The 288,358-nt window shown below is 47.0% G+C and overlaps 2 protein-coding genes across 2 annotated transcripts in view; both read right to left on the bottom strand.

Moving 5' to 3' along the window:
• Window positions 1-67,277, bottom strand: part of LOC134944949 (sterol 26-hydroxylase, mitochondrial-like) — a 76,711-nt gene extending 9,434 nt beyond the window's left edge. Inside the window, exons 1-8 of the mRNA XM_063933897.1 lie at window positions 66,941-67,277; window positions 53,003-53,193; window positions 51,001-51,200; window positions 41,847-42,044; window positions 40,478-40,641; window positions 38,950-39,116; window positions 11,467-11,548; window positions 10,865-11,065 (exon numbers count right to left, since the gene is read on the bottom strand). Coding sequence (XP_063789967.1) covers window positions 10,865-11,065; window positions 11,467-11,548; window positions 38,950-39,116; window positions 40,478-40,641; window positions 41,847-42,044; window positions 51,001-51,200; window positions 53,003-53,193; window positions 66,941-67,147 — 1,410 coding nt within the window. The 5' untranslated portion in view covers window positions 67,148-67,277. The remainder of the gene's footprint in view (window positions 1-10,864; window positions 11,066-11,466; window positions 11,549-38,949; window positions 39,117-40,477; window positions 40,642-41,846; window positions 42,045-51,000; window positions 51,201-53,002; window positions 53,194-66,940) is intronic.
• A 34,895-nt stretch (window positions 67,278-102,172) lies between these two features.
• Window positions 102,173-286,765, bottom strand: LOC134944946 (sterol 26-hydroxylase, mitochondrial-like). Its single transcript, XM_063933893.1, has 9 exons — window positions 286,234-286,765; window positions 260,403-260,593; window positions 258,304-258,503; window positions 199,449-199,646; window positions 165,859-166,022; window positions 116,985-117,151; window positions 116,100-116,181; window positions 115,485-115,685; window positions 102,173-104,020 (listed from the first exon to the last, which is right to left on the bottom strand). The coding sequence occupies exons 1-9, from the start codon at window positions 286,603-286,605 to the stop codon at window positions 103,898-103,900; spliced, it is 1,698 nt and encodes a 565-aa protein (XP_063789963.1). The 5' UTR covers window positions 286,606-286,765; the 3' UTR covers window positions 102,173-103,897.
• Between the last annotated feature and the right edge of the window lie 1,593 nt (window positions 286,766-288,358).

The raw sequence follows: 288,358 nt of genomic DNA, 5'->3' as shown, positions 1-288,358 counted from the left end.
CCAGCCTCTTGTTGCCATATATTTAAACAGTCGTTATGTCTGATCCTTTGTTTCCTAGATTTGATAAGACATATTCTAATCCTTACGCTCTGTAGTACCTCTGGTTCAAAACTACCCATCCTGGGAAATTATGCTTTATCATCAGCAGTCATACATACCCATTTGTCACAAAAAGCCTCCGCGTGTGGACCATACTTCCCACACATTATCAACCTTGCTGACCCCCTGGGCCGCAGCTCTCCAGCCTGAACCCTAGCTACCAAACGCCCCCCGCTTGTGCTATTGGATCCCATCGTGGACTTTTCAAACACAATCCCCAAATGCACAATACGAGTAGAAGGTGAAAGTCAACCTAGCGCTTTCACTCGCTCCTGCCCACGCTGGCCTATACTCCGACCCACTCCACCAGTGGAAAACCCGGTGTACCCAACCTTGGACTGCTATCAGACCCTTCAGCACCGTAATTTCTTTCGGTGGAGGTTCTGTTGGAATATTTTCCTGAGAGAGCCAGCGAAAAATTCCTTTTCGGTATCTTTCCACTGGAATTTTTATAGGGTGAGAAACAGACTATCGATCACCCTTTCCAATGGATGTCCACCAGGGAGATTTCCTGAAGAAATCGGTGAAAAACCCCTTGTTTACACAATCACGTCTGCGTATGCTTTCCACAGCGCATATGACACACCTGCGCGAAATAACGCAAATAGCATCACGTTGCACTGTGTATAACACACGGACATGCGGTCTAATCACACGGCCTATAGATACTTGTTATCTATATGCCCTACGATGGCGGGAGTTGAATTCACAAGCTGGGCTCCTCAGCCGGAGCGTAACACAAAAACCTTAAACTTCAATTCACAATCTATACTCTATCACGCTCCTCTGCAAGTTTCCTCACGACTTGCGTACTTCTCTATTATTAACGCAAGGTAGCTGACCTTATGCCACCGAGCCTCAGCTAACTCAGTGTCTCCACGGGATCCCAATTTCCGGGGTTCAATCCATTCACTCTTACTTTCAGCTCACACAAATACACAGTGTTTTTCTGTATAGAAAAATATCACTCCCTTTGATTGATAGTCTTTCCCAGAGGTAGTACAGTTTAAACAAAATATTGCAATAATCTGCTTTTGAAATCGGATAGTTATATGCTATAGTAGTAAATCTATTTTATCCCGCCTTAAATTGAACTGCTGTTGTGCGGTTATACCTTGCGCTCTCAACCCTACGCAACATTGCGTAAACACGCGACTGTGCGTGTCTCTACACCACGTGCGCGACCCTGTGCGCTTCTGTACGCTGTCCTCACGTACCATACCGCGTGTACAAACGTGCGTTCGCAATTTAATAAACCACACTATCGATAAATGTGAGCAACAAAACTACTATTGCTCATTAACACAACACACAATTGTTCCGTACGCTCGCCGGAAGTCACCCCCACGGGCAATCCTCTTTCGAGTGTAAACCTAAACGTTTAGGCCGGAACTGCGTTTCGTGTTTTACAATTATTCCCTTAACACACTATTTCAAATATATATATAGCAAATAAATGTATCCGATTTCACACAGATCTAAAAATGACTAATAACTTATGGCAACAATATGTGAGAATGTATGCAAAGTACCGGTACGCTTTGAGTACGCTTTCGCACCAGAAAAATTACACACAAATAATAAACGGCTTTTTTTCCCTGTTTGTCTCTTGGGTTACACCAGCACCTCTAAGACTATACAGAACAGACGTGGTCTAACAACACAAACTGGTTTCAAACACAATGCAAGGTTAGTTGACATGCATCTCCATCCTTTGTTGGTAGATCAAAGTCTGTTTATGACCTGCAAGTCTGTAAGTGTGAGATGAACCCGACAGAGCTCCCAATTGTTAAGTTTGATTAACTTTCAGGAAAGAAAAGCAAGACCTTAAATACACAAATGTTCAGGCCTCTGCGACCGCTGTGTGTGTGTGTAAAACCCTTATGAAATGCGTACATGTTGCGTAAGCACGCCGACACGCTGTAAGCACAAAGTAGCTACACGTGCGGCGGAATACACTTTATAACCCCTAACAGGATAGGAATGCCACACCAATTATATATGTAATGTTGAGGTCCAACCCAGTAACAAATATTTACTTAAAAGGGGGTACAACAGAAATACAATAACATAAGAGAAAAGGCTACAACCAGTGATACATACGTTTGTTCGTCAGCGACTCCCGGTTCCGGTCCTCAGTCAATCTGGATAGATGACCTTCAGAGAATGTGTCTGACCGGCCAGGAGGCTTGGCTTTTATACAATAGTCCAAAGTGTGAAACAAAGGAAACTGTAATCTCTTCATCCATAGGTCAGAGGACTGGTCATTTACAGTACATGAGGGGTCACAGGTGGGTTTTAATAGGTGGGCGATGCCTGGTCCAGGTGCACTTTCAGATATCCTCCACTGGATTCCCACAGAATATCAAGAGTACAGTAAATACAGTGTGATATTATTATACTCCTGCGCATATTTATGCGCAGGAGCGTGCTACTATCTGCAAACTGCCATCAGAATATTGCCCTTGAAATTCTGTATAGCTGGATACCAAACACCACCTCCTAACCTAATTCTGTCCCCTCATATCCTGTAAAGTCGAATTCCTCTGTTATACCTCTGTAGCAAATGTAACTTGCTTGTGTGGTGCGTGTAGGCTATGTGTAAATTATGTACTATGTGGATTAAATATCAGATACGTCTTTGTGGCTTTTCCATGCGAATGCGTATGCTACCGTATTTACTCATACCACGCATTAGTACGCAGGACCTCGTGAGCCAATATACGCAACATGCAGGTATGCGCACGCGCGGCAGAACAAGCACGCGCACGGAGGCCACTCTGTGGTGTTTGCACGTGATGCATGTGGCTATAATATTTTTGACTTCGACACTGTCTTTATGAAAGACCAAATTTTGGTGATCTGCAAGATGCTTAAATAGAGTGACCATATTATTCCTTTTACCTGGGACGCTCATTGATTACACAGGTTCTGTGGCTGGCTGACTTCAAGCCTACATTTCAGCTGGTTTTAATCAGCCACAGAACCTGTGTAATCCATGAACGTCCTAGGGAAAAGGGATAATATGGTCACTCTAGCTTAAGACAGTTAAAACATACTTCTAACTAAGGAAATGGCAAGTAAAAAGACACCTTCCAGGTTTTCAACTTAGTCAATGGATTTAAGAGACTTGAGTTGTGGTTTCTGCAAGGGCCGAGTTTGAGTCCCAGCAGGACATGAGGTAGCTGTATACAGAAAACCCCTTGAAAGTTCTAAACCTTAAGAATGCAAGCCAATTTCCACCTGCAGAAGAAGCTAGATTAGAAGGACAAGAACTTGTTAAAGACAGATGAGCAAAGTATTGCTAAAATGGAGTCTTCCAGTAATGGTTGTCCCAGTAATACCAGTAGCATTAAACTGTGCACCAAAATTCTGATTTAATTGAATGTAAGGTACAGTACGAGGAAGATTAAATCATTCACACATCTGCAAAAGCGAGTGGGGTAAATGTATAAAATATATATATATATATATATATATATATATATATATATATATATAGAAATTAGTGTATGTTGCATGAAGACGGGTAATATAAACCTGAACCTTCCAACAGCCAAGGATGTACAGAATCTGCTGTATATCCCGATGGAGAGTATGGATGTTTCCATTGCAGTGGAAGTGGGGAAGGGGAAGTTGACAGCGTGGATTATTTATTTAATTTCGCCCATTTACAGAACAAAGGGCATACTGGATAATGTTTGTTGGGGCTGGCCAGAGCCACTGCTTAAAATCAACATGAGGTAGAGTTTATCCATAAATCCACAAATTTAGCCAAGTAACTGCAGAATAAAAGGTCTTGTACTAACTGAATGCAACCTAAAAACCTTCTAATTCAGTGTGTTTATCACCAGCACACATAACATCAAAAGACAAATCCTTGCTGGTGTTGCATGAATTGAAACATCATATGATGTTTTTATGATATTGTATCATTTGTCTGAATGTATCGATATTAAAGACTTTATTTTATTATATGCTTCATTCGCACAGTTTCTTTTATATTGCTTTGGTTGAATTTATTCATAAATCCAGGAACTGCAGAATAAAAGTTTTGGCATTTTGGGAGTATTTCCAAGCAGCAAAGTCCAATGATGAGGTGCTACTTCCCAATGACCCAGCATGGACATGGCACTGTTCATAGCACAGTTCCCTCTGCCATGTTTGTCTCTTGTGTGGAGCTCCCCAAACTATTGGCTTCCACTTGACCATTGTCCTGACACTATCATAGATACGGGACATGGCAACCATTTCGGTCTGCTGCAAGCCAAGTCTCAACCGGCATAGGAAGGAACTACGATTGCTGTCATGGCTGCCAGCATATGGTCTATCACAACAGTCTGCTGGCCCTCACACTGACCAAGGGTACCTGATCCCCATAACCACAGTTGGTCAGGGGACACACTTCACTTATTCCAGGGTTTGAAGAAAAATAAAATAAAACATAACTAAACCTTTTTTCTGCTGTGGGGTACACTGGGCTCCACAAGGAATTACATTGGGGTGTAGAGTAGGATCTTGATCCGAGGCACCAACAGGCTCAAAGCTTTTGACTGTTCCCAAGATGCACAGCGCTGCCTCCTCTATAACCCCGTCTCCATGCCAGGGAGCTCAGTTTGTAAGTTTGTGCCTTGCGGTATGCAAGCACTGTACAGGTGGCTGCCTTAAGCAGCATTTTTCAAAGTAATTATACATAGACTGAACAGTGGATTCTGTTTGAAAACTTCAGGGGCTGCTGCTGGTAAAGTCTTGGAGCTGCACGCTGAAAGGTCTCTATCAACCCCATCGGCGCTGTATACTCCCGCGCCGGAATTGCCGGGTCACTGCAGCGGAGACGGAGGCTTCTTCTTAACTGTGAGTCACACACACGCCGCCATCTCCGGGATCGAGGGGCCGCAGACAAAGGGGCGAGGTAGGGGGCTCCTGTGCCGCACTTTACCGCGATCCAGCGCGACCGTAGGTGGCAGGCCGCACGCGCTGGCGTGGGCACTGATTACTGGGCAGCTTGCTCCACTAGCCACCAGGGTATTATTCAGGGCACAGGTCAGGGGGATTTAGTATAATTCCCCCGTTTTATATTCTGCCCGCATACCCTCTCTATCCTCTCTCTACGGAGGTGTGTAAAAATTGGGAAACCCCTCCGCCTGGTTATTCTCATGTGGCGCGTATGGTTGTTTCCTCTGCTCTGCTAGTAACTACCATTACCTCTCTGAAGGAACCGATGGATAGACGTGTGGAGGGCTGTTTAAAAGCGATTTATACCCTAACGGGGGCTGTGCATAGGCCATCAATTGCAGCGACTTGGGCTGTTGAGGTGTGGGCTCAGGAACTCGAGGCGGAACTGTCTGCCGACACGTCTGAGCATGCTCGACAATGTCTCTCATATATTGCCATGGCTTCTCTGTACCTTAAGGAGGCGGCCTCCGATGCTGGGGTGCTCGCGGCCAAGGCTGCTACTGCATCCGTCTTGGCCAGACGTATCCTTTGGTTGAAATCCTGGTCAGTGGATTTGGATTCCAAGAAAACCCTGGAGGTGCTTCCTTTCAAAGGAGACATTCTCTTTGGAGAAGACCTAAATAAGATTGTGGCTGATCTGGCTATGGCTAAAACAGCTTGCCTACCTAGTACGGCTCCTTCCGCAAAGAAGGCTAAAAGTACTTTCCCTCTGCCCTTTCGTACTCCAGGTAAAGCAAAAGGTCAGGCGTACCCAAACCAAGCTCATGCTTCCAGACCAAAGAAGCCCAGACCAAAGCGTGCATGGGCTGCCCGTCAGCCAGCTTCCAAAACTGACAAGCCTGCCGCATGACGGGGCGGGCCTCGCTCTGGGGGATCCCAGGGTAGGGGGCCGACTTCTAGGTTTTGCCCAGGAATGGTTGAAGACTACTTCAGATGCCTGGGCGAGGGAAGTCGTCGCTCGAGGTTACGTCATACCTTTCAAGAATCGTCACCCGCAGTGGTTTTGCCTGACAGATGTGCCTCTGGATCCGGCAAAAGCAAACACGTTGCACTCAGTGATACATTCCCTCCTGGTCACAGGAGTGGTGGTACAGGTGCCTCTGGCTCAGAGAGGCAAGGGGTACTATTCCACGCTGTTTCTAGTCCCGAAACCGTACGGGTCCTTGCGGCCCATTCTCAATCTGAAGTCCATGAACAAGCATGTGTGGGTCTCCAAGTTTCGTATGGAAACTCTGCGCTCTTTTGTTCTGGCCATGGAGCCTGTGGACTATATGATCTCCCTGGACATACAGGATTTCTACCTGCATATTCCTATTGCAGTATCTCATCAACAGTCCCTGCGGTTTGCGGTGGGCAACCTGCATCACCAATTTCGGGCGTTACCCTTTGGTTTGACAAAGTAATGGCGGTCATGACAGCTACTCTCCGCCATCAAGGGGTCAGGATCCTACCGTACTTGGACGATTTGTTGATCCTGGCAAATTCCCCAGAACTTCTCCTGTGACATCTCGATCTGACGGTCCAGTGCATGAAAGCCCACGGGCAGCTGATCAACTGGAAGAAATCCTCCCTGGTTCCTGCTCGGAGCATGTTACACCTGGGAGCGTTATTGGACACTCACAACCAACAGTTGTCCCTGTCTCAAGAGAAAGTCCTGAAGCTTCAGGACAGGATTCGATGCTTCCTATCTCGTCCGCAAGTGTCAATACATTCGGCAATGCAAGTGCTGGGTCTCATGGTTTCGGCTTTCGACATGGTGGAGCATGCTCCGTTCCACTCTCGCCCTCTGCAGAAGTTAATTCTGACCAAGTGGGACGGCCTGCCTCACCGGATCAGATCTCACATGATCTCATTGTCTCCGGAGGCCCGCCTATACTGAGTTGGTGGCTGCAGGACCAACGATTGAGCAGGGGCCGTCCCTTCTGGATATCTAACTGGGTCCTTCTGATGACGGATGCCAGTCTGAGAGGTTGGGGCGTGGTGTTGGAACAACACTCTCTTCAGGGTCGGTGGACCAAGGAGGAGTCTCTGCACCCAATCAATATTCTGGAACTGCGGGCAGTGTTCAACGCGTTGACAATGGCCCAGCATCTAATTCAGAACAGACCTGTTCAAGTACAGTCGGACAACGCCACCACGGTGGCGTACATTAATTCATCAAGGCGGCACTCGAAGCCACATGGCAATGAGGGAAGTATCAAGGATTCTTCAGTGGGCAGAACGCCATCTGCCGGCCATATCAGCAGTGTTCATTCCGGGCATTCTGAACTGGGAGGCGGACTATCTCAGTCGTCAGGACGTGCACGCCGGAGAATGGAGCCTACATCCAGAGGTGTTTCAACTTCTCGTGGACAAGTGGAGCCTCCCAGATGTAGACCTGATGGCGTCTCGACACAATCACAAGGTTTCGGTCTTCGGAGCAAGGACAAGGGAACCTCAAGCAGCGTTCGTGGATTCTCTGTTAATCCCATGGAACTTTCGGCTGCTGTACGTGTTCCCTCCAGTGTCACTCCTGCCCAGAGTAATACGGAAGTTCAAGCAAGAAGGAGTAAAACTACTTCTGCTAGCTCCAGCATGTCCCAGACCACACTGGTTCTAGGATCTACAGGGCCTCTCGCTAGATTGTCCCCTTCTACTTCCACAACGGTCAGACCTCCTCGTTCAGGGCCCTTGTGTTTACCAGGACTTGGCCCGTCTGGCTTTGACGGCATGGCTCTTGAGGCTTCCGTCCTGAGGGCCAAGGGTTTTTCTGAGGCGGTCGTTCAAACTATGTTGAAGGCCGTAAGTCGGCTTCTGCTCGGATTTACCATAGGGCCTGGAATGCTAACTTTACTTGGTGTGCGTCTCACAATCCTGACGTTTTCAAGTTTAGCAAGGCCAAACTGTTGGCCTTCCTACAACAGGGCCTGGACTTAGGCCTGCGTCTGGCCTCCCTCAAAGTTCACGTTTCTGCCTTGTCTGTTTGGTTTCAGAGAAAGATTGCCACCCTACCTGATGTCCATACATTCACTCAGGGTGTGTTGCAGATTCAGCCTCCTTATGTGCCGCCTGTGGCCCCTTGGGACTTGTTGGTGGTGTTGGAGGCCTTGCAAGTGTCTCCGTTTGAGCCTTTTGCCTCTGCTGACCTTAAGTGGCTTTCCCGTAAGGTCCTTATCTTGCTGGCTATTGCTTCAGCTAGAAGGGTCTCGGACTTGGGTGCCTTGTCCTGCAAGTCTCCCTATTTGATTTTTCACCGTGACCGGGCGGTTCTTAGAACGCGGCCAGGTTATTTGCCTAAGGTGGTGTCTTCTTTCCACCTTAACCAGGAGATTGTGGTTCCAGCCTTTCATTTTCCTGAGTTGTATCCCAAAGAACGGTCTTTTGGATGTGGTACGGGCTCTCCGTATCTATGTGAAGGGAACTTCCTCCGTAAGGAAATCTGATTCTCTTTTTGTATTGTTTGCTTTTCACAAACGTGGCTGGCCTGCTTCCAAGCAGACTCTGGCCAGATGGATTAGAATGGTGATTGCACATGCTTATGTACAGGCTGGTCGCCCAGCTCCTGCTACCATTACGGCCCATTCTACTCGGTCGGTTGGACCTTCTTAGGCAGCCCACCGTGGTATGACCCTTGAACAATGTGCAAGGCGGCTACGTGGTCCTCAGGGAACACGTTTATATGCCTTCGATACCGCCGCTTCCCAGAATGCTTTCTTTGGACACCGGGTTCTTGTGCCCGCTACAGTGCATCCCCTCCCGTGAGGAACTGCTTTGGGACATCCCCGATGTAATTCCTTGTGGAGCCTAGTATACCCCGCAGCAGAAAACGAGATTTATGGTAAGAACTTACCGTTGTTAAATCTTTTTCTGCGAGGTACACTGGGCTCCACAAGGCGCCCACCCTGACGCATTTAGCTTTTTTGGGTTGGTATTGGCATAGCCGCTGACACCCTCTCCTGCGGTGAGTGTGTGGTGTATTTGGCTACGATCGGTTGTAGTCTCTGGTACCTGCTACTGCATTGGGCTGGTTAACAAAACTGAGCTCACTGGCATGGAGGCGGGGTTATAGAGGAGGCGGTGCTGTGCATCTTGGGAACAGTCAAAAGCTTTGAGCCTGTTGGTGCCTCGGATCAAGATCCTACTCTACACCACAATGTAATTCCTTGTGGAGCCCAGTGTACCTTGCAGAAAGAGATTTAACAACGGTAAGTTCTTACCATAAATCTCGTTTTTTTTTCTTAAACCATTTGTTTTTCTTTTTGCATGAATGTTTTAATAAAAAAAAAAAAGATGTTTTAATGCTTTCTAACATTAACAATCCAAAGATAATAGGCTTTGATATGATTTTTTTTTCCATCAATTAAACCATTTTTTACTGCTTATTCCTATTACATCTGAATTTGCCCCAACTCCAGAGTCCTCCTTTCTTTGTGTTGTTTGACTATACATCTGAATATATGTAGATTGATTAAACATACAAAGTTCACTCCAATATAGATGAAATTGAAAATAAGAATAATACGCTAATATTAACCACTTGCCTGGCATGGTCGCATCAGATGCGACTATGTCTGCAAGTGCTTTATCTGACCTGGTCGCACAGGTTGCGACTAGTCAGATAAACTGTTTTTCGCAGCGGCAGGGAAGAGACACTTCCCTCCGCTGCTGCTGTCAGAGGGACCGAAAGGTCCCTCTGCCTCCCCCTGTGTCTGCCGTGCTGCCGATCATTGCTGATCGGCCAGCATGGCAGGATCCCCCCCTGCAGCGTCTACAGACAATAGCAGCCGCTGGTAAGGGTAAAACAGACCCCCCCCCCCCCCCTTCCCCCCCACCCCCGTGTACCTGGCAGCTCTCCGGGACCTAAAAACTAAAGTCGCGATGTTCCGGATTGAAGTTTGGAAGTAAATATTTAAGAAAATACAAATAAAAATCTTTTTTTTTTTTTTTTATAACTAAAATCATTTTGGATAGCGTTAAATTCATGTTCTTCACCTAATTCACTCATAAAAAAAACCCGACAATTTCGGAGCGGTTTTTGGGGAAATAAATAGATAAGTGGTTAAGCATTAATCCTACTTATTATATATAATTACATAAATGTAAATAGTAATGCAAAATCACTTTTCAGAGAAACATACGCACAGGGTTAAGTATTCGCACTGGGCATGCATCTGGTATTACACGTTTTGAATGAAAACACTATTTATGTAGTATAATAGGCTTTTTTTTTTTTTTTTAAGAAGTCACGGCATAATAAAAAAAAAAATACTTTTAAAAAAACAAAAACATTTGGTTTAAATCGGCCAACCCTGACCCATTTCATACAACAGTAAAAGCATGAGGGACAGGGGCACTACAATAGCAATTAAGCATCCTCCAATGGAGTTCTTATAAAAAAAATAAATCCTCCACAACAAATTTTAAAAAACACTTACATGCTGTGCCCAGCAACAGAAAAGACTGCCCTACTTCTATAGGCCCACATTTTAAAAAAAAATGAGAACTGATTGATGAAGAGGATACAGGATGCAATCAAGTTTTAGGAGTGCATTCTCCTCTATCAGCACAGCACCCTTTATAACCTAAAGTTAAGAATATCACCCACTTTAGATTAATGAAAATTAGGTTGTTTTTTTGCAGGAATGTATTATTAGAGACTACTCATTTCTATTGTTTATTTTCACCCAAAATTGAATTGTATAAGTTTTGTGCGCTGTTGTAGTCATCGGTGCATATAATTCATTGTTTATTCATGCAATATTCTAAATAAAGGCAATATTTACTGTATTCTGACATTGCAGTCTATGAAAACAGTGTATATATAACTCACCTGTGACAGTGATAAATGCATCTCCAGTTCAGCCACCCGGCGCCCCAAACATCCCCTGACCCCAAACCCAAAGGGTATAGAGCTAAAGGGGTGATGTTTTATCCCCAAACTCCGTAGCCACCGCTGGGGAAGAAACCTGTCCGGTTCAGGGAAATTAGTCTCATCTCGGGACATCACATAGTGACATAAGACGAATAGTGTCTAAAATGAAGATGTAAATTTGGAAAGTTGTTTAGTTTTTTTTTTGTTCTTAAAGTATGGTACAATTCCTCTTGCCAGCCATTGGGGCAATTACTCGCTGTGACCTTCTCACCCACCTTACATACCAACTAACCTCTTTATACCTGCCGCTGATAGGTGTAGACATGTGTCTTTCCTTCAGTTATAGTGCTACTATACAAGACCCACTATGCCCTGTCCGCTTCTATGCTTGGTAGGGCATAGTGGGTTTTGTCTACATTCAGTAATTCACCAGCTAAAATACATCTAATCTCTGGAGAGTCAATATTACTAATAACATTCCTATTGATACAGTAGCAGCTTCATTCCCACATCCATCATTTTATACAAATGTTCTGTGCAGAGTAAACATACAGACTTACATTTTTTGGGAAAGTGTAGCCTCCAAGGACCACTTCCTTGTCCACTATTACCCTGGCATTTATTGGAACCACAGGGTACAAACTAAATTAAAACAAAATATAGGAGTAGATTGATGTTAGGTCAGATTTCTGAATGCTACTGTATTAGGCCAGAGTATCCCAACTTCCATTGCAGTCCAGGTTTTAAGAATATCCATGCTTCAATCCAGATGGTTAAAATGAATTGACCAAAGTACAAATTTAATCACTTGCACTTAAGCATGGATGCCCTTAACACTTGGACTGTAATGGCGGGGTTTGGGAACTCTGTATTAGTCAATGCTTACATTTCTGTTCTGCATTAAAATTAACTTGTCATCTACACACCCATTTTAGAGGCTATTCATTAGAATGTAGCCTATCCATTCACTCTGAGTACTGAGTATATAAGACAGACCTTTAGTCAAGCATTGCCTCAGTGATGTCACAGATTCCCTACAATTGATTAGTTTCAGAGTGGTTTAGTCCACAAAATGGCTGCCTCCACTCTCCTATGACACTACTAGCCAATACATGCATCATGCCTTAATTATGGCCTAAATGGGGTGTCTTGAACACCTCAGTCTTGTGATGCTTCATTTTATTCTGTAGACTCATTTTTATCATACATAAAGTGTCAGTATTATGATCTGGAACAATTTCTAAAATGGTTGCTGAAATATTTTTCCATCCTCCTATCTGGTGGAATCCTGCTACCAAGGAGGTTGAGTTGAAGGCAGTGGAGCTGAGGAGTTAAAATGTTAAACTCTTTATTTGAGTCTTCACTTTTGGCAGCTTGGTTAGTAATTTTACATATTTTATTAATTACACATTTTAGTAGACCCAATGCTCCTGCACAGGGCCGTAACTACGTGTGTGCCAAGTGGGCTTGGCACACAGCGCAGTTGCCCTGAGGGCGCAACGGCCAGCGGCATGTAATGAGTCAAATTGACTCATTACATGCCGCTTCTGTGTGCGCCGTGCGCCGCGCTGGAGGGAGAAGAGACCAGCGCCGGGCAGCGTTCAAGGAGGAGGAGGGAGGGGGGAGCAGGGAGCCGCAGCAGCGCTATTTGATTGGTAGTAAGCGCCGCTGCAGCATCCCCCATCTCCTTCTGTATTGGCTGCCCGGCGCTGCTATGGATGCTGGGATGCGGTTCCTTCAACCCAGCATCCACAGCAGCGCCAGGCAACCAATACGGAAGGAGAGGGGGATGCTGCAGCGGCGCTTACTACCAATCAAATAGCGCTGCTGCGGCTCCCTGATCCCCCTCCCCCCTCCTCCTTCTCATCTCACTGCCTGCACCGAGAGGGAGATGCCAGCACGAGGAGCCTGTCAGCGGGGAGAAGGTAAGTATATCCCTCTCTCTCTCTCAGGGGGACACCGTCTGCCGCAATGTGTAAAGAGGGGTCCTGGCTGCCGCAATGTGTAAAAAGGGGTCCTGGCTGCCGCAATGTGTAAAAAGGGGGACTGGCTGGGGCGGCGTGGCTTGGACAGGCATGGAGTAGCAGTGAGAAGATTTAGCTCTCCATGGAAATCCTGCTTAACTATCCGTTTCTCCCCTAACCCGTGGCTACTGTAACCTGCCAGCTGACACAAGTAACTGTACTGCACCTGCACATACCCGCACTGGTCCGGTGCGAGACGCGGCTCCCTGCATCTGACACCTCCGACGTGCCGCCCCGGCTCCCTGCCTCTCTGTCCGGGAAGACGCGTTACGGCGCTCACAACAGCGGCGGACTTGCTGTGATCCTCCGGCTGGGGGATCGAGACGGGGGAGGCTCTGACCGGCGGGCATATCGAGGCAGCACTTGCCTGAAGCCCTGCGGAGGTGCTGCGGACGGGTGAGTGCGGGCAGGAAAGCCCGCGAAAACCGCCATCTTGCAAGCTCGCACATTTCCCCCTGCACCTGATATCCTCTCTGTCCTGTGGTGCTGTACGGCGGAGTGAGCTGCGGCTGGGGCTGCCCCTCTCTCTCCCTCCTGGGCTTAATGGATATGTACAGAGAGGTTCCCTGAACTTGGTTCCTCCCCACATATATTAAGAAATATATATAGCTGCAGGGGAGGGGTGGAGGAGGAGAAAGGGAGAATACTCTCTATGAATGATTCCTGCATCTCTGCAATAGCCACACATGTGCCCATAAACTAGCTACCGTGCAGAAATACTCCCTGTACACAGAATACTCTGCAATGTGCCCATAAGCCCACTCTGCTCTACTATATTATTGTTTATCATATCTGCCTGACCCAGGTGGCCCCCTGTGCTGTCCCCATACTGATTGGAGACTTTTTTGCTGTAATATTCTCGGTGTCCTGACTCCGCGCCCAGTGCTGCAATGGTGAAAGGAGGTCAAAACGCGGCTACCGCCGCTGCGAAACTGGAGAAATATGCTAGGTCGCAGCAGCCGTCTCATTCGGCAAAGCAGGGTGACACTGACCCATCCTCGCCTGCGACAGAGGTTGGTGCCTCTGATCCCGCTGAGCGAGTTCACTCTACCCAGCAGATACTACAGGCCATTTCTGCGTCTGAACACAGGGTCACAGACAAAATTGGGCAGGTACAGGCGGACGTCTCTCTGCTTAGACAAGATCTACAGAAAATCCGGGAAAGAGTGGGTGAAACTGAACATCGGATATCGACTCTGGAAGATAATACGTCACCCCTACAGACGAAAGTGGCCGACTTGTCTACCCAAATGGTGTCTATGCAGGCTAAAATTTCCGATATAGAGGGGAGACTGCGGCGCAACAACATTCGGTTTGTTGGACTCCCCGAAAAAGCGGAGGGCACCTCCCCAGAATTATTTCTAGAAACCTGGCTTGTTAGTTTACTGGGCAGAGAAGCATTTACCCCTCAATTTGCAGTGGAAAGAGCACACAGACTCCCGCCTAGAATGCCGCCACCCGGAGCTCCGTCTAGAACATTCATTGCCCGTTTCCTACATTTTAAGGACCGTGACGCTATACTCCGTCTGGCCCGGACGCAGGGCCCTCTCCGACTGGATGGACATAATATATCCGTTTTCCCTGATTTTGCCCTGGAGGTGCAAAAGAGTAGATCACAGTTTCAGCAAATCAAACGTCAACTCCGTGACCGTAACATACAGTACTCCATGCTGTTTCCGGCCAGGCTGCGTGTGGTGTTTGATAACACCACTCATTTTTTTTCGACTCCTCAAGATGCTGCTGCATGGCTGGAACGACAGCCTCACCCTCCTCGATGATGTGTTACTGCACAATTGTTGATTTATTGCTCTCCTAATGCTAAGCCTAATTGTCTCATATTCTTATTTTGCTAGCCACACTGTGAGTGCATAAGTAATGCTTTGATGGGGTAATGTCGGGCAACCTAATATCAATGAGGGTTCTTGTGTTTTCCCCCCTTTTGTTTGATTATTACGGTTGAAGTACGCTGCTAGATATGTTTTTTCAGGGTTAGGGCACTACTTCTATCGGTATTCTATGGAGAGCCTATGCCGAAGATAGTGTAGGGGCTCTTCTTTGGGCTCTTGGTTAGGCCCCTATCCCTTAGTTTAGTTAATTTGGTGGGAGTTATGGGATCCAGGTATACCTTAAGTTTCCAAGGTGATACAGGGTGGGAGTGGGGGGGGTTAGTTTGTTTTTTTTCATGCCATCAATTTTTGTTTATGTGTGTGCTCTGTTGTGTTGCGATGTTTACGAAAGATATTGCTTTGATTTCCTCTGTTTCCAGGGACATGGGGGGACTGGGTGTCCCTACTCACGGCCTACAATGCTCTGCGACCCGGAACGGCCAGGCTCTGATATTTGTCTCTCTTTTATATCCTGCTACCCTTTTCTTGCCTACTTTATATGTCTGCTGTATCTAGGGAGCTTCGTCTGCTCAGCTGGAACGTCAGGGGTTTGAACGAAAAAATTAAGAGATCGTTGATTTTGACTCAGGTTAAAAAATACCAGGCAGACATAATTTGTCTCTCCGAAACCCATTTGGTTGGAAGTAGGGTATTGGCACTCAAGAAACCCTGGATTAGTCATGTTTACCACTCCACTTTCTCAGGTAGCGCTAGGGGTGTCTCTGTATTAATTAGAAAATCTATACAATTTCACCTAGACTCCTGTGAAACAGATCAATATGGCAGATACGTCTTTCTGCGCGCACATATTAATCGTAGATTATTCCACATATTAGCTGTCTATGTCCCCCCGCCATATAACAATGAGGTTCTGCGGCATGCTGCCCGATTTCTAGCCCAATCCCCTGCTGCCCCAGTGATATGCTTGGGGGATTTTAACAATGTGATGGATCACGCCCTGGACAGATGGAGAGAGTCGGTTGCTTCTCCCTCCCCTTCTGAATCCCCTACTCCATTTGCACGACTGGTGGGGGAATTGGGGTTGGTGGATGTATGGAGGAGTCGCAATCCCACGGCTAATCAGTTCTCCTGCCACTCCGCTACCTATCATGCCTTCTCTCGCATTGATTTGATCTTGATCTCTCCTGACTTGTCCCCTGATGTGTTGGCGGTGGACTATCTTCCTGGGGGTATATCGGATCACTCTCCTGTATCACTTACAGTTAGTGTCGGTTGGGAGCGCGGTGCAAAAATGTGGAAACTTAATCCCTTCTGGTTAACCTTATTAGGGGAGGGTGCGGATTTGGTTGATGCCTGGGAAGGGTTCCAGGTTTGTAATCTGTCTTGTACCGAGCTGGCGGTCAAACATGACGCTTTCAAAGCGTTCCAGCGGGGCTCCTTTATAAAACGAATATCTGAGGTTAAATCATCTAGTAAAAGGGAGGAAATAAGACTGGAGGCCTTGTGTCAGCAGTTGGAATCCCAATATATAGCTACACATTTACGTTCTGATGAACTGTTGTGGCGAGACGCGCAGGGAGAGTGGTCCGATTGCTTATATGAGAAGTCCAGGCGTAGACTCCTTTTTGCGGGACATGCACACTATTTTCAGGCGGAGATGAATGGCAGTTATTTAGCTTTTTTGGCTCGTTCTGAATCTACTAGAACAATGATTCAATGTGTGAGGAACTCTGACGGCCAAATGTGTTACTCGGGCTCGGCGGTGTCTGAGACATTTCGTAGTTACTATTCCTCGCTATATACATCCCGAGCCACTTACTCCACTGATCAATTGAGAGAATATTTGGCTCGGTTGGATTTGCCCTGTCTGTCCCAGGAAGACTCTGGGGCTCTAGATGCACCAATTACTCTAGAGGAGGTGAACGCTGCGATCCTGTCCCTCCCGGCGTCTAAGGCACCGGGTTGTGATGGACTTCCGGGTGAAGTTTATAAGAAATTTAGCAGCTTTTTCGCCCCCTATCTTTTACAATTATTTGACCTATTATTGGAGGGTGGGACTCTCCCTCGCTCTATGGCCGAGGCAAATATAATTGTCTTGCTGAAACCGGGAAAAGACCCCCTACGCCCCGAGTCTTACAGACCTATTTCCCTCCTCAATACGGATGTCAAGATACTGGCAAAAATCTTGGCATCTAGATTGAACTTAGTTATCACAACAATCATTCACCCAGATCAGACGGGATTTATGCCAGGTAAATCAACTGCCCAAAATTTACGTAGACTGTTTTGTCACCTACAGAGGCGCGATCTGGGGGAGTTGGACTCGGTGGTGGTGTCCCTGGATGCAGCCAAAGCATTCGACTCAGTAGAGTGGACTTATCTGTGGGGGGTACTGGAAAAGTTTGCTTTTGGCCCTCGCTTTATTAAATTTCTCCAGCTATTGTATTATTTACCTATGGCCCGTGTGACGGCCAATGGTTTCACGTCAGAGATGTTTGCGTTGGAGAGGGGCACTCGACAGGGTTGCCCCCTATCCCCTGCGCTGTTCGCAATTGCCGTGGAGCCGTTGGCCGCCTTGCTACGATCTAATGACGAGATTAGGGGTATTAAGGTTGGGGGTCATGTGGATGTTGTGGCCCTGTATGCAGACGATATGCTCCTTTTCTTACAGGACTCAGAGGGCTCCCTGCAGGCTATGCTGCGGGTAGTGGAGGAATTTGGAGTTTTTTCTGGTTTATTAATCAACTGGGATAAATCGCATATTTTTCCCTTGTCTGGCTTTCTCCCTGAAAATACCCGGGGAGTGTACCCCCTGCAGTGGACGCTGCGGTTTAAATACTTGGGTATCTGGATCACCCCTCTGGCACGCAGTTATGTGGCCCAAAATATCGACCCCATTACGATGTCATTTAAAGAGAGGGCGCATAGCTGGAAAAAACTACCACTGTCTATCCTGGGTCGGGTTAATTTATTCAAAATGATAATGCAACCAAAGTTCCTATATGCCCTACATAACTCTCCGGTCTACCTTCCGAAAAAAGTCTTCACTATAATTGAGGGCGTCATGTCCTCATTTATATGGGGTAATAAACCAGCAAGAGTCTCTATTAAAACGCTGAGTAGGTCACAACTCTCGGGGGGTGCGAGTCTTCCCAATCTGAGACTATATTACGTAGCAGCGCAAATGTCCCATCTTGGTGAGTGGACTGGAGATTCTTTGGATCCAACAATGGGGGGTCTTCTGGCTGAGCGGGTGAGGTGCTCTCCTGCTTTCTCCTTTTCTCCTCTTCAACTTCTTCTTTCTGGCCGTGCGGCTTCTGGTTTGCCTCCCTTGTTACGCCAAGCCTTGCTAATTTGGCGCTATGCACATACTATATATGGTTGGGAGGGGCAGGATGCCAGTACTCCACTATGGTTTAATAGTACGTATTCAGAGTTATACAAGATATCTCCAGATAATATTTGGATAACTAAGGGTGTAATATCTCTAAAACAACTCTACCAAGATGGAGTGCTCAAGTCTTTTCAGCAATTGAAACTCGAATTTGATATACCTAACACTGCCTTGTTTCGGTACTTTCAACTTAGACATGCTGTGCAGACCCAGTTTCCTCATGGCTCACCTCCAATTGCAGACTCACCCGTTAAGTCGTTGCTCACTTCTCTTAGTCGAAGGGGAAAAATATCTGTCATATATACTGCTTTGAATAATAAATATGGTCGCGACCATTTGAACACACTTCGCATTAAATGGGAGACTGATTTGGGACCTTTATCCCAGGAGCAGTGGATCCAGATCCTGGGCTCCATTAAATACACTACGCCATGTATACGATATAAACAAGTCTTTTTTTACATTCTGCACAGGGTGTATCGAACTCCTGTCACTATGCAGAGGGCTGGTATCAGAGATAACTCTTGCTGCCCCAGATGCCGGGAGACCGATGCCGGATTCTGGCATTTGTTATGGGACTGCCCTGCAATTTCCCTTTTTTGGCGAAAGGTATGGGGTGATATAACCATGACTGCCCCATCCCTCCCCGTACTAGACCCCGGCCTATGTCTGTTTGGATTAGATCTTGAGGAAACACACTCTGTGGTACTATACAAATATGTCCTGTGTCTCACTACGCTGGCGAGGGTTGTCATTGCCAGGGTTTGGTTCTCAGCTGACATGCCTAGGGTGGAGCAATGGAGGGCGTTGGTAAACTCAGTAATACGACACGAGAGATATATGTATAAGATAAGGGGTTCCTCCTCTCAATTTACAGAGAAATGGGACCGTTGGTGCAGCACAAGGTTGGGCAGACCGATACTGGACACTTAGTCCTTCTTTACACAGATGTCGTTTGATAAGAAACTCTCAGTGACTATAATTGACGCACACACAGAATGTTGAATTTTATCATATATAATTTTATTGATGGCAACTGCTACAGTCAATAGAATGTTGATGTTTGTTTTGAGTTATGTATAAATGTTAAAAAAACAAATAAAAAAGTACTTGATTTAAAAAAAAAAGGGGGACTGGCTGCCGCAATGTGTAAAAAGGGGGACTGGCTGCCGCAATGTGTAAAAAGGGGGACTGGCTGCCGTAATGTGTAAAAAGGGGGACTGGCTGCCGCAATGTGTAAAAAGGTGGACTGGCTGCCGCAATGTGTAAAAAGGGGGACTGGCTGCCGTAATGTGTAAAAAGGGGGCCTGGCTGCCGCAATGTGTAAAAAGGGGGACTGTCTGCTGTAATGTGTAAAAAGGGGGACGCTGTCTGCTGTAATCTATAAAAGGGGCTCTACCTGGTGTAGTGGCGCTACTGTGCAGCGTAATTTGAATAATGTAGACTACTGTGCACCGTAGTATGAATTGCTATTATTTTGTGGCCACGCCCCTTCCCCGTGAAGCCACGCCCCTATAATTTTTTCACGCGCCTACGGCGCGCACTGCTCCTATCTTACATGGGGGGCGCCACTGTCGTTTCTTGCACACAGCGCTAAAATGCCTGGTTACGGCACTGCGAGTCCTGCAGCAACTGGGCTGCTGTAAGGCTCCCCTGCACTGGATGGGAGAAGGGTCATTGTGGCTACCATTCCTGTGACCTTCATCATTTCTGAAGAAGAGAGTACAATGCAAGGGGAGCCCCTTCCCAAAAGCACTGTACTGACAGTGTAGGAGATACCATTCTGCCGACTCATTATTATTATCCTTTATATGACGCCACAAGTGATCCGCAGCGCCCATTACACAGTACATAATAAAATGAGCAAACAAGAAAACAGCACTTACAGTACAGGACAAAATAGGACAGGTATGGAAAACCCAGGGTTAGGTGCCATCAAAGGGAGTATGGAGTATAAGATAGTGTAAGTAAGAAAAGGAAAGGCACATGAGGAAAGAAGTCCCTGCTCTTGCGAGCTTACAATCATGGACCAGTATGCTGGAAATAAGTACTTTTAGAAAGATTCAGAGATGCCAGGTCTCTCCAATTTGCACAGGCAACAGCTCAGGTCAACTTTATCGAAAATCAAGATTCTGCATTTTCTTCATAGAAGATATTCAGGGTTACTTGGACCCAGAGATTCTACCTCCTTTGAAGAAAAGGAAGCCTTTGGGGGGAGGTTTCTTGATGTTGATCCTTTACAGCAGGCATTCCCAACCACGGTCCTCAAGGCACACTAACAGTGCAGGTTTTAGTGATAACCAGGCTTCAACACAGGTGACTTAATTAGTAGCTCAGTTATTTTAATTAAACCATCTGTGCTGCAGCCTGGATATCACTAAAATCTACACTGTTGGTGTAACTTGAGGATCGTGGTTGGGAATGCCTGCTTTACAGATAGTGGAGAATATCTGCCAAACGTTGAAATCACTTGGGCAGAACACTTTATACAGTGATTAACTGAGTCAACACTCTGGGGTATATTTACTAAGATTGGTAATTGTCGGGATTTGGAGGGAGATTAAACACGAATGACACTGAATGTGTAACTTTTTTTTTTTTTTATGCCTCATTTACTATGCTGTCGTATTCTGCATTGTCGTGTTTTCCGATGTCAATGTCATTCGTAATGTCTGGCAGTGTTTTACAGGAGTGATTAGTAAAACACTGCCGGACTTAACACAATGAATCCCGGCCGGATCAGTGTGATCCGTGCAGGGCTTCATTGTGTACCTTAAAAGAAGTGTGGAAAGTTTTAAAAATCCCCCAAAAAAATTGTGTGGGGTCCCCCCCCCCCCTAAGCATAACCAGCCTCTGGCTCTTTGAGCCGGTCCTGGTTGTAAAAATACGGGGGGGGGGGGGGGGAATTGACAGGGGTTCCCCCATATTTTAACAACCAGCACCGGGCTCTGCGCCTGGTCCTGGTGCAAAAAATACGGGGGACAAAAGATGTAGGGGTCCCCTGTATTTTTTACACCAGCACTTGGCTCCACTAGTCAGAGAGTTAATGCCACAGCCGGGGGACACTTTTATATTGGTCCCTGCGGCCGTGGCATTACCCCCCCCCCCCCAACCAGTCACTCCTGGCCAGGGTACCCTGGAGGAGTGGGAACCCCTTAAATCAAGGGGTCCCCCCTCCAACCACCCAAGGACCAGGGGTGAAGCCCGAGGCTGTCCCCCCCCATCCAAGGGCGGCGGATGGGAGGCTGATAGCCTTATGTGTAAAAAAAAATATTGTTTTTTGTAGCAGAACTACAAGTCCCAGCAAGCCTCCCCCGCAAGCTGGTACTTGGGGAACCACAAGTACCAGCATGCGGGGGAGAAACGGGCCCGCTGGTAGCTGTTGTTCTACTACAAAAAAAATACCCAAATAAAAACAGAACACACACACCTTGAAAGTAAAAAAAAGTTTATGAAACATACATGCACACTTACATACATACATACTTACCTATGTTGACACGAAGCAGTCGGTCCCCTTGTCCAGTAGAATCCAGGGGGACTGTAAATAAAATTATACTTACAAAAAATTCAGGTTAGATCGGTCCTCTTCTTAACAGTTATAATCCACGTACTTGAGAAAAAAAAATACAACGAAAAACCCGATCCACGCACTGAAAGGGGATCCATGTTTACACATGGAACCCCTTTCCCCATCTGGCGGGACCCCCGTGACTCCTGTCAAAGAGGGTCCCTTCAGCCACTCAGGGAGCGCCACGTCATGGCACTCTCCTGATTGGCTGTGTGCGTCTGAACTGTCAGTCAGGCTGCACACTGTAGATACAATGTAGCCCAGAGCAGCTCCATTGTATCCAATGGTGGGAACTTTGCGGTCTGCGGTAGACCGCGAGGTTAAGTGGGGTCACTCTTGTGGTTAGTAAATTCCTGAGATGACACTTTGAAGAAAAAACACCAACTCGGTCAAAATCGGGACTTTAGTAAATATACCCCTCTGTTTTCCCAGGAGAATGGTCTATGCACCTGGCGGTATTTAGTCCGCTGGTGGGATGTTGGTGTCAGCCAGAGATGTATATGATGGCCTCATAGCACAACCTCAATTCTTCTCCACATTGACACGGGATTCCCAGTTGGCCTGTGTTTTTCTCCAGCAGCTGGCCCAGCTTCCAATACTACCTCACATGATAATGAAGGCTAAGAGGGTAGTGGTTCTGGTGATTCTTGTTGCTTCATACTGACCAATAGGAGCTTGGTACTGTGACAAGCTAAGCATGCAAACAGGTTGACATTTTTGTCTTCCTCTGTGAAAATATCAGGGTACATTACTGCATCAGGACCTTCAACAGCTGGATTTAATGCAGTGACTGTTGAATCCAGGATTTCTCCGGCAGGGTCCACAGGTTATCCACAGGATAACATTGGTATATGATGACACGACAGCAGATTTGCACCAAACGGTCAAAGCTTTTGGCCTCCCAGCATGCAGCGGGCCCGTCCATATATCCCAGCCTCCTGGCTCAGGCAAATCAGTTTTTTGTTTGGTGCGGCAAGAGCCGGACCATGGTCAATGGGCTGCTGGTTTTTAGCAGCCATAAAAAATTTTATTTTATTTTTATAGTCTTACTATTTTTTTGAGCGATCTTGTCTAAAAAGCATCTTATACGTACCTTAGAAAGAGACGCTCCAACAACTCCCCGCCGGGTCACGACAACACTTACCCACGTGTACAGTGCTGTTTTGGCAGGCGTCTGTGTAGGATGTACTAGCAAGTCCAGCAGACATTACCAGGCTGTGGCCGGAGCACGGGAGAAGGTAAGGCATCGGTTCTGCTTAGCAGGGGAACACAGACACAGCAGCACTGTTTTGGGAGGAGACTATCAAACAGTCGCTAATGCAGCTGCCACCTCGGGTGCACCAGCGCTCGGCCCTAGGGATCATAGGTTCCAGGGGTAGTTTGAGGCCATGATCCCTAGGGATGAGGTCAGCAGTGGGGAGTCAGATGCTCCGTTGGTTGTCCCTCCCCCGGTTCATGACCAGTTTCCTGCCATGAACCGAGTTCCCGCTTCCGTCTGAGACGCTGTGTATCTAAAAAGGACCCAGTCGCAGTATAGGCATCTGTGTGACTGGTGCGTCAGTGTTCACTGGAGGTTTACGGGGAGAGTGTGTACACTATTAGTGTCTGTATCCACTCAGCATTCGCTAACATATGGATCAATCATGGAAGCAGGGTGAAGTCTCCCTGTATCCTACTCTCCTAAGCCAGGTGATACAGCACTTGAGGCCTAATTCAGACCTGATCGCTGCTGTACGTTTTCACACAGCAGTCGTTCAGGTCTAAACTACGCATGCGCCAGTGTCTCAGCCCTGCAATTGCCTCTGCCTGATTGACAGGCAGAGGCGGTCGCTGGCCCGGACCATTGAGGGGGGGCAGGTCGCGGTGGCTGTGTGATGTCACACGCAGCCGCTGCTGCCCTCACAGCGACGAGTAGCTCCTGCCATGACTCCTAAAGTACAAAAGCATCGCCGCTGTGCAATGCTTTTGTACTTGTGAGGGGGGGGCGAGGGGGGGGTCGGGCTTGACATGCGGGGCAGACTAGCCCTGTGCTTCGCGTCCTCCGCATGTCTGTGTGACTGACCGTAAATGTGGTAAATTCAGCACATCTATGATCAGGCCTGAATTAGGCCCAAAGTCTCCATCTACCTTTGAGTACGAATAGCTGGATAAGTGCCTGATGCACATGAGTCTGAACACTATTGCTGCTGTTTTCTTTCGCTGTGCGACTGAATACGTTTAAAACTCCTATATAAGGTAATGCAGTAATATATTATCCTACATACTTGAAAAGTATTTGTAGTTGATTATGTGCTCATATTGCTTATTATACTAATGTATAACCCGTGACTGATTGCTGGTGTGATTGCTGATTTCACTATAATACTGTCAGTTTTCTGTGTATTCCGATCCTCAATGCTGGTGCAAAGCAGGGTAGGGTCGGATTGTGTGTCACTTTAACAAATTTTAAAGTGATTAGAGTCACAAATTGTGTAGTTAACACTGTACAGTTGTGTGATTTATTTTTCATGTCTAAGAGCGGCAAGGGTGAGGAAAATACACTTTCCACAGTAGCACCAACACTCATTTCATGTTTGTTTTGCAAAGCTTGGTTAACCTCTCAGGATCTGGTTCAAAATGGATATGTGCAAATTGTTTTAGCTTTCACCGAAGCCTCTTAAATATTCCAAGGCAGCAACAGATTCAAGTTGAACCCCCATGGGCTACTTTTGCACAGACATTATCCAGTATAGCTGAGCGGATAATGCCAGCTCCTATACCAGGGATAAGTTACCCTGTTAACCCTTACATGCAACCTTCCACCTGGGGTTTATTACATCTAGCAGGGGAAGCAGCAGCCTCTCAACAAAAACAGGCTAGTAAGTAAAACACAGAGATATGAAACAAATCTTCACAGTCTACACATGTTTCAGATGAGGACTCATCACACTACAGGTCTGCATATGGAGATGAGGAGGAAAGCCTCAGCTCGGTAGACATACCTGAGCTGATTAGTGCGATGAAAGCCATTCTATCCTAAAGGGGGGTACTCACGGGAGAGATGTGTGCTGAGCGATCTTAACACAGACCGCTCAGCACACATCTCTCACCCCGCTCAGCACAGCGCGATGTGCTGAGCGAGGGGGAAAGCCGACGGGGGGCCGCTCACTTCACACAACGGTGAAGTGAGCGACCCGCTAGATTGAGCCTGCATGCAGCTCAATCTAGCATCGGCGATAGCGATGCGCGGGGCCGCGCATCGCTATCGCTGGAGGGCATACACACGGCAGATCCGTGCTTAAAATCTAAGCAATCTAGCAAGATTGCTTAGATTTTAAGCACGGATCTCTCCATGTGTACCCCCCTTTAGAGGAGATGGCAGAGCCTGTGCTAAAATCTAAGGCACCTGTGTTTAAAGTTAAACGTCCTAAAACAGTTAGGACTAAGTTTCCTGGGTCAGAACAGCTGATGGAAATTATGCAAGAGGCTTGGGTTACGCCCAGTAAGAAGAAGTTTAGAATTCCAAGGAAATGGAATTCCAATTATCCTCTTCCGGCTGGGGACTGTTTAAAAAGGGAGGTGGCTCCCAAAGTAGATACGCATGTCATTCGACTGGTGCGAAAATCTACATTACCTCTGCCGTCAACATCATAAAATGATGTCACGGACAGGGGAATCGATGGTTTTCTTAAAACCATTTTCTCTGACGTCCTAGTGGATGCTGGGAACTCCGTAAGGACCATGGGGAATAGACGGCTCCGCAGGAGACTGGGCACATCTAAAGAAAGATTTAGGACTATCTGGTGTGCACTGGCTCCTCCCCCTATTACCCTCCTCCAAGCCCCAGTTAGATTTCTGTGCCCGGCTGAGCTGGATGCACACTAGGGGCTCTCCTGAGCTCCTAGAAGAAAGTATAGTTTAGGTTTTTTATTTTACAGTGAGACCTGCTGGCAACAGGCTCACTGCAGCGAGGGACTAAGGGGAGAAGAAGCGAACCTACCTAACTGGTGGTAGCTTGGGCTTCTTAGGCTACTGGACACCATTAGCTCCAGAGGGATCGAACACAGGACCCGACCTCGTCGTCCGTTCCCGGTGCCGCGCCGCCGTCCCCCTTACAGAGCCAGAAGCAAGAAGGTGGTCCGGAAAATCGGCGGCTGAAGACTTCGGTCTTCCCCAAGGTAGCGCACAGCACTGCAGCTGTGCGCCATTGCTCCTCATGCACACCACACACTGCGGTCACTGATGGGTGCAGGGCGCTGGGGGAGCAGCAATATTAACACCTTGGCTGGCAAAACTAACACCATATATAGCCTCAGGGGCTATATAGGTGTATATTAACCCCTGCCAGAAACGATAAAATAGCAGGAGAAAGCCCGCCGAAAAAGGGGCAGAGCCATCTCCCTCAGCACACTGGCGCCATTTTTCCCTCACAGCTCCGCTGGAAGGAAGCTCCCTGGCTCTCCCCTGCAGTCCTGCACTACAGAAAGGGTAAAAAAGAGAGGGGGGGCACAATTTAGGCGCAGTATATATATTATATAGGCAGCTATAAGGGAAAACACTCTGTATAGGTGATATCCCTGTGTTATATAGCGCCCTGGTGTGTGCTGGCATACTCTCCCTCTGTCTCCCCAAAGGGCTTTGTGGGGTCCTGTCCTCTGTAAGAGCATTCCCTGTGTGTCTGCTGGGTGTCGGTACTGCTGTGTCGACATGTATGATGAGGATAATGATGTGGAGGCGGAGCAAATGCCTGTGAATGTGATGTCACCCCCTGCGGGGTCGACACCAGTGTGGATGGACTTATGGAAGAAATTACGTGACAGTGTCAGCTCCTTACATAAAAGGTTTGACGACATAGGACAGCCGGCTACTCAGCTTGTGCCTGTCCAAGCGTCTCAAATGTCATCAGGGGCTATAAAACGCCCGCTACCTCAGATGACAGATACAGATGTCGACACGGATACCGACTCCAGTGTCGACGATGATGAGACGAGTGTACCCTCCAATAGATCCACCCGTTACATGATTGAGGCATTGAAAAATGTTTTACACATTTCTGATGATACCCCTGGTACCACAAAAAAGGGTATTATGTTTGGTGAGAAAAAACTACCAGTAGTTTTTCCTGCATCGGACGAATTAAATGAGGTGTGTGTGGAAGCGTGGACTTCCCCAGATAAGAAATTGATCATTTCTAAACGGTTAATGGCTGCGTACCCTTTCCCGCCAGAGGATAGGTCACGCTGGGAAACACCCCCTAGGGTAGATAAAGCGCTGACACGCTTATCAAAGAAGGTGGCACTACCATCTCCGGATACGGCCGCCCTAAAAGAACCTGCTGATAGAAAGCAGGAAAGTACCCTTAAAGCTATATACACACACACTGGCATTATATTGAGACCCGCTGTTGCATCAGCTTGGATGTGCAGTGCTGCAGCTGCGTGGTCAGACTCCCTGTCGGAAAACATTGATACCATGGATAGGGACAATATTTTGCTAACGATTGACCATATAAAAGACGCGGTCTTATACATGCGTGATGCACAGAGGGATATCTGCCGGCTGGCATCAAAAATAAGCGCTATGTCCATTGCCGCCAGACGGGGGTTATGGACTAGGCAATGGTCAGGTGATGCCGACTCCAAGCGGCACATGGAAGTTTTACCCTATAAAGGGGTGGAACTTTTTGGGGAAGGTCTTTCAGACCTCGTTTCCACAGCTACTGCTGGGAAATCGACTTTTTTGCCACAGGCTACCCCACAGCAAAAGAAAGCACCGTATTATCAGGTACAGTCCTTTCGGCCCCAGAAAAATAAGAGGGCTAGAGGCTCATCCTTTCTGCCGAGGGGCAGAGGAAGGGGGAAAAAGCTGCAGCACACAGCTAGTTCCCAGGAGCAGAAGTCCTCCCCTGCGTCCGGTAAGTCCACAGCATGACGCTGGGGCTGCTCAGGCGGAACCGGGAACGGTGGGGGCACGTCTCAGGTTTTTCAGCACACAGTGGGCTCTCTCACAAGTGGATCCCTGGGTCCTTCAAGTAGTATCTCAGGGGTACAGGCTGGAATTCGAGACGTCTCCCCCCCGCCGTTTCCTAAAATCTGCCTTGCCGGCAACTCCCTCTGCCAGGGAGGCAGTGTTGGTGGCTATTCAAAAACTGTATTCACAGAAAGTGATCGTCAAGGTACCCCTCCTTCAGCAAGGAAAGGGTTACTACTCCACAATGTTTGTGGTACCGAAACTGGACGGTTCGGTGAGACCCATCTTAAATTTAAAAGACTTGAACACTTATATCAAAAGGTTCAAGTTCAAGATGGAATCGCTCAGGGCGGTTATTGCGAGCCTGGAGGAGGGGGATTACATTGTCTCCCTGGACATAAAGGATGCGTACCTGCATGTCCCCATTTACCCTCCGCACCAGGAGTACCTCAGATTTGTGGTACAAGACTGTCATTATCAGTTCCAGACACTGCCGTTTGGGTTATCCACGGCACCGAGAGTCTTTACCAAGGTAATGGCCGAAATGATGATACTCCTTCGCAAGAAGGGAGTTTTAATTATCCCGTACTTGGACGATCTCCTGATAAAGGCGAGGTCCAAAGAACAGTTGATAGTGGGGGTGGCACTTTCTCGGGAAGTGCTACAACAGCACGGCTGGATTCTCAATATTCCAAAGTCACAGCTGGTCCCGACGACACGTCTTCTGTTCCTGGGAATGATTCTGGACACAGACCAGAAAAGAGTGTTTCTTCCACTGGAAAAAGCCGAGGAATTGTCATTTCTGGTCAGAGACATCCTAAAACCAGGAAAAGTGTCGGTACATCAATGCACACGAGTCCTGGGAAAAATGGTAGCTTCATACGAAGAAATTCCATTCGAAAGGTTCCACGCAAGGACGTTCCAGTGGGACCTGTGGGACAAATGGTCCGGGTCCCATCTCCAGATGCAACAGCGGATAACCCTATCGTCCAGAACCAGGGTGTCGCTGCTGTGGTGGCTGCAGAGGGCTCATCTACTAGAGGGCCGCAGATTCGGAATACAGGACTGGGTCCTGGTGACCACGGATGCCAGCCTTCGGGGCTGGGGGGCAGTCACAAAGGGAAGAAATTTCCAAGGACTGTGGTCAAATCAGGAGATTTCTCTTCACATAAATATCCTGGAGCTAAGGGCCATTTACAATGCCCTAAGCCAGGCAAGACCCCTGCTTCAAAACCAGCCGGTACTGATCCAGTCAGACAACATCACGGCGGTCGCCCATGTAAACAGACAGGGCGGCACGAGAAGCAGGATGGCTATGGCAGAAGCCACAAGGATTCTCAGATGGGCAGAGAATCATGTGTTAGCACTGACAGCAGTGTTCATTCCGGGAGTGGACAACTGGGAAGCAGACTTCCTCAGCAGGCACGACCTCCACCCGGGAGAATGGGGACTTCATCCAGAAGTCTTCCAAATGCTGGTCAACCGGTGGGAAAAACCACAGGTAGACATGATGGCGTCCCGCCTCAACAAGAAGTTGAAAAGATATTGCGCCCGGTCAAGAGACCCTCAGGCGATAGCGGTGGACGCTCTAGTGACACCATGGGTGTACCAGTCGGTTTATGTGTTTCCTCCTCTACCTCTCATACCAAAGGTACTGAGAATAATAAGAAGGCAAGGAGTGAAAACCATACTCGTGGTTCCGGATTGGCCAAGAAGAGCTTGGTACCCGGAACTTCAAGAGATGCTGGCAGAGGACCCTTGGCCTCTGCCGCTCAGACAAGACCTGCTGCAGCAGGGACCCTGTCTGTTCCAAGACTTACCGCGGCTGCGTTTGACGGCATGGCGGTTGAACACCGGATCCTGAAGGAAAAGGGTATTCCGGAGGAAGTCATCCCTACCCTGATCAAAGCCAGGAAGGATGTCACCGCAAAACATTATCACCGCATTTGGCGGAAATATGTTGCTTGGTGTGAGGCCATGAAGGCCCCGACGGAGGAATTTCAACTGGGTCGATTCCTGCACTTCCTGCAAGCAGGGGTGTCGTTGGGCCTCAAATTGGGGTCCATAAAGGTCCAGATTTCGGCTCTGTCGATTTTCTTCCAGAAAGAACTGGCTTCACTGCCTGAAGTTCAGACTTTTGTCAAAGGAGTTCTGCATATTCAGCCTCCTTTTGTGCCCCCAGTGGCACCTTGGGATCTCAATGTGGTTTTAGCATTCCTAAAATCACATTGGTTCGAACCACTTAAGACTGTGGATTTAAAATATCTCACGTGGAAAGTGGTCATGCTGTTGGCCCTGGCGTCGGCCAGGCGGGTTTCAGAATTGGCGGCTTTGTCTTGTAAAAGCCCTTATCTGATTTTCCATATGGATAGGGCAGAATTGAGGACTCGTCCTCAGTTTCTCCCAAAGGTGGTCTCAGCTTTTCACTTGAACCAACCTATTGTGGTGCCTGCGGCTACTAGGGACTTGGAGGATTCCAAGTTGCTGGACGTAGTCAGGGCCCTGAAAATTTATGTTTCCAGGACGGCTGGAGTCAGAAAAACTGAATCGCTGTTTATCCTGTATGCACCCACCAAGCTGGGTGCTCCTGCTTCTAAGCAGTCTATTGCGCACTGGATTTGTAGCACTATTCAGCTGGCGCATTCTGCGGTGGCACTACCGCAGCCTAAATCTGTAAAAGCCCATTCCACAAGGAAGGTGGGCTCATCTTGGGCGGCTGCCCGAGGGGTCTCGGCTTTACAACTTTGCCGAGCTGCTACTTGGTCAGGGGCAAACACGTTTGCAAAATTCTACAAATTTGATACCCTGGCTGAGGAGGACCTGGAGTTCTCTCATTCGGTGTTGCAGAGTCGTCCGCACTCTCCCGCCCGTTTGGGAGCTTTGGTATAATCCCCATGGTCCTTACGGAGTTCCCAGCATCCACTAGGACGTCAGAGAAAATAAGAATTTACTCACCGGTAATTCTATTTCTCGAAGTCCGTAGTGGATGCTGGGCGCCCATCCCAAGTGCGGATTGTCTGCAATACTTGTAAATAGTTATTGTTACACAAATCGGGTTATTATTGCGAGCCATCTGTTCAGAGGCTCCTTTTGTTATCATACTGTTAACCGGGGTTCCTATCACGAGTTATACGTGTGATTGGTGTGGCTGGTATGAGTCTTACCCGGGATTCAAAATCCTTCCTTATTGTGTCATCTCTTCCGGGCACAGTGTCCTAACTGAGGCTTGGAGGAGGGTCATAGGGGGAGGAGCCAGTGCACACCAGATAGTCCTAAATCTTTCTTTAGATGTGCCCAGTCTCCTGCGGAGCCGTCTATTCCCCATGGTCCTTACGGAGTTCCCAGCATCCACTACGGACTACGAGAAATAGAATTACCGGTGAGTAAATTCTTATTTTTTCCTTGTCTGAGGCAATCGTAAGACCAGCCATGGCTTCAGCATGGATGGCAAAGGCAGTGGCAGCCTACGCTGGGGCATTGGAGGAGGATCTTTCAATGGCATCTAGAGAGCAAAAATCTCTTATTGCACATATCAAACAGGTGGCGACGTGCATGGAAGAAGCAGCCTTGGATATGGGTACAATTGTCTCTCAGACATCAGCTTCAGCAGTAGCAGCTCACAGAGCGGTTTGGCTACGTACATGGAAAGCTGACTCAGAATCCAAGAAGGTTCTGGAGTCTTTGCCTTTTACTGTTTAATTCTTTTTGGTAAATAATTAAACAGTATTTTGGAGTCAGACGCAGACTCCAAGAAAATGAAGTTTTCTTTCACACACAAATTCATGTCTAGATTTCCAGCTGTTCGGCCCTTTCGGAATCAAGGAAAAGCAAAAGGAAAAGGTGATGGCAAACAGTCCCAATCCAACAAGTCTGGTAAGACTGAAAAGCATTGGGCTACCAGAGGACCGGCTTCCAAATCAGAAGATAAGCCATCAGCCTGATGGTGCGGGCCTCCACCTGGGGGAGCCCAGAGTGGGAGGCCGACTTCTTCAGTTTGCACAAATCTGGCAGCAGTCTACCACAGATGTCTGGGTGCAAGAAGCGGCATCTCCCGGTTATGCATTTGCTTTCAAGAAACACCATCTTCAAAAGGTTTTGTTGTACCAGTCCGTCTTCAGTGGAAACGAAGGCCAGGGCTTTGCAAGAGGCAGTTCAGAAGTTGCTTTAGTTAGGAGTGATAATTCAAGTTCCCCTTACACAACGATGACAAGGTTTTTATTCCAACCTGTTTCTAGTCCAGAAACAAAATGGGTCGCTCCGGCCCATACTCAATCTCAAAGTGCTGAACAAGTACATTTGGGTGCCTCAGTTTCATGTGGAGACTTTACGTTACATTATTTTTGGCCATGGAGCCGGAGGATGTTATGGTATCTCTGGATATCCAGGATGCTTACCTACATGTTCCTATAGCACTGTCCCATCAGCGCTATCTCAGGTTTGCTATCCTCCAGCAACATTTTCAGTTTCAGGCCCTACCATTTGGACTGGCCACTGCTCCCAGAGTATTCACCAAAATTATGGTGGTGGTGGCATCTTATCTCCGTCAGCAGGGGATAAGGATTTTTCCATACCTCGACGACTTCTTAATCCTGGCACAGTCTCAGGAATTGCTTCAGTGTCATCTGCAACAGACAATAGCTTGTTTACAGAGACACGGTTGGCTCATAAATTGGGCAAAGTTGTCCCTGGTTCCATCACAACGGATGACTCATTTGGGAGCTGTGCTGGATTCAGGTCTTCAGAGACTATTTCTACCTCTGAACAAAATATCCAAATTCAGTCAAGAATTCAGGAGCTGCTACACAGTCAAAGGGTATCCATTCACGCCGCAATGTGTGTGATGGGGTTGATGGTGTCGACATTTGACATTGTGGAGTATGCTCAGTTCCATTCGAGGCCTCTGCAACATCTGATCCTTTCCAAATGGAATGGTTGTCATCAGACAATAAAAACAGAGACTACGGTCCTTCCTCTGGAAATAAGGAGGTCATTAGCCTGGTGGCTACAGACATGCCATCTGGACAAAGGGAGACCATTTTGGATATCAGATTGGGAAATTCTGACAATGGATGCCAGTCTTCAGGGCTGGGGAGCAGTGTCAGGAATGAGTTGCTTCCAGGGGCAGTGGACCAAGGAAGAAAATTGCCTGCCAATAAATCTATTGGCACTTCGGGCCATATTTATGACACTTATTCAGGCAAAGGACATCCTTCAGGGGAAACCAGTCCAAATCCGCTCAGACAATGCAACAGCAGTAGCGTACCTCAATCATCAGGGAGGAACTCGCAGCCAGAATGCAATGAAGGTGGTAAGTCACACATTAAAGGGGGCAGAACTTCATCTTCCAGCCTTGTCCGCATTGTTCATTCCCAGAGTCCTAAACTGGGAAGCGGATTTTCTTAGTCGACACGCCATTCATGCAAACGAATGGGCTTTACACCCCGAGATCTTCCAAAATCTGGTAGACAAATAGGGGTTACTAGAGATTGTTGTTCTGGCGTGACACTTTTTTCCAGGGAATGCTGCGCATTCAACCTCCTTTTGTTCCTCCTTCAGTGCCTTGGGACTTAAGTTTAGTCCTAAAGGCCCTTCAAGTTGCACCATTTGAACCACTTAATCAAGTGGATCTTAAATGATTGACAGCTAAAGTTTCTACTGGCTATTGCTTCAGCTAGAAGAGTTTCAGATTTAGGGGCATTGTTATACCGCCCTCCTTTTCTGATTTTTTATCCAGATAGAGTGGTCCTCAGAACCAAATCTGGGTATCTTCTTAAGGTGGTGTCTACATTCCACCTTAATAAAGAAATTGTAGTCCCGGACTTCAAGGGGCCGGACCTTACTGCGGGAGATGCATCGTTTGATGTAGTCCATGCCTTAAGGATCTACGTGGATCGTACCAGTGCCATCATAAAGACAGACACTCTCTTCGTTCTCTACGGATTTTACAGGAGAGGATGGCCTGCTGATAAGCAGACACTGGCGAGGTGGCGTCGGATGACAATTTCAGAAGCATACTCTCAAGCTGATCTCCCTGTTCTGGCTAATGTTTCTGCTCACTCTACTCGTAAGGTAGGTCCGTCATGGGCAGCACAACATGGTTCTTCAGCAGAACAGATATGTAAGGCAGCCACATGGTCTTCCATTAACACATTCATTAGACATTATGCCTTTGAGACCTTTGCCTCTCAGGAAGCTGAATTCAGGCGAAGGATTCTCCTGTCCAATCAGGAGCGTCCCCAGCACTAAATTGCTTTGGGACATCCCTATGTTATCCTGTGGATAAGCTGTGGACCCTGCCAGAGAAATAATCATTATGGTAAAACTTACCGTTGATAACGCTATTTCTCCTATGTCCACAGGATCCACAGGGATCCCACCCTGACGCACCTGATTTGAGGATCCTTTTCACTCACTAATCTCTTCCTTCTTGTATGGAAGGATGTGCATGTGTGTTCTTCTCGCCTGACTAGGGCTCTCTATGATGCTCCTGCCTTGATCTTTGGGAAAACAACTGATTTTCTTGAGCCAGGAGACGGGGATATAAGGTTGGGCCCGTTGCATGCTGGGAGGCCGAAAGCTTTGACCGTTTGGTGCAAATCCGCTGTCGCGTCATCATATCCCAATGTTATCCTGTGTTTCCTGTGGACTTAGGAGAAATACCATTATCCACAGGATAACATTGGGATTTGGTGATGTGACAGCAGAGGAAGGAGGAGGTTATTAAGTAAAAGGATTCTCAAATCTGGTGCATCAGGGTGGGATCCCTGTGGATCCTGTGGGGTTAGGAGAAATAGTGTTATCAACGGTAAGTTTTACCATAACGATTATTTTCAGAGCTACAGGATAATCATCCAGAGGTGGTTCAGACAATGCTGGGAGCTAGTAAACTGGTGTCTGCTCATAACTACCATATGTTCTAGAATACTTATGCAAGTTATTGTGAATGCTCTAGATTTCACTCTTCCTTATTTACGACTGGATTATGCCTCCATCAGAGTTTCTTGAAAGTGTAGGTTTCGAGTTTAAGAGTGTAATTTCAAAAGAAGTTGGCCTTGATTCTAGTGTCTCAAACCTGCATAAGAGGGTTTGTTTACATTTCCATCCACTGTATGTTCCTTGCATTGCACTTAATGTTTGACTCTCAGCTCTTCAACTTACACTGTTTGAACCTCTTCAGAGAGCTGACTTAAAGTTTATAACTTGGAGGGTGACTTTATTTTTCATGATCGTGTCAGCTTGATGGATCTCAGAATTTGGGGCATTGCCCTGCAGGACTCCTTGTATAATGTTCATATTGATTGGGCAGCATTACATACGTGTATGGGTCGACACAACTTAGGTCAACAGTCATTAGGTCGACCACTATTGGTCAACATGCATTAAGTCGACAGGGTCACTAGTTTGACATGGTCACTAGGTCGACAGGTCAAAAGGTCGACATGAGGTGGGGGGTTTGTGTCGTTTTCTTCGTAAAGTGACTGGGAACCCCAATTAGTGCACCATGTCCCCTCGCATGGCTCGCTTTGCTCGCCATGCTTCGGGCAAGGTGCCTCGCTCCGCTACCACGGTGCTCGGCACAGGTTACTATTCCCAATCGTAGTCCGCGTGGATCGAAAAGTATGAAAAAGTCCAAAAATGTAAAAAAAAGTTTTAAAAAACCTCATGTCGACCTATTGACCTGGTACATGTCGACCTAATGATCATGTTGACCAAAACTGGTCGACCTAATGACTTTCGACCTAACTCTGTCTTTTCGACCTACAGATGTGTACTCTTACATCTTTCATGGAAAACACTGTAACGTGGCATTTCGGAAGCAGATAGAGCCGCAAGTACACAAAGAATAAATGCATGCCGCATATAATTTTAATCAGCAGAAGTTGCTTAAGCATCCTATTACATTACTTTACGTCTAAGATGCACTTTTGCAGAAACGCAAAAAAAAAATGCTCGGCTCTACAGAGTTCCGCCATGGCGCCCCTCTAAGGGCTGTTTACCGTGACTGCAGCAAGGATGTAAGAGGACACATCTGTAAGGTAGGGTCAGGTTTCCAACATACTGTAATCAATAAGTAGCAAGGAAGGGTTTGATTCCACACAGTGTTTGTCTGGGTCTGTTATGGTCAATATTCTTGTGACCAACATATATTGATTAAGCCTTTTATTCAAGGAAAAATAAACTAGGTTGGTGGTGCTCCCAAGATTCAAAAGGGCAATATTCACATTGTAAAGAGAAAAGGAGGACTCTGGTGTTGGGGTACACTTAAATAATTGAAATAGTTCTAAAAATTAATTACATTTTATTGATATGCATTAAACTCAAGTATTAACCATCAGATAAAACCAGGAAAATTATACACAACGAATATACGAGGGGATACCCAAAAGAAACAGGAATTGATGGTTTATTAATTAATTATTTGTACATTTTGAAACTTCAGTCACCCTTAAAGTACTCTCCACTTGAATCAGTACATCTGTCCAAATATTTTTTCCATTGCTCAAAACATTTTTTAAACTCCCCTTCGTTGATGCCTTTTAGTACGTTTGCTGTTTTTCAAAACTTCCAAGTAAAAAAACTTTGTTTGACAGTTTTACCCTTGGGTACAAATTCTGAGTGCACAATCCCTCTCACATCAAAGAAACAAATGAGCATTGTGATCACATTTGACTTCACTTGTCATGCTTTTCTGGGAAAAGGAGAAGTGGTAGTTCTCCATCAGCTGGATTGCTGTTTTGTTTGTGGATCATAACCATGGCACCAAGAGTCATCTCCTGTTATGATTTTTTTTGGAAAAAATAAATAAAAATCAGGGTCTGCTTCGAGGTGTTCCTTCAAAGCATGGCACGCTGCCAGATGATTGTCTCTCTTGTCAGCGTTAAGAATGTGAGGCACGAATTTTGCTGCAAATTTGTTCATGTCCAAGTCCTTGGTTATAATTCGCTGACAGAAACTCCATGTAATCCCAGTCAACTCCACAAGTTCATCAATGGTATGACGGCAATCTACCAGAATGGCTTAACGAATTTTAGTCACATTTCCATCAGTTCAGGCGGTCGAAGGACGTCCGGAACAAGGTGGAGCCTCAATTGATATTTCACCTCGTTTGAAACAGGAGAACCATTCGTAAATTTGTGTTGTACTCATGACAGCTTTCTTGTAAGCCATTTGTAGCATAACAACCGTTTCTACCACATTTTTTTACCAAAAGAAAAGAAAACTTCACAGCAGCACTTTGTTCGTGTGAATCAGCCATCATAAAAATAGGTGAAAAGAATGAATAACTCGTGGGGGAAAAAAAAATAAAAATCACTGCAGTCAAATGCTACCTTTCCCCCACAACATCAGCAGGGATACTGGCTCAGAAGGGATCCACAAACATTCACCTAGCAGCGGAAGACTGTACTACAAGTGCCCCATCCTCTAGAACACTATTCCTGTTTCTTTTGGGTACCCCCTCGTACACACAGAGTATGGTGTAAATTGTGAGTATGTCACAGTCAAATTTTGAATGATTAAAATGGTTCTGGATAAATAAATATCCTGCAAATAACATTAGTAGCTGGCTGTACTAATAAGGTGAAAAAGTGAAACGTAAATTAAATATATGCAATTATATTCAAAGTGGAGTATGATCACAATCTGGCGAACTGTGAGTATGGGAACCTGTAAAGTACATCCATATTAGGTTTAGATAACCAATAAAATTAGTTTCCCAAAAGGCAACAATCCTGGTAATTGCTGAAAAAGTCCTGCTGTAGATTAACACATGGCCATAATGTTCTGCTTGGTGGAAATGTGTGGCAAAAAAAAGTACAGTAGTACCCAGATAACATATGGTATCTGCTGCCCAACCGTGTACCCAAGGTAGTGAACGGGTGGGTTCACTACCTTGGATGGAATGGAGTTCCAGATGAAGGAATAAAGCAAATGAATCTGCTTTCACTAGGGTGTTCCACGGTGACCCCTGTTGGTGAGTACCAGCGCAAGGGAGACTGGGTGTTCCTTCATTATGAGAGTTCCAGTAAACGTAAAATCTAGAAGGTGATTAGCTTAGTATACAAATGTGTAGTAGGACCTAGAGTGCGAAAGGCAGGGTATATGTATTGTGTATTGTTTTACTGGTTTTATGTGATGGTAAATACTTGATTTGGTATGCGGTCAACATCCCGCTGGACGGAATCCCGGCGCTCGAAATACCGACGCCGGAATCCCGACCGCCACAATCCTGACATATTCTCCCTCCGTGGGTGTCCACGACACCCATAGAGGGAGAATATAATAGTGTGCCGAGCGTAGCGAGGCACCGTGCCCGCAGCGTGGTGAGCAAAGCGAGCCCGCAAGGGGCTGCGTTCCGCTCGCCACCCCTGTCGGGATTGTGTGGTCGGGATTCCGGCGTCGGTATTTCGACCGCCGGGATCCCATCCAGCGGGATTTCGTACCGATCCCCTTGATTTTAGATGCCTATCAATAAAAAAAAAATGTTTTAGAACTGTTTACATTTTGTAAGTGTGCTCCTACACCAGTATTCTCCTTTTCTCTTTGTAATCAATAAGTAGTCATCCATTCTACTAAATAGGGACAGCTATCTCTTCTGGATGTTGTTAGAGCACTGAAGATTTATTTGGAGAAGTCCGTCATTCTTTGTAAGACTTACAATTTCTTGTTTGTCCTTATCCTTTTAAATTTTGTAATTCTTAAACTGAAGAAATGCTGGTGAGGGGAGGAGTTCCAGCTCTTCTTAAGAAAAAGTTTAACATTTTACTCCTGTACCCTCAACTCAACCCCATTGAAGCAGTGTCCCTCCAGATCGATTAGAAAAAAAATGGATTTGTAATGGTGAGTACCAAAAAATCCTGTATTCTGTATAACAGTATATGGAATTCAGATGTATGTTTGTCAATGGTTTTTATAATAAATAAAGTTTAAAGAAAATCAAATTCTTTCTATAGGAAGGTTTTTAAGCTTGGTCTGTAGCAGCTCACGTTTCATCACTACAGTCCATAAAAGAACTGCCTCTTCCATCATGCTTTACTCTAGCACCTGAAATTTGTCTGTTGGGCCAAAGACTATATATAGACAACTATCAAGCCATGTTGCACCTCTACATAATAAAATAAAAATTTTTGAAAGCCAGAAATACTCATTTAAAAATGTTTGGATAGAATTTTATAAGTCTAGTTGTAAGGTATAACCAATCTTTCTAGTACATTTTTTTAAAATCAAATTAAATGTTTTACTTCAAAGTACTTGTTTACCGCAGGGTTTCCTTGATCACTGCCTTAAGCAGCGGCATCTTAGATAGATCTTCAGAAGAGGGAACTTTTTTGCCAGGAATAACCTTCACCACCTCTTCGTACAGTGAGAGTTGAATCTCAGGATGTTTTGCCAGTAGGTATAGAGCCCACGTTAATGTATTCGATGTCTGGTGAAGATAAAAAGAATGGAGAGCCAACATTACTAATTAAACGGGATGCAGTCAATTTACCTACAATCAAAATCCCGACAACCATTGACCGACGGTCAAAATCCCGACAAGGTCAAAATCCCGACATGGTCAAAATACCAACATTTAAAATGTCGACAGGTCCAAAAGTCGACATGCGTTTTTCATTATTTTTTTCATTGAAACTGACCTGTTCATACTTTACCACCCCAGTGGACCTGGATGGGGAATATAATAGTGTGCCGAGCGCAGCGAGACAATGCGCCTGAAGCATGACGAGCGCACCGGTACACTTATACGGTGTTCATGGTAACCTATGTTGACATACATATATACAATTTTATTTTATTTTTTAGAAAAACCTGTGTCGACTTTTTGACCTGTCGACATTTTAAATGTTAGTATTTTGGCCTTGTCAGGATTTTGACCTTCGGTATTTCATACTAAACCCAATTAAAGATAACTCACCATTTTGGTCTGCTCAATACATGTAGCTTCCTCCTGTTAGTGTTTCCCTTGTCCGGTATGACATCCCGGCAGTCAGGTTGTCGGAAGTCACATGACCAACAGTGTCATCCCGCCACTGAAGATCCCAATGTTGAAAGGGGGTATTTCTACCCTCCTCTACCCTAACCCTCCAGGGGTGGCAGCTAGGGCTAATTCTCCAGGGCGTGGCTAGGGCTAACCATTTCCCTATTGCCTAACCCTAATGTACCACCTGCCCACCCCCATCCCCGGGCCATATGCCTAAGCCAAACCCCCGATACTTAACCTTTGGGATGTCAGCTATTGGAGTTCCGCGCCGGTCTCCTGAATGGTGTCAGGATTCCAGGCACATGACCGCCAGCATACTGACTGCCGGGATGCTGAACGCATCCTGCTAGGACACTATGTTATATTTTACAATAAAACTATTAAAACAAAATTGCAAAAACAATCCCTGCACTGATAAATAATTTAAACAAACATTATGAACAGAAGTGTTACATGAAAACTTCAGATTGATGTATTAGACTTTTGTCATAACTTGTATAAGTACGGAAATATTTTACTACCATCTTATCAGAATGTTGTTGGTAGAATATTCTACCCATACCCATACTGCCTTGATTCAGTGCATGGAGTTTAATTGCTGATCCAGACCATTTATACAGGCATCAAGATAAGGATGTGGAAACAGATAACTGCTCCTATTTATCTGGAGATGTTTAGAAGCGGTGCTCTTTTGCCTGGAACAAGTGGAGTCATATGTACACCAGGAAGCCTCAAAAGACATAGGAGGGGAGTTTTTGTTTAAATTGGGTCTGGTGTTAGAATACAAAGGTGTTCAAAATATATACCGTGTCCACCCCTGCTAGGAGGAGCTCTGGCATAACCCCATACACATCCTTCAAGTCCAGATTCCCACTGGTGAGCAGGTATGTGAGATATGCGCCACCCTGGTCATCTCCTCTCTGCAAACGTCCTTCAATGTCCTCCAATTTCATATCAATTAACTTTATCCCTAGAAATTCAAGAAATTGTAGTTATTCCACAAATGCAGAAATTCTGTATAAAAAAATATAATCTACATTTTAATGGTACAGTACTAAGATACCATTAAGATAATAACATTTAGTTTTATCTATAGCAGAAGTCCCTTTTTTGTTTAATATAAAAAATATGACATTTCTTCAAGAAGACAATAACATCGGTATACAGGGCCGTCTTAACAGCAGTGTAGGCCCCTGGGCACAGGAACGCACTAGGGCCCCTACCGATCCTCCAGTCGTAGGGGTGGGGGGTGCTATCAGTGGCAGCTCTGATGTCCCGCGGGCGTTAGGGGGTGTTCTATCTACCGCTCAGCATGTAGGACCTGGAGCAGTAATTTCTGCTAATTACTCCTTTACTGCACAGGTGGTGGGAGATGGGGCGGGAGGGAGAACACTAAACTGTAGAAGGGGGCATTGTGCTGAATGAAGGGGCCCTGGTACATGACTTCCAGGGTGGTAGGGGATGTTTAATACACATGGAAGGGGTAGATAGTGGACTGGTCTTAATATTCATCATTTTCTGGTGGGAGGGCATCTTGCTTGACTGCAGATATCTCAAGTTCCTGGAAATAGATTTCTTAGTTTTGAATGGGATAAAAAAAAAAATAGGAGAGTCCCACCTTTCAGTAGGTACTAGGGACTTGGGGATCAGAGTTCAGGAGCCGATGAAAAGATAAAACTGCTTATTAGGCGTGTGGAGCTGGAGTAAGGACCAGCTGCTGGAAGGCTGATATCTATGGTTCTAAGCATAGTAGAGACAAGCTGCCAGTGTCCACCGAAAGGGGAGAGTCGCAGCTTTTGGAGTATACCCTCAGAAAAACTCTAAGTCAGAAAAAACCCGAGATATCTGGCTGGGAAGAGAAATTAACAGGCTTGGATGGGGATCACTGCTTTGACATTGGATATCTCCGGTTCTCCTGGGCCGATTTTCAAAAATCTGGTACCGTTGGAAAGAGGGGACCCTCAGCTAACAGCCTAGGGCCTTTGTACTCATGGGGCCCTTGGGCAAGTGCCCATTGAGCCCATACGAAGAGACGGCCCTGTCGGTATAAGAATAATGCTTCGAAGATCTTTGGTGAATAATCCTATAAACATCTGTACTAATTTACGTGTAGGACGATCATAGAGTTTGGATGTTCTGTCAGGCCATAAGATAATGAGTCTTGGTGTCACTCACCATAGGTAAAGATTGTATCAAAGGACTCTATAAACCGTCCCCGGAATGGTAGCCAAGTGGCAGACCACTTAGGAAGCTTTTCAACCACAATTTCATTCTCCAACATTACGATGAGGGCTTTGATGAATTTGTGTGTCCCCTCTGGAATCTGACGGTCCAGACATCCCAGTCTAGTTTCAAACAGGATAGTGCAGATGCCTAAACACAGGTTTAGACCACATTCAATATTAATTTAGAAATGACTGACATGAAAATATGGTTAATCTAGCTGGTAAAGCATCAGTCAGTTCCCAACGATTATGGATAGCGGTAGGTATAAGGGTGTAATATATGCCCAAATGCGTATCTAACTTACACTTTTAGTGTGTAGTAAAATCATATCATGGTATCTTTATACATTAAACAGTGCATACCGGTACTCACATATTATCCTTGGAAGTACCGGTATGCACTGTTTCATGTATAAAGATACCATGATATGATTTTACTATACATTAAAAGTGTAAGTTAGGTATACCTACCGCTTTCCATAATCATTGGGAACTAACTGATTTGTTGAAATATACCGTGGTTGACTTCCCGTGGCCTTATAAAGATACCATAATATGATTTTACTGCATGTTATAAGTGTAAGTTAGGTATGCACCTGGGCATATTCTACACACCCCTTTTTTTACCATTATCCATAACGGCTGGGAATGAATTTGACCTGTCTGAAGATACCTTGATAAGCTTCTCATTGCCTCGCACTGTATAAGTGACGTATGCCTCTATAAGCATGAATAGAGCAAGGCCAGGTTGTTTAATAAAGGTGGTATCCATTTTGTGAAAGCTTTCATTTATAAGAAAATACATTCTCCTAACACAACTGTTATTCCTAAAATCTCATTGCATGTATCAATGATATTTGGAGTCAACCTCAAAGAAAAGGACAACAAACATAGGAAAGGAATCAAGAAATCAATTCAACAATATAGGATAAGTATAGATTGTTTCTTACTCATCCCACAACCCATCCCGCCATTATACTCACTAATTCACTTTTAAAAACGGTGATATAACCACCACTATATCTTACTAAGAATATACCGAGAAACCACAGCGCCAGCTTCCACACCAAATCCCCATACACATCTTTCTGAACAATTGTCAGCCCCCCTCCGTGTTAATAATTTGCACCTGTCCCCTTTCTTTTCTTGCTATGAATCTTTCCTTATTACCTTTGTATTGCTCTACTTCTTTATTACCTGGCAGCCTCCCTCTGTTTCTCTATACTCACTTTATTTCTGCCAATTCTCTCCTTATTCAGTTTCTGCTGAACATATCCTACATTTGTTTTTACTGCCTGCTCTCTTATATGTAAGTACCTCAGTTTGCCCCCCACCCCCCCTCTCTCCCTTCCACACACGCACATACATTTGACTCAGCACACTTGCTTATAAGGTCCTGTCATTCCTGGTTGTCTCTTCTATGATCGGATTGGAATCTTGATCACGTTGGGGAAGGTGCATGCCACTATAAGCCATGGACAAACAAGTCTCTGTAGTTTCAAGTTACTCCATCACACCACCATCAGTGTCTATGACTGTTTACATGACCATCACAGTTGTTTATATTATTGGAGCCATTGGAAAAGACAGTTCAATTATGAAACAACCAATGATGTCCATATTGTAGATTTATTTTTATTTTTTTACCTCAACCATGTAATTTATATTTTTGGATCTGTCACAGTTGTTGAAAAATAAACTCTTCCTGTCATTTAATGTTTTATAGTGCTTGATTGAAATTGCTTTTAAAGAATGCCACCTCCACAGCTCAATGACATTCATATTACCATCCTTGACGATTCCATCATATTGATGTTTAGACGAGCTAACAAAAGCTCTTAACTCTTTAACCTTATGTAATAGTCTGTGAATTGCGGGCAGTGGTCAAACTTCGGCTATATAATCACTATTTTAAAGCAGCAGTTTGTTTCAAGGTAAAACCTAGATGGTCACTTTGATTCTAGTAGCTACATCGCCAAAATACTGCCACTGCACGCAGCTCACAGGGTATTACATCTGCATCCTAGTGCTTGTTGTGTGTTTGTAAGTGTATGAAGATTAATATAGCTAAATTCAGAGTTCAACTTCCTTATCTCTATACCCGGCAAGAGGGTAGCAGACGTGACTAATCTCTTAATCATTTTCTTTACCCAGGTAATGATCCAATACTGTACCTTGGGCTGACCAGGCACCAGATTCTGAAATGTTTCAAGAAACTACTATGTTTAATTATTATATAATATGCTGCTTTTGCAATATCGTTTTTTCTCTGACATCCTAAGTGGATGCTGGGGACTCCGTCAAGACCATGGGGAATAGCGGCTCCGCAGGAGACAGGGCACAAAAGTAAAAGCTTTAGGATCAGGTGGTGTGCATTGGCTCCTCCCCCTATGACCCTCCTCCAAGCCTCAGTTAGATTTTTGTGCCCGGCCGAGAAGGGTGCAATCTAGGTGGCTCTCCTAAAGAGCTGCTTAGAGTAAAAGTTTTGTTAGGTTTTTTTATTTTCAGTGAGTCCTGCTGGCAACAGGCTCACTGCATCGAGGGACTTAGGGGAGAGAAGTGAACTCACCTGCGTGCAGGATGGATTGGCTTCTTAGGCTACTGGACACCATTAGCTCCAGAGGGAGTCAGAACACAGGTCTCACCCTGGGGTTCGTCCCGGAGCCGCGCCGCCGACCCCCTTGCAGATGCCGAAAAGTGAAGAGGTCCAGAAACCGGCGGCAGAAGACTTTTCAGTCTTCATAAGGTAGCGCACAGCACTGCAGCTGTGCGCCATTGTTGTCAGCACACTTCATAGCAGCGGTCACTGAGGGTGCAGGGCGCTGGGGGGGGCGCCCTGGGCAGCAATGATAGTACCTTATTCTGGCTAAAAATACATCACATATAGCCCCTGGGGGCTATATGGATGTATTTAACCCTTGCCAGGTCTCAGAAAAACGGGAGAAGAAGCCCGCCGAAAAGGGGGCGGGGCCTATTCTCCTCAGCACACAGCGCCATTTTCCCTCACAGAAATGCTGGTGGGAAGGCTCCCAGGCTCTCCCCTGCACTGCACTACAGAAACAGGGTTAAAACAGAGAGGGGGGGCACTTATTTGGCGATATGACTATATATATTAAAATGCTATAAGGGAAAAACACTTATATAAAGGTTGTCCCTGTATAATTATAGCGTTTTTGGTGTGTGCTGGCAAACTCTCCCTCTGTCTCCCCAAAGGGCTAGTGGGGTCCTGTCCTCTATCAGAGCATTCCCTGTGTGTGTGCTGTGTGTCGGTACGTGTGTGTCGACATGTATGAGGACGATGTTGGTGAGGAGGCGGAGCAATTGCCTGTAATGGTGATGTCACTCTCTAGGGAGTCGACACCGGAATGGATGGCTTATTTAAGGAATTACGTGATAATGTCAACACGCTGCAAGGTCGGTTGACGACATGAGACGGCCGGCAAACCAATTAGTACCTGTCCAGGCGTCTCAAACACCGTCAGGGGCGTTAAAACGTCCTTTTACCTCAGTCGGTCGACACAGACACGGACACTGACTCCAGTGTCGACGGTGAAGAAACAAACGTATTTTCCTTTAGGGCCACACGTTACTTGTTAAGGGCAATGAAGGAGATGTTACATATTTCTGATACTACAAGTACCACAAAAAAGGGTATTATGTGGAGTGTGAAAAAACTACATGTGGTTTTTCCTGAATCAGATAAATTAAATGAAGTGTGTGATGATACGTGGGTTTCCCCCGATAGAAAATTATTGGCGGTATACCCTTTTCCGCCAGAAGTTATGGCGCGTTGGGAAACACCCCTTAGGGTGGATAAGGCGCTCACACGCTTATCAAAACAAGTGGCGTTACCGTCTCCAGATACGGCCGCCCTCTAGGAGCCAACTGATAGGAGGCTGGAAAATATCCTAAAAAGTATATACACACATACTGGTGTTATACTGCGACCAGCGATCGCCTCAGCCTGGATGGGCAGCGCTGGGGTGGCTTGGTCGGATTCCCTGACTGGAAATATTGATACCCTTGACAGGGACAGTATTTTATTGACTATAGAGCATTTAAAGGATGCATTTCTATATATGCGAGATGCACAGAGGGATATTTGCACTCTGGCATCAAGAGTAAGTGCGATGTCCATATCTGCCAGAAGATGTTTATGGACACGACAGTGGTCAGGTGATGCAGATTCCAAACGGCACATGGAAGTATTGCCGTATAAAGGGGAGGAGTTATTTGGGGTCGGTCCATCGGACCTGGTGGCCACGGCAACAGCTGGAAAATCCACCTTTTTTACCCCAAGTCACATCTCAGCAGAAAAAGACATCGTCTTTTCAGCCTCAGTCCTTTCGTCCCCATAAGGGCAGGCGGGCAAAAGGCCAGTCATATCTGCCCAGGGATAGAGGTAAGGGAAGAAGACTGCAGCAGGCAGCCCATTCCCAGGAACAGAAGCCTTCCACCGCTTCTGCCAAGTCCTCAGCATGACGCTGGGGCCGTACAAACAGGTGCGGTGGGGGGTCGTCTCAAGAGTTTCAGCAAGCAGTGGGCTCACTCGCAAGTGGACCCCTGGATCCTACAAGTAGTATCCCAGGGGTACAGATTGGAAATTCGAGACGTCTCCCCCTCGCAGGTTCCTGAAGTTTGCTTTACCAACGTCTCCCTCCGACAGGGAGGCAGTATTGGAAACAATTCACAAGCTGTATTCCCAGCAGGTGATAATCAAAGTACCCCTCCTACAACAAGGAAAGGGGTATTATTCCACACTATATTGTGGTACTGAAGCCAGACGGCTCGGTGAGACCTATTCTAAATCTGAAATATTTGAACACTTACATACAAAGGTTCAAATCAAGATGGAGTCACTCAGAGCAGTGATAGCGAACCAGGAAGAAGGGGACTATATGGTGTCCCTGGACATCAAGGATGCTTACCTCCATGTCCCAATTTGCCCTTCTCACCAAGGGTACCTCAGGTTCGTGGTACAAAACTGTCACTATCAGTTTCAGACGCTGCCGTTTGGATTGTCCACGGCACCCCGGGTCTTTACCAAGGTAATGGCCGAAATGATGATTCTTCTTCAAAGAAAAGGCGTCTTAATTATCCCTTACTTGGACGATCTCCTGATAAGGGCAAGGTCCAGAGAACAGTTGGAGGTCGGAGTAGCACTATCTCAAGTAGTTCTACGACAGCACGGGTGGATTCTAAATATTCCAAAATCGCAGCTGTCTCCGACGACACGTCTGCTGTTCCTATGGATGATTCTGGACACAGTCCAGAATAAGGTGTTTCTCCCGAAGGAGAAAGCCAGGGAGTTATCCGAGCTAGTCAGGAACCTCCTAAAACCAGGAAAAGTGTCAGTGCATCATTGCACAAGGGTCCTGGGAAAAATGGTGGCTTCTTACGAAGCGATTCCATTCGGCAGATTTCACGCAAGAACTTTTCAGTGGGATCTGCTGGAAATAACCCTGTCTCCAAGGACAAGGGTGTCTCTTCTGTGGTGGCTGCAGAGTGCTCATCTACTAAAGGGCCACAGATTCGGCATTCAGGACTGGGTCCTGGTGACCACGGATGCCAGCCTGAAAGGCTGGGGAGCAGTCACACAAGGAAAAAATTTCCAGGGAGTGTGATCAAGTCTGGAGACTTCTCTCCACATAAATATACTGGAGCTAAGAGCAATTTACAATGCTCTAAGCTTAGCAAGACCTCTGCTTCAAGGTCAGCCGGTATTGATCCAGTGGGACAACATCACGGCAGTCGCCCACGTAAACAGACAGGGCGGCACAAGAAGCAGGAGGACAATGGCAGAAACTGCAAGGATTCTTCGCTGGGCGGAAAATCATGTGATAGCACTGTCAGCAGTGTTCATTCCGGGAGTGGACAACTGGGAAGCAGACTTCCTCAGCACGACCTCCACCCGGGAGAGTGGGGACTTCATCGGGAAGTCTTCCACATGATTGTGAACCGTTGGGAAAGACCAAAGGTGGACATGATGGCGTCCCGCCTGAACAAAAAACTGGACAGGTATTGCGCCAGGTCAAGAGACCCTCAGGCAATAGCTGTGGACGTTCTGGTAACACCGTGGGTGTACCAGTCGGTGTATGTGTTCCCTCCTCTGCTTCTCATACCTAAGGTACTGAGAATTATAAGACGTAGAGGAGTAAGAACTATACTCGTGGCTCCGGATTGGCCAAGAAGGACTTGGTACCCGGAACTTCAAGAGATGCTCACAGAGGACTCATGGCCTCTGCCGCTAAGAAGGGACTTGCTTCAGCAAGTACCATGTCTGTTCCAAGACTTACCGCGGCTGCGTTTGACGGCATGGCGGTTGAACGCCGGATCCTAAGGGAAAAAGGCATTCCGGAAGAGGTCATTCCTACCCTGGTCAAAGCCAGGAAGGAGGTGACCGCACAACATTATCACCACATGTGGCGAAAATATGTTGCGTGGTGTGAGGCCAGGAAGGCCCCACGAAGAAATTTCAACTCGGTCGATTCCTGCATTTCCTGCAAACAGGAGTGTCTATGGGCCTCAAATTGGGGTCCATTAAGGTTCAAATTTCGGCCCTGTCGATTTTCTTCCAGAAAGAATTGGCTTCAGTTCCTGAAGTCCAGAAGTTTGTCAAGGGAGTACTGCATATACAACCCCCTTTTGTGCCTCCAGTGGCACTGTGGGATCTCAACGTAGTTCTGGGATTCCTCAAATCACATTGGTTTAAACCGCTCAAATCTGTGGATTTGAAATATCTCACATGGAAAGTGACCATGATGTTGGCCCTGGCCTCGGCCAGGCGAGTGTCAAAATTGGCGGCTTTGTCTCACAAAAGCCCATATCTGATTGTCCATTCGGACAGGGCAGAGCTGCGGACTCGTCCCCAGTTTCTCCCTAAGGTGGTGTCAGCGTTTCACCTGAACCAGCTTATTGTGGTACCTGCGGCTACTAGGGACTTGGAGGACTCCAAGTTGCTAGATGTTGTCAGGGCCCTGAAAATATAGGTTTCCAGGACGGCTGGAGTCAGGAAAACTGACTTGCTGTTATCCTGTATGCACCCAACAAACTGGGTGCTCTTGCTTCTAAGCAGACGATTGCTAGTTGGATGTGTAGTACAATTCAGCTTGCACATTCTGTGGCAGGCCTGCCACAGCCAAAATATGTAAATGCCCATTCCACAAGGAAGGTGGGCTCATCTTGGGCGGCTGCCCGAGGGGTCTCGGCTTTACAACTTTGCCGAGCTGCTACTTGGTCAGGGGCACACCCTGGCTGAGGAGGACCTGGAGTTCTCTCACTCGGTGCTGCAGAGTCATCCGCACTCTCCCGCCCGTTTGGGAGCTTTGGTATAATCCCCATGGTCCTGACGGAGTCCCCAGCATCCACTTAGGACGTCAAAGAAAATAAGAATTTACTTACCGATAATTCTATTTCTCGTAGTCCGTAGTGGATGCTGGGCGCCCATCCCAAGTGCGGATTGTCTGCAATACTTGTACATAGTTATTGTTACAAAAATCGGGTTATTATTGTTGTGAGCCATCTTTTCAGAGGCTCCGCTGTTATCATGCTGTTAACTGGGTTCAGATCACAGGTTGTACAGTGTGATTGGTGTGGCTGGTATGAGTCTTACCCGGGATTCAAAATCCTTCCTTATTGTGTACGCTCGTCCGGGCACAGTATCCTAACTGAGGCTTGGAGGAGGGAATAGGGGGAGGAGCCAGTGCACACCACCTGATCCTAAAGCTTTTACTTTTGTGCCCTGTCTCCTGCGGAGCCGCTATTCCCCATGGTCCTGATGGAGTCCCCAGCATCCACTACGGACTACGAGAAATAGAATTATCGGTAAGTAAATTCTTATTTTTTTATTTTTTATTGTGAGCTTTTGTTGTGGCAGTTTATTGGGGGATGATTCAAGTTATTGATCACGTTTGTTACCTATAAATAATCAGTGTATACTGGCTGCAAAATTAGTGTGCTTTTTAGTGTAGTAAGATTTTATATGACATAATTCAGAGTTATACAGGAGTTGAACATGTAACAAAGAGGATGGAAACATTACACCAATAATAATAATTGGTGGCAAAATCCACCAATCACCTGTGAGTTATGTTACTCTCCTTGTCATGTACCTGCCTTATACACTCCCTAGATACTCCCTATTGTGCTGCTAGCATTGATTAAATGCTTTAACCTTATGTAATAACATTTTACTATGTCCATCTGTGTTATCACTGACTGCTTTCTGTCTCTTCACACTGCCGGTTTTCCTCTTCTCCCTCATATCCTACCTCCCCTCCAACTTCTTCCCATCCTACCTTACTGTACCTTCTACAGCCTACCTTATCAACACTACAAGCCTCTCTCCTGCCATTTGAATTATAAAGCCCCCACCTTCTCTACTACCTGCTGAACCGCTAAATTTAAGGGATGCGATGAAGTAGCTGGCTGTCGGGATCCCAGTAGTCGGAATACCGATGTCGACGCCAGAATCCTGACAGGGTCAAAAGATTGACACAGGAATCCAGATAGCCGATATCCGTAATTATAGAAGGTGTTGGGGGGTGCAGGGGGGTTAGGTTTAGGCGCCACCTGGGGGGAGTTAGGTGGGTGGGTGGGTGGGTAGACGGCTGGGGCTAGGCTGCAGGGAGGGGGGGTTTAGAGACCACCGGTGGAGGTTAGGTTTAGGCACTAAGTGGGGAGGATTAGGCTGTAGGGAAGGGGGAGTAAGGGTTAGCCCCCAACGGGGGGATATTTTGGTTAGGCACGAAGGGAGAGGTAAGGGTTAGGCTGCGGGAGGGAGTAGGGAGAGCTTAATATACTTACCCTGCCCCTGTCAGGATTTCAAATATCGGGATCCCCGTATTGTGACCGCCAATATCCCATCCGGCGGTCAAAGACATACTGAACCCAAATTTAAATGTTCCTTTAGTTCCTATGGTCTCTCATTGACTCTATCTCTCTCCAAGATTTGATAAATCTCCCCTTACGTCATGCCCATCTGCTGTATGTCATTCTTAATGGTCCCTGTTAGGTCATATGCTGAATTCTTATGCTGAACACCTATATAAATAATTATGTACATATATAGCGTCTCTGTATGAATAGAAAGGCAGGTAACTTACTTTCGAAGGCAAATTTGTGCATCGTGCTGGCAACATTTTGAACCACAAAACCCGATGGACTCTCTGTTCTCATCTCTCGGATTCTGTTCAGTAGATCAGGGATAACCTGGTTTAGAGAATCCGTATAGCACACTGCATCTGTGGGTTTCAGCATCTTGGAGTTAAGTACAGAGCGCAGCTTTTGCCAGCGATGACCCTGTCTATAAAGAATAATGGCATTAGGTGCAGCATTAATCTAGCTATACAGTACACAGGGGGTTATTCAGAGTTGTTAGAAAAAAAAGAAAAGAAAAAAAAACTAATGTGCAAAACCATTCTGCAGTGCAGGTGGGGCAGGTGTTCAAACTGAAATCTAAATTGCAGTGCAAAAATAAAGCAGTCAGTATTTACAACAGGGATGGGGAACATTCGGTACCCAAGCTGTTGTTGAACTACACATACCAGCATACCTTGCTACAGTTTTGCTATTTGGCCATGCTACAACTGTTGCAAGGCATGCTGGGAGATGTAGTTCAACAACAGCTGGAGGACCAAAGGTTCCCCATCCCTGATTTACAACATAACCCACCCAAATCTAACTCTCTCTGCACGTTACGTCTGCCCCCCCCTGCAGTGCAACATGGTTTTGCCCATTTGCTAACTTTTTTGGTGTGCTAACAACTCTGGATAACCCCCACAGTTTTGAATAACTGACTGCATGTACAGACAAGAAACTCCATCTATAGGTGTACATAACCAAGTAGATGATATTGAGAAGGCATGCAGTGGTCGGCCTGGGACGTGAAAGGCCCACCGGGATAATGCTGCAGTAGGGGCCCAGATTTAGGGGTGTAGCTAGTCTCCTGAGGAGTGAGGCCAGCCGCTATATTGGTTTGCCTGACCAGTAGAGAGTGCATGGCCAAGGCCCCTTAATAAATAAATAAATAAATTATATATTTTATATATATATATATATATATATAGTAAATACTGCTAGCACATGCATGATAATGTACTAGATTAATACCAGAAATGCACTGTAGAGAATACTCCATAGTCCTGTGCGGTATAAGGTAACATATGTATAGTGTATAATTAAAGGTGCATAGTCTGGAACCTGATCCCTAGAGGAGGAGGGGCCCCCAGGCAGTGGGGCCCACCACGAGTTTCCCCTTTACCCCTGTGGGCCAGTCCAACCCTGGAGGCATGTACAGAGTGGTGAGTGGCCTCATTTGTCCCAATTTTATAGTCTGGATTGTTGTGAGAATTATGGGTGCAGGGTGATCATTGTTAGGACTGATTCTTGCCTTGTGGCACTGAAATCTGCTAAAGGTCCATTGATGGGCAGCATTATATACCATACGCACATAGGTGCTATATACTGCAGTGACTGTGTAATACAGGTCACCCCAAATAGGTTTTCTACATATTACTTTCTTCCACACCATTATCATTACTCTGCAAAATGATGGTATTGCACCACTAAGCTGTCACTACCCTGCCAAACAGGCTGTGTGCATCACATGCAGTCAGAGGATGCAGATATGAACGTACCTAATTTAAAAAGTGTATCTGCTGATCATTTGCACTATCCATGAGCACAAAATGACAGCACACAAGTACAGGTGATGCAGATTTTTAGATCACATATACACTTATGGCCACTACTGGAGTGTAATGGGGTGTGCTCACCCAAGCAAAGGTCCGAAAGGATGTGCTCACTTATCTAGGGGCTATGCAGACTTCGACATATGGGCAAATAGAAAAATGTATTTTGCGCAAAGTATGTAATAGTAACTTGTAACTCTATAGCAGGTCTATTATTATTATTATTATTATTATGATGATGATCCACAAATTACCCTAGTTCATATGTATTCCTAAAATAGCCACAATTGACTAGTAATTTATGTGTGTGGTAATCGGAGCCATTAAATATATATTTTATTTACCCTTTGCAAGCATTTGTCAGCTCTTGTGATACAATGATGATCCCTCAGCTGGTTCTGTAACGGATACTCACTCAGTCAATGGTCCATAAGAATGTCCCCTGAGATCCCGATGTTCCTTCCACAGAAGCATGTCAGCCCTCATTGGGTATTTCCCTTCTTGTTTTAATAGGGTTTCTAGGATCTCAGGGCAGGCTATATTAACCATCTGATAATGCCCAATAGTAGCTTTCCATATAGGTCCATACTTCTTTTTTTGTCTTGCCTAAAAGATGAGTGTAAATCATATCAGGTCTGGACATTAAACCAAGCAACTGTAGAAAGCAGCCTGCAGATGGGCATATGAGAGCTAATGCAGTGGTAGCAGTATTCCATTCATCACATGCGCCCACAGAGCATTCAGCTAGGCCCAGTGACTGTGTTGTAGCTACCATGCCTACGGGATCGGTATGAAATACCTCCAATCAAAATCCCAACGTTCAAAATCCCGACACCAATTGACCGATGGTCAAAATCCCGACAAGGTCAAAATCCCGACATGGACAAAATACTGACATTTAAAATACCGACAAGGTCAAAATACCGACAGGTCAAAATACTGACATGCGGTTTTTGCTGTTTTTTGTGTGTGTATGTCGACATAAGTCAACATGGACACCATATAAAGTGTACCGCGTCCCTTCGCATGGCTCGCTGCGCTCGCCATGCTTCGGGCACGGTACCTCGCTGCGCTCGGCACACTATTATATTCCCCCTCCAGGTCCACTGGGATGGTAAAGTATGCACAAGTCAGTTTCAATGAAAAAAATCATGAAAAACTCATGTCGGTATTTTGACCTGTCGGCATTTACATGTCGGTATTTTGACCTTGTCGGTATTTTAAATATCGGTATTTTGTCCATGTCGGGATTTTGACCTTGTCGGGATTTTGACCATCGGTCAATTGGTGTCGGGATTTTGAACGTCGGGATTTTGATTGGAGGTAAACTGACTGCATCCCATGCAGGACTGGCTTCAATTATTCTGTTTCAAACTGTGGGGTCTATTTACTAAGACTTGGAAGGAGATATAGTACCAGCCAATCAGCTCCTAACAGCCATGTTACAGACTGTGTTTGAAAAATGACAGGAGCTGATTGACTGGTACTTTATCTCCATTCACTTTATCTCCGTCCAAGACTTAGTAAATAGACTCCTGTGTAAAGTGAGCAACAGGTGCAGCCGCCAGTCCCAGAGGGGGCTAGCATTTACAGATTTCCTTACACATGTAACCGTTGCCATTGGTGACATCACTATAGCAACTGTAGCCTAGGTAGCACAGGCATGAGATAACAGGTTATACATTTACATTATATATTTACATTCATGTATGCACAATAATATACAGTATAAACATGCCATTGGGTGCTGCTAAACTGCATTCTGTCAATTAATAGTAGCTCCATTTCCCAATCTCGATTCCATTAAATGTACAAGTACTGTAGCTATTACCACAGTCTCGTGTAGATTTAGCTCAGTGTTACAAAACATTTATTTTCCGACCCTTCTCAAATTATATAATTTTTTCACAATAATATATTGGCTTATAAACATCCTAGTGACATTTGGTGGACCCGTTCATTCCAAGTAAAGCATTCGTTACCTCTAAACCCAATAAATAAAGACACGGAGACTTGAATTTGGCAGAAAAATTGCTAGCTATTTATTTGACCCTAACCATAGCAAACCTGTAAATGAAAACTTTGTTAAGATGCCGATACAGCCGGCATATGGTGGCAGCAAAAAGAACGGCTCTACTAACCTAAATTAACCGTAAAATACTAAAAATTCGAAACCATCCTAATTTTACTACAACTATCAAAAACCGGTAATAGGTGACAACTCCACCCCCACAGTGACTACCCACCGCTCCTGGGTGCCCTGCCGCTGCCTTCCCGGACGGGTGGTCAAGCGGCCAATAAGTCGATGGAGGTGAGTGCACCTAAACCAAATCAAACTGTAAATCACTACAGCTTACCATACAACCACCAACTGCCGTTCTTTTCCGCCAACAGCGAAAGACTCCTTCCCAGAGTCTTCGCACCGCCACCATAACCTCACCCTAACTCCAGCAACCCTAGGAACAGATCCTCCAGGAAAAAACATCATCCCCTCATTGGATAGATGCACACCATCAGGCCGAAGAAGGTGACTTTGTCTCTGACTGAATCCTAGGGTGGCGAACCACTTGGCCTCCGTGGGACAACCCACTTCGCCACCGCCCCATTCACCTTCTGCCTGGCCTCCTCAATTTCGCGACCGTCCGTCACACCTTGCCAACTCAACCTTGGCACCATCAAGAAGAACACCAATATACAAGTGGTCCATTCCCCTTCTGCGTGGCCTCCTCAATTTCGCGACCGTCTGCCACACCTTGCCAACTCAACCTTGGCACCATCAAGGAGAACACCAATATACAATTGGTCCACTGCTGCGGCCAAACTTGCCAGATCCTGTATCATGGCCCACCGCATCTCCAAATAAGTCCTCTTTCCCAGGTCGTTGCCACCTAAATGGACAACCAACACCCTAGGGCTAACATGCTTGCTGGCCTGACTCACTAGTCTACTTCTCCACTCCGTCCACATCATCCCTTGCCAACCAAGCCAACGAACTTCTCGAGCCCTAGGAAACATCTGTGCCCCCTGCGAGGCCAACACTGGGCGGCCCAATACACATAAGAGTGGCCAACCACCAAAATAGGCAAGTCATCTTCCAACCAACCTGAAGAGGAGAAAAAGGGGGTAAAAGTGGTTACTAATCATCTATACCATTGTTTAATTTACTGCATTAACCTGAAGGATCTGCCAAAAAGAAAAATTTTGCTGTCGTATATTGCAGCAGTCTCGGCCTAGCCGATCTGCACGAGCAATCAGCCAATTTGAAGCCTAACATGAACACACAAATGGGAAAGATGAAAATAACAAACAAAAAGGGGGGGGGGGGGTAAAACATGTAATAACTCAGCTAGAGGTGAAAGCATAAAGACCTGCTGAGGGACTCTGATTAAAACAGATTAGCCGAATTGTGGATTAGAATTCAGTCCGTCAAGTCAGGCAAAAAATTGCAAAATAACTCCAGACCCCCGCTGCCGGCTCATGCCAGCAACGGCGAGTAGCTAATCCCTGAGTAGGATAAAAAGGGGAAGACAAACAAACGCACAACACCATAACGTACTGAACTGTATTAACATGATTAAACGACTGGAATTGACACACAAGTACGCGCGAGCTAACATCTCATGCAACGGGGCGCATATACTGTCTGTGACTTGACGACTTCCATCGCCCCACCGCCTGGATCTCAGCCATGTAAAATCCCGTCGCCGCAGCCCCTATGCGGAAGGAATGCGTCCCGAACGCAGCGGGTGGAAGGCCCAAGCTCGCAAGACAGCGACCCAGCATCCCATGAAATAGATACTTCGTCACCGGCAGCCCGTCATAGTGCAGCGGCTATGACCCCCGACCGTCGGGCCGTACTGCCTCATATTGCACTGCCAACCTCACTGGGCAAATGCTCTCCTCAAGAGCCGGAACCAAGGTGACCCATTGACCTCTCCCCACTTGGTCCGTCTTAGAGCGCCGCAATCTGCAAAGCAAGGACTTCTCACCCACCACCACGTCCCCGACCAGCATGCGCGAATCTGCTCGCTTAGAAGGCGCTACCAGTTCCGAACCCTAAAAGCCCCGTGGTAAGCCATTGAGCACGCCAAAATGAAGAACAACCGCAATTCAAAACATGGACGACGCGACACCTGTAACCGCCCTGATGACATCCAGCAACAAGCCCGCCTCAATGGGCCTCCTCCTGTCAGGCGGCGTCTGCGCGACTCGCGCCCATCCTTTCATCGCCTTCAACAGAATCCCGCTCTTAGCCACGTCGGGGACGCCCTTTATTCTGCTGAAAAACGAAATCCTGGCTAAGTACCGGGATACCACCGCTCTGGACCTACCCGAAACATACAGCTGCCAAATAAAAGAAAGCATCCTCCGATGCCCGCTCTTACCTTGCTGAATTCGTCCTTAAACAAACTCCTCCTACTTGCTCCAAGCTTGCGGCTTAAGCGTGGCTGGCGCGACTGACCGCAACGCAAGACCCTCCAATCCGTTCCGATCACCTCCCAACATAACCGGGAAACTGAACACCATGTTCGTCGGCCTCCGGTGCCAACAAACAAACACTTTCCCACTGCCCTCGTGACAGAGCGTCGGAAATTCCGTTATCCAGCCCAGGCACATGCTGCGCGCGGAACCACACGTTCCGACGTAGGCATGCCAACGGCAAATGCCCCAGCACCCGCAGAAACTACCAGCGACTTCGCCTCTGATTATTTATCGCATGCGCCACTGCCGGATTGTCACATCTAACCAAGATGCTGCGATGAGCCAGCCGATCGCCCCATACCTCCAGCGCCACCATAATGGGGAAAAGCTCCAGAAGCAAAAGGTCCTTCGTTAAACCTTCTCGATGCCATTCCGCCGGCCACGGAGGCCGCGCACCAAGATCCCTCCAGATAGCAATCGAATCCAGAGGCACCCGCTGCATTGGTGAACAGCTGCAACCTAGCGCTGCCTACTATAGGGGCCTGCCATATACACGCCCCGTTGAAGTCCTCCAGGAACGAGGCCCATACGGCCAAATCCCTCAATCTCTGAGGACAATTGCACGAAACGGTGTGGTCTGGCACACCCCGCAGTAGCCTTTTCTAGCTTCCGGCAGAAAACCCTCGCCCATCGGGATTACGCGACAAGCAAAGTTCACCATGCCCAGCAAGGACTGCGCCTGCCGCAGTGTGACCTTACGCGACCCCTCAAACCGGCAACTAGCGTCGCGGAGCTTCACCCCTTGTTCCGAGGCCGCCGACACGATCCTGCCACTGTGTCAATCTCCATCTCCAAAAAGGACAAACAGGAGGCCGGGCCCTCTGTTTTATCCTCGGCCACAGGAACGCCGAAGTTGAAAAACCGCGCTCGGATGCTGAAGAGCAAGTCACCGCACTGTAAGGAATATGCCGGACCCGCGCACCGTAAGTCATCGAGGTAATGGGCAACCCCGTGACCCCCCGACGACGACTCCACGCACCAATGTAAAAACGTACTAAACCGCTCGAAAATTGAGCATGAAACGAAACAACCCATCGGCAGACCTTTGTCAATGAAATACTCCGCCCCAATCCGGCAACCCATAAAACGGAGGTTCCACTGGGCCCGCACCGCACCTCGCTCGCAACAGGCAAGCGAAACCAAAACGAACACCGGAAACAAAAATCTTGCATCCGCCCTATTTGGATACCAATCCAACCACCGGCCCATCGTCTCCAAATTAATTTGCGTTGGAGCTCTGCGGAGCGCTCCCGCCCTAGGCCTGTCTCGGGTAAGTTTGCTTACCCCGGGCCCCCTGACGACTGCCCTTGAAACAAGAGGAGGCTGGGTGGGATCCGCCACATTGCAAGCACGAGTGGCGAAAACGACGCTGCTTGCCGAAGGAATAGGCCGCGTTGTTAATCGCGAAACATTTCCCTGATGCGGCGGCTTGCCCCCCTGCACGGCGGCCGACCTACCTGGCTTGGCCGATCCGCCGTCTGCGCCGGACCCCAGGGCAGGCGACCCTGCGCGGTGCCCGTCCGCCTCCGCGTTCCGTGGCTCCTTAGCCTGTTGCGAAGCCCGAGTGACCTTGAGCCAGACTTCCACGTCCTTACACCCAAAGTCCATGACTTGCAACCCGTCCTGCTTCTCCTTGAATTCCTGGACATATCGACGCCACTCGGAGCCCGAAGATGTGCGCTGCATGCAGTGTATGAGATGCAGGTACCGAACTATGTTCATGCACTCGTCCGGTCTATCCTCCAGGTAACAAGCCGCGAAGACCCAAAAAAACGGCGAGCCAGTTATCGAAGGTACGGAAGGCCTCGGCCCCGCTGCCCTTCTTTGCTGCCGCCGCCCTATACTCCCTCTTCGCATCCTTTGCCAAAACAAACACAAACAACAAAATCCCCCTTGCAAATCTTCCTACGGCAGCTATCCCTCAGCCCACGCATAACTGCCGTGTAGTCGCAGCGAACAACCCCGGGGAAATCACAGCGTTTCTTAGCCCTGCGAGCTTCCTCGCTCAGCCGCCTGCGCATCCTCCGCCTCTTCTGCCGTCCCGCCGCCCTCTTGGCGAATTTCGTCGCCCGCTTCTTCGCCCCAGTCGTACTACTAACTTCAGACGCCGGCGACGACAGAGAAGCCGAAGAGGAGGAAGAGGCAGAACTACGAGGACTAGAGCTCGTGGAGGAGTCCGATACCGACCGTACCACCTCACCTGATATCGCCGACTGCCCCGACACGGTATCCTTCGGCGTGGCAAAACCGACGTCGTCTTCTTCGGACTCCGCCATCTCCACTTCACCGCGATCCCCTGCAGCAGAGAAAGGAGCGAAGGACCCAGAAGGCACTCGCGGCGTATGCCGAGCCACTCGTGAGGAGGGCGTCTCTGCCGCGCATCCCTGCCCGACCCGTCCGGGACAATGATCCAGGTCCGCGTCGCCCGCCCAGAGCTCCCTGCAGGCGCGGGCAACTCGCTGCGCCGCCCGCACACCGAACGCACCTGCCACTGCCGGCGTGCTAGAGCTTGCAGCTACCCCCGGGGAGGCAGCCGCGGCCAGCGGCCCCAAGGCCGCCACCACCGTGGCCAATGCCGACGCCAGCGTTCCGGAGGGTCCTGACCGCCCCAAAAACCCGGCGCCGTATACCGAGGGAACCCCAGCCGGGGCCCGCGCGCGCATACCCGCAGTACGCCCGACAAACGGAACCTGGGACCCCGACGCCTGCCGTCCCGTCTGCCTTGGCGGGGAAAAGGGTGCGCCCCTTGACCGACGGCGAACCCATCCCCCCCCCCAAACTTCGCCTCTATCGGAGGGCTGGCAGTAGGTGCCCTCGCTTCCTGAAGCTACACTCGCCCCCTCCCCCCGCAAACCGGAGCCACTCCGCCCGCTGGGAGGGAGCTGCGGCGAGACCGGTTAGCGGCCGCAGCAGCCCTGCGGCCACTAACCCATTCCCTGTCCCCCCACCTCCCCCACAAGCCGCTGGCTTCCTGCTCTAGGGGAGTGACCTGAGGAGACAGAGAGACGTGCGGCGCCGCTGCGCGCGCACGAGCGCGAACGGCGCCAACCGTCGTGAGCACGGGCTCGCGCGCACATCATGCGCGCGCCCAGACTCTTTGCCCCGCCAAATCCTCCTTGAAATACTCCGTCCCCCCACTTATATCTGCTGCCCTGCCAACATGCGGGGGGCTGCCTCCCCTCCCTCCCCCGCCGGACTCCGGCTGCAGGGAAGCGATTTGGGGAGACAGGGAGGCTGGCGGCGCCGCTGCGCGCACTCGTGCGCGAACGGTGCCGTTGGGTGCGCGCGCCCCGCCGCTTCACCGCCCGCGAGCTCCCGGCTGCATGCACTTGTTGAACCGCCGCGCGAGGCCCAGTGACAGACCTCGCGCGGCTCTCAGCCGTCTCCCGTCTGGCCCCTCCACACTGCGAAAGGGACATAAAGGGAGCCGAGAGCGGCTCCACCGACGGGTGCATGCGCGCGCCAGCGAACGCCCGACACCCACACCTCATATGCCGCGCTCGGAGGTGAGGGCTGTGCCCTCCCACCTCCGGGCGGCCTGCCCGAATCTCCGGCCTACCACCCGAGCCTGTGGAGGCCCCAGGGGACGGGGCCCCGTCCCCCAGGCCATCCACCCCTTCCCCGGGCCCAGCCCCACCGCCAGGTTCGCGGTGCCGGGCTGGGATCCCGGCGGAACGACGAGGGCGGGCTGTCATGGTCAAGAGAAGGCTGAGGTGATCTATAGGAGAATCACATTGAAATGCAGGGGAGAGCTCGAAGTTTAAATTAAATGGGAAACGCAATCACAATTGGGAAGCCTGCTATGCAGCACTCGCCCACACCAATAAGGCAATTTCACCAACAAGAGAGAGACAAGATGTCTATCCTTCCCTATATATACTAACCCTCCCCTTTTCCCAAAGGGCTGTACTTTCCTTCCAGCTAGGTCCACCCCTCACAAGATGTTTAACTCATTCCTTTCCTATGCTGTCAATTCTCTCTCCTACTGTACAAAGTTCAAGATACAAGCAGTACAACAGTGTAATAACAAATCTGATTTATAGATATAAAGGAAATGCCGAGAACAAATCACTCCGGGCAGTGCACAGTAACAATGCCTTACAGCCAATAACAATTGAGAAACAAAAATGCAAACTGTCCAGCTTAAGACCAGATAAACTGGAGAGGCACATTGAACATCAGGGACGTATTATTTGCAAAAATAAGAAAATGTCTGTAAGAGCACAAATGCCGGAATATAACACTTCCCTGACTGGTTTCACATTTCAAAAGAATTAAAAAAGCAGAAATTCTCTAGGGGTCAGTTTACTAATCTTCTTGTCTAACCTGATTTCAGATCTGTTTTGTGTTATTCACATCATGCACAAAATAAAGGAGAACAAACAGCTATCAAAGTTAGAACAGAAACTTCTACATAAGGGTATGGTTCATTCAGAGTCGGATTAAGGTAGGGGCAAGAGGGGCGGCGGTTCGGGGCCACCACGCCCTACGTTTTCACTGAAAAGCCGTTACTGAACAGCTGAGCCACCAAAGGAAGACTCCTACAAAACGGTTTTATCGTTTTTTGTCTCTGCCCCAGGCTGTTTGCCATCAGCAGTTGAAATATGCTGCATATGTAACACTAGTCGGAGGCACAACCAATTGCTCACAGCTGAAATGAGTCACATTGGCTAAAAGTGGAATTGAGGAACAGGAAGTTGCTGTATATGTCTATAGCATTGTGCAAGCAAATAGGGCAAACTCTCTTTGGCATTTTAGGAGACTGTAACAATGTTGCAGCATCTGCTTTTATGAGTATCCCATTCTGGGATGTTATATATGTCGTAGCAACAATGTAGTTTCCTCTTGCCTATTGTTTGCCCAGCACAGCTTATATCATCATTGTAAAAATACTATATATGTCTCTGCGAGGTACAGCATTACTATTATAAGATAATTTCAGGTATATTTTCTTTTTAATATTTTCTCTTCTTTCAATACCAGGATTTTGGTGTGCCAGTAGTTCTCTCATTGGCTGCGCTGACCTAGTGTCATCAGCCAAAAGCAGAAACGAGTTCGCACACCATATACACCCTGGTACTATCTTTATTTCCATTGGCTGGTGTGAGTAGGGGTCTCTCACCCCGTATTCAATGCAACAGCACATAAGGGGTAACAGAACCCTGAAATATACCTTAAGGCCTTGCCTGCCTCTTTGACCTTTTGACGACCACTAACACAGTATATACAGTATTTAAGACTATGGGCCGAGGCCCAGTGGAGAATGCATGAACCTGTACATTTTTAATAATGTTATGTTATATGTCTGTATGTGTAGTTTGTCAATATTTCGCCTTTTAGTTGATAGGAGTCAAGTTACTCCAATTTTATATGGTGACCTTAAATAAAAGTTAATTTTTATAGAACTTTGTCCAATATAATGTGGGTATAACCTGGCTACACATAGGAGTGCCCCAACTACCATTTTCTTCTGGTATTTCCCCCTGCATTATTATTTTACTCTCAGGGAGATGTTGATGTACTTAGCCTTGGAGAGGCTAAAGTGGACAGAGAGAAAGTAACAACCAACCAGCTCTTAACTGCCATGTTACAGGCTGTGTTTGAAAAATGACAGAAGCTGGTTGGTTGGTACTTTGGGGGAGATGTATTATAGCGCACATATCGTGCCCCTATAATGCTTCCAGCTTCACCTCTTTATCAAGGCAAAGCAGGAAACAACACCAAATACATGTAATAGCATCTCGGATGCCGAAGTGACGGAGTGAAAACTCCCCCTTCCAGTGATGCCTGTCAGACCCTCCACAGTGGATCAGCCTAGTCTTGAAGTTCTGTGTCTCTCCTCCTGGGCGGCACACTGGACATGCACTAGATCTTGCTGCAATCGCAATATCTACCATGCAGCCCGAAGCCTGTCCATGCTGTGGTGAGGGGTCAAGTCAGCTGCAGCTGCCAAAATCGATACATACATTGCCTAGTATATTGGTGTGCTATCTTGTAGATAGCAGCAGTGTTAATGACGAGGGTGCAAAGCACATCGGACATTTGCCAGTAAATATTACGGTCTTACATGGAGGAGAGGTGGTATGTGCGCTCATACCACTTTTCCCCCATGACACCTGGTCTTACTGTACATCTACCCCTTTATCTCCATCGACTTTATATCTCTCCAGGGGTAAAAATTTACTAACAGTTGATTATAATTGATTTAAAATTGACACCTCCAGTGTGCATGTGCAAATCACTTGGGTATGGCTACAGCGTCCATTTTCCGAGTGATTTGTGTCCGCACAGCAGGGTTGCCATTGCGGGACTCCATATGGGTAAGTATAATATATGGGTGCAGTGTGTTCGGTGTGGGCCCCCCTGGGCCCAGACACTGCACCGATTATAGAAACGCCTATGCCTCTAACCGTTCTAAGTGAAGCTCGGTGAGCAACATCGCCTAGTGTTACCCCTCCCGGGCCTGGCCGCCTGATGGCAGGCATACACACTGTGCGATATCACTAATGATATCGCACAGTGACATCATACCGCAGCCCGCCAGAGCATGCAACTTTGGATGAGGAGTCCAAATTGAGCTGCATGCGCGGCTGAAGCTGAGGGTCGTTAACGACCTGTGGGGCCGCACATTTGTCGTTGTCGGCATACACACTGGTGGTCATTCCGAGTTGTTCGCTCGGTAAATTTCTTCGCATCGCAGCAATTTTCCGCTTAGTGCGCATGCGCAATGTCCGCACTGCGACTGCGCCAAGTAAATGTGCTAAGAAGTTAGGTATTTTACTCTCGGCATTACGAGGTATTTTCTTCGTTCTGGTGATCGGAGTGTGATTGACAGGAAGTGGGTGTTTCTGGGCGGAAACTGGCCGTTTTATGGGTGTGTGCGAAAAAACGCTACCGTTTCTGGGGAAAACGCGGGAGTGTCTGGAGAAACGGGGGAGTGTCTGGGCGAACGCTGGGTGTGTTTGTGACGTCAAACCAGGAACTACAAGCACTGAACTGATCGCAGATGCCGAGTAAGTGTGGAGCTACTTAGAAACTGCTAAGAAGTGTCTATTCGCAATTTTGCTAATCTTTCGTTCGCAATTTTGATAAGCTAAGATTCACTCCCAGTAGGCGGCGGCTTAGCGTGTGCAAAGCTGCTAAAAGCAGCTTGCGAGCGAACAACTCGGAATGACCACCACTGTGCGATATAGTAAACTATATTGCTCAGGAGGCAGAAAAAGGATAAGTCGTATGTGGCTCTTTGCCAAATTAATTGTTTTGGTCTCACAGAAAATGATTACCGATGTACTGTAAGGTCACACTGCTGGAACATTTAATTGCTATAATTTTCTCATTAATACAGAGCGCTAGAATAGAAAAGGGAGTGTAGATACAAAATGCAAAAAGTCCTGTAACCAGCACAGCTGTAATCATGTGCAGCTGGTGGCGCAGCACTATTTACAGGCTGTGGCACTAGGAGTATCAGCATGTCAGGATAGCAGCCTGCATGGACAACATGCTATATTGTGTCTTCTGTTGTAAGAGGAATGTAACCCCCAATTTTCCAGTAGATATGGCAGCAATGGGGCTCAGCTGAACTTCCCAGGGGCTGGTAACAGGTTACAATGCAGGGATGCTCTCTCTGACAAGTTATATTCTATTGCTGCCTAGTTCCCTTATTAACTATAAGAAATATGAAGGGTAATTCAGACCTGATCACTGCTGTGCGTTTTCGCACAGCGGGCGATCAGATCTGAACTGCGCATGCACCGCAATGCGCCGGACGGCTGCACCGGGCCTAGCGACGGGATGGTGCGAAAAAAAGCGATTGCATGGGCGATCGCAAGGTGATTGACAGGCAACTGACCATTTTACAGGAGTGTCCGGAGAAATGCAGGAGGGACCAGGCGTTATGAGGGAGACTGTCGGGCGTCAGCATGATATAAACGCAGCGGCTGAGTAAGTCCTGGGCAGTGCAAAGACCTGCACAAACTGAGGTTTGTGCAGGGTCTCTTACACCAACACACACCATATACCCTCCCGCTGTAGGCGGTGACTATCTGATCGCAGGGATGCAAAAAACGCACCCTAGCGATCGGGTCTGAATTACTCCCATGGTAAGAAGCTACAGAGGACTGAGGAATGTCTGCTTATAGGTCTGAGAAGCAATAAGCATAAAGTACATAGGACCTAATTCAGATGCAGTCACACAGGGGTTATTGTACACAAACTGGTTGATGTTTCCTTACTGCGCATATGTCTGAGCCACAGTGCACATGCACAGTGAGTGAACTGCAACGGTGGTCGCACCAAGGATGTTGTCGCAATGTGAGTAACAGGTAGATAGTGCTTGGGGGTGGTAATGATGAGTGGTTGGGTAAACGCAGGCATATCATGGCCATTCAGATGCCGTGTTCTGGGCGAGGATAAATTAGCCGTTGAGATCTTACTTGCTACTGGAAATCCCTGTGCATCCCGGGAGAGCAGCTTAGCATGTGTATCTACAGAGGCACGCAGACTCTGCAACATGGGGGGTAATTCCAAGTTGATCGCAGCAGGAAATTTTATTAGCAGTTGGGCAAAACCATGTGCACTGCAGGGGAGGCAGATATAACATGTGCAGAGAGTTAGATTTGGGTGGGTTATTTTATTTCTGTGCAGGATAAATACTGACTGCTTTATTTTTACACTGCAAATTAGATTGCAGATTGAACACACCACACCCAAATCTAACTCTCTCTGCACATGTTAAATCTGCCTCCCCTGCAGTGCACATGGGTGGTCATTCCGAGTTGTTCGCTCGGTAAATTTCTTCGCATCGCAGCGATTTTCCGCTTAGTGCGCATGCGCAATGTCCGCACTGCGACTGCGCAGAGTAAATTTGCTATGCAGTTAGGTATTTTACTCACGGTTTTTTCTTCGTTCTGGTGATCGTAATGTGATTGACAGGAAGTGGGTGTTTCTGGGCGGAAACAGGCCGTTTTATGGGCGTGTGGGAAAAAACGAAACCGTTTCTGGGAAAAACGCGGGAGTGGCTGAAGAAACGGAGGAGTGTCTGGGCGAACGCTGGGTGTGTTTGCGACGTCAAACCAGGAACGACAAGCACTGAACTGATCGCACTGGCAGAGTAAGTCTCGAGCTACTCAGAAACTGCACAGAGATGTCTTTTCGCAATATTGCGAATCTTTCATTCACAATTTTAAGAAGCTAAGATTCACTCCCAGTAGGCGGCGGCTTAGCGTGTGCAAAGCTGCTAAAAGCAGCTTGCGAGCGAACAACTCGGAATGAGGGCCCTGGTTTTGCCCAATTGCTAAAAAATTTCCTGCTGCGATCAACTTGGAATTACCCCCAAGATCCGATTTGCAACAATGAAACCGATGTATCAGCAGTTGTATGCCGTCAGACAGAAATGATGCCACAGCAGTGGGCGTCCCTATGCCCAGGTTAACTTCTGCCCATATTAGCATATACTGTACTCGCAATTGCGTACGGCAAAAAATAGCAACAGCAAGAACAACCACATCTGAAGAGGCCCTTAGTGTACTAAGAAAATACATGTTATAAAGTGAAAATACTTCTAAATCTGGTTAGTGATTACAATAGCAACATGTAATTTAAAGCACTGGACAATTCTCTAGCATCAGCTTAGCACAGACATTTTCTTGTCATTAAACAGTTTATTCAAAGAATTACCTTATAGTAACATTCACTACACACCTTAAGTTAATTAACTTAATAGAATATCCATAAGACAGTCCAGGAAAGTTCTAAGATGTTTTATATGCGGACTGTATGGCTGGAAATTACTGTGTGTAATTTGGTTTGAGAAGAATCAGTATAATAAGTAGGTTAGTAATACAGATGTACAATCACTTTGCTCTATGCTCACCTGCAGCTCCTGAATGTGAAACAAGTATCCTCTCAGGAACACCCAGTATAGTGACTCCAGCTGGCTAGGACCAGCTAAGTCATCAATGGTCTTCAGTCTGCTTTCAGGACCAACTTCTCTAGCGATCCCCAGAGAAGCCTTGTACCTCACTGCACCCAGCCTGCCTGGTGACTGCACCAAGGTGCGTGTTACCTTTCCCAGCATCATCCTGCAGACCTGTCACTGAGCACCAGAAGATAAGCAGTAAGCCTCCCACTGAGGCGACTGGTATATGCAGTGCAGGATAGCTCTCTGCTAACCCAGACCGTCGCTGGAACATATTGTTCCTAATGAGTGACTTCTATGCTAAGGGAAGGGAGGTTTCTGGAGGGAGTAAACTTTACAGTGTGCCTGTCAGGAGCAGCTGGGTCCTAGCACCTTCCTATATCATTGGACTTCACACTGTAGTAATAATAGCAATAAAGGGGTATATATACACACTAAAGGCAATGTTGTGTTTGGGAGCGATTTTCCTTCATTTTTGCAAATCTGAGATCTACAAAAGTCAAAGTTGGCAGGAAATCGATAAAATAAAAAAGACTTTCAAACAAATTAAAACATCGAACCAACAATCGATACGTTTTCATAGACTTTAAAAATCTACTTAAAACTGACCAGAAACTGAAAGACAACCCACTAAAACAATAGACTTGCCTGAGGCAGACGAGACTGAGAGAAGCACTGAACAGATCACAGGTATTAACAAGTATTAAAAGTAAGTGGAAGTGTAAAGAAAAAAAAAACAACCACATGGGGTCCCCCTAAATCAATAACCAGCCATGGACCTCTCAGCCTGGTGTGCATAGGAGGGTTCCCCCTATTTTTCTATAACCAGCACCAGGCGGAAACAGCTGGGGTGGGGGGGGGGGGGGGGGACATTCATCACAGGGTCCCCCTGCATCATGTAAAACCAGACACAAACTGGTCAGCCCAGACCTAGAATTCCTCGGGGAGTGCGGACCGCCCAAAAAAGGATACTACTTTCCGAAGAACCCCCTAGGCAGCCCAGGACTATGCCCCCTTGGTAATGCTTGGTGCTGAACTCATAATTTAAATATTAGATTTAATAATGTTATACTGGAACTACAGGTCCCAGCCAATCTGCCCCGGCATGCCAGCACTTGAAGAACATCAAGGGGGTAGTTCCGAGTTGATCGCTCGCTAGCTACTTTTAGCAGCCGTGCAAACGTATAGTCGCTGCCCACGGGGGAGTGTATTTTCGCTTTGCAAGTGTGCAAACGCGTGTGCAGCCGAGCGGGACGAAAACGTTTTTTGCAGTTTCTGAGTAGCTCTGGACTTACCTTGCGATCACTTCAGCCTGTCTGGTCCCGGAATTGACGTCAGACACCCACCCTGCAAGCGCTTGCGTTTTTCCAACCACTCCCAGAAAACGGTCAGTTGACACCCATAAATGCCTTCTTCCTGTCAATCTCCTTGCGATCGGCTGTGCGAATGGAATCTTTGCTAAATCCATTGCCCAGCACCGATCCTCTATGTACCTGTACGACGCGCCTGCGCATTGCAGTTCATACGCATGCGTAGTTTTGGCGTGTTTTTTACCAGATCGCTGCGCTGCGGGAAATTGGCAGCGAGCGATCAACTCGGAATGACCCCCAATGTGCCAGCATGCCCGGACTTTAAGGGCCTGCTGGCATCTATGGTCCCACTGTAAGGAGAATATTACAATAACGAGAGTACACACACACTGTTAACCCTTTATTAAATACAAAAACAAAACAAACAAAAAAAAACCACGCTACATTCTTACAAAGTCCTTGAATGTGCTTGGTCCTCTTCTTTCCATGAAGTAATCCAGGTGTCTTGGCAAAATAATAAACTGACCACCTGTTCCCACAGACTGTCCCAAAGTGACGCTGTCATTGAAGTCATGAACTGGGTGGGCATTTACATGCGCCCGCTCAGTTCAGCCATCAATCACCGTTGGCTGCTGCAGCATGTGTACGGAAGACCGGCTGACTGCCAGTACACACACAACGATGTACCAATATATCTGTAGATATATTGGTCATCATGTGTGCTGCAGGGCCGACGCGATATGTCTATGAACAACAGCGTTCACAGACATATCGTTGGTAGACACTGGCCGACGGACCAGCAATATATCAGCCGTTCAACAGAATGGCCAATACATCGGCAAGTGTGTACCCAACATTAGTCACTCGGATGTTCTCTATATGTGGACACGCTGTACTGGCCAAACTAATGAATAATGATTACATGACTGTGACAGGAAAAAACAACACAACATTACCCTAACACACTATAATGGACCAGTAATTAGATATGCATCCTGGTAGTAGTACTTCATGATAGTAGTAATGCAGAGATCTTACATATAACAGAGACATCTTGAAATGGCCGGTGGCTTAATTATATTTGCAAATATATGTAACTGACATCTCTGCATTACTACTATCATATAGGATGTAAATATCATTACTGGTCCATGATAGTGTGCTTGGGGAATCTTGTGTTGTTTTTCTTGACTAGAGTTGCATGCACCTATATTGGATGAATAAATTGATTTGAGCAACTTACCATTTTTGATTAACACTGTTCTGAGAGGCATGTATGGAATCAGTAGAAGTAGGGCATGCTGATCTTTGTAGTGCCATGTTAGAGGATCATGTGGTGCCTCTAAATGATTTATTTCTCAGTTTAGAATTATATAATTGTATTTGCTATTATCATGTAGCATATGAAGATATACAAATGTATGACCAAAGTTAGTGCTATTATCATGTGGTTTTAGGACCACTACATCAGAGACACCTTGAAGTGGCTGGTGGCCTAGCGATATCTTTGCAAATATATGGAACAGAGATGCATTGCTACTATCATATCATTTAGGATGTACTGTAAATCACATACCATGTTTTGCGCACACAATACATTAAGGGGTATATGCAATTGCCGGCGAATTGCGGCAATTTTTCGCCCGTTTTTTAATTCGACACAATTCGACCGCCGAATTCCGGCAGGTGGGTGCCGGAATTCTACATATTCAATAAAAAACGGATTCGACAGTCCCGCTGTCGAATTAACGGCCGATTTGACGGATTGTGATTAGATTTTTAAAAATGTGAAAAAAAACGGGGAAAAACCCGAAAAAAATTGCGTGGGGTCCCCCCTCCTAAGCATAACCAGCCTCAGGCTCTTTGAGTCGGTCCTGGTTGCCAAAATACGGGGGGAAAAATGACAGGGGATCCCCTGCATTTTAACAACCAGCACCGGGCTCTGCGCCTGGTCCTGGTACAAAAAATACGGGGGACAAAAAGAGTAGGGGTCCCCCGTATTTTTTGTACCAGCACCGGGCTCCACTAGCTGGACAGATAATGCCACAGCCGGGGGTCACTTTTATACAGCGCGCTGCGGCCGTGGCATTAAATATCCAACTAGTCACCCCTGTCCGGGGTACCCTGGAGGAGTGGGGACCCCTTCAATCAAGGGGTCCCCCCCCAGCCATCCAAGGGCCAGGGGTGAAGCCCGAGGCTGTCCCCCCCATCCAAGCGCTGCGGATGGGGGGCTGATAGCCTTGAGTAAAATGCACGAATATTGTTTTTTCCAGAAGAACTACAAGTCCCAGCAAGCCTCCCCGCAAGCTGGTACTTGGAGATCCACAAGTACCAGCATGCGGGTGGAAAAACGGGCCCGCTGGTACCTGTAGTTCTACTGGAAAAAAAATACCCAAATAAAAACAGGAGACACACACCATGAAAGTAAGTTTATTTCATACATGCCGACACATACATACTTACCTATGTTGACCCGCCGACTGCCACGTCTCCAATGTCGCCGACGATCCGGGGTACCTGTGAATAAAATTATACTCACCTCAATCCAGTGTCCTGTGATTTGTAATCCACGTACTTGGCAAAACAAAAAAACGAATACCCGGACCACACGGACTGAAAGGGTCCCATGTTTACACATGGGACCCCTTTCCCCGAATGCAGAGACCCCCGTGACTCCTGTCACAGAAAGGTCCCTTCAGCCAATCAGGAAGCGCCACTTCGTGGCACTCACCTGATTGGCTCTGCGCGTCTGAGCTCAGACGCGCATTGCACAGCCCCCTCCATTACTTTCAACGGTGGGAACTTTGCGGTCAGCGGTGAGGTCACCCGCGGTCAGCGGCTGACCGCGGGTAACCCCGCCGCTGACCGCAAAGTTCCCACTATTGAAACTAATGGAGGGAGCTGTGCGATGCGCTGTCTGCCAGCTCAGACGCGCATACAGCCAATCAGGAGAGTGCCACGAAGTGGCGCTTCCTGATTGGCTGAAGGGACCTTTCTGTGACAGGAGTCACGGGGGGTCTCTGCATTGGGGGAAAGGGGTCCCATGTGTAAACATGGGACCCCTTTCAGTCCGTGTGGTCCGGGTATTCGTTTTTTTGTTTTGCCAAGTACGTGGATTATAATAAAAGACCAGGCAATGGATCAGGTGAGTATAATTTTTCTTTCAGGTACCCCGGGCGTCGACATTGGAGACGAGGCCAGAGTCGGCGTGTCAACATAGGTAAGTATGTGTGTCAGCATGTATGTAATAAAGTTATACTTTCACGGTGTGTGTCTCCTGTTTTTATTTGGGTATTTTTTTTCCAGTAGAACTACAGGTACCAGCGGGCCCATTTTTCCACCCGCATGCTGGTACTTGTGATTCTCCAATTACCGGCTTGCGGGGGAGGCTTGCTGGGACTTGTAGTTCTTCTGGAAAAAACAATATTCGTGCATTTTACTCAAGGCTATCAGCCCCCCATCCGCAGCCCTTGGATGGGGGGGACAGCCTTGGGCTTCACCCCTGGCCCTTGGGTGGCTGGGGGGGGACCCCTTGATTGAAGGGGTCCCCACTCCTCCAGGGTACCCCGGCCAGGGGTGACTAGGTTGGGTATTTAATGCCACGGCCGCTGTCATTTCCCCCCCCATATTTTGGCAACCAGGACCGGCTCAAAGAGCCCGAGGCTGGTTATGCTTAGGAGGGGGGACCCCACGCATTTTTTTTTCAGATTTTTACCATTCCATTAAAAAAAAATATATATTTTTTTAAATATATAAATAATACTTGTGCCTCCAAAATAGACAAACCAAGTACCTAATCCCTTCTAATATAAATAGATATGCTATCACCAATAAAAAAAACACACAAAAAAACATGTTTTTAAATTTTTTTATTAGATTCCGCCAGCAAAGTGTGGCGGATTGAAAATGACGAATTTACTGTCTAAAAGCACTGTTGTCGAATTTACAATCTTCAATTGAATATACTTTTGTCGAATTGCCGCATTTGTACCATTGCAGAAATGTCGAATTTGACAAATGTCGAATTTCAAAAAGTCTAATTTGAAAAGTCCGTTTTTTGACGAAAAGTACTGAATTGCATTGTTGACTTTTTTTTTTTTGGCGAAAAAGTCCAGTTTTTCGACATTTTCGGGAATTCGACCGCAATTGCATATACCCCTAAGTGGTTGAGAATTTTTTTTTTTTTTAAATTCTAGGTCCATGCAGGAGGTTCTGGCTGATACCCATAAAAAAAATCTGGGCAAGTGAGCTAATTCTGATGAAACAGTCACGGAGAACAGGCTGAGAAATGCGTCAATAAGCTCTACCCCCCTTCATTGTGGCATCAGCGGAATGTAGGGTGCACAGCAATAGCCGGACGCTATGACCGAATCCCTCCAAAACTGCCGCAACTAGCAGCAATGTGCACTCGGGCCAGCTGGTCCTATCCGACAGCGGACATTCCAACGGAAGGAGACAGGCTACAAGGATAGAGTGAGCGGCAAGAAGACGGACAGCAGGCTAAAGCCAGCCAAGTAGTGTGGGTGGGGACTCATATCTTGGGCGGCCGCACCTTCTCCCTCAACACTAACCAGTACTATGGGGTAACAAGCTCTCATATGAGCAGATAGAAATTAAGTGACCTTTTAAAAACCGGCTTAATTACAAAGTGCAACACTCTTCCTTTGCTTTTCCATTTCTATTGATACTTTACAGAAGGGGTGGGGAACCTTTCTTCTACCAAAGGCCATTTGGATATTTATAAAATCCTTCGGGGGCTATACAAAAATCATCAACTTAAAAATGAGCCTGCCCCCAAGTAGTTATGCCCCCAGTCAGTTGCTATGCCCCAGTAGATATGCCCCCAGTCAGTTGCTATGCCCCCAGTCAGTTGCTATGCCCCAGTAGATATGCCCCCAGTCCAGTGGCGCACCCAGGGGGGTTTCCGAGCACCCAGAAACCCCCCTCCACTAAATTTTTTTTTTTTTTTTTACGGGAGCATGAGTATTATTAATGGCTGTCTAGCGTCCTCTGCAGCCTGATGTCTTCCTGGTGGCACTTGCAAGTGCTTAATAAAAGTTTACTTTATTTTAATTATAGTACATATACAGTATATCCATGTGCATACATAGATACACATGTATATACATACATACTGTACATATAAACACACACACAGATATATGTGTATATATACGTGTACTGTATGTAAATATATATATATATATATATAGCTTTCAAAAAAGGCTGCAGCACTCAAGGTCTTAAGAAAAGTCAAGTGTATTTAAATCATCAGAAAAAAATCCATCGACGTTTCGGGGACTCTAACCCCTTTGTCACACTTGTTCACATCTTGACAAAGGGGTTAGAGTCCCCGAAACGTCGATGGATTTTTTTCTGATGATTTAAATACACTTGACTTTTCTTAAGACCTTGAGTGCCGCAGCCTTTTTTGAAAGCTATTGGAATTTACACTGAGGGCACCAGGGCAATTTCTGGATCCAAAACAGAGTGCCGGGCTGACATCATCGTGTATATATATATATATATATATATATATACACACACACACGTTTAATATGCTACGTATATGTGTATATACACACACACACAGACACACTAGTTTTACGGACCCAGCATATACTGGGTCACCTCAGGCCCCGCCTCCGTGATTGGCTCCACCCAGTTCTGGAAACCCCCCCATGCAAATCCTGCGTTTGCCACGGCAGTCAGTTGCTAAGCCTCATTAGATATGCCCCCAGTCAGTTGTTATGCCCCCAGTCACTATGTTATGCCCCATTAGATATGCCCCCAGTCACTTGTTATGCCCCATTAGATATGCCCCCTAGTAGTGCCGCTTATACACACACACACACACACACACACACACACATACACACATTAAAAGAAAAAAAAAATACCAGCCCCACTCCTGCTTCCGGACCGTTGCCCTCCGCTCCTCGGAACTATGGGAGAAACGTCTGCACAGCCACACACGTACACTGCCTGAGCTGGAAGCCGGAGCTCAGGAGTGAGCTTCTGCCTCCGGCTGCTGCTGAGGGGAAGGAGCCGGGCGCATGTTGGTAACAAAATCTCAGCAGGAGCCCGGCATCTCCCTCGGTTAGGTGAGCCTGCCCGGGCCGGATCAAGTGGCTTTGCGGGCCTTATACGGCCCGCGGGCCTGAGGTTCCCCACCCCTGCTTTACAGCTATCTTACTGTGACTAGCCATTGACTGTTGCTCTATTAACATTGATGCTCTAGCCAATTAACATATTGGGGGGAATTCAAATGGTTGAAAAATAGGATTTTGGTTACCTACCGGTAAATCCTTTTCTAGTAGTCCGTAGAGGATGCTGGAGTCCACATTAGTACCATGGGTTATAGACGGGTCCACCAGGAGCCATTGGCACTTTAAGAGTTTGTGAGTGTGGGCTGGCTCCTCCCTCTATGCCACTCCTATCAGACTCAGTCTAGAAACTGTGCCCGAGGAGACGGACATCTTCGAGAGAAGGATTTAAACACAGATAGTGGCAAGATTCATACCAGCTCACACATACAAGGCACATCAAGCTAACCAGCTTGAAAAACTCAGCAACTGCTGAAACATTACTTACCAAGTAACAATGCAGTACATAACTAAACAAAGTTGTACTGAACCAGAAAACGGTTGCTGGAAAACGAAGCCCGCCCAGCATTCTCTACGGACTACGAGAAAAGGATTTACCGGTAGGTAACCAAAATCCTATTTTCTATTACGTCCTAGAGGATGCTGGGGTACACATTAGTACCATGGGGATGTACCAAAGCTCCCAGAATGGGAGGGAGAGCGCGGAAGCTTCTGCAGAACTGATTGACTGAACTTCAGATTCAGAGGCCAAAGTATCGAACTTGTGAAACTTTGCAAACGTGTTCGACCCAGACCAAGTTGCAGCTCGGCAAAATTGCAATGCTGAGACACCCCGGGCAGCCGCCCAGGAAGACCCCACCTTACGAGTAGAGTGGGCCTTAACAGATTTTGGACACGGCAGTCCTGCCGTAGAATAAGCGGCTGGATAGTGAACCGAATCCAGCGAGAAATAGTCTGCTTAGAAGCAGGACACACAATTTTCTTGGGATCATATAGGACAAACAGACAGTCCGACTTTCTGTGACGAGTAGTTCTCTTCACATATATCTTCAGAGCCCTTACAACATCCAAGGACTTTGATGTAATTGAGGAGTCAGTAGCCACTGGCACCACAATAGGTTGGTTGATATGAAATGCCGACACAACCTTCGGAAGAAACTGCTGACGTGTCCGGAGCTCAGCTCTATCTTCGTGGAAGATTAAGTAAGGGCTTTTACTGGATAAAGCCCCCAATTGGGACACGCGTCTAGCAGAAGCTAAGGCCAACAACGTGACCGCCTTCCATGTAAGAAATTTGACCTCAACCTCCTGTAGATGCTCAAACCAATCCGACTAGAGGAACTGCAACACCACGTTAAGGTCCCAAGGCGCCGTAGGCGGTACAAAGGGAGGTTGGATGTGCAGAACTCCCTTCAAAAAAGTCTGAACCTTAGGGAGGGCAGCCAATTGTTTCTGGAAGAAAATGGATAGGGACGAAACCTTCACAGAACCCAACCTCAGGCCCATAGCCACACCTGCTTGCAGGAAGAGGAGAAAATTTTGAGATTCCACCGTAGGAAAATTCTTGGATTCACACCAAGAGACATATTTCTTCCAAATACGATGGGAATGTCTAAAGCCTGTATCAGAGTATGAATGACCTTCTTCAGAATGCCCTTCCGAGCAAGTATCAGGCGCTCAACTTCCATGCCGTCAAACATAGCCACGGTAAGTCTTGATAGGTGAATGGCCCCCGCTGCAGCAGGTCCTCCCGAAGAGGAAAAGGCCTCGGTTCTTCTTGCAGTAGATTCAGAAGGTCCGCGTACCAAGCCCTTCTCGGCCAGTCTGGAGCAATGAGGATCGCTTGAACCCTTGTTCTCCTTATGAGCTTTAGGATTCTTGGGATGAGTGGGAGTGGTGGAAACACGTACACTGATTAGAACACCCACGGAGACACCAGGGCGTCCACTGCCACTGCTTGTGGGTCCCTCGACCTGGAACAATAACACTGAAGCTTCTTGTTGAGACGAGAGGCCATCATGTCTATTTGGGGTAATCCCCAAAGGTCTGTTATTTCCTTGAACACCTCCGGATGGAACCCCACTTCCCTGGATGGAGATCGTATCTGCTGATGAAGTCAGCTTCCCAGTTGTCTACTCCCGGAATGAAGACGGCTGACAGCGCCAACGCGTGTTTTTCTGTCCAGAGGAGTATTCTTGTCACCTCTGACATTGCCGCTCTGCTCTTCGTTCCGCCCTGTCGGTTTATGTAAGCCACTGTTATGTTGTCCGACTGCACTTGAATGGCCCGATTTCTTAGAAGAGGGGCCGCCTGAAGAAGACCGTTGTAGACGGCTCCTAGTTCCAGGATGTTGATGGGCAGACCGGCTTCCAGGCTTGACCACCGTCCTTGGAAAGTTACTCCTTGAGTGACTGCCCCCCAGCCACAAAGGCTCGCATCCGTGGTTAGAAGGACCCAATCCTGAATCCCGAACCTGCGGCCCTCCAGAAGATGAGGTAATTGTAACCACCAGAGGAGCGAAATCCTGGCTTTTGGCGACAGACAAATTCTCTGGTGCAGGTGGAGATGAGACCCCGACCACTTGTCCAGAAGATCCAGTTGGAAGGTCCGAGCGTGGAACCTCTCATACTGGAGAGCCTCGTAAGAGGCCACCATCTTTCCTAACAGGCGAATGCATTGATGAACAGACACCCGGGCTGGCTTCAGGACATCCCGGACCATAGTCTTTATTACCAACGCCTTTTCCTGCGGAAGAAACACCTTCTGCACTTCCGTGTCCAGGATCATTCCCAGAAAGGACAACCTCTGGGTTGGTTCCAAATGTGACTTTGGAAGGTTCAGAATCCAACCATGACTCTTGAGGAGGCGTGTTGTGTGACAGTCCAGCAATGTGAAACAGAGATAAGCCTGATGCGGCAGCCATATCGGAATGTGGAGGTATGCAACCTTGATATCCAGGGATACCATGAATTCCCCTTCTTCCAGACCTGATATCACCGCCCTGAGAGACTCCATCTTGAACTTGAACTCCTTTAGAAAGGGGTTCAATGATTTTAGGTTCAGAATGGGCCTGACCGAACCATCCGGTTTCGGTACCACAAAAAGGTTCGAATAGTAACCTGTGGACTGTGCAGGAGGAGGAACTGGCACAATGACCTGTGCCTCCACCAGCTTTTGGACAGCTTCTTGTAAAACAGTGCTGTCTGCCAACAGAGCTGGTATGCCTGATTTGAAAAATACGATGAGGAGGGAGACTTTGAAATTCCAGCCTGTATCCCTGGGATACAATATCTATCACCCAGGAAACCAGGCCAGACGATACCCAGACGTGACTGAACTGTCTGAGTCTCGCTCCTACTGGCCCCACCTCCAGGCCGTGCGGTCCACCGTCATGCGAAGGACTTTGGCGTACCTGAAGCAGGCCTTCCTGGGAACCTGCAGTGGCAGGTTTCTTGGACTTAACTCGACCTCCCCTAAAGAAGGTATTGGACGGTCTGGCCTTTACTAGGCTTGTTAGTCCGAAATGACTGTGTTACAGATGAATAGAAGGATTTCTTAAGAGCAGGCGCTGCTGAGGGAAGAAACTGAGACTTACCCGCTGTAGCCGTGGATATCCACGCGTCTATAGCTTCCCCAAAGAAAGCCTGACCTGTATAGGGTAGGCACTCCACACTTTTTCTGGATTCTGCGTCGGCCGACCACTGGCGCAGCCACGATCCCCGACGAGCTGAAACAGACATGGAAGATATTCCCGCAGCCATTGAACCCAGGTATTTCATGGATTCTACCATAAAACCTGCTGAATCACGTATGTTGCGTAAAAATAATGCAACATCATCCTTATCCATCATATCCAAATCCTCAAGTAAGGTAGCCGACCACTTTACTATAGCCTTTGCAATCCATGCACTAGCAATAGTGGGACATAATATGGCCCCTGAAGCAGTGTACATTGATTTAAGTGTGTTATCAATTTTCCGATCAGCCGGCTCCTTTAAGGCGGTAGATCCTGGACCAGGTAAAACCACCTTCTTTGAGAGTCTGGACACAGATGCGTCAACAATCGGCAAGTTTTCCCTTTTTTTCCTATCATCCTCAGGGAAAGGAAATGCCACCTGTACCCGTTTAGGGATCCTGAATTTTTTCAGGGTTTTCCCATGCTTTCTCAAATATAGCATTCAATTCCTTTGACGCAGGGAAGGTTAGCGAGGCTTTTTTATTTTCAGTGAAAAAGGCTTCCTCAACCTTGTCAGGTGTGGTATCATTAATATTCAACACATCCCTGGTAGCCCCTATCATCAATTGCACCCCTTTTGCAAGAGATGCCGCCCCCCGCAACACATCCCCATTACCGTCTGTGGTGTCAGCATCGTTATCCGTGTCGTCTTGTGTGACATGCACAATCGCACGCTTATGGGGGTATATAGCGGGGCGTCCTGAGGTACCAGAAACCGGCCATACTGCCATAGAGTTCTGTAATACCTGGGTTGCCGATTCATTACTTGCAACCCTGTCAGAAATCTGAGAAATCCACGATTTGAAAGAGGAAAACCACTCAAGCTCCCTTGCTAATATCTGTGCTGCTAAACCAGTGCTATCCTGATTACATGGAATGGGATCATCCTGGGAGGACAAATCCTCTGCAGCATATGACACAGTATCCCTGGACATAGCTAAAGGAGACCACCAAACACTCTATACACACACACACAGGTGAGGGCAGACAGAGTTTCCCCCCCAAGAATGGCAAGAGAGACACAGAGATTGGAGCCAACCCACACACAGCACTTTTACCAAAGGGAGACCCCTTATCAGAGCTGACTGTGCACCTTAATAGGACACACAGTCGTATTACAGCCTCTTTCCCCCTTCTACAACCCCCTGGTACTGTTACAGATAGCTGGAGTTGCTGTGGAGGGACCTGATTCTCCTTCTCAGCGCTGTGCAGGCAGGAAAATGGCGCTGAAACTCTGCTGGGTCCGCTCTGAGGAGAAGCTCTGCCCCCTTAATGGCGCGGTCTTCCCACTCTTCATGGATTATACTGGCCTGAGGAATTAGTGCTGGCTGAGATCCGAGGACCCCAACAGGCTACTGGACCAGTGTAGGGGGTAAGCGCTGGCCCAGGGCGCCCCTCACAGCGCCGTACCATGTACCGCTGAGCCTTCCCAGGAGCGCAGTTAATATTGCGCTCCCTCCCCGCTGCCGCCATCTTCACACCGGCCCTCCGCTTGCTAAGGAGGTCGGTGTCTCACTCGCCACTTCTTCAGCTCTGTAAGGGGGTGGCGGCATGCTGCTGGGGCGAGCGATCCCCTGTGGCGGGGAGCGATCCGTCCCCTCTGGTGCTCAGTGTCCAGTCAGCGGAGACAGTGGCTAAGACCCCACAGGGCGGACACTGCTCCCACCCTTAGTCCCTCGCTGCATGGAGGCTGTTGCCAGCAGCCTCCTTGTAAAATAATAAAGTCTACAAAATAACTTTTACTAGAGAAACTCTGGAGAACTCCCCTAGCTGTGACCGGCTCCTCCAGGCACATTTTCTAAACTGAGTCTGATAGGAGGGGCATAGAGGGAGGAGCCAGCCCACACTCTCAAACTCTTAAAGTGCGAATGGCTCCTGGTGGACCTGTCTATACCCCATGGTACTAATGTGGATCCCAGCATCCTCTGGGACGTAAGAGAAAGTCGGTTGGGTGTCTGTTTTTTACGGTCTGTTAGATAGGAAAAAACAGACACCCAACTGACTTTTCAAACAATTGAATATCCCCCATTGAGTGCTGGTGGTGACGGACACTGTTCTAATATACTTATTTCTGCTGAATGAACAATTATAATGAAAGATTGCAAGCTACTGTCTAACTGATATGGTCTGACCGTTATTTTAGCTGTTATTGTGCATATTTATATTGAAATTTTATACATGCTTTTTTAGGTGCTTTGTAGAGAGATTTATAAGGCTGATATCAGGATGTTTTTAGGGTGTCTTTCAATTTCATAAATATTGATATAGAAATGTACACACTGTTATTGGACAGTGTTTCCTTCCTGTTTTTTAAACTTTGGCCATCTTGCTGTAATGGTGTAAACACTGCTCGCCTGTTACTCTACCCTATTTACTTCAGTGGCGTGCGGTGAGGTCAGTGGCTGGTAAGGCACTGCAGCCATAATGTCTGCTGTGTCCCGCCGTGTCTGCCACCGCCCCCAAGCCAATGCCTGCTACCACCGATGTCCCTGGGTCAGTGGGTGACAAAGAAAGGCAGTGGGTGATGCCAGGGAGAGGCAGTGGGTTACAGCAGTGAATGATGCTAGGGAGAGGGTGGCAGGGAGAGGGTGTTACCAGTGAGAGAGTGATAGCAGTGGGTGACGCCAGGGAAAGGATGACAGCGGTTTGTGACAGGGAGAGGGTGACGCCAGGGAGAGGTTGATGCCAGGGAGTTGGTGACAGGAAGAGGGGAAGAGGGTGACTGCAGTCGGCGCCAGCTGTGGGTGACGGAGAGAGGGTGAAGCCATGTAGAGGGTGACAGGAAGAGGGTGACAGCAGTCGATGCCAACTGTGGGTGACGGGGAGAGGGTGACAGCAGTCGGTGACAGGGAGAGGTTGACGCCAGGTAGAGGGTGAAAGGAAGCTAGTTACAGTGAGAGGGTAGAGCAGTCGGTGCCAGCTGTGGGTGAAGGAGAGAGGGTGACAGAGGAGAGGCGTGCGCAGCACATTTTATTAGGGGGTGCACCGTCGTAGAGGCGTGTCTAGTACCACCTACTAGGCATGTCTAGCAACACCTATCGGGCGTGTCTAGCACCGCCTATTGGGTGTGTCTAGCACCGCCTATTGGCATTCTTTTCTATTCAATATGCATCTTACCTATATGGTGGTTTCCCATAACGGGGAACCTCTGAAGAAATGTATCCTTCCTGGGCAGACAGCGTCTTCAGTCGGTAATCACTATTCATGTAGGAGATTACATGATCCGGAAAGATGCCTGTTTGTGTAAGAATATAACCAATGTGATCATCATACAACAGAGGTTCAACCAGACTCGTGTCACCTCTTAACCCCTGCATCTATCAGCCACACCATTACCCCTTCCCTGCATCTCTCAGCCACATCATCTCCTGACTGCGTCGTCTCTCAGACACACCATCATCTCCTCCCTGAGTCGTCTCTCAGCCACACCATCGCCTCCCTGCGTCGTCTCTCAGCCACACCATCATCTCCCATCTGAATCTCTCGCAATACCCCTCACTTTGTCTCTCGTTCTCCCCACTTCACTTTGTGCCTCTGAGCCTCCCACCCTTCTCTCTGTGCCTCTCAGTCGCTTGCCCTTCACTGTATCTCAGCCTCATCAGTGGAGTTGGTGGGTCTAGCAGGAGAACACGGGCAGATGGGCGGCCGTTCGCGTGGTGTGACGTCATCGGGTCACATCGCACAGTACATTGAGGTGGAGGAGTAGTGTGGAGCAGCAGGCAGGATGGGAGTAGTATTGCAGAGCAGGGGGCAGGATAGGAGTAGTGCAGAGCAGGGGGATAAGATAGGAGGAACATTAGTGTGGGGCAAAGGGGCAGGATTGGAGGAGGAGTAGTTCTGAGTAGGAGGAGTAGTGTGGAGCAATGGGGCAGGATAGGAGGAGTAGTGCAGATAAAGGGGCAGGATAGGCGGAATAGTAGTGTGGCTCAGGGAGGTTAGATAGGAGAAGTAGGCGAAGTGTGAGGCAAGGGGGCAGGATAGTAGGCGTAGTAGTGCAGAGCAGGGCGGCAGAATGAGCAGTGGTGCAGAGCAGGGAGGGTAGGATGGAAGTAGTGGTGTGGAGCAGTGGGGGGCAGGATGGGAGTAGTGGTGCATAGCAAGGGGGGCAAGATGGGAGCATTGGTGCTGAGGGGGGGGGGCAGAATGGGAGTAGTGGTGCAGAGCAGAGGGGGGCAGGATGGGAGTAGTGGTGCATAGCAAGGGGGGCAGGATTGGAGCATTGGTGCAGAGTGGGGGGGGGGCAGGAAGGGAGCAGTGGTGCTGAGCGGGGGGGGGGGGGGCAGGATGGGAGTAATGGTGCTGAGTGGGGGGGGCAAGATGGGAGCAATGGTGCTGAGTGGGGGGGGCAGGATGGGAGCAATGGTGCTGAGTGGGGGGGGGGCAGGATGGGAGCAATGGTGCTGAGTGGGGGGGGGGGGGCAGGATGGGAGCAGTGCTGGAAAAGGAGCGGGCAGTTAAACATGAATGTCACTTCACCTGCTTACTGTAGCTCCCGGTCCCGTTCGCCGTCTCTCCCTCCTACTAACAAGCAGCTCTCCTCTGCTCCAGCTGCTCACACCAGGCAGAGGAGGAGTCCGTGCGCCGTGCGGGGGCCTGCTGTCCGTGAAAGGGTGGGGTGCGTGCTGCTTGTCCTCTTCCATCCTCCCCACCTCTCTGGCTGATGTCCGGTTGGGGGGGGTGCGCGTGCTGCTTGTCCTCTTCCGTGTCCTTCCTACTTCCGGCTGCTGTCTGAGGGGGGGATGCTGCCTGCCGAGAGGAAAGGGTATCTCGGCCACTCCTTACCCTCTGGCCGGACTGGGGGATAGGAGGGGGGGAAGCGAATAGGCGGCTGCACATGTTAGTAAGAATAATTATTAAAAAAACTATATGATAATATGTCCCGTCCCCCCCATCCCCTTAATCAGCCACTAGCCAATCAAATCAGTGTTACTGACAGGGGTGTGCTTTCATATAGGCTGTAAGCACGTCCCCGTCAAAGAGGCACTTCTAGTAAGTGCCGCTTCAGCTGATTTTTTTTAATGGGCTTTCACTGCCCAATGCTTAGCCCCACCCCCCGCTTCCGCCCATTTCACATTGATAGCGGGAGACACTGGCAAAGGTGCCTCCGAAACACATTAAAGACCGTTTTTTTTTAAAGTAAACATGATTAAAATAATGTAAAGGCTAAAGCAGATACTTATGACACAGAACATGTGTCATAAGTATCTTCTTTGCATTATTTTACTCATTAATGACAGGGGAGGCACTGCCTCCCCTGACTGCACGTCCCTGATTTACTTGAACCTGCCTTAGGGGGTAATTCCAAGTTGATCGCAGCAGGAATTTTGTTAGCAGTTGGGCAAAACCATGAGCACTGCAGGGGAGGCAGATTTAACATGTGCAGAGAGAGTTAGATTTGGGTGTGGTGTGTTCAATCTGCAAGCTAAATTGCAGTGTAAAAATAAAGCAGCCAGTATTTACCCTGCACAGAAACAAAATAACCCACCCAAATCTAACTCTTTCTGCACATGTTATATCTGCCTCCCCTGCAGTGCACATGGTTTTGCCCAACTGCTAACAAAATTCCTGCTGCGATCAACTTGGAATTACCCCCTTAGGTCTGTAATTTGCTGGTTAGAAAAGTCTTGTTACTATTTTTTTGTACTAAACTTTGCTCCAGCAGCAATTGCTTGTACTGGCCTGATGTCTATATTTTGGCATTTAGATTAGTTTGCATTTAAAAACTCACATTTGAAAGCTTGGTTTACGTGTACTTACAGCAAAAAAAAAAAAAAAAAAAACTGCAATACCTTCCAATATATACTCCACCTCCAATCATATGTACTTGCCTCAGTTATGTGATCTGCTGTTTGGAGTAAATTTGATGGTAATCTAGTTTTCTATGAGACCTTACTTCAGAAGGCCAAAAATTTGAGACCAGTAATTTGCTCTTTAGAGCATCCACGTGCGGTACTTGTCTTCTACCGTCATCAAAGGTTCAAACCAGGAGGACTGTAGAAAGTCCAACACCACATTTAAATCCCAGGGTGCCGTGGATGGCACAAAAGGAGGTTGAATGTGGAGAACTCCCTGCAAGAAGGTCTGAACTTCTGGCAATGCCGTCAATTTCTTCTGGAAGAAAATTGAGAGAGCTGAAATCTGGACCGTAATGGAACCCAGACGTAAGCCCTTATCCACACCAGCCTGCAGGAAACGTTAAAAACGTCCCAAGTGGAACTCAGCAGGTGGATAAGTGCGTTCGTCGCACCAGGAGACATATCTTTTCCAGATATGATGATAGTGTTTTGCTGTTACAGGCGTTCTGGCCTGAAACATGGTCGCAATAACCTTTTTGGAAAGACCTTTGCGAGCTAGGATGTTCTGCTCAACTACCAAGCCGTCAAATGAAGTCCCCGTAAGTCCGGGTAGACGAACGGACCTTCCTGTCGAACATTTTTTCTGAGTGGCAGAGGCTAAGTGTCCGTCACGGACATGTCCAGAAGATCTGCGTACCACGCCCTCTGAGGCCAATCCAGAGCAATCAGAATTGTCTGGAATCCCTGACTCCTGATTCGTTTGAGCACCCCCATGGAGCAAAGGAATCGGAGGACATAGGTAAACCAACCGATAAGGCTAATGAGACGCCAGCACGTCTATTGCCTACGCTTGAGGGTCCCTGGTCCTTGAACAATAGCAGGGAAGCTTCTTGTGGAGGCGAGAAGACATCAAGTCTATCTGTGGGTGGCCCCATACGTCTATGATCTGTTGAAACACCAGGTGGTGGAGACTCCACTTCCCCGGGTGTAGATCGTGGCGACTGAGGAAATCCGCTTCCCAGTTGTCCACCTCCGGAATGAAGATTGCAGACATCGCCCTTGCATTTTGTTCTGCCCAGAGGAGTATTTTTGATACCTCTCCCATGCAGGCTCTACTTTTTGTCCTTCCTTGTCGATTTATGTAGGCCACGGCCGTGGCGTTGTCCGACTGAACCTGGATCGCCCGATCCCGAAGCAGAAGAGAGGCCTGAAGCAGAGCATTGTAGATCGCCCGGAGTTCTAGAATGTTGATCGGAAGAAGGACTTTGTGGGCTGACCACCTGCCCTGGAACTGAGTTTCTTGGGTGACAGCTCCCCATCCTCTCAGACTTGCATCTGTTGTGAGGAGGATCCAATCCTGAATTCCAAAACTGCGACCCTCCAGTAGGTTGGAGGACTGCAACCACCACAGGAGGGAGATCCTGGCCTGAGGTGACAGACAAATTATCGGGGTGGGGAGGCACCGTCGTGCTGAGGCTTTAGTGGAAGCTGAACTGGTGCTTGGTTCCTGGGAAATGGCAGCAACCGGTTTTCTCGTCTTGCCTCTAGTGCCTCGTGCCGCATTGGAGGCACCTCTGGCTCTAGATCTGACTCCAGAGGTCCGAAAGGACTAGGTAGACGGCCCCGGGTAGGAACGCCTAGCTGGCGGGGCCTCAGAAGGGAGAAATGTGGATTTCCCTGCTGTAACCTTAGAAATCTATGTATCCAACTCATCTCCAAAGAGCCACTCCCCTGAGAAGGGGAGAGACTCCACCCTGTGCTTGGAATCCGCGTTCACAATACACTGACGCAGCCACAAAGCTCTGCATGCCGACACTGCCATGGGGGTGGTTCTAGCATTAATAATGCTTATCTCCTTGAGAGAGTCACACAGCACATGGCCAGTGTCTTGAATGTGTTTGATGAGGGTAACCGTAGTGACCAAAGGCATATCCCCCGCCAGGCCCTCCTGATTTTGAGCCGCCCAGGTATGGTTGGCATGAGACATCCAGCAACCCGCAATCACAGGCCGTTGTGATATACCATCCGTCGTATAAATAGACTTCAATGTAGTTTCTATTTTCCTATGCCCAGGGTCCTTGAGCTGAAAAGACCCAGGGGCAGGCAATACCACCTTCTTATAGAGGCGGGAGACTGAGACATCTACTGCTGGGGGCTCTTCCCAATGTTTCCTACCTTCTGGTGTAAATGGGAAAGAGCGTAAAAATCTCCTGGTAACCTGATATCTTTTTCCAGGCTTGTTTAAAAACCTCATCTAGTTAGTTTTTCTGTGCTAGGAAGAACGACTGCGGAGCAGCAGCATCTTCCAAGGGGATTTTTAACACATCCCTGACAGCAAGAATGAGGGGCTCAATACCCTGTGTGGAAGTGGAGGCTTCTATATCAGGCTACAATTCCTCCCCCTCCTCCTGAATATCCTCACCAGAGTTTGAAAATAGAGCAGGGAGTCCACGTTTAAGTGGCCCTGAACTAGTGGGAGGAATCTGCTTTTCATCAGCCTTAGCAGCCAGGTCTGCAACAGCCTGTTGTAGTTGAAGTGTTCTTTGTTTATTAGCATTGAGCTGGGATGACATATCCGCCATCATAGTTTTAATGGCGCCGAGCCAGGATGGCTCCGGACCCTCCCCCCCAGTCTCCACACTAACTTGGGAAAACTGACTGCATTGGTCACATGACAGTGAACCAGTGGTAGAAGGGGAGAATCTGATGTGACAAACCTTGCAAACAGCATGTTTGACCATAATGAAAGTAACCACACACACACACAATAGCAAGCCTGCCCCTTACTGTGTGTGAGATGGAGACCAAGAGTGAGAGGGATACAGCCTGTCAGACTATGGAAAACTGCAGGCTGAATATATTTATAACAGTGAAAACTGGATAATATGCCCTATGTATGACGTCAGATTGTGTGCAATAGCGGCTCTCTCCCTTGTTATACACCCCTGTAACAGTTTCCTGTGTATCCCGGAGTGCCTGGAGGAGCTGTGTGTCCTTGCTGCTGCAGCACTGGGCAGAGGAAGGCGACAAAAATAAGATTTTACTTACCGGTAAATCTATTTCTCGTAGTCCGTAGTGGATGCTGGGGACTCCGTAAGGACCATGGGGATAGACGGGCTCCGCAGGAGACATGGGCACTTTAAGAAAGAATTTAGGTTCTGGTGTCCACTGGCTCCTCCCTCTATGCCCCTCCTCCAGACCTCAGTTAGAGAAACTGTGCCCAAGAGAGCTGACAGTACAAGGAAAGGATTTTGGTAATCCAGGGCAAGATTCATACGAGCCACACCAATCATACCATATAACATGTGAAAACAACCAGTTAACAGTATGACAAACAACAGAGCATCAGGTCAAACCCTGATGCAACCATAACATAACCCTTATTGAAGCAATAACTATATACAAGCATTGCAGAAGAAGTCCGCACTTGGGACGGGCGCCCAGCATCCACTACGGACTACGAGAAATAGATTTACCAGTAAGCAAAATCTTATTTTCTCTAACGTCCTAGTGCAGGCCTGGCCAACCTGTGGCTCTCCAGCTGTTGTAAAACTACAAGTCCCATCATGCTTTCCCACAGTTTTGCTATTAGGGAATGCTAAAACTGTGGCAAGGCATGCTGGGATGTGTAGTTTCACAACATCTGGAGAGCCACAGGTTGGCCAGGCCTGTCCTAGTGGATGCTGGGGACTCCGTAAGGACCATTGGGATTATACCAAAGCTCCCAAACGGGCGGGAGAGTGCGGATGACTCTGCAGCACCGATTGAGCAAACAAGAGGTCCTCCTCAGCCAGGGTATCAAACTTGTAGAACTTTGCAAAGTGTTTGAACCTGACCAAGTAGCCGCTCGGCAAAGTTGTAATGCCGAGACCCCTCGGGCAGCCGCCCAAGAAGAGCCCACCTTCCTAGTGGAATGGGCCTTAACTGATTTTGGCAGCGGCAATCCAGCCGCAGAATGAGCCTGCTGAATCGTGTTACAGATCCAGCGAGCAATAGTTTGCTTTGAAGCAGGAGCACCAAGCTTGTTGGATGAATACAGGATAAACAACGACTCTGTTTTCCTGACCCTAGCCATTCTGGCTACATAAACCTTCAAAGCCCTGACCACATCAAGCAACTCGGAATCCTCCAAGTCAGTAGTAGCCACAGGCACCACAATAGGTTGGTTTTTATGAAAAGATGAAACCATGAAAACATGAAATTGTGGACGGTCCGCAATTCTGCTCTATCCACATGAAAAACCAGATAGGGGCTTTTATGTGACAAAGCCGCCAACTCTGACACACGCCTAGCCGAAGCCAAGGCTAATAGCATGACCACCTTCCACGTGAGATATTTCAACTCCACCGTTTTAAGTGGTTCAAACCAGTGGGATTTCAGGAAACTTAACACCACGTTAAGATCCCAAGGTGCCACTGGAGGCACAAAAGGAGGCTGAATATGCAGCACTCCCTTTACAAACGTCTGAATTTCAGGTAGAGAAGCCAAATCCTTTTGAAAGAAAATGGATAGGGCCGAAATCTGGACCTTAATGGAACCCAATTTTAGGCCCAAATTCACTCCGGACTGTAGGAAGTGAAGGAAACGGCCCAGCTGGAAATCCTCCGTAGGAGCATTCCTGGCCTCACACCAAGCAACATATTTTCGCCATATACGGTGATAATGTTGAGCTGTCACGTCCTTCCTAGCCTTTATCTGCTAGGATCCGGCGTTCAACCGCCATGCCGTCAAACGCAGCCGCGGTAAGTCTTGGAACAGACAGGGCCACTGTTGCAACAAGTCCTGTCTTAGAGGAAGAGGCCACGGGTCCTCTGTGAGCATTTCTTGCAGATCTGGATACCAAGTCCTTCGTGGCCAATCTGGAACAATGAGGATTGTTCTCACTCCTCTTTTTCTTATTATCCTCAGCACCTTGGGTATGAGAGGAAGAGGAGGAAATACATAGACCGACTGGAACACCCACGGTGTCACAAGGGCGTCCACAGCTATCGCCTGAGGGTCTCTTGACCTGGCGCAATACCTCTGTAGCTTTTTGTTGAGGCGGGATGCCATCATGTCCACCTGTGGCAGTTCCCACCGACTTGTAATCTGTGCAAAGACTTCCTGATGAAGTCCCCACTCTCCCGGGTGGAGGTCGTGTCTGCTGAGTAAGTCTGCTTCCCAGTTGTCCACTCCCGGGATGAACACTGCTGACAGTGCGCTTACGTGATTCTCCGCCCAGCGAAGAATTCTGGTGGCTTCCGCCATCACCACCCTGCTCCTTGTGCCGCCTTGTCGGTTTACATGAGCCACTGCGGTGATGTTGTCTGACTGAATCAGAACCGGTTGGTCGCGAAGCAGGGTCTCCGCTTGACGTAGGGCATTGTACATGGCCCTTAGTTCCAGGATGTTGATGTGAAGGCAAATCTCTTGACTTGACCACAGACCTTGGAAATTTCTTCCCTGTGTGACTGCTCCCCAACCTCGGAGGCTTGCGTCCGTGGTCACCAGGACCCAGTCCTGAATGCCGAATCTGCGTCCCTCGAGAAGGTGAGCGCACTGCAGCCACCACAGGAAAGACACCCTGGCCCTGGGGGATAGGGTGATTAACTGATGCATCTGAAGATGTGATCCGGACCACTTGTCCAGTAAGTCCCATTGAAAGGTCCTCGCATGGAACCTGCCGAAGGGAATGGCCTCGTATGATGCCACCATCTTTCCCAGGACTCGGGTGCAGTAATGTACTGACACCTGTTTTGGTTTTAATAGGTTCCTGACCAGTGTCATGAGTTCCTGAGCTCTCTCTATCGGGAGATAAACCCTTTTCTGGTCTGTGACTAGAATCATGCCCAGGAAAGGCAGACGAGTCGTAGGAACCAACTGCGACTTTGGAATATTCAGAATCCAGCCGTGTTGCCGTTACACTTCCAGAGAAAGTGCGACGCTGTTCAGCAACTGCTCTCTTGATCTCGCTTTTATGAGGAGATCGTCCAAGTACGGGATAATGGTGACCCCTTGCTTCCGCAGGAGTACCATCATTTCCGCCATTACCTTGGTAAATATTCTCGGTGCCGTGGAGAGACCAAACGGCAACGTCTGAAATTGGTAATGACAATCCTGTACCACAAATCTGAGGTACGCCTGATGAGGTGGATAAATGGGGACATGAAGGTATGCATCCTTTATGTCCAGAGACACCATAAAATCCCCCCTTCCGGGGGCGTGGCCTGGAGGCTGACCAGAGTGGCTGCACAAACAGGGAGCTCTCCATCCCCTGAGGGAAATATCCCCCTCTTTTCCTCCCCTCGCCCTCTGAAAGCACCACCATACCATCTACTGCAGCATCAGGACCCCCTCACACTGGTGGACCGGTGCCGCGGAGTCGGGAAGCCGGTTTACTGGCTTCTGCGGACTGCGGCCTGCCCACCCACCTGAAGCCGGGGCCTCGATTTTGGCCCGGCGCTACTCGTCGCGGGAGGCGCCCGCCCCTGGAGACTCCGGAGTGCCCGCTCAAGACTCCCAGCCCTGCTCTCAGCGGCCGGACCCCCCTTACCTGGCAACGGGGATCGGCGGTGCTGCGGGAGGAGAGAGGCCCCGACCAGACGCGACTGCAAGAGGCCCGGAGTCCCGGCGGCCATCTTGGATCTCGGGACCCGGGCGGAGAGGCAGAGGACGCGCGGCCTGGGGATCCCCCCCAGCGAGGAGGTGAGCCGCTTTCCTCGATTTGGTCTCCCTGCGGTGGTCCCCTCCTCTGACCCCCAGCGCATATTGCACACGGACGGCCGCGGCCGGCGGCCCTGTCACGCTGGAGGGGCTGCACGTAGCTCTATTCCCCCCCTCCTGTGACCTCAATCAGGGACTGACCTTGTGCCCCTCCTGGGACTGAGCGGATCGGCTCCACTTCAACCACTCAGCTGGAAGCCCCTACACATTCTCTCCTGGCCCAGATCCCCCCCAGCCTCCGGCTCATTCCAGCCTGCTCCAGTGGCGGCCATTTTGTGGGTCTCTGGGACTGCAGTCCCCTCTGCCTCCAACCACCTAAATTCCGCTGGGGCCTGCACTGGAGCCCACACGAGGGCCGTTTTCACACCTGTCCGCGGCTGCGGGGCTACCCCGGTCACTGGCTGGCCCGTGCCCGGGACGCGTCCCCGTGGTCCCCGAGCGGTGGAGATCATCTTCGGGACCCTCCTTCCTGCGACTCCGGATTATCAGTCTCCAATCCGGGACAGGGTGCCCTCCCGCTGCCCCTTTGGGCCTCCCTGGGCGGGCTCCATCTGCCGGGCTCGACTGATGTCCATACCATGATGTCTCCTAAAAGCCCCTGTCTCACCTCCCCTGGCCCTGAGCCTCACTGCAAGAGCGCCACCCCCATTTCCCACCCTGCTTTCCACTCACCCCCCCACCCCCCAAGATGACCAGGGGTAACAAAAAATCCCAGGGGTCCGACCTCACACCTTTTCTGACCAAAAAAGGCACCCCAGCCACGAACAGGCCCGACAATCCCGGCCCCTCCCAGGGTCCCTCCGAATCGGAGGCCGAAGATGACGATTCTCACACCTCTTACCCGCAAAGATTTCCTCTCCCTCCTTAAGGAGATGCGGGACATCAAGTCCTCAGTCCAGGCTCTACACTCCCTGAAATCCGATATAGCCGACATCGGCTCCAGAACTGACCAACTTGAAAGAAGAGTCGAGGAGGTGGTAACGTTCCAGCAAACAACAGAGACCGATCTTCATCAACTCCGTCAGGATGTTGCCCGCCTCCAGGAGGAGAACGAGGACCAAGACAATAGAGCAAGGAGAAATAATATGAGGATCCGGGGCATCCCCGAGGTCGAGGCGACTCATCTTGATCTCTACCTCAAACGCCTCTTCGCACACCTGTCGCCTGACACCCCTGAGGAACATCTCCTCCTGGACCGAGCCCACCGGGCCTTGCGACCCCGCTCCCAGGACTCTTCCCAGCCCAGAGATGTCATTCTCCGAATGCACTACTTCACTGTGAAGGAGGCCGACATGAGGGAGGCCCGACGGCTAGGATCTGTGACTTTCCAAAATACCCCGCTCCAGATTTTTCAGGATCTATCCCCGCTAACCTTAGCCAAACGCAGGGATTTCAAACCCATCACTTCCCTGCTCTCCCGCCACAACGTGAAGTACCGTTGGGGTTTCCCTTTCCGGATCCTGGTGTGGCACCAAGGGAAGCTCCTCACAGCCAGAGATCAACCTGAAGCCCAAACGCTCCTCTCCAGATTGGGCATCTCCGCTCCTGACCACGATGCCCATCCTCCACGCCTCCCACCACAGACACAGCGGGACTCACCTCAATCTCCTCGCTCTGAGTGGTTCACGGTGCCGTCCTCCACCTCCAGTTCCCTGAGAACTTTCACCTCTCTACGCTACCGCTCCCCACATTGAATTGGGGCGATCACTCGTGGTCGTATCCCCCCATCTGAGGCGCTACTCTAGGTTCTCCGTAACCTTGCCTCTTGGTCCCTTAGTTGCTTCTCAACTGCTTTGTTGTTATCCCTTGTTGAAATGTTACAATGTTTTGTTTAAAGAAAAAAGTTTAAATCCCTAACTTCTTAAATATTCAAAAGTCACCCTCCTGATATGTCTCCATGCTGACACTTGATTTACCCTCTTTCATCCTCTCCCCCCTCCTATTCCTCGCCCTTTGGGGCTGGCGCTCCGGCCATTTTCTCCCCCTGTCTTCTCTCCAGCTCTCTCCCTCAGGTACCCCCAGGGGAGGCTTACCTCCTGTCCTTTCCCGAGCGGCTCGTGATCCGCAATCTGGGCCCCATGCCGCGCCCCCACAGGGCCCCGGGCCCTACCGCTGACCTAGGTGTTCCCCCGACGCCTAGTACTCCTTCCCCTTGTCAGCTCTACCGGTCCTGGCCTCCTCCGCCAGATGACCAACCACCCTCCCACCCCCTCCGGTCTTCCTTCCCTCCCTCTCCTCCCCTGACCACACTCTCTCTCACTTCATATATCTCCGATCTGTTTCCCCCTCCCCTTTCTCCACCTTTAACCACCTCTGCCCTTTCAAATCTGCCTGCCTCGTTGTTGCCTGCCCATGGGTCTCCGGGTACTCTCCCATAACGTGAAGGGCCTGAATAGCCCTCAAAAGAGAGGTAAGCTTTTTGCCTCCCTTAAACACCATAGAGGCGATCTGATCTTCCTACAGGAAACCCACTTCGTGCACGGCTCTCACCCTACCCTGCAAACCATTCCGTCTCCTTCCATGCCTGCGATCACCTAGCCAAAAAACGTGGAGTAGTGATCTTATTTGCCCTCCACCTGTCTTTTGAACTCCTAGACTCTCATACTGACAAAGATGGCCGATTCCTTGTCCTAGTGGGGAAACTTAATAATAATCTATGCACCCTGGTTAACGTTTACGCCCCTAATCAGCGACAGGAACGGTTCTTTACAAGACTAGATAATCTCCTTACTCGAGTCCGACAGGGCGACCTTATTCTTGCAGGGGACTTCAACTCCGTCCTCAACCCACACCTAGATCGCTCTACCTCTTCCCCTACTCCCTCCCCATCGGACTCCCTCCGCTCTAGATCCCTCCTCCGACTCATGCGATCTCAACTCCTCTACGACTCATGGAGGATAAAAGATCCCTCTGTCCGCGATTATACCTTCTACTCTGCCCCTCATAACTCCTACTCCCGCATTGATATGGTCATGCTCAGTCATGATCTTGCTTTGAACCTCCGCGACGCCCATATTCACCCATTAATTTGGTCCGACCACGCCCCCATCACCTGCGACCTGGCAGGTTTGGTTTCCCGTCCTCGCCCTATGACATGGCGCCTCAACGACTCCCTCCTACACAACCCTGAGATAAGGTCCCATCTCCATGACAAGATCTCTGATTATTTCACCTTAAATGACTCCCCCGATATCTCCAGATCAACCCCTGACGAAGCCGCCCAGGTGAAACGTGCACGTCGGTGTAACGGCGCACGTGGACGTCACCCGACTGCCTCTGCTGTCTCCCCATACTGACCCGGCATTAACGGTGAGCCACACGCCGCTCGTAGCGGTTCCATATGTTAAATACCTGATTGGGACTTGATATCTTGAGGTGAGCTGCATATATGCTATCACAAGCTGCAGTGAGACGCACGCCGGGACTAGTGTTTGCTATACACTGTCACCCGATAAAGACCTAACAACTTAAAGATATCCTGAGGTGAGCCGCATATACGTTATTACAAGCCGCGGTGAGCCGCGCGCCGGGATCAGTGATTGCTATACACTGTCGCCTGACAAAGACTTATCAAGTTAAAAATTTCCTGAGGTGAGCCGCTTATACGGTATTATAAACTGCGGTGAGCTGCGCGCTGGGATTAGTGTTTGTTTTATACGGTCACCCGACAAAGACTGATCCAGTAAAAGGTGAGCCGCACGCTACCAACAGCAGTTTTATATACTGCCCGATAATACGGACTTTATGATCTATGACGAGCCGCACACTGTCAGTAGCAACGAATTAATGAGGAGAATATACAGCAGATAAGTAACAATCTTTATCTTTTTCTTTATTTAATATCTATAGCAGCAATTGGCACATTAATCTAGGTGTTTTTTTTTTTATCCCAACTGTATAATGAAAATTACAAAATCAACTAGACAAATAAGGGGGTATAATTTCCTATTATATATGTGCTAATTAGGTGACGTCCATATACATGATGCCGTTTGCAAACATGATGCAATTCTGTTATTAGTGCAAATATAATGCAAAAGAATTGATTTATATATGAGAAGCGACTATGACATTATCACTATGCTTGTATCAAATATATCACATAATGAATTGTGTTTCTAACTGATTAACCCGCATCTTATTGGGAATATTTACCCCTGTTTAACTATTTTGAAACGTAAAGTGAGTGTGAGGGTGAATTTGTTTAGACATTGGGCTATTTCATAGATAATGGTATTTGCAGTGAATACACTCTTAGGAATATACTGTTATTAATTAATTATTTTCCCCTTTTCCCCTTTCCTTCTTATTATTTCGGTGCTCTCTCATCGGTTTAACTCATTTATTGAGTTAACGACAGCAGAAGCACACTATTTTCATATTGCACAAACACCTAAAAGGACTCTCTCATTCTTAATTTGATGTCAATGGACATGATTGAGGACAGTAGACATCCTGGTCGTTTTTGCATATGAAATCTGTATTTCATAGAAATTATTTCATTCAATAGCTGCGTTAAATACAAGTACATAGGCAATTTTGCTTCATTTTCCTTTGAGTATTTTTTATATATGCCACACAATTTATGATGAATTTACACAACAAGGTGATATTTTAAATAAATGTTGTGATTTATACTAATAAAGGGCCTATAATCAGTCAGTAGTATAGGTATTACATACTGGCTAGGGACCTCTCTCCTGCACTCTCATTAACTTTGCCCTTAATTGGGCAGACTAAGTTAACAGCAGATACAGGTCTTGGGAGTGGTGCATATGCTCCAGTTGGTTCTCTCATTGGGGATTCGATGCTTTTATAGCAGATCTCCAAAAGCAGAAACCAGGCATCTAGTCACCTATCTCTCCCCATCTTCCTTCTGACCTTTTTTTCCTTTCTCCTATTCTCCCTCTCCCAAATGTTTAATTATTTTTTCATAAATGTCCAATTAAGTTTATCTGCATTTTTGACATATACTATCAATTGACTAAAATGTTGGCCACAGTATGTACTTATAATGGGTGCACCGTGATATTTGTTTTCAAATTTATAATTATACTAAGGGAGTATTAAACTATCCTTCATAGCAGTATAACATAAACATTGTGGATATTTTGATTTAATTAGGACAGTTATATCTATATATATGGTGAGAAGGACGTCACATGGAGATAGGTTAAGAGGCCTAGCCAGTTATACCATAAAGTACCCCATTGATTAAATGTTTTATGTTGTATGTCAATGTGAGTCCAAATTCAATAAAAGTTACGTTTTAGACTACTAATAGGAGTGCCCCATAAAAAGGAGTTGTCTTTCCTCTCTATTAGCCAATTTGTTCTTTACAACTCAAGGGAGCACCGCCGGGTTTTTGTCAATTTGATGAGTTAGAATTGCATTTCCCTTATAGTTAATGGGTATCATTGAATCTAAAATAATATTTTTACATTCCGGTTCATATATATAATATACCATTAGAAAGGTAGCTCAGTGCGCTATTTCCCCCACAACAAATCCAGTTTCGCAAGAAAGGACACACCTCAGACTTTCTTGTTTCTTTGTGATCGAAAGGACTGCATTTGATAATACGGTGCTCTCTTAGGCTGTGAGGGAATAAAAGGCAAAAAATTTGACTTTCCAGCTGTAGCTGTGGAGACCAGGTCCGAGAGACCCTCCCCAAACAATTCCTCACCCTTGTAAGGTAAAACCTCCATATGCCTTTTTGAGTCGGCATCACCTGTCCATTGCCGAGTCCACAGGACCCTTCTGGCAGAAATCGACATAGCATTTATTCTAGAACCCAGTAGACTAATGTCTCTTTGAGCATCTCTCATATATAGGACAGCGTCTTTAATATGCCCCAGGGTCAACAATACAGTATCCTTGTCTAAGGTATCAATTTCCTCAGATAAGGTATCCGTCCATGCTGCTACAGCACTACACACCCAGGCCGACGCGATTGCCGGCCTCAGTAAGGTTCCTGAATGTGTATAAATGGATTTCAGGGTAACCTCCTGTTTGCGATCAGCAGCATCTTTGAGGGTAGCCGTATCCTGTGACGGCAGGGCTACCTTCTTGGATAAGCGTGTTAAAGCTTTGTCCATCCTAGGGGAGGATTCCCAGCGTAACCTGTCCGTTGGCAAGAAAGGATATGCCATAAGAATCCTTTTGGAAATCTGCAGTTTTTTATCTGGAGATTCCCAAGCCTTTTCACATAACTCATTTAGCTCGTGTGAGGGGGAAAAGGTTACCTCCGGCTTCTTTTCCCCATACATATGCACCCTCTTGTCAGGGACGGGGGTTTCCTCTGTGATGTGCAACACATCCTTAATTGCTATAATCATATAACGGATGGATTTAGCCAATTTTGGCTGTAACTTTGCATCATCGTAATCGACACTGGAGTCAGAATCCATGTCAACAGTTTGGGATAGTGGGCGCTTCTGAGACCCTGACGGCCTCTGCGACATAGGATCAGGCACGGGTTGGGACCCTGACTGTCCCGAGGCTTCAGCTTTTTCTAACTTATCATTTAAAACCTTCCACATAGCCATCCAATCAGGTGTCGGCGCCGTCGGCGGAGACACCACATTCATTTGCTCCCGCTCTGCTTCCACATAGCCTTCCTCATCAGACATGTCGACACAAGCGTACCGACACACATCACACACACAGGGAATGCCCTCTCTGAAGACAGTTCCCCCACAAGGCCCTTTGGAGAGACAGAGAGTATGCCAGCACACCCCCCAGCGCTATAAACCCAGGAATAACGCAGTAACAATGTTAACACAGTAGCTGCTGTTTATATTGCTTTTTGCGCCTAATTATGTGCCCCCCCCCCCCCCCTCTCTTTTTACCGTCTTCTACCGTGTATCTGCAGGGGAGAGCCTGGGGAGCTTCCTCTCAGCGGAGCTGTGGAGAAAAAATGGCGCTGGTGAGTGCTGAGGAAGAAGCCCCGCCCCCTCGGCGGCGGGCTTCTGTCCCGCTTAAATATGCAATTTTTTGGCGGGGACTCATACATATATACAGTGCCCAGCTGTATATATGCTTAACTTTGCCAAAAGAGGTCCCAAAGGCTGCCCAAGGCGCCCCCCCCCCCCCCCCACGCCCTGCACCCTTACAGTGACCGGAGTATGTGTAGGTGTGTGGAGCAATGGCGCACAGCTGCAGTGCTGTGCGTTACCTCAGTGAAGATCACGGAGTCTTCTGCCGCCTGTGAAGTCTTCTTTGCTTCTCATACTCACCCGGCTTCTGTCTTCCGGCTCTGCGAGGGGGACGGCGGCGCGGCTCCGGACGGCGAGGGCGAGATCCTGTGTACCGATCCCTCTGGAGCTAATGGTGTCCAGTAGCCTAAAAAGCAGGACCTAGCTTCAGAGAGTAGGGCTGCTTCTCTCCCCTCAGTCCCACGATGCAGGGAGTCTGTTGCCAGCAGAGCTCCCTGAAAATAAAAAACCTAACAAAATACTTTCTCTCAGCAAACTCAGGAGAGCTCACTGAAAAGCACCCAGCTCCTCTGGGCACAGTATCAAACTGAGGTCTGGAGGAGGGGCATAGAGGGAGGAGCCAGTGCACACCAGAACCTAAATTCTTTCTTAAAGTGCCCATGTCTCCTGCGGAGCCCATCTATCCCCATGGTCCTTACAGAGTCCCCAGCATCCACTAGGACGTTAGAGAAATGCCGCTGGTCCCGCTCTGAGTAAGCTCTGCCCCCTGTAATGGCACCGGAGCTACATAGAATATTTATACTGGCAAAGTTTCTACTGCCAGTGTACATGGGGGGGCTATAGCGGGCCCCCCTGTGGAAGGTCCCATACGCTGCACCCGCGTTTTTGCCGCATCAAGAACCCTAGCGGGGCCCCCGGTTTGTACTCGCCACTCTTCTCACCGTCAGACTATGTTAAGGGTGTGCGGCGTGCTGCGATTGTGACCGCCAAGGCGCAGTGCCCCGCGGAACAAGCAACCTCTCAGGACGGTGATCCTGACGCCTTACAGAGGCCGGTAACTGCCCCCACCCCTCCTTAACTCCCACGGTGCAGGTATACTGTTTTCCAGACAGTAAACCGAAAATAACAAAGTTGAAAAGAAACTGAAGAAAATTTCTCTGGAGCGGCAGAGATGTGCATCTTCTCCTGAGGGCACTTTTTTCTAAACTGCCTGTGGGAGGGGGCATAGAGGGGAGGAGCTAGTACATCCAGTTAAAGAAATTTAAAGTGCACAGGCTCCTTTGAACCCCTTCTATACCCCATCATATTATGTAAACCCCAGTATCCCTTATGGATGCCAGAGAAATTAGATTTTTAACTCTTTCATATTTTACCATCCACTTGGACTACGATTGGGAACGGTAACATGTGCGGAGCGCAGCGAGTCATGCAAGGGGACATGGTACACTAATTGGGGTTCCTGGTCATGTTACAGAAAAAAGGACACCAAAAACAGTTAAAAAATCCATGTCGACCTTTTCATGTGCCTATTAGTCCATGTCGACCATGTCTATGTCAACCAATAGTGGTCGACCTAATGAATGTCGACCTTAACATGGTCGACCACTCATACCAGAACCTAACCACCCTCCCCTACCCAATTAACTTTTCTATTAGTTTACCCATCTTTATGTACTACATGAACACTGGATGGCAAAGTATAACTTTATATGCTTACAAACACACAAAAATGTATTTAAACAGAATGTACTGTAGACTGAAACACACTTTATATGGAAGATATTTTAGTTGTTTGTTTACAGGAATATTTGCATTAAATTGAAACAATCAAATATTAGACAATCAGATATACATTCTCATCTAATCATTAACATGAGTGTATTAAATTCAAGGATCTAGACTAGAGCAAGTGTCACCACAGCTCAGTACTGAAGTGTGCCTGGAGAGGGCCATGACTAGCATGTCAGAGCAAGATGACTTTTAAAAAAAATCTTTATCTTATTGATTTCAAAGCTTTGAAAAGCATGCACTCTTAAAGGAAAAATTCAAACTTGCGGTGGGTGCCTTAAAAAGTATAATGACAGTAGCAAAAATGAATGGCACTCCAAAATGTACTGTAGATGGGTGAATAAACATTGAGAGTTATTTATGTGCACCATTTCGGGTTACCACTAACCTTTCCTCAGGCAGTACTAAGCAAGATGTATGCTGTGAGATTACACTTTGGTCGGTATCCTATTAGCAGCGGTACTTTACCACTGCTAATAGGATCGCCAGGGGCTATCCTATTAGCCCCGATGCCAGCATCCTTTGCGCCCAATGTTGGCACTTATTGTGGATTATGCTTCGGGTGTCTCAGACTTAACCCCGATCCCATGTGTTTTCGTGCGGTCGTGGATTCAATTTTGGACGATCAAAATGGCCTCTAATTGGATGCCGTGATAATGACCATCGGTCATTAATCGCCATATCTGGCCATTTTGATCGGCCAAAACAGCAGCGGGGCTAATAGGATACCGTCCTTTATGTAACAAAATCTCTCCCCACAAAAAGATCTAGTAATGCTACTATTTGACATTAATATGTTCATATCTCAAACATTTCCAAATCATGAGGACTGTCCTGCCGTCCCAACACTAAGGATTCTTGTGCCTATTTTCATGCTGTTGGCTGTTGTGAAGAGGGCCCATTTACTGATCATTGGTGCACCAATGCATGGATATTTTTAGTAAAGGAGGGTTGGGGGCTGCTTAACGCCGAAGGACGTGGCATGCAACAACATAACGTGTCCCAGTGTAATAGACTTTCTATAAATATTTGTACAGTAAAATAACTTTAGCGTGATATATAAAAAAAAAAAATCACACCTATCCCAAATGAATATATCCAGTCCTCAGTGGCATATCTACAATGGGTGCAGTGTGTATGGGCTGAGTCAATGGGGGCCACACTGCATTGTGATGACTTATACTGTGGCCACTGGCGTCATTATTCTGGTGATTGCTGCAGGAATAATGGCACTTGCATGATATTAGTGAAGAACTCTATGGAAATGTAGCTGCATATTTAAAAAGATTTTGCTGGCACATACGCAGAAGATAAACTATGGCTCTGGCACTGTAACATAGTATGTGCTATGTTGTGCACATGTATCGGCACATGTATTGCCCCCTCCTGTCTTAAAACATCTTTGCCAGCCCTGTATACTGTGTCATTTTTTTTATCATTCTTATTTAGAAAAAATAAATATTTGCTTTACTGAACACGAGATTGTCCATATTAGCATGCACTGCTATGGAGCCGGGTGACGGGGGGAGTGAAGAAACTTCACTCCCCCCATCACCTCCCCCCCCGGCGCCGGCTCGCCCGTCGGCCGTATCCTCCGTCGGGCAGCTCGGCGGCGTATCTGCCAGTGTGTAGGGCCCATTAGGAGGTATATTTAGTAAACCTAGGATAGAGACAAAGTGGAGAGAGATAAAGTACCAGCCAATCTAAGGGGTGGGGTATTCAATTAGCCTCAGGGTTTACCCTGTGACTAATTGCCGGCAAAACCCCCCACAGTGTGGGAAAAGTCTATTTCATTCAACAGCCTTTTTCCCATGCCAAAAGATTGAGATTCAGGCGCAAAAACCCACTGATTGTGCGTAAACTGCAGAATCAATGTTTTTTCCCCTGTGTGTGAAGCCGATTTTGTGGTTTTCCTCAGACTTTACCTCGCAGTTTTACCCTGTTGCTAACTGAATTCCCCATCCGCCATGTTAAAGTCTGTGTTTGAGCTTAAGTTGCATATCCAACTTCTGTATAAGTGACAATGGAATGGCAAATTTATACTTCTATTTGACGTCTTAAAGTACTAAGCCAAGTGAGGTACATTGCATAAGTGACATATAGACTGTGAGCCTTATTCAGTGGTGCACGCAAACCACACACAATGCCAATGTTTGTGCAGTTGAGTGATTATTTGCAACTACGCCTGCATAAATTATTCTAAAGACCCATACAGCACATGCATTACACTGTACGCACAAATGCTATGTCCAGTACAGAACCGCTGTTATCACAATGAGCAAGGCAAAGATATAGGCATTCCAGGGAGATGGGGTGAAGAGAGCACAAAAAAAAAAATCAGTCACCTGGGTGTTATGGGAGTATCGCGAGTGTGTCACTGCAAGACGCCTGAGCTGCAGACGTAGAGCCGCTTCAACAGTGGCTATGTTCAGACAGTGACACTGGGCGTGCCATAGGCAGGTGCAAGTGTTGATGGTGTATGCAATTATGCACCGATGGTAGATTGTCTGGAACCACTGATGCTGCTAATGCCGAATCGGATTACAGGCACTACAGCGGACACAGCAGAGTCCATCTCGAAATCAGGCCTTGTTCTGAAAGTGCTGTTTAATATTATTATGCAATGTTTTTACCCAAGTGAAGCAAACTGAATCCATGTTGCTAATGGCACCCGCAGTTTACGTCAACTGGAAACAGCCATTATGGTCTGTACCAATCTTCCTGAGCAGTGCTTCTCAAACTTTTTTTATGCAGTAACACACCATAGAGTGACATCCACATAGGTAACACGTCATTTTAAAGATACAAAAATAAACGTAAAATAACTTTATTGTATTAATAAAATATGTTAGATTTACCATAATAATTATTGCATCAAGTGCCAGTTTTCTAACAACTTACTAATTATTACAACTACTTACTAGTAAAAACAAACAAACCATGTTCTATAGTCCCAGCACCTATTCCTCCTCTATTCTTCTACTCCAAATGTATTCACACCTACCCAAACTCCCTCCTGTTGTCACAAATCCCACACTCCCAGCAATTCTTTATATATAACCACACAAAAAATATACCATACCTCCCTCCCACCATACTAACTCTCCCCCTTTCTCTTACCCCCAGGATTGCAACGTTTCTAGTGGTATCTGCGGCTGCCGGTCTGCTTGGTGCAGCTCCTCTCTGACCCTGAGCTAATGGAATGACAGCTGACACCCTTGGGACAATGCAGTTCCATGCAGTCAGTGGAACTGGGGGGGGGGGAGAGTGGGAAATCACTCTCTCCATCACAGATGCGCCCTGTATCCAGTCAGTGGAACATTAATCTTTCTGCCCCTTGCTATGCTGATTGGCTGGACTCTGTAGACATACTCGCATGGAACCCGCCGTAATGCGTAAGTGAAGGCACAATTCTGCACGACACATCAGACATAAAGTCACGACACACTAATCTGTCACGACCAGTGGAGGATTTACCACAAGGCAACCAAAGCAGCTGCTTAGGGCCCTGTTGGTCCCAGGGGAGCCCACCGACAAGGCCATATAAAGGGCATTTCCGGCGGACTACGAGCTTCACCAAAATTGACCGAAACATCCGCCTGCTACAAACAGGGCTGGGGGGAGGTACACACTGACTTTTGATATATCAATATGCTATTATACTCTATGTTAAGTACTACCATGTATAGGAGATGCCTGCTACAATCAGTGGCGCACTGATATATAATGAATACAGTCACAATGACTGAGGGGTGTAATAATAGGTATTATAAGAGATGGGGGACCTGCTAGGCTGCTACATTCAGTAAGGGGTGGGGGGAGGCACTCGTATACAATGTAACACTAATGTGATTGGGTATAATAATAAGTATTATAAGGTATGGGTGCCTGCATTATATATTGTAATGACTAGATATCAGTGCTTGGTGGTGGAGGGGGTAGAGGGCACACTGAGTATTGTTTGAGGAAGGGGTGCCCCAAATCAGTATCTTGCTTAGGGCCACATGAGGTCTAAATCCTCCTCTGGTCATGACACACACTTTCAGATATATTCAATTAGAGTCGGAAACTGCCGTCTTGTTGGAAAGGCACCACAAGGGGCTCATTTGCAGTCACCCAGCTGTCGGTATGCCGTCAGTCGGGATTCCGGCGCTGGTATGCTGGTCGCCGGGAGCCCGGCCGCCGGCATACCATACTACACCCTTGCAGACTACACTACAATTATACACTTGCCTTCCTGTACTTGGCTTTGACAGTGGACCATCCTCAAGCCATGTACAGTGCTGCCTTGTTCCACATAGTAAACTACAGTACAATGAGCAAACAAGAGTCAGAGTTGGAATGAGGCATTTCAAAGGATTGTGTAAGGCAGCAGTGGTACGTACTGTGGTTTCAGACAATGTGTAAATGTTTTTAGGTGGAAAAACATTTTTTTTTAAATCTTTTAAGGTTGTTCATACATAGTATTGATATTGTAGTGTGTTCGTTTTGCTGGTTTATGCCACAATGTTCTATTGCCGAGAAGTATACTACAAATCAGACAGAATTTCTTTCTACAAACTGGAGATTTATCGGCCTGCTGGGAGTCAAAACAATTCTGGACATTGATGTAATTTCTCCACCTTGAGGGTCTGGTCTGACATCGTATTTCCTAATTATCTAAGGACAGAAATAAACATTAAGAAGAGATACAGATATATGTAAGCATCATTATTTGCATTTTTCTTAAAACATTTAAGTAGGTCAGAAAAGGATTTCATCAAAAAAATAAACTTTACAGGGAACAAAACAATTTGCTGTTAAATGCTATTTTATGCAATTTAAGTAATAAGACATTTAAAATATAACTTCTCTTAAGAGTGAATTTTGCCAAGGACACAGTGGGGTATATGCAATTGCGGTCGAATTCCCGAAATTGTCGAATTTCGGGTCATTTTCGCCCAAAAAAAAAATTCGCCTATGCAATTCAGTGCTTTCCGACCAAAAAACGGACTTTCAAAATTCGACTTTTTGAAATTCGAATTTTTGCAAATTCGACTTTTCTGCAATGATACAAGTGCTGCAATTCGACCAAAGCATATTCAATTCAAGTTTGAAAATTCGACAGCAGTGCTTTTAGACAGCAAATTCGTCATTTTCAATCCGCCACATTTTGGAGGGTGAAAACAATAAAAAAAAATTTAAACATGTTTTTTTTGGTGTTTTTTTTTTTTAGGAATAGCATATCTATTTATATTAGAAGGGATTAGGTACTTTTTTTTTTTTTTTGGAGGCACAAATATTATTTATATATTTTTTAAAATATTTATTTTTATTTTTTTTTTTATTGCTGGAACGATAAAATCCTAAAAAAAAATGGCGTGGGGTCCCCCCTCCAAAGCATAACCAGCCTCGGGCTCTTCGAGCTGGTCCTGGTTCTAAAAATGCGGGGGAAAAATTGACAGGGGATCCCCCGTATTTTTAAAACCAGCACCGGGCTCTGCGCCTGGTGCTGGTGCCAAAAATACGGGGGACAAAACGAGCAGGGGTCCCCCGTATTTTTAACACCAGCATCGGGCTCCACTAGCTGGACAGATAATGCCACAGCCGGGGGTCACTATTATGCCGTGCCCTGCGGCCGTGGCATTAAATATCCAACTAGTCACCCCTGGCCGGGGTACCCTGGGGGAGTGGGGACCCCTTCAATCAAGGGGTCCCCCCCCCAGCCACCCAAGGGCCAGGGGTGAAGCCCGAGGCTGTCCCCCCCCATCCAATGGGCTGCGGATGGGGGGGCTGATAGCCTTTTGTGATAATGAAAAGAATATTGTTTTTTCCAGCAGTACTACAAGTCCCAGCAAGCCTCCCCCGCAAGCTGGTACTTGGAGAACCACAAGTACCAGCATGCGGGAGAAAAACGGGCCCGCTGGTACCTGTAGTACTACTGGAAAAAAAATACCCAAATAAAAACAGGACACAGACACCGTGACAGTAAAACTTTATTACACACTACCGACACACACATACTTACCTATGTTCACACGCCGACATCGGTCCTCTTCTCCATGTAGAATCCAGGGGTACCTGAAAATAAAAGATCAATATACTCACCTCAGCCATGGTCCAGAGATAAATCCACGTACTTGTAGAAAAAAACAAACCGCAAATACCCGACCAAACGGACTGAAAGGGGTCCCATGCTGACACGAGACCCCTTTCCACGAATGAGACCTGTCAGTGACAGCTGTCACAGAAAGGTCTCTAAAGCATCTGATTGGCTCTGCGCGTCTGAGCAGACAGCGCATCGCACAGCCCCGTCCATTATGGTGGGAACTTAGCGGCTAGCGGTGAGGTCACCCGCCGGTCAGCGGCTGACCGCGGGTTAACCCCACCGCTACCCGCAAAGTTCCCACCATTGAAAGTAATGGAGCGGCTTTGCGATGCGCTGTCTGACAGCTCAGACAGTGCACAGCCAATCAGGTGAGCGCCACGGAAGTAGCGCTTCCTGATTGGCTGAAGGGACTTCAGTGACAGGAGTCACGTGATGTCCCGGCATTCGGGAGAAAGGGGTCTGATGTGAAAGCATGGGACCCCTTTCAGTCCGGTATGGAGCGGGTATTTGCGGTTTGTTTTTTTGCCAAGTACGTGGATTATCTCTGGACCTGGATTTACCTCTGGACGCTGGAAGGTGAGTAAAAATTTTTCACAGGTACCCTCGGATCGTCGGAGACCGTGGCAGTCGGCGTGTCAACATAGGTAAGTATGTGTGTGTCGGTAGTGTGTAATAAAGTTTTACTATCAAGGTGTCTGTGTCCTGTTTTTATTTGGGTATTTTTTTTCCAGTAGTACTACAGGTACCAGCGGGCCCGTTTTTCTCCCGCATGCTGGTACTTGTGGTTCTCCAAGTACCAGCTTGCGGGGGAGGCTTGCTGGGACTTGTAGTACTGCTGGAAAAAACAATATTCTTTTCATTATCACAAAAGGCTATCAGCCCCCCCATCCGCAGCCCATTGGATAGGGGGGGGGACAGCCTCGGGCTTCACCCCTGGCCCTTGGGTGGCTGGGGGGGGGGGACCCCTTGATTGAAGGGGTCCCCACTCCCCCAGGGTACCCCGGTCAGGGGTGACTAGTTGGATATTTAATGCCACGGCCGCAGGGCACGGCATAATAGTGACCCCCGGCTGTGGCATTATCTGTCCAGCTAGTGGAGCCCGATGCTGGTGTTAAAAATACGGGGGACCCCTACTCTTTTTGTCCCCCGTATTTTTGGCACCAGCACCAGGCGCAGAGCCCGGTGCTGGTTTTAAAAATACGGGGGATCCCTGGCCAATTTTTCCCCGGATTTTTAGAACCAGGACCAGCTCGATGAGCCCGAGGCTGGTTATGCTTTGGAGGGGGGACCCCACGCCATTTTTTTTTCCGGGTTTTTCCCGTTTTTTCCCGTTTTTTAAAATCGCGGCAAAATCCGCCAAATCGGCCGATTTTCGCCCGCGGTTCTGGCGAATCCGTTTTTCATTGAATATGGTGAATTCCGGCCGCCACCTTCCGGAATTCACCTGTCGAATTAAGTCGAATTAAAAAACGGCGAAAAATTGCCGCGATTCGCCGTGAATTGCATATACCCCAGTGTCTATCACCCAAAGCCAAATTTTAACATCCCGCTCCAACCAAAGCTGTTTATTATTCTGTCCCTTTCATGCCCTATCTGCATGTTGTTTGTGATTTGCAGGACATTGCCCAAAACAATCCTTCACCAAGTAACTAATACCTATTTTTTGAGACATCCCCACCCAGAGCTTCTCACTCCAGCTGCACTCTACCTATACTCAGCTCTAGGCAAGAAGCTATAGATGGGTCCTCCGTTATCTTGGCTGTTTCTGCGCCTAGACGGAGGTTTAGTCACGCCTAGGTGATAGCTTAGGTTGCTGAGTTTAATCACGGACAGGCGCGTTGAGGCACGATTACATACTCAGTATGCAATACACATCAGTCTATTTTTTTCCCCCTGACATTCACCTTATTATTATTTTTTTCTGTGTAATCCATTGTGATACATTCAATGGAAGGGTGCACACAGGTTTCACATAAATCAGGGTACATCTGTAGGAGCGTCTGATTCCGCTATCTAAAGTACACAGTGGTAATGAGCACCCATAGACATACCAGTAAATATAAATGAGTGTATCCTGACGCAATTAACTGTTCGCGCAACACAGTACTGTAGATCATCAGCGATAGAGAATCTGGGTTGTACTTTATGAGAAGCGATCACTGCTACTGTACCATTTACACACCTATCAAAGCAACTGCAGTTCTCTGTGATTTTCATATAGTATTGTGTTGCACATTTATTGTAACCTGACCTCACTCCCTGTCTACTGTATGAACTGTGTAGGCTGCCAGGGGGATGGGGGTAGGGGCAGTGCTTAAAGTGGTCCTAGAGAGGTTATGGAACTCACCCCCCTCCCCACGACGCCAATGTAACAAAGGTGGTGCACGCCGCAAAAAAGGGGCATGGTCTGAAAAAAAGGGGCGTGTTACACAATAGTAATAATGCCCACAGTAGTAGCACCCCATAAAACACATAATGCCCACAGCAGTAGCGCCTCTTACACAATGCCCACAGTGGTAGTGCCCCTTATATAGAGCCCATAGTAGTGGTGCCCCTTATGCAATGCCCCCAGTAGTAGTGCCCCTTATGTCCCCAGGAGTGATGCCCCTTATGAAGTGCCCCCTTTACAATGCCCTCATTAGTAGTGCCCCCAGTAGTAATGCCCTTAATGGTAATGCCTCTGTGTAATATTGCCCCCAGTAGTAATGTTGCCTGTAGTAATGCCCCCAGTCGTTTAGCCCCTGTAGTTATGCCCCCTTGTAGTTTAGCCCCCAGTAGTAATGCCTCCAAGTAGTAATGCCCCCAGTAGTTTAGTGCCTGTAGTTATGACCCCAGTAGTAATGCCCCTGTAGTTATGACTCCAGTAGTAATGCCCTCCTGTAGTTTGCCCCCAGTAGCTTGCACCCAGTAGTAATAGTAATGCCCCCGGTAGTTTGCCTCCAGTAGATGCCCCTCAGTAGTTTGCCCCCCAGTAGTAATGCTCTCCTGTAGTTTGCCCCCAGTAGCTTGCCCACAGTAGTAATGTCCGGAAGAACTTTGCCCCCCCAGTAGTAATGCCCTCCTGTAGTTTGCCCCCTTGTAGTTTGCCCCCCAGTAGTTTGACCCCAGTAGTAATGCCCCCCCAGTAGATGCGCCGCTACACAAATTTAAAAAACAAACAAACCCTACAATACTTACCAAGCCCCGCTCCGTGTCCGGCCGCTGCAGTCTTCTGTGCGTCCGCTTCTTGGCTCTATGGGAGAGACGTCATGACGTCGGCACACATCGGGTGAGGTGAGCCAGAGGAGGCGGAACTGCGTTCCGTCTCCAAGTGCAACTAATGGAACGCAGTTCCGCCTCACTTTAACCCCTGGGTAGGGGGAGGCGGTGGAAAATACTGTGTTTTGCATATGAGCATCCGAGTCCCCTAACGGCATAAACGAATACCAATGGAAAGACTTTTACACATGAACTTGTGTATCTTCCATGCAGCGACATGGGCAAGCGGTGAAGCCTTCCGCCTCCCACGCTGAAAGTCCCGGGTTTGATTCCCAAAGTGCCAATCTATTATTTTTTTCACCTGACATTCACTTTATTATTATTTTTTTCTTTCTTTGTAATCCACTGTAATACATTCAATGGAAGGGTGCACACAGGTTTCACATAAATCAGGGTACATCTGCAGGAGTGTCTGATTCCGCTATCTAAAATACACAGCGGTAATGAGCACCCGTAGACATACCAGTAAATATAAATGTGTATCCTGAGCAATTAACTGTTCGCGCAACACAGTACAGTACTGTAGATCATCAGCGATAGAGAATCTGTATTGTACTTTATGAGAAGGGATTACTGCTACTGTACCATTTTCACACCTATCAAAGCGACTACAGACTGTGATTTTCATATACAGTATACTTTAGTATTGTGTTGCACATTTATTGTAACCTGACCTTTCTCCCTGTCTACTCTATGAACTGTGTAGGCTGCCAGGGATGAAGGGGGGTGGGAGTAGGGGGTGGAAAATACAGTGTTTTGCAATATGAGTGTCCAAATTAACATTGTAAGTATAGGAAAGGGGCCATGGCCACACCCAGTTTTACCCGTGGCCACACCCCCTCTCCTAATTTGTACCGGTTTTCATAAGTAAAATGTTGCAGGGTATGGTACAGTATTGTAATGTGCATAGAGCTTGCCTATCCCTATCGACCCTGTGTATTTTAGCTAGGGTATTCAGACGCTCCTTCAGCATTGCCCTGTAGCCTGCAAAACCTGTGCAGTCACTCGCTCTGTAGCCGAGAGCTTCCATGGGGCAAGGGATAATGGGTGGCAGCCATTTTGTCAACTTGCTATGTGTTCGAGTCCGGTGTATCATAATGTGCATAGAGCTCGCTTATCCCTATCGCCCCTGTGTTTTTTATATCGGGGATTCAGATGCTCCTTCAGCATTGCCCTGCAGCCTGCAAAACCTATGCCGTTGCTCGCTCCATAGCTGAGGGCTACCACAAGGCGAGGGAGGTAGGGTGGTGGCCATTTTGTCAGTTTGCTATGCGATCGAGTCCGGTGTATCGTAATGTGCATACAGCTTGCTTATCTCTATCACTCCTGTGTATTTTAGCTAGGGTATTGTGACGCTCCTTCAGCATTGCGCTGTAGCCTCCAAAACCTATGCTGTCGCTTGCTCCATAGCTGAGGGCTGCCACGAGGCAACTGGAGTCGGGCGGCGGCCATTTTGTCAACTTTCTATGCGATCGAGTCCGGTGTATTGTAATGTGCATACAGTAGAGCTCGCTTATCCCTATCACCCCTGTGTATTTTAGATAGGGTATTGTGACTCTCCTTCAGCATTGTCCTGTAACTTGCAAAACCTATGCAGTCATTGGCTCGATAGCTGAGGGCTTCCACGAGGCAAGGAGTCACGGGTGGTAGCCATTTCAATCGAGTCTGCCCTGCTACAGAATTGTATGTGTACCGTACGGTGCATAGAACCTTATCCTCGTAGTCGCTGTGTATTTTACAGTAGATACGCTCGTGCAGCTTTGCCCTGCTTTATATAAAACTTGTGTGCATACTTCTATTGAATGTGAAAGTATAGTACAGTACAATAGATACAAAAATAAAAATAATAATAAAGTGTCTGGAAAAAACTAACATGCATTCGTACTTTGGGAATCGAACCCGGGACTCTAAGCATAAGAAGCGGAACACTTCACCACTCGGACACGTCGCCGTCGACAGATGAATAAGCCCATTGGTTTTGATGGCTACGGGATTAGGACGCTAACCTACAATATCCCTAACATCAATAGACCACAATGTACCTGTTAATTTGCGTCTGTGTACACTACTGGTTTTATTTGTTGATTTGTCTGCGTCACTTGGACGCTCACATATTTCTAAACATCAATGGACTATACTGTGGCTTTATCACGTTTGTTTGCATCTGTATATACTGTACTGTACTACTGTATTTACGTCTGTACACTGTAATATACTGTATGACATACTGTAGCATATTGTAGCGTAATGAGACGCACCAGTAAAGTAGTTCTTACTATGTATTTCGGTATTGTATTTTAATGGGACCACACGCATGCGAAATGGTGATTTTAAAAAGCGACATCTGGTGGATGATCGCAGGTATTACACTTAAAGGTAATGCCAAACGCTCTGTGTGCCTCCTTATGACTAGGCGCGCCTCCCTATGACTAGGAGCGCCTCCTTGTGCCCAGGCACCCTGCGTATGCCCGATCGCGACTAACGCCTTAGCCAGCCAAGATAACGGAGGACCCATCTGTATTTGGCAGTAGATATTGGATGAGACAGATAAACACTGGAGGGGTGGTGGTGGTGTGGGGGGGAGGTGTAATAGGGTGTGAGAATCAGAAAGTGAGAGATTGAGATTTTTTTAAAGTGGCAATCGTTTGCATGACAAAATCGATCTGGCTTTGCCAGGTAAATGATTGCTACTTTTTAAAAAAAACCCAGGAGAATTCTCACAGTCTCCCACTTTCTGATTCTCACACCGCATTACATTTCTCCCTGGGCGTTTTTGCGCTGTGCATGGTCCGGAACCAAGGGCATGCATATCTGGACGATTCGGTCGTATTTCCATGGTGCATTTGCACGTAGCTCAGTGATGGCATGTCCACACAACTGTGGGCTATGTGCATATGGGTAAATACGTCTGTTTCAGATGCATCGTTTACACCAAGGATAAGGCTGTTTGCAAGTGCACCATGATAATGATGACTGGTATCACATTAAGGGGTATATTCAATTATCTACGAGGGTTACCCTGCAGCTAATTGATCGCACCATGTGGGGAAAAGATGTTCAAGTAGTTAGCCTTTTCGCCACATGGTAATCACTGGGTTAACATATGCTAACCCATTGATTCTGTGTAAAATGAACCTACAATTAGCTGCGGGGTAAACCCTGCATCTAATTGAATATGCCCTCTAATTGAAACTGCTGCCTACATCTCCAACCTCCTCTCCCTTCATACTCCCTCCCGCCCCCTAAAGTCTACCAATGACCGTCGAATCTCCACCGTCCTGGTCACTGCTTCCCATGCACGAGTTCAAGACTATGCCCATGCTGCACCCCTTCAGTGGAACGCACTCCCCTGCTCCATTAGACTCTCCCCAACCTTGCAAAGCCTCAAACGGGCACTAAAAACCCACCTACTCATCAAAGCATATCCTCCTGATGCATAACTTAGTCCGGAGGCTGCTCCTCCAACCCCCTGCCTCATGCCTAGAACATCTCAGCTTTGCTTACATACTGCCATCAGGCTACCTCCCGCTTGCTTGCACCTCATGTCATCAGTCTGTCGACCCTTCCCACTAGATTGTTAGCTCTTCAGAACAGGGCCCTCTTTCCTCTTGTTATCTAAGCCCTCTTCTCGAAACATTTCACTCACAGCTCTCTCCTAATCAGCGACCATCTTTACCTGCTTTTTCTCCTGCTGGTAAAGGCTCATCTCCATCTATGGCCACCAGCCCCTTGTAGTACGATGATCACTCCCTCACTACTTACATTTTAGCTGTATTATGTCTTGAGAATTGTGGTGCTCTTTGTTACCTGTACTCTATTTCTGTTATTTATTTACTGTAATGCTAAGTTTTGTCTCCCTGTACTGTCCTTTGTACGGCGCTGCAAAACACTTGTGGCGCCTTATAAATAAAATGTAATAATAATAATAATGCCCTCAAGTGTACGGATAGGGGCAGTATAGTTGCATAATTAATTTAGGAGCTTCCTATTCTACAATAACTAGGAGGGGAGGAGCCCTGTCCTCTCATAGTTGTCTGCACTAGTGATGTATGGCTGCAATCCCGCATCAACTGACCTCACTAATAGCGTAGATGGAGGGTAGACATTCTACACTATATGGGGCAAATGCAGTGTTGTATAAGAGACAGCAGCAATTGCACTTGTGCGAATGGCAATAAATGCCTCTAGTTGCCTGTATGCAGTGCAGGACTCCCCCATGCAGTAGCATTGCCATCATGAATCTGCCATCAATATTAAATGCACACATTTGCTCCAACCATACACCTGGTGCATGAGATCCATCTGAAATATGCCTGCACGCCCTCAGTCAACTTAGCCTACAAACAAATGGGGGTTATTCAGAGTTGTTAGCAAACCAAAAAAGTTAGCAATTGGTCAAAACCATGTTGCACTGTAGGTGGGGTAAATAACCCCCAAATGTCTCTTTACCACCCAGTTACACCCATTCAACCACAAGAGGAGTTACGGTTGTGATGTGTCGGGTGCACTCTGAATCACATGCAGATGCATGTGCTCAAATCATGGGGGTCATTCCGAGTTGATCGCTAGATAAAAATGCTCGCAGCGCAGCGATTAAGTGAAAAAGCGGCACTTCTGTGAATGCGTATGCAGCGCAATGCGCACGCGCGACGTACTTTCATAACAGCCGATATAGTTTTACACAAGATCTAGCGTGGCTTTTCATTCGCAATGTCCGCCGCAGAGTGATTGACATGAATTGGGCGTTTCTGGGTGTCAACTGACCGTTTTCTGGGAGTGTTCGGAAAAACGCAAGCGTGCCAGGAAAAATGCAGGCGTGGCTGGGAGAATGCAGGGCGTGTTTGTGACGTCAAATCCGGAACTGAACAGTCTGAAGTGATCACAAGCGCTGAGTAGGTCTGGAGCTACTCTGAAACTGCACAAATTTTTTTTGATCCTTTCGTTCGCACTTCTGCTAAGCTAAAATCCACTCCCAGTGGGAGGCGGCATAGCGCTTGCACGGATGCTAAAAACTGCTAGCGAGCGAACAACTCGGAATGACCACTCATGTGCAATGCTAAAACTCGCAAGAACCATCTGCAAAATTTACTGGGATGTAATTGTGTATTTGCACCTATGGGGCTGATTCTGAGTTGGAAGTAAAGCAAAAAAGGCAAGAAACTTTGCACTTTAGCAAGTACGACAGATTTAAAATATACAGAGAGATTGTGAGAGGGGTGAGTTCAAACTGAAATCTAAATTGCAGAGTAAAAATAAAGCTGCCCAGCATTTGAGCACTACAAAGGTGCCACTGTTTAGCCTGCATGCAAAAATAATAAATCTATTCACAGCCCTTGTCTTGCAACATGGTTTATCCGGGTGGTCTTCAGTATGCCGGCTCTTGGGATCCTGGCGCACAGTATACCGGCGCCGGAATCCCGACAGCCGGCATACCGACACTTATTCTCCCTCGTGGGGGTCCACGACCCCCCTGAAGGGAGAATAAAATAGCGTGGCGCACGTAGCGCGCCACCGTGCCCGCAAGGGGCTCATTTGCGCTCGCCACACTGTCGGTATGCCGGCGGTCGGGCTACCGGCGCCGGTATGCTGGTCGCCGGGAGCCAGACCGCCGGCATACCATACTACACCCGTTTATCCAGGTGCAAAGTTACTTGCTATTTTTGCTTCACTCTCAACTCAGAATCAGCCCCTATATGTCCTACAACTGGGTTACTTTGGACCCCTGGCTGTATGCCATTTTCCAGAAAGAACTTAATCCTCCCAAAATATATTGTATACAGATGTGTCCTCTTAGTTTTCTGTTTCTTTTGCTGCTGCGATGCGTAATGATATGCTGCGTCAGGCAGCGCTCAGTCGCACCTGGTAGCTTTCAATGCTCTGTGTATGGGATGTGGGAGTTTGTGTATGCATGATCCCGATATGCCGTGATTTGTGTGCCGCGACTTGCACGCTATGCAGCAACAAACTAAGAGGACAAATCTGTAAACCTACCTTTACTAGTAAACAAAAAGTAGTATTCCTAAATTGGGCACTCACGGACTATGGCCCTCATTCCGAGTTGATCGGTCGGTATTTTGCATCGCAATGAAAATCCGCTTAGTACGCATGCGCAATATTCGCACTGCGACTGCGCCAAGTAATTTAACAATGAAGATAGTATTTTTACTCACGGCTTTTTCATCGCTCCGGCGATCGTAATGTGATTGACAGGAAATGGGTGTTACTGGGCGGAAACACGGCGTTTTAGGGGCGTGTGGATGAAAACGCTACCGTTTCCGGAAAAAACGCAGGAGTGGCTGGAGAAACGGAGGAGTGTCTGGGCGAACGCTGGGTGTGTTTGTGACGTCAAACCAGGAACGACAAGCACTGAACTGATCGCACAGGCAGAGTAAGTCTGAAGCTACTCTGAAACTGCTAAGTAGTTTGTAATCGCAATATTGCGAATACATCGGTCGCAATTTTAAGAAGCTAAGATACACTCCCAGTAGGCGTAGGCTTAGCGTGTGTAACTCTGCTAAATTCGCCTTGCGACCGATCAACTCGGAATGAGGGCCTATATATTAAGTTATATTACTTAAGTGTATTCTCAAAGTCACATACCTTTGGTAGTAGGACAGTGTGAGACCTCTCCCTGTACCCCTCCCTTTTCACCAGAAACTCGCTACTGGATCTCACAGTAAAGTGAATGGCGTGTTAAGACTGGTTGCCGGGTCTCAGTTGATCAGACACTGCCTTGTAAAATGCACTGGACCGAGATGGAGCAATATTATAACTTACCCGAGATAAGGCCAGATACATTTCCAGCTCCGCAATCCGACGCCCAACACAGGCTCGAATGCCATATCCAAAGGGGATGGAGCTAAACGGGTTGTTTTTTATCTTCTGATCTCGTAACCATCGCCGAGGATTAAATTTATTTGGTTCTGGGAAATTTCTCTCATCCCGGGACATGACATAATGAGCCAATACAAACAATGTCTACATGAGAAGAGAAGAAAACAATTCACAGTCAAACTGTGGTTTCAGTTACCGTAAATTGGCACATAAAATAAAATCCAGGCATTTAGCCTCCATCTGATGTCCATACCTGCAGTCATATTGCAACACAAATGTTTGGATTGTGCAGATTTTAAAATGAGCTGAACATTTAGCTCGCCGGTCAGTAAATCTATTTTAATTAGTGCCATGATGGAAAAACAGTTTCCAGTGCACACCAGGTGACTTATCTTTCAGTAACTAGGCATGATCACAGAAAGATAGCAAGAACCGTTTCATTTTCACGATTTTATTTTTAAAATGTTGTAAGGTAAACGCGACTAGGAATATAAACTCATGGACTGTAAGGATATGAACACTCCCTTTGCTGTCTTTACTTAGCCCTGATCCACTTACATCTTTTGGAAAGGAATAGTCTCCAATCACTACATCCTTCTCAGCGGCCACTCTGGCATTAGTTGGCACAACTGGATACATCCTAAATAAAACAGACAATAGATTGTTATAGATAAGGAGCAGCTGCATATGCTATTTTCCATCGTTATATAGGCAGTGATTATTAATAGAATAAGCCAATGACTCTTCCACCAACTAGGTAAGTAGCTTCGTCCACCCCTCCCTGTTTCTATAGATGGCGGACTCTGACTGAGAACTGTCTTATTTGGAATTGACATTTTCACATATACACTCACTTATGACCCTCACCACCACTGGCATCCCATACCTTTTATGTAACTATCAAAGTACTCTTTATATAATGTAAACAATTTTCTGCTGAAACACTATGGGAGGTATCCAAGTAGCTGCAGTAATTTACTGTGGCTAATTACCTCCCCTGGGGCTATCCAATTTGCCTTGAATCAGGCACTTATCAGGGATTTTTTTCCGTCTGCCTGCCAAATCCCCGATAACAAGGCATTTTTTCCCAAACCACGGCCATGAAAACACATAAGTCCGCAACTTTTCGCAGATCCTGTGTGTTTTTGCATGAATAATGAAACATTTTTGCCCAGAAAAATTGGTGGCTAATTGGATAAAAAATCATTTCTAAAAGAAAAATAATCACGAAAAACACAGTTTTTGTGTCTAAAAATTTAGTTGGATACCCCCCTTAAATATCAAAATTAAAACTAAATATAAGAGATAATGTTCATGTGAGTACTTATGAATACTAATCTCCAAGCTGTCAGGGTTGTTTGTTTGCTACCATGGACAGAGTGACCCCATAAAATTCTGCCTAAGTAAAAATACATCAGGTTATAAACTTGGTCTTCCACCTACCGCAGTGTTTCCTTAATCACAGCCTTCAACAGAGGCATTTTGGAGAGATCCTCTGCAGTGGGAATTTTTTCTCCTGGAATAACTGTGGTCACCTCCTGGTAAAGCGATTTCTGAATGTCCGGATCTCGTGAAAGGTGGTATAAGGCCCAACTTAAGGTGTTGGATGTCTTAAGTGAGGGAAATTAGGATATTATTACATCTCTATAGATGTGAGAGACAGCCAAAATACTACCTGCTAAGCTACAATTACGCAATAGCTGCCGATATACCAAAATAGCACACTGTAAGCCAATATAATGCAAAGAAGAAAAGGTTAAGTGCATTCCAGTAATTTAATATGCAGTCATCAATTGCTCGACCACTTTTATGATTTGTGCACCTGCACTACGGTCAGTAAAACATTTCTGTTCTTCTTTCTATAGAATACAATAGGGCAGTGCTTACCAAACAGTTTTATACTGTGACATCTTTTCCAACACGCTACTCCTTTGTATTCATTATTTTTAAATCCCAACAAAGAATAGAATTTAACACTGAAATGTTAGGGGTTCATTTAAAAAGGGAGTGAAATTGATCCACTGTGCCACAGGAAAATAATTTTATAGAAAAGAAGATTGTTTTTCAGTGTAATGCAAGGAATAATACTCCAAGAAAGTCCCACAATGGGCTATTCTTATAGAGTATTACAACTGTTTGATTTACCTTCCATTTGCTGCATTCTTACACTATGGGGGGGCTGTAACAGGGTGTGAGAATCAGATAGTGAGAGATTTTGGGCGAGTTTTTTTTAAAGTGGCAATCATTTACATGGCAAAATCGACTTGGTTTTGCCATGTAAATAATTGCCACTTTAAAAAAACAAAACAGAACTCTCCTAAAATCTCTCACTTTCTGATTCTCACACCATATTACATTCCCCCCACTGGCGTTTCTATAATGGGTGCAGTGTGTGCGGTGCACACGTGCCCTTGAGTCCAGAGGGGGCCCCCACCGCACACGCTGCACCCATTTTTAAAATACTCACCCATACGGAGTCCAGCGCCGGCATCCGCAGTGTTTTGAAAACACAGTGAAAATGGCTCAGTGGCCACTTTCACTGAGTTTTGCGCATGCGCAGTAGAGAAATCTCAGGGAAAATGGCCACCACACCATTTTCCCGGAGATCTGCACATGCGCAGTAGAGTCTGAGCCCTCTAATGCTCAGACTCTACAGTGCTCCGGGCAGAGAGGAGGGGGCACGAACGGAGGAGGCTGAACACAGGCCTCCTCCTCTGTTAAAGCGCCCCTGATTCCCCCCTAGGTTTCATTTTATGACACACTAACTACCTCTACTACTGCTTTACTGACAAATTAAAACTTTGCTCCTTAAATTGTTGGGGCTGATATTTCTGTGCTATTCCCTAAAATATAAATAGATTAATTATCAGTTTTAATCTAAATGCACAGATTTATTGTTTTCCAGTGGTAAACATTTTTGTGGGATTTTTTTTAACATTGGATATTATTCCTTGTCATTATACGTATATGTCTAAATTGAATTTGTATTTTTAAAACATACTGTATCTCTCCATTACATTGTGAAAAAAAAAACAGATCATCTTTACTATAAAAATATATTTTTTATATATCTGATTACATAATTTATGCCGTGAACCAACATTTTCTTTCTAGTGTATCTATGTGAGACATTATCAATCGTCTCTTTCACCTGCAGCAGGTAATTTAAATTTCTAATTAGCATTTGTAACACATTAAAGAATTGTTACAGTTATAACAAAGTGGAATATTAATAATAAAGTTAATATGCCAGCTCTTTCATTTTCCACTCTCTCTCCTCCTGTGCTACTTCCAGCCTTGTACTGTGCTAAACTGGGGGCAAATCACAACTTTAAACAATGTGAATATGCAGAATTGTCATTCGTTCTCAATGTTTACAGTACAAATGACCTTAGAAAATCATGCTGGCACTTGCTGGCCTTCTGTAATGAGACATTCCATCTGATACACTGTAATTTGCTTAGCATTTCCCAACCTTTTAACCAGATTAAAGTTACCTGGGCTGAACTAATGAATGATGTTGTAAAGTTGTAAATGTATAACTCCTGGAAAGGCAACAGGAAAATAAAAGCAGGATATTATGTACCGATTGTATTGATCAGGTTGGAAGTTCTGTTTTATCAGCAAACATTTGTCTGATTTGATTTGACTGAATGCTTTTCACCTTAATAAATGCAATGTTGACTACACACAGTAAAGTCAGATATTTACATAAATATTTGAGAAATTAGTCTTATTATTTTGGATAAACTGCATTGTGCTACATGTCCTGGTTATGTCCTGGTTATCAGACCAGCCTAGATTGTTCATAGTTCAGGACTTTTGTATTTACCTGTTCTTACAGGCTGTAGGTCAGCGGAGGCCAGGCTTGGACTGGCCCACAGGGGTACAGGGGAAACCACCAGTGAGCCCACCTCCTGCTCTAAGGATCAGGTTCCAGACTGTGCACTTGAACTTTCCACAGTGCATTGCTGTTATTAATCTGTTATTAATCTGGCACATTATCATGCATGCAGCAGCTGAATTTACTGTATATATTTATGAAGGGGTCAAGATGTTGCTATCTCTAATGGTTAGTCAAACCAATGAGGTGGCAGACCCCATCCCCTTTGCAGACTGGTCACACGCCTAACGTGGGCACCTACCACTGCATCCCACCCGGTGGGCCCTACATGCCCCAATCCGACACTGGCGGAGGCTTTCAGTGCAGTGTGTTGATGGGAGAAAGGGCACTGGGAAAAGTAAGAAGTAACTCCTTTTCCTCCTTATGCCACCCCTGCTCCTTCTTTGTTACCAATGAGGTCAACGAGGAGACAAGCAGAGGAGACTTGTGTGCCTGTTTGCCATGGTCTGTGTCCTGGAATTTATCAGTACAATAAGTACAAATATCCCCTTTTCCTCTTCTTCAGTGGGAGGCAGGTGATGAAACGCCCTAAACCCACCCTCACCAGACGTGTAGGAGTTCTGTACTTTAGAATGAGTAGCCTACTATAGTGAACTGCAAAGGTGAGGGTACAAGTATGACTCTAGTTTCCCGCCAGAGGCAGCTTAAGAGAGGAGGGGACCCATGTGCAGACTCCTCTGCGGTGCTGCAGACTCCAGAAACATGGCACCCGCCATGTTCTCGGAGACTAATCACTGGTGCACATGTACGGGTCTCTGAAAACATGGCACCGCCATGTTCCTAGAGCCAAATCCCTAGAGCCAAATCTGTACTGCGCATGCGTGAATCGCTGGAAAAATGACCGCTGCACCATATAGCAAGTGATTTCTCCTGCATTAACAGCGCTGATGTAGGACTGCGGAGAGGTAAGTAATTAAATATTGGTGCAGGATGTGTTGTGTGGGCCCCCTGGACTCAGTGGCCCATGTGCGCTGCACACATTGCACGCATTATGGAAACGCTTACGTTTCCAGCTCATCTGACTTCAGTCGCGGTGAGAAAACCAAGAACCACCTCTTAATAGAAAGCCAGGTTTGGACAATAATGAGTATATGCTGCCAGCTCAAAGACGAACTACAAGCTTCAAAATCTGGTTTAAGTGGCCCACACCAGCATCTGCAATCTGCACCCATGTGCACTGAAAAAACACTGGGGCAGATGTATTAAGTCCGGAGAAGTGATAAAGCAGTGATAAATGCAAGGTGATAACACACTAGCCAATCAGCTCAAATATGTAAATTGACAGTTAGGAGCTGATTGGCTGGTGCATTATTCCCTTCCACTTATCACTGCTTTATCACTTCTCCGGGCTTAATACATCTGCCCACTGTGAGCAAAAACCTGTAAAAATAAGATTTTACACCTACCGGTAAATCTATTTCTCGTAGTCCATAGAGGATGCTGGGACTCCGTAAGGACCATGGGGTATAGACGGGCTCCGCAGGAGACATGGGCACTTTAAGAAAGATTTTGACTATGGGTGTGCACTGGCTCCTCCCTCTAAGCCCCTCCTCCAGACCTCAGTTAGAGAAACTGTGTCCAGAGGAGATGGACAGTACGAGGAAAGGATTCTAGTTAATCCAAGGGCAAGATTCATACCAGCCACACCAATCACACCGTATAACTTGTGATAAACTACCCAGTTAACAGTATGAACAAACAACATAGGGGGTCATTCCGAGTTGTTCGCTCGTTATATTTTTCTCGCAACGGAGCGATTAGTCGCTAATGCGCATGCGCAATGTCCGCAGTGCGACTGCGCCAAGTAAATTTGCTATGCAGTTAGGTATTTTACTCATGGAATTACGAGGTTTTTTCTTCGTTCTGGTGATCGTAATGTGATTGACAGGAAGTGGGTGTTTCTGGGCGGAAACTGGCCGTTTTATGGGTGTGTGTGAAAAAACGCTACCGTTTCTGGGAAAAACGCGGGAGTGGCTTGAGAAACGGAGGAGTGTCTGGGCGAACGCTGGGTGTGTTTGTGACGTCAAACCAGGAACGAAACTGACTGAACTGATCGCAGATGCCGAGTAAGTCTGGAGCTACTCAGAAACTGCTAAGAAGTGACTATTCGCAATTCTGCTAATCTTTCGTTAGCAATTTTGATAAGCTAAGATTCACTCCCAGTAGGCGGCGGCTTAGCGTGTGCAAAGCTGCTAAAAGCAGCTTGCGAGCGAACAACTCGGAATGACCCCCAAAGTCCCAGTCCAAACCGATGAAACTATAACAAAACCCTTATTAAAGCAATAACTATATACAAGTCTTGCAGGAGAAGTCCGCACTTGGGACGGGCGCCCAGCATCCTCTACGGACTACGAGAAATAGATTTACCGGTAGGTGTAAAATCTTATTTTCTCTAACGTCCTAGAGGATGCTGGGACTCTGTAAGGACCATGGGGATTATACCAAAGCTCCAAAACGGGCGGGAGAGTGCGGATGACTCTGCAGCACCGATTGAGCAAACAGGAGGTTCTCCTCAGCCAGGGTATCAAACTTATAGAACATTGCAAAGGTGTTTGAACCCGACCAAGTGGCTGCTCGGCACAACTGTAAAGCCGAGACCCCTCGGGCAGCCGCCCAAGAAGAGCCCACCTTCCTAGTGGAATGGGCCTTAACCGATTTTGGTAACGGCAATCCTGCCGTAGAATGAGCCTGCTGAATCGTGTTACAGATCCAGCGAGCAATAGTCTGCTTAGAAGCCGGAGCGCAAACCTTGTTGGCTGCATACAGGACAAACAGTGCTTCTGTCTTCCTGACTCTAGCTGTTCTGGCCACATAAATCTTCAAAGCCCTGACCACATCCAAGGACTCGGAATCCTCCAAGTCATGCGTAGCCACAGGCACAACAATAGGTTGGGTTCATATGAAAAGATGAGACCACCTTAGGAAGGAACTGAGGACGAGTCCTCAATTCCGCCCTATCCACATGAAAAACCAGATAGGGGCTTTTATGTGACAAAGCCGCTAGTTCCGAAACTCGCCTTGCTGAAGCTAAGGCTAACAACATGAACACCTTCCAAGTGAGGTACTTCAACTCCACCGTGTTGAGAGGTTCAAACCAATGTGACTTAAGGAAACTTAACACCACATTAAGGTCCCAAGGCGCCACCGGAGGCACAAACGGGGGCTGAATATGCAGTACTCCCTTCACAAAAGTCTGTACTTCAGGAAGAGAAGTCAATTCTTTTTGAAAGAAAATGGATAAGGCCGAAATTTGAACCCTTATGGACCCTAATTTTAGGCCCAAATTCACTCCAGTCTGAAGGAAGTGAAGGAGACGGCCCAAATGGAACTCCTCCGTAGGAGAATTCCTGGCCTCACACCAAGAAACCTATTTTCTCCATATGCGGTGATAATGTTTCGATGTCACGTCCTTCCTAGCCTTGATCAGGGTAGGAATGACCTCATCCGGAATACCTTTTTCCGCTAGGATCCGGCGTTCAACCGCCATGCCGTCAAACGCAGCCGCGGTAAGTCTTGGAACAGACAGGGCCCTTGTTGCAGCGGGCCCTGCCGTAGAGGAAGAGGCCACGGATCTTCTGTGAGCAACTCCTGCAGATCTGGATACCAAGTCCTTTGTGGCCAATCCGGAGCCACGAGGATTGCTCTCACTCCTCTTTGTCTTATTATTCTCAACACCTTGGGTATGAGAGGAAGAGGAGGAAACACATAGACCGACCTGAACACCCAAGGTGTCACCAGGGCGTCTACCGCTACCGCCTTAGGGTCTCTTGATCTGGTGCAATACCGCTTTAACTTTTTGTTGAGACGGGACGCCATCATGTCTATTTGGGGCAGTCCCCACTGACCCACGATCTGTGCGAAGACTTCCTGATGAAGTCCCCACTCTCCCGGATGCAGGTCGTGTCTGCTGAGGAAGTCCGCTTCCCAGTTGTCCACTCCCGGAATGAACACTGCTGACCGTGCGCTTACATGACCTTCCGCCCAGCGAAGAATTCTGGTGGCTTCTGCCATTGCCACCCTGCTCCTTGTGCCGCCTTGGCGGTTTACATGAGCTACTGCTGTGACATTGTCCGACTGAATCAGGACTGGCTTGTCGCGAAGCAATGCCTCCGCTTGACGTAGGGCGTTGTATATGGTCCTCAATTCCAGGACGCTGATGTGAAGACAAGTCTCTAGACTTGACCAGAGACCTTGAAAATTTCTTCCCAGTGTGACTGCTCCCCAACCTCGGAGGCTTGCGTCCGTGGTCACCAGGATCCAGTCCTGAATGCCGAACCTGCGGCCCTCTAGGAGGTGAGCACTATGCAGCCACCACAGGAGAGATACCCTGGCTCTGGGAGACAGAACGATCCTTTGATGCATTTGTAGATGAGACCCGGACCACTTGTCCAGTTGGTCCCATTGAAAAGTCCTCGCATGGAACCTGCCGAAGGGGATGGCCTCGTAAGACGCCACCATCTTCCCCAGGACACGTGTGCAGTGATGCACTGAAACCGTCTTTGGCTTTAATAGGTTCTTGACTAGAGCCATGAGCTCCTGAGCCTTGTCCATCGGAAGAAAAACCTTTCTCTGGTCTGTGTCCAGAATCAGGCCCAAAAAGGTCAGACGCGTTGTAGGAACCAGCTGCGACTTCGGAATATTGAGAATCCAGCCGTGTTGCTGTAACGTCCTCACAGACAGTGAAACGCTGTCCAGTAACTTCTCTCGAGATCTCGCCTTTATGAAGAGATCGTCCAAGTATGGGATAATTGTGACACCCTGCTTGCGCAGGAGCACCATCATCTCCGCCATTACCTTGGTAAAAATCCTCGGGGCCGTGGAAAGCCCAAACGGCAACGTCTGAAATTGGTAATGACAGTCCTGTACCGCAAATCTCAGGAACGCCTGATGAGGAGGGAATATCGGAACATGAAGGTATGCATCCTTTATGTCCAGGGAAACCATCCAATCCCCCCCCTCCAGGCTGGCGATGACCGCTCTGAGCGGTTCCATCTTGAACTTGAACCTTTTTAAAGTACAGGTTCAGGGATTTTAAATTCAAAATGGGTCTGACTGAACCGTCCGGTTTCGGGACCACAAACAGGGTTGACTAATACCCCTTCCCTTGTTGCAGAAGGGGAACCTTGATTATCACCTGCTGAAGACACAATTTTTGAATTGCATTTAACACTAACTCCCCTCTCTGAAGGAGAAGCTGGTAGGGCCGATTTGAAAAACCGTCGAGGAGGCACCTCTTCGAATTCCAGCTTGTATCCCCGGGAAACAATCTCTATTGCCCAGGGATCCACCTGTGAGTGGACCCAGATGTGGCTGAAAAATCGAAAACGTGCCCCCACTTGAGCGGACTGCCCCAGGGAAGCCCCAGCGTCATGCAGTGGATTTTGCAGACGCAGGGGAGGACTTCTGCTCCTGGGAACTAGCTGTGTGCAGCTTTTTTCCCCTGCCTTTACCTCTGGCAAGAAAGTATGAACCCCATACCTTTTTGTTTTTATTGGAACGAAAGGACTGCATTTGGTAATGTGGCGCCTTCTTAGGTTGCGGGGGAACATAAGGCAAAAAATTCGATTTACCTGCTGTAGCAGTAGAGACAAGGTCCGAGAGGCCTTCACCAAACAACTCCTCCCCCTTGTAAGGCAACGACTCCATATGCCGCTTTGAGTCGGCATCCCCCGTCCACTGCCGGGTCCACAAGAGTCGCCTAGCAGAAATAGACATAGCATTTATTCTGGAGCTTAGTAAACTAATGTCTCTTTGAGCATCCCTCATATATAACGCAGCATCCTTGATATGCCCTAGGGTCATAAAAATGGTATCCTTATCTAGGGTCTCAATCTCCGTAGATAAGGAATCTGTCCATGCTGCGACAGCACTACAAACCCAGGCCGATGCCATAGCCGGTCTAATAATAGTACCAGAATGTGTGTAAATGTACTTCATGGTAACTTCCTGCTTACGATCAGCAGGATCCTTGAGGGTAGCCATATCCTGGGATGGCAGTGCTACCTTCTTTGATAAGCGTGTCAACGCCTTGTCTACTTTAGGCGAAGATTCCCATCGTATCCTGTCCTTTTGTGGGAAGGGATACGCCATAAGAATCCTCTTGGAAACTTGTAATCTCCTGTCTGGAGATTCCCAAGCCTTTTCGCACAATTCGATTAGCTCATATGAGGACGGAAAGGTGACCTCAGGTTTTTCTCTTTATACATGTGTACCCTCGTGTCAGGGACAGGGGGTTCCTCAGTGATATGCAAAACCTCTTTAATAGCAATAATCATGTAACGAATACCCTAAGCCACTTTTGGCTGTAACTTTGCATCCTCATAGTCGACACTGGAATCTGAATCCGTGTCGGTATCTGTGTCAGTGATCTGGGATAATGAGCGCTTTTGAGACCCGGAAGGTCCCGGTGCCACTGGGACAGGCACGGTCTGACTACCTGACTGTTCCCTAGCCTCAGCTTTGTCTAATCTCTGATGTAATAAATTTACATTAGCATTCAAGACATTCCACATATCCATCCAGTCCGGTGTCGGTGTTGCCGACGGCGACCTGACAATCATGCACTCCCCCTCCTCCTTAGGTGAGCCTTCGTCAAACATGTCGACACACGCGTACCGACACACTCCACACACACAGGGAATCTCTTTTCTGAAGACAGGTTCCCCTTGTAGGCCCTTTGGAGAGACAGACAGAGTATGCCAGCACACACCCCAGCGCTATATGACCCAGGAAAAAACACAGAATGTTTTCCCAGTAGCGCTGTTATAGTATGTATATATATATATATATATATACACATACATACACGCGCCAATTATGTGCCCCCCCCCCCCCTACTTTAAAACCCTCTTTCACCGTGTGTCAAGCAGGGGAGAGTCCGGGGAGCTTCCTCTCAGCGGTGCTGTGGAGAAAAAATGGCGCTGGTGAGTGCTGAGGGAGAAGCCCCGCCCCCTCGGCGGCGGGCTTCTGTCCCGCTCAAAATATGTAAAACATGGCGGGGGCTCTTTAATATACATGTACAGTGCCCACCTGTACATGTATCTAGTTCATTTTGCCGTAGGAGAGGTTTATATTGCTGCCCAGGGCACCACCCCTGCGCCCTGTACCCTGCACCCTTACAGTGACCGGAGTATGTGAGGTGTATGGGAGCAATGGCGCACAGCTGCAGTGCTGTGCATTACCGCAGTGAAGCTCACGAAGTCTTCTGCCGCCTTTGAAGCCTTCTTTCTTCTTTTTTCCGGCTCTGTGAGGAGGACGGTGGCGGCGCGGCTCCGGGATGAACGCCCAGGACGAACCTGTGTTCCAATCCCTCTGGAGCTAATGGTGTCCAGTAGCCTAAGGAGCAGAGCCTATCATTTAAGTAGGTCTGCTCCTCTCTCCTCAGTCCCTCGATGCAGGGAGTCTGTTGACAGCAGTGCTCCCTGAAAATAAAAAACCTAACAAAGATACTTTCTTAGCAGGAGACTCAGGAGAGCTCCCTGCAGTGCACCCATCCTCCTCTGGGCACAGTCTCAAACTGAGGTCTGGAGGAGGGGCATAGAGGGAGGAGCCAGTGCACACCCAGAGTCAAAATCTTTCTTAAAGTGCCCATGTCTCCTGCGGAGCCCGTCTATACCCCATGGTCCTTACGAAGTCCCCAGCATCCTCTAGGACGTTAGAGAAAGTAGCAATAGGGAGAGGTATCAAATCTTCTAAGGAAGCAAGCTTTTAGCAATCATTTTATAGAATGTACTTGATAAATGCTAACTAGAAGCTGATAGGTTGCTATAGGCAACTAGTTCACTTGTCCTCTTTAGACGTTTTGACAGTACATCTCCCTCCTTCTAAAAAATTAAAAAATTAAAAAATAGGAAGGAAAACTGCTCCTCACACCTAGACAATGAGTTTAAAAAAAATGACACCCACAACAGAGGACTTTATCTGCAGTATGGCCTCAATTGCTGGCTCAGCAATGATTTTATGCTTAAAACCTTGGCTTTAAGAGCCATGGAATCAAGGTCTCCAGCATAACAGATCAAGAGACCAACAACATTGGTGCTAACAATACCATCTCCCCTTTTTGTCTGACCTTATTTAGAATACAAGGAATCAGTGGTGTAGGGCAAACAAACTCAAACAGACTCAGAAACTTCACCCCATCTATAAGAAACGCCCCAAAGAAAGGAGATGTAGAGGGGCAGCTTGTGACTTAGTAGCAATGCCAATATATTTATTTCTGGGGTACCACAGATCTGCACAACTGCACATTGCCAAACATTGAAGGGATTAATCTCTTGGGTCCACGGATCAACATTTCGGAAAGTCCACCCTTGGAATGTGGGTCACTGATAACACGTGAACAAAATGTTCTGCCCACTGCAACATGCAAGATGCCTACCTCACACCTGGGCGCTACAATTGCCCACCGGGTGAGCCAGCTAATCACAGTCCATCTGAACCCAAAATTCCAGAATATTGATCAGTAAGATGGACTTTTGAGGACACAACATACCCTGTGCACACTGCTGAAAACAACTTCCCATCACAGGAGACTAGTTCTCCATAGTGACAACCTTCCATAATAGAATAGAAAATAGCTACTCTACTATCAAATATTCACCTGCAAAATGAGGAAACACCTTGTGAGATATGCTTGAGAGACCTTACAATGAATAGCACGTAGAGTTGTGCACAATGGCCCTCATTCCGAGATGTTCGCTCGGTAAAAATCTTCGCATCGCAGCGATTTTCCGCTTAATGCGCATGCGCAATGTCCGCACTGCGACTGCGCCAAGTAAATTTGCTATGCACTTAGTAATTTTACTCACGGCTTTTTCATCGTTCTGGCGATCGTAATGTGATTGACAGGAAATGGGTGTTACTGGGCGGAAACAGGCCGTTTTATGGGCGTGTGGGAAAAAACGCTACCGTTTCCGGAAAAAACGCAGGAGTGGTTGTAGAAACGGAGGAGTGTCTGGGCGAACGCTGGGTGTGTTTGTGACGTCAAACCAGGAACGACAAGCACTGAACTGATCGCAGATGCCGAGTAAGTCTGAAGCTACTCAGAAACTGCTACGAGGTGTGTAATCGCAATATTGCGAATACATCGTTCGCAATTTTAAGATGCTAAGATTCACTCCCAGTAGGCGGCGGCTTAGCATGAGCAAATCTGCTAAAATCCGCTTGCGAGCGAACAACTCGGAATGAGGGCCAATATACTCTTCCAGATTAATGACCATAGTCTCATCCCACCTTGTACAGCAGTGGTCTCCAACCTTAATTGGGGTGTAAGATACTTTTCGGCAAATGAAACCTCTAGAAGAGCTACCCCCTCACTCCAATGCGCGTGCTGAATGTGTGTGCTTTCCTGTGGAAGTGGGTGTGGCCTTGCAAAAGTAAGTGTGACCTTGCAAAAGTGTGCGTGGCCTCACAACTATACGTAATGCCCATCAGCATAGTGCCAGATACACAAGTAATGCCCCCAGCAGAGTGCCAGATACACAAGTAATGTCCCCCAGCTTAGTGCCAGATACACAAGCAATGTCCACCAGCATAGTGCCAGATACAGAAGTAATGCCCCTCAGCATAGTGCCAGATACACAAGAAATGCCCCCCAGGAAAGTGCCAGATACACATAATGTCCACCTGCATATTGCCAGATACACCTAATGTCCACCAGCAGAGTGCCAGATACACATAATGTCCACCAGCATAGTGCCAGATACACATAATGTCCACCAGCATAGTGCCAGACACACATACTGTCCACCAGCATAGTGCCAGATACACATAATGTCCACCGGCATAGTGCCAAATACACGTAATGTCCACCAGCATAGTGCCAGATACACAAGTAATGCCCCCCAGCATAGTACCAGATACATGTGATGCCCCCCAGCAGTACAAGATACATGTGATGCCCCACAGCAGTGCCAGATACATGTGATGCCCCCCAGCAATGCCAGATACATGTAATGCCCCATTAGTGACAGATACCAGTAGTGCTTACCATTTTTGGGCTCTGCCGTCGCTCACTTGTGTGTGTCTGAGGAGAGGAGATGAGGGGAGGAGAGCGCACTAGCACAGGGCGCGCCTCAGTCTCCTGCCCCTCACTGAAGTCCTGACGCGGACGTCTCCAGCCGCGCAGCCATTTGAAATATGGCGCAATCAAAGCTTGCGGACTGACAGCCAATCAGGAGCCGGTGCTGCTGGTGCGCAAGCTCTAATTGGCTGGCACCATATTATGCACTCACCGACGCGTAAGCTACCTAGGAAGGGGTGGTCTTCAGTATGCCGACTGACGGGATCCCGGCGCACATTATACCGGCGCCGGGATCCCGACAGCTGGCATACCGACACTTATTCTCCCTCGTGGGGGTCCACGACCCCCCTGGAGGGAGAATAAAATAGCGTGGCGAGCGCAGCGAGCCCGCAAGGGGCTCATTTGCGCTCGCCACACTGTCGGTAAGCCGGCGGTAGGGCTCCCGGCGCCGGTATGCTGGTCGCCGGGAGCCCGACCGCCGGCATACCGTAGTGAACCCCCTAGGAAGTGGTGATGAGCAACCCGTCGCTGACGAGTGACAGGTTGGCGACCGCTGTTGTACAGTGGACAAAGAATGGAAGAACAGTCCCGTGCGCACAAGCTGACAGTCAGTGTAACACTTACAGAGGTATCCTTACACCCTCACCAATAGTGCACACAGAAAAAACAAATAAAGTGTTAAACTTAACCAGCGCTTTATCGATGATCCTATAGTTCACTTGTTCTCATACATCATCCCGATATGCAGTGGGGGAAATATGACAAAGATACGCTGTTCAGCAACTGCTCTCTTGATCTCGCTTTTATTAGGAGATCGTCCAAGTACGGGATAATTGTGACTCCCTGCTTGTGCAGGAGCACCATCATTTCCGCCATTACCTTGGTGAAAACCCTCGGGCCGTGGAAAGCCCAAACGGCAACGTCTAAAATTGGTAATGACAATCCTGTACAGCAAATCTCAGGAACGCCTGATGAGGAGGATATATGGGGACATGAAGGTATGCATCCTTTATGTCCAGGGACACCATATAATCCGCCCCCCTCCAGGCTGGCGATGACCGCTCTGAGCGATTCCATCTTGAACCTTTTTAAGTATAGGTTTAAGGATTTTAAATTCAGAATGGGTCTGACCGAACCGTCTGGTTTCGGGACCACAAACAGGGTTGAGTAATACCCCATCCCCTGCTGAAGCAGGGGAACTTTGACCACCACTTGTTGAAGACACAATTTTTGAATCGCATCTAAAACTACCTCCCTCTCTGGGGAAGAAGCCGGTAGGGGCGATTTGAAAAACCGGCGAGGAGGCACCTCTTTGAATTCCAGCTTGTAACCCTGGGAAACAATGTCTATTGCCCAGGGATCCACCTGTGAGTGAACCCAGACATGGCTGAAAAGTCGAAGACGTGCCCCCACTGGGGCGGACTCCCTCAGCGGAGCCCCAGCGTCATGCGGTGGATTTTGTAGAAGCCGGGGAGGACTTCTGCTGCTGGGAACTAGCTGTAGTTGGCAGCTTTTTCCCCTTGCCCTTACCTCTGGCAAGAAAGGAAGATCCCCATACTCTCTTGGATTTATGCGACCGAAAGAACTGCATCTGATAATGTGGCGTTTTCTTAGGCTGTGAGGAAACATAAGGCAAAAAAGTTGATTTACCTGCAGTAGCTGTGGAAACCAGGTCCGTGAGACCTTCCCCAAACAATTCCTCACCCTTGTAAGGCAAAACCTCCATATGCCTCTTCGAGTCGGCATCACCCGTCCATTGTCGGGTCCATAGGGCTTGCCTAGCAGAAATTGCCATAGCGTTGGCTCTGGAACCCAGTAGGCCAACGTCTCTCTGAGCATCCCTCATATATAGGACAGCATCCTTAATATGACCCAGGGTCAATAAAATGGTTTCCTTATCCAGCGTATCGATATCGGCAGATAAGGTATCTGTCCACGCTGCTACAAACCCAAGCCGACGCTATCGCCGGTCTGAGTAATGTACCAGTATGTGTGTAAATTGACTTCAAGGTAGTCTCCTGCCTGCGATCAGCAGGATCCTTGAGGGTTGCGGTATCTTGAGATGGCAGCGCTACCTTTTTCAATAAGCGTGTCAACGCTTTGTCCATCCTTGGGGAGGATTCCCACCGTATCCTGTCCTTAGCCGGGAAAGGATACGCCATAAGAATCCTTTTGGGAATTCGCAGTTTCTTGTCTGGAGTTTCCCAAGCCCTTTCAAACAACTCATTTAGCTCAGGTGAAGGGGGAAAAGTAACCTCAGGCTTCTTTTCTTTAAACATGTGGACCCTCGTGTCAGGTACAGAGGGGTCATCTGTGATATACAACACCTCTTTTATTGCAATAATCATATAATGAATACTTTTAGCCAATTTTGGCTGCAACTTCGCATCATCGTAGTAGACACTGGAGTCAGAATCCGTGTCGGTATGAGTGTCTATTACTTGGGATAGTGGGCGCATTTGAGACCCAGAAGGTCCCTGCGACATAGTGAAAGGCAGGGCTTGACTCCCTGTACATTCCCTGGACTCTGCTTTGTCCAACCTTTTGTGTAATAAATTCACATTTGCATTTAAAACATTCCACATATCCAACCAGTCAGGTGTCGGCGTTGCCGATGGAGACACCACACTCATTTGCTCCACCTCCTCCCTAGAAGAGCCTTCCGCTTCAGACATGCCGACACCCGCGTACCGACACCCCACACACTCAGGGAAATCTCTAATCTGGAGACAGTTCCCCAACAAGGCCCTTTGGAGAGACAGAGAGAGAGTATGCCAGCACACACCCAGCGCCAATGACCTTGGAAAAAATTCCCAGATAGATATAGCGCTTTTACTATATATATTTACTGCGCCAAATTATGTGCCCCCCCTTCTTTAAAACCCTCTGTCACCGTGTTCAGCAGGGGAGAGTCCGGGGAGCCAGCTTCTCAGCGGTGTGCTGTGGAGAAAATGGCGCTGGTTAGTGCTGAGGGATCAAGCTCCGCCCCCTCAGCGGCGGGCTTCGGTCCCGCTCGATTTCTTTTAAAAAACTGGTGGGGGATTTCCTATATACAGCCCTCAGAGTATATATATATATATATATATATATATATATATATATATATAGACTGTGTGTGTCCGGCACTCAATCCCTCCTTCTTACGATGCCCCGGTGCCCTCCAACACACGTGTGATGTATATGATATCAATGGCAGCACTCAAAGGGACTTGAAATGGCATAAAAAAGGAGACCAAACTCCTAACAGCAAGTTAACGTTTCAGTTGTATTTGTCACAACTGTCGTCAGAACCATGTCTGTTGGTTCTGACGACAGTTGTGACAAATACAACTGAAACGTTAACTTGCTGTTAGGAGTTTGGTCTCCTTTTTTATGCCATTTCAAGTCCCTTTGAGTGCTGCCATTGATATCATATACATCACACGTGAGTACAATGAAAAAAACATTTATACTTACACCCCTCTACGTGCTGAATTACATTCAGGTGTGGCGTTGTGGCGGGCCAGGATGACATAATCCACTTGCGGTGCGGGCCGTTCGTGTCGCTCCCCGTCCGCAGCCCACAGCTTCCCCCACCTGCTGCTACCACTCTCCTCTGCGGCCGTCGGGGACCGATGACGTGCACCGCACCACGTTGGATCCTCTGCTCCTCCTCCCGCCGCTACGTCAGTAACCTGGCAACCAAAGAATAAACAATTGTGTGAATGCCATGACCCGTCACCACAATACAAATCAGTTTACAAAAAGCGCTCATCTTTGATACTTTCATGTAACCAACACAATTTATATTTCAATGCTAGTACTTTTAACCAAAACACATATATTCCTATCTAATGTATAAAGTGCTAAATACACATGTTCTAATATGGTCTCAGGAAAAACATGTAGGCTTAATTGCTCGTTGAGACCCCCTGGAAACACCGTACCCAGCCGATGGATCCAGCGGGCCTCCCGTTGCAATAAAGCCCTGTTCCTATCACCTCCCCTAATGTTTTCTGTCTGTTGATCTATGATCTTGTACCTCAAAGAGGCCAAACTATGTTTAAATTTCTGGAAGTGTCTAGGGACCGGCTGCGATTGCCCTTCACCTGATAAGGCTGCCCGTATACTTGAACGGTGCATTGCCATCCTCTCCCTAAATTGTCTTGTGGTTTTACCCACGTAGAACATACCACACGGACACCTGATGAAGTATACGACATGTGTACTTGTACACGTCAACACCTTATCTATTTTGATCCACTTTCCTGAGTGAGGGTGGGCAAAACCTGTTCCAGTTTCCATGAAGCTGCATGTCGTACAGCCCATGCATCTGTAACAACCCGTTTTTTTAGTTAAGAATGTTGTTTTAGGTGCAGGTTTCTGACTCGAGATATCATTATGTACCAGCCAGTCTTTCAAGTTCTTGTTCCGAGAGTAACTTGGAAAAAGAGAACAATCCCTAAACATACCTAAATTCTTATCAGATGTAATTATGTGCCATACATCCCGAGTTACTTTAGAAATCTCTCTACTAATGGGACTGTATTGTTGCACAAACGGAACTCTATTCTCAAGATTCTTTGATATTTTACATTTCTGTCCAAGCAGTTCCTTCCGATCCATTTTAAGTACCTTTTCTTTAGTCTCCATCAAACTAGACCACTTATACCCACGAGCCTTAAAGTCTAGGGCCATCTTATGTATCTCTTGTTCTGTATTAGTAATGTCATCAGAAATTCTATGAGCCCTCACAAATTGTGAATAAGGTAAACTGAATTTAGTTGATGGTGGGTGCAAGCTAGACGCATGTAATACTGTGTTTTTATCTGTTGCTTTCTTGAACAGATTCGTATGAATCTGGCCCTCATGCAATGAAATTCCACATCTAGGTAATTTACTTTTTCCTGACTGATCGTGGCCGTAAATTTAATGTTACTGTCCCTGTCATTAATCTGAGCTATAAAAGCTTCCAGTTCAAGTACAGAGCCCTGCCAAATTAACAACAAATCATCTATGTATCCCACAAAGAATTTAATCTTGTCTGCTATGGTCGGATCAGAGAAAAACAAAGCCTGTTCTACTTCAAACATAAAACAATTTGCAAAGGCAGGCGAAACACAACTGCCCATTGCACACCCGTCTTTGTTGAAACCACTGGTTAGCAAATAAACTGGAGATGGAGATATATCAGACATACCCATTAAATTGAAAGAAACATCAACATTTGATCCAAACACTACCAATTCCTCCTTAATGTTTTGCACGAGTCGTGGATTCTAAAGTTTCTCAGATGGCCAAAAATCCTCCACGTTAGAGACAATATGTCCAAGGGGGAGCGGGAAGCATTAATCTCTTTGAGCAATGACCCGAACATCGTAATACGCCCAGCGGACAAGGGGGGTGGCATTATAGTTCAAGATCTATCGGACTATAAGGATGAAGCTTACAGACAGTTGTTGGATCCTTTAGTATATGAGCGATTACCGACAGATCCAACGATTAAATATAACAAGGAGCTGAAAGTGATCCTGGCTGAAGCAGTTAGGGATAACCTCATTTCAATTAATGTACAAAATGCATTGATACAAGATTTTCCGGTAGCCCCGGTTTTTTATACTATACCGAAAATTCATAAAGACACAATTAGGCCACCCGGACGTCCGATAATATCGGCCAGAGATTCGGTATATTACAAAGTATCACAATATTTGGATCATTTCTTCCAACCTGTAATTCAGATTCAAAGCACTTACTTGAAAGACACTACTAATCTCATTAATAAATTACGTACATTGCCTGTATTATCAGAAGGTTGTGTGTTATGCACTTTAGACGTGGTGAGCCTCTACACCAACATCCCACATGGAAGGGGTGTAGAGGCAGCCAGACGTCTTCTGTCAGCTAGTCCTGAATATCAAGGTCCGGATTTATCATTGTTTCTTCATCTATTGTATCTCACATAGACTAGGAATTATTTTTTATTTGATAACCAGTGGTTATAACAAAGACAGGGGTGTGCAATGGGCAGTTGTGTTTCGCCTGCCTTTGCAAATTGTTTTATGTTTGAAGTAGAACAGGCTTTGTTTTTCTCTGATCCGACCATAGCAGACTAGATTAAATTCTTTGTGGGATACATAGATGATTTGTTGTTAATTTGGCAGGGCTTTGTACTTGAACTGGAAGCTTTTATAGCTCAGATTAATGACAGGGACAGTAACATTAAGTTTACAGCCACGATCAGTCAGGAAAAAGTAAATTACCTAGATGTGGAAATTTCATTGCATGAGGGCCAGATTCATACGAATCTGTTCAAGAAAGCAACAGATAAAAACACAGTATTACATGCGTCTAGCTTCCACCCACCATCAACTAAATTCAGTTTACCTTATTCACAATTTGTGAGGGCTCATAGAATTTCTGATGACATTGCTAATACAGAACAAGAGATACATAAGATAGCCCTAGACTTTAAGACTAGTGGTCTAGTTTGATGGAGACTAAAGAAAAGGTACTTAAAATGGATCGGAAGGAACTGCTTGGACAGAAATGTAAAATATCAAAGAATCTTGAGAATAGAGTTCCGTTTGTGCAACAATACAGTCCCATTAGTAGAGAGATTTCTAAAGTAACTCGGGATGTATGGCACATAATTACATCTGATAAGAATTTAGGTATGTTTAGGGATTGTTCTCTTTTTCCAAGTTACTCTCGGAACAAGAACTTGAAAGACTGGCTGGTACATAATGATATCTCGAGTCAGAAACCTGCACCTAAAACAACATTCTTAACTAAAAAAACGGGTTGTTACAGATGCATGGGCTGTACGACATGCAGCTTCATGGAAACTAGAACAGGTTTTGCCCACCCTCACTCAGGAAAGTGGATCAAATTAGATAAGGTGTTGACGTGTACAAGTACACATGTCGTATACTTCATCAGGTGTCCGTGTGGTATGTTCTACGTGGGTAAAACCACAAGACAATTTAGGGAGAGGATGGCAATGCACCGTTCAAGTATACGGGCAGCCTTATCAGGTGAAGGGCAATCGCAGCCGGTCCCTAGACACTTCCAGAAATTTAAACATAGTTTGGCCTCTTTGAGGTACAAGATCACAGATCAACAGACAGAAAACATTAGGGGAGGTGATAGGAACAGGGCTTTATTGCAACGGGAGGCCCGCTGGATCCATCGGCTGGGTACGGTGTTTCCAGGGGGTCTCAACGAGCAATTAAGCCTACAATGTTTTTCCTGAGACCATATTAGAACATGTGTATTTAGCACTTTATACATTAGATAGGAATATATGTGTTTTGGTTAAAAGTACTAGCATTGAAATATAAATTGTGTTGGTTACATGAAAGTATCAAAGATGAGCGCTTTTTGTATACTGATTTGTATTGTGGTGACGGGTCATGGCATTCGCACAATTGTTTATTCTTTGGTTGCCAGGTTACTGACGTAGCGGCGGGAGGAGGAGCAGAGGATCCAACGTGGTGCGGTGCACGTCATCGGTCCCCGACGGCCGCAGAGGAGAGTGGTAGCAGCAGGTGGGGGAAGCTGTGGGCTGCGGACGGGGAGCGACACGAACGGCCCGCACCGCAAGTGGATGATGTCATCCTGGCCCGCCACAACGCCACACCTGAATGTAATTCAGCACGTAGAGGGGTGTAAGTATAAATGTTTTTTCATTGTACGGTCTGTTGGTTCTGACGAAAGTTGTGACAAATACAACTGAAACGTTAACTTGCTGTTAGGAGTTTGGTCTCCTTTTTTATGCCATTTCAAGTCCCTTTGAGTGCCGCCATTGATATATATATATATATATATATATATATACACACACACATATACATATATTTTGGCCAGTCCTAGAGGTTTAAATTGCTGCACAGGACGACCCCCCTGCGTCCTGCACCCATCAGTGCCTGCCGTGTGTGTTGTGTGTGGGAGCAATGGCGCGCAGCGGTAACGTTACCTCAGAGAAGATCTGAAGTCTTCTGCCGCCTGTGAAGTCTTCTATCTTCTCATACTCCCCCGGCTTCTATCTTCCGGCTCTGTGAGGAGGACGGCGGCGCGGCTCCGGGACGAACTGCGAGGGTAAGACCTGCGTTCCGACTCCCTCTGGAGCTAATGGTGTCCAGTAGCCTAAGAAGCAGAGTCTAGCATTTAAGTAGGTCTGCTTCTCTCTCCTCAGTCCCACGATGCAGGGAGCCTGTTGCCAGCAGGGCTCCCTGAAAATAAAAAACCTAACAAAATTCTTTCTTTCAGAGAAACTCAGGAGAGCTCCCTGTAGTGCACCCAGTCTCCTCTGGGCACAGTATCAAACTGAGGTCTGGAGGAGGGGCATAGAGGGAGGAGCCAGTGCACACCCATATCTAAAGTTCTTTTTAGTGCCCATGTCTCCTGCGGAGCCCGTCTATTCCCCATGGTCCTTACGGAGTCCCCAGCATCCTCTAGGACGTAAGAGAAAGTAGGGCAGGATATTAAGTACTGATTGTATTGATCAGGTTGGAAGTTCTGTTTTATTAGCATATTTGTCTAATCAGTTTTGACTGAATGTCTTTTAAATTAATAAATGCAATGTTGACTACACACAGTAATGGCCAGCACACATGGGGAGATTTCCCCAGAGATGTGTGCTGAGCGATCTAGTACAGACCGCTCAGCACACATCTCTTCCCCTGCTCAGCACACAGCACGATGTGTGCTGAGCTGGGGGGCGGTGAAATGAGCAATGTGATAGATTGTGGCCAATCTAGTACCGGCGATAGCGATGCGCAGGGCCGCGCATCTCTATTGCTATGGGGCATACACACAGAGATACGTGCTTAATTTCTAAGCAATTTAGGGGGTAATTCAGAGTTGATCGCAGCAGCAAATTTGTTAGCAGTTGGGCAAAACCATGTGCACTGCAGGGGGGGGCAGATATAACATGTGCAGAGAGAGTTAGATTTGGCTGGGTTATAATGTTTCTGTGCAAGTAAATACTGGATGCTTTATTCTTACACTACAATTTAGATTTCAGTGTGGACACACCCCACCTAACTCTCCCTGCACGTTATATCTGCCCCTCCCCCCCGCCTGCAGTGCACATGGTTTTGCCCAACTGCTAACAAATTTGCTGCTGCGATCAACTCTGAATTAGGCCCCTAGTCAGATTGCTTAGAATTTAAGCACGGATCTATCTTGTGCGAGATCCTTACTATGCCCGATTTTCACTTGCGATTTCCCTTGAACTCCCTGGAGCAGAGATAGCACAGATTTTGACTAACTTTTCTTGCGATATGGACTATGTGTGCTTACGATTTTGGCTTATGCGAGATTTTGGCTTATGTGAGAGGTCATTGACATGTGAGATGAACTAAATAGTACACCGATCTAGCAAGGATTGACTTGCCTGCACAGTCTATCTTTTCTTGAGTTGCCGACCTGGCGGGACCGCGCATCGGGATCACAAGGTGACTTTCACCTTGCGATCTGCACTAACTTTTCTTGCGATTTTGACTATATAGTCAAAATCGAAAGAAAATATCTCACCATGTGTACACACCTTTAAGGGCAATTGTTTTCGTAAATATTTGGCAAATTAGTATCATTATTTTGGATAAACTGTATTGTGTTATTTGTCCTGGCTATCAGACTAGCCTAGATTGTTCATAAAAAAGGAGTTTTGCACCACCGCCATCAAGGGAAAAGCCAACACACAGAGGGGCAAATTTATTAAGCTCGGTGAAGTGATAAAGTGCAAGGTGATAACGCACCAGCCAGTCAGCCTAACTGTCATTTTTCAAACCCAGCTTGTGACATGGCAGTTAGGATCTGATTGGCTGGTCCTTTACCGAGCTTAATAAATCTGCCCCACAGATACTAGTTTGCTACAGCACGTTTACCAACACCACAGCCAATGAACTGATAATGCAAAGAGCAGTAAGCGGATCTTGGAGCCCGATGTTTGACAAAATGATTACCTGACATCAACAAACACGAACTAGGAGTATTCAGATGTCAGAAATACTATAAAAAAAAAAAAAAGTAGACAAGCAAGCGCCTTTGTCCAAGCCAGTTGTCAGGAAGGTATGTTACTACAAGCATTGGTGTGGCACCATCTAGATGTCTAGGAGACTTCTTATTCGGGTGTGCTGTCCCTCCATGAGGTGTCAATCTGGGACATAGAGACGGACCCATGGCTTTTAGGCACCCAGAGCAAAAAGAGTTAATGCAGCAGAAAATAACTTATTTTTGTCTATTTTTTAGAAGGTGAAGCTTTCAAGGAAAAAGCAACACATAACTGGGAACCCTTTGATCAGGAACTATACCTTTTATTCCAACCCTCAATAAGAATTTATATAATATTATATTTTATTTTTGTTTATCTCTCCTTGACAAACACAACCAAATGCATAGAAATCTATTGTTGTTATAGGGAAGAAATATACTGTTGGATAAATTTTAATCTATCTGTATCAGTAAAAACATCTAATGTAACTAATTGTCATCCAATGTTTTCTAGATAAAATACACCTGTGTTGATTATTGAGGCCCAATAGGAAAAAAGTGCCAATAAGAATGATAACTACATAAGGAATTTCTGGATTACTACTTTGAAAAAGCACCCTGGGGTGGGAAACGCGTTAGAAGGACTTTTGTAACATCTTCCTTTGCAGCACGCAGTGTCGGAAGGCATCCGCACCGCATTACTTTACAGGCGAGTGACCTTTTTGCACGGAACACGGACTGCATTTACAATGCTGCTGAGAGGCAGCAGGAGCTGACGCAAGCTCATTGGGAATTAAGCCACAGCAGTGAGTGGCTATCCCAATTAGCAGCACAGCTGACAGCCAACGTCGCAAATGCGGAGACACACAGTTGGGAAGCGGGCCCTTTCAGTGTGAGAAACAACCAGTCAGGAGGTGAGCTCCACTAGTAGGAGGACACTGGAAGATACGTCATATTAAAGATATTCCACATATGTAAACAAATCTTCTGAGCAGTAGATTGGTAAGCCTCTCATAAACAACTGTTCTTTGCCTGTGACTATACAGAAAAGCAGATATTCATTAGTTTAAATATCTTATTAAGCAACAAGATGTCTTGCAACGGACAGATTGGTAAATATTAACTACATTAGAAAGCAAATGTGTTTGTAACATTGGATGTTGTTTAATTATGCATACCTCCCAACATGACCTTCTCCAGGAGGGACAAAATGCTCTGGTTCTGGACTTTTCTCATTTTTTATGATTGACGGCACCTGTTTTGAACAGGTTAATGGTTAAGAAAGGTGTTTCAGCACAGATTATAGCAATCATAAATTAAGAGGAAAATCCAGGAGCAGAGCATTCTGTCCCACCTGGGAGGTATGATTACTGAATGTATGTTTTTACACATTTTGATTAGATTTTAGTAACATTTTTTTTATGATTTTTTTTTTTAAAGATACAGTGTAGAAAAAATAGGATTTTGGTACTTACCAGGTAAATCCTTTTCTTTGAATCCATAGGGGTCACTGGAGTACTCTTGGGATATGGACGGCTTCCACAGGAAGAAGGCACTGAATAAATTAATTTTGAAACTACTCCTCCCCTCCATATCCCAGAGTACCTCAGTGTTTTTTACTGAGCAGAATAGGAGCGATAGAGAGGTTGACAATGGAGAATTACATATAACATAACGGACAACAATAAAGTTGACACAACATTACTGACAACTAAACAGTTGACACCATAACCGATTAGAACTTGTTAATTTGAACCAGTCGGTGAGAATGTGTTACCATAAGATCTACTGAACTTACCCCAAACCAGGTAAACTGCTCTGGGTGGGCGTCCAGTGCCCCCTATGGATTCAAAGAAAAGGATTTACCTGGTAAGTACCAAAATCCTATTTTCTTTTTCATCTACTAGGGGCCATTGGTGTACTCTTGGGACGTACCAAAATTTCCCCCGTGGGCGGGAGAGCTGTTTGGCACCTGTAACACTAGGCGGCCAAAGCTAGATGCTGATGCCGCAAACGTATCAAACTTGTAGAAGCGCACAAACGTGTGCACTGAAGACCATGTAGCCGCCCGGCAAAGCTGTGTCGTAGAAGCTCCACGACTCGCTGCCCATGACGTTCCCACAGCACGTGTGGAATGAGCTGTTACTGATGTAGGCGGCTGTAACCTAGCATGAAGGTAAGCCTGGCGTATGGTCAGTTTAATCCATCTGGATAAGGTCTGCTTAGAAGCTGGCCAACCCATCTTGGCAGCATCATAGAGAACAAACAACGTATCCGTCTTACGAACTGTCGACGTTCGGGATACATAAATGCGTAATGCGCGTACCACATCCAACCTTCCAGAGTCTCCTGTTAACACAGGAACTACTATTGGTTGATTGATGTGAAAAGATGACACTACCTTTGGTAGGAAAGCGGGATTCGTCCGAAGTTCCGCTCTGTCATCATGAAACACCAAATACGGTGGCTTGCACGACAAAGCACCCAAATCTGAAACACGCCTTGCTGAAGCTAAGGCTAAAAGAAAAATTGTTTTCCAAGTGAGAAATTTAATATCCACTTGTTGTAAGGGTTCAAAGTATAAGGACTTTAAGAAATCTAAAACCAGATTCAAGTCCCATGGCGCTGTAGGTGGAATGAATGGAGGCTGTACTCTGAGTACACCCTGCAGAAAGGTATGTACCGACGGCAATAGAGACAATTTTCTTTGAAAATAAATTGACAACGCAGATATCTGCACTTTTAATGTGGATAGACGCAGTCCTCCATCTAACCCCATCTGTAGAAATAACAGAAGACGAGATAACTTGAAAGATGATGTCGGAAACCTTCGAGCTTCACACCAACCTATATAAGCACGCCAGATTCTGTAATAATGAGCTGCCGTAACCGGCTTCCTAGCTCGTAACATGGTTGGTATAACCGATTCAGGAATGCCCTCTCTTCTTAAGAGGGCGGTCTCAACAGCCACCCCATCAAACGCAGCTGCGCTAAATCGGGGTAAAGGAACGGACCCTGTTGTAACAGGTCCGGACGTAGTGGGAGCAGCCAAGGATCGTCTGCGAGTAGTCCGTGGAGATCAAAGAACCAAGCTCTCCGAGGCCAATGAGGCGCCACTAGTATGACTGTGACGGACTCTCTCTTGATCCGTTTTAGCAACAGAGGGAGCAGCGGAAACGGTGGAAACAGATACATGAGGCTGTACGGCCACGAGACTGTGAGAGCATCCACCGCCACCGCCTTTGGATCTCTCGTTCTGGACACATACTGGGGCATTTGGTGATTGTGGCGAGATGCCATCAGATCCACTTGAGGGTAACCCCACCTCTGGACCAACATGTGAAACACTTCTGGATTTAATGCCCATTCTCCTGGATGAAAATCCCGACGACTGAGATAATCTGCCTCCCAGTTGTCTACTCCCGGAATGAACACTGCCGACAATATCACTTGGTGATATTCGGCCCACCTGAGGATCCGAGCTACTTCCCGCATTGCCATGCGGCTTCTCGTTCCTCCTTGCTTGTTGATGTATGCGACCGCCATCGCATTGTCTGACTGCACCTGAACAGTCTGAAACCAAAACATGTGCACTGCTTGTCGTAGCGCATTGTAAATTGCCCGGAGTTCCAGGACATTTATAGACAGCAATCTTTCGTGATCTGCCCAGAGACCCTGGAGCCGATAACTTTGAACTACAGCTCCCCAGCCTCTGAGACTCGCGTCCGTCGATAGAATTATCCAATTCCAGACGCCGAACCGTTTCCCTGCGGTTAGATTGTGTACTTTTAGCCACCAGAGAAGAGACACTCTGGCCTGTGGCGACAACTTCACCCTGTGGTGAATCTGCAGATGCGAGCCCGACCACTGTGATAGCACATCTAGTTGAAAAGGACGTGAGTGAAATCTTCCGAACTGAAGCGCTTCGAAAGCCGCCACCATTGTGCCTAAGAGGCGAATGCACAATTGTACCGAGACTAATTGTACTAGATGACGAATGACCTGAACTTTCTGTTCTGGTAGGTAAATTCTTCGATTTACCGTAACGAGAATCATACCTAGGAATTGAAGTCGCTGAGACGGAACCAGATGTGATTTCTTGAAATTGACTCTCCAACCGTGCCGAACTAGTACATTGTATGTTAGCAACGCCTGTTGGAGAAGCATCTGTTGAGACGGAGCCTTGATGAGCAAATCGTCCAAATACGGAACAATTATTACTCCTAGGGATCTGAGATGAGCTATCATCACCGACATCACCTTGGTGAATACCCGAGGCGCTGATGAAAGGCCAAACGGTAGAGCCTGAAACTGGTAATGGTCTTGCCGTATTGCAAACCGCAAGAACCTCTGATGAGGTGGCCAAATCGGAATGTGTAGGTACGCATCTTTGAGATCCAGCGCAATGATGAATTCCTGTGGCTCTAAACCTGCAATTACTGACCGCAGAGATTCCATCTTGAATCTGTAGTAAGTGACGTACTGATTGAGGCCCTTTAAGTTCAATATTGTAAATATTTCTAAAATACACAGCGCTTTATGATAATACCACCAAGAAATCTGTTAATTACTACCCATAATTGATTAAAAAAACACACCTAATCTCTACTGCTCCCACCGGTGGTACTGTTCCACCAATTACCAAAAACCACAAAATATATTTAAACAAGGGAGCGCTAAGAACAGGGTCAGTTTAAATCACACATTTATTACAATCCACATATAAACAGCAAATAAAATCAAGGATAATATCCGGATATTAAAAACAATATAGTGCACTCTTTATTTAGTCCCATGCCCTGAGCTCGAATTAGTAATTGTCTATTCACACAGATAGATCCGTACAATCTCCACTGGTACGCATTAATTGTGTCCAATTGTAACCATGCTGTCTTGATAATTAATTGGCTTTAAACAAGGCAACCTTCTTATTATTTGTATCCAGCAAAAATGTATCAGTCACTGGAAGGCTCCTTAATAGATAGCAGTAGGGGGAGAGCGCTGTGTAGTAAATGGATGCACAGCGGTATGCTACGACCCCTACGTCCCAGCCGCAGCACGTCTTTTGAAAGGTTACTCACAGCCGCCTCTGCTTCCCTCGGGGTGCAGACCGTTTTGCACTCGGTCCTGCTGTTGCTTTATCCCCGGTCAGGTTTCCATTGCGCTGCGTGCGGTAGTGGGATCCGTTTGTGAAAGAGCTCCGGGCACCGGAATCCAAGTAGTGAACGCCCCTCTAAGGGGACCGAGTGCAAAACGGTCTGCACCCCGAGGGAAGCAGAGGCGGCTGTGAGTAACCTTTCAAAAGACGTGCTGCGGCTGGGACGTAGGGGTCGTAGCATACCGCTGTGCATCCATTTACTACACAGCGCTCTCCCCCTACTGCTATCTATTAAGGAGCCTTCCAGTGACTGATACATTTTTGCTGGATACAAATAATAAGAAGGTTGCCTTGTTTAAAGCCAATTAATTATCAAGACAGCATGGTTACAATTGGACACAATTAATGCGTACCAGTGGAGATTGTACGGATCTATCTGTGTGAATAGACAATTACTAATTCGAGCTCAGGGCATGGGACTAAATAAAGAGTGCACTATATTGTTTTTAATATCCGGATATTATCCTTGATTTTATTTGCTGTTTATATGTGGATTGTAATAAATGTGTGATTTAAACTGACCCTGTTCTTAGCGCTCCCTTGTTTAAATATATTTTGAAGTTCAATATTGGCCTGACCGAGCCATCCGGCTTTGGTACCACAAACAGACTGGAATAACCCTGCCCCTGTTGTTGTACAGGGACTGGAATCAAAACTGCTGCATTCATCAGAGACTGAATGGCAATCTGCAGAACCGCCTTCTTGTCGTCCGACACAGGCAGACCTGTCCTGAAAAACCGCATTGGCGGAAGACAATCAAACTCTATTTTGTAACCTTTTAACACTAAATTGCGGATCCACCCATCTGTGGATGTCTGAAGCCACGCCCCCTGAAACGTCTGAAGGCGTGCTCCCACAATTGGAGATCCGAGATGGGCTGGGAGCCCGTCATGCCACTGGCTTGTTGGTGACCTTAGCGTCTTGACGACTTGTGTTGGTTTGTTGGGCACCACGTCCCCGACCTCTTCTACCAAGCGTGGCCGCTCCTCTGCCCCGCCCATAAAAGGACTGAGGTCTAAAGGATTTGAACGCCGGACCAGAGTATTTGCGTCTAGGTACCGTTGGAGGCAATGGTAAGAAAACAGACTTTCCTCCCGTGGCCTCAGAAATCCAACTGTCCAATTCAAGACCGAACAGCTTCCCGCCACCGTAAGGTAACGCCTCTATACCTTTTTTGACCTCCGCCTCCGCTTGCCAAGAACGTAGCAAGAGTGCTCGTCGTGCTGTGACTAGCGATGATGAAAGGCGAGAAGTGAGATGACAGACGTCAGTAGAAGCTGTACATAGATAGTCAGCAGCTTCCCAGATTTGATCAGCGAGAAGTATAAGATGATCGTCCTGTAGAGCCGACTTAAGCTCTTTTATCCATACCATTAGCGCCTTAGTTACCCAAATGCCAACCAACCCAGGTCTCAGCAGCACTCCTGCTGCTATATACATGGACTTTAGCATAGCTTCTATTTTACGGTCTGAAGGGTCTTTAAGCGTAGTAGCAGTTGGTACTGGTATGGTTAATTTCTTTGTAAGGTTAGATACGGACGAATCCACCAATGGCGGATTCTCCCATGTAGCTGTCCTGGACTCTGGAAACGGGTAACTCGACTTAAATCTGCGAGGTATAGAAAACCGTTTATCCGGATTCTTTCGTGTTTCTAGTAACATTTTATTAAGAGATTCCGAAACAGGAAAACACATTGGAGATCTCTGTCGTTTAGTAAAGACTACTTCATCATTTGTCAGAGGCTCCTCAGTTTCTGTAAACTTCAGAGACTGACACACCGCTCTGATGAGATTATCAATGCCTGGGCTGTCAAAATCGTCACTATCTGACTGCTGGTCTATTTCGCCCTCCTCACCCTCATCCACAGTGAGGTCTAGCATAGAAGAAACTGGCAAATTATAAGACAAAAGAAACTTATCCTTTCCACCCAAGGTGGACTTGGACCTTTGGTAAGATTGAGACCCCTCTGGTAACTGTAGCGGTCTCATCTTAGACTCAGATCTTGCCGCTTCCCGCTCTTGACGAGTGGCAGCCAATTCTGATTGCAATCCAACCAGGACATTTGCAAGCATAGCCCATGGAGGGTCCGGAGATGAAACTGGCTTTAAAACTGGAGTGGAAATTGTATTTGTAGCTGAATTCACAAAACATACTGTACATGTGGTAGATCCATCAGGCAACACACTTTTACAGACATGGCAAGGAAATTGCTTTTTAGTCTTTGCTGGTGCCTTACTCATTATGCAGACAGACCATACAACTACAACACAGACAATTCGCACGACTCAGTAAATAGCACTAAGGTTCTTGTATATATATATCTGGCAAAGTGCAGTGCACGCCAGTAATATGAAAAACCTGATCCCAAATTCCCCTAACACCCCTGCGCCTTTAGTAGAGATGTAGTATAGGAACTCTGGAAACAGACCGGAAAAAAAACAGGAAGCATGGTTAAATATGCCAAGTTTCCAGTATAACACAAAAAATGCAGATTATCCCCACTAAACTGCATATATATATATATATATATATATATATATATATATATATATATATATATATATATATATCCTGATACAAGGCTTAATAGCCTACTAAAAACCCCTGCATCACTGTTGCACTTTCTTATGTGCCTCCCCCACCCCCGTGCACTGCTCTCTGTACACGGAGCCGGCTTACATGCCTGTGAAGAGGCCGGGAGGCGGCTAGCCGGAGCCGTGGAGCGCACAGCATAGAGCAGTGGAGCGGCCTATGCACGTGTGGCTCCGGGACGGCGGCGCTGGAAGCGGCGGCAAGCGAGAGCCGGAGAGCGCATAGCATAGAGCCGTGGAGTGGCCTATGCACGCGCGGCTCCGGGTAACAGCGGGGCTTGTCAGCGGTGTCCGTGCTGGAAGCGGCGGCGAGCTCTCCCCAATACAGTTCCCCACACAGCGGGGCGGCAGCGTGAGCTGACCGCCCCAACCCAACATACCTGGACTCCCTGTAGTGAGGGCTATGACGGGGCTTCTTGTTCAAGCTCCGTCCAGCTTCCTGCAGGCAGCTTGCACGTGGTGTGAGGGAGCTCTTTTTAGAGAGGCCCGACACCCACAGCTGCTCTGTAGCAGCTTCCACTATCCCGGACCCACGCCTATTGGAAGGGGGGAAGGGATGTGGAAAATTCCAATGAATGTGGACAAACTCCACAAGCCTTCTAACTGTGTCGAGCACAGAAAAAACACTGAGGTACTCTGGGATATGGAGGGGAGGAGTAGTTTCAAAATTAATTTATTCAGTGCCTTCTTCCTGTGGAAGCCGTCCATATCCCAAGAGTACTCCAGTGGCCCCTAGTGGATGAAAAAGAAAATAAGATTTTAATTACCTAATGGTAAATCCTTTTCTCGTAGTCCGTAGAGGATACTGGAGTCCACATTAGTACCATGGGGCATAGACGGGTCCACTAGGAGCCATGGGCCCTTTAAGAAATCAATAGTTTGGGCTGGCTCCTCCCTCTATGCCCCTCCAACCAGACTCAGTCTAGAGACTGTGCCCAAGGAGACGGACATACTTCGAGAGAAGGATTTAACTGAACAATGGTGAGATTCGAACCAGCACACACTAACAAGAGGAAAGCCATGCTAACCAAACTTGAACAGGAACAGCAACGGCTGAACCAACAATAATACGTAACCAAGTAACAGTGTAGAAAAACGAAGCACCGGGTGGGCGCCCAGTATCCTCTACAGACTACGAGAAAAGGATTTACCGGTAGGTAATTAAAATCCTAATTTTCTCTTCCGTCCTAGAGGATACTGGAGTCCACATTAGTACCATGGGGATGTACCAAAACTTCCAAACCGGGTGGGAGAGTGCCGAGGTTCCTGCAGAACTGATTGACCAAACTGAAGGTCTTCAGAGGCCAAAGTATCAAACTTGTAGAACTTAGCAAACGTGTTCGATCCTGACCAAGTAGATGCTCGGCAGAGCTGTAAAGCCGAGACCCCCTGGGCAGCCGCCCAGGAAGAACCCACTGAAATAGTAGAGTGGGCCTGTACTTTAGGAACTGGCAATCCTGCTGATGAATAAGCCTGCTGGATAGTAAGCCTGAAGCAGCGAGCAATAGACTGCTTTGAAGCAGGACATCCAATTTTCTTGGGATCATAGTGAACAAACAGCGAGTTAAGACTTTATGTGAAGAGCTGTCCTCTTCACGTAGATCCTCAAAGCCCTCACAACATCCAGGGACTTTAAGGTAGCAGAGGTGTCTGTAAGCACCGGAAGCACAATAGGTTGGTTGATATGAAATGCAGACATATTGCTGATGAGTTCTGAGTTCAGCTCTATCCTCATGAAAAAACAAATAGGGGCTTTTGTGAGACAATGCCCCCAGTTCCGACACACGCTTTGCAGAAGCCAAGGCCAACAGTGTAACAGTCTTACACGTAAGAAACTTAACGTCAACCTCCTGTAAAGGTTCAAACCAGTCCAACTGCAACACCACGTTAAGATCCCATGGTGCCGTGGGAGGCACAAAGGACGGTTGGATGTGCAGAACACCCTTCAAGAATGTCTGAACCTCAGGGAGGGAAGCCAATTGTTTCTGGAAGAAAATGGACAAGGTCGAAATCTGGACTTTCAAGGAGCCCAAACATAGGCCCACATCCATACCTAACTGTAGAAAAAGGAGAAGACGTCCCAGTTGAAATTCCACTGCAGGAAAATTTCTGTTTTCACACCACGAGACATATTTTTTACAAATACGGTGGTAATGTTTAGACATTACCCCTTTCCTAGCTTGGATCAGGGTTGGAATAATCTTGTTCGGAATGCCTTTCCGGGCTAAAATCTGACGTTCAAATTCCATGCCATCAAGCGTCGCCACGGTAAGTCTTGATAGACGAATGGCCCCTGTTGCAGAAGATCCTCTCACAGAGGTAGAGGCCACAGGTCATCCAGGAGCAACTCCAGTAGATCCGCGTACCAGGCCCTTCTCGGCCAATCTGGAGCAATGAGAAGTGCATGAACCTTTTCCCTTTTTATTCTCTTGAGAATTCTTGGGATTAGTGGAAGAGGTGGGAACACGTAAACCATCTGGTAAACCCATGGAGTCACCAGAGCGTCCACCGCCACCGCTTGTGGGTCCCTCAACCTGGAACAATAGCGCTTTAGCTTCTTGTTGAGATGAGAGGCCATCATGTCTATATGTGGAATTCCCCACCGAGTTGTTAAGGACTCGAACACCTGCGGGTGAAGGCCCCACTCTCCTGGATGGAGGTCGTGTCTGCTGAGGAAGTCCACTTCCCAGTTGTCTACTCCTGGAATGAAGATTGCTGACAGTGCCGCCACGTGTCTTTCTGCCCAGAGGAGAATTTTTGTTACCTCTGACATTGCAGCTCTGCTCTTCGTTCCGCCCTGTCGGTTTATGTACGTTACGGCCGTCACACTGTCCAATTGAACCTGAATGGCTTGATCTTTAAGAAGATGCGATGCCTGTAGAAGGGCGTTGTATATGGCCCTTCGTTCCAGAATATTGATCGGGAGAATGGCTTCCTGACTTGACAATTTTTCCTTGGAACTGTTCCTCCTGAGTGACTGCTCCCCAACCTCTGAGGCTTGCGTCCGTGGTTAGCAGAATCCAATTTTGAATCCCGAACCGTCGACCCTTGGTCAGGTGAGAAGTCTGGAGCCACCACAGAAGAGAAATCCTAGCTTTTGGCGACAGACGTATCCTCTGGTGCATGTGAAGATGTGATCCGGAACATTTGTCCAACAGATCCAGCTGGAATGGCCTGGCATGAAACCTTCCGTACTGCAGAGCCTTGTAAGAGGCTACCATTTTCCCCAGAAGGCGAATGCACAGATATCCAGGTTGGTTTTAGGACACCCCGCACCATTGACTGTATTACCAATGCCTTTTCCAACGAAAGGAACAACTTTTGTTCCTTTGTATCCAGGATCATTCCTAGGAACAGAAGCCTCCATGTAGGTTCCAGATGGGATTTTGGCAGTTTCAGAATCCACCTGTGATCCTGGAGAAGTCTGGTTGAGAGGGCAATGCTGTCCAACAACCTCTCCCTGGAAGGCGCTTTTATCAGCAGATCGTCCAGGTATGGTATGATGTTCACTCCCTGTTTGCAGAGGAGAAACATCATCTCTGCCATCAAGTTGGTGAAAACTCTCGGTGTCGTGGAGAGGCCAAATGGCAGGGCCTGAAACTGGAAGTGACATTCCTGCAGTGCAAACCTTAGATACGCCTGATGAGGCGGCCAAATCGGAATGTGAAGGTATGCATCCATGATGTTGAGAGACACCAGGAATTCCCCCTCCTCCAGACCAGAGATCACCGCTCTCAGAGACTCCATCTTAAACTTGAACACCCATAAGTACGGGTTCAGTGACTTGAGGTTTAGAATGGGCCTTACCGAACTGTACGGTTTCGGTACCACAATCAGGCAGGAATAAAAACCTTCGTTTTGCAGGTGAAGAGGAACTGGAACAATGACCTGAGTCTGTACCAGTTTTTGAATTGCTGCTTGTAAGGTCGAATTGGCTTCTGGAGAAGCTGGTAAGCCGGATTTGAAGAATCTGGGAGGTGGGAGTTCCTGAAACTCCAGTCTGTATCCCTGTGCTATGAGATCTTTGACCCAGGGATCCTGGCATGACGTTGCCCAAATGTGACTAAAACAATGTAACCGGGCTCCCACCTGCCTGTCTTCCAGGCAGTGTTTTCCACTGTCATGCTGAAGGCTTTGAGGAAGCAGACCCTGAGGCCTGTTCCTGAGAACCTGCAGCTGCAGGTTTTCTGGGCTTACTTCTATTCCCTTTGAAGGCTGTAGACGAACCCTTGGATTTGCCCTTGAATTTAGCCGTCCGAAAGGACTGCAGAGTTGGAGCAGAGTAGGCTTTCCTAGCCGGGGTATCTGCGGAAGGAAGGTATGTAGCCTTGGATATTAGCTTATCCAGTTGATTCCCGAACAGGACCTCTCCTGTGAAAAGCAGATTTTCCACTCCTTTCCTGGTGTCCGCATCCGCAGTCCACTGGCATAGCCACAATCCCCTGAGTGCTGACACTGCCATGGCAGTGGTGCGTACATTTAGCACACCAATTTCTTTTATGGCTTCCACCATAAAGTTAGCAGAGTCCTGGATATGCTGTAGGAGTAAAATAATATCGTCCCTGGTTAAGGTACCTAAACCATCAATTAGGTTACCTGACCATATAGCGATGACCCAAGTGATCCATGCACAAGCAATAGTGGATCTCTGGACCACCCCCCGCGTATTAAGATTTGAGAGTGGTCTCAATCTTGTGGTCAGCCGCATCTTTTAAGGATGCAGCCCTAGGAACCCGTAAGACTATCTTACGCGACAACCTGGACACAGATGCATCCACAATCGGCAGGTTCTCCCATTTCTTCTTCCTATCATCTAATGGAAAGGGAAAGGAAGAAATCAACCTTTTAGGGATCTGAAATTTCTTGTCAGGGTTTACCCAAGCCTCTTCAAAGAGGGCATCCAAATCCTTTGAAGCGGGAAAAGTAGCTGAGGATTTCTTGTTAGTATTAAAATAAGACTCCTCCTCTACCTCCTCTGTCCTGTGAGGAACGTGCAGGACAATTCCTTATAGCCTCAATGAGGGCCTGAATCCCCTGTGACCGGACAGCATTCCCCCCCCCCCCCCCCCTCGCATCCACTTCACCCTCCTCTGGATTTGATGTATCAGGATCAGTATCATCCTGCATGATTTGGGCCAGAGTACGCTTTTGTGGGCAAATGGCGAAGGCTTGCGACGCAGGCATGTGAGCTGAATCTTTATTTATCAGGTTATCCATAGACTGACATAAGAATTGCATCTCCTTCTCATTAGGAAACAGTTTAGTGGAAATATTAGAAATCATCCCTTTTGTGGAAGCTAACCATGGGGGTTCAGCCCCACTGGACTGGGAGTGAGCACTATTCTGGGTATAGGGTAGTGAGTCGCCAGGGAATGAGAGACATTCCGCTGTACAAGAAACACAGCCCCTGGACATGACTGTGAAGGGACACCCACAAATACACATAGACACCAGGTGAAAACACAGTATATGTAGGCAGGGTCTTCAGAGAGACAAAGAAGTCAGAGCCAGCCACACAGCGCCCCTTTAGCAAAAGTGAAACTTAGCTGGGTTGCAAGAACTAACACCTCAGTAGTGCTTATAATCTTAACACTGCTCCCCTCCTTCACTAAGACCCCCTAGTACCGCTGAGGAGACTTGGGAGTCCTTATGGTGGAGCTGCGCATCCCTGTGAATGCTGCCTGTATGAGCTGCAGAGGGATAATGGCGCCGGAGAGCTGTAGGATCCGCTCTGAGTGAAGCCCCGCCCCCTGTAATGGTGCACGGCTTCCCGCATTTATTATACTGGCCTGAGGTAATATAAATGTCCAACCAAGGGTTAAAACCCCTGTTAGATTGTTGTGGCCAGTGTGGGTATCAATGGTGGCTCAGCACGCCCCTCACAGCGGGACACACTGCTGTCTGTGCCTTCTGAGCCCCCTGGAGCGCAGCCTATACTCAGAGCTGTGCTCCAACCCTTGTGCCGCCATCCACGCCGGCGACCTGCTAACCGGCACTGTACTCACAACTCTTCTGTCTTCAGGCTCTGTTAGGGGGTGGCAGCGTGCTGTGGGACGGTACGCTGCGCCGTAGTGTGGCTTTCGAATGGCTCCCTCAGGAGCTCAGTGTCCTGTCAGCAGAGAAATGGGAACCTTAACTCTAAGGAAGTTGGGCCATTCTCCCCCCTAAGTCCCACGAAGCAGTCAGACTGCTGCCAAAACAGACCTGACTGAAAAAAAATAAGAATTTACTTACCGATAATTCTATTTCTCGGAGTCCGTAGTGGATGCTGGGGTTCCTGAAAGGACCATGGGGAATAGCGGCTCCGCAGGAGACAGGGCACAAAAAGTAAAGCTTTAGGATCAGGTGGTGTGCACTGGCTCCTCCCCCTATGACCCTCCTCCAAGCCTCAGTTAGGATACTGTGCCCGGACGAGCGTACACAATAAGGAAGGATTTTGAATCCCGGGTAAGACTCATACCAGCCACACCAATCACACTGTACAACCTGTGATCTGAACCCAGTTAACAGTATGATAACAGCGGAGCCTCTGAAAAGATGGCTCACAACAATAATAACCCGATTTTTGTAACTATGTACAAGTATTGCAGATAATCCGCACTTGGGATGGGCGCCCAGCATCCACTACGGACTCCGAGAAATAGAATTATCGGTAAGTAAATTCTTATTTTCTCTATCGTCCTAGTGGATGCTGGGGTTCCTGAAAGGACCATGGGGATTATACCAAAGCTCCCAAACGGGCGGGAGAGTGCGGATGACTCTGCAGCACCGAATGAGAGAACTCCAGGTCCTCCTTAGCCAGGGTATCAAATTTGTAGGATTTTACAAACGTGTTTGCCCCTGACTAAGTAGCCGCTCGGCAAAGTTGTAAAGCCGAGACCCCTCGGGCAGCCGCCCAAGATGAGCCCACCTTCCTTGTGGAATGGGCATTTACATATTTTGGCTGTGGCAGGCCTGCCACAGAATGTGCAAGCTGAATTGTATTACACATCCAACTAGCAATAGTCTGCTTAGAAGCAAGAGCACCCAGTTTGTTGGGTGCATACAGGATAACAGCAAGTCAGTTTTCCTGACTCCAGCCGTCCTGGAACCTATATTTTCAGGGCCCTGACAACATCTAGCAACTTGGAGTCCTCCAAGTCCCTAGTAGGCGCAAGGCACCACAATAAGCTGGTTCAGGTGAAACACTGACACCACCTTAGGGAGAGAACTGGGGACGAGTCCGCAGCTCTGCCCTGTCTGAATGGACAAACAGATATGGGCTTTTTTTGAGAAAAAAACCCACCAATTTGACACTCGCCTGGCCCAGGCCAGGGCCAAGAGCATGGTCACTTTTCATGTGAGATGCTTCAAATCCACAGATTTGACTGGTTTTAAACCAATGTGATTTGAGGAATCCCAGAACTACGTTGAGATCCCACAGTGCCACTGGAGGCACAAAAGGGGGTTGTATATGCAATACTCCCTTGACAAACTTCTGGACTTCAGGAACTGAAGCCAATTCTTTCTGGAAGAAAATCGACAGGGCCGAAATTTGAACCTTAATGGACCCCAATTTGAGGCCCATAGACACTCCTGTTTGCAGGAAATGCAGGAATCGACCGAGTTGAAATTTCTTCGTGGGGCCTTCCTGGCCTCACACCACGCAACATATTTTCGCCACATGTGGTGATAATGTTGTGCGGTCACCTCCTTCCTGGCTTTGACCAGGGTAGGAATGACCTCTTCCGGAATGCCTTTTTCCCTTAGGATCCGGCGTTCCACCGCCATGCCGTCAAACGCAGCTGCGGTAAGTCTTGGAACAGACATGGTACTTGCTGAAGCAAGTCCCTTCTTAGCGGCAGAGGCCATAAGTCCTCTGTGAGCATCTCTTGAAGTTCCGGGTACCAAGTCCTTCTTGGCCAATCCGGAGCCATGAGTATAGTTCTTACTCCTCTACGTCTTATAATTCTCAGTACCTTAGGTATGAGAAGCAGAGGAGGGAACACATACACCGACTGGTACACCCACGGTGTTACCAGAACGTCCACAGCTATTGCCTGAGGGTCTCTTGACCTGGCGCAATACCTGTCCCGTTTTTTGTTCAGACGGGACGCCATCATGTCCACCTTTGGTATTTCCCAACGGTTCACAATCATGTGGAAAAACTTCCCGATGAAGTTTCCACTCTCCCGGGTGGAGGTCGTGCCTGCTGAGGAAGTCTGCTTCCCAGTTTCCATTCCCGGAATGAAACACTGCTGACAGTGCTATCACATGATTTTCCGCCCAGCGAAAAGTCCTTGCAGTTTTTGCCATTGCCCTCCTGCTTCTTGTGCCGCCCTGTCTGTTTACGTGGGCGACTGCCGTGATGTTTTTCCCACTGGATCAATACCGGCTGACCTTGAAGCAGAGGTCTTGCTAAGCTTAGAGCATTATAAAATTACCCTTAGCCAGTATATTTATGTGGAGAAAAGTCTCCAGACTTGATCACACTCCCTGGAAATTTTTTCCTTGTGTGACTGCTCCCCAGCCTCTCGGGCTGGCCTCCGTGGTCACCAGCATCCAATCCTGAATGCCGAATCTGCGGCCCTCTAGAAGATGAGCACTCTGTAACCACCACAGGAGAGACACCCTTGTCCTTGGATATAGGGTTATCCGCTGATGCATCTGAAGATGCGATCCGGACCATTTGTCCAGCAGATCCCACTGAAAAGTTCTTGCGTGAAATCTGCCGAATGGAATTGCTTCGTAGGAAGCCACCATTTTTACCAGGACCCTTGTGCAATGATGCACTGACACTTTTCCTGGTTTTAGGAGGTTCCTGACTAGCTCGGATAACTCCCTGGCTTTCTCTTCCGGGAGAAACACCTTTTTCTGGACTGTGTCCAGAATCATCCCTAGGCACAGCAGACGTGTCGTCGGGATCAGCTGCGATTTTGGAATATTTAGAATCCACCCGTGCTGTTGTAGCAGTATCCGAGATAGTGCTACTCCGACCTCCAACTGTTCCCTGGACTTTGCCCTTATCAGGAGATCGTCCAAGTAAGGGATAATTAAGACGCCTTTTCTTCGAAGAAGAATCATCATTTCGGCCATTACCTTGGTAAAGACCCGGGGTGCCGTGGACAATCCAAACGGCAGCGTCTGAAACTGATAGTGACAGTTCTGTACCACGAACCTGAAGTACCCTTAGTGAGAAGGGCAAATTTGGGACATGGAGGTAAGCATCCCTGATGTCCCGGGACACTATATAGTCCCCTTCTTCTTGGTTCGTTATCACTGCTCTGAGTGACTCCATCTTGATTTGAACCTTTGTAAGTGTTCAAATTTTTTAGATTTAGAATAGGTCTCACCTAGCCTTCTGGCTTCAGTACCACAATATAGTGTGGAATAATACCCCTTTCCTTGTTGTAGGAGGGGTAATTTGATTATCACCTGCTGGGAATACAGCTTGTGAATTGTTTCCCATACTGCCTCCTTGTCGGAGGGAGACCTTGGTAAAGCAGACTTCAGGAGCCTGCGAGGGGGAAACGTCTCGACATTCCAATCTGTACCCCTGGGATACTACTTGTAGGATCCAGGGGTCCTGTACGGTCCCAGCGTCATGCTGAGAGCTTGGCAGAAGCGGTGGAAGGCTTCTGTTCCTGGGAATGGGCTGCCTGCTGCAGTCTTCTTCCCTTTCCTCTATCCCTGGGCAGATATGACTCTTATAGGGACGAAAGGACTGAGGCTGAAAAGACGGTGTCTTTTTCTGCAGAGATGTGACTTAGGGTAAAAACGGTGGATTTTCCAGCAGTTGCCGTGGCCACCAGGTCCGATGGACCGACCCCAAATAACTCGTCTTCCTTTATACGGCAATACACCTTTGTGCCGTTTGGAATCTGCATCACCTGACCACTGTCGTGTCCATAAACATCTTCTGGCAGATATGGACATCGCACTTACTCTTGATGCCAGAGTGCAAATATTCCTCTGTGCATCTCGTATATATAGAAATGCATCCTTTAAATGCTCTATAGTCAATAAAATACTGTCCCTGTCAAGGGTATCAATATTTTTAGTCAGGGAATCCGACCAAGCCACCCCAGCTCTGCACATCCAGGCTGAGGCGATCGGTGGTCGCAGTATAACACCAGTATGTGTGTATATACTTTTTATGATATTTTCCAGCCTCCTGTCAGCTGGCTCCTTGAGGACGGCCCTATCTATAGACGGTACCGCCACTTGTTTTGATAAGCGTGTGAGCGCCTTATCCACCCTAAGGGGTGTTTCCCACCGCGCCCTAACTTCTGGCGGGAAAGGGTATACCGCCAATAATTTTCTATCGGGGGGAACCCACGCATCATCACACACTTCATTTAATTTATCTGATTCAGGAAAAACTACAGGTAGTTTTTTCACATCCCACATAATACCCTCTTTTGTGGTACTTGTAGTATCAGAAATATGTAACACCTCCTTCATTGCCCTTAACAAGTAACGTGTGGCCCTAAAGGGAAATACGTTTGTTTCTTCACCGTCGACACTGAAATCAGTGTCCGTGTCTGTGTCTGTCGACCGACTGAGGTAAAAGGACGTTTTAACGCCCCTGACGGTGTTTGAGACGCCTGGACAGGTACTAATTTGTTTGCCAGCCGTCTCCTGTCGCCAACCGACCTTGCAGCGTGTTGACATTATCACGTAATTCCATAAATAAGCCATCCATTCCGGTGTCGACTCCCTAGAGAGTGACATCACCATTACAGGCAATTTGCTCCGCCTCCTCACCAACATCGTCCTCATACATGTCGACACACACGTACCGACATATAGCACACACACACAGGGAATGCTCTGATAGAGGACAGGACCCCACTAGCCCCTTGGGGAGACAGAGGGAGAGTTTGCCAGCACACACCAAAGCGCTATATTTTACAGGGATAGCCTTATAATAAGTGCTCCCTTATAGCTGCTTTTATAAAATCACAATTTCGCCAAATTTTGCCCCCCCTCTCGTTTTAACCCTGTTTCTGTAGTGCAGTGCAGGGGAGAGCCTGGGAGCCTTCCTGACCAGCGGAACTGTGTGAGGAAATGGCGCTGTGTGCTGAGGAGATAGGCCCCGCCCCCTTTTCGGCGGGCTCGTCTCCCGCTTAAAAATGGATTCTGGCAGGGGTTAAATATCTCCATATAGCCCCGGAGGCTATATGTGAGGTATTTTTTGCCAAAAAAAGGATTTTCATTGCTGCCCAGGGCGCCCCCCCCCCAGCGCCCTGCACCCTCAGTGACTGCCGTGTGAAGTGTGCTGAGAGCAATGGCGCACAGCTGCAGTGCTGTGCGCTACCTTAAGAAGACTGAGGAGTCTTCTGCCGCCGATTCTGGACCTTCTTCTCTTTTCAGCATCTGCAAGGGGGCCGGCGGCGAGGCTCCGGTGACCATCCAGGCTGTACCTGTGATCGTCCCTCTGGAGCTAATGTCCAGTAGCCAAAGAAGCCAATCCATCCTGCACGCAGGTGAGTTCACTTCTTCTCCCCTAAGTCCCTTGATGCAGTGATCCTGTTGCCAGCAGGACTCACTGTAAAATAAAAAACCTAAGCTAAACTTTTCTAAGCAGCTCTTTAGGAGAGCCACCTAGATTGCACCCTTCTCGGCCGGGCACAAAAACCTAACTGAGGCTTGGAGGAGGGTCATAGGGGGAGGAGCCAGTGCACACCACCTGATCCTAAAGCTTTACTTTTTGTGCCCTGTCTCCTGCGGAGCCGCTATTCCCCATGGTCCTTTCAGGAACCCCAGCATCCACTAGGACGATAGAGAAACAAACATTTAAAATAAAGGTGGAAAACTCTTCAGGAGCTCTCCAAAGCGTGACCGGCTCCTCTGGGCACATTTTCTAAACTGAGTCTGGTAGGAGGGGCATAGAGAGAGGAGCCAGCCCACACTACTGATTTCTTAAAGTGTCCATGGCTCCTAGTGGACCCATCTAAACCCCATGGTACTAATGTGGACCCCAGTATCCTCTAGGACGTAAGAGAAAATTACATTTATTTCTTAATAAGGGGCTAATTCAGACCTGATTGCTGCTGTGCAATTTCGCACAGCGGGCGATCAGGTATGAACTGCGCATGTGCCGCAGTGCGCATGTTAGAGATACTATCGGCATCTCAGCCCAGCGATTGCCTCTGCCTAATTGACAGGCAGTTGCGTTCGCTGGGCGGGAGGGGGCAGGCAGGCAGCGTTTGGCCGCCGTTTTGGGGGCATGTTCCGGGAAACGCAGGCGTGCCCGGACCATGCGGAGGACGGGCCGCGGCGGCTGCGTGATGTCACACGCAGCCGTTGCCACCCGGGATGCACATCTACGTTTAACTCTGAATTATCCCCTAAGAATGGTGTGTATGTCTATTCAGTCATAATTATACACTTGGTGGTTTGTTTTCAATTAGCACAATTATCTATCTACATTTTTCCTCTGATTGCTTGGGGGGTTGAGGGTACTAATTGGACTAATCAGCTTAATTCAATCAGGAATGAAAATATAGTGCTATGGATTGTTTGAAAGAAGAGGGCCCCAAACCCGTATCTTGCCAAGGCCCCATAAGGTTTAAATCCGGCTCTGAACACGATGCTTCTAGGACGCACCAGGAGACTCTGCTGATTAATCTGATATGCAACCAAGGGGGTAGCCAGAACTTTGTGAGCCCCATAGTAACATTTTGAAGGGGCCCCTATCCCAATTTTTTTTTTTTACTATCAGTATTCTGAGTGCATAGAGTGTACATCAGCATTTTTCTTTATCTTGTATAGTACTAGAAGCCTCTGCATGGTAACAACTTTCATTATGTTTACAAATAGGATGTGCAGTCCTATTCCACCTTCTTCCTCTATATTTGTGTATATATTATACACTTGAAGGTAAGACTCCTTTCATTTAGGTATTGGCAGCCCTCCCATCCACTCTCAGGTATTTTAATTAGAACAGGTTGCTACATTGCGGACTACATATTAGAATGGGCTCGATTTTAAAAGTAGGACCTGGATAAATGTATATATTGTGTTAGTATTAGAGATGTTAGGGAGCCATCTAATGAAGTTCACCTGGACGTGGTGGATGGGCCCATATATTTGGCCAAATTTGTGCTATGAACTTCACTTATACTCCATGTTATTTTTAAGAATATTTCATGGTAGCACCTTTCATTATGCTTAAAAATAGGCTGCGCTGTCCAGTCCATATAATGCACGCAACTTTGACAGGAAAGGGGGGCCCCTTTCAGCTCTGGGTCCCATAGCAGCAGCACCCCATGCACCTATGGTAACTACGTCATTGTATGCAACATACATTACATGGTCGAGTTACATTATTAACCACCTCCTACATTTGACGTCAGCAGCGCGTAGCACATGAAGTACGTCAAGTGTTGTGCGCTGGCTTGGTGGGTATATAAGGTGTGCGATATCACTAGTTGCTGACATGGGTAAAAGGGAAGATTTATTTGAGTTACAAAAAGATGATTATTGGCTTTAGGCCAAGGGTGGTAGTATTTCTAAAACAGAGCAGTTTGCGAACTGTTCGTGTGCGGCTGTGGTGAAGATGTATTGTGACTAGACAAATCACACCATTGCAAATAACCTATGTGGAAACTGTGGAGCACCACTTGTCACTCATGTGAGAGCTGAACTTCGGCAAGGAAGGTGCATGAGGGCCGACTGACAAGCTTCAAAGGAGCAACTCACCGTCAAAACGAACATGGGGCATATCCAGATGTGTGTGTAAAATGACAGTTCAGCCCGTCTAGCTGCTGTCCTTGCTGCACACGTAGGTTTCTCTGGCCATTAGCTGGTGGTCATAATTGATAAAGCTAATTATTTATCTTATAACATTCACTATATATTGGTAAGAGACTCAGTACGCAATGGGAGTACGGGGTACCGTAAGGGTACGCACTTAGCGTAGCAGACGCTAGGCCGTGGTCGAGACGCACGTGCGGCACGTTCGCTCACGGCTTACGCTGGGTATCGAGCACGCTATAGGCGGTCCGAGTACCGTAATGTTACGCTACTAGCGTAGCGGACGCTGTGCCCACAAGAGGAACACAAGCGGCGCAGACGCTCACAGGATGACTCACAGTAAACCTTGTATGCAACACAATGAAGGGATATACTTATACTGTAATGATATAACGCTTCTTAACCTTGTTAATATAAAAGCTGCTTGAGCGATTGAGACGCTCCGAATACCCTTAGCAATGTAATGATACACACAATACCTTGTAAGGTTCCAAAACCTTTATCTAGATGATTTTAGTATGTAAAAGGGGAAAACAGTTACAGCTTATACACTACAGCACTAACATAAACACCTAAACAGAATAACTGAAATTATACAATATACAACAGTTTCTTAATCCTAAACAATAACAGAGAGAGAGAGAGAGAGAGAGAGTATGGCAAATACAAACAGAGAATAAGTTGGTTACAGAGAAAAACTTACACACTGGGGAATGATCGCTGCGCAGTCCTGGACCCAGCTCTCTAGTTAGTCAATGCTGAAAACCGTTGTGGAGAGTAGACTGAGCTGGCCCTGGCTGGCTGTTCTTATATACACTACATACAGTACACTTCAAAGGGCCCTACAATCTCATTGTTCATTGGACACAGGAATCTGTCTTCACATTATAACAAAAGGTCATAGGTTGATTCAAACAGGTGGGCTGTGACTCTTTCATACTGCTCAGGTGGGAGGGAATCTCAGGATTCCCGCCGCATGGATAATGAATTGCAAATACAGTCAATGTCCATAAACTTCTTATAAGCATAACTATTCGCAGGAGCGATTAATCTTTTTCAAACCAATACCGGAATGTTACTAACAATATACTCTACCGTTGCATACTAAACACCACTGCTCAAAACCTGTCTGACCCTTCGTATCATGTAAAGAGGGATTTCTCTGTCCATGAACAAGTTACACTAAACAAACTTACTGATATTTTTAAGGGGACCATAACCTATAAAATACACTATTTGGATTAACTATGTAACGATCGAGTCGCCCGCCAGACGCACACAAACTCTACCGTAAATGCACATACCACGCGCCTGAGCGCACGACCGTGGAGGCGCCGTCACGCAACTGCGAATATGCGCACGCACGGGAGAGAATGTGCACGTGCAGCGGGCAAGCGCATGGGGTTAGTACAAGGCATCATAGGTAGCTATATTTTTCGACTTTGACATAATAATGTGACTTAACCGTGTATATCTGTGTGCAACGGAGTCTGTATATGATTCACAAAGGAACGGACATGCAAAAAGCCACTGCTACTGCATCATATCACTTTCTATGAAGATTCAGAGACTCAGTTGCACATAGATATACAGAACAGATGTGTCCTTCCTGATCATGGTCGATAGGTGCGTATTCACGGTGGGTGCGATTATTCGCACCTGCATGCAGCTCAGCTGCAAGAGCGTGCACACCATGGGTTCGCAGGTGCATACGCAGTGCCCGAGCCCACCTGCGGATATGCTAGTCTCAACAAACGAGTCACATTGGCTGCAGCTAGCGGCAAAGATGAGCACTGACTCATACTGTATGTACAAGTGTCACATATCAAACAGCACAGTCTCCCGATGCATAGCATTGTGACTAAGATGCATTTTCAGCAAAAATAGATGCAAAAAAGATGCCATACACTAGCAGAGTCTCATGGGACCTGCCGTACCAAGAGGGGCTGTTTGTTGCGACTGCAGCATTAATGTATGATGACACATCTGTAGCTCAATTGTCTATGAAATGCGCTGAGCTGCAAGCACTTTTGGCTGACTGTGTCAAGAGGAGCCTTCATTGCTGAAAAAAAAGGCTTCTCAGACCATCCACTCCATTAGAGATTGCTCTAGGAATATAGGGGGTCATTCTGACCTGATCGTAACTGTGCTAAATTTAGCACAGCTACGATTCCTTACACTGACATACGGGGGGGACGCCCAGCCCAGGGCTAGTCTGTCCCGCATGTCAGGCCGGGCCGATACATAAGTACAAAATTTAGCACAGCTACGATCCCTTACACTGACATGCGGGGGGGACGCCCAGGCCAGGGCTAGTCTGCCCCGCATGTCAGGCCGGGCCCCTGCATAAGTACAAAAGCATCGCACAGCGGTGATGCTTTTGTACTTGAAGAATAACTCTCAGTCAGTGCAGCTCCTGCGGCTGGACGGGAGTTACTCATCGCTGCCCGGGAGTTATTCATCGCTGCCTGATGTCACGCAGCTGCTGTGGCCCGCCCCCAGCACGGTCCGGTCACGCCTGCGTTGGCCAGACCGCTGCCCCCTCCCGCCCAGTGACCGCCTCTGCCTGTCAATCAGGCAGAAACGATCGCTAGGCAATGACAGCCGTCTGTTGTCAGCCATGCGCCGGCGCACGCGCAGTTGTGACCTGATCGCTGCGCTGTGATGAACTGCAGCGAGCGATCAGGTCACAATGACCCCATTAGTCTATAGCCCTACACAGACAAATTATACTTTTGTGTAATATTAGAAGGCTCTTTACAATGACACATCTTCACATATTCAGGGAATATGCAAAATCACTACAGAGTCTTCGACCTTCTCTGAATGCATGTGTCATCCAGGAAGAATTTACTCTTGCAATCATGCCGCAGAAATTGTCTAAAGCACCCAGTCCTGATGGGTTCTCAATTGCCTATGCTAAGTCATTTTCCTTACAGCTTTCCTCACAGATTATTTAATGCAGTTTTGCATGAGGCCCAGTTCCACCCTGCCATGCCCAAGCCAGATAAAGACCCATCTTTATGCTATAATTATCGTCCAATTTTCCTGATTAATACCAGTCTCAAATTATTCGCTAAAATTTTAGCTAATAGACTCAATGGAGTGCTAACCTTTTTTGTCTCTCTGTATTAAGTTTGATTAGTTCCTATCCATCAAGCCTCGGATAATACTAGATGTACTATTGTTTTAATACACTATATTAACACCGGAAAGATTCCTTCAGTTATCCTGGCCTTGGATGTGCAGGTGCAGTGAGCGTTCAACCATGATTCATGGTCTTTTATGTTCTCCACGCTTTTTGTTGGTATTCCCGGCTCTCATCTTTGGTCATAACGAATAGTCTGCCAACTCAGGGGGTCAGTCAGATCTGATCGTTTAGCAGATCTACAATCAGTTACTCAGACATGCGGGAGGACGTCCAGCACCGCATGTCTGACCCCCCCCCCACCGTACGGGTGCAAAAGCATTGCATGGCAGCGATGCTTTTGCACCCACTGAGTAGCTCCCTGCCTTCGCAGCCTAGCTACACTGGCAGGCGGCTACCCGCCACATCCAGGGTGGCAGGGACTGCGTGTGACGTCACGCAGACACCGCAGCACGCAACGGTCCGGACACACCTGCGTTGTCCGCACACCCTTAATATGCCCGCTTTCGCCCTGCGACCGCCTCTACCTGTCAATCAGAAAGAGGCGATCGCAGCCCTGAGATGCTTTTGCATCTCACTGGGCCTCCCGGGGTGTGCATGCGCAGTGTGCCCGCTGCGCGTGCGCACTCCCCAAAGGGCTTCAGACTGCGATCGCTGCCGCTGCAGGCGATCCAGTCTGAATGACCCCCTCAGTTTTGAATTGGAAAATGGAATGAGGCAGAGAATGTTTTCTATTGTCATTTTTTTTTTTTTACTATTTCATTATAATTATTACTATTATTCTTGTATTGTTTACATGCTTGTCCTCACTGCACAACACCAACATCAGCGCTTGGTCTCAGCCTAAGGGCTATAATTTAATTAATTAATAAATCCCATTATTGAGCTGCTTCATTTAAATATTAAACTATCACCCTGTTCTCTATAATTCTGAGATGTTGAGAATGGTCACCCAGGACATAAAATGTTGTGTTACAGGCAGTACAACTTCTTTTTCTTTATTCTTGTAAGCCTATTAAACTTTAGTAGCTATACTGCAAACAAAATAATTTCATTAAACAGCAAATGCACACCCGTACTTTTGATACAGAAAAGACTAAACATAGTAAAATTACATTTTTACCTTCTACACAGAAGATACTACTAAAGACAAAGTTATGTTCATGCCTTCTAAGTGCAAATTTGGAGTACTGTTTGTTCTTAGGCATTAAATATTTTTCCTTCATGAATTGAATTGAACTTTTTATTTCTCAGTACTTCTAGATAACTTTATGTTATACAGAGAGATGCAACTGTGAGGCTCCTGCAAACAAGCGTCTTTTCCACAAATATACAAAATTGCCAATTGTAAGTAGGTGCATAAAACATTGAGTGCCATTGAAACTCTGACAGCATGATACTCAGCAATGATGTCACAGCCAAGTACTGCCTTCACAAGAGACCTAATGATAACACCCCCCAACATGTAACCATATTCATGAGGATACAATTATAAAATGGCTACCTGATCATTTTGTGAAGGCAACGGTCACACTTTAAGCAAGACTCAATTCAAATGAATAGGAAAATGGAGTGACTTCTGTTTGGAGACGGGAAGATCAACACAACATGCTAAGTGACTTTAAGTATGTTAACTGTCACTTTGAAAGCAATGCCTTCTTAACTTTTATGTAATATCATAGCATCTAGTAGGTGAAAACAAAGGTAGTGAAAAGCTAAGCTGGAAATGCATATTATAACAACATTTTACTGATAAGAGGTTTATTAGATAAATACCGTATCCACACCAGCCAGTAGCAACTCGGCCACACTGCCATACACCTCCTTATTGGTCAGTTTGCCACTTGACAGTAGATATGTCAGGTACTCTCCTTGTATCTCCTCACCACGCTCCAACCGCGCTTGTATTTTCTCCATCTTCTCATCTATCAGCTTGTTTCCTAGAGAGTTCATATTAAAGATCTCCTCATTAAATGGGAAACTATTGTCACGTAATAAGTAGAAACATCAGTTTATATCTATCAGTTTTCTACAGCAGGAATTACAATATTCTCTTAGCATCCAATGCAGCCATCTTCACAATCACTGAGAAAAATGCTGCAACCTGTAGTGGATGTTTGACGCCAACAAGCAACACTTACTGTACATAGGATTATAGCTACTAAGTTTTTCAGTTTTCAAAAAGGGTCAGCAAACCTTTTTGCTCTTAATTTTAATCGTATGAACAGTTTTTCTCTCTTCAAACTAATACTATCTTTCCTAATGTCACAGAGCAGCACAGCTGCCAAGTTTCAGTCCCTTTTTGAAAACTTCTTCCTCAGAAATATGAAAAATGGCAATAGTACAGGATGCTTGTCTATATCAAAAGATTGAGAAAGGTAATGACCCACTATTGTATTATGATGTCGTCGATTAAACCACTTAACTGACGATTTTTCCATTCAAAACTGTTAATAACATTGTTTTTTTTTTTTTTATTAATAAGTTTAAAAAGTATTATTCTAAATATTTAAACATTATATTATGCACATCTGCAGAATGGATCTCCTCATCAAAAACGGGGGAACAGGGTGGGACAGCGCAGTTGCATGAAATCTGACCATGCCAGTTAAGTGGTTAATTCACATTCTAACATGGGGTGTGCTACCACATGACAACTGATGATGAGCATATGACAAAAAGAAAAAGATTTGTGTTGGTGTTGAGCACCTTTATAAAAATTTTTACTTTTACTTCCTCATTAAAAGTTGATTAAAAACTGCGAAGTATTGAGAAAAAGAAAGAAGTGAAAGAGCAGGAAAATCGTGACATAAAATATGCTGTGTGTGAAAATGCCAATGCACGTAATTACTTTCTTCCTTATATATATTGTTGCGTCTTATATCGATTTATTTCAATATCTTCCTTAATCTATTAATGTTCCACTTCCTAAATTGGATATTGTGGTGCTTGTTAATTAATAAGCTGCAGAATTCTTCCCCATTAGTTAAAAAACACTTGCACTGGTAAGTATATATTACACTAATAATCCTGTGTAAACACAACAGGAATATTATGAATGGATAAGACACTGTGGGAGGAAATTGCCCATAATGCACTGGGTCCATGTCAACAACTATTTGAAATAGAAACCTGTGGCGAGTGCAGCGTAGCGAGACACCGGGCCTGAAGCGTAGCGAGCCTGAGAGGGTACACTGGACCATCAATAAGAAAAAATACCCTACAGCAAAAGGAGAGTGGAGAAAAGATGAACATGCTGTAAGTGCGAAAGAGATCTTACGTCCTCACTTGATGTCACATCCGGGTCCTGTCCATGAAGGGTAAATAGACACAATCGGTGAATTAGCTCAGTGGGCTAAGAAGTTATTGTATATTATATATTCCCATAAGTATCACTTCATTTATTACACGTTTCCATTCATCAAAATACATTGTATCAGAATTCAGTGTTGTAGCACTGTATAGTTATAAAGAACAAACACTGGGGGATGAGAGCTCAATAAGCTATCCTATTATCACATATAGTAACGCACATTCCTAAGTATAGGCAAGTGGTAAAATGTAATGAATCCTATATTACACACTCATAATGTCAGAAACGTGTAGCTGGTTTTTATATACAGGGTTTCTGTGTTTAACTGGTATGTCACTCTGCCCTTACAAGGGTGGAGACAGAATGCAGAGTCAAAAATGAGTTTGTACATTTAAATTTATAATATATATATATATATATATATATATATATAAGGCAAATACCACTGACTCATCACAAAATCTCCTGAACCATAAGGACTGGGAACTTGAAATTTGGACAGTGGTTTGCTTTTGTGACAGTCACCCACTAAGAGATTTTTCAAAATTCCATCCACAAAGGATGTCGGCGAATTCACGTGTTTTCCGTTGAAAACGCAGGCCATTTTTTGGCCAATTTTGAGGCATTATCGCCAATGCCTTTTCACTTACAAAAAAGGTGAAAAGGCACTGGCGAAAAATGCCTTCAAACAGATGAAAACGGCTCGCAATTGAATATTCAGCGGGGCGAATTCATTAGCTCCGAAATGATCAGTTAATTGCATAACCCCCAATGTATTTTGATGAATGGAAACGTGTAATAAGGTAAGTGATACTTATGGGAATATAACATACGATAATTTATAAGCCCACTGAGCTAATTCACCCACAGTGTCTTATCCATTCGTAATATTCCTGTTGTGTTTACACAGGATTATTAGTGTATTATATACTTACAGTACCAGTGCGAGTGTTGTTTAACCAATGGGGAAGAATTCTGCAACTTATTAGTTAACTAGCACCACAATCCAATTTAGGAAGTGGAACATTAATGGATTAAGGAGGAGATTGAAATAATACTTTTTGCTCACCCTGCTTCATGGATATAGGGCCAGATTCAGCATAGATCGCAAAAAGCAAAATCTCTCTCTAATGGACAAAACCATGTGCACTGCAGGGGGGCAGATATAACATGTGCAGGGAGAGTTAGGTTTGCGTGGGTTATTTTGTTTCTGTGCAGGGTAAATACTGGCTGCTTAATTTTTACACTGCAATTTAGATTTCAGTTTGCACACACTCTACCCAAATCTAACCTTTTTTGCACATGTTATATCTGCCCCACCTGCAGTGCACATGGTTTTGCCCATTACAGAAAGATTTTGCTTTTGCGATCCATGCTGAATCAGGCCCATAGTGCCATACTTGCCGACTTTTTGGCTGCTCTCTCCGGGAGAGAGCAGCCTGGTCGGCTCAGCAGGGGGACGGGCTGCGACGTGCCATGCAGAGGCAGGCGAGCCAGAAGCGGAACGAGGCGTGGCGGAGGCGGAACGGGGGCATGGCTGCGGGATCGCGTCATGTAAGCCACGCCCACCGCTGTGTAATGCCGCTATTACCGGCATTATACAGCAGGGGGCGTGGCTACGATGACGCGATTCAACAAGAATCGCGTCAACGCCTGCCTGGACCACCCACTTTACTCGGTAAGTGGGCGGGCGGGCAGGGGGAGTCCCCTGAAATCGGGAGACTTGCCTACTTTTCCGGGGGGCCGGGAGGGTCACCCGAATTTCGGGGGCCTCCCGGCCATTCCGGGAGAGTAGGCAAGTATGCATAGTGCTCTGCTAAAAACCATTACTGAGAAGGATTTCTTTTAAATTTACTTTCATTTCATTCTGTGTCCACAGTTTTAAAATAAGCTGGTCTTGGGTTTTAGCTTGTAGCCAATCAGAATGTTCATAGCAGAACACTGTTTCAGGAGATAAGGGGCAGTCACCTATCCAACCGTGCAACTGTTTGTGAGGACAGGGCTACATGCAACAAGCGGGAGACTGGAGATAAGCAGGAAGTCAGATAGATAGAGGAAGATGCATGATCCTCCAACTGCACAGGGCAGTCATATAAGCCTCCTTTTCAAGGTGATATTGGAAAACTGTGAGCTCAAACAGAGCAAAGTGTATACTGTATATCCAACTCTATTTATAAAATAATATTTGCAGTGTATTTTGGGAGATTCCTGCAAATATTAGGGATCCCCCAAATGTATTATGGAGAGATTTCAGCAGATATTGCCGATATCTGCTGTAGTCCCTCTATTTCCGACAGCAACTGCAGCTCCCATGCTTACTTCACATTCTGGAGCTTGGACAGGACATGACAATGTTATCTCCAGATGGCATTACCGTATAGTTTATATATTTAGAGACTGCGCTGCGTAATAGTATTTGGTATCTGCTTGTGGTGTGCTGCTATTGTGCATATGAGGGATCCTCCTCTCCCTTAGGAAAGACAAACTATAAACAAAAATCCCAGCGCATCACCTGTCTCATATGCATGCATCATGTGTAGTAGAATACAATTCTCCACCGGATGTGGTATAGAAGTTAGACAGTTAAAAGATAGACAGTCATTAGGTCGACCCCATATGGTCGACAGTCAAAAGGTCGACAACATTTTTTGTTATTATGTGTTTTTAAATGTAATGTAGCTTCTCGCGCGCTCGCTTTGCTTGCCATGCCTCAGGCTTGGTGGCTTGCTTTTCTCGCCACAAGGTTACTAAAGGTAATAGTTTGTGACATGGATAGTAAATGAGGCAAAGTTGTAAAAGCATGAAAAAAAACTAAAAAGCATTTGTCGACCTTTTGACCGTGTTGATCTTTTGGCTGTTGACCTAATGACTGTCTGTCTATCTTTTAACTGTCTGTCTATACATTGGAACCCTTCTCCAACAATAATATCCTTGTAAAATAGTCAATTTATTTAAAAATATTGTCATAAATTCATATTCTTCAGAAAGAATCCTTTAAAACTAATATACAAACATTGGACAAGACATCACAAGATTTACACATGAAAGTCCAAGATTTAAAAAATAGGATTTTAGTACCTACCGGTAAATCCTTTTCTCTTAGTCCGTAGAGGATGCTGGGGACTCCAAAAGGACCATGGGGTATAGATGGATCCGCAGGAGCTTGGGCACACTATAAAGACTTAAGACTGGGTGTGAACTGGCTCCTCCCTCTATGCCCCTCCTCCAGACCTCAGTTAGAAAACTGTGCCCAGGAGAGATGGACATTTCGAGGAAAGAATTTATCGTTATAAACACGGTGAGTGTCATACCAGCTCACACCTCAAACACACCGTAGAGCGTGGCATTCAGTAGAATACCAGCCCACGGCATGAACACAACACAGCCACATGCTGAGAGAATATGTAACACAAACCATGTGTCCACAAAAGCAAAAAATAAGACCCTGCATATCATGGCATGAACAATAGTAGCAACCACCTGACAGAGAAGACACACCACCAGGGTGTAACCAAAAACAATAACTGCAGACACGGTACGCACTGGGACGGGCGCCCAGCATCCTCTACGGACTAAGAGAAAAGGATTTACCGGTAGATACTAAAATCCTATTTTCTCATACGTCCTAGAGGATGCTGGGGACTCCAAAAGGACCATGGGGATTATACCAAAGCTCCAAAACGGGCGGGAGAGTGCGGACAAGGAAAAGTGTGAAGTGGTGTAGCCGGGGCGCCCTCTTTCCGTGGTCGTATGTAAGGACCAAAGCAATGGTCACCTTATCAAATAAATGGTGAGCACAATAATGATATGCTGATATGAATTTCGATAAGCCTCAATATAAAAACGTATAATTTAATACAATAGACATTCACATACATAAGTAAAAGCATACCATAATGGTAACGCCTTCATTGAAAAAGGTTATCAACCTGAAAATTTGAATTTAATTCAGACAGAAACGATGAATAAGGATAGGACCACTCTTATCCACAACAAGAAACAGAAGAAAAACGATGTAAAACTCCCCAATCATTCACAATGGTAATTTATTACAGGATATGACCACCAATACAAAAAAATAGAACTAATCATTAGAAAACATTGGAACTTACTATGTATGGACGACACATTAAAAAACATCATCCCAAAAAAAACCATGTTTATTTACCGTAAGGCAGCAAATTTAAAGAACAAACTAGTCCGAAGCGCCTTACCCCAGAATAACATCAACCCCATCAGAACAAGTGGTTTCCATAGGTGCGGACTCTGTCTTCCATGCCGACAAATCAAAACTGAAACCTCTAAGTACACAGAAGTAACCGTCAATGGCATTAGCTTTAAAATCAAGGATTTCATCACCTGCCACACCAGTAACGTTGTTTATTTAGTGGAGTGTACCGGTGGAAAGATATACATTGGACGTACGTCGAGAGCACTAAAAACACGACTTGGCGAACATTTGCGCAATATAAAAAAGGTCTCCTCACACACAATTTGTCGGAACATTTTAAATCAGAACACAATTGTTCATACACATCCATAAGGAAATTTGTGGGACTACAGCACATAAAATCCACCTGGCGCGACAGCAATACAGAAAAAAATCTTGCAAAGGCGGAAATGAAATTGAGTTACAAACTCCAGTCCCTGTGTACCAAAGGTCTAAACAAAGATTTTGAACTTAAATGGTTCTTACATTAGCATATGTAGTTCATCAGTCAACATGTATCCCAGTCAGATACCTTACATGGTATTGTTTAACCAATTATATTTTGTTTTCTTTATTTTCTTTGTCACGGGGACTTATGGAGCATTAATCAAAATGAAGACGAATTATGGACATCTCTCGAACATATTTCTACATCTCTGGAGACTATTTGACTTTTTATTGATTATATATACACAGTTCAGATGGGATAACTTTGTGTTTGATGCACATTATTTGTCCAACGGACTGTAGACTCCCATGTTTCCACTATGGATCATAGTATTGTGGGGGGAGTCATGGATACATATTCTAGAACGTCGGCACTCATCTATTATCAACCACCTTTTTTCCCAGCCTTTAGTTGTTAAAGCCACATTCCACTCCTCTGCCTGCACTCATTTACAATGCACCCAGGACATGTTAACCTACACCTTTTCTATTGCTATTGTCATGAATAGAATCCTGGGGCTTATAGCCGCCGTCCTAGCTACCTTCTCCGCCACTTCCCGTCGGTGACACGCAAACAACCGCGTCACTTCCGGTCGGTGGAACGCAAACCGCCGCGTCACTTCCGGTGTCGGAGCGGCACTTCCGGCCGATCTCAAACATCACAGTAACCATCGTTAATAGTTGGTCTCCTTCACTCACACTTAAGACAAGTCTCTCTTTTTCGACCCTTAGTTATTCTTGCTGCACCTATTACAATTTCTGCATGCTGTTTATCGGCCATACACGCCGGTACGTCACTTCCGGTGTTGTACTTCCGGTCCGGGTCACTTCCGGTAGCCCGGCCGGCCGTTTTTACCAGTTTTCACTGAAATCTGCACCTTATGCTCACCAAAGAGCACTAGTATAGCAGCACACCACAATCAAGAATCAGACTTCACCAAAAAGGATTTTTGAGACTACTTCCGGCTTCAGCGACCTATGACCCGGAACCAACCTTCCACCATCTTTAAAAGCCATCTCTGGAGACATGTAACACCATCAAGCCCTGAGGAAGAGATTGGAGATCTCGAAACGCGTTGGCTGGCTATCTGATCCATTAGGAACTCGAACCTTTCATCTATTGGACATCAACCTTGTGGTTAGCTTGGGAGCCAGAGCAGGGTGAAGTCTGGACCACCCTGCTTGTTATAACACCTGCGGCTCCTTAGCTACCTCTCTGGTATGCTTTCCAACATTTGTTTGAATTGTGATTTGAGCTGTTTTGAATATTTATCATCACCCATCCAGGGGTTTATGACCCATCAGTAAGCTTAGGAGCCTGAGCAGGGTGTATCTTCGACCACCCTGCCTCTTATAACACCTGCGGCTCCTAGCTTACCATTATGGTATGCTTTTACTTATGTATGTGAATGTCTATTGTATTAAATTATACGTTTTTATATTGAGGCTTATCGAAATTCATATCAGCATATCATTATTGTGCTCACCATTTATTTGATAAGGTGACCATTGCTTTGGTCCTTACATACGACCACGGAAAGAGGGCGCCCCGGCTACACCACTTCACACTTTTTCTTGTTCTATTTGTGGGGGAAGAGGAAAACCCCAGAGGTGTACCCTAGGCTGCCCACTCCCTTTCCAGCGCCCAATAAGTTTTCCCGCACCTTTTAGCAAATCGGGAGAGTGCGGACGACTCTGCAGCACCGAATAAGCAAACAAAGTGTCCCCAAAAATCAGGGTATCAAACTTGTAGAGCATAGCAAAAGCGTTTGATACTGACCAAGAATCCGCTCGGCAAAGTTGAACCGCCGAGACCCTTCGGGCATCCGCCCAAGAAAAACCCATCTTCCCAAAAGAATGGACCTCCACCGATTTCGGTGACGGCAATTCAGCCGTAGAACAAACATGGCAAACCACATCACAGATTCAGCGTGTAACAGACAGCATAACGCAGTCTCCCAAACCATGCTGGGAACATACCAGACAAACATAGCCTCTGTTCCTCCAAACTGAGCCAAATTGGCGACCTACATACTCAAAACCCTGGCTCGATCGAAGGAATTTGAATCAGCTAATGCCTAAGTAACCACCGACATCAAAATAGGCCGATTTCTGCGAAACCCAGAAACCACTCTTGGTAGAACTACCAACCGAGTACTCAATTCCTCTCTATCCACCTGAAAGATCAAACAAGGCTCTTGTGAGACAAAACCACGAATTCCGACACCCGCCTTGCGGACGTCAAAGTTAATAGCATGACCACTTTCCAAGAGAGAAAATTTGTAAAGAAACTTATTAGGCTTGCATCCACACCAGCTTGTAAAGTATGGATAAGCACGACCTAGCTGAAAACTTCCATAGGAGTCTCCCTGGATACACACCGAGACACATAATTACTCCAACTACGGTGGTAACGTTTTGCCGTTAGTTCTTTCCTAGCCTGAAGAATTGAGGAAACGACTTCACTGGGAACCCCCGTTCGGCTTAGGATATGGCATTCAACCGCCCCGCCGTCAGACGCAACTGCGGTAAGTCATGATACACGCCCTGAACTTGTTGTAACATTACCTCACTTAGAGGAAGAGGGCAGTAATCTTCTATGAGTAAACCATGAAACCTGGATAGCCAACCCTCGCTGGCTAGACCGGAATCAAGAGGACCACCGGAACCTTTGATCATCTTACACTTACCACCGTCAGAAAAGTGAAAAGCGGAGAGGCCTTTTAGAGCGACTAAAAACACCCACGGTGTCACGAGGATGTCGACTGCTATATCTTGAGTGTCCCCTGACCTGGAACAATCTCCCTGAGGCCTCTCGATGAGGCGAGACGCCAACATGTCCAATTGCGACACTCCTCAAAGACTTGTCACGTCTGGGAAAGCTTCTTGATGAAGACTGAATTTTTTCCCCCGGCTGGATATCGCGTCCGCAGAGGAAATCTATTTCTCCGTCGTTTACCTCCGGAACGAAGACTGCTAATATAGCGTTTACCAGACTTTCCACTCAACTGCAAACTGTGCATCTTCCGCCATTGCCACTTTGCTCCTTGTTCCGCCATCTCGATTTACTTACGCCACTGCTGACAAGTCGTCTGGCAGAACCAACACGGGTAGACACGAAGAATACGTTCGTCGAAAATAGCTCCTAATTCAAGAAAGCTTATAGCAGACAAGTTTCCCAACTTGACCTTATCCGCAGGAAATACGTCCCCTGCAAAGGACTGCTCCCCAGCTTCGGAGATCTGTATGCACGGACACCAGGATCTAAACCTGGATCCCGAACCTTCATTCCTCTAGAAGGAGAAAACAGAGTAGACACCACAGGAGCGATGTCCTGGCCGTTAGGATTATATTCCGGTGCATGCGCAGGTGAGACCTGGAGCACATTTCCCACTGGTCCCTTGAAAACCACTCTGGTATAAGACCTGCTCACCGAAAAAGACCTCTTAGATCGCACCCATCTGTTTTATTAACGGAACATATTGATGAGGTGACACAGCAAAGCCGATCCAACTCTGGATCCTCAGACACACCGAACCTTAACCGATCAGCATCTACTCTGAAAACCACTTTCGACATTTGCGTCGTTGGGAACAACAGCCAAACCCTGTGTCGAAGAACAGTCAGAGAGAAACAACGATTTGCACCTTTATACAAGGACAACCATACAATGTCCTGAACCTGACACACCTCCGTATGGCGTCGCGTACGACCTCCCCTTCCAGAGGGGAATGGCAAGATCTATTAGAAAAAACAGTAAGGGGAAACAACCGTAACCCAGAATGTTCCCCTTTTGATTCTATAAATAACTCACAGGTCCTAGTCTATTCCTGGACTAACTGAAAATTAGTAGACTAGTGGTGGATGTAGTGGAAACAGAAAACGACATCCACTTCTGCGAACCAAACAAGGCTGCAGAACACTTACCTTTTCACCTTCCACTGTCTGCACAGAAAAAGGAAAAAAGAACGGTATCGAACCGGAAAAAATGACTGCATCCCACAAACGAACGCATCGTGAAGGAGGCTAACTCACGAAATTAGACTTACCAGAGGAATCCGCCGAGATTGACTGAACAGAGGGCACACCCACAGTTGTACACCTCCTTCCAGCTTTTCCCTGGTACCTCCTCCGCATGTTTCCGGTCACACCTCCCGCTGTCACGAGGCAGCCTGCTGTATTGGTAGTTGGTACAAGGTAGAACAAACATAGGCAAGGCTACCCATTCTGAGTAGGGTAATACCATCGGCTGCTTACCCTAACACAACACTTTCTCAAGTGCAAACAGAGCAAATAAGGTTAAAATATAGAAATAAAAATTTCACTTAGCTGCCTGTGTATGCTCTTTTGCGACCGGGCTCTGCGTCGACCAGGAGTTGACTGTCATAATTTTCTCTCTGCGTTGCGAAGAGATTAATATTCGGACTCCTCGAGAGGATCGAAAACCAACTCGTCACGGCCCATCTAGAGCTTAATCAACAGAGCGATCAGCACATGATAAGAATACCATTATTTCAGGATTCATGGATATACATCATGTAATACACAATAAAACACATACCTTGTACCCATGCGTATATAAAATATAGCTACATATACACACATATAGATATAATGGATTGCCCAGACCTATCAGGTCCTTAGGGAGAGTAATGTGTTGTTAACGTGTATGACCATGTACCGACATACCCCCGATGTGGATCTAGCAGGAACGTTAAGGTTGACCGAAACCTAGTAAATGTCGACCGCAGGAATATAAGCGGGCAAACTTAATAAGAATACTCTTGGAACCCCGAGGGGTCTTAGGGAAACATTCCAAACCATTTTGATACCACTCCCCCTACATATACCTATAAATATACATATACCATTACCTACAGGTACCAGGCAATAACAGACAGATTTTTTTTTTTTTTTTTTTCCATCCTGCAAATATCGTTGATGCCGACAGGGCATCCACCCACAACAGTATCTTCCTTATCGTGTTTACTGTTTCAGGCATACAAACACCACTCTTCTAAAACTTAATCTCCCCAATCAAGCATCGCCATGCACCGGCGAAGCCGACAGTTTACCCCACAGCGGTTCGACAAAGCCCCCACATCTGCCGACACATGTCGACCAAGCGATAGCGGGTAAATGAGCAGGGAAACAGGAAAATCATGTCTTACTACAAGGAATATGCGACCATTCTCAAACTTAATGCTATATGACACCTTGTCCCCCCTCCATCTTACTGCACTGCAAGTCCTGGCGGGGATTTTTTAGAAAATGGCGCCGACTCCCTTGAGGAGACTAAGCTCCGCCCCTTCCCGCTGCTCCCCAGCCCCTTAACAACAATACTAGCTGGCTACGTATATCAATTTATACACCTGGCGCTGTCACTTACAAAGTGAAAGCAGCTGATCTCAGGGAACTGATCCCAATTTCCCCAAAATGTAAAAAACCAAACAACCAAATAAGACAGCGCTTCTCACTTTGTATAAAATAAATTTTAACTTATAAATATGCACAATTAATACAGTAAGATACCGGCCAGTATCAATATACACATAATAAAATTAAAAATAAGAATTTACTTACCGATAATTCTATTTCTCGTAGTCCGTAGTGGATGCTGGGGACTCCGTCAGGACCATGGGGAATAGCGGCTCCGCAGGAGACAGGGCACAAAAGTAAAAGCTTTAGGATCAGGTGGTGTGCACTGGCTCCTCCCCCTATGACCCTCCTCCAAGCCTCAGTTAGGATACTGTGCCCGGACGAGCGTACACAATAAGGAAGGATTTTGAATCCCGGGTAAGACTCATACCAGCCACACCAATCACACTGTACAACCTGTGATCTGAACCCAGTTAACAGCATGATAACAGCGGAGCCTCTGAAAAGATGGCTCACAACAATAATAACCCGATTTTTGTAACAATAACTATGTACAAGTATTGCAGACAATCCGCACTTGGGATGGGCGCCCAGCATCCACTACGGACTACGAGAAATAGAATTATCGGTAAGTAAATTCTTATTTTCTCTGACGTCCTAAGTGGATGCTGGGGACTCCGTCAGGACCATGGGGATTATACCAAAGCTCCCAAACGGGCGGGAGAGTGCGGATGACTCTGCAGCACCGAATGAGAGAACTCCAGGTCCTCCTCAGCCAGGGTATCAAATTTGTAGAATTTTTCAAACGTGTTTGCCCCTGACCAAGTAGCAGCTCGGCAAAGTTGTAAAGCCGAGACCCCTCGGGCAGCCGCCCAAGATGAGCCCACCTTCCTTGTGGAATGGGCATTTACATATTTTGGCTGTGGCAGGCCTGCCACAGAATGTGCAAGCTGAATTGTACTACACATCCAACTAGCAATCGTCTGCTTAGAAACAAGAGCACCCAGTTTGTTGGGTGCATACAGGATAACAGCAAGTCAGTTTTCCTGACTCCAGCCGTCCTGGAAACCTATATTTTCAGGGCCCTGACAACATCTAGCAACTTGGAGTCCTCCAAGTCCCTAGTAGCCGCAGGTACCACAATAAGCTGGTTCAGGTGAAACGCTGACACCACCTTAGGGAGAAACTGGGGACGAGTCCGCAGCTCTGCCCTGTCCGAATGGACAATCAGATATGGGCTTTTGTGAGACAAAGCCGCCAATTCTGACACTCGCCTGGCCGAGGCCAGGGCCAACAGCATGGTCACTTTCCATGTGAGATATTTCAAATCCACAGATTTGAGCGGTTTAAACCAATGTGATTTGAGGAATCCCAGAACTACGTTGAGATCCCACAGTGCCACTGGAGGTACAAAAGGGGGTTGTATATGCAGTACTCCCTTGACAAACTTCTGGACTTCAGGAACTGAAGCCAATTCTTTCTGGAAGAAAATCGACAGGGCCGAAATTTGAACCTTAATGGACCCCAATTTGAGGCCCATAGACACTCCTGTTTGTAGGAAATGCAGGAATCGACCGAGTTGAAATTCCTCCGTGGGGGCCTTCCTGGCCTCACACCATGCAACATATTTTCGCCAAATGCGGTGATAATGTTGTGCGGTCACCTCCTTCCTGGCTCTGACCAGGGTAGGGATGACCTCTTCCGGAATGCCTTTTTCCCTTAGGATCCGGCGTTCAACCGCCATGCTGTCAAACGCAGCCGCGGTAAGTCTTGGAACAGACATGATCCTTGCTGAAGCAAGTCCCTTCTTAGTATCTCTTGAAGTTCCGGGTACCAAGTCCTTCTTGGCCAATCCGGAGCCACGAGTATAGTTCTTACTCCTCTCCGTCTTATAATTCTCAGTACCTTGGGTATGAGAGGCAGAGGAGGGAACACATACACCGACTGGTACACCCACGGTGTTACCAGAGCGTCCCAGCTATTGCCTGAGGGTCTCTTGACCTGGCGCAATACCTGTCCAGTTTTTTGTTCAGACGGGACGCCATCATGTCCACCTTTGGTCTTTCCCAACGGTTCACAATCATGTGGAAGACTTCCAGATGAAGTCCCCACTCTCCCGGGTGGAGGTCGTTCCTGCTGAGGAAGTCTGCTTCCCAGTTGTCCACTCCCGGAATGAACACCGCTGACAGTGTTATCACATGATTTTTCGCCCAGCGAAGAATCCTTGCTGCCATTGCCCTCCTGCTTCTTGTGCCGCCCTGTCTGTTTACGTGGGCGACTGCCGTGATGTTGTCCGACTGGATCAGCACCGGTTGACTTTAAAGCAGAGGTCTTCCTAGGCTCAGAGCATTGTAAATTGCCCTTAGCTCCAGTATATTTATGTGGAGAGAAGTCTCCAGACTTGACCACACTCCTTGGAAATTTCTTCCCTGTGTGACTGCTCCCCAGCCTCTCAGGCTGGCATCCGTGGTCACCAGAACCCAGTCCTGAATGCCGAATGTGCTGCCCTCTAGTAGATGAGCACTCTGCAGCCACCACAGAAGAGACACCCTTGTCCTTGGAGACAGGATTATCCGCTGATGCATCTGAAGATGCGATCCGGACCATTCGTCCAGCAGATCCCACTGAAAAATTCTTGCGTGAAATCTGCCGAATGGAATCGCTTCGTAAGAAGCCACCATTTTTCCCAGGACTCTTGTGCATTGATGCACTGACACTTGGCCTGGTTTTAGGAGGTTTCTGACTAGCTCGGATAACTCCCTGGCTTTCTCCTCCGGGAGAAACACCTTTTTCTGGACTGTGTCCAGAATCATCCCTAGGAACAGCAGACGTGTCGTCGGAACAGCTGCGATTTTGGAATATTTAGAATCCACCCATGCTGTCGTAGAACTACTTGAAATAGTGCTACTCCGACCTCCAACTGTTCTCTGGACCTTGCCCTTATCAGGAGATCGTCCAAGTAAGGGATAATTAAGACGCCTTTTCTTTGAAGAAGGATCATCATTTCGGCCATTACCTTGGTAAAGACCCGGGGTGCCGTGGACAATCCAAACGGCAGCGTCTGAAACTGATAGTGACAGTTCTGTACCACGAACCTGAGGTACCCTTGGTGAGAAGGGCAATTTGGGACATGGAGGTAAGCATCCTTGATGTCCAGGGACACCATATAGTCCCCTTCTTCCTGGTTCGCTATCACTGCTCTGAGTGACTCCATCTTGATTTGAACCTTTGTATGTAAGTGTTCAAAGATTTCAGATTTAGAATAGGTCTCACCGAGCCGTCTGGCTTCAGTACCACAATATAGTGTGGAATAATACCCCTTTCCTTGTTGTAGGAGGGGTACTTTGATTATCACCTGCTGGGAATACAGCTTGTGAATTGTTTCCAATACTGCCTCCCTGTCGGAGGGAGACGTTGGTAAAGCAGACTTCAGGAACCTGCGAGGGGGAGACGTCTCGAATTTCCAATCTGTACCCCTGGGATACTACTTGTAGGATCCAGGGGTCCACTTGCGAGTGAGCCCACTGCGCGCTGAAACTCTTGAGACGACCCCCCACCGCACCTGAGTCCGCTTGTACGGCCCCAGCGTCATGCTGAGGACTTGGCAGAAGCGGTGGAGGGCTTCTGTTCCTGGGAAGGGGCTGCCTGCTGCAGTCTTCTTCCCTTTCCTCTATCCCTGGGCAGATATGACTGGCCTTTTGCCCGCTTGCCCTTATGGGGACGAAAGGACTGAGGCTGAAAAGACGGTGTCTTTTTCTGCTGAGATGTGACTTGGGGTAAAAAAGGTGGATTTTCCAGCTGTTGCCGTGGCCACCAGGTCCGATGGACCGACCCCAAATAACTCCTCCCCTTTATACGGCAATACTTCCATGTGCCGTTTGGAATCTGCATCACCTGACCACTGTCGTGTCCATAAACATCTTCTGGCAGATATGGACATCGCACTTACTCTTGATGCCAGAGTGCAAATATCCCTCTGTGCATCTCGCATATATAGAAATGCATCCTTTAAATGCTCTATAGTCAATAAAATACTGTCCCTGTCAAGGGTATCAATATTTTCAGTCAGGGAATCCGACCAAGCCACCCCAGCGCTGCACATCCAGGCTGAGGCGATCGCTGGTCGCAGTATAACACCAGTATGTGTGTATATACTTTTTAGGATATTTTCCAGCCTCCTATCAGCTGGCTCCTTGAGGGCGGCCGTATCTGGAGACGGTAACGCCACTTGTTTTGATAAGCGTGTGAGCGCCTTATCCACCCTAAGGGGTGTTTCCCAACGCGCCCTAACTTCTGGCGGGAAAGGGTATAACGCCAATAATTTTCTATCAGGGGAAACCCACGCATCATCACACACTTCATTTAATTTATATGATTCAGGAAAAACTAGTAGTTTTTTCACACCCCACATAATACCCTTTTTTGTGGTACTTGTAGTATCAGAAATATGTAACACCTCCTTCATTGCCCTTAACATGTAACGTGTGGCCCTAATGGAAAATACGTTTGTTTCTTCACCGTCGACACTGGAGTCAGTGTCCGTGTCTGTGTCTGTGTCGACCGACTGAGGTAAATGGGCGTTTTAAAGCCCCTGACGGTGTTTGAGACGCCTGGACAGGTACTAATTGGTTTGCCGGACGTCTCATGTCGTCAACCGACCTTGCAGCGTGTTGACATTATCACGTAATTCCCTAAATAAGCCATCCATTCCGGTGTCGACTCCCTAGAGAGTGACATCACCATTACAGGCAATTGCTCCGCCTCCTCACCAACATCGTCCTCATACATGTCGACACACACGTACCGACACACAGCACACACACAGGGAATGCTCTGATAGAGGACAGGACCCACTAGCCCTTTGGGGAGACAGAGGGAGAGTTTGCCAGCACACACCAAAACGCTATAATTATACAGGGACAACCTTATATAAGTGTTTTCCCTTATAGCATCTTAATATATAATAATATCGCCAAATAAGTGCCCCCCCTCTCTGTTTTAACCCTGTTTCTGTAGTGCAGTGCAGGGGAGAGCCTGGGAGCCTTCCTAGCAGCGGAGCTGTTTAGGAAAATGGCGCTGTGTGCTGAGGAGAATAGGCCCCGCCCCCTTTTCGGCGGGCTTCTTCTCCCGTTTTTCTGACAACCTGGCAGGGGTTAAATACATCCATATAGCCCCAGAGGCTATATGTGATGTATTTTTAGCCAGCATAGGTACTTTCATTGCTGCCCCCCCCCCAGCGACCTGCACCCTCAGTGACCGTTGGTGTGAAGTGTGCTGAGAGCAATGGCGCACAGCTGCAGTGCTGTGCGCTACCTCATGAAGACTGAGAAGTCTTCAGCCGCCGATTTCTGGACCTCTTCTCTCTTCAGCATCTGCAAGGGGGTCGGCGGCGCGGCTCCGGTGACCCATCCAGGCTGTACCTGTGATCGTCCCTCTGGAGCTAGTGTCCAGTAGCCTAAGAAGCCAATCCATCCTGCACGCAGGTGAGTTCACTTCTTCTCCCCTAAGTCCCTCGTTGCAGTGAGCCTGTTGCCAGCAGGACTCACTGAAAATAAAAAACCTAACAAAACTTTTACTCTAAGCAGCTCTTTAGGAGAGCCACCTAGATTGCACCCTTCTCGGCCGGGCACAAAAACCTAACTGAGGCTTGGAGGAGGGTCATAGGGGGAGGAGCCAGTGCACACCACCTGATCCTAAAGCTTTTACTTTTGTGCCCTGTCTCCTGCGGAGCCGCTATTCCCCATGGTCCTGACGGAGTCCCCAGCATCCACTTAGGACGTCAGAGAAAAATAAATAAAAACAATTGGTTAAGAATTCCAAAATCCAGGAATCTTATTTAGAGCACATTGGTATCATCAGATTACCATCCATATATATTATATAGCATAATTCCAATGAGGCTCTAAACAAACAAACAATTTAGCTATACTTTCATTTGCAAAGCAAAAAAACATGCACAATCTAATTATTAGACCAACATCTAACTATCTCAAGATGTTAATAGCAAGCAGCAGATGGTTAATAATAGAGTCCGCATATGCAAAAGAGTAAGATGTTAGGCAAGCGAGTAATTGAAAAGTAGAGATATTTGCTTAGGATCCATCCATACTAATAGGCAGTTTTTTAGTATACTTTGTAGATTATTAATATGCTGGCAATCTAGGCTCAGCTGGTCCCAAGAATAAATAAATAAATGAAGGCAGATTGAACACTACAGTCCAAAATCCACTTATGCTGCATTCAGACTGCAAATGCCGGATCCTACCCGGTAAGACAAACGTGTACTTACCGGGTGGGATCTGGCATTTGCACTCCGCTGCTGGCTTTCCGACCCGGCAATATACCGGGTTGGTTGCCATAACAACGGAGCGCGCAGCAGCAGCAGGGGCGGGGGTGGAGGCGGCGTCGGGAGATGAGCTCATCTCCAGCGCCGCCTCTCCCTATCTTGTGAATGGGAACCGTGTCGCATCGACACGGCTCCCATTCACACCGCACCTGACCCGGTAATCAACCCGGGTAAAACCCTTCTTTTTTACCGGGTTGATTTACCGGGTCAGGCGACCCGCTAAATCGTCCAGTTTGCTTTCACATCGCACACTGACCCGGTTCGACACGGCAATATGCCGTGTCGGTACCGGGGTATTTGTGCGATGTGAAAGGGGTATTAGAGTACAATAAGCTGTGTACCCAAATTTGTACCTCTCCTGATTATGTTGTGGGCATTGCAGCCTCATCCAAGGAGTGTGGTGGATAATAAAGGATCTGTGCAGCGTGTTCTTTGCAGGTGCCTCTCCTCCGTATTATCAGCAGCTGGTTCTCCAATACTGCTAAAGGCAACAAAGTGTAGGTTTTAGCCAGAAATTGAGTCTCCAAACGCGTTTCTCCGCCTACCCTCCGGTCTCAGCGGCTTCTTCAGTGTGTAGATCTACACACTGAAGAAGCCACTGAGACCGGAGGGTAGGCGGAGAAACGCCTTATTCTTGGGACCAGCTGAGCCTAGATTGCCAGCATATTAATAATCTACAAAGTATACTAAAAAACTGCCTATTAGTATGGATGGATCCTAAGCAAATATCTCTGCTTTTCAATTACTCGCTTGCCTAACATCTTACTCTTTTGCATATGCGGACTCTATTATTAACCATCTGCTGCTTGCTATTAACATCTTGAGATAGTTAGATGTTGGTCTAATAATTAGATTGTGCATGTTTTTTTGCTTTGCAAATGAAAGTATAGCTAAATTGTTTGTTTGTTTAGAGCCTCATTGGGATTATGCTATATAATATATATGGATGGTAATCTGATGATACCAATGTGCTCTAAATAAGATTCCTGGATTTTGGAATTCTTAACCAATTGTTTTTATTTATTTTTTAATTTTATTATGTGTATATTGATACTGGCCGGTATCTTACTGTTTTAATTGTGCATATTTATAAGTTAAAATTTATTTTATACAAAGTGAGAAGCGCTGTCTTATTTGGTTGTTTGGCTACGTATATAGTGTAGAACACTATATACTTATAGAAAAGTGTCTTTCAGGGCGCCCCTTGCGCCCTGCACCCAGGTAACACGGTGGTGTGTGGGAGCATCGGCGCCGGGACCGCCGCTATGACTGCCAGTATCGGCGGCGGGGAGAAAAGTGCGCGCAGTGCACTAACGCGCGCTGACGGGGGTCGGGGGCACGGAACCCCCGGCCGCGCCAACCTTATTGCCTGCAATAAATGTCAGTGTTCTTTCCCCCCCCGCGCGCGCCCCGTAGCCGCGGGGACAAGCGGCAGGGAAGAGAAGGCGTGCCGAGCACTAACATGCGCCGGCGGGGGTCCGGGACACGGAGCCCCCGGCAGCGCCTCTCATGTTTAATGTGCCGCTCAGGACGCTCCCTCCCCGGCGCCCTGCACCCGCGGGAGCCAGCGGCGGGGGAGAGAAGCACACAGTGCGCTAACACGCGCTGACGGGGGTCCGGGACACGGAGCCCCCGGCAGCGCCAAACCAAACCCCTTGTAAGGAAATTTGCTGCTCAGGGCGCTCCCCCCCCAGCGCCCTGCACCCGTGGATGCCGGCGACGGGGGAGTCCATGGCGCGTAGCGCGCACTACCAAGCTGGCGGGGGAATGAGACACGGTGCCCCAGCACCGAACACGCTTTTAAGCCAGACTAATTAAAAACAACAGTAACCTGCCGCCCAGGGCGCTCCCCCCCCAGCGCCCTGCACCCTGTGAGTGCTGTTGTGTGGGAGCATGGAGCGCAGCGCGACCGCTGTACCTCCGTTACTGAAGTCTTCTGCCGTCACAAAAGTCTTCTGTTCTTCTAATACTCACTCGGCTTCTTTCTTCTGGCTTCTTTGAGGGGTTGACGGCGTGGCTCCGGGAACAAGCAGCTAGGCGAACCAAGTGATCGAACCCTCTGGAGCTAATGGTGTCCAGTAGCCGAGAAGCAGAGCCTTGAAACTCACAGAAGTAGGTCCTGCTTCTCTCCCCTCACTCCCACGATGTAGGGAGCCTGTAGCCAGCAGGTCTCTCTGAAAATAAAAAACCTAACAAAGTCTTTCAGAGAAACTCAGTAGAGCTCCCCTAGTGTGTGACCCATCACTCCTGGGCACAAAGTCTAACTGGGGTCTGGAGGAGGGGCATAGAGGGAGGAGCCAGTTCACACCCAGTCTTAAGTCTTTATAGTGTGCCCAAGCCCCTGCGGATCCGTCTATACCCCATGGTCCTTTTGGAGTCCCCAGCATCCTCTAGGACGTATGAGAAAACAATATATAATTCCTTGTGGTATAAATGTCATATTTTACAATTGTATTCCATAACACATGATGCACATATGAGACAGGTGATGCACTGGGATTTTTGTTTATAGTTACCCTATAGTAGATTCATTTTTTTCCCCAAGAGGCAGCCTCTGACTCCCTACTCGATAATGCATGTCAGCAGCCATGCACTTTGGCTGCTGGGGACCTGAACCTGGAAATGTGATAGTATAACACTATCACTCTGCTTCCAGCTACTCACCAGAACCAGCTCTTATCGGTGCCTTACTTCTGGCATGAGTAACTTAGTAAATTTGCATGAAAATATTAATTTTAGCTTTGTGAGTTTATGCAGAAAAATATTTAAACACATCCAAATTTATAATGCTTATTGTGTAAAACCCAGTTTTCCCTCCTTGCTTTAATCATAGGGTATTCTCACCTTGGATAGGTAAGGGTATCCTGTTTCTAGATAATATTGCCTTATTAAGTTCTTTCCCCTCCTTTGGAGACCTCTAGGAGAGGTATCTCTCCTTCCTTCCCAATGCTTTTACTAGTACCTGCAATTGCATAGTTTTTATACCTCAACTAACCCCCTTCTTTGAGAACTGCATTCAAATCACTTTGCTTCCTCCACTCTCTGGCTAGGGGATTGTTTTCCACTGTATACCACCTTTTACTTTCTCATGATTCTGTTCCCTTGACTCCCCACGAAGGGACCTGGCAGCAAAACCGTAGATTTCTGGGAACAGATTCGTTCCAACAGGTCTCTTCAGCTACTTCTATCCAACACTGCGAAAATTCATTGGAAATATATTTCAGTTGTACAGATGGAGCCTCGCTCATCTATGCTGTCTATAGCATTAGTCCTGATCACGAAGTCGCAGCGTTTGGGCGCAAGGCACGCCGCCTAGTTGTAGGGAGGCTCACAGAGCTTATCATGGCGTTTGGCGTTACCATTAAGTGTAATACCTGCGATCATCCACCAGATGTCGCTTTTTAAAATCACCATTGTGCATGCGTGTGGTTTTCATTGAAATACAGTAAACTATAGCGCAAGGACTACTTTACTGTACACTGTATGGGCAATGCTGTACGCCAGTATCATTACGCTATTGAAAATACACTGCGGTAATGAGGTCCCGTAGACAAACCAATAAATAAAAATAGTGTATATAGACACAAACGAACGTGTTAAAGCAATGGTCCATTGACGTTAGGTTTATGTGAGCTATTAAATGAAATTAAAATGGGCTTAAAGCGTAATATCTCCGATTCTGGGGGTCCAATCGGCCCAGAACCAGGTTGGTATGGAAGGGGAGACGATTAGCTACCAGAGGATACCGACCCCAAGTTTCTGTGATCCCCACAAGGCTAACGGCAAGTGTCAGAACCCATGGTGGGTCTGAATTAATGGGCCCATTATAGTCTATGGCAAAATGGGTCAACTTTGCGCCCCAATATCTCCGGTTCTGGGTGTCCCAGAGACTCGAGACCAGTACCATACAAAAGAGGAGAATCTTGGCTTTTGGAGCAGTTTATGTGACACCGCAAAGGGAAACGGTAAGCAACCGCAACACCGGGTTCCCTCTAATTGTCCACCCAGCTTGAACGGGGTGTGGGGTTTCTGGCTAGATAGAAAATACTGTACACAGACGCTAAGCACAGTGTTTCGGCATCCAGGAACTTAGGGAGGAGCTTTTACCTCTTCCCATTATACTTATAAAGATAACACTTGCCGCTGTAGCCTTTAGAGCAGAGTACGTTACAAGCTGTTCATGCTACTTAGTACTCAAACAGAAAATACTGTACAGAGATACTAAAGCACAGTGTTTTGGCATCCAGGAATTTAGGAAGGAGCTTTTAACTCTCCCCATTATACTTCTAAAGATAACACTTGCCGCTGTAGCCCATAGAGCAGAGTACGTTACAAGCTGTTTGTGCTACTTAGTACTCAAATAGAAAATATTGTACAGACCCATTTTCCCATAGACTATAATGGGCCCGTTAATTCAGACCTACCATGGGTTCCGATGCTTGCCGTTAGCCTTGTGGGGGTCACAGAAACTTGGGGTCGGTATCCTCTAGTAGCTAATTGTCTCCCCTTCCATATGAGACTGGTTCTGAGCTGATTGGACCCCCAGAACCAGAGATATTGAGCTTTAAGCCCATTTTAATTTAATAGCTCACATAAACCTAACGTCAATGGACATTGCTTTAACACGTTTGTTTGCGTCTGTATACACTATTTTTATTCATTCGTTTGTCTACAGTACCTCATTGCTGCAGTGTATTTTAAATAGCGTAATGAGACCCTCATACAGCATTGGCCATACAGTGTACAGTAAAGTAGTTCTTGCGCTATAGTGTACTGGATTTCAATGGAGACCACACGCATGCGCAATGATGATTTTAAAAAGCGACATCTGGTGGATGATTGCAGGTATTTTAATTACTTGTAACGCCAAACGCCATGATAAGCTCTGTGAGCCTCCCTACGACTCGACATGCCACCTTGCGCCCAGGAACGCTGCGTCTGTCTGATCGGGGCTAATGCCATAGACAGCATAGATGAGCGAGGCTCCATCTGTATATCGTTCTGTAGTTATAATGTGCGGCATATCAATAGCTGTAAAAAATATCAGTTGTAATGTTCTGAATTAATTATAGAGTGCAGCGTATCCAGCGGTATAATCTGTTATATGGAGGCTAGCTACATAGACATCCTCATAGACTAATAATGTTCTATACTGTGTTGTTTATGAAATGCACTATATATAGCAGCGCAATCTGCTGCACAAGCGGTAAGTATGTATGGGGTCTATTCATGTTATAATATTATTCACAAGATACAACATGCAGCGCGGTTCAACGCACAAATGGTGGTTATGATTGCACTAAATTAATTAGTAAGATACAGTGTATCTGGTGGCACAATCTGCAGTCCCGGGATCTAATAATATTCTATAGTTAGACTCCACATTATACTAATAGTTATAAAGGTGGTAACATTTATGATTACACTGAGTTACTAATAAGATACTGTGCATCTGGCGGCACAGTCTGCCATCCCAGGAACAGATATACTGACAATATCATGGGACAATTATATTCAATAGTAGAGAGATACACACTATCTGTAATGATGATGGCAGTTATTATCCCCTGTTCGGGGTCTAAGTATGCCGTCCTGCAGCCGGGCAGTTAAAAGTAAGATTTTACTTACCGGTAAATCTATTTCTCGTAGTCCGTAGAGGATGCTGGGGACTCCGTAAGAACCATGGGGGAGAGACGGGCTCCGCAGGAGACATGGGCACTTTAAGAAAGAATTTAGTTCCTGGTGTGCACTGGCTCCTCCCTCTCTGCCCCTCCTCCAGACCTCAGTTAGAGAACTGTGCCCAGAGGAGATGGACAGTACGAGGAAAGGATTTTTGTTAATCCAAGGGCAAGATTCATACCAGCCACACCAATCACACCGTATAACTTGTGATAACAATCATGTAAACAGTATGACAATAACATAGCATCAGTTCACGCCCGATGCAACAATAACGTAACCCTTATTGAAGCAATAACTATATACAAGTATTGCAGAAGATGTCCGCACTTGGGACGGGCGCCCAGCATCCTCTACGGACTACGAGAAATAGATTTACCGGTAAGTAAAATCTTATTTTCTCTAACGTCCTAGAGGATGCTGGGGACTCCGTAAGGACCATGGGGATTATACCAAAGCTCCCAAACGGGCGGGAGAGTGCGGATGACTCTGCAGCACCGATTGAGCAAACATGAGGTCCTCCTCAGCCAGGGTATCAAACTTATAGAATTTTGCAAAGGTGTTTGTACCCGACCAAGTAGCAGCTCGACACAGCTGTAGTGCCGAGACCCCTCGGGCAGACGCCCAAGAAGAGCCCACTTTCCTAGTGGAATGGGCCTTGACCGATTTTGGTAACGGCAAACCAGCCGTAGAATGTGCTTGCTGAATCGTGTTACAGATCCAGCGAGCCAGAGTCTGCTTTGAAGCAGGGCTGCCAAGCTTGTTGGCTGCATACAGAACAAACAGTGCTTCTGTTTTTCGGACTCTAGCCGTCCTGGCTACATAAATCTTCAAAGCCCTGACCACATCAAGGGACTCTGAATCCTCTAAGTCCCGTGTAGCCACAGGCACCACAATAGGTTGGTTCATATGAAAGGATGAAACCACTTTTGGCAGGAACTGAGGACGTGTCCGCAATTCCGCTCTATCCATATGGAAAACCAGATAGGGGCTTTTATGTGATAAAGCCGCTAATTCCGACACTCGCCTAGCCGAAGCTAGGGCTAATAACATGACCACCTTCCAAGTGAGATATTTCAACTCCACCGTTTTCAGTGGTTCAAACCAGTGTGACCACATTAAGGTCCCAAGGCGCCACCGGAGGCACAAACGGAGGCTGAATATGCAGTACTCCCTTAACAAAAGTCTGAGCTTCTGGGAGAGAAGCCAATTCTTTTTGAAAGAAAATGGATAGGGCCGAAATCTGGACCTTAATGGAGCCTAATTTAAGGCCCAAATCCACTCCAGTTTGTAGGAAGTGAAGGAAACGGCCCAGATGGAATTCTTCCTTAGGAGCATCCCTGGCCTCACACCAAGAAACATATCTTCGCCATATACGGTGATAATGTTTTGCTGTTACTTCCTTCCTAGCCTTTATCAGCGTAGGGATAACCTCAACCGGAATACCTTTTTCCGCTAGGATCCGGCGTTCAACCGCCATGCCGTCAAACGTAGCCGCGGTAAGTCTTGGAACAGACAGGGTCCCTGTTGCAAGAGGCCCTGCCTTAGAGGAAGAGGCCACGGATCTTCCGTGATCATTTCCTGCAGATCTGGAAACCAGGTCCGTCGTGGCCAATCTGGAACAACGAGGATTGTTCTCACTCCTTTTCTTCTTACTATTCTCAACACCTTGGGTATGAGAGGAAGAGGAGGAAATACATAGACGGACCGGAAGACCCACAGTGTCACAAGGGCATTTACCGCTACTGCCTGAGGGTCTCTGGACCTGGCGCAATACCTCTGTTGTTGAGGCGGGACGCCATCATGTCTATCTGTGGCAGTTCCCACCGACTCACAATCTGTGCGAAGACTTCTGGATGAAGTCCCCACTCTCCCGGGTGTAGGTCGTGTCTGCTGAGGAAGTCTGCTTCCCAGTTGTCCACTCCCGGAATGAACACTGCTGACAGTGCGCTTACATGATTCTCCGCCCAGCGAAGAATCCTGGTAGCTTCCGCCATTGCCGCTCTGCTCCTTGTGCCGCCTTGGCGGTTTACATGAGCCACTGCGGTGATGTTGTCTGACTGGATCAGAACTGGTTGGTCGCGAAGTAAGGCCTCCGCTTGACGTAGGGCGTTGTATATGGCCCTTAGTTCCAGGATGCTGATGTGCAGACAAGTCTCTTGACTTGACCAAAGACCCTGGAAATTTCTTCCCTGTGTGACTGCTCCCCAACCTCGGAGGCTTGCGTCCGTGGTCACCAGGATCCAATCCTGAATGCCGAATCTGCGGCCATCGAGAAGGTGAGCACTCTGCAGCCACCACAGGAGCGACACCCTGGCCCTGGGGGACAGGGTGATCAACCGATGCATCTGTAGATGTGATCCGGACCACTTGTCCAACAGATCCCATTGGAAAGTCCTCGCATGGAACTTGCCAAAGGGAATGGCCTCGTATGAGGCCACCATCTTTCCCAGGATTCGAGTGCAATGATGCACGGACACCTGTCTTGATTTCAAAAGGTTCCTGACCAGAGTCATAAGTTCCTGGGCTTTTTCTATCGGAAGATAAACCCTTTTCTGGGTCGTGTCCAGAATCATGCCCAAGAAAGGCAGACGAGTCGTAGGAACCAACTGCGACTTTGGGATATTGAGAATCCAGCCGTGTTGTTGTAACACTTTCAGTGAAAGAGATACGCTGTTCAGCAACTGCTCTCTTGATCTCGCTTTTATGAGGAGATCGTCCAAGTACGGGATAATTGTGACACCCTGCTTGCGCAGGAGCACCATCATTTCCGCCATTACCTTGGTGAAAATCCTCGGAGCCGTTGAGAGACCAAACGGCAACGTCTGAAATTGGTAATAACAGTCCTGTACCGCAAATCTTAGGTACGCCTGATGAGGTGTATAAATGGGGACATGAAGGTACGCATCCTTTATGTCCAGTGACATAATAAAATCCCCCCCTTCCAGGCTGGTGATGACCGCTCTTAGCGATTCCATCTTGAACTTGAACCTCTTCAAGTATAGGTACAGAGATTTTAAATTCAATATGGGTCTGACCGAACCGTCCGGTTTCGGAACCACAAACATGGTCGAATAATGACCCCTTCCCTGTTGAAGGAGGGGAACCTCGACCACCACCTGCTGAAGATACAATTTTTGTTTTGCATTTAACACTATCTCCCTTTCTAGGGGGGGAAGACGGTAGGGCAGATTTAAAAAACCGGCGAGGAGGCACCTCTTCGAATTCCAGCTTGTAACCCTGAGACACAATTTCTAGTGGCCAGGGATCCACCTGGGAGTGAACCCACATGTGGCTGAAATTCCGAAGACGCGCCCCCACTGGCCCCGACTCCGCCAGTGGAGCCCCAGCGTCATGCGGTGGATTTTGCAGAGGCCGGGGAGGACTTCTGTTCCTGGGAACTAGCTGTATTGTGCAGCTTCTTTCCTCTGCCCCTCCCTCTGGCAAGAAAGGACGCACCTCGGACTTTCTGGTTTCTTTGTGAACGAAAGGACTGCATTTGATCATGCGGTGCTCTCTTAGGCTGTGAGGGAAAATAAGGCAAAAAATGTAACTTTCCAGCCGTAGCTGTGGAGACCAGGACCGAGAGACCATCACCGAACAATTCCCCACCCCTGTAAGGTAAAACCTCCATATGTCGTTTAGAGTCGGCATCACCTATCCATTGCCGAGTCCACAGGACCCTTCTGGCAGAAATCGACATAGCGTTTATTCTAGAACCCAGCAGACTAATGTTTCTTTGAGCATCTCTCATATAAAGGACAGCGTCTTTAATATGCCCCAGGGTCAATAAAACAGTATCCCTATCTAGGGTATCAAACTCCTCTGATAAAGGTATCAGTCCATGCCACTACTGCACTACACACCCAGGCCGACGCGATTGCCGGTCTGAGCAAGGTACCTGAATGTGTATAAATGGACTTCAGGGTACCCTCCTGTTTGCGATCAGCAGCATCCTTGAGGGTAGCCGTATCCTGGGACGGCAGGGCTACCTTTTTGGATAAGCGTGTTAAAGCTTTGTCCACCCTAGGGGAGGATTCCCATCGTAACCTGTCCGTTGGCGGGAAAGGATACGCCATAAGAATCCTTTTGGAAATCTGCAGTTTTTTATCTGGAGATTCCCAAGCTTTTTCACATAACTCATTCAGTTCGTGTGAGGGTGGAAAAGTTACCTCAGGTTTCTTTCCTTATACATATAAACCCTTGTGTCAGGGACAGGGGTTTCCTCTGTGATGTGCAAAACTTCCTTAATTGCTATAATCATATATTGGAGTGATTTAGCCAACTTTGGCTGTAACTTTGCATCATCGTAATCGACACTGGAGTCAGAATCCATGTCGGTATCTGTGTCAACAATTTGGGATAGTGGGCGCTTATGAGACCCCGACGGTCCCTGCGACATAGGATCAGGCAAGGGTTGAGACCCTGCCTGTCCCAATGCATCAGCCTTGTCTAATCTTTTATGCAAGGAATTTACATTATCATTTAAAACCTTCCACATATCCATCCAATCAGGTGTCGGCGCCGTCGGCGGAGACACCACATTCATTTGCTCCCACTCCTCTCCCACATACCTTCCACATCAGACATGTCGACACAAGCGTACCGACACACCACACACACAGGGAATGTCCTTTCTGAAGACAGTTCCCCCACGAGGCCCTTTGGAGAGACAGAGAGAGAGTATGCCAGCACACACCCCAGCGCTATATAACCCAGGAATAACACAGTAACTTAATGTTAATCCAGTAGCTGCTGTTTATATACTTTTTTGCGCCTAATTATGTGCCCCCCCCTCTCTTTTCAACCCTCTTCTACCGTGTATCAGCAGGGGAGAGCCTTGGGAGCTTCCTCTCAGTGTGCTGTGGAGAAAAAATGGCGCTGGTGAGTGCTGAGGGAGAAGCCCCGCCCCCTCGGCGGCAGGCTTCTGTCCCGCTTAAATTTTATTTCTTTGGCGGGGGCTACTACATATATACAGTGCCCAGCTGTATATATGTGTTCATTTGCCAGAATGAGGTCCCAAATGCTGCCCAGGGCGCCCCCCCCCCTGCGCCCTGCACCCTAACAGTGACCGGAGTATGTGTAGGTGTGTGGAGCAATGGCGCACAGCTGCAGTGCTGTGCGTTACCTCCAGTGAAGATCACGAAGTCTTCTGCCGCCTGTGAAGTCTTCTTGCTTCTCATACTCACCCGGCTTCAGTCTTCCGGCTCTGCGAGGGGGACGGCGGCGCGGCTCTGGGACGGACGGAGAGGGTGAGATCCTGCGTACCGATCCCTCTGGAGCTAATGGTGTCCAGTAGCCTAAGAAGCAGGACCTAGCTTCAGAGAGTAGGGCTGCTTCTCTCCCCTCAGTCCCACGATGCAGGGAGTCTGTTGCCAGCAGAGCTCCCTGAAAATAAAAAACCTAACAAAAAAAACTTTCTATCAGCAAACTCAGGAGAGCTCACTGAAAAGCACCCAGCTCCTCTGGGCACAGAATCAAAACTGAGGTCTGGAGGAGGGGCAGAGAAGGAGGAGCCAGTGCACAGCAGGAACTAAATTCTTTCTTAAAGTGCCCATGTCTCCTGCGGAGCCCGTCTCTCCCCCATGGTCCTTACGGAGTCCCCAGCATCCTCTAGGACGTTAGAGAAAATACATTGACTCTATCATTATTTAGGAAGTGAGCACAGATACATTTATATACATAGATTACATATGAGGAACAGACACACAGGACGCCCAGTAGCTCCTACATACGTTTCGCATAAAGCTTTGTCAAAGTAACCGGAAGCCAGAGCCGGCCATAGCTATAGGCAAACTAGGCAATTGCCTAGGGCATTTGATATGCCTAGGGGCATCTGCAGCTTCTGCTGATTAAAATGATATGCGGCATGCCTATATTCTGTATAGCATTTCATATGCAGATACAGCCACAGTCTCACACAGTATATAGGCATGCTGCATATCATTTTAATCAGCAGAATCTGCTTGTGCATCCTAGCCACATAGCAATGCAAATAAGATGCATTTTCATAAAAAAAGGTGCCCGACGTTAGCATTGAGGCAAGATTTATGAGGACACATCTGTATCCAAGCAGAGGCAGAGGTCACAGTGTTAGTGGAAGTGTGAGTGCTGTGTGCATGTGAGTGGGTTGGTTGTGCAGTAGTGTTCGGAATATGTGTAAGGAGCATTATGTGTGTCATGTAAAAATGCATTAATAATGTGCAACACATGTGTAAGGGGCACTATGTGTGTCATTATGTGTATAAGGGCATTAATAATGTGTGGCATATGTGTAACAGGGTACTACTGTATGTGTGTCATTACGTGTATAGGGGCACTAATAATGTGCAGCAATTGTGTAGGGGGCACTGTGTGTCATTATGTGTATAAGGGTATTAATAATGTGTGGCATATATGTAAGGGACATTATGAGTAAAAGGGCATTAATAAAGGTTGTCATAATGTGTAAGGCACATTATTTTTATAAGGACATTAATAATGTGTAAGGGGCATTACTGTGTGGAATTATGTGTATAAATGCATTACTAATGTGTGGCATTATGTGTATAGGGTGCTCTACTATGTGGTGTTGCGTATAGAAAGGGCACTACTGTGTCATCTAATATGAATAAAGAGCAATAGGGTGTGGTGTAATGTGAATAAGGAGCAATTCAATGTGATGTTATGTGAATAAGGGGCTCTACTGTGAGGAGTAATGTTTATAAGGTAAAGTAATACTACTGTGGGATGTAATATGAATTATGGACACTATCGCATGATCAAATGTGAATAAAGTTGCAGTACTGTGTGGCGTAATTGGAATTGGGGTTACTATTGTGTGGCCATGCCCCTTGCCAGCAAAAACACACCCTTTTTGGGCTGTGCGCCAAATGTGCGAACTGTTCCTATTTAAAATATAGGGGGTACAAACACCAAAATAAGGACTGCTATAGGTGAGGGGTGATGGTGCTGTGAAAGAGGTGCAACCAGTGGTGGTGCTCGGGGCACCAGCCAAAATCTTGCCTAGGGCATCATATTGGTTAGGGCCGGCCCTGCCGGAAGCACAGACTGGAGAGTCAATATATTCCGTCCGCTGCCAATCCGCTTGTATAGCGGGGTTGTTCAAATTTAACTAGGCACCAAGGTCCGTTGAATTTGATTACACCGGTGTGTAAAGAGAACCTTATGTCTGTTACATGTATAATTAAAGATATATTCCCAGCGTTACCTCTCATATTGTATTGCACAGAGCCAAATGGCTTCACGATGATATAGTATGTGTATTTCCATGAAATAAAAATAAGTGAAGGAATAAATAATACAAATATGAAAAAAATACCTATATCAATTGGTTTATTATAAAAAAAAGGTTTCATTTATTTGTATCTCTACTACATATTTATATTTGGATCAAATACTTTAATGAGTCCCTACTGCATATTCATATTTTGACCAGTTACTTTAATGGGTCTCAGATGTTCATATAACTGTATGTTTATTTTCTAAACACTTAATATTATTGTTGATGTGTCCATACGTGTATAAAGTAATGTTTATAAAAAACTGCTGTATGATGTAATAATCGTGAAGGTGTGGAAAAGATTTTACTTGGTATATTAAAATTATTATTAATAAAGTTGAAAAGAAATGTGCAAGTGTAAAGGTCCATACACATTAGACGATGTCGCTTTGTGAGCGACATCGTCTAATGTTTTCCCCTCCCGGGCCGGCCGGTCGGCGGCCGACTATACACACTGAGCGATATGACCGCTCATATCGCTCAGTGACGTCACGCCCCCGCCAGCCCTGCATGAAGGTTGTGGACGACAGTCCACATCCTTCATGCATTCTATGAATGCCATTTTTAGATTTCTCACAAATATTTAAAATGCCCGCTCTAATATATATTGCAGACGCCAGGCACATCTTATTACCATATACGATAAAAGTGCGCTGTACATCGCAAACGCTGTATCCCTTAAGAGAAAACAATACACCCACACATTATCCGAGTTTCAAAGCTCATTGATGTATATATTTGTTATTAAAAAGGATATGCAGGAATGAAAGCTATACCTTACACACACTTAGATACACTTTAAACCTTCGCAGTAATGCAATGCAATGATATTACACTTTAAACCTTATGCAGCAATGCAGTGTGATGCTATTACACTTTAAACCTTATGCAGCAATGCAGTGTGATGCTATTACACTATAAACCTTATGCAGCAATGCAGTGTGATGCTATTACACTTTAAACCTTATGCAGCAATGCAGTGTGATGCTATTACACTTTAAACCTTAGCAGGGAAAAGAGGACACAACACCGATTTGTAATTAATCACTGGTTTCCGACACCACAGAGTAATATTTCTGAAAGGGGGTTAACAATACAAATTATGCACTACAATACAACAGAGTAAATGGCTACAGTCAATATACATACGTGAGTGGATTCGCTTGCGCTACCCGGTCCGGTCCTCCGCCATCTGATAGATAGCGTTGTGAGCCTTCTGTGACCAAGCCTGCTGCAGGCTCTCTTTATTCACTTCATCCAAAACATAACACAATGGATACTGTAATCTCTTTGTCCATTGGACACAGGGATGGTCATTTACAGTACAGGAGAGGTCATAGGTCTGTTTGAATAGGTGGGCGATGTCTATTTTCACTACTGTTGTGGGTGGTCTCCTCTGGATTCCCGCCGCATACATAATGTACAGTAAATACAGTTTATATCTATATTCTGCTCCTGCACATAACTATCCACAGGAACATGCAATCTTCCTCAAACCAACACCGGAATGTTTCCCTTAAAATACCCTACAGCTGGATACCAAACACCACCTTGTAACCTTGTTCTGTCCCCTCCTATCCTGTAAAGGTGAATCCCTTTGTTCTGTTACCATTTAAACAGCTATCATTTTCTGATGTGGTGCAAGGGGACTATGTGTACACTGTGCAATATTTGGATTAAATATGTAATGTGTTCTGATGGCCCTCCACGTGTTCACAAACTCTGCCGTAAATACCCACACCACGCGCAGGACCGCAGGAGCGACCGTACGCAAATTGCGGATATGTGCACGTACGGCAGAACAAGTACACGCGCAGCAGGCCATCTGTATGTAATTTGTACGTGATGTGTGTACTGCAATATTTTTCGACTTTGACAATGCCCTACCGACAGCGACGATCGTTGCCGACCCGCGGGGTCGCGCATCGGTCGTCGCTTGCGGCATACACACCCGACGATAAAATGAGCGACGTCGCTCAAGGAGGGGGAAAATGAGCGACGTCGCTCATTTTATCGTAAGTGTGTACGGACCTTAATATGTGTGGTTTGTGTATACAAATACAATGCTAAAAATAAATAAATAAAAACAAACAATCTCCTCTACCTCCTTAGCTGACCCCCATCAGAGAAGAGATCTGGTTCACTTACTAAATGGAAGTTATCTCAAGTGTCTTCTCCTCCACCTGGTCCTCTTGGTTAACAATTAATAAACATCAGCCTTTGCCTATCAGACTTGGTCTTATTCTTAGATAATAGATCGCTCTCTGGGCACTATGGGTCCTCTTGTTGTTGGAATTCTGAGATTTTTGAAGCCTATTGCTAATGTCGAACATAAAATTATTTTGTTTGTATTACTACTCTTATATTTTTTGTGATGAGATACCTTGATTGAGTCATGTCTTGATGTGCACATATAACATCCCTTCAACCCCTAGCCCTCTTTCCTTTTGTGCTTCTCGCCAACCCCTCCCACTTCCTCTGCTTTGAAAACTTTAATAGAAGTTGCTAAATAAAAGAAAATGCTGATTGAGATAAATATGCCCCTAAGTTATTAAAGGCCACGAGCAAGGCTATACGAAGAGCTTGTGCAGTTCTAAGACATTATCCTAAAGCTGTACTAAATGTATAAAAACGTAGCCTACAAGGCCTTAGTACCTCTTTCCAGAGCCGACCAGCATCATATTTATACATTTTACATACTCAGACTTACCAAATGCAAAGATGTTGTCCCAGTATTTAATGTAGAGGTTATAGTAGGGTAGTATATTATTGGTCCATGCAGGCAAAATGCTGACAAAAACAGAATACTTCAGCATGGCACCTATGGAATCAATAAACTTTTTTGTTTCAGGTGGAATGTTCTTCTCCAAACAGCCAATACGGGTCTCAAACAGGATGTATGAAATTCCTAAAAGATAATGAAATAAAATATGCAGCGATTATTCCAATAGAATATGAATAAACTAGATGCAGGAGAAGTATTGTCATTCCTTCTATTTGTATTATAAGGGTCCAATGGTCCAACACACACAAGGGGGCATTTACTCTGTCAACTGAATAAATTCTCCCAGTGTGTATATATATGTAATATATATTATACACTGTGTAGATACTAATAAAAATTAAATAATAAAAATATCTTGAAACTGCTTATTAATTTTTGTACGACAAACTGTTTACATTTTAACTTTTTATTTTTATCTCCTGCATACGGTTATTTTCTGGTAAAATAAAATCCTTATATACTGTACCTAAAATCAATTGAATGAGTTATAGCGGTAACTGTAACTGAATATGTATTACAACTCAATTGTTTTGTTTTTGCTACACACCATTATATTCCGTTCGTATGCGCTGGCCATATTGTGTGTGCGCTGATTTAACAATCTCTGAACCTACAGTAGGATGGCGAGAAGAGAGTCTAAATCTGGTGTAAATGGTGTATGCGTACTTTTAGTAGGCATGTCTCCCACTGACTACTCTATACTGATGATGCACTGGTATTGTTGAGAGGTCATTTATAACAAATATCAGTACACTGTAATAACAATACTGTTAATACTAAACTGAACTATGCTGCAAGCTCTTTGGAGATCTAGTTTTTGGAACTGACTGTTTAGGAAGATGGACCGCTAGAATCAGAATGGATGCTTATCAAAGATCCTCTTATCAAAAACTCACTAAGTTTCCTCATCTCAAATCACATGGCTAACCCAGGTATGAGATTCCTACAGACCAATTTCCTAAAATATTTCTTAATGGTCTGTAAAATTATGATTTCAGTTTACCATTAGATTTAGAAAAAGAGGTCACAGCCACAAAAGCATTAGAATGGTTTTATTATCAAACTGATAAACAATTCCACGTGGCAGAACCTTATCTCGGACTGTGAGAGAAGGGTAAGCACATCCCTATTACAGCAACCGGAGCATTGAAACCCGCAGCCACAGATTAAGTTACACAAATCAGCTCACTGGTTATCTGAACTTGACTCCTTCACGCTTGGGAGACCACCCTCCTTGTCCAGGATATATCTATCAATTAAACTTCAATTGGGTGGTCAGAATAGTATATTTGAGCGATGTCACTGACAGTGAGAAAAACTGCATGAGACCAACAGCAGGAGACCACTCTGCAATCCCAAAAAATATGCATTAGTTACTGCCTCTCTGACCTGGACCAAGGCTGGATTAACCATTAAACAAAATAAGCACGTGGCATCAAGAGAAGAGGGGCACAACAGAAATTTTCCATTGCTGGATTTACAGATTTACCATGGACCATATGATGCAAAACTGCAAATGGTGCAGCTGAACCAAAGGGTATATGTACAAAAGTTCGACTTGGGATTCATCCTAAAAATCGACTGAAATCAATTTGATTCAAACTTCAAAATCCCTTAAAAAATAGGATTTTCATTACCTACCAGTAAATCCTTTTCTCGTAGTCCGTAGAGGATGCTGGGGTCCACATTAGTACCAGTACCATGGGGTATAAACGGGTCCACTAGGAGCCACTGACACTTTAAGAGTTTGAGAGTGTGGGCTGGCTCCTCCCTCTATGACCCTCCTACCAGACTCAGTCTAGAAACTGTGCCCGAGGAGACAGACAACTTTGACAGAAGGATTTTACACATATAGTGGCGATATTCACACCAGCTCACACATACAAGGCAAACCAAGCTAACCAGCTTGAAAACTCAGCAACGGCTGAACAAGATTACTTAACAAGTAACAAAACAGTACTTAACCAAGAGCTAAGCAGTACTGAACTAAGCAACCACTGCAGGATCACGAAGCGCTGGGCGGGCGCCCAGCATCCTCTACAGACTACGAGAAAAGGATTTACCGGTAGATAATTAAAATCCTATTTTCTCTTATGTCCTAGAGGATGCTGGGGTCCACATTACTACCATGGGGATGTACCAAAGCTCCCAGAACGGGAGGGAGAGCACGGAGCCTCCTGCAGAACTGATTGACCAAACTTCAGGTCCTCAGAGGCCAAAGTATCGAACTTGTAAACTTTGCAAACGTGTTCAACCCTGACCAAGTAGCCTCTCGGCAAAGCTGCAAAGCCGAGACACCCCGGGCAGCCACCCAGGAAGAACCCACCTTACAAGTAGAGTGGGCCTTAACAGATGCAGGCCACGGCAATCCTGCCGTAGAATACGCATGCTGGATAGTGAACCTGATCCAGCGAGAGAGTCTGCTTAGAAGTAAGACACCCAAGTTTCTTGGGATCATACAGGACAATTAGAGTCCGATTTTCTGTGACGAGCAGTCCTCTTCACATAGATTTTCAAAACCCTTACAACAGCCAAGAACTTTGATGAAATTGAGGACTCAGTAGCAACTGGCACCACAATAGGTTGGTTGTTATGAAATGCCGACACAACCTTTGGAAGGAACTGCTGACGTGTCCGGAGCTCAGTTCTATCTTCATGGAAGATCAAGTAGGGGCTCTTACAAGACAAAGCCCCCAACTCCGACACACGTCTAGCAGAAGCTAAGGCCAACAAAGTGACAGCCTTCCACGTGAGAAACTTGACCTCAACCTCCGGTAGAGGTTCGAACCAATCCGATTGGAGGAACTGTAACACCACGTTAAGATCCCAGGGCGCCGTAGGTGGCACAAAGGGAGGCTGGATGTGCAGAACTCCTTTCAAGAAAGTCTGAACTTCAGGGAGGGAAGCCAATTGTTTCTGGAAGAAAATGGATAGGGCCGAAATCTAGACCTTTACGGATCCCAACCTCAGGACCATATCCACACTTGCTTGCAGGAAGAGGAGAAACCATCCCAGTTGAAACTCCACCATAGGAAACTTCTTGGATTCACACCAAGATACATAGTTTTTCCAAATGCGATGCTAATGTTTAGACGTTACTCCTTTCCTAACCTGTATCAGGGTAGGAATAACCTTGTTCGGAATGCCCTTCCGAGCTAATATCTGGCGTTCAACCTCCATGCCGTCAAACGTAGCTGCGTTAAGTCTTGATAAGCGAACGGCCCCTGCAGTAGAAGATCCTCTCAAAGAGGAGAAGATCCAGCAGATCCACGTACCAAGCCCTCCTTGGCCAGTCTGGAGCAATGAGGATTGCCAGAACCTTTGTTCTTTTTATAAGTTGAAGAACTTTTGGAATTAGAGGAAGTGGAGGAAACACGTACACCGACTGGAACACCCACGGATTTACCAGGGCTTGTGGGTTTCTTGACCTTGAGCAATATCTCCGAAGTTTTTTGCTGAGGCGGGAGGCCATCATATCTATTTGAGAAACCTCCCAAAGGTTTGTCAGCTCCGTGAACACCTCTGGATGTACACACCACTCTCCTGGATGGAGATCATGTCTGCTAAGGAAGTCTGCTTCCCAGTTGTCCACTCTCGGAATGAAATTACTGACAGTGCTAACGCGTGCTTTTCCACCCAGAGGATGATTCTTGTCACCTCTGACATTGCAGCTCTGCTCTTTGTTCCTCCTTGTTGGTTTATGTAGGCCACCGTTGTTACATTGTTCGACTGCACTTGAATGGGTCGATCTCGCAGAAGGTGAGTCGCTTGGAGAATACCGTTGTATACGGCTCTTAGTTCCAGAATGTTTATTGGAAGACAGGATTCCAGACTTGACCACCTTCCTTGGATGGTTTCCCCTCGAGTGACAGCGGCCCAGCCTCGGAGGCTTGCATCCGTGGTTAGAAGGATCCAGTACTGAATCCCGAACCTGCGGCCCTCCAGAATGTGAGGCATTTGTAGCCACCAGGGGAGTGAAATCCTTGCTTTCGGCGACAGACGTATCCTCATGTGCATATGTAGATGAGAACCCGACCACTTGTCTAGGAGATCCAATTGGAAGGATAGAGCATGAAATCTTCCGTATAGTAGAGCCTTGAAGGAGGCAACCATCTTCCCCAGAAGGCGAATGCACTGATGAACGGAAACCCGGGCTGGCTTCAGGACATCCCGGACCATTGTTTTTATCACCGCTTCCTCCTCCGGTAAGAAACACCCTCTGCACTTCTGTGTCGAGGATCATCCCCAGGAAACACAATCTCCTTGTCGACTCCAAATGTGACTTTGGAAGGTTCAGGATCCTACCATGGACCCTGACCAGATGAGTCATGAGAGCAATGGACTGCAACAGCTTCTCCCTGGACAACGCCTTTATCAGCAGATCGTCCAGGTATGGAATTATGTTCACTCCTTGCCTGTGGAGGAGAACCATCATTTCTGCCATCACCTTGGTGAACACCCTCGGTGCCGTGGAGAGACCGAATGGCAGTGCATGAAACTGGTAGTGACTGTCTAACAGTGCAAATCTGAGATAAGCCTGGTGCGGAGGCCAAATCGGAATGTGGAGATACGCATCCTTGATATCTAGGGATACCAGAAACTCCCCCTCCTCCAGACCGGAGATCACCGCTCTCAGAGACTCCATTTTGAATTTGAACTCCCTTAGGTAAGGGTTTAGCGATTTCAATTTCAAAATTGGTCTGACCGAACCATCCGGTTTCAGTACCACAAAGAGGTTTGAATAGTAACCCACGCTGTGCATATGAGGTGGAACTGGAGCAATGACCTCTGCCTTTTCCAATTTTTGGATAGCTTCCTGTAGGACAGTTCTGTCTGACAGTAAAGTTGGCAAGCCTGATTTGAAGAATCGGTGAGGTGGAGTTTCTTGAAACTTCAGTCTGTACACCTGGGACACAATATCCTGTACCCAAGAATCCAGGCCGGACGACACCCAGACGTGGCTGAAACAACTGAGTCTCGCCCCCACCAGCCCGTCCTCCAGACCATGTGGTCCACCATCATGCTGAGGATTTTGGAGGAACCAGAGGCAGGTTTCTGGTCCTGAGAGCCTGGGGGTGAAGACTTTTTGGATTTTGCCCGCCCACCTCTAAAGAAGGTGGTAGGAGGCTTGGACTTTTTTGTCTTAGCGGTCTGAAAGGACTGTGATGCAGATGAAGAAAAGGGTTTCTTCGTAGAAGGTGTAGCTGAGGGAAGAAAAGGTGACTTACCCACGGTTGCCGTGGAAGTCCACGCATCCAACGCTTCCCCAAATAAAGCCTGACCTGTGTAGGGTAGGTTCGCCACACTTCTCCTGGATTCTGCGTCTGCAGACCATTGGCGTAGCCAGAGTCCCCTGCGAGCTGAGACAGACATGGAAGATATCCTTGCAGTCAGCGTACCCAGGTCCTTCATGGATTCCACCATGAACCCCGCAGAATCCTGTATGTTACGTAAAAATAATTCAATGTCACTTCTATCCATTGAATCCAAATCCTCTAGTAATGTGCCTGACCACTTTACTATAGCTTTAGAGATCCATGCGCAGGCAATAGTAGGCTGCAGCGCTATCCCTGAAGCAGTGTATATGGATTTGAGCGTAGTGTCAGTCTTATGGTCAGCCGGTTCTTTTAACGCAGTAAACCCAAGGACATGCAAAACCACCTTTTTCGACAGTCTGGAAACAGATGCGTCAACTATGGGTGGGTTTTCCCATTTTTTTCTATCTTCCTCAGGGAAGAGGAAAGCAACCAGAATCCTTTTAGGAATCTGGAATTATTTCTCCGGGTTTTCCCAGGATTTTTCAAATAAAGCGTTTAATTCTTTAGACACAGGGAAGGTTAGCGAGGCTTTCTTATTATCTGTGAAGTAAGCCTCCTGAACCTGCTCAGGTGTTGTGTCAGTAATATTTAACACATCTCTAATGGCCTCAATCATGAGCTGCACCCCCTTTGCAAGGGATGCCGCCCCCCTCAGCACATCCCCATCACCGTCTGCCATGTCAGAGTTGGGATCCGTGTCATCTTGCATAATTTGAGCAAGTGCACGTTTCTGTCGGTATATGCTAGGTGATTTTGAAGGAATAGGAACAGAACCTGACCAAACTGCCATAGACTTCTTTAAAACCTGAGTTTCAATCCCACTATGAGCTACCCTAGTAGAGATCTGAGAGAACATTCCCTTAATAGAGGTTAACCACTCAGGCTCAGCAATAGGGATCTGAGACAATGCATTATATTCCTGTGTACATGGACTGGATTCCCCCTGAGAGGAAATGTCCTCTGCAGCATAAGACACAGAGTCTCTTGACATGGCTACGTGAGAAACAAACACCCACACAGGATGTCAGACACAGTTCCCTCCCAAGTATGCCACAGAGAAACACAGAGATTGGAGCCAAGGTAGCTATAATACAACTACTTGGTGCTTACTGTACACCTTAATAGACTACACAGTATTTACACAGCCCCCCCTCCTTCTACAACCCCCTGGTACCACACAGGATAGCTGGAGTTGTTTGGAGGGACAGCTCTCCCTGTTAGCGTCACTGTAGAGGATCTGCAGGCAGGAAAATGGCGCTGAACGCTGCTTGGTCCGCTCTGAGGAGAAGCTCCGCCCCCTGAACAAACATGGCGCTGCTTCCCGCTCTCCACTTCTTTATAGTGGCCTGAGGAATTGTGCTGGCAGCGTTACCGAGGTCCCTGACAGCTTTGGAGCCAGTGTAGGGTATAGGCGCTGGCTCAGGGCGCCCCTCACAGCGCCTCACTATGTACCGCTGAGCCTCCGGAGTGCAGTTAATACTGCACTCACACCCTGTTGTCGCCATCTTCACCCCGGCTCCCCGCTTGCCGGGGGGGGGGGGGGGGGGGCGGTGACTCACTCGCCACCGGAATCTTCTGGCTCTGTTAGGGGCTGGCGGCAGTGCTGTGGGAGTGAGCGGTTGCCTGGGGTGGCTAACGATCATCACCCTCAGGAGCTCAGTGTCCCGTCAGCGGAGATAGTGGCTTAGACCCCGCAGGGCGGACACTACTCCCCCCCTAAGTCCCAGGAAGCAGGGAGGCTGTTGCCAGCAGCCTCCCTGTGCCTATACTACTCTTAGAAAAAAATAAAACTAAAGAAGCTCTAGGAGCTCCCCTAGCTGTGACTGGCTCCGCCGGGCACATTTTCTAAGCCGAGTCTGGTAGGAGGGGCATATAGGGAGGAGCTATCCCACACTCTCAAACTCTTAAAGTGCCAGTGGCTCCTAGTGGACCTGTCTATACCCCATGGTACTAATGTGGACCCCAGCATCCTCTAGGACGCAAGAGAAAAGACCTAATTTACTATTAATCTATTTTACATTCAATTTTGGTCGATTTTTAGAAGAGATTTTCTGTTCAGTTAATGAAATCCTTTCCAAAATCAAACCTCAAATCATCATTAAAATCAAGGAGAAACAAATAACTACTTTAACAGCGCCTCTAGATTAACCACATATAAATGAATAAAGTTACCCTGGTACTATGCGCTGCCGTACTAAACACTGTGTGTATTTAAACAATTAAGATAGAAATTGAAGTAGAAACGGCTGCGCAAAGTAACAGGGAAAATTATGATAGCAGAGAGCCGACGTGTATAAAAAGGGGTTATTAAACAAAGGAAAAAAATAAAAACATGTATACACAAAATGATTAGTAAAACTTAGATACCGTGAGATAATGATATTGCTTTGCACCCTGATGGTATAAAGGCAAGACTTATCTACCAAGAATAGTAACTGAGTAGCAGCAAGAGACCATATAGCACTGATTGTACTCTGAATAGGGATAGTGAATAATGGATAAGTATGAGTCCACAATCAAATTGAATGGGTACAGTTCAGTTTGCCACTAATTAGCAGTATAGAAATGTTGCAGTTCCGTGATACAATGTAATTGCCGTATTGGAGATAGGTATTCTAACAGCATAACACACTCAGTCTATCTCCAATACGGCAATTACATTGTATCTCGGAACTGCAACATTTCTATACTGCTAATTAGTGGCAAACTGAACTGTACCCATTCAATTTGATTGTGGACTCATAACTATCCATTATTCACTATCCCTATTCAGAGTACAATCAATGCTATATGGTCTCTTGCTGCTACTCAGGAACTATTATTGGTAGATAAGTCTTGCCTTTATACCATCAGGGTGCAAAGCAATATCATTATCTCACGGTATCTAACTAAGTTTTACTAATCATTTTGTGTATACATGTTTTTATTTTTTTCCTTTGTTTAATAAACCCCTTTTTATACACGTCGGCTCTCTGCTATCATAATTTTCCCTGTTACTTTGCGCAGCCGTTTCTACTTCAATTTCCAACATTAAAATCGAATGCAAAATCAAATTCAAAAGTAACATAACTTCCTCATTCCTTCCTATTGGGCCAAATGTATCACATGCACACTAATTAAAGGTGAAACTCTCTCTTTACACTGTTTTATACATGAACACCTAACTGAAGGTTACAATTTTATGGTATGTAAAAAAATAAAAAACGAATACTTACAGCTGAAATACATGGCAATAAGCATATCCCTAATCTTCCTGCCTGCCGTCCACTTTCTATGCTCACAGTCAGTTGGTGGTTTATTTTATGCGCAATTATGCAATAGACAGCAGCAGAGTACAGTATCTGACATTTTTGCCAGATGATATAATAATATGCCTCCCAATTTATCAACCTTATTTTATTAGCCCAAAGGTGCATTCTGTCATGGATTTGGTGGCTATATGTGCCTCGTTATACTTATGCTCAGCAGGAGTTTGCTGATCTGACAATGGAGTCAGAAGCCAGGAGCTATTAGATGCTTCATTAACACATACAGGTAACTTACCCAACAACCATCCCTTTGGCATTTGACCTGCCTCAAATTTTGCAGTCAGGGATGAATTGCTGGGGATGTAGGCATCATGGAGGGTCATTCCGAGTTGATCGCTCGTTGCCGATTTTCACAACGGAGCGATTAAGGCTAAAATGCGCATGAAGTATTTTAACACAAAACTTAGTAGATTTACTCACGTCCGAACGAAGAATTTTCATCGTTGAAGTGATCGGAGTGTGATTGACAGGAAGTGGGTGTTTCTGGGCGGAAACTGGCCATTTTCTGGGAGTGTGCGGAAAAACGCAGGCGTGCCAAGAAAAACGCGGGAGTGTCTGGAGAAAAGGGGAGTGGCTGGCCGAACGCAGGGCGTGTTTGTGACATCAAACCAGGAACGAAACGGCCTGAGCTGATCGCAATCTGTGAGTAGGTCTGGAGCTACTCAGAAACTGCTAAGAATTTTCTATTCGCAATTCTGCTAATCTTTCGTTCACTATTCTGCTAAGCTAAGATACACTCCCAGAGGGCGGCAGCCTAGCGTGTGCAATGCTGCTAAAATCTGCTAGCGAGCGATCAACTCGGAATGACCCCCCCATTGCACAAACCAGGATATCCAGTCACAATACTTATATTTTTTAGTTTTGCATCACAGTCCACCTGGACATTCATGGAATGGTATCCGTTCACATGGTCGACCGTGTTATGGTCGACAGTCATTAGGTCGACCACTATTGGTCGACATTGACATGGACACATGGTCGACACATGAAAATGGTCGACACCTGAAAAGGTCGACATGAGTTTAACTTTTTTTTCTTTTGGGGAACTTTTCCATACTTTACGATCCACGTGGACTACGATTGGAACGGTAATCTGTGCCGAGCGAAGCGGTAGCGGAGCGAAGGCACCATACGAGGGGACGCGGTGCACTAACTGGGGTTCCCAGTCACTTTACGCAAAAAACGACACCAAAAAAAGTTAAAAAACTCATGTTGACCTTTGCATGTGTCGACCTTTGCATGTGTCGACCATGTGTCCATGTCGACCATGTCAATGTCGACCAATATTGGTCGACCTAATGACTGTCGACTATAACATGGTCGACCATTCATACCAGAACCTCATGGAATAGGTATAATGTCTATTTGCATACACATGTGCAGTATATTGATCTGATGCTCCCGGGTTCTCTCAGTCAGGTAGTGATTTGCTGGTATGTGCACTGCATAGCATAACCTTGAGAAGCTATTATTCCTACAGCCACACTGCCCAACCTGCTTTGGTAACTTCTACAGTCATCAATATCAATTACCAAGCAACAGAATTGTGTTTAGAAGCTCAAATAGAATGTCTCTCTTTATTCTATTCAAAATTTGATTAAGAGTTCAATTGCAAACCAATTTGTAAATCAAATTTTAGTAAATGCGGGGATCCTATATTTGGCTATGACAAAACATTGATGTTGAATTCGGTTTTAGAATCGATATGACGCTCCATTTTGCCTTTAGTAAATCTCCAAAGTAAAAATCGAATGGAAATCAAATGCCAAATACCTAAAAACTGAAAATCGAACGATAGCACAGTATATATACCCCCAGGTTCCACAAAAAAAGGGTCTCCCACATTAAATAAAAAATTCTATCTATCTATCTATCTATCTACCTATCCTGTAATACAATAATAAAAATAATAATAAAATAGTAATAACAGAGGGTGATGATATACATTAATATTGGGAATACAACAAAATTAGAATATTAATACTAAGTATACAAGTAAATGTGTTACGCAAGATTAGTTTTGAGGATTTGATCAAAGACGTTTTAATTAAAAAAAGCAGGATAAAACTTTTAAAATATAAATAAGGTGAAAGTATACAAACAAACATTATTTTGTCATCTTACTGTAAGTTTTGTTTCAAAAATAATATTTTATTATACGGTTTATTATTGTTTATATTTTGAATTAGATATATGAGGGGCACCAAAATCTTTTAAGTGCTTAGGGCCTCTAAAAGGTCTACTCCGGCTCTGACCTGGAGTTATGTCTATTGGACTCCACCTATAGTAGAACACTACATCGCCAGGACTCAACTACAGGTAAGAGCAGTCCCTATATACATTCTTCACTTCCCTCAGCTGTGACAGTCTCTCGCTCTTCTGTCTTGAACAGTGGCATAACTTCCAGAGACATTGGAGACACTGTCCCTGGGCTCCACCTATCAAAGGCGTCTCAAAAAGAAAAAAGACAGCAGAGTGGGATGCTGAACTACAGTAGAACAGATCTCTCTCCACTCATTTCATAGTGATTTGCTACAGTCACTGCTGACTGCTGTCCAAGTTCACAAACCCCCTTTGCAACCCCTTCAGCTGAAGAGTCTTGGAATGTGCCTATCTGATAACAGATCAAAGTGTGTACTGATAGTGAGCAACAGCTCTGCTGTTATGTCTTAGGTGAAGAAAAAATAATTATAATAAAAAGGAGGAGTTTTTATCAAAGCATGGAGAGAGATACAATTATGAGAGATAATGGGGGTCATTCCGAGTTGATCGCTAGCTGCATTCGTTCGCTGTGCAGCGATGAGGCAAAAAAATAAGAATTTACTCACCGGTAATTCTATTTCTCGTAGTCCGTAGTGGATGCTGGGTAGTCCGTAAGGACCATGGGGAATAGACGGGCTCCGCAGGAGACTGGGCACTCTTTAAAGAAAGATTAGGTACTATATCTGGTGTGCACTGGCTCCTCCCTCTATGCCCCTCCTCCAGACCTCAGTTAGGGAAACTGTGCCCGGAAGAGCTGACATTACTAGGAAAGGATTTGGAATCCAGGGTAAGACTCATACCAGCCACACCAATCACACCGTACAACTTGTGATAACTATACCCAGTTAACAGTATGAACAACAGCTGAGCCTCATTCAACAGATGGCTCAGAACAATAACCCTATAGTTAAGCAATAACTATATACAAGTATTGCAGAAATCCGCACTTGGGACGGGCTCCCAGCATCCACTACGGACTACGAGAAATAGAATTATCGGTGAGTAAATTCTTATTTTCTCTGACGTCCTAGTGGATGCTGGGTACTCCGTAAGGACCATGGGGATTATACCAAAGCTCCCAAACGGGCGGGAGAGTGCGGATGACTCTGCAGCACCGAATGAGCAAACTCAAGGTCCTCCTCAGCCAGGGTATCAAACTTGTAGAATTTTGCAAACGTGTTTGATCCCGACCAGGTAGCAGCTCGGCAAAGTTGTAAAGCAGAGACCCCTCGGGCAGCCGCCCAAGAAGAGCCCACCTTCCTCGTGGAATGGGCTTTTACTGATTTAGGATGCGGCAGTCCAGCCGCAGAATGTGCAAGTTGAATCGTGCTACAGATCCAGCGAGCAATAGTCTGCTTAGAAGCAGGAGCACCCAGCTTGTTGGGTGCATGCAGGATAAACAGCAAGTCAGTTTTTCTGACTCTAGCCGTCCTGGAAACATAGATTTTCAGGGCCCGGACTATGTCCAGCAACTTGGAAGCCTCCAAGACCCGAGTAGCCGCAGGCACTACAATAGGTTGGTTCAAATGAAAGGCTGATACCACCTTAGGGAGAAATTGGGGATGAGTCCTCAATTCTGCCCTGTCCATATGGAAGATCAGATAAGGGCTTTTACATGACAAAGCTGCCAATTCTGACACACGTCTAGCCGAAGCCAAGGCCAAAAGCATGACCACTTTCCACGTGAGATACTTCAACTCCACTGTCTGAAGTGGCTCAAACCAATGTGATTTTAGGAAATCCAACACTACGTTGAGATCCCAAGGTGCCACTGGAGGCACAAAAGGGGGCTGAATATGCAGCACTCCCTTAACAAACGTCTGAACTTCAGGCAGTGAAGCCAGTTCTTTTTGAAAGAAAATAGACAGGGCCGAAATCTGGACTTTTATGGATCCCAATTTTAGGCCCATAGTCACTCCTGACTGTAGGAAGTGCAGAAATCGACCCAGCTGAAATTCCTCTGTTGGGGCCTTCATAGCCTCACACCAAGCAACATATTTTCGCCATATGCGGTGATAATGTTTTGCTGTCACATCCTTCCTAGCTTTTATCAGCGTAGAAATGACTTCAACCGGAATGCCCTTTTCCATCAGGATCCGGCGTTCAACCGCCATGCCGTCAAACGCAGCCGCGGTAAGTCTTGGAACAGACAGGGCCCCTGCTGTAGCAGGTCCTGTCGGAGCGGCAGAGGCCAAGGGTCCTCTGAGATCATTTCTTGTAGTTCCGGGTACCAAGTTCTTCTTGGCCAATCCGGAACGATGAGTATAGTTCTTACTCCTCTCTTTCTTATTATCCTCAGTACCTTTGGTATGAGAGGAAGAGGAGGGAACATATAAACCGACTGGTACACCCACGGTGTCACTAGAGCGTCCACAGCTATCGCCTGAGGGTCCCTTGACCTGGCGCAATATCTTTTTAGCTTTTTGTTGAGGCGGGACGCCATCATGTCCACCTGTGGCCTTTCCCAACGATTTAAAATCAGCTGGAAGACTTCTGGATGAAGTCCCCACTCTCCCGGGTGGAGGTCGTGCCTGCTGAGGAAGTCTGCTTCCCAGTTGTCCACTCCCGGAATGAACACTGCTGACAGTGCTATCACGTGATTCTCCGCCCATCGGAGAATCCTTGTGGCTTCTGCCATTGCCATCCTGCTTCTTGTGCCGCCCTGTCGGTTTACATGAGCGACCGCCGTGATGTTGTCTGACTGAATCAGCACCGGCTGGTTTTGAAGCAGGGGTTTTGCTTGACTTAGGACATTGTAAATGGCCCTTAGTTCCAGAATATTTATGTGTAGGGAAGTCTCCTGACTCGACCATTGTCCTTGGAAGTTTCTTCCCTGAGTGACTGCTCCCCAACCTCGGAGGCTTTCATCCGTGGTCACCAGGACCCAGTCCTGAATGCCGAATCTGCGGCCCTCGAGAAGATGAGCACTCTGCAGCCACCACAGCAGAGACACCCTTGCCCTCGGGGACAGGGTGATCAACCGATGCATCTGAAGATGCGATCCGGACCACTTGTCTAACAGATCCCACTGAAAGATCCTTGCATGGAACCTGCCGAAGGGAATTGCTTCGTAAGAAGCCACCATCTTTCCCAGGACTCGCGTGCAGTGATGCACCGACACCTGTTTTGGTTTCAGGAGGTCTCTGACCAGAGATGACAACTCCTTGGCCTTCTCCTCCGGGAGAAACACCTTCTTCTGTTCTGTGTCCAGAATCATACCCAGGAACAGCAGACGCGTCGTAGGAACCAGCTGCGACTTTGGGATATTCAGAATCCAGCCGTGCTGTTGTAGCACTTCCCGAGATCGTGCTACTCCGACCAACAACTGCTCCATGGACCTCGCCTTTATAAGGAGATCGTCCAAGTACGGGATAATTATAACTCCCTTCTTTCGAAGGAGTATCATCATTTCGGCCATTACCTTGGTAAATACCCTCGGTGCCGTGGACAGACCAAACGGCAACGTCTGGAATTGGTAATGGCAGTTCTGTACCACAAATCGGAGGTACTCCTGGTGAGGTGGGTAAATGGGGACATGTAGGTAAGCATCCTTGATGTCCAGTGATACCATAAAATCCCCCTCTTCCAGGCTTGCAATAACCGCCATGAGCGATTCCATTTTGAACTTGAACTTCCTTATATAAGTGTTCAAGGATTTCAAATTTAGAATGGGTCTCACCGAACCGTCTGGTTTCGGTACCACAAACATTGTGGAATAGTAACCCCGTCCCTGTTGAAGAAGGGGAACTTTGATTATCACCTGCTGGAGGTACAGCTTGTGAATTGCCGCCAGTACTACCTCCCTTTCCTTGGGAATAGCTGGCAAGGCTGATTTGAGGTAACGGCGAGGGGGAGACGTCTCGAACTCCAGCTTGTATCCCTGAGATACCACTTGTAGAACCCAGAGATCCACCTGTGAGCGAACACACTGGTCGCTGAAGTTCCGGAGACGGGCCCCCACCGCACCTGGCTCCACCTGTGGAGCCCCAGCGTCATGCGGTGGACTTAGTGGAAGCAGGGGAGGATTTTTGTTCCTGGGAACTGGCTCTCTGGTGCAGCTTTTTCCCTCTACCCCTGCCTCTGGGCAGAAAGGACGCGCCTCTGACCCGCTTGCCTTTTTGAGGCCGAAAGGACTGTACTTGATAATACGGTGCTCTCTTAGGCCGTGAGGGAACCTGAGGTAAAAAAGTCGACTTCCCAGCTGTTGCTGTGGATACGAGGTCCGAGAGACCGTTCCCAAACAATTCCTCACCCTTATAAGGCAAAACCGCCATGTGCCTTTTAGAATCAGCATCACCTGTCCACTGCAGAGTCCATAATACTCTCCTGGCAGAAATGGACATTGCATTAATTCTAGATGCCAGCCGGCAAATGTCCCTCTGTGCATCCCTCATATATAAGACCACGTCTTTAATATGCTCTATGGTTAGCAAAATAGTATTCCTGTCAAGGGAATCAATGTTATCTGACAGGGAATCAGACCATGCTGCTGCAGCACTACACATCCATGCTGAAGCAATAGCAGGTCTCAGTATAGTACCTGAGTGTGTATACACAGACGTCAGGATAGCCTCCTGCTTTCTATCTGCAGGCTCCTTTAAGGTGGCCGTATCCTGAGACGGCAGTGCCACCTTTTTTGATAAGCATGTGAGCGCCTTGTCCACCCTAGGGGATGTCTCCCAGCGTAACCTATCCGTTGGCGGGAAAGGGTACGCCATTAGTAACCGCTTAGAAATCACTAGTTTCTTATCTGGGGAACCCCACGCTTCTTCACACAATTCATTTAACTCATCAGATGGGGGAAAAGTCACTGGCTGCTTTTTCTCCCCAAACATAATACCCTTTTTTGTGGTAACCGGGTTAATGTCAGAAATGTGCAACACATTTTTCATTGCCGTAATCATGCATCGGATGGCCCTTGTGGATTGTACATTTGTCTCATCCTCGTCGACACTGGAGTCAGACTCCGTGTCGACATCTGTGTCTGCCATCTGAGGTAGCGGGCGTTTTTGAGCCCCTGATGGCCTCTGAGACGCTTGGGCAGGCGCGGGCTGAGATGCCGGCTGTCCCAAAGCTGTTACGTCATCGAACCATTTATGCAAGGAGTTGACACTGTCGGTTAATATACTGCAGGGGAGAGCCTGGGGAGCGTCCTTCCAGCGGAGCTGTGAAGAGAAAATGGCGCTGGCTGTGCTGAGGAAGATAGCCCCGCAACTTCAGCGGCGGGCTTCTCCCGCTTTTTTAATAATATTTATGGCGGGGGATTAGGCACATATACAGTTTCGAACCATATTTTGTGCATTTTGCCAAGTAAAGTATACAAATTGCAGCCCAGGGTGCCCCCCCCCCAGCGCCCTGCACCCACCAGTGACCGGAGCGTGTGGTGTGCTGTGGGAGCAATGGCGCACAGCTGCAGTGCTGTGCGCTACCTTATTGAAGACCGGAGTCTTCAGCCGCCGATTTTCTCCCGGAATCTTCCGTCTTCTGGCTCTGCAAGGGGGGCAGCGGCGCGGCTCCGGGAACGGACGATCGAGGTCGGGCCCTGTGTTCAATCCCTCTGGAGCTAATGGTATCCAGTAGCCTTAGAAGCACAAGCTAGCTGCAAGCAGGTAGGTTTGCTTCTCTCCCCTCAGTCCCTCGTAGCAGTGAGTCTGTTGCCAGCAGATCTCACTAAAAATAAAAAACCTAACAAATACTTTCTTTTTTAGTGAGCTCAGGAGAGCCCACTAAGTGCATCCAGCTCTGGAGGAGGGGCATAGAGGGAGGAGCCAGTGCACACCAGATATAGTACCTAATCTTTCTTTAAAGAGTGCCCAGTCTCCTGCGGAGCCCGTCTATTCCCCATGGTCCTTACGGAGTACCCAGCATCCACTAGGACGTCAGAGAAAACGGCACTTCTGCGCATGCGTATGCGGCGCACTGCGCATGCGCATCGTACAATGCAACGAACGATGTAGTTTCACACAAGGTCTAGCGAAGCTATTCAGTCGCACTGCTGGCCGCAGAGTGATTGACAGGAAGAGGGCGTTTCTGGGTGTCAACTGACCGTTTTCAGGGAGTGTTTGAAAAAACGCTGGCGTGCCAGGAAAAACGCAGGCGTGGCTGGGCGAACGCAGGGCGTGTTCGTGACGTCAAAACAGGAACTGAATAGTCTGAAGTGATCGCAAGCGCTGAGGGGTGGTCTTCAGTATGCCGACTGACGGGATCCCGGTGCAAAGTATACCGGCGCCGGGATCCCGACAGCCGGCATACCGACACATTCTCCCTCGTGGGGGTCCACGACCCCCCCTGTAGGGAGAATAAAATAGCGTAGCGTGGCGAGTGCAGCAAGCCCGCAAGGGGCTCATTTGCGCTCGCCACACTGTCGGTAAGCCGGCGGTCGGGCTCCCGGCGCCGGTATGCTGGTCGCCGGGAGCCCGACCGCCGGCATACCGTAGTGAACCCGCGCTGAGTAGGTTTGAAGCTACTCTGAAACTTCACAAAATTATTTTGTAGCCGCTCTGCGATCCTTTCGTTTGCACTTCTGCTAAGCTAAAATACACTCCCAGTGGTCGGTGGCATAGCGTTTGCACGGCTGCTAAAAACTGCTAGCGAGCGAACAACTCGGAATGACCACCAATGTACCAACCAATCCACTCCTAACTGCTCAAACACAGCCTGGAAAATGTAAAGCAGAAACTGACTGGCTGGTACTTTATCTCTCGTAATTTTATCACTCTCCGAGCTTTGATAAAACCCCCCTCAGGTCTCTATTTATTATCATTTGCAGCCAGCAAGAGCAAATAAAGAATCCTTATCACCACAGTTAGCTTCAATAAGGAACCTTTATTCTTCCAGATGTAACACTGGCAAGGTGCTGGGACGCAAGTCAGAGCCAATGGTTGGGCGCCACCTTATATTTTGCCTCCGGGCACCTAGTATGAACTAGGGCCCAATTCAGTAAGAATGGCAATTGCAATCCTTTGCAATGCAAATGCAGGAGGATTGCATAGCAAAGGATAGCACCTCCTTCCTGCATTAGCGATCGCATCATATCTCTGATGAACATCGGTCTGTGACAGCAGGCTGAGCAAACCTGAGCTTACTCTGGCTTGCGATGACAGGTGACCTTGAGAGGCCAAGGAAACTGTTTCCACGACACACAGTCCTTGGCCTTGCCACTCCCGGAAAACGGGAGCAACACCCCCCTGTTTCCGGCAGCACAAGCCGCCCTTGTATACAGTACTTCCGCCTGTCAATCAGGCAGAGGCATTCGCATCCCTGTGATGTGATCACAGGACTCGTTCTGCACATTGGGAAACTGGGGTGGTCTTCAGGTTGCCGACTGTCGGGATCCCGGCGCACAGTATACCGGCGCCGGAATCCCGACAGCCGGCATACCGACAGTTTTTCTCCCTCGTGGGGGGTCCACGACTCCCCTGGAAGGGAGAATAAATAGCGTGGCCGCAGTGAGCCCAAAAGGGGCTCATTTGCGCTCGCTACGCTGTCGGTATGCCGGCGGTCGGGCTTCCAGCGCCGGTATGCTGGTCGCCGGGAGTCCGGCCGCCGGCATACCATACCATACCCGGGAAACTGCAGTAAAGAACACTTCTGGAATCCTTACTGAATTATGTCCTTACGCCCCTGGTCCTGCATGTAACTGACCCACAATAGGATTAACAGGGACAGAGCCATCTGCATAAAGATGTGATAATAAATCTATTCTTTCAGTTTACTGAATTCTTTCTGCATTTGCACTTTTGACAGTACTATATAACAATGCCTAAGGCTAAGACTGCACAGTTCCTCACATGGGAATGTGAGTTACAATAAAGGTTGTTATTTTGATATTTTTAACATTAAACTCATTGTTAGCAGATCAGAACCCCCCTTCCAAGAATTCCCAAAATAGGTTTTAATTTTGTTGTTAGGTCATGCAAAGCAGAAAAAGGAAGAGACAGCAAAGTGGGGAAGACACTTAGGGGCAGATGTATTAAGCCTGGAGAAGTGATAAAGTAGTGATAAGTGCAAGGTGATAACACACTAGCCAATCAGCTCCTAACTGTAAATTTACATATTGGAGCTGATTGGCTGGTGCATTATCACCTTGAACTTATCACTGCTTTATCACTTCCGCAGGCTTAATACATCTGCCCCAGAGTTTGGAGTGTGCAGGATTCATGTTATTGATTACTGCGGTGTCAGGCAATATACATTTACCAGCGGCGGCTGAAGCCCAAGGGCTGCAGCACCGACTACAGATGAGGCGTGTGTGCTTCTAAGGTGCACATGCGCCTTAGACGGGCATGCGGTCTCTGCAAACAAGGCGCAAATGTGCGTGGCTACATCTAGGCACATTTGCGCCTTGTTTTGCAGCGACTGCATGCCTGTCTAAGGCGCGTGTGCACCTTAGACGCACACACGCCTCATTTGCATGAATGGGGGTGGCATAAGGCACAGTTTGGCTTATTCAGCTTCAGCTGCAATGTTGCAAATTCGCAAATTAGCCGATTATTGGACGACTGCGCATGCGCTGCGTATACATTGCACAAGCGTAAGAGACACAATGCAATCGCAGAACCAGCAAGATACGATCGCATTGCGATTGCCAGGAAGTGTCCGTTTGTGGGAGGTTACATGGTGTTTGTGGGGAATGGTTGGAAAAATGCAGGTGGATATTGGCTGTTTTCGGGGCGTGTATCTGACGTCGGTTGCAATGGATTGTGACTAAAAACATGGCGCCGGTGTGACTGCATTCTCATTACACTGAGTAGCTCTGGGTCAACCGCAACTGTCAATGGTACTCGATTTCTGCAAATGCATCGGGGTGCGTCTTTTTCCTTTCTAAGCGGCTCTTCAAATGCGATTTTTAAGCAGAAGCAGGCTTGAGAAAAACGGTCTGTCTCAATAGCGATCCAAGCTAAAATTAGGTTTTTAGACTGTAAGCTTGAATGTGAAAGGTACTGATGTTAATGACAATTTTTCTTCTGTACAGCTCTGCATAATCGGTGGTGCTATATGATTAACCGATGAGGAGGATATTATTACTAATAATAATAATAATATGTGATTTAGAGGACAAGGATAAGCAACAGAAAGTGATCTATAAATTAGAGAAATGGAAACTTTGGACTCAACAAAAGCAGATTAGTATGAATTAAATATTATGTATTTAAAATAATGGTAATGAAACATGTGAATCTACTGTTAAGCTGGGTACACACTGGACCTATATATGTCATGAGCCGGGGGCTTACCTACGGAGCCAGGGTTAGCCCATCCGGCTGCTGGCGGTGCGGCCATGGAGAGATGTGGCGGGGCTGGCGGTGGTGTTAGTGCGGCTTCCGGGGAGCAGGAGACAGGGAGTCCCGGCGGGGAAGGGGCATCCTCCTGTGTGTCTGCAGAACTGGGGGCAGTCATGTTGGAAACCAAGTTCCATTGCGTCTAATAGCTAAGCTCTGTGGAATGCTCAGGCCAATCATAGGCAGCTTCATCTTACAAAAGGGGTCAGCTCATGCTTGCATGCTGCCAGTGCTTTATGTTACTGCCCTGTGCAGAAGCTCCAGCTTTGAGCTCCCTCAGGAATTTCCTGTGGTTTTTTTTGTGATTCAAGGGTCTCTAGCTCCACTCCACAGGTCTTCCCACTGCCTCTCGCTGCACCCTTGTTGACGACTTCTCGAATCCACGGTTCACAGCTGCCCGACCTCTGGCGGCGTCCCCGGTGACTATTGAGGGGCCACCCAGTCATCTGCAGTGCCCTTCAGCTACGACTTTCTGGTATTCTTTCGTTAGTCCTCAAAGCAGCTTTTTCAGTGTCCTACAGCCACGTTGGTTCAGCATACAAACTTCAGTGTTCTTCAACCATGTTTGTTCAGCATTCTATCTTCAGCATTATTCTTCTACAACATTCTTCTGTTTTCTTCAGTCACTATTATCCAGCATCCATTCTTTAGCAGCATTCTTCAGTGGTCTTCAGTCACGTCTACTCAGCATTCATTATTCTACAGCAGGGCTGGCCAAACCAGTCCTCGAGATCTACCAACAGTACACATTTTCCAGACCACCTAGCTGGTGCACAGGTGTAGTCATTACTAATTAAGATGTGCTGCATTCATTCCTAACTGTCAATTCTACAGATCTCCAGGAGGCCTGGAAAACATGAACTGTTGGTAGATCTCGAGGACCGGTTTGGCCAGCCCTGTTCTACAGCAATCTTCAGTCACGACTTTTCAGCATCCATACCCGACAGTATTATTTAGTGTTCTTCAGTCTCTTCTATTCAGCATTCATACCTCAATAGCAATTCCATGTGTTCTTCAGTCACGAATGTTCAACACTCATCCTTCAGCTGCATTCTTCAGAGTTCTTCAGCTAAGACAACCCAGTAATCTTCCCTCTTAGTCAAGCCTTCATTTACCGGTGTCCTTCAGTTACGTGTACTAAATAAAACTCCCTTAGTTCTCTAGACTTTGAGCTCCAACTTAAATGAGAATGAAGCACATCCGACTGCCTCAGTTGCTCCCTGCTGTGGCGTCCACTTCCCCTAGCGAACGCCCATTTGGCGGATCCTCATCACCAGCCCGTTGTGACGTGTTGTTTCCAGCCAAACTGCAATGACATATTGGGCATGTCGCTCAGTGTGTATGTCCAATATGCAGGTGCCCGTGGTGGTTAGCGATGTTGCTTGGTCGCCCTTGCTATTTGGCAAACCGAGCGAGAACACTAGCGAGCTTGCTCTATTTAAATGAAGGACAGAGCAATATGTCGCTTCATCCTCCATACATCTTTCTAATGTGTACTCAGGATCCGATATGTCGTCCCATCAGGCCGACATATCAGCTAGATATACAGTGCACAGGGTGCACCCCGTTTTAGTCTTGCACAAGTAAATCCCCTTTAAAAAGTATCCATACAAAACACCAAACACAAGCTGACTGAGAAAGATATCTGAGAACATAGCTACAGAAAGTGACTGACACAAAATAGCTGGCAAACTACGTATATAGAAACTTATCATGAAATTGAACTTTAATATTTTACAGACACATTTTTTAAAACAATGGCCCTAGAGAAAAGTGGGGAAGTTGCAGTCACCAATTACTTCCCGTGGATATATGCTGTATGTGGATGGCGGACACTGCATCACTGCCATCCACATGTTGTTTAGGAAGTGTAATGTTTAGTATGCATGCAGCTAGTAAAGACACACTTCTACAGCTCTCCAGTATCCTGTGGTGGGTGGCACATAGGCCACTTTACGCTTCCTTATGGACAAATCCAGGCTAATTCTCTATACCTATAATCCCTGACTTTAAAGCGGTATTTGACACCACTGACCGCGCCATCTTCCTTCCATTCCATCAGGATCTGCAATTCGATTTTGTCCTAGTTCACCTTCTTTTTGTTCATCCACTTCTCAATATTTATTATTTACTCACGTCTACCGCCCCTCCACTTCTACAGTACATCCTTTCGGGATCCCCCAAGGTTTTGTCCTCAGCCTTCTATTTCTACTCCCTCTACACCTCTGTGAGTTTATCAGTTTATTTGGCCAACGATACCACCTCTACGCTGGCAATATGCAAATTTACCTCTCTACCTCTGATCTCTTTCACTCTGTCATTTATCATGTCACCTCTTGTCTATCAGCCTTCTACTTCTGTATGGAACATGCTTTATGGAATTTAGGGCTAGATGCATCCTCGCTTGTAGAGTGATAAAATGGAAAGAGAAAAGGCACCAGCCAATCAGCTCCTAACTGCCATGTCACAGGCCCTGTTTGAAAAATGACAGGTAGGAGCTGGTTGGCTGGTAGTTTATCACTTTCCCTTTTATCACTCTCCAAGCGATGATGCTTAATATTAGTTAATATTTCTCCTTAATATTTCAAAAACTCCTCATCTTTCCCCCAGTCAAGGCTCCATCTACTCCCACTCTCTCTCTCTCTTTCTGTTGAGAATGCCTCCCTCTGTTCTGCTCTGCTCCTCAACTCCAATGTCTGTGTCATCATTAACGTTGCCCTTTCTGTCTCTCTCACACATTCAGTCCCTTTTCCAAACCCTCCTTTTCCATCTCTTTAATACAGAATGAGGCCCCTCCTCAACCTGTAAGCTACTGAAAATCACATGGTTAAGAGGCAGCTGGACTGTGTATGACTGTGATGCACCTAGCTGGCAGTAAGCTACTAGCACTTTAAAATCTAGGTGTAGGATGGATGTACCATGCTTCATACTGCACACATTCTAAAGGTGGTATCCCTGTTTGTACGTAAACAACCCAACTTTGTAAATTACCTAGTCAAAACCAAGTGAGCCTCCAATGATGTATTTATAAAGGCCAGAATCTAAACCAGTAGCTATAAACATCGCCCCATAAAGCGGTAATGTGTTTAGTAAAGTAGTGCCTTTTTATTTGTCTGAAAAACTAACACTATGAGGTATATGCAATTGCGGTCGAATTGCTGAAAATGTCGAAAAACAGGTCAGTTTTCGACACAAAAGACCTGTTGAATTTGATTCGACAATTCAATACAGTACTTTTCGACAAAAAACCTTCGACTTTTGGCAATTCGAAATTTTTTCAATTCGACATGTCTGCAATGTTAAAATGCGGCTTTTCGACAAAAGTATATTCAATTGAAGAATGTTGATTCGACAACAGTGCTTTTCGACAGTCATTTCGTCAATTTCATTCCGCCTCATTTTCCTGTCGTGATCTAATAACATTTTTTAAAAACATGAATTTTTTGGTGTTTTATTGCTAATAGCATATCTATTTATATTAGAAGGGATTATCTACTTGGTTTGTCCTTAGGAGCCACAAGTATTATTTAATTGATTTTTTAAAGAATATTATTTTTTTACTAGCTACAATAATATGGAGAGATCAGTGCATGTTTTTAGGTTGGAAGGGGTGTGAAAGTGTTAAAATTCCTGAAAAAAAAAATGCGTGGGGTCCCCCCTCCTAAGCATAACCAGCCTCGGGCTCTTTGAGCCGGTCCTGGTTGTAAAAATATGGGGGGGGGGATGACAGGGGTTCCCCCGTATTTTAACAACCAGCACCGGGCTCTGCGTCCGGTCCTAGTGCCAAAAATACGGGCGACAAAAGACGTAGGGGTCCCCCGTATTTTTCAAACCAGCACCGGGCTCCACTAGCCAGAGAGATAATGCCACAGCCGGGCGACACTTTTATATTGGTCCCTGCGGCCGTGGCATTAAATCCCCAACTAGTCACCCCTGGCCGGGGTACCCTGGAGGAGTGGGGACCACTTAAATCAAGGGGTCCCCCCCTCCAGCCACCCAAGGGCCAGGGGTGAAGCCCGAGGCTGTCCCCCCCCATCCAAGGGCGGCGGATGGGGGGCTGATAGCCAGAGTGTAAAATGAAAGAATATTGTTTTTTGTAGAAGAACTACAAGTTCCAGCAAGCCTCCCCCGCAAGCTGGTACTTGGAGAACCACAAGTACCAGCATGCTGGGGGGAAACGGGCCCGCTGGTACCTGTAGTTCTACTACAAAAAAATACCCAAATAAAAACAGTACACACACACACACACACACACCATGACAGTATTACTTTATTACATACATGCACACCAACATACACACATACTTACCTATGTTGACACGAAGAGTCAGTCCCCTTCTCCACGTAGAATCTATGGGGTACCTGTAAATAAAATTATACTCACAACAATCCAGTGTAGATCAGTCCTCTTCTTGTTTGTAATCCACGTACTTGGCAAAAAAAAAAAAAAAAAAAAAAACAAGAACCCGAACAACGCACTGAAAGGGGTCCCATGTTTACACATGGGACCCCTTTCCCCGACTGGCGGGACCGCCCGTGACTGCTGTCAAAGAGGGTCCCTTCAGGCAATCAGGGAGTGCCATATCATGTCGGCGCACTCGAGATACAATGTGGCGCATAGGCGCTCCATTATATCCAATGGTGGGAACTTTGCGGTCAGCGGTAGTCCGCGAGGTTCTGTGGGGTCACTCTTGTGGTCTACCGCTGACCGCAAAGTTCCCACTATTGGATATAATGGAGCGCCTATGCGCTACATTGTATCTCGAGTGCGCCGCCTGACTAACAGTTCAGGAGCGCACAGCCAATCAGGAGAGTGCCATGACGTGGCGCTCACAGATTGCCTGAAGGGACCCTCTTTGACAGCAGTCACGGGGAAAGGGGTCCCATGTGTAAACATGGGACCCCTTTCAGTGCGTGGTTCGGGTTCTTCGGTTTTTTTATTTGTCAAGTACGTGGATTACAAACAAGAAGAGGACCGATCTACACTGGATTGTTGTGAGTATAATTTTATTTACAGGTGCCCTGTGGATTCTACGTGGAGAAGGGGACAGACTCTTCGTGTCAACATAGGTAAGTATGTGTAGTAGAACTACAGGTACCAGCGGGCCAGTTTCCCCCCAGCATGCTGGTACTTGTGGTTCTCCAAGTACCAGCTTGCGGGGAGGCTTGCTGGGACTTGTAGTTCTTCTACAAAAAACAATATTCTTTCATTTTACACTCTGGCTATCAGCCCCCCATCCGCCGCCCTTGGATGGGGGGGGGACAGCCTCGGGCTTCACCCCTGGCCCTTGGGTGGCTGGAGGGGGGGGGGACCCCTTGATTTAAGGGGTCCCCACTCCTCCAGGGTACCCCGCCTAGGGGTGACTAGTTGGGGATTTAATGCCACGGGCGCAGGGACCAAAATAAAAAAGTGACCCCGGCTGTGGCATTATCTCTCTGGCTAGTGGAGCCCGGTGCTGGTGTGAAAAATACGGGGGACCCTTACGTCTTTTGTCCCCCGTATTTTTGGCTCCAGGACCAGACACAGAGCCCGGTGCTGGTTGTTAAAATACGGGGGGAACACCTGATTTTCCTCCCCATATTTTTACAACCAGGACCGGCTCAAAGAGTCCGAGGCTGGTTATGCTTAGGAGGGGGGGACCCCACACATTTTTTTTTCAGGATTTTTTGAACACTTTTGTGCCATCCATGAAGTCAAATCCAGGCCGCCCACTATTCGTCAATTGGTCCGTTTTTCGACAGCAGGACTGTCGAATCCGTTATTTACTGAATATGTCGAATTCGGGTCTCGGCTGGAGGGTTTCGACTGTCAAATTGTGTTGAATCCAAAAACGGTCCGAATTCCAGCCGGAATTTGACCGCAATTGCATATACCCCTATAAGTGATAATGGATTGAAGGCTGCATTTGATAGATCAGAGTACAGGTATGAGATTGCTAAGCAGATGGAGTCTCAGACACCCCTGTTTCCCTGACATTCCCTCTCATACCATAGTTTTGTGTTTCACAAGCCCAGTCCTCGGGGGAACCCTGACAGAGCATGTTTTACAGATTTCCTAGTTGGTGCACAGGTGTATTCATTAATGGCTGACATATTAAAAAAAAAAAAAAAAAACTAGAAAAAAAAACAAATTCACCCAGCAAAACAAACTTGCATCCTAAATAATAATAAAAGTGCAGATATCTCAATTATATACATTTGCACACTTATGGTAAACCAGCAGCCAAGGAAAGGTGTCTCTGCTAAGGTGGTCCTAGACCACATGAATATAGAGAGCAAAAGCCACAAGTTAGAAAGAGAATATATTAGAATACCCATAAAATCTATACGTAAAGAATGGGCTTTAGCGCAGAGGAAATGGCAGAGTTTACTATTGTCAGGGACAAATATTAGCAAACAATAGGCATTTTTTATTTCTGCTGTAAAATATAGTGTGGGGCACTAACACAAAGGGGATGGTCATTGCTAACATATTTAAATTTAATTGTCGAAAACCTTTTTATACTTACCTATGAACCATCTGAATGTTTACCTAGATAAAATTAATATACCCCACTTACTCTTTGAAGATACACTATAGAATTTTTACTCTCCGATTAGTCTGAAGGAACTGAACCAAAATATTTTCTATCTCAAAAATCATAAGATGCCAGGGTTAAATGAAATCTCTATTGCGCGTCATAAGAAAAAAAAAAAAAACACAGTATTGTTTGTAGCGGAACTGAGGGAAAGGATAGGCTCCCTGCTTCTATATCCAAAACTCTGACTAAATGAGGATTCCAATTCCTACAGACTCCTATCTCATTTACACCAGATGTAAACATTTTGTCTAAGATCCTTACCAGTAGATTAAATAAGCTAATTACAACAGTTAGCGCCAGTGATCAGACTGGCCTTATTCCTGCAAAGTCCACTGCTATAAATTTCAGAAGCATATAGTACCATTTGCAAATACAGGTTGAGTATCCCTTATCCAAAATGCTTGGGACCAGACATATTTTGGATATCGGATTTTTCCGTATTTTGGAATAATTGCACACCATAATGAGATATCATGGTGATGGGACCCAAATAAAAGCACAGAATACATTTATGTTACATATACACCTTATACACACAGCCTGAAGGCAATTTTAGCCAATATTTTTTATAACTTTGTACATTAAACAAAGTGAGTCTACATTCACACAATTCATTTATGTTTCATATACACCTTATACACACAGCCTGAAGGTCATTTAATACGATATTTTTAATAACTTTGTGTATTAAACAAACTTTGTGTACATTGAGTCATCAAAAAACAAAGGTTTCACTATCTCACTCTCACGCAAAAAAGTCCGTATTTCGGAATATTACGTATTTCGGAATATTTGGATATGGGATACTAAACCTGTATCACATTCTAAAGAAGAAGACAATGCGTTGATGCCTTTGAATGCCCCAAAGGCTTTTGACTCTGCATAGGCCTATTATTAGTATTATAAAATGTTATTTATAAAAGGCACCACAAATGTTTCGCAGCGCTGTACAAAGGACAGTAAAGGGAGACAAAAACTTAGCATTACAGTAAATAAATAACAAAAATAGAGTACAGGTAACAAAGAGCACCACAATTCTCATAACATAATACAGCTAAGATGTAAGTAGCGAAGGAGTAATCATCGTACTACTTGGGGCTGGCAGCCATAGACAGAGATGAGCCTTTACCAGCAGGAGAAGAAGCAGGTAAAGATGGTCGCTGAGTAGGAGAGAGCTGCGAATGAAATGTGTTGAGAAGAGGGCTTTGACAACAAGAGGAAAGAGAGCCCTGCTCTGAAGAGCTAACAATCTAGTGGGAAGGGGCGACAGACAGATGACATGAGGTGCAAGCATGCGGGAGGTAGCCTGATGTCAGTATGTAAGCAAAGCAGAGATGTTCAAGGCATGAGGCAGGGGGATGGAGGAGCAGCCTCAGGACTAGGTTATGCATCGAAATGGTATGCTTTGATGAATATGCTTTGGCGAATGGGCCTACATTTGTAACTTTATTGTTGGACTGATTTATATATTGGTTGCATGTGAAGCCAGTGGTGAGAATAAGGGTCACAAAATCACAGACCCTTGCTCACTAGGCAGAGGCACCTGCCATGGGCGTCCTTTCTCATCTACATTATTTACCAATGGCCTGCAGTCTACTCAATCAAAATGAATCCCAATATTAGAAGGTTGAGAGTGAGAACATGCAGCTGCCTTGTATTCTGTTGATTTGTTCCTAGAGGATGCTAGATAGGAGCTACGCTGGAACTTGTGGGTGAATTTGGTAAATTTTGTTGGACAAAAAATAACGGGAGTAAAGCTAGTATTTTTCACACAGTAAGTTCAGCGTTTGCTTATATGACAGTAGAATTATCCCTCATATGCAATATTTAAATATCTTAGTATATTTGTATCATAGAAAATGGAGGACAATGTTAGCTATAATATGAGACAAGCTGAAGACTCTTTATAAGAAAAAGCACACAAATGGAGTAATCTGTCACTAACCGCTATGGGCTGGGTAAGCATGGTTAAAATGGTGGCACTACCCAGGTTTTTGTGTGTGGTACAGCACTCTCCTATATATCATCATTCAAGTAAATGTTTGGCAGAATAGAGAAATATCTGCGCTTTTTGATTTCGATGGGCAAGTGTTCCAAAATAAATCTGTCTATCCTCCACATACTGAAAAACAGGTGGAGGACAGATTCTGTCTAGTCAACATATTTCTGCAACTGGGTTGGCAAGAAGGTCCTGTGATGTGACAGCTCTGGTTGGTATTCAAAATATAAGGTGGAGACGGGCACACTTTTGTTGTAGGGTTGTCCATATATACAGCAATTTCTGAGGAGAACTGTCTTTGAGATCCTGGTGTTGAGATGTATCTGACTAGTCTATCTAGTTGTATTTTGGACTTGCCCTACAAGAATGTGAACATATGCCCACAACAATGTATAGCAGTGTCCCAGCCATATATATGGTTCATGAGACTCTGGAACATGAGAAAGGTATTTATTTCCCATAACTTATTGAATAAATATAACCAAATTGGGTGTGCATGGCTAAAATACAATTGAGCCTTTGCCCCAAGCAGTCACACACAGAAAATGAATGCTGGAAGTGGTTAATATACCCCATGTCGGGATCCCAGTGTTCAGAATCCCGACCCCGGAATCCCAACAGGCGTTTAAATGCAGACGGTCAGAATCCTAGACCTCACCCGGTATTCCCACTCAAGTGGTGGGTCCACTACACCATGAGTGGGAATATAACCTGTGGCGAGCGAAGCGAGCCAACATGCCTGAAGCATGGCGAGCACGGCTAGCCTGCGATGGAAATCGATGCCTCGCTGTCAGGATTCTAACTCTCTCTGCACATGTTATATCTGCCCCACCTGCATGGTTTTGCCCATTAGAGGAAGATTTAGATTTTTCCACTCAACATTAATTAGGCCCCTATTGACTTATGTCCTAGATATTAAGAAGTGTATGGGGGATGGTGGTGTGACTTATTTGTTTAATAAGTCTAAATATATTAATAATTGGCAATAGCTAATAACTGTAATTGTCTGTTAACACATTTTTAGAGCTGTTGCCTTCTACATGTGTATAGATAATACAGTATGTCACTGGGAAAATATTGGTTACATTTTTTGTGACCCAAAAAGGAAGAACCATAACAGCAGAAGAAAACTGAATCAATGCTTTGACGTCTTATATTTAAACATATTTAACTACGGTCTTTACTTTTTCTCATGTACATGTGCAATATGTGATGTTGGGGTAGGGGTGAATAGGTGGATTTTGGTTTTGTTGTATAAAATAATGTACAAGAAAAATACAATGAATATACAAAAATACTGCAATGATTGAATTCCTTTTGCTCTGCCTGGGGGTCTCATCTCTCCCTGCATCAGGACAGACACAAGAATTATTGATTCTTGCTTATTGGCTTTCTTGTTCTTCATTTGTTATTATTTTTCCTTCTTTTTAGTACTATGGGCCTGATTCTGAGATGTCTGCTAATGCATTCACAGCTGCAAATTTGCATGCAGCTAATGGGGGTAATTCCAAGTTGATCGCAGCAGGAAATTTTTTAGCAGTTGGGCAAAACCATGTGCACTGCAGGGGAGGCAGATATAACATGTGCAGAGAGTTAGATTTGGGTGTGGTGAGTTCAATCTGCAATCTAAATTGCAGTGTAAAAATAAAGCAGCCAGTATTTACCCTGCACAGAAACAAAATAACCCACCCAAATCTAACTCTCTCTGCAAATGTTATATCTGCCCCCCCCCCCCCCCCCCCCCCTGCAGTGCACATGGTTTTGCCCAACTGCTAAAAAATTTCCTGCTGCGATCAACTTAGAATTATTCCAATATGTGATAATATGCTAATGCTGTAGCTGCCTGGAAATGTAGTGAGATACCCTTTGGTAGCATTGCAGACCCAGGCTCTGCAAACAAATCCTCATTGCGAGAGGCATCACTTACTGTAGGTACATTGGCACGTGCGCAGTGCGACCCTGACGCATGCGCAGTCAGACGATAATTGTTCAAGTCCATAAATATTTGCATTACGTACAATTCTGAATCAGGCCGTATATTTTTTTATTCTCCCTTATATCCTTTTATGTCTTGGAGTTCTAATTATGCTGCTAAGAGGTAACCACTGTTCGGTTCTCACTTTTTTTTTATTTTTATTTTTATATAGTCTTTTTTAATTGAAAACAATGAAAAAATTACACACCGTTTCAGCATCAGAAAACATACAATGGACCTACAGACAGAGAAGAAAAGGAAAAACAGTGTATATACATTCCTTGCATATATAGGATTCCAATAAATCTGGCAGAATACTGTGAATCCTAATAACATAAGTCCATCAAAAAAGGAAAAAGGAAAATTTAAATCAAGTCCGGTTGAAACGGTGCATGTTCCAACATAAAGCACAACTTAATTAAGAATAAAGAAGGGGGAGTAGAGGATAGAGGAAGGCAAAATGTGTTAAAAAGAATGGAGAGAAGGAGAGGAAAGAACAGGGTAGAGAAGCCGAATCCATACTAAGGCATCTTAGTCAGAAAACATTCCATTAATAATTGTGGAAAGTTGGTGGGAGACGAGAGTACCCTACCTCTACTACTGCATTAGGACTATATAGGGGTATATGCAATTCACGGCGAATCGCGGCAAATTATCGCCGTTTTTTAATTCGACAGGTGGCTGCCGGAATTCACCATATTCAATGAAAAACGGATTCGACATTACCGCGGGCGAAAAACGGCCGATTTGCCGGATTTTGCCGCGATTTTAAAAAACGGGAAAAAATGGCGTGGGGTCCCCCCTCCAAAGCATAACCAGCCTCGGGCTCTTCGAGCTGGTCCTGGTTCTAAAAATGCGGGGAAAAATTTGACAGAGGATCCCCCGTATTTTTAAAACCAGCACCGGGCTCTGCGCCTGATGCTGGTGCAAAAAATACGGGGGACAAAAAGAGTAGGAGTCCCCCGTATTTTTCACACCAGCATCGGGCTCCACTAGCTGGACAGATAATGCCACAGCCGGGGGTCACTTCTATACAGTGCCCTGCGGCCGTGGCATTAAATATCCAACTAGTCACCCCTGGCCGGGGTACCCTGGGGGAGTGGGGACCCCTTCAATCAAGGGGTCCCCCCCCCCCAGCCACCCGAGGGCCAGGGGTGAAGCCCGAGGCTGTCCCCCCCCCATCCAATGGCTGCGGATGGGAGGCTGATCGCCTTGAGAAAAATGACAAGAATATTGTTTTTTCCAGTAGTACTACAAGTCCCAGCAAGCCTCCCCCGCAAGCTGGTACTTGGAGAACCACAAGTACCAGCATGCGAGAGAAAAACGGGCCCGCTGGTACCTGTAGTACTACTGGAAAAAAAATACCCAAATAAAAACAGGACACACACACCGTGACTTGTACAACTTTATTACATACTGCCGACACACACATACTTACCTATGTTGACACGAAGCAGTCGGTCCTCTTCTCCAAGTAGAATCCACGGATACCTGAAAATAAAAGATAATTATACTCACCTTCCAGCGTCCAGAGATACATCCACATCCAGAAAATAATCCAGGTACTTGGCAAAAAAACAAAACGCAATGACCCGATCCTGCGGCCTGAAAGGGGTTCCATATTCACACATGAGACACCTTTCCCCGAATGTGCCGGGACCCCACGTGACTCCTGTCAGAGGTCCCTTCAGCCAATCAGGAAGCGCTACTACGTGGCGCTCACCTGATTGGCTGTGCGCTGTCTGTGCTGTGACAGCGCATCGCAAAGCCTCTCCATTATATTCAATGTTGGGAACTTTGCCGTCAGCGGGGGGGTTACCCGCGGTCAGCCGCTGACCGGCGGGTGACCCCACCGCTAGCCGCAAAGTTCCCACCATTGAAAGTAATGGAGAGGCTTTGCGATGCGCTGTCAGCACAGACGCGCACAGAGCCAATCAGCAGAGTGCAAGGACGTTGCACTCGCTCATTGGCTGAAGAGACCTTTCTGTGACAGCTGTCACATAGAGGTCTCTGCATTCGGGGAAAGGTGTCTCATGTGTGAATATGGGACCCCTTTCAGTCCGCTGGCACGGGTATTTGCGTTTTGTTTTTTTGCCAAGTACCTGGATTATTTTCTGGACGTGGATGTATCTCTGGACGCTGGAAGGTGAGTATAATTATCTTTTATTTTCAGGTATCCGTGGATTCTACTTGGAGAAGAGGACCGACTGCTTCGTGTCAACATAGGTAAGTATGTGTGTGTCGGCAGTATGTAATAAAGTTGTACAAGTCACGGTGTGTGTGTCCTGTTTTTATTTGGGTATTTTTTTTCCAGTAGTACTACTACTACTACTACAGGTACCAGCGGGCCCGTTTTTCTCCCGCATGCTGGTACTTGTGGTTCTCCAAGTACCAGCTTGCGGGGGAGGCTTGCTGGGACTTGTAGTACTACTGGAAAAAACAATATTCTTGTCATTTTTCTCAAGGCTATCAGCCTCCCATCCGCAGCCCTTGGATGGGGGGGGGGGGGGACAGCCTCGGGCTTCACCCCTGGCCCTTGGGTGGCTGGGGGGGGGGACCCCTTGATTGAAGGGGTCCCCACTCCCCCAGGGTACCCCGGCCAGGGGTGACTAGTTGGATATTTAATGCCACGGGCGCAGGGCGCTGTATAAAAGTGACCCCCGGCTGTGGCATTATCTGTCCAGCTAGTGGAGCCCGATGCTGGTGTATAAAATACGGGGGACCCCTACTCTTTTTGTCCCCCGTATTTTTTGCACCAGCATCAGGCGCAGAGCCCGGTGCTGGTTTTAAAAATACGGGGGAACCCCTGTCAATTTTCCCCCCGCATTTTTAGAACCAGGACCAGCTCGAAGAGCCCGAGGCTGGTTATGCTTTGGAGGGGGGACCCCACGCCATTTTTTTCAGGGATTTTACCATTCCATCCAAAAAAAATAAAAAATAAAATATTTTTAAAAATATATAAATACTTGTGCCTCCAAAAAAGACAAACCAAGTACATAATCCCTTCTAATATAAATAGATATGATATTACCAAGAAAAAAAAAAAAAAACACAAAAAAAACATGTTTTACATTTTTTTTATTAGTTTCACCCTCCAAAGTGTTGCGTATTGAAAATGACGAATTTACTGTCTAAAAGCACTGTTGTCGAATTTCCAAACTTCCATTGAATAGACTTTGGTCGAATTGCAGCATGTGTATCATTGCAAAAAAGTCGAATTTGTCAAAAGTCGAATTTCAAAAAGTCGAATTTTGAAAGTCCGTTTTTTTTGTCGGAAAGTACTGAATTGCATTGTCGAATTTTTTTTTTTGGCGAAAAATTCCCGAAATTCGACAATTTCGGGAATTCGACAGCAATTGCATATACCTCATAGTCTTTGTATAATGTTGAGGTTTTATAGGTCAACCTGGGAAACTATATAGAATTAAAATCGACAGTCTTGTCTCTAGAAGCTAAAAGTGTTTCCTCCATAGCCATATAATAATCTAACCCAGAGAACCAGTTTTTACGTGTAGGGGAAACGTTAGATCTCCATAGAGTTGGTATCGTCGCTCTGGCTGCATTACACAGATGCCTCTGTAATGAAGATTTATAATCTGATAGGGCCATAGAGGAGTGATTCAATAACCAAAAGGCCGGGGTAGAGGGGACAGTAATATGGAGAATATCCTGGGAAGTTGCTATAACATCGGTCCTGTAAGAGGTTAACAGGGGACAACTCCACCAGATGTGTAAAAAAGTACCCAAAGCTTTACAGCATCTCCAACAATTAGCAGATACTGAAGGAGAGATGGTATGCAAAAGGGTAGGATGTCTATACCACTGAATTAGAATTTTGTATTGTGTTTCTCTGACCTGGATACATATAGAGCTATTCTGTGTTTTGAGAAAAATAGATTCCCATTCCTTGTCGGAAAACTGCAGATTGAGGTCTCTCCCCCACCTAGAAGTGAAAGATGGAAGGGTGAGAGTATCAGGCATATGTAATAGTCTGCATAGGGTGGAAATCGTGTGAGTAGGATTAATTGGGGCGACGCATATTCTCTCAAATTGTGTTAACTCTCTGGTGGCCCGTGGAAGTCTATTATCAGAATTTAAGTAGTGTCTAACCTGTAGATACTTCCAAAAATCAGTTTGTGGGATGTTCCATTTAGTCCGAATATCCGCAAACTGTTTAACTCCAGATTTTTGTACTAGTTGTCCAACTCTAAAAAGTCCCTCTAGTGCCCATGTACGAGAGAGAGAGAGAGAGAGAGAGAGAGAGAGAGAGAGAGAGAGAGAGAGAGAGAGAGAGATCTATATATATATATATCTATATATCCGGTATACAGTCTGAGTTACCTGAGAAAGAGGTTAAGGGGCCAAAGTCTGAGGAAATATATACGAACAGCGACGTATATTTTTCCAGAAAGATAGTGTGGGGGAGATAGTAGGATGAGATATAGCCAATTTGGGTATAGTGGGAAGCAATGGAAAAATTTCAGGGTATTGCCGTGTATAAAGGCCTTCCAAACCTACCCACTGCTTGTTGTCCCGACTCCTGGTCCAGTCCAGAATTCTGTTGAGCAAAATCGACTTATAATAGCTCCTAATATCTGGAAATTGAAATCCCCCTCGCGTAGCTGACCTTACTTATTCTCGGTCTCTTACGGGACCATACTAATTGCTGTATAAGGAGCTGAATGGATCTGAACCATGAGTCAGGAATCTGTATTGGCAAACTTATTTTTGCACTTGTGTGTGCGTTTACTTTCGGTTCTAATGACAGACATGAAGCGTATAAGTGTGTGTGTGTAATAGTAGCAGCAGCCATTACAGGAAGGTGGTTTCACATTTCTGCCTTTATTACTCACACATCTGGGGCTTTCATTTAGACTTATAAATTGGCGCTGGACCTATTGAAACACTGTAACTATAAAGAATATTCCTACAAGTATTTTCTCCCTGATGTTAAGTGGCATTTTCATATACTTCGACAAATCTATAGTCAGCTAAAGCTAGAGCACCACCTTCTGTTAGATCCACGTACGTGCAGGGTCACTTAGATGGGCAAGAAAAGGATTACTGATCTAAAAATTTAAATATTCTTCCTGCACACTATACTCATATCTACTGTACTGAAAAGATTAATGAATACTTTAAAACTGTATGGGGGGGCCTAATATCACGATTAATGATTGATGGTCATTATTGTAGTATCCAATTAGAGGCTGTTTTTAATCCTCGACGCGTGATTGGATGAAAATATATGGGATCACGGATAAGTCCCCAATCCCATCTGTTATCGCGGCTCCGGCGGCTGCTTATCGGGGATTATGCTTTGTGTGCCTGTAATACCCGTTTAGTGCCAGTAACGTGGGAAAAGGATGCTGGCAAGTACAGCTACTAATAGGATATCCCCGTGTGTACTGAATGGTACTTATCTTAGGGCTGCTACTAGGGTTGGGGTGGGGGCAGAGAAATAAAGCAGGACATCTGTGATGAGTAGGAAGCATGTCGTGGTGTGCGTAGGCTTCAGAGGGTAGGTTAGGGCCGGATTAAGAGGGAAGCACAGGGGGCGAGTACCCCCGAGACCTCCTCTCTCACTGCTCCCATCACTCTTCCCCCCCACCCCGGCCAGAGCTCCCCATCTTTAGCTGATGTTCAGTTTGGTGACTGTGACCGGGCTCCATGTCTGCGCATTGGACTAATCAGCAGGGAGCAGACATAGAGGGACCAGGATCATCCGGCATTATAAAGTACTTTTTTCACTATCTACGCTGCGTGCGTAACATCATGCTGTCATGTGCACTGATGAACAGTGTGTGAGGAGCCTGGAGAAGGAGATGATCCAGGTAAGTGGTGGTGGAGGGAGAGATAACACAAACACCGGCTGCTGCAGAGGGATAGGGAGGACACAGGCTGCTGCAGTGATACAGGATGGAGAGGGGCACAGACTGCTGTAGAGACACCAGGGTAGGTGGGGAACAGACTTCTGCGGAGACATTGAGGGGGAGGGAGTTGCCAAGTCACCGCATTGCCCTGTGTGACAAAATCCTAGCTTCGGCTAATTTGCCTCCAGTTTGTGTGCATACAGTAATATTTGAGAAAAGAGGAAGCAGACTGCTCTTAGATGCATGGGTGAATGGTAGCACAATAACACACTCATGCTTACACAGCACTCACGTTGTACATGTGAGAGACTGAACTAGGCTGCAGCCTGTGACATTGGTCTAAGGGGTGGGGGGGGGGGGGAATACCAATACTATTCAATTTGTAGACATCTTCTAATGAGATTGCAACGCTGTCACACTGTACACAGGGGATGGAAGGAGCAAGCACAAGCAAACTAGCCTACATAGCTTAGCTTACAGCACATAAGAGTGGACAGATGTCAGCTGTAATGGGCCCAACACACTGGAAGATAACACTGAAAGATATGAACGGTCTCGTTCATCAATGAACGAGATCTGTATTCACAGCGCTTCACTTTTTCCACATTTTGTTATGTTACAGCCTTATTCCAAAATGGAATAAATTCATTTTTTCCCTCAAAATTCTACACACAATACCCCATAATGACAACGTGAAAAAAGTTTTTTGGAGATTTTTTGCACATTTTAAAAAAATAAAAAACTAAGAAATCACATGTACATAAGGTTTCACGGCCTTTGCCATGAAGCTCAAAATTGAGCTCAGGTGTATCCTGTTTCAACTGATCATCCTTCAGCTGTTCCTACAGTTTAATTGGAGTCTACTTGTGGTAAATTCAGTTATTTGGACATGATTTGGAAAGGTACACACCTGTCTATATAAGGTCCCACACATGACAGTGCATGTCTGAGCACAAACCAAGCATGAAGTCAAAGGAATTGTCTGTATACCAGGGGAAGGGGACAGAAAAATATCTGCTGCTTTGAAGGTCCCAATGAGCACAGTGGTGACCAAGAACCCGATGGTCCCTTTGTCAGAGCTACAGCATTCCTCTATGGCGAGAGGAGAACCTTATGGAAGGATATCTATCTCTGCAGCAATCCACCAATCAGGCCTGTATCATAGAGTGGCCAGACGGAATCCACTCCTTAGTAAAAAGCACATGGCAGGCCACCTGGAGTTTGCAAAAATGCACCTGAAGGACTCTCAGACCATGAGAAACAAAATTCTCTGGTCTGAACTCTTTGGATGAATGACAGACATCATGTTTGGAGGAAACCAGGCACCGCTCATCACCAGGTCAATACAATCCCTACAGTGAAGCATGGTGGTGGCAGCATCATGCTGTGGGGATGTTTTTTGCGTCAGGAACGGGGAGACTAGTCAGGATAGAGGGAAAGATGAATGCAGCAATGTACAGAGGCATCCTGGATGAAAACCTGCTCCAGAGCGCTCTTGACCTCAGACTGGAGCGACGGTTCATCTTTCAGCAGGACAACAACTCTAAGAACACAGACAAGATATCAAAGGAGTGGCTTCAGGACAATTCTGTGAATATCCTTGAGTGGCCCAGCCCAGACTTGAATCCAACTGAACATCTCTGGAGAGATCTGAAAATGGCTGTGCACCGACGCTTTCCATCAAACCTGATGGAGCTTGAGAGGTGCTGCAAAGAGGAATGGGTGAAACTGCCCCAAAATAGGTGTGCCAAGCTTGTGGCATCATGTTCAAAAAGACTTGAGGCTGTAATTGCTGCCAAAGGTGCATCAACAAAGTACTGAGCAAAGGCCGTGAGTACTTATGTACATGTCATTTCTTAGTTTTTCATTTTTAATAAATTTAGCAAAAATGTAAAAAATACTTTTTTCACGTTGTCATTATGGAGTATTGGGGGTAATTCCAAGTTGATCGCAGCAGGAATTTTGTTAGCAGTTGGGCAAAACAATGTGCACTGCAGGAGGTGGCAAATTTAACATGTGCAGAGAGAGTTAGATTTGGGTGTGGTGTGTTCAATCTGCAATCTAATTTGCAGTGTAAAAATAAAGCAGCCAGTATTTACCCTGCACAGAAATAAAATAACCCACCCAAATCTAACTCTTTCTGCACATGTTATATCTGCCTTCCCTGCAGTGCACATGGTTTTGCCCAACTGCTAACAAAATTCCTGCTGCGATCAACTTGGAATTACCCCCATTGAGTGTAGAATTTTGAGGGAAAAAGGATTTATGGTAGACTTACCATTGTTAAATCTCTTTCTACGAGGTACATTGGTTCCACAGGGAAAACATTGGGGTGCAGAGATGGATCTTGATCCAGGCACCAACAGGCTAAAGCTTTAGACTGTCCCAGGATGCATTGGGACCTCCTCTATAACCCCACCTCCAGGCACTGTGAGCTCAGTTTCGTTAACCAGTCCAATGCAGGAGCAGGTAAAAAAGAAGGCAGATGTTAGTCACACAGAACCACATTCTCACGACAGGAGAAGGGATTAGCAGCTAATGCCATACAAACCCATATAAGCTAGGTGCATCAGGGTGGGCGCCCTGTGGAACCAATGTACCTCGCAGAAAGAGATTTAACAATGGTATGTCTACCATAAATCTCCTTATCTGCAGTGAGGTACATTGGTTTCCACAGGTATGTCCTAAAGCAGTTTCTCATGGGAGGGGATGCGCCATAGCGGGTATGAGAACCCGGCGTCCAAAGGAAGCATCCTGGTAGGTGAAAGTATCAAAGGCATAGAACCTTATGAACGTGTTCACTGAGGACCACGTAGCCACCTTGCACAATTGTTCAGTGGACGTGCCTCGGCGGGCCGCCCAAGAAGGTCCAACAGACCGAGTAGAATGGCCTTTAATAGCAGCAGGTGCAGGAAGACCAGCCTGTGCATATGCTTGTGCAATCACCATTCTAATCCATCTGGCCAATGTTTGATTGTTCGCAGGCCAGCCACATTTGTGAAAACCAGAAAGTACAAAGAGGGTATCTGACCTCCTAATATAGGCAGTCTTCTCCATGTAAATACGGAGAGCCCATACCACATCCAAAGAGCGCTCTTTGGAGGACAAACCAGAAGAGATAAAAGCCGGAACCACAATCTCTTGGTTAAGATGAAAAGATGACACTACCTTAGGTAAATAACCAGGGCGAGTTCTAAGAACTGTCCGGTCACGGCGAAAAACCAGAAAGAGTGGACGACAGGACAAAGCGCCTAAGTCCGACACCCTCCTGGCAGAGGCAATAGCCAGTAGGAACAGGACCTTGAACGTAAGCCATTTAAGCTCCAGTGACTCAAGAGGTTCAAATGGAGACTCTTGCAGGGCATTCAGGACAACAGACAAATCCCATGGAGCCACAGGAGGGACATAGGGAGGCTGAATCCGTAAAACACCCTGAATGAAAGTATGAACGTCAGGAATAGACGCAATTCTTCTCTGAAATCACACCGACAAGGCAGAGATATGAACCTTGAGGGAGGCCAGACGAAGGCCTAAATCCAGGCCTTGTTGTAGAAAAGCCAGAAGTCTAGAAATACTGAATGTGTAAGCATCGTAATTTTTAGAAGCACACCAGGTGAAGTAATAATTCCAGACTCGGTAATAAATCCGCGCAGATGCCGGTTTGCGGGCCTTCAGCATAGTTTGGATAACTGCCTCAGAGAATCCTTTGGCCCTCAGGAGTGAAGCTTTAAGAGCCACACCATCAAAGCCAGTTTGGCCAGGTCCAGGTAGACACAAGGGCCCTGAATAAGGAGGTCTGGTCATTGAGGAAGTAGAAGACGACGCTTTATCGATAGACCCTGTAGGTCTGAGAACCAATGCGGTCTTGGCCACGCTGGAGTGACTAGAAGTAGTATTCCCCCTTATTATTTGAACTTCCGCAGTAGCCGAGGCACGAGTGACATTGGAGGGAACACGTACGGCAGCCAAAAGTTTCATGGAATTGCCAGTGCATCCACGAACGCTGCTTGAGGATCCCTGGTTCTTGATCCGAAGACCAGAACTTTGTGATAGTATCAAGATGCCATCAGGTCTACATCTGGTAGGCCCCACTTGACCACTAGGAGTTGAAAGACTTCCTGATGAAGACTTCACTCTCCGGCATGTACGTCCTGATGACTGAGGAAATCCGCTTCCCAGTTGAGGACTCCCAGAATGAACACTGCCGATATTGCTGGCAGATTGCATTCCGCCCTACGAAGGATTTTTGACTTCCATCATTGCCATGCTGCTTCGAGTGCCGCCTTGATGGTTTATGTAAGCCACCATGGTGGTGTTGCCTGTTCTGTATCAAAGGCAGGGCGAGAGACAAAGCATTGAACACTGCCCGCAAGTCCACAATGTTTATCGGGAGGAGCGATTCCTCCATTGTCCACAGACCATGGAAACAGTGTTGCTCCAACAACGCACCCCAACCCCTCAGACTGGCGTCCATAGTCAGTAGGACCCAGTTGGAGATCCAGAAGGGACAGCCCCTGCTCAACTGCTGGTCCTGTAGCCACCAGGTCAGCAACAGACAAACCTCCGGGGTCAAGGAGATCATATGAGACTTGATCCGATGAGGTAGGCCGTCCCACTTGGAAAGGATTAACCTCTGCAGAGGGCAGGAATGAAATTTAGCATACTCTACCATGTCGAACACAGACACCATGAGGCCTAGTACTTGCATCGCCGAGTGTATTGACACTCTTGGGTGAGATAAGAAGTATCTGATCCTGTCCGAAGATTCAGGACCTTCTCTGAAGACAGAAACAGCCATTGTGCACCATGCTCCGAGAAGGGACCAGCGTGGAGTTCTTCCAGTTGATGAGCCACCCGTGCGTGGGCTTGTAGGAAGTCTATCGTCAGGTGTAGATGACTGATGAGGACATTGTGGGAGTTTGCCAGAATCAGCAAGTCGTCCAGATACGGCAGGATCCTGACTCCCTGACGGAGATGGGCCGTCATCACGGCCATAACCTTGGTGAAGATCCGAGGGGCCTTGACCAGTCCAAACGGCAGAGCCCGGAATTGATAATGAAGGTTGCCAATAGCAAACCGCAGATATTGCCGATGCGATATGGCAATAGGTATATGCAGGTAAGCATCTTGTATGTCCAGGGATACCATGTAATTTTCGGGTTCCATGGCCAGTTCAATTGAGCGCAGTGTTTCCATACTGAACTTGGACACTCTCACAAACTTGTTCAGTGATTTGAGGTTGAGTATAGGGCGGAAAGACCCATTGGGTTTCGGGACTAGAAACAGGGTCGAGTAGTATCCTCTGCCCCCCTGGGACATAGGTACCGGCACTCAGGGCCGGCAACAGACATCTTGGGGCCCGGTACAGTGATATCTCTGGGGCCCCCTCAGAGCAACGAAATTTGCTGCGCTATATAATAAACGGTTATTAAATAAATATATATATATTTTTATTTATCTACAGTATACAGATATATAAATATGTATATCTCTCCTTCTTCCCCCGACACATACCACGGTTTGTCTCTCCCCAATAACTCCATGATGATTCCCTGCTCACATTCCTGCATGACACTAAGTGGCATATACTTGGGGCCCCTCTGATCCTTGGGGCCCGGTACAGGTGTACCCTTTGACCCCCCCCCCCCCATCGCCGGCCCTGCCGGCACCACCACTCCTGTATCCAGGAGGGAACGCACAACCAGACGTAGAGCTTGCGCCTTCAACGGATCTGAAGGGATAACCGTTGTGCAGGACTGGCGAGGGGGACGTCTCTTGAAAGAGACTACGTACCCGTGAGAGACAACTTCTCGCACCAATGCGTCTGAAGTGGTCTTTAACCAGACCTGGGTGAATCGCAGAAGTCGGCCTCCCACCCTGTGGTCCCCTGGGGGAGTCCTGCTCTGTCATGCAGCAGGCTTGTCTTGTTTAGAAGCAGGCTGAAGGGCGGCCCAGGATTGTTTTGCCTTAGGCTTGGTGATTTTGGGAGGACGAGAGTGTCTCGGGAATGCTTGACCTTTTGCTTTCCTTTGAGGCCGAAAAGAACGAAAAGTGGTACCTTTTGCCTTCTGTGCAGAAGGATTAGTATTCAGAAGAAATGCAGTCTTAGCAGCCGCTAAGTCAGTCACAATCTTATTGAGATCTATTCCCCATATAGGATGCCTCCCTTAATAGGGAGTACCTCCAAGGTCTTTTTGGTGTCCAGGTCCACCTTCCACGATCTCAACCACAGAATACGGAAAGCTAGGATGGACGTAGTCAATGGCTTGGCCGCTAGCACACCTGCCTCAGAGGACGCATCCTGAATGTAATAGGCGGCGGTGGTAATGTGAGACAGGTACTGTCTGGTAATGTCCGATATATCCAGCTCCTCCTCTAATGCCTGAACCCATGCTTCAATTCCTTTTGCAGCCCAGGAGGCTGCTATAGTGGGTCTATGTTAAGCACCTGTAAGGGAGTAAACAGACTTCAGGCAACCCTCCACACGCTTATCTGTCGGTTCCTTCAGTGAGGTGACAGTAGTGACAGGCAGAGTAGATGACACCATGAGACGGGTGACATGGGAATCGACTGGTGGTGAATTTTCCCACTTGTTACACAACTCAGAAGGGAGAGGATAACGAGCTACCATCTTTTTACATAGGGAGAATTTCTTACCTGGTGAAGACCAGGGTTCTTGACGTATGTCTACTAAATAGTCAGAATGCGGTAATAATATTTTAGTTACCTTCTGACGTTTAAACTTATCAGGTTTCTTAGACACAGTAGTGGGATCCACATCATCATCTATTTGTAGAATTTGCTTTATAGCAACCACTAGGTCAGGGACATCAACCTGAGTTATAGATTCCTCGTCAGAAGCAGCTGTATTAGTGTCTGACGGGTCAGTATACTCCCCGTCCTCATCAGAAGAATCTTCGAGAGATTAGTGGATTGTGAGGAGGAAGTGGTCCACTTAGATGACCCCTTGTCACCAGAGTGACGTGGGGTAGGTTTACGTCTAACAAAAGATCAATTCAATTGCTGCAACTGGGTAGACAAATTATCCGCCCAATGTGGATTTACCATAGGGACAATATGTGGCTGCAATGTCACAGGAGTGTCACAAGCGTATTGAGCATAGATGAGAATGCCACCCAAGGTGGCTCCTGATATGGTTACAGGAGCTGCGGACTGACTGGGAAATGTATGGCACATATTACACAGACCATCATACAAAGCTTCCCCCTCAGGCAAATCCCTGGCGCATGCGCTGCATGATACAGGAGTGTCCGTGGCTTTCCCACCCTTTGTGTTAGGGGATGCAGTCAGTTTACCTCCAATCAAAATCCCGACGTTCAAAATCCGACACCAATTGACCGATGGTCAAAATCCCGACAAGGTCAAAATCCCGACATGGACAAAATACCGACATTTAAAATACCAACAAGGTCAAAATACCGACATAAAATGCCGACAGGTCAAAATACCGACATGAGAGTATTTCGTGATTTTTTTCATTGAAACCGACTTGTTCATACTTTACCATCCCAGTGGACCTGGAGAGGGAATATAATAGTGTGCCAAGCGCAGCATGGCGAGCGCACGCGGTACACTTTATATGGTGTCCATGTTGACTTATGTTGACATACACACACACAAAAAAAAAAAACCGCATGTCGGTATTTTGACCTGTCGGCATTTTACATGTCAGTATTTTGACCTTGTCGGTATTTTAAATGTCGGTATTTTGTCCATGTCGGGATTTTGACCATCGGTCAATTGGTGTCGGGATTTTGACCATCGGTCAATTGGTGTCGGGATTTTGATTGGAGGTATTTCATACTGATCCCTGTGTTAGACATTTTAGTGAATGTAACCGCAGAGCGTATAAGTACGATACAGCCAGACAAAGTACACTACCTGCGAATAAATCCCCTAGTATGTGACAGCATACACAGTAAACAACACCAGTGTCTTAATATGGTACTATGTGACTGCGTACACAGTACACAACACCAGCGAATAAATCCTGTAGTATGTGACTGAGTACACAATAGAATACACTTGACGGTAAATATTGTGCAGGACTATATATATATGAGATCCTGACGCACCTAGTCCCTTAGGGTACAGAATACAGTGATAGATATAGCTGGGATACACGGAAAGTGAAATCCACACAGCAGATATAAGCACACACAGTCACAGTGCAGATAATTATTTTGGTAAGACAATAAAACTGCACTGGACTAGTATATGTATATATATATAACAATGGTGGTCATTCAGAGTTGTTCGCTCGTTGCCGTTTTTCGCAGCGCAGCGATCAAGTGAAAAATCGGCAATTATGTGCATGCGCCGAGTACTTTCACACAAAACTTTGTAGTTTTACCCAAGCTCCAGTGACGTTTTTCAGTCGCTCAAATGTTCGTAGTTTGAGTGACAGTAAGTGGGTGTTTCTGGGCGGCAACTCAGCGTTTTCCGGGAGTGTGCTAAAAAACGCAGGCGTGCCAGCAGAAAACGCAGGAGTGGCTGGAGAAACGGGGGAGTGGCGGCCGAACGCAGGGCGTGTTTGTGACGTCAAACCAGGAACTAAACGAACTGAGGTGATCGCAATCTTGGAGTAGGTCTGGAGCAACTCAGAAACTGCATGAATTTTTTTAGTAGCAATTTTGCTACTCTTTCGTTCGCAATTCTAAGCTAAGCTAAGATACACTCCCAGAGGGCGGCGGCCTAGCGTGTGCAATGCTGCTAAAAGCAGCTAGCGAGCGAACAACTCGGAATGACCACCCATGCGCGGTCCGAGACCGGATGTATATATCAGAATACTCGTACAATATATTCTGGCACAGGTACACTTGTTCTTAACTAGCGCTGTCTTAATATTGACATGTAGAATACTTAAGTGTCAGTAAAATCACGGAGCTGATATACAAGCGGATTTACAGAGGAGACCTTGCCCTGCAGTCCCGGAGACCAGTTGCAGCTAATCCTAGAAGATGGCGCCCAGCGTCTCAGTCAGGGAGTGAGGGAGAGTGTGAGGCAGCTCCAGGGTGGGAACACCAGCAGTAGATGGCGCCCGAAGCTGGGGGAGGGGCTACAGGTCAAGCGCCTTCTCCCCTATGCTGGTCCTCACCACCTGCTACTATGGAGTCTTAATAAAGTGGATACTAATATATCAGACCTGTACTCCTATGCAATGGTGGACATAGTGGGGTCCCTGCTCTGTTACAGTGTCTACGCCAGCGTCGCAGTCCGTCTCCTTAGACTGCGACCGGAATGCGAGTTAATGGCGGGTCCCGCCTGGGGGACCCTCTTACCTCCTCCTTTCTGTAGCAGCCACGCGAACCAGGAGAGCGTCTGCGAATGTGTGCCTAGAGCCGAAGAGTCTCTGCCGAAAGTACCCGGGAACAGAGCCAGCGGGAGTATGCGACGCCGCTTGGGAGGTGACGTAGACGCAGCACAGAATGTCACCCTGACATGTAAGTACTGCATCCCTTGAAGTCTTCTAAAAGCTTTTTCAGGGCTTCCCAGTGCAGCCCCCCTGTTAAGTGTCCTGCTTCTGCAGGCACCAACTCGAAACTGAGCTCACAGTGCCTGAGGGCGAGGTTATAGAGGAGGCCCCAATGCATCCTGGGACAGTCTAAAGCTTTAGCCTGTTGGTGCCTGGATCAAGATCCATCTCTACACCCCGATGTTTTCCCTGTGGAAACCAATGTACCCCGCTGCAGAAAAATGAATTTATTCCATTTTGGAATAAGGCTGTAACATAAAAAAAAAAAGTGGAAAAAAGTGAAGCGCTGTGAATACTTTCAGAATGCACTGTATATTCAAAATGTGATTCAGGAAGCTCCAGTTTTTTTATGATCCATAATACCATGATTTGTCAATTCTAGTCATTGGGCCTGGGCCATCATTTATTTGCAAAACTGCTGCAATGCAATTCTTAGCAATGCAAATGCAGGAGGAGGTGCATAGCACTAAGGAGGCCAATCCTGGGATTTAGGCTCAAAAACAACCGGGATTCAATCCTGGAATTATAAAATCCAATCCCGGGGATTGAGGGATCAGCGTCGAGCATCCTCAGGATGCACAGACGCTGCCTGGCTTCCTCCCCCTGGCTTCCCAGCGCAGCATGACGTGCAGTGAGAGGTCACGCTGCACTGTCATCCGCCGCAGGGAGAGAGAAGATGATGTTTCCCGCCCGTCTGCCATCTGTGGCGAGTTGTGTGTGCGGAGCGGGCGGGGAAGGACGAGGGGGCGGCCACATAGGGAAAAGCCAATCCCGGGTATCCCGAGATTGACCATTTTTCAATTCCCATACCCGGGACTGAAAAAATGGCCCGGGATTGGCCTCCCTACTGGTCACTTCACCCTCATAGTGCACACTGATCCTATCACACTGATCCACTGACAGCACACTGCTCCCTCACTGGTCACCTCACACTCATAGCGCATCCGGATACTCAGATGCTGCCCAGCTTTCTCCTCCCAGATCCCCAGCGCAGCGTGACGTGCAGTGTGAGGTCACGCTGCACCGTCACCTGCCGCTGACTACCGCCGGGAGAGAGAAGAGGATGTTTCCCACTCCCCTGCCCGCGATATATGGCGAGTTATGTGTGCGGGGCGGGTCGAGGGGGCAGCCGCATAGGGAAAAGCCAATCCCAGATATCAAGGGATTGAAAATAGGATTTTAATACCTACCGGTAAATCCTTTTCTCTTAGTCCGTATAGGATGCTGGGGTCATCATAGAACCATGGGGTATAGACGGGATCCGCAGGAGACATGGGCACTTCAAGACTTTGAAAGAGTGTGAACTGGCTCCTCCCTCTATGCCCCTCCTCCAGACTCCAGTTATAGGAACTGTGCCCAGGGAGACGGACATTTCGAGGAAAGGATTTATTGTTAAACTAAGGTGAGATTCATACCAGCTCACACCTCAAGCATGCCGCAGAACGTGGCATTCAACAGAACACAAGCCAACGGCATGAACAATTGCAGCAACATGCTGATGATAACATAACACAACATGTGTGTAACCACAACTAATAACTGCAGATACAGTACACACTGGGACGGGCGCCCAGAATCCTCTACGGAATAAGAGAAAAGGATTTACCGGTAGGTATTAAAATCCTATTTTCTCATACGTCCTAGAGGATGCTGGGGTCATCATAGAACCATGGGGTTATACCAAAGCTCTAGAACGGGTGGGAGAGTGCGGATGACTCTGCAGCACCGATTGACCAAACTTAAGGTCTTCATCGGCCAAGGTGTCAAACTTGTAGAACTTTGCAAATGTGTTTGACCCCGACCAAGTAGCTGCTCGGCAAAGTTACAAAGCCGAGACCCCCCTCCCCCCCCGGGCAGACGCCCAGGATGAGCCCACCTTTCTAGTAGAATGGGCCTTCACCGATTCCGGTAATGGCAATCCAGCCGTAGAATGAGCATGCTGAATCGTGTTACAGATCCAGCGTGCAATGGTCTGCTTGGAAGCAGGACACAACCTAGTTGGGAGCATACAGGACAAACAGAGCCTCTTTCTTAATCTGAGCCGTTCTGGCGACATAAATCTTCAAAGCTCTGACCACATCCAGAGATTTTGACTCAGGGAAGGTGTCAGTAGCTGCAGGGACCACAATAGGTTGGTTCATGTGGAAAGAGGAAACCACCATCGGTAAAAATTGTTGACATGTCCTCAATTCAGCTCTATCTTCATGGAAGATCAAATAAGGGCTCTTGTGAGACAAGGCCGCTAACTCAGACACCCGCCTTGCAGATGACAAGGCCAACAGGATGACCACTTTCCAAGTGAGGAATTTCAACTCCACCGTCCGTAAAGGTTTAAACCAATGTGATTGAAGGAACTGCAACACCACATTAAGATCCCATGGTGCCACTGGAGGCACAAACGGAGGTTGGATGTGCAACACGCCTTTCATGAAAGTCTGAACTTCTGGAAGGGAGGCCAATTGTTTCTGAAAGAAAACCGGTAAGGCCGAAATCTGTACCTTAAATGAGCCCAATTTTTGGCCCGCATCCACACCTGCTTGTAGAAAATGGAGAAAACGTCCTAGCCGAAACTCTTCCGTAGGAGCCCTCTAGGACTCACACCAAGAAACATATTTTCTCCAAATACGGTGGTAATGTTTAGATGTTACCCCTTTTCTGGCCTGAATAAGTGTGGGAATGACTTCACTGGGAATACCCTTACGGGCTAGGATTTTGCGCTCAACCGCCATGTCGTCAAATGTAGCCGCGGTAAGTCCTGATACACGCATGGCCCCTGTTGTAACAGGTCCTCGCGCAGAGGAAGAGGCCAGGGATCTCCTATGAGTAATTCCTGAAGATCTGGATACTAAGCCCTCATTGGCCAGTCTGGGACAATGAGGATCACCCGGATCTTTGTTCTTCTTATGATCTTTAGAACCTTTGGAATGAGAGGAAGTGGAGGGAATACATACACCGACTGAAACACCCACGGTGTCACCAGTGCATCCACTGCAATTGTTTGAGGGTCCCTTGACCTGGAACAATATCTCTGAAGCTTCTTGTTGAGACGAGATGTCATCATGTCTACTTGAGGAACTCCCCAACGACTTGTCACCTCTGTGAAGACTTCTTGGTGGAGGACCCACTCTCCTGGATGGAGATCGTGTCTGCTGAGGAAGTCTGCTTCCCAGTTGTCCACTCCTAGAATGAAGATCGCTAACAGAGCGCTTGTATGCTTTTCCGCCCAGCGGGAAATCCTTGTGGCTTCTGCCATTGCCGCTCTGCTTTTCGTTCCGCCCTGACGGTTTATGTATGCTACTGCTGTTACATTGTCCGACTGGATCTGTACAGGCCGATCTCGAAGATGATGTTCCCCTTGCAGAAGGCCGTTGTAAATGGCCCTTAACTCCAGAACATTTATGTGGAGACAAATTTCCTAACTTGACCATCTTCCTTGGAAGTTTTCTCCCATTGTGACTGCCCCCCAGCCTCGAAGGCTTTCATCCGTGGTCACCAGGATCCAGTTCTGTATCCCGAACCTGCGCCCCTCTAGGAGGTGAGAGCTGTGCAGCCACCAGAGGAGTGATACCCTGGTCTTGGAAGACAGGATTATCCTCCGGTGCATGTGTAGGTGGGACCCGGACCACTTGTCCAACAGGTCCCACTCGAACACTCTGGCATGGAACCTGCCAAACTGAATGGCCTCGTAGGCCGCAACCATCTTCCCCAGCAACCAAATGCATTGATGGATTTACACTCTTGCTGGTTTCAGAATTTGTTTGACCAGACTGAAGTTCCAGAGCCTTGTCCACTGGAAGAAAGACTCTCTGTCCAATATCATTCCCAAAAACGACAACCACGTCGTCGGAATCAACTGTGATTTTGGCAAGTTAAGGAAGCCAACCATGTTGCTGAAGAACTGTCAGGGAGAGTGCAACGTTTTACACCAACTGGTCCCTGGATCTCGCCTTTATCAGGAGATCGTCCAAGTTTGGGATAATCGTGAACCATCATCTCTGCCATCACTTTGGTGAAAATCCTTGGAGCTGTGGACAGACCAAACGGCAACGTTTGAAATTGGTAATGACAATCCTGAATTGTAAACCTCAGGTAAGCTTGATGCGGAGAATAAATGGGAACATGTAAGTAGGCATCCTTTATGTCCACCGACACCATAAAATCCCCTTCCTCCAGACTGGAGATCACTGCTTGGAGAGACTCCATCTTGAATTTGAATTTCTTTAGGGAGAAATTTAGGGATTTCAGGTTTAGGATTGGTCTGACCGAGCCGTCCGGCTTCGGGACCACAAACAGGCTCGAATAAAAGCCTTCTCCCTGTTGTGACTGGGGAACCCTGACGATAACTTGATTTTGACACAACTTTTGTATTGCGTCGCAAACTACTTCCCTGTCCGGAAGAGAAGCTGGTAAGGCCGATTTGAAAAAACGGCGAGGGGGAACATCTTGAAACTCCAGCTTGTACCCTTGGGATACTATTTGTAATACCCATGGGTCTAGGTCTGAACAAACCCAAAACTGACTGAAGAGTTTGAGACGTGCCCCCACCGGTGCATAGAAGCCCCAACGTCATGCGGTGGAATTGGCAGAAGCCTGGGAGGACTTCTGCTCCTGGGAGCCTGACAAGGCTGGTGATCGTTTATCTCTTCCCCTTCCTCTAGTAGCAAGGAAGGAAGAACCTCGGCCCTTTCTGTATTTATTGGGCCGAAAGGACTGCATCTGATAGTGATGAGTTTTCTTTTGTTGTGGAGGAACATAAGGCAAAAAGGATGACTTACCCGCGGTAGCTATAGGTACCAAATAATCAAGGCCGTCACTGAATAAGGCCTTACCTTTATATGGTATAGACTCCATACTTTTCTTGGAATCAGCTGAGACTGCCATGGCATTTGCCTTTGATCCCAAAAGACCAATATCTCTCGCAGCTTCCTTAAGGTATGCTGCAGCGTCCTTGATATAACCCAGCGTTAGGAGGATGCTATCCCAATCTAGGGTATCTATGTCAGAAGACAAGTTGTCTGCCCACTTTTCGATAGCACTACTTACCCACGCAGACGCAATGACAGGTCTGAGTAGCGTACCTGTGGTCGCATAGATGGACTTTAACGTAGTTTCTTGTTTACGATCCGCAGGATCCTTAAGGGCCACCGTGTCAGGTGACGGGAGAGCCACCTTTTTAGACAAACGTGACAGGGCCTTGTCCACAGTCGGGGGCGACTCCCACTTTTCCCTATCCACCGAGGGAAACGGATAAGCTACCGTAATTCTTTTGGGAATCTGAAACTTTTTGTCAGGACCTTCCCAGACTTTTTCAAATCGCGTGTTCAGTTCATGAGAGGGAGGAAACGTCACCTCAGGTTACCTTTCCTTATACATACATACATACATACCCTTTTATCAGGGACAGCCGAATCCTCAGTGATATGTAGTACCTCTTTAACCGCCACAATCATGTACTGAATGCTTTTTGCCAATTTTGGATCTAATCTGGAATCGCTATAGTCGACACTGGAATCAGAGTCCGTGTCGGTATCAGTGTCTGCCAACTGGGCCAGCGTACATTTCTGCGATGCTGAGGGGACCTGACTTTGCAATAATATATCTTCTACAGATTTCTTCCATGCCTGGGTCTGAGACTTAGACTTATCTAGCCTCTTAATAAGAGCCACATTAGCATTCAAGGTGTTCAACACATTTACCTAATCCGGCGTCGGCGATGCCGACAGGGTCACCCCCACAGCCGTTTGTGTCCCCAATACAGCCTCCTCCTGGGAAGAGCCTTCAGCCTCAGACATGTCGACACACGTGCACCAAACACCCACAGACCCACACCCGGTGTGGGCATATAGGGGACAGACCCACAGTAAAGTCTGTCAGAGAGACACAGAGGGGATTTGCCAGCTCACAACCCAGCGCTAAATCAATTGGTCTGAAATCACCAAGAAATTGCCTCAGACCTAAAGAGCTTTTACTATAACCTATATATTGCACCAATTGACCTGCCTCCCCCCCCCCTCCCCATTTTGTACCCCTTAATGGCGCGCTTCTGTCCCGCTTTTCTGATATTTATACTGGCGGGGGTTAGGACAGTGCCGTGGTACTAATGTCCCTTCTTGCAAGTGGAATAATGAGGATGATTTTAGCTGCCCAGGGCGGCGGCGGCGCCCCCCCCCGCCCGCCCCGCACCCTGTAGTGCTGTGTGTGGGAGCTCGGCGCGCAGCATCTGTCCGCTGCACGGTACCTCAGAAAATGCCGTCAGTGAAGCTGAAGTCTTCTTTTCTTCGGTTACTCACCTGTCTTCTGGCTCTGAAAGGGGGGTGACGGCTGGCTGCGGGAGTGAGCATCTAGGCGTACCCAGCGATCAGCACCCTCAGGAGCTAATGGTGTCCTGTAGCCAGAAGCAGGACGCTTGAACTCACTGGAAGTGGGTCATACTTCTCTCCCCTAAGTCCCACGAAGCAGGGAGACTGTTGCCAGCGCCTCCCTGAACATAAAAAAACCTAACAAAAAAGTATTTTTCAGAGAAACTCAGTAGAGATCCCTGTAGTGCGTCCAGTCTCACTGGGCACAATTCTAAAACTGGAGTCTGGAGGAGGGGCATAGAGGGAGGAGCCAGTTCACACCCTTTCAAAGTCTTAAAGTGCCCATGTCTCCTGCGGATCCAGTCTATACCCCATGGTTCTACGATGACCTCAGCATCCTCTAGAACGTTCTTCCTGTAGTTGCATAGCTATACTGCGATTGATGCGATCGCAGTCTGAGATGAACATCGCGACCATCGGTTGCTATGTTCATCTGCGACGACAGGCAGAGTAAGCCTGAGCTTAATCAGGCTTCTCGACAGTCCTTGGCCTCACCACTGCCAGAAAACATGGACAACACGCTGCTCCCGTCCCTCCCCCAGAAACGTCTGGGAGAGGTGTGTCTAGTGAGGGGGCAGTATGTTGTCAGTGGATCACTGTGCACTATGAGGGTGAGGTGACCAGTGATGGGGCAGTGTGCTGTCAGCGGATCAGCGTGCGCTATTGGGGTGCGGTGACCAGAAAAGGGGAAGTGTGCTGACAGAAGATCAGCGAGCGCAATGATTGCGAGGTGACCAGTGAGGGGGCAGTGTGCTTTCAGTGGATCAGTGTGATAGGATCAGGGTGCGCTATCAGAATCAGCTTTATTGGCCAGGTATACTTACGTATACTAGGAATTTGTCTTCGGTTTGCTATACAACAGCCAAGTAGGTAACCGGTAAGCAGGTGGGGGGGGGGGGGGGGGGGGGGGGGGTGGCAAGTAAAGTTACACAGATAGGTATACCGTAGGGACACAAGTGAGTTACATGTACGTCTAGTCAGTCAATGTTCAGGAGTTCAGCAGGCGGACAGCTTGGGGAAAGAAACTTTTGAGGCTTCTGGTGGATCTGGCGGGGACAGCCCTGTAACGCCTGCCTGAAGGAAGCAAGTTAACCATGCTGTGGCCGGGGTGTAGCTGGTCTTTTACTATCTTCATTGCCCGCTTTTTAGCTCTGGACAAGTACAGGTCCTGGACTGAGGGAAGGTCGGCCCCGATGATCTTCTCTGCGGTTCTGACCACCTTTTGGAGCCTGCATATGTCCCTCGCGCTGGCGGAGCTGTACCATACGAGTATCGAGGAGCACAGTACCGACTCCACAATCGCGGAGTAGAAGAGGAGCAGGAGCTTCTGTGGGATGTTGAACTTCCTTAGTTGCCTGAGGAAGAACAACCTCTGCTGCGCTTTCCCAACAGTGGCGTCAGTGTTGGACCCCCATTTAAGGTCCCTGGAGATTGTGGTCCCTAGAAACTTGAAGGAGTCCACTAGCGATACCACACTGTCAGTAATCGTTAGCGGAGGTGCACTAGATGACTTCTTCCTGAAGTCCACTATTATCTCGACAGTTTTGAGGGGGTTGAGGTCAAGGTTGTTGTGGATGCACCACTGGGCCAGCCGGTCTACTTCCCGTCTATAGGCCGATTCGTCCCCATCCTTGATGAGGCCGTTGACGGTGGTGTCATCGGCGAATTTGATGATCCTTACTGATTGCGCCTCTGAGGTACAGTCATTTGTGTACAGGGAGAAGAGCAGGTGAGGTGACCAGTGAGGGGGCAGTGTGCTTTCAGTGGATCAGTGTGATAGGATCAGGGTGCGCTATGATTGTGAGGTGACCAGTGAGGGGGCAGTCTGCTTTCAGTGGATCAGTGTGATAGGATCAGGGTGCGCTATGAGTGTGAGGTGACCAGTGGGGGGGCAGTGTGCTGTCAGTAAATCAGTGTGATAGGATCAGTGTGCACTATGAGGGTAAGGTGACAAGTAGAGAGGCCAATCCCGAGCCATTTTTTCAATCCCGGGATTCCTGGGATACCCGGGATTGGTTTTTCCCTAAGTGGCCGCCCCGCCCCGCCCACATAACTCACCATAGATCGCAGGCGGGCAGGAAACATCATCTTCTCTCTCCCTGCGGCGGGTGACGGCGCAACGTGACCTTTCACTCCACGTCATGCTGCGCTGGGGAGCCGGGAGGAGGAAGCCGGGCAGCGTCTGAGTGTCCTGAGGATGCTCAATGCTGATCCCTCAATCCCCAGAATTGGAGCCTCCAATCCTGGGACTGAATCCCGGCCGTTTTTGGCCTTAAATACCAGGATCCTGCCGATCCCAGGATTGGTCTCCCTAGTGCTAAGTGAGGCGGCAGTGTGCTGTCAGCAGATCAGTGTGATAGGATCAGTGTGCGCTATGAGGGTGATGTGACCAGTGAGAGGGCAGTGTGCGGTCATGGATTTAGTATGCGCTATGAGGGTGAGGTGACCAGTGAGAGGGCAGTGTGCTGTCATGGAATTAGTATGCGCTATGAGGGTGAGGTGACCAGTGAGGGGGCAGTGTGCTGTCATGGAATTAGTATGCGCTATGAGGGTGAGGTGACCAGTGAGGGGGCAGTGTGCTATCATGGAATTAGTATGCGCTATGGGGGTGAGGTGACCAGTGAGAGGGCAGTGTGCTGTCATGGAATTAGTATGCGCTATGAGGATGAGGTGACCAGTGAGAGGGCAGTGTGCTGTCATGGAATTAGTATGCGCTATGAGGGTGAGGTGACCAGTGAGAGGGCAGTGTGCGGTCATGGAATTAGTATGCGCTAAGAGGGTGAGGTGACCAGTGAGAGGGCAGTGTGCTGTCATGGAATTAGTATGCGCTATGAGGGTGAGGTGACCAGTGAGGGGGCAGTGTGCTGTCATGGAATTAGTATGCGCTATGAGGGTGAGGTGACCAGTGAGGGGGCAGTGTGCCGTCATGGAATTAGTATGCGCTATGGGGGTGAGGTGACCAGTGAGAGGGCAGTGTGCAGTCATGGAATTAGTATGCGCTATGAGGGTGAGGTGACCAGTGAGGGGGCAGTGTGCTGTCATGGAATTAGTATGCGCTATGAGGATGAGGTGACCAGTGAGAGGGCAGTGTGCTGTCATGGAATTAGTATGCGCTATGGGGGTGAGGTGACCAGTGAGAGGGCAGTGTGCTGTCATGGAATTAGTATGCGCTATGGGGGTGAGGTGACCAGTGAGGGGGCAGTGTGCTGTCATGGAATTAGTATGCGCTATGGGGGTGAGGTGACCAGTGAGGGGGCAGTGTGCTGTCATGGAATTAGTATGCGCTATGGGGGTGAGGTGACCAGTGAGAGGGCAGTGTGCTGTCATGGAATTAGTATGCGCTATGGGGGTGAGGTGACCAGTGAGAGGGCAGTGTGCTGTCATGGAATTAGTATGCGCTAAGAGGGTGAGGTGACCAGTGAGAGGGCAGTGTGCTGTCATGGAATTAGTATGCGCCATGAGGGTGAGGTGACCAGTGAGGGGGCAGTGTGCTGTCATGGAATTAGTATGCGCTATGGGGGTGAGGTGACCAGTGAGAGGGCAGTGTGCTGTCATGGAATTAGTATGCGCTATGAGGGTGAGGTGACCAGTGAGAGGGCAGTGTGCTGTCATGGAATTAGTATGCGCTATGGGGGTGAGGTGACCAGTGAGAGGGCAGTGTGCTGTCATGGAATTAGTATGCGCTATGAGGGTGAGGTGACCAGTGAGAGGGCAGTGTGCTGTCATGGAATTAGTATGCGCTATGAGGGTGAGGTGACCAGTGAGAGGGCAGTGTGCTGTCAAAGTATAAATGCGCTATGAGGATGAGGTGACCAGTGAGAGGGCAGTGTGCTGTCATGGAATTAGTATGCGCTATGGGGGTGAGGTGACCAGTGAGAGGGCAGTGTGCTGTCATGGAATTAGTATGCGCTATGAGGGTGAGGTGACCAGTGAGAGGGCAGTGTGCTGTCAAAGTATAAATGCGCTATGAGGATGAGGTGACCAGTGAGAGGGCAGTGTGCTGTCATGGAATTAGTATGCGCTATGGGGGTGAGGTGACCAGTGAGGGGGCAGTGTGCTGTCATGGAATTAGTATGCGCTATGAGGGTGAGGTGACCAGTGAGGGGGCAGTGTGCTGTCATGGAATTAGTATGCGCTATGAGGGTGAGGTGACCAGTGAGGGGGCAGTGTGCTGTCATGGAATTAGTATGCGCTATGGGGGTGAGGTGACCAGTGAGGGGGCAGTGTGCGGTCATGGAATTAGTATGCGCTATGGGGGTGAGGTGACCAGTGAGAGGGCAGTGTGCTGTCATGGAATTAGTATGCGCTATGGGGGTGAGGTGACCAGTGAGGGGGCAGTGTGCTGTCATGGAATTAGTATGCGCTATGAGGGTGAGGTGACCAGTGAGAGGGCAGTGTGCTGTCATGGAATTAGTATGCGCTATGGGGGTGAGGTGACCAGTGAGAGGGCAGTGTGCTGTCATGGAATTAGTATGCGCTATGGGGGTGAGGTGACCAGTGAGAGGGCAGTGTGCTGTCATGGAATTAGTATGCGCTATGGGGGTGAGGTGACCAGTGAGAGGGCAGTGTGCTGTCATGGAATTAGTATGCGCTATGGGGGTGAGGTGACCAGTGAGGGGGCAGTGTGCTGTCATGGAATTAGTATGCGCTATGAGGGTGAGGTGACCAGTGAGAGGGCAGTGTGCTGTCATGGAATTAGTATGCGCTATGGGGGTGAGGTGACCAGTGAGGGGGCAGTGTGCTGTCATGGAATTAGTATGCGCTATGAGGGTGAGGTGACCAGTGAGAGGGCAGTGTGCTGTCATGGAATTAGTATGCGCTATGGGGGTGAGGTGACCAGTGAGGGGGCAGTGTGCTGTCATGGAATTAGTATGCGCTATGAGGGTGAGGTGACCAGTGAGGGGGCAGTGTGCTGTCATGGAATTAGTATGCGCTATGGGGGTGAGGTGACCAGTGAGAGGGCAGTGTGCTGTCATGGAATTAGTATGCGCTATGAGGGTGAGGTGACCAGTGAGAGGGCAGTGTGCTGTCATGGAATTAGTATGCGCTAAGAGAGTGAGGTGACCAGTGAGAGGGCAGTGTGCTGTCATGGAATTAGTATGCGCTATGGGGGTGAGGTGACCAGTGAGAGGGCAGTGTGCGGTCATGGAATTAGTATGCGCTATGGGGGTGAGGTGACCAGTGAGGGGGCAGTGTGCTGTCATGGAATTAGTATGCGCTATGAGGGTGAGGTGACCAGTGAGAGGGCAGTGTGCTGTCATGGAATTAGTATGCGCTATGAGGGTGAGGTGACCAGTGAGAGGGCAGTGTGCTGTCAAAGTATAAATGCGCTATGAGGATGAGGTGACCAGTGAGAGGGCAGTGTGCTGTCATGGAATTAGTATGCGCTATGGGGGTGAGGTGACCAGTGAGGGGGCAGTGTGCTGTCATGGAATTAGTATGCGCTATGAGGGTGAGGTGACCAGTGAGAGGGCAGTGTGCTGTCAAAGTATAAATGCGCTATGAGGATGAGGTGACCAGTGAGAGGGCAGTGTGCTGTCATGGAATTAGTATGCGCTATGAGGGTGAGGTGACCAGTGAGGGGGCAGTGTGCTGTCATGGAATTAGTATGCGCTATGGGGGTGAGGTGACCAGTGAGAGGGCAGTGTGCTGTCATGGAATTAGTATGCGCTATGGGGGTGAGGTGACCAGTGAGAGGGCAGTGTGCTGTCATGGAATTAGTATGCGCTATGGGGGTGAGGTGACCAGTGAGGGGGCAGTGTGCTGTCATGGAATTAGTATGCGCTATGGGGGTGAGGTGACCAGTGAGGGGGCAGTGTGCTGTCATGGAATTAGTATGCGCTATGGGGGTGAGGTGACCAGTGAGGGGGCAGTGTGTTGTCACATATAGTGTAATAAATACAATAGAAATAAAATTTGTAATCTTCTGTGTCAACAGTTTTTAATTTGCGTAGTGGTGGTGGGGGCCCAAAGCATGTTTTTGCCCCTGGGCCCACCACTTGCTAGTTCCGCCACTGGGAAAGTATTTAGGTTTTTTTTACACTTAAGTGTAATTGCGGGCCATGTCCCTGCTGTAACACTTTTGCCTTTTATTAAAATGTTCTACTTTCAAACATCACACATCATTTCCAATATAAAGCTTGGAGAATGTTTATGTACAGGGAAATCAATGGATCTATTATGGAACCAAAGGAGGACACTTCTGTTTGTGGCTCATTGTGAACCTTTTTGATTTTTTTCACACTAGATATTAGTTCAATGAAAACAAATGCTGCTTCTCTAAGTGAATTTGTAATTCACTAACAAACAAGATCTATAACCGACTCACCTTCAAAAGCGAATCTATACAGGGTGTTTGCTACATCATTCAGCATGACTCCAGATGGAGATTCCTTTATTATGTCATCCAGAGTGATCAAAAAATCTGTCACTACTTCATTTACCACCCCGGTGTACAGCATGGCCTCTGCTGGCTTCAGCATCCTCTTGTTGAGCACAGAACGCAGGGTATGCCAGCGGTGACCATCCCTGTAGAGACAGGTTAACAGTTTATCATATTTTTCTGCAGGACAACAGGCAGATTGACATTGAAGGCTGTTTTCACTATTAGGTTATTTATGTAACCCAATATTTATATATTTATTTTTTCAAATTCGATCCTTCTTCCTTCATTTCCTGTTTCACAAGTTTAAAGTCCCAGTACACAGTTAACTCAGTAGTTACCCTTAACCTTTCTAAGGCTATATACACACGGCACGATGCGCCGCACAGCCTGACATGGACTATTCGACGTGGCCGGAGCCCGGCCCTGCCGATATACTCAATGTTGGGCTGCCTGCCCAGTCTATTTTTCCTTGCATCGCAAGGACTATACACACGGTGCTATATGCACTATATTTTCTTACGATTTTGACTATATACCCAAAATCGAAAGAAATATGGCACCATGTGTACACAGCCTTAGCCCCACCTTTGGAGAACCCTACAGTTGTATTCCACATTTGGCAGCTACGAAAAATAAGTGTATTGTGTACGCTAAAAACCACTGTTGGTGCATCAGTCAAGAAAAATGATCAAACTATGGGAATTGTCTGTGGAAAAACACAGAAACTGAGGGGTAAATTTACTAAAGCTTCTAAAAATGAAAAGTGGTGATGTTGCCCATAGCAACCAGATTCTATCATTTCTCCATTACATCCCAGAAAATGATAGACAGTATCTGATACGTTGCTATGGGCAATATCACCACTTTTCAATTTTAGAAGCTTTAGTAAATTTACCCCAGACTCTCCAGCAATGACTTTTATGCATCACATACAAAATGCTCTGCTGCTGTTTTTACGCTGATTTGCTGCAATACTCTTGTATATATTAGTTAATTGATTTTTTTTTTTTTGTCAAACATTAACAAAAAATATTTAGTAATTAGAACAATAGAACAACACGAACTACAACAGAACAATAAGTGGAAAACCAGAAGTATTTTGTACTGGGTGGGTCATACTGGAAGCTCAACAAAGTAATATGTTTGAGGAAGAAAGCCATGGTTGTACTGCAAAGGGTTACAGCTGGGACTCAACTGTCCAATGACAATCAGCAACTTACTTGTGTCCTACAGAGTTTGACAAGTATCCCAATAGCGGTGTCAAGGCGCCAGTGATGTCACTCAAGGCAAAACTGGTTATTACTATGGTTCATAGCAGCTCTCCATTGATTTGAATGCAACAATCTATAGCAGTGAATATCAGCCCTCACTCTCAGTGATTGTGATGATTATTGTGGCTTTCCTCCAGAGAACCACTTATTGACCTCCCTGTGGGCCTGGACCCAAGTTATAAAATTGCATACCAACAGTGGCTAGGTCGACACTAGAAATAGGTCAACACGGCCATTAGGTCGACATGAAAAAAAGGTCGACATTAATTTTTCATGGTTTTTTGGTGTCATTTTCTTCGTAAAGTGACTGGAACCCCAATTAGTGCACTGTGTCTCCTCGCAATGCTCACTTCGCTTGTCATGCTTCGGGCAAGATGCCTCGCTCCACTACCGCTGCACTTGGCACAGGTTACAGTTCCCAATCGTTGTCCACGTGGATTGTAAAGTATGGAAAAGTTCCAAAATAAAATAAAATAAAAAAATGTGAAAAACTAATGTCGACCTTTTTGCATGTCGACCTTGTTCATGTCGACCTAATAGTTGTGTCAACCTATTTCTAGTGTCGACCTAGTCACTGTCGACCAATGGGGGTCGACCCAAAGTCCGGATACCCCTTTTCCCCACAAGCTTCTGGTATAAAATTCTTACAGATGCAACATTTCAATCTGATGTATGAATGTAGCAGTTTTCACTGAATTAGATTGGGACAAGTGTCCCCACTGGGTACAAGAGCCACACTAACACTGTAGCATACTGTGTCTGGCAACGCACTCTGTAAATGGGCCATAGGCCAGGTCTCTGAGACGCCGGTGTATTTTCCAGAGTTCCATGTCACTTCTCACAGGATATTTTCCCTCCTGCCGCAGTAATGTCTCTAAAACATCGGCATCAGCAACATACACGGTTTTATATCGGCCTAAAACAGATTTCCACATGGGTCCGTACTTCTTCTTGTATATAGCCTGAAAGACATAAGAGAGTAAATGCTGATCACTAAGCTGGCTTTCCAAGTATTTATATATCGCATTCAGCAGTCCCTCTCTAACACTGGTCATAGTCAGTTCTAAGAGCTACGCTGTCTGCCGTAATGTGTAAAAAGGGGGACTGGCTGCTGTAATGTGTAAAAAAAGGGGACGCTGTCTGCCGTAATGTGTAAAAAGGGGGACTGTCTGCCATAATGTGTAAAAAGGGGGACTGTCTGCCGTAATGTGTAAAAAGGAGGACTGTCTGCCGTAATGTGTAAAAAGGGAGACGCGGTCTGCCGTAATTTGTTAAAAGGGGACGCTGTCTGCCATAATGTGTAAAAACGGTACGCTGTCTGCCGTAATGTGTAAAAAGGGGAATCGGTCCGCCGTAATGTGTAAAAGAGACTCTACCTGGTGTAGTGGTGCTACTGTGCGGCGTAATTTGAATAATGGAGACTACCGTGCACAGTTATATGAAGTAGTATTATTTTGTGGCCACACCCCTTCCCCATAAAGCCATGCCCCTATATTATTTGCGCGCGCCTACGCCGCGCACTGCCCCTGTTTTACATAGAGGGGGGTGCTCCAATGCCGCTTCTTGCACACAGCGCTAAAATGTCTAGTTACAGCACTGTTGCTAGGTATCCATTTCCCTGGCTCTGAGCAGGTCTCCCTCACCAGATCCTCTCCAGGGGATAGGGGGTGGACTTCGATGGGATGAGGGGGGGCCAAAGCATTTTGTTGCACCTGGGCCCACCGCTTGCTAGTTCCGCCACAGGCACAACCACTGGGGGCACTGTGTATAAGCAGCACAACTACTGGGGGCACTGTGCATAAGCAGCACAACTACTGGGGGCACTGTGCATAAGCAGCACAACTACTGGGGGCACTGTGCATAAGCAGCACAACTACTGGGGGCACTGTGCATAAGCAGCACAACTACTGGGGGCACTGTGCATAAGCAGCACAACTACTGGGGGCACTGTGCATAAGCAGCACAACTACTGGGGGCACTGTGCATAAGCAGCACAACTACTCGGGGCACTATGCGTGTCAGTGGCACTCCTACTGGGACACTATGCATATAAGCAGCGCTACTCCTCGGGGCACTATGCGTGCTGTTATCTGCGCTATTACTGGGAACAATGCGTGTAAGCGGCGCTACTGCATTCGGTGTAATGTGAATAAGATTATGCTACTGTGTGGAGTAATTTGAAATAGGGATACTATTGTGGGCCACGCCACATCCTTGTGAGACCACACACCCTTCTTCTTTGTGTGCAGTCCCTCTGTAAAGTATGGGAGGGAGCAAATTTAGAGTTTGCAGGGGGGCGCCGAACACCCTAGCACCGGCCCTGGACAGGACCAAAAAAGCAGGACTGTCTCGGGAAAATCAGGACAGTTAGAAGGTATGCTTGTTGATGCACTGTTAGGGGCTGACAGGGATCGCCGGAGAAGAAGAGAGTTTTCACCCCCCCTTCCTCCCCTCCGGAAAACAAGATATTGATACATCTGGTCGATATTACTTCCTGCTTTGCCTTGGTATAGAGGCAAAGCAGGAAGAGTATTACTGGGATGTTCAGTGCCTGGTAATACATTTACCCCTTTGTTAGGTTAGTGCAGGGAAACAGACAGTGAGTAAGTGAATGAATGAATGCGAGAGAGTGAGTGAGTGAGTGAGTGAGTGAGTGAGTGAGTGAGTGAGTGAGTGAGTGAGTGTTAACTCTGAGGGAAGGGGGGACTGAGGTGCTGTCTGGAAGAAATTAAGGGGGTAATTCCAAGTTGTTCGCAGCAGGATATTTTTTTAGCAGTTGGGCAAAACCATGTGCACTGCAGGGGAGGCAGATATAACATATGCAGAAAGAGTTAGATTTGGGTGGGTTATTTTATTTCTGTGCAGGGTAAATACTGGCTGCTTTATTTTTACACTGCAAATTAGATTGCAGACTGAACACACCCCACCCAAATCTATCTCTCTCTGCACATGTTATATCTGCCTCCCCTGCAGTGCACATGGTTTTGCTCAACTGCTAAAAAAAAAAATCCTGCTGCGATCAACTTGGAATTACCCACTAAGTGGGGTGATAGATGGGAGATGTCAAGGGCATGAACAGTTCCGAAGCATGAGTGGAGCAGTGAGCTGGGGTGGTTTGACCCTGTCGACCTTTTGTACTGTCTACCCTTTTTATGTCCACCTTTTGACCCTGTCGACATTTTGACCCTGTTGACCTAATGTCTGTCTAACATTCTGTGTCTATCAACCGGACACCGCTGGGGGGGGGAAGATGGGGGGGGGGGGGGAGAGACAGTGAGGTATGATGACAGCAGGGAGCTGTGATATGGGCAGTGAGGTGTGATGCTGGCAGTGAGGTGTTAGGGGGAGCGGTGAGGTATGATGAGAGCAGTGAGGTGTGAGGGGGAGCAGTGAGGTATGATGAGAGCAGTGAGGTGTGATGCTGGCAGTGAGGTGTTACGGGGAGCGGTGAGGTATGATAAGAGCAGTGAGGTGTGAGGGGGAGCGGTGAGGTATGATGAGAGCAGTGAGGTGTGAGGGGGAGCAGTGAGGTATGATGAGAGCAATGAGGTAATGTGTGAGGGGGAGCAGTTAGGTGTGATAAAGACAGTGACGTGTGACGGGGAGCAGTGAAGCGGAGCAGTAAGGTGTGAGGCTGGCAGTGACGTGCTAGGGGTGCAGTGAGGTGTGATGTGGACAGTAACATGTGAGGAGGAGCAATGAGGTGCAATGAGAACAGTGAGGTGTGATGAGGACAGTGAGGCATTACAATTGCCATACTGAGACACACACACACACACGTGTACTGTTAACTGACACAGACAGACTGAGTTCACATACATATTGGTGGTCATTCCGAGTTGATTGCTCGCTAACAGTTTTTAGCAGCCATGCAAACGCTAGGCCGCCTCCCACTGGGAGTGTTTTTTAGCTTAGCAGAAGTGCAAACAAAAGGATTGCAGAGCGGCTACAATTTTTTTTGGGGGGGCAGTTTCAGAGTAGCTTCAGACCTATCATGTATAGGGGGTATACCGCACAGGAAAATGATGGAATATAAGATGGATATTATAATTACCAAAATACAATGATAAAGGAAAGAAAAATAATATTTTCTAATCAATCTTGGATTTGGTGGTGTACCCTGAGTCAGTAATGAAACTTGCGACAAAAAAGGAGAAAAGAATAAATATTTGTATATTCAACTACTATTTGTTTTATTCGTGTTATTAATAAAAATTACATTTTCTCTAACGTCCTAGTGGATGCTGGGGACTCCGTCAGGACCATGGGGAATAGCGGCTCCGCAGGAGACAGGGCACAAAAAGTAAGCTTTTAGGATCACATGGTGTGTACTGGCTCCTCCCCCTATGACCCTCCTCCAAGCCTCAGTTAGGTTTTTGTGCCCGTCCGAGCAGGGTGCAATCTAGGTGGCTCTCATAAAGAGCTGCTTAGAAAAAGTTTTTTAGGTTTCTTATTTTCAGTGAGTCCTGCTGGCAACAGGCTCACTGCTACGAGGGACTTAGGGGAGAGAAGTGAACTCACCTGCGTGCAGGATGGATTTGCTTCTTAGGCTACTGGACACCATTAGCTCCAGAGGGATCGAACACAGGCCCAGCCATGGAGTCCGGTCCCGGAGCCGTGCCGCCGACCCCCCTTGCAGATGCCGAAGTTGAAGAGGTCCAGAGGTCCGGAAACAGGCGGCAGAAGACTTTCAGTCTTCATAAGGTAGCGCACAGCACTGCAGCTGTGCGCCATTGTTGTCGGCACACTTCACACCAGCGGTCACTGAGGGTGCAGGGCGCTGGGGGGGGCGCCCTGGGCAGCAATGTATAATACCTTTTTCTATGGCTAAAATACATCACATATAGCCCTTGAGGCTATATGGATGTATTTAACCCCTGCCATATATCGCAAACTCCGGGAGAAGAGCCCGCCGTTTTAGGGGGCGGGGCCTATTCTCCTCAGCACACAGCGCCATTTTCCTGCTCAGCTCCGCTGTGAGGAAGGCTCCCAGGACTCTCCCCTGCACTGCACTACAGAAACACGGTAAAACAGAGAAGGGGGGCATATTTTGGCTATATTTTTATATATTAAGCGCATATAACAGAAACAACACCTTTTAGGGTTGTTTATATACATTTTTATAGCGCTTTGGTGTGTGCTGGCAAACTCTCCCTCTGTCTCCCCAAAGGGCTAGTGGGGTCCTGTCTTCGATAAGAGCATTCCCTGTGTGTCTGCTGTGTGTCGGTACGTGTGTGTCGACATGTATGAGGACGATGTTGGTGTGGAGGCGGAGCAATTGCCGGTAATGGTGATGTCACCCCCTAGGGAGTCGACACCGGAATGGATGGCTTTAATTATGGAATTACGTGATAATGTTAGCACGCTGCAAAAGTCAGTTGACGACATGAGACGGCCGGAAAACCAGTTAGTACCTGTCCAGGCGTCTCAGACACCGTCAGGGGCGGTAAAACGTCCCTTACCTCAGTCAGTCGACACAGGTACCGACACAGATGAATCTAGTGTCGACGGTGAAGAAAGAAACGTATTTTCCAATAGGGCCACACGTTATATGATCACGGCAATGAAGGAGGCTTTGCATATCTCTGATACTGCAGGTACCTCAAAGGGGGGTATTATGTGGGGTGTGAAAAAAACTACCTGTAGCTTTTCCAGAATCAGAGGAATTGAATGACGTGTGTGATGAAGCGTGGGTTAACCCCGATAGAAAACTGCTAATTTCAAAGAAGTTATTGGCATTATACCCTTTCCCACCAGAGGTTAGGGCGCGCTGGGAAACACCCCCTAGGGTGGATAAGGCGCTCACACGCTTATCAAAACAAGTGGCGTTACCGTCTCCTGATACGGCCGCCCTCAAAGATCCAGCTGATAGGAGGCTGGAAACTACCCTGAAGAGTATATACACACATACTGGTGTTATACTGCGACCAGCAATAGCCTCAGCCTGGATGTGCAGTGCTGGGGTGGTGTGGTCGGATTCCCTGACTGAAAATATTGATACCCTGGATAGGGACAGTATTTTATTGACTATAGAGCAATTAAAGGATGCTTTTCTTTATATGCGAGATGCTCAGAGGGATATTTGCACTCTGGCATCGAGAGTAAGTGCGATGTCCATATCTGCCAGAAGAAGTTTATGGACGCGACAGTGGTCAGGTGATGCGGATTCCCAACGGCATATGGAAGTATTGCCGTATAAAGGAGAGGAATTATTTGGGGTCGGTCTATCGGATCTGGTGGCCACGGCAACAGCCGGAAAATCCAATTTTTTACCTCAGGTCACCTCCCAACAGAAAAAGACACCGTCTTTTCAGCCGCAGTCCTTTCGTTCCTATAAGAACAAGCGGGCAAAAGGACAGTCATATTTGCCCAGAGGCAAAGGAAGGGGTAAGAGGGTGCAGCAAGCAACTACTTCCCACGAACAGAAGCCCTCCCCGGCTTCTACAAAGCCCTCAGCATGACGCTGGGACTGTACAAGCGGACTCAGGGGCGGTGGGGGGTCGACTAAAGATTTTCAGCACACAGTGGGCACGCTCACAGGTGGACCCTTGGATCCTGCAGGTAGTATCTCAGGGTTACAAGTTGGAATTCGAAAAGTCTCCCCCTCGCCGGTTCCTAAAGTCTGCTTTACCAACGTCTCCCTCAGAAAGGGCGACGGTATTGGAAGCCATTCACAAGCTGTATTCTCAGCAGGTGATAGTCAAGGTACCCCTCCTACAACAGGGAAAGGGGTATTATTCCACACTATTTGTGGTACCGAAGCCGGACGGTTCGGTAAGACCTATTCTAAATCTGAAATCTTTGAACCTGTACATACAGAAATTCAAGTTCAAGATGGAGTCACTCAGAGCAGTGATAGCGAATCTGGAAGAAGGGGACTTCATGGTGTCCCTGGACATAAAAGATGCTTATCTGCATGTCCCAATTTACCCTTCACACCAAGGGTATCTCAGGTTCGTGATACAAAACTGTCATTATCAGTTTCAAACGCTGCCGTTTGGTTTGTCCACGGCACCTCGGGTCTTTACCAAGGTAATGGCCGAAATGATGGTTCTTCTACGAAGAAAAGGCGTATTAATTATCCCTTACTTGGACGATCTCCTGATAAGGGCAAGGTCCAGAGAACAGCTGGAAGTCGGAGTAGCACTAACCCAAGTAGTGCTTCAACAACACGGGTGGATTCTGAATCTTCCAAAATCTCAATTGACCCCGACGACACGTCTGCTGTTCCTGGGAATGATTCTGGACACTGTTCAGAAAAAGGTGTTTCTCCCGGAGGAGAAAGCAAGGGAGTTATCCGAACTTGTCAGGAACCTCCTAAAACCAGGAAATGTGTCAGTACATCAATGCACAAGAGTCCTGGGAAAGATGGTGGCTTCTTACGAAGCAATTCCATTCGGCAGATTCCACGCATGAATATTTCAGTGGGATCTGCTGGACAAATGGTCCGGATCGCATCTGCACATGCATCAGCGGATAACACTGTCACCAAGAACAAGGGTGTCTCTTCTGTGGTGGTTGCAGAGTGCCCATCTGTTAGAGGGCCGCAGATTCGGCATACAGGACTGGGTCCTGGTGACTACGGATGCCAGCCTACGAGGCTGGGGAGCAGTCACACAGGGAAGAAACTTCCAGGGCGTGTGGTCAAACCTGGAGACGTCTCTTCACATAAATATACTGGAGCTAAGAGCGATTTACAATGCTCTAAGCCTGGCAAAACCGCTGCTTCAGGGTCAGCCGGTGTTGATCCAGTCGGACAACATCACGGCAGTCGCCCACGTAAACAGACAGGGCGGCACGAGAAGCAGAAGAGCAATGACAGAAGCTGCAAGGATTCTTCGCTGGGCGGAAAATCATGTCATAGCACTGTCAGCAGTGTTCATTCCGGGAGTGGACAACTGGGAAGCAGACTTCCTCAGCAGACACGACCTCCACCCGGGAGAGTGGGGACTTCATCCAGAAGTCTTCCACATGATTGTGAACCGTTGGGAAAAACCAAAAGGTGGACATGATGGCGTCCCGCCTCAACAAGAAACTGGACAGATATTGCGCCAGGTCAAGAGACCCTCAGGCAATAGCTGTGGACGCTCTGGTAACACCGTGGGTGTACCAGTCCGTGTATGTGTTTCCTCCTCTGCCTCTCATACCAAAGGTACTGAGAATTATACGGCTACGGGGAGTAAGAACAATACTCGTGGCTCCGGATTGGCCGAGAAGGACTTGGTACCCGGAACTTCAAGAGATGCTCACGGAAGAGCCGTGGCCTCTACCGTTAAGAAGGGATCTGCTTCAGCAGGGACCTTGTATGTTCCAAGACTTACCGCGACTGCGTTTGACGGCATGGCGGTTGAACGCCGGATTCTAAAAGAAAAGGGCATTCCAGAGGAAGTTATTCCTACCTTGATTAAAGCCAGGAAGGAAGTGACCGCACAACATTATCACCGCATTTGGAGAAAATATGTTGCGTGGTGTGAGGCCAAGAAGGCCCCAACGGAGGAATTTCAATTGGGTCGATTCCTACATTTCCTGCAGGCAGGATTGTCTATGGGCCTCAAATTGGGGTCTATTAAGGTTCAAATTTCGGCCTTATCGATTTTCTTCCAGAAAGAATTGGCTTCAGTGCCTGAAGTACAAACCTTTGTCAAAGGTGTACTACATATACAGCCCCCGATTGTGCCTCCAGTGGCACCGTGGGATCTCAACGTAGTTTTGGATTTTCTCAAATCCCATTGGTTTGAGCCGCTCAAATCGGTAGATTTGAAGTATCTTACATGGAAAGTAACCATGCTACTGGCCCTGGCTTCAGCCAGGAGAGTATCAGAGTTGGCGGCTTTATCGTACAAAAGCCCATATCTGATTTTCCATTCGGACAGGGCAGAACTGCGGACGCGTCCTCAGTTTCTGCCTAAGGTGGTTTCGGCTTTTCACTTGAACCAGCCTATTGTGGTGCCTGCGGCTACTAGCGACTTGGAGGACTCCAAGTTGCTGGACGTTGTCAGAGCATTGAAAATATATATTTCAAGGACGGCTGGAGTCAGAAAATCTGACTCGCTGTTTATCCTGTATGCACCCAACAAGATGGGTGCTCCTGCGTCTAAGCAGACGATTGCTCGTTGGATCTGTAGCACAATCCAACTTGCACATTCTGTGGCAGGCCTGCCACAGCCTAAATCTGTAAATGCCCACTCCACAAGGAAGGTGGGCTCATCTTGGGCGGCTGCCCGAGGGGTCTCGGCATTACAACTTTGCCGAGCAGCTACGTGGTCAGGGGAGAACACGTTTGTAAAATTTTACAAATTTGATACTCTGGCTAAGGAGGACCTGGAGTTCTCTCATTCGGTGCTGCAGAGTCATCCGCACTCTCCCGCCCGTTTGGGAGCTTTGGTATAATCCCCATGGTCCTGACGGAGTCCCCAGCATCCACTAGGACGTTAGAGAAAATAAGAATTTACTTACCGATAATTCTATTTCTCATAGTCCGTAGTGGATGCTGGGCACCCATCCCAAGTGCGGATTGTCTGCAATACTTGTACATAGTTATTGTTACAAACATCGGGTTATTATTGTTGTGAGCCATCTTTTCAGAGGCTTCTTCGTTGTTATCATACTGTTAACTGGGTTCAAATCACAAGTTGTACGGTGTGATTGGTGTGGCTGGTATGAGTCTTACCCGGGATTCAAGATCCTTCCTTATTGTGTACGCTCGTCCGGGCACAGTACCTAACTGAGGCTTGGAGGAGGGTCATAGGGGGAGGAGCCAGTACACACCATGTGATCCTAAAAGCTTACTTTTTGTGCCCTGTCTCCTGCGGAGCCGCTATTCCCCATGGTCCTGACGGAGTCCCCAGCATCCACTACGGACTATGAGAAATAGAATTATCGGTAAGTAAATTCTTATTTTATCTATTATCTTTTCTTTGATACTTTAAGATCATATAAGAGTGCACCCACAAAAGAGTCTTTTCTCCTTCTTTGTCGCTAGCTTCAGACCTACTCAGCGCTTGCGATCACTTCAGACTATTCAATTCCTGTTTTGACGTCACGAATACGCCCTGCGTTCTCCCAGCCACGCCTGCGTTTTTCCTGGCACACCTGCGTTTTTCCAAACACTCCCTGAAAACGGTCAGTTGACACCCAGAAACGCCCACTTCATGTCAATCACTCTGCGGCCAGCAGTGCGACTGAAATGATTCGCTAGAACTTGTGTGAAACTACATCGTTCGTTGTAATAGTACAATGCGTGTGCGCATTGTGCCGCATACGCAGAAGTGCTGATTTTTTGGCTGATCGCTGCACAGCAACCGAAAGCAGCTAGCGATCAACTCAGAATGGCCCTTTATTAGCTTGACATTAGTACTGACTGACACACACACACACACACACACACACACACACACACACACACACACACATAGACTGACATTATTAGTTACTGTCACACATAAAGGCATAGTGTTGTTGACTGTGTAGGAGTCAACACTACACCTGCGTGTCAGTCACTCAATAATAATGTCAGTCTTCTCTGGGGGCTCAGTCCACGCTACGCCAGTGTGTGCTGACTGTGTTACAGTAGACTGATATTAGTGACTAACTGACACACACACACACACACACACACACACACACACACACACACACACACAGGCACAGTGCTGACTGACATATACAGGCGTAGTGTCAACTGACACAAAATACTGACTGACACGCACAATAGCATAGTGCTGACTGACACACACACACACACACACACACACACACACACACAGTACTGACTGAAACATAGTGGAATCATTCTCTACCTGCCTTCCAGCCTGCATCCAGACAGTGAATGGCTGTCAGCAGCTACATGCTGACTAGTGGATCCACCAATCAGACTGCTGACAGCCACTCACTTTATGGAAGCATGTGGAGAGACGGTGCGGGACCACAGGTGGGCCATGTTATGATTTTTTTTTTTATTGGTTCACGTGAATGAGTATGTAGGGCCCCTGTGCATTGTTTTACCCAGGGCCAACAATTATGTTAAGACGGCTCTTGTAAGGAGAACTACTACTGTGGGCATTAGGTGTATAAGCGGCCCTACACTGTGGGCATTATGTGTTTAAGCATAACAACTACTGTGGGCATTATGTGTGTAAGCTGCACTACTACTGTGGGCATTATGTATGTAAGGAGAACTACTACTATAGGCTTAATATGTGTAAGCGGCACTTCTACTGTGGGTATTATGTGTAAGAGGCACTACTACTGTAGACATTACTGTGTAGTGTATTGTGAATAAGGCAGAGGTTCTCAAACGCAGTACTCAAGGCACCCCAACGATCCTGGTTTTACGTATAGCCATGCTTGGCCACAGGTGACTTAAAAAGTGCTCAGTCAATTTGATTTATCCATCTATTCTGAATCCTGTATATACTGGACCATTTTGGTGCCTTGAGTACCGCGTTTGAGAACCTCTGGAATAAGTGGTACTATTGTGCGTCGTACGTGAATAAGAGACTACTATGTGGTGCAATATGAATCAGGGGCACTGATGAGAATAAGATTGTGCTACTGTGTGGCGTAATTTGAATTGGGGGTACTCTTGTGTGGCCACACCCCTCCATGGTGAGACCACATCCCTTTTTGTTGTCCCTTTATTAAGTATGAGAGGGAGGGCACAAACTTATAGTTTGCAGGGGGGCGCCGAACACCCTAGCACCGGCCCTACCTAATTGCTAACCCTAACTGAAACCCTTCCCGGGAATGCCCAGCATACATGCAAGGTCAGTAGACTGTGCATGCTCAGCAGCGCACAAGGGTCCCGATAGACTCACTTCATTCCAAAGTCATCGCAGGGATGGACTCATTTCTGTCCCTGCATGTGACTGTTGATTCATTCGGGTGGTATATAACTTCTTATTGCTGCAAATAGCAGTTATAAGAAATTACAATTATCGGGTCTAGAACAATAATTGAATAAATATGTCCCTTAAGCAGATACACGATCACCCTGTATTATTTTATTTATGCACCTTATTAGAGAAGAAAAAAACCATCTCTTGACAATTAGACAATTTGTTTAGTAGAAGCACCATCTTGTGGGTAAAGAAACCCAGAAAATACAGGACTACTGCCGTGCCATTTCCTTTCTTCAGGACGTACACTGATTGTCAGGTTCTCCATTTCCTGTTTTACAGTGGACTCTAGCAGCTGATAAACTACAGTCCTGATTACACAACTTTACCCCAGATGCAAGAGGTTAAATTCAGACTGCTAAAGTCACTGAGCCAGGGTTAGTAGCACATCATTTAGCCACCACATCTTAAAGCAGTAACCCAATGAAAAATCAGGTGTGTTGTTTTATCATAAATCATTGTGTCAAGGCTACAAGAATACATTTCAACATCAAGCTACTATTCATAGTTGAAATCATCTGTATGTGATATAGCCGCCAAAGAGGAGAAGTTACGGGGTAAAGAGATATGGGAGTGAATGAATGAATAAATAAATAAATACACAAATCACACAGCATGTCATGTAACACCACACATATGATGCTAACAGCTCACATAAGTGCCATAGTGTGTTCCTGATGCGTATTTGGATTTCCATCACCCACATCCATTCCTATATTTACAGATGTGGACAAATTTGTTGGTACTCTTAAGGGCCCTACACATTTAACGATCCGCCGCCGAGCTGCCCGACGGCGGATACGGCCGACAGGCGACCCGGCGGGGGGTGGGGCAGTGGCGGGGGGAGTGAAGTTCCTTCACTCCCCTGTCACCCGGCTCCATAGAAGTGCAGGCAAATATGGACGAGATCGTCCATATTGGCCTGCATGCACAGCCGACGGGGCACCAGCGATGAACGAGCGCGCGGCCGCGCATCGTTCATCGCTGGTGCCTCCACACTCAAAGATATGAACGGTATCTCATTCATTAATGAACGAGATCGTTCATATCTTTCAGTCAGATCGACCAGTGTGTAGGGCCTTTGTCATTGAAACAATGTTTCATTCCTCCTAAAAAGGGTTAAAATTAAAGCCTGATTGTTTTTGCTATGTCATAGAATGAAGCAAAGAAATTGTGAAAAGAGGTAAATTATTGCTTATTCTCCAATGGTATGGATAGATTTGTTGTTGGTACCCCTTAGAAAACCATTGCTTTCTTGAATTAGCATCACATTTGTTTTCAGTCTATTTAAATGGAGAAAAGTAGTCACTCACCATGTGTACTATAGGCCCTACACACTTACCGATATTCCTCAAAGATACAGTATATGAATTCTCTCGTTCACTATTGAACGAGATACCGTTCATATCTTTGAGTGTGGAGGCACCAGCGATGAACGATGCGCGGCCCCGCGTTCGTTCATCGCTGGTGCCCAGTCGTCTGTACATGCAGGCCAATATGGAGCCGGGTGACGGGGGGAGTGAAGAAACTTCACTCCCCCATCACTGCTCCCCCCGCCGCAGGGTCGCCCGTCTGCCGTATCCGCCGTCAGGCAGCTTGGCGGCGGATCTTTATATGTGCAGGGCCCTTTACACTGCAGCGCAACATGGTTTTGCCCAGTTGGTTGCTTTTACTTACAAACATGAATCAGCCCACAAATGGAGATATATCCCTAAAGCTGGGCATACACACTACGATTAACTGGCCGATCTGACTGATATCGGCGGATCGCCCAGATAATTGCAGCATGTATGTGGCTGTCCGATCCGAAAATATCAATCGGCATGCTGGATCGTCCAGCACGTCCATCCAACATGATATTTACTAAGTGTCCGGTCGGCCGCATCGGCCAGTGTATACCCTATCGCAGCCGACTGATGGACATTTCTCCTGTGCCTTCAATTGGGAAAGAATGGCGGAAATGTCTCCTCCCCAGGGGCGGAGCACTCATATCATGTGACATACACTGTGAGAGATCTGTCCGAGTCTGCCAGATAAAATGTCTGTCAGTCTACGTTGTATGCCCAGCATTAGGAAGGCTGGCTAACTCATGCAGCAGGTAACCCTTATACAGCCATCGCATATATCAATCATCTGATTTAATTAATAACAACAACCACTTGTATGTTTATAACTGATAAAACTAATACCCCAGCTTCTAACACAGGTTATTGCACATGAGCGCGCATAACCCGTGTTGCTGGGCGGTGTAAATGGGCCCAGTTTGAATAATCCGTGTTGAGTGACGCGGTATTCCAACTCGGGTAGCTTGCAGGGCTGAACACGGGTCCAACCCGGCAAGCTGTGCTGTGTAAATGGGAAGCAACCCGGCTCCCATTCAGTGTATGTACGGGCAGCGCTTGGTGATCATGTGATCTCCAAATGCCGCCCCCGCCACGTCACCAACCGGGCAATATGCCGGGTTGGAAACAGCAGTGGGAAAGGGGTCTGAGGCTGGTCACCGCCAGGAAGCTCCCGTGTCAGGCTCCTGGGTGCGACCCACCTCAGTTGGTGTAGAAGAGGTATTATACCCGTTTCAGACCGCTAGCTATGAACACAGGTTATTGGCACATGAGCGCGCATAGCCCGTGTTTATGTACGGTCTGAAAGGTGTCAGGCTAAAAAATAAGAATTTACTTACCGATAATTCTATTTCTCATAGTCCGTAGTGGATGCTGGGGACTCCGAAAGGACCATGGGGAATAGCGGCTCCGCAGGAGACTGGGCACAAAAGTAAAAAGCTTTAGGACTACCTGGTGTGCACTGGCTCCTCCCCCTATGACCCTCCTCCAAGCCTCAGTTAAGATACTGTGCCCGGACGAGCGTACACAATAAGGAAGGATTTTGAATCCCGGGTAAGACTCATACCAGCCACACCAATCACACCGTACAACTTGTGATCTAAACCCAGTTAACAGCATGATAACAGAAGGAGCCTCCGAAAAGATGGCTCACAATAACAATAACCCGATTTTTGTAACAATAACTATGTACAAGTAATACAGACAATCCGCACTTGGGATGGGCGCCCAGCATCCACTACGGACTATGAGAAATAGAATTAAAGGTAAGTAAATTCTTATTTTCTCTAACGTCCTAGTGGATGCTGGGGACTCCGAAAGGACCATGGGGATTATACCAAAGCTCCCAAACGGGCGGGAGAGTGCGGATGACTCTGCAGCACCGAATGAGAGAACTCCAGGTCCTCCTCAGCCAGGGTATCAAATTTGTAGAATTTAGCAAACGTGTTTGCCCCTGACCAAGTAGCTGCTCGGCAAAGTTGTAAAGCCGAGACCCCTCGGGCAGCCACCCAAGATGAGCCCACTTTCCATGTGGAATGGGCTTTTACAGATTTTGGCTGTGGCAGGCCTGCCACAGAATGTGCAAGCTGAATTGTACTACAAATCCAACGAGCAATCGTCTGCTTAGAAGCAGGAGCACCCAGCTTGTTGGGTGCATACAGGATAAACAGCGAATCAGATTTTCTGACTCCAGCCGTCCTGGAAACATATTTTCAGGGCCCTGACTACGTCCAGCAACTTGGAATCCTCCAAGTCCCTAGTAGCCGCAGGCACCACAATAGGCTGGTTCAAGTGAAAAGCTGAAACCACCTTAGGGAGAAATTGAGGACGAGTCCTCAATTCTGCCCTGTCCGTATGAAAAATTAGGTAAGGGCTTTTATAGAATAAAGCCGCCAATTCTGAGACACGCCTGGCTGAAGCCAGGGCTAACAGCATTACCACTTTCCATGTGAGATATTTTAAGTCCACAGTGGTGAGTGGTTCAAACCAATGTGATTTTAGGAATCCCAAAACTACATTGAGATCCCAAGGTGCCACTGGAGGCACAAAAGGAGGCTGTATATGCAGTACTCCCTTGACAAACGTCTGAACTTCAGGAACAGAAGCCAGTTCTTTTTGGAAGAATATTGACAGGGCCGAAATTTGAACCTTAATGGACCCTAATTTGAGGCCCATAGACAGTCCTGTTTGCAGGAAATGCAGGAAACGACCCAGTTGAAATTCCTCTGTAGGGGCCTTCCTGGCCTCGCACCACGCAACATATTTACGCCAAATACGGTGATAATGTTGTACGGTTACATCCTTCCTGGCTTTGATCAGGGTAGGGATGACTTCATCTGGAATGCCTTTTTCCTTCAGGATCCGGCGTTCAACCGCCATGCCGTCAAACGCAGCCGCTGTAAGTCTTGGAACAGACATGGTCCCTGCTGGAGCAGGTCCTTTCTTAGAGGTAGAGGCCACGGGTCTTCCGTGAGCATCTCTTGAATTTCCGGGTACCAAGTCCTTCTTGGCCAATCCGGAGCCACGAGTATAGTCTTTACTCCTCTCCTTCTTATGATTCTCAGTACTTTTGGTATGAGAGGAAGAGGAGGGAACACATACACTGACTGGTACACCCACTGTGTTACCAGAGCGTCCACAGCTATTGCCTGAGGGTCCCTTGACCTGGCGCAATATCTGTCCAGTTTTTTGTTGAGGCGGGACGCCATCATGTCCACCTTTGGTTTTTCCCAACGGTTCACAATCATGTGGAAGACTTCTGGGTGAAGTCCCCACTCCCCCGGGTGAAGATCGTGTCTGCTGAGGAAGTCTGCTTCCCAGTTGTCCACTCCCGGAATGAACACTGCTGACAGTGCTATCACATGATTCTCCGCCCAGCGAAGAATCCTTGCCACTTCCATCATTGCCCTCCTGCTTCTTGTGCCGCCCTGTCTGTTTACGTGGGCGACTGCCGTGATGTTGTCCGACTGGATCAACACCGGCTGACCCTGAAGCAGAGGTCTTGCCTGACTTAGGGCATTGTAAATGGCCCTTAGTTCCAGGATATTTATGTGAAGTGACGTTTCCATGCTTGACCATAAGCCCTGGAAATTTCTTCCCTGTGTGACTGCTCCCCAGCCTCTCAGGCTGGCATCCGTGGTCACCAGGACCCAATCCTGAATGCCGAATCTGCGGCCCTCTAGGAGATGAGCACTCTGTAACCACCACAGGAGAGACACCCTTGTCCTTGGAGACAGGAATATCCGCTGATGCATTTGAAGATGCGATCCGGACCATTTGTCCAGCAGATCCCACTGAAAAGCTCTTGCGTGGAATCTGCAGAATGGAATCGCTTCGTAAGAAGCCACCATCTTTCCCAGGACCCTTGTGCATTGATGTACCGACACTTGGCCTGGTCTTAGGAGGTTGCTGACTAGGTCGGATAACTCCTTGGCCTTCTCCTCCGGGAGAACCACCTTTTTCTGTACTGTGTCCAGAATCATCCCTAGGAACAGCAGACGTGTCGTCGGAATCAGCTGCGATTTTGGAATATTTAGAATCCATCCGTGCTGTCGTAGTACTACTTGAGATAGTGCTACTCCGACCTCTAACTGTTCTCTGGACCTTGCCCTTATCAGGAGATCGTCCAAGTAAGGGATAATTAAGACGCCTTTTCTTCGAAGAAGAATCATCATTTCGGCCATTACCTCGGTAAAGACCCGGGGTGCCGTGGACAATCCAAATGGCAGCGTCTGAAACTGATGGTGACAGTTCTGTACCACAAACCTGAGGTACCCTTAGTGAGAAGGGCAAATTGGGACATGGAGGTAAGCATCCTTGATGTCCAGAGACACCATATAGTCCCCTTCTTCCAGGTTCGCTATCACTGCTCTGAGTGACTCCATCTTGAACCTTTTTATTTAAGTGTTCAAGGATTTCAGATTTAAAATGGGTCTCACCGAGCCGTCCGGCTTCGGTACCATAAACAGCGTGGAATAATACCCCTTTCCCTGTTGTAGGAGGGGTACCTTGATTATCACCTGCTGGGAATACAGCTTGTGAATGGCTTCCAATACCGCCTCCCTGTCGGGGGGAGACGTTGGTAAAGCAGACTTCAGGAACCGGCGAGGGGGAGACGTCTCGAATTCCAATTTGTACCCCTGAGATACTACCTGCAGGATCCAGGGGTCCACTTGCGAGTGAGCCCACTGCGCGCTGAAATTCTTGAGACGGGCCCCCACCGTGCCTGAGTCCGCATGTAAGGACCCAGCGTCATGCTGAGGACTTGGCAGAAGCGGGGGAGGGCTTCTGTTCGTGGGAAGAGGCTGTCTGCTGCAGTCTTTTTCCCCTTCCTCTGCCCCGGGGCAGATATGAGTGGCCTTTTGCCCGCTTGCCCTTATGGGGACGAAAGGACTGAGCCTGAAAAGACGGTATCTTTTTCTGCTGAGAGGTGACTTGGGGTAAAAAGGTGGATTTTCCAGCCGTTGCCGTGGCCACCAGGTCCGATAGACCGACCCCAAATAACTCCTCCCCTTTATACGGCAATACTTCCATATGCCGTTTGGAATCCGCATCCCCTGACCACTGTCGCGTCCATAATCCTCTTCTGGCAGAAATGGACATCGCACTTACTCTTGATGCCAGAGTGCAAATATCCCTCTGTGCATCTCGCATATATAGAAATGCATCCTTTAAATGCTCTATAGTCAATATATTGTCCCTGTCCAGGGTATCAATATTTTCAGTCAGGGAATCCGACCAAGCCACCCCAGCACTGCACATCCAGGCTGAGGCGATTGCTGGTCGCAGTATAATACCAGTATGTGTGTATATACTTTTAAGGATATTTTCCAGCTTCCTATCAGCTGGTTCCTTGTTTTGATAAGCGTGTGAGCGCCTTATCTACGCTAGGGGGTGTTTCCCAACGCGCCCTAACCTCTGGCGGGAAAGGGTATAATGCCAATAACTTTTTAGAAATTAGCAGTTTTTTATCGGGGGAAACCCACGCTTCATCACACACCTCATTTAATTCATCTGATTCGGGAAAAACTACGGGTAGTTTTTTCACACCCCACATAATACACTTTTTTGTGGTACTTGTAGTATCAGAAATGTTCAAAACCTCCTTCATTGCCGTGATCATGTAACGTGTGGCCCTACTGGAAAATATGTTTGTTTCCTCACCGTCGACACTGGAGTCAGTGTCCGTGTCTGTATCGACCTGAGGTAACGGGCGCTTTAGAGCCCCTGACGGTGTTTGAGACGCCTGTACAGGTATTAACTGATTTGCCGGCTGTCTCATGTCGTCAACAGTCTTTTGTAAAGTGCTGACACTATCACGTAATTCTTTCCATAAGACCATCCAGTCAGGTGTCGACTCCCTAGGGGGTGACATCACTAACACAGGCAATTGCTCCGCCTCCACACCATTTTCCTCCTCATACATGTCGACACAACGTACCGACACACAGCACACACACAGGGAATGCTCTGATAGAGGACAGGACCCCACTAGCCCTTTGGGGAGACAGAGGGAGAGTTTGCCAGCACACACCAGAGCGCTATATATATACAGGGATAACCTTATATAAGTGTTTTTCCCTAATATAGCTGCTGTATATATTTATATGCCAATTTAGTGCCCCCCCTCTCTTGTTTTACCCTGTTTCTGTAGTGCAGGACTGCAGGGGAGAGTCAGGGAGCCTTCCTCCAACGGAGCTGTGAGGAAAAAATGGCGCCAGTGTGCTGAGGAGATAGGCCGCCGAAAAAGGGGCGGAGCCTTTCTCCCGCTTTTTTATGTAAAAATAGGCAGGGGTTAAATACATCCATATAGCCCAGGAGCTATATGTGATGTATTTTTTGCCAAAAAAGGTGTTTTTATTGCGTCTCAGGGCGCCCCCCCCCAGCGCCCTGCACCCTCAGTGACCGGAGTGTGAAGTGTGCTGAGAGCAATGGCGCACAGCTGCGGTGCTGTGCGCTACCTTAGTGAAGACAGGACGTCTTCTGCCGCCGATTTTCCGGACCTCTTCAGTCTTCTGGCTCTGTAAGGGGGACGGCGGCGCGGCTCCGGGACCCATCCATGGCTGGGCCTGTGATCGTCCCTCTGGAGCTAATGTCCAGTAGCCTAAGAAGCCCAATCCACTCTGCACGCAGGTGAGTTCGCTTCTTCTCCCCTTAGTCCCTCGATGCAGTGAGCCTGTTGCCAGCAGGTCTCACTGAAAATAAAAAAACCTATTTAAACTTTTACTCTAAGCAGCTCAGGAGAGCCACCTAGATTGCACCCTTCTCGTTCGGGCACAAAATCTTAACTGAGGCTTGGAGGAGGGTCATAGGGGGAGGAGCCAGTGCACACCAGGTAGTCCTAAAGCTTTTTACTTTTGTGCCCAGTCTCCTGCGGAGCCGCTATTCCCCATGGTCCTTTCGGAGTCCCCAGCATCCACTAGGACGTTAGAGAAATACCGGGTTGAACTCGTGTTCAACCCGGCTCGCTGTGCGGTGTGAACGGGAGCTGGGTCAATGCGACCCCTTTCCCGTTCACTGTGTGTGTACGGGCGGGGCTTGAAGATCATGTGATCTCCAAGTACCGCCCCCACCGCATCACTGCTGACGTCACCAACCCGCAGATAGCGGCGCTGGGGTGCCTGAGACGGGTCGCACCCTGGGAGCTCCCGTGTCAGGCTCCCGGGTGTGACCCGCCTCAGACGGTGTGAAAGGGGTAATAGACTAAACAGCAAATAGATTCATTAAAGTGGCATACAGTTCAGGCCCTGGGGCCTGCACAGTAAGGTTAAATATGCTATTTATTTCCTACTGGTTCCGTCTCAAATGACTTACAGTCAGCCTTTATACATGGGTCTAACACCCTGTAAAGTATGCCAACCGTCAGTACATTATTATTTAACATTTACTTATATAGACACAGCCTAATCCGTTGCCCATTTCATTTGGCCATTAACTGACAGGTGGCAAACAATTTAGTAATCAGTAACAAAAAAAAGACATCTCATTAAAACATAACAGGTGTAATGCACTACAATTATCACAGTAATGATTTTGAGATTGTGTAGAATTGTGAACCTCTTTCAAGTCCTTGATTAATATTTTGTTTCTCATTTAAATAATGTGGAAATTAGCACGGTAATACTTTGTCAGTAAAAACGAACTCCGTAATTTTGTAATAAATATGTTGATAAACTGGGTGGTTATGCTAAAACTTATGTTACTAATAATAAGAATTTACTTACCGATAATTCTATTTCTCGGAGTCCGTAGTGGATGCTGGGGTTCCTGAAAGGACCATGGGGAATAGCGGCTCCGCAGGAGACAGGGCACAAAAGTAAAGCTTTCCGATCAGGTGGTGTGCACTGGCTCCTCCCCCTATGACCCTCCTCCAAGCCAGTTAGGTACTGTGCCCGGACGAGCGTACACAATAAGGGAGGAATTTTGAATCCCGGGTAAGACTCATACCAGCCACACCAATCACACCGTACAACTTGTGATCTAAACCCAGTTAACAGTATGATAACAGCGGAGCCTCTGAAAAGATGGCTCACAACAATAATAACCCGATTTTTGTAACTATGTACAAGTATTGCAGATAATCCGCACTTGGGATGGGCGCCCAGCATCCACTACGGACTCCGAGAAATAGAATTATCGGTAAGTAAATTCTTATTTTCTCTATCGTCCTAGTGGATGCTGGGGTTCCTGAAAGGACCATGGGGATTATACCAAAGCTCCCAAACGGGCGGGAGAGTGCGGATGACTCTGCAGCACCGAATGAGAGAACTCCAGGTCCTCCTTAGCCAGGGTATCAAATTTGTAGAATTTAGCAAACGTGTTTGCCCCTGACCAAGTAGCTGCTCGGCAAAGTTGTAAAGCCGAGACCCCTCGGGCAGCCGCCCAAGATGAGCCCACCTTCCTTGTGGAATGGGCATTTACATATTTTGGCTGTGGCAGGCCTGCCACAGAATGTGCAAGCTGAATTGTATTACACATCCAACTAGCAATAGTCTGCTTAGAAGCAAGAGCACCCAGTTTGTTGGGTGCATACAGGATAACAGCAAGTCAGTTTTCCTGACTCCAGCCGTCCTGGAACATATTTTCAGGGCCCTGACAACATCTAGCAACTTGGAGTCCTCCAAGTCCCTAGTAGGTGCAAGGCACCACAATAAGCTGGTTCAGGTGAAACACTGACACCACCTTAGGGAGAGAACTGGGGACGAGTCCGCAGCTCTGCCCTGTCCGAATGGACAAACAGATATGGGCTTTTTTGAGAAAAAACCACCAATTTGACACTCGCCTGGTCCAGGCCAGGGCCAAGAGCATGGTCACTTTTCATGTGAGATGCTTCAAATCCACAGATTTGACTGGTTTTAAACCAATGTGATTTGAGGAATCCCAGAACTACGTTGAGATCCCACAGTGCCACTGGAGGCACAAAAGGGGGTTGTATATGCAATACTCCCTTGACAAACTTCTGGACTTCAGGAACTGAAGCCAATTCTTTCTGGAAGAAAATCGACAGGGCCGAAATTTGAACCTTAATGGACCCCAATTTGAGACCCATAGACACTCCTGTTTGCAGGAAATGCAGGAAACGACCGAGTTGAAATTTCTTTGTGGGGCCTTCCTGGCCTCACACCACGCAACATATTTTCGCCACATGTGGTGATAATGTTGTGCGGTCACCTCCTTTCTGGCTTTGACCAGGGTAGGAATGACCTCTTCCGGAATGCCTTTTTCCCTTAGGATCCGGCTTTCCACCGCCATGCCGACAAACGCAGCTGCGGTAAGTCTTGGAACAGACATGGTACTTGCTGAAGCAAGTCCCTTCTTAGCGGCAGAGGCCATAAGACCTCTGTAAGCATCTCTTGAAGTTCCGGGTACCAAGTCCTTCTTGGCCAATCCGGAGCCATGAGTATAGTTCTTACTCCTCTACGTCTTATAATTCTCAGCACCTTAGGTATGAGAAGCAGAGGAGGGAACACATACACCGACTGGTACACCCACGGTGTTACCAGAACGTCCACAGCTATTGCCTGAGGGTCTCTTGACCTGGCGCAATACCTGTCCCGTTTTTTGTTCAGACGGGACGCCATCATGTCCACCTTTGGTATTTCCCAACGGTTTACAATCATGTGGAAAAAACTTCCCGATGAAGTTTCCACTCTCCCGGGTGGAGGTCGTGCCTGCTGAGGAAGTCTGCTTCCCAGTTTCCATTCCCGGGATGAAACACTGCTGACAGTGCTATCACATGATTTTCCGCCCAGCGAAAAGTCCTTGCAGTTTTTGCCATTGCCCTCCTGCTTCTTGTGTCGCCCTATCTGTTTACGTGGGCGACTGCCGTGATGTTTTTCCCACTGGATCAATACCGGCTGACCTTGAAGCAGAGGTCTTGCTAAGCTTAGAGCATTATAAATTTACCCTTAGCTCCAGTATATTTATGTGGAGAAAAGTCTCCAGACTTGATCACACTCCCTGGAAATTTTTTCCTTGTGTGACTGCTCCCCAGCCTCTCGGGCTGGGCTCCGTGGTCACCAGCATCCAATCCTGAATGCCGAATCTGCGGCCCTCTAGAAGATGAGCACTCTATAACCACCACAGGAGAGACACCCTTGTCCTTGGATATAGGGTTATCCGCTGATGCATCTGAAGATGCGATCCGGACCATTTGTCCAGCAGATCCCACTGAAAAGTTCTTGCGTGAAATCTGCCGAATGGAATTGCTTCGTAGGAAGCCACCATTTTTACCAGGACCCTTGTGCAATGATGCACTGTTTTTAGGAGGTTCCTGACTAGCTCGGATAACTCCCTGGCTTTCTCTTCCGGGAGAAACACCTTTTTCTGGACTGTGTCCAGAATCATCCCTAGGCACAGCAGACGTGTCGTCGGGATCAGCTGCGATTTTGGAATATTTAGAATCCACCCGTGCTGTTGTAGCAGTATCCTAGATAGTGCTACTCCGACCTCCAACTGTTCCCTGGACTATGCCCTTATCAGGAGATCGTCCAAGTAAGGGATAATTAAGACGCCTTTTCTTCGAAGAAGAATCATCATTTCGGCCATTACCTTGGTAAAGACCCGGGGTGCCGTGGACAATCCAAACGGCAGCGTCTGAAACTGATAGTGACAGTTCTGCACCACGAACCTGAGGTACCCTTAGTGAGAAGGGCAAATTTGGGACATAGAGGTAAGCATCCCTGATGTCCCGGGACACTATATAGTCCCCTTCTTCCTGGTTCGTTATCACTGCTCTGAGTGACTCCATCTTGATTTGAACCTTTGTAAGTGTTCAAAAAATTTTTTTTTTTTTAGAATAAGTCTCACCTAGCCTTCTGGCTTCAGTACCACAATATAGTGTGGAATAATACCCCTTTTCTTGTAGTAGGAGGGGTAATTTAATTTTCACCTGCTGGGAATACAGCTTGTGAATTTTTTCCCATACTGCCTCCTTGTCGGAGGGAGACCTTGGTAAAGCAGACTTCAGGAGCCTGCGAAGGGGAAACGTCTCGACATTCCAATCTGTACCCCTGGGATACTACTTGTAGGATCCAGGGGTCCTGTACGGTCTCAGCGCCATGCTGAGAACTTGTCAGAAGCGGTGGAACGCTTCTGTTCCTGGGAATGGGCTGCCTGCTGCAGTCTTCTTCCCTTTCCTCTATCCCTGGGCAGATATGATCTTATAGGGACGAAAGGACTGAGGCTGAAAAGACGGTGTCTTTTTCTGCAGAGATGTGACTTAGGGTAAAAACGGTGGATTTTCCAGCAGTTGCCGTGGCCACCAGGTCCGATGGACCGACCCCAAATAACTCCTCTTCCTTTATACGGCAATACACCTTTGTGCCGTTTGGAATCTGCATCACCTGACCACTGTCGTGTCCATAACATCTTCTGGCAGTTATGGACATCGCATTTACTCTTGATGCCAGAGTGCAAATATCCCTCTGTGCATCTCGCATATATAGAAATGCATCCTTTAAATGCTCTATAGTCAATAAAATACTGTCCCTGTCAAGGGTATCAATATTTTTAGTCAGGGAATCCGACCAAGCCACCCCAGCTCTGCACATCCAGGCTGAGGCGATCGCTGGTCGCAGTATAACACCAGTATGTGTGTATATACTTTTTAATGATATTTTCCAGCCTCCTGTCAGCTGGTCCTTGAGGACGGCCCTATCTATAGACGGTACCGCCACTTGTTTTGATAAGCGTGTGAGCGCCTTATCCACCCTAAGGGGTGTTTTTTATTTAATTTATCTGATTCAGGAAAAACTATGGTAGTTTTTTCACATCCCACATAATACCCTCTTTTGTGGTACTTGTAGTATCAGAAATATGTAACACCTCCTTCATTGCCTTTAACGTGTGGCCCTAATAAGGAATACGTTTGTTTATTCACCGTCGACACTGGATTCAGTGTCCCTGTCTGTGTCGGTGTCGACCGACTAAAGTAAACGGGCGTTTTAAAACCCCTGACGGTGTTTTTGAGACGTCTGGACCGGTACTAATTGTTTGTCGGCCGTCTCATGTCGTCAACCGACCTTGTAGCGTGTTGACATTATCACGTAATTCCCTAAATAAGCCATCCATTCCGGTGTCGACTCCCTAGAGAGTGACATCACCATTACAGGCAATTGCTCCGCCTCCTCACCAACATCGTCCTCCTACATGTCGACACACACGTACCGACACACAGCACACACACAGGGAATGCTCTGATAGAGGACAGGACCCACTAGCCCTTTGGAGAGACAGAGGGAGAGTTTGCCAGCACACACCAAAAACGCTATAATTATATAGGGACAACCTTATATAAGTGTTTTCCCTTATAGCATCTTTTTTATATATTTCTAACGCCAAATTAGTGCCCCCCCTCTCTGTTTTAACCCTGTTTCTGTAGTGCAGTGCAGGGGAGAGCCTGGGAGCCTTCCCTCCAGCCTTTCTGTGAGGGAAAATGGCGCTGTGTGCTGAGGAGATAGGCCCCGCCCCTTTTTCGGCGGCCTCGTCTCCCGCTCTTAACGGATTCTGGCAGGGGTTAAATATCTCCATATAGCCTCCGGAGGCTATATGTGAGGTATTTTTAGCCAAAATAGGTATTCATTTGCCTCCCAGGGCGCCCCCCTCCCAGCGCCCTGCACCCTCAGTGACTGCCGTGTGAAGTGTGCTGAGAGGAAAATGGCGCACAGCTGCAGTGCTGTGCGCTACCTTTATAAGACTGAGGAGTCTTCTGCCGCCGATTCTGGACCTCTTCTTACTTCAGCATCTGCAAGGGGGCCGGCGGCAAGGCTCCGGTGACCATCCAGGCTGTACCTGTGATCGTCCCTCTGGAGCTGATGTCCAGTAGCCAAGAAGCCAATCCATCCTGCACGCAGGTGAGTTCACTTCTTCTCCCCTAAGTCCCTCGTTGCAGTGATCCTGTTGCCAGCAGGACTCACTGTAAAATAAAAAACCTAAGCTAAACTTTTCTAAGCAGCTCTTTAGGAGAGCCACCTAGATTGCACCCTTCTCGGCCGGGCACAAAAATCTAACTGGCTTGGAGGAGGGTCATAGGGGGAGGAGCCAGTGCACACCACCTGATCGGAAAGCTTTACTTTTGTGCCCTGTCTCCTGCGGAGCCGCTATTCCCCATGGTCCTTTCAGGAACCCCAGCATCCACTAGGACGATAGAGAAATATTACCTGTTTTTAATAAAATGTTTTAAAGTAGAAAACCACCCACCAGATCCTTGTAGCACTGACAGCAGTAATAGACCCAATGCTATTAATCAGGACATATTTCTGCAGTCCACCAGTAGATGTCTCAGATTCCAGAATACACGACTGAATTATTATCTCCTGCAACTTTCATTTGACATATTATTGTAATGCATCACATAGCACCGACCTGTAAGTCATGGCTATAGAGCAGGTATCCCCTCAGGAAGACCCAGTACAGGTCGGTGAGCAGGGAGGGTCCACTCAGATCTGCTACTGTCTTCACCTTCTTGTCACCTGTTTCTGCTACTCCAGCTGCCGCTGCCCCCGTCACTGCTCTGCCCTGGGTGGCCCCGGCCCTGCTTGTCACCAGCAGCGGGGAGTCCCGGCCCACGGCCAGGGAGCAGCGCCGGAGGAACAAGGTAATCATGACTGGAGAGAGCGGGGCGAGATGTGCATGAGCCGTGTGAGATGCAGCCGGAGGCCTCAGTACTGTGTACACACACACTGCACAGTATATGTGCTGGTGCTGCTGCTGCTGCTTACAGTGTACTGTACACATCCGCCCCGGGAACACCCACCTCCAGCCCTGTCACGGCTATATCCAGGGAGAGAGAGTTAGACCTGTTGCTTACACATCGGTGTTATCATGTGCAACAGTCACCAAAACACATGTTCTCGGACAGTGTAGTACACACACTCTAAACATAGAATTTACTAAGATCGATCTCATACCTCCCAACATGACCCTCTCCAGGAGGAACAAAATGCTCTGCTACCGGATTTTCTCTTAATTTGTGATTGCCATCACCTGTGTTGAACAGGCTAATGGATAAGAAAGTTGTTTCAGCACAGGTGAAGGACATACTTGCCTACCTGACCCTCTCCATGAGGGAGAAAATGCTCTGTTCCTGGACTTTCCTGGTAATGTATGATTGCCATCACCTGTGGTGAAACACCTTTCTTATCAATTAACTAGCTCAGCACAGGTGATGGCAATCATACATTACCAGGAAAGTCCAGGAACAGAGCATTTTCTCCCTCATGGAGAGGGTCAGGTAGGCAAGTGTGGTGAAGGCAACTTAAGAGGGAAGTCCAGGAGCAGAGCATTCTGTCCCTCCTGGAGAGGGTCATGTTGGGAGGTATGCGATCTATCTATCTAATCAATTACTTTATTTTTAATCTTTAATAATCGTAAAAGAACATCACCCATCACTTTCTTCCAAGTCGAAGAGCTGCAGAAATAATTGACATTCTTCCTATAATCTATAGTGGGTTAGTCAGGTAATTGCGGCTCTGTTGTTATGTGTAACAGATTATACATAAATATCACTGATACATTAATATGTTTCAGACTATAGTACAGGGTCAGATAATCGGTTCTTCTATTATCCTGGTAGACTAGTATTCAGTAAGTAATAGTCACAGGTCACCCGTCCCTGGGATTGCATTTTTCTCTTTAACTAATGCTTCCTGTCTTTCCTCCCAGAAACAGCCAATCCCAAGCAGTGAGGAAAAATTCCATGTAGCTGGAAATCATTCACCCATGTGGGGCCCTTGCCGGCTGGAAGCTGAGATAATAGCTATAGTACAGTACTGCAATAAAAGCTACAGTACTGTACTTCTACTTCCACATAGAGTTAAACCCTGCCTGCTGACATACAGTATGTTACATCACAGTGCACTGCTTTTGTATCAGGCAGAAAACAGCTGCAATGAACTTTTCTACTCCAGTGCCACTTACGATTGAACTGAGTAACATGACAAATAATGGTCATAACCGGAATAAGGGGGACATTTATGAAGCAGTGATAAGAGCGGAGAAGTGAGCCAGTGGCGAAGTGCCCATGGCAACAAATCAGCACTGAAGTAACATCTATAATTTGCATACTATAAAATTATACAGAGCTGCTGATTGGTTGATGGTGCAACTTCTCCACTGGCTCACTTCTCCGCTCTTATCACTGCTTAGTAAATGTTCCCCTAAATCCACCTTAAGAAACCTTGTAAAACTCATACCCCGGCCCTTTCACACTGACAAATATTTCCCGGGCGACCCGGCACCCGTTCTCTGCATAGGAGGAGGCAGTGCTTGAAGATGATTATCTCCAAGCACCGCCTCCGGTAGCGGCAGCGGTGACGTCACCAACCCGGCAATATGCCGGGTCGGGTCGCAAGTCTGAAGGGGTCTCAAGCCAGGTCGCACCTGGGAAGGACTTGTGTTCACATTCCCGGGTGCGACCCGGCTATTGTCAATCTGAAAGGGGTATAAATAGCTTATGAACTAAAAACGTTCTATTTTCTCTTCAATCTAT

The sequence above is a fragment of the Pseudophryne corroboree genome, chromosome 7 (assembly GCF_028390025.1).
Source record: "Pseudophryne corroboree isolate aPseCor3 chromosome 7, aPseCor3.hap2, whole genome shotgun sequence".
Lineage (NCBI taxonomy): Eukaryota > Metazoa > Chordata > Amphibia > Anura > Myobatrachidae > Pseudophryne > Pseudophryne corroboree.
This window is presented reverse-complemented; position numbering and strand designations above follow the sequence as displayed.

What these genes read in the sequence shown, in the direction of transcription:
- LOC134944946 (XM_063933893.1), bottom strand. Translation starts at nt 286,605, where the DNA reads ATGTGTACAGTACACTGTAAGCAGCAGCAGCAGCACCAGCACATATAC. An exon ending in GTATAGATTCGCTTTTGAAG is followed by an intron (nt 199,647 to 258,303) that starts GTGAGTCGGTTA and finishes ATTATCTTTTAG; the next exon opens with GAATTTCATACATCCTGTTT. An exon ending in TACTGGCTGGTGTGGATACG is followed by an intron (nt 117,152 to 165,858) that starts GTATTTATCTAA and finishes CCCTCACTTAAG; the next exon opens with ACATCCAACACCTTAAGTTG.